The following is a 288,358-nucleotide window of genomic DNA, read 5'->3' as shown; positions in this document are numbered from 1 at the left end:
GCTCTGTCTGCAAAAGGCATAATTGTGCCCATTAAAAAATCTGCGACAGAGCTGTTACACCCGACACCATCTCCGGAGGGTGCCGCCGCATCGGGTACTCCGTGCCGCCCTGAAAGCTACTGAGAGCCACCCCCCTTGTTAGATGAGGACAAGGGTACTACGGCGGGTCCGAGTGCGCCTCTGAATGAGAACGCGGAGTCTGCTGAAGACACTGAACCCAACCCACCTGCACCTGCCCCGATCCCCCGTCCCCGAACCAAACCCTCCGACCGGACCCTAAACCGCTTGCAGCAGCAATTAAATGAATGCCATCTGCCTACTGCCGGTCGTGATGTTCAGATCCTGACCCAGGAAGGTGTTATCCTCCACCCTGCCACTCCTGACAGTCGTTGGTCTGGGGTTGTAAGGGACGCTATATTGGAGGGAGAGTGGGAAGCTGCTTTTGCTGTTGCTTGTCCGGTGCGGACTACTGCTTTACCTGCTGGTTCAGCGGCCGCTGTGTGGAAACCTTTTTATTGGAAGTTTATGCAGCAGCTGCGACAAGCCGTTACACAACATGGATTACAATCTGAACCGGTCAAACACTTGTTGACTTATTTGTTTGACTCTGAAATTATGACACCTGGTGACTGTGCTTCGCTGGCTAGGTTGCTTCTTACTCCGGCGCAGTATTTACTTTTTGGAAAGGAATGGGAACGACAAGTGCGTAAGACTTTGCTGCAGCCCAGGGCTCAGGGGCATCCCCTGTGCGATGTTAAGGAGAACATGCTTCTAGGTCGGGACATTTATGCCGACCCTAAGGTACAATTAACGTTTTCTATGGAAATGCATAGTGCCTCTGCCCTGGCTGCACGGCATGCCCTGATGCTTGTTCCCTCGGACCATAAGGCCCCTTCCTTTACAGCGGTGAAACAGGGAGTGACGGAGTCCTTTGATAGTTTTGTAAACCGGCTAGTGCAAGCCTTAGACCAAACCTACAATATGACAGAGGACCTTAAGGTACAAATGCTCCAGATGCTAGCTTTTGAAAATGCTAATCCACGGGCCAAAACGATTTTGTCCTCCCTTCCCCGAACGGCCACGGTGGAGGACATGCTGGAGCAGATGGTACACAGTGCATCTGCCCAGCAGGCCGCCTTCGTCTCTAACGCTCTAAGTTCTGCTGTATCCACAGCCATGCAAAACCATACCCAGGCGCTGGCTGCTGTACTTAAACCTACTGTGCGACTGCGAACTCCGCAAAAGTTTTATACGGGACCTTGTTTTCGCTGTGGGGGGAGAGGTCATCAGCGCCGTAACTGCTCGGCGTCTGTATGGTGTGAACATTGCCGAACTACTTCTCATGCTACTAAATTCTGTTGGCGTCCGGGAAACTACAAGCGCAGCGCGAACGGCGGCCGCGTGCAGACAAAAGTAGTTCCGCCACCGCAGACCCCGGTCTCCCAGCAACCCGGGGAAGCTTGGGACTCGACTTGGCAACAGCAGTAGATGTCACTCTGACACAACACCGCAAAAGATTCCGACCACGACCTTTAGCCCGTACATTCCTCGTGTCACCGATTTGGAGCTCTCCTCTTAGGCCGATCTTCGGCTGGACTAAAGGGTATCTTTGTAATTCCGGGGCTTATTGATGCTGATTATACGGGACAGATTATTATTGTGGCTTACACATTGTATCCGCCTCTCCACATACCGCGCGGCAGTAAAATTGCTCAATTAGTTCCCATGAGAAATTTCACTGATAGCGTATGTGCGCCACCTTGTGACTCTTTACCGAATCGTGGCAATAACGGCTTTGGCTCTACAAACGAACTTGTATGCTTCACTATGTCAATGAACAACCGCCCAGAAGCCAGAGTCACGTTACGGAGGGGAAACAAAACTTGTACTTTTATCGCACTTTTTGATACAGGAGCTGATGTTACTATCATCACCCGCCATGTATGGCCTAGACATTGGCCTACTAGACCGGCTGCAGAAGGAGTCAGCGGCGTTGGAGGCGTCTCTCTCCCACATTCTAGCACGGAGCCGATCATTATTCAAGTGGAAGACAAAATAGCATCAGCACATGTACTGATTTTGCCTTTACCAGATGGCATCTCTGCCCTCATCGGCCACAAAATAATGACTCAGTTGGGAGTTGTGTTAACTACCCCTGGTACGGTTTTCTGGCAGCGGCCCCTGTGGGGCAGCCTCCCATCCTAAAACTCACCTGGCTTACAGATGAGCCTGTCTGGGTGGAGCAGTGGCCGCTACAACAAGAGAAGCTGCAGATAGCGCATCAGCTAGTACAAGAACAACTGAATGCTCACCATATTAAGCCATCCACTAGCCCTTGGAATACCCTCGTCTTTGTTATACCGAAAAAGTCTGGAAAGTTTCGCTTACTTCATGACTTACGCAAGGTGAATGAACAAATGCGAGCCATGGGAGCACTCCAGCCTGGATTACCAACTCCTACTATGATACCTAAAGACTGGGCCTTATTAATTGTAGACCTAAAGGACTGTTTCTTTACCATACCTTTACATCCCTCAGATACACTGCGCTTCGCATTCACCTTGCCAGCGATTAACAAGGATCAGCCAGCTCACCATTATGAATGGGTGGTCCTTCCACAGGGAATGCACAACAGTCCTACCATGTGTCAACTTTTTGTCGCTGCAGCATTACAGCCCTTACGTCAACAGTGGCCGCATGCTCTCATTTATCATTATATGGACAATATTTTAGTAGTTCAACCGCAGCCCTTTACAGAACAAAACCTACAACACCTTATGCAAATGCTTGGATGGGCAGGATTACAAGTGTCACCAGAAAAGATTCAAAAACAATCTCCGTTCCGATACCTGGGATGGAAGATTAATGACAGCATAATAACACCACAGAAAACCACCATTGCCACTGAGATTAAAACCCTTACTGATGCGCAGACGCTGATGGGGGTTTTACAATGGGTACGTCCCCTTCTGGGCATTACTAATGAAGATCTAGCTCCCCTATGGCCTCTTTTACAAGGCACAGATGCAGCTAAGTCCATTCGCCTCACTAATGACCAACGGAAATGTATACAGCATCTTGGGCACCTAGTCTCAGCGCGATGGGCAGCTCAACGAGACGCTACCCTCCCCCTTCGACTACTGGTGGTTTCTCGCCCTGTCTCTGTTTTTGCTGTTATCACGCAGTGGCAAAAGAAAAAAGGGGGAGATGACCTCTTCTATGTCTTGGAATGGATATTCTTATCCCTTCAACCTAAGAAAACGGTTCAAACTTGCATGGAAGCAATAGCTGAAGTCATTCGCAAAGGTCGTGATAGGATGATAGCTATTTCAGGGGAAGAACCATTTAGTATTCACCTGCCAATGAAGGGAGCAGACCTAGAATGGGCCTTGCGGAACTCTGTTGCTTTACAATTGGCACTCTTCGGATATTCTGGACAGATATCACGAGAACAGCTAAAGGGGAAAGATATCCACTTTTTGAGAACGTATTCATGGATGGAAATACCTAAGCATTCATCTGTTCCACTTCGGGATGGTCTTACAGCGTTCACTGATGCAGGCAAGGCTACTCGACGGGCTGCTGTGGTCTGGAAGGAAAAGGAACTCTGGCAGCAACATATTATTGTTGCCCACCCTACAGATAATTTACAGACATTGGAGCTGCTTGCAGTTTGTTGGGCTATGGAAAACTGGCGCACGGTGGCGTTGAACATTGTCACCGATTCACTATATGTGGCAGGAGTAGCTCAAAGGATAGAGGATTCACTTTTGAGAGAGGTAACCAACCCACGACTAAATGAATTATTCCAGCAACTTCAACGAGCTACAAGGCAGAGATCTGCGCCATACTGTATCATTCATATCAGAAGCCACAAATGGCAGGAAGGCTTAGGAGAAGGTAATCACAGAGCAGATCAATTGGTTAGCCTGACACGAACTGCACCCGTCAATCAATTTGAAGCCGCATGAATCTCCCACACTCAGTTCCATCAAAATGCTAAGGGATTAAAAAGACAATTTCGGCTGACATATGCTGAGGCACAGGGTATTGTTAGGAGTTGCCCGCAGTGCAGCCACCATGGCCCTGGCCTAGGGATGGGGGTCAATCCCCGAGGCCTGAGGGCATTAGAGGTCTGGCAGATGGATGTCACTCATGTTCCTGAATTTGGCAGATTGAAATATGTACACGTCACGGTAGACACCTATTCAAAATTTATTTGGGCAACTGTGCAACCTGGGGAAAGAGCCTTGCATGTGTGTAAACATCTAACAGCCTGTTTTGCCGTCATGGGAGTTCCAGAACAAATTAAGACGGACAATGGTCCTGCCTATGTCAGTCAAGTTCTGCGGAAATTTCTTATTACGTGGGGAGTACAGCATAAAACTGGAATATCTCATTCTCCCACGGGACAAGCCATCGTTGAAAGAACAAACAGGACATTGAAGGACTATCTGCAGAAATTTGTGGACATTACAGATCCAAAGGAGCGTCTACACAGAACCTTGTTTGTTCTCAATCACTTGTGTGTGTTTGGGGACGATTCAGAACCCCCAGCTATCATTCATGCTACTTGTGTAAATACTGCAGCCCCAAGAACTGAATTATCTGTTTATTATAGAAATCCGCGGTCAGGGGAATGGGAAGGTCCTGCCCCTGTTTTGTTTAATGGTCGAGGTTATATGTGTGTTTCCACCCCTACAGGTCCAGTATGGGTACCCAGTAAATGGACACGTGCTGAAATCACTAATCATAAAACTGGTACCGGAAGCTTGCCAGCGGGAGCTACGTCGGTGGCATCTAGCCACACAGCCTCCGGTGTTGGAGGCATTGCTGCTGTTACAGAAGAGGACAATCTGGGCCTCCCTGAGGAATGCATGTGACCAGCTATGGGCAGAACTAGAGAACAGAAGTCTGTACTATTCCTTACATGCCTGTGACTGTGGACAAAGGGAATGTGGCTGGGTTCTATTACTTTGTGGCTTCTGTAAACTTGTATGGTGGGTCTCTGTATATACCTTGCGAACGGATTTGGGGTGTTTACAGTGTAAATGGAAAATTAGAGAGAGGAATCCTTTTTGGGAATTGCAAGAAGGCATTAGAGGAGACCACCGGTTTGCTCAAGATCTGTTTGCCCTGTTTGAAGCTACTGAAAGCGCGAATCGAGCACAGTAGCAGCGGCGGGTTTGCAGATATTTGGACAGCCTTGGGCTGCTACGTTAGACTAAAATTATAAGTAGGGAGTGTGGTAAAGGTATTTTTATACCCCGACAATATGCTGCCCCTGCCAAAAGGTGGGGGAAGGCTCAGAATGAGTGGGCAAGGAGAGCTCACAGAAAGTAACGTTTCTGTAGGATTAAGCATGCTCAAATGGTGGATTCGGTTTATGGTCTTGATGAATATGTTACTCGTTGGCCAAAGTATTTTTGACATCTTGCCTAGAACAAACATATGGGTGACATGGGCAAATATCACGGGGGTAACAGACTTTTGTTTAGGTTTGCAGCAAGCAGACAACCCCTTTAGAACTTGCTTAATTGGAATTCCCCTGCAGGAGAATGAAGCAGACTTTGATGGTTTTTGGAATGTCAAAACAGTGAATCTGACTTCTAATGAAAAGGGAACATGCCTGAGTCCGAATGGGCAATTTGTTTGGCCTTCTATGCGTAATGCAGCGTGGCAGAAAACGGTTCTTGAAAATTTGAATCGACCATATCATTTGCCATTGCAGGAGTTAGACCTATTAGGTAGCATTACACCCGTTAAGTACGTTAACGTGACTGCAACGGGAATGCCAGAATGCAAGGACACGGTACTACCACTTCAACCTGTAAATGGCACTGGAGTAATTTGGTTTGGTGAACCATGGCAAATATGGCTAACATGTCAAGGTGAATGGGAGTTTGATACAAAGTTTCAAAATTTAACCGGTTCACCTAATTGGGGTGAACTGAAAGCTGGAGGCTTACATGTAAATGTATCAGGGGGTTATCAGTTGCCACCGGGAGTCTTTTTGATATGTGGAGATAGAGCATGGCCAGGGATTCCTTTGAATCCTGTCGGTGGACCATGTTATTTAGGGCGTTTAACTTTCTTTGCTCCACGTATGAAAGACTTATTGAAAATGACTCCACAATTTCATAGATCACAGAGGGCACTGCGCACCTTTGATGAGACATGTAATGACCGAGTCGATCTGCAGTCTGTAACAACAAATGTCTTAGCCTCCATATTTATGCCAGGAGCAATGACTGCATTAAACGCTAAGAATATACGAAGGTTAGCGTGTTGGGGAGAGAAGCAATTTAATCTTACATCACAGATTTTAAGTTCGTTATTGCTTGATGTAGATAGTGTTAGGCATGCTACATTACAAAATAGAGCTGCAGTAGATTTTTTGTTATTAGCATATTGACACGGTTGTGAGGATTTTGAAGGGATGTGTTGTGTGAACCTTTCCGATCATTCCATATCGATGCACAAGAATTTGTCACAACTGCAGGGAAACATGAAGCATATTCGTGCTGATGATAATCCCTTCAATGAATGATTGAGAGGATTGGGCATAACAAGTTGGTTAAAGACGTTATTGATGGAAGGAATACGCTTTGTTATAATCATTATTGTAATGCTTTTAGGTTTTAGCTGTGCTTTTTCTTGTTTAAAGAGAGTAGTTTTTAACATAACCAATCAGGCCTGACTTGTGCAAAAGAAAAAAGGGGGAATTGCAGAAGAATGGCTGCAGAAGCATGGCCTTAGAATCTCTGAAGATCTGCACAATCCAGGCCTGGTATTAGAATAGGCCTGTAATCAGAATTGTACTGAAGTTGCTGTGCTAAGTTAACAAGAAAAGTAGCCTTGAGCTATTCTTGAATCCTGAGACCAAGTAATTATGTTGTGCCAACAGGCCGTGGCTCTAACAAGATACAGCTGCTGGGAAAGCAGGTGCAGGGCCAAGAAAGATAGGGAGCGGTATGGGAATATAGGGAGTAACAAACTACGAGGCTGAAGCATAGCAACACAATTAGCTACATGGATAGAATGCTTATTTTAGTCATGATAATTAGGGGTGTGAGAACCGCGCGCGTTTAGAGACTACTAACCAATTATATTTCTGCTTTACGAATATGCATGTGTATCGGTTCTATATAAGTAGTGTTAGAAACTAATAAAGTTGAGCAAGATGCATAACTCATATTGAGCGTCTTCTTGACTTCGGCAAACCCTTCTTCCAACAACAATATTATACACTTCTTAATTTTCTTCTCAATACACAACCAAAGTAAACAATTCCGTAACACACAAAAAAAACCCTTTCTAACTTCTTCTTAGAGGCACTGCCTTAGAGAACACTATAGCATATAGGTTCTCTTGTCTCCACTATTGTCCAACCCTGCAATAGCTTTCGCTTATGTTTTACGAGCAGACGCCTAGGCTTCCACTTCCACAAGGATCCTTTCAGTCCAACCCTGCACAGCTTTCGCCGCGTCTGACAGGCAGACTTACTCAGTGGGACTCAAACCCACTGGTGGGACTCTAACCCACTCCTTACAATACACTTATTATAGTGGGACTCTAGCCCACTTGCTTTAGTGGGACTCTAACCCACTTTCTACAATTACAAAAAGAAGTGTCTTACCAAAATCCAGGGAATGTCGCGAAGAGCCTTACGGATCAGGAATCGATGGGTATCCCCGAGAAATCCTCGGTGCCGGCTGGAACCGATCAGGTCCCCAACTCCTCCGGTCTCCTTCAGCGAGGTCCCATCTGGGTCGCCAAAACTGTTACCGAAATCTCGGAATGAAGAACTTATCGACACCAATGTGATGTAGATAAACAGACACTTCTTTATTGATGGCCGGGTGCGTGAGTGAGTCCTCAGAATCATACACAATATATAGAACTTATTCATACATATTCATTAAGTATTCATGCATAATCATGATATTTCCCATAAATCATTAACATACTCTCCTCCCATATCCGATTCTGCGCGGTAAAGGTTAGAAAGGTCCAGAAGTGGGTCTGGGGTACGGTTTGGGTAGGTGGTATATGAGTCGGTGGTCACGATCTCCCCCTGCCGGAATTACCTTTTACTAAAGTTCACGGTTTCTTGGCAGGTAACTACAAGCTGTTCCAGTCGGCTCTCCCCAGTTCCCATTAATCCTATATTCTGACATTTCAATACACCTCTACATACAGAAGACTGGTCAAATACAAAGAAACCTTTCAAACCCTAAATTTATTACCTATGTTTTAAACAATGATTCTAGCCCATTCTTCTGGCCTTGGTACAGGACTATACAAAGGATTTCATAGCAGCTTTTACTGTGCAACTATAAGTTTCATTAAAATATTTCTTATCCCTATATTTCTATTAAAAATGATTTTATAAAATCAAATAAAGTCAATCAATTCTAACTTATTAGCAAATCTGTAACACTGTGACAATTGGTGCCTCATGTGAAGCCCTTCAGATTATGAGACTGAGTGTAATGAGTGGTGACACCAATAATGGCTGTGCTGGAGGATGTTTGAAGTTTTGAACAGTGATGGTGGTGCCCAACGTAGTGGAGACAGGCGGGGATAGCCTGTGATCCACATCATGTTGAGATAGGTGGGAAGAGCCTGGGGATCTGGATCAGACACCAGTAAAGGTGAAATGTTGGGATCAAAGAGAAGGAAGCCTGACTGCTGTGGAGTTAAGAGACTGAGGGTAATGGGCAATAGCAGCAGAGTACATGGCCAGATGTGGACGCAGCCCGCAGCGGTGGTGGGTCCCAAGCCGGTCCAGCTAGACAGCGGTGATGGCTGTGCTGGGGGAAGGTGCGGGAGCAGTGTGGTGCCACAGGCGGCTCCTGCTGTTGCTGCTGCTGCTGCTCCTCGGCCTGGTGGTATTCTTGCTGGTGTTTATGTGCTCTTTGAAGGTGTCTCCACCTGTAGAAGAAATGGGCGACCACAAGGATGTTAAGAAGTTTTTCAGAACACGGAATGATGTGTTAGTGCTGTATTCTAGATCTGCTGCTGCTGCAAGCTCACTCAGGTTACTGTCCAGTGTGACCCAAGAGATGAAAGGATGAGGTACTATAAGTTCATTGGACCCCCCCTCTGAAGAAAACAAAAACCCAGATGCTAAGAAAGCAGATGAGAAAGGTGATCAACCTGCAGAAGCTGAAAAATCCAAGATAAAAGTGAAGAAGGAATATGTGTATGAGCTCAGGGACAAGTTGTCCAGACTGTATGAAAAGTTTATTTGTAAAAAATTATTATGATTGTTAAATACCTAAGGTATGAAATGTTAAAAAGGAAAAGAAAAAAAAAGGGGGGGGGATTGTAGAGAAATGAAGCTGGGTTAATTAACATTGATAATATACAGCTGTGGGCTGGCTTCTGGGGTGGTGGGTTGGCTGATGTAGATAAGGTGCAGCTGTGGCTGTTCTGTTAAGAGGTTGGGCAGCCAATGAAGAGGGAGCAGCTAAGGAAGAAAGATGAGTAAAGAGCAGAGAGAAGAGAGAGAGAATGTGAGCCCTGGATGAGGAGAGACTAGGAGAAGGCAGTAGTGGGACTGGCATAAAGACTATCTTGGTATGAGATGGTAAAAGACATTGTTGCAGCTTGGTAGTCTTGAGAGTGCTGCGACAGAGTCCTCGGAAAAGGTTAACGTGCATTTAACTTATAAAAGTAGACCTCGTCCAAGTAGTGGTATGGGACATTCTCGTATATAGAGAAAGTTGTGTGTTAATTTCACATCTCCAATCTATAATTCCTTTGGTTGTAAAAACTGCTTGTGGGTCTTCTTCCCTGTCGTACCAACATTTCTTTTGGTTTTTACCTAAAGGTCCCTCGCAGCTAGTTACTACAGAATGAGTAGCCCCAGTGTCTATCAAGAAATCTATTGTTTCATTCCCTAGCTTAACTGGAACCAGAGAATTGGCTGGGGAAATAGTGATAGATGCCCCTGGTCCTCTTCAATCTAGACCAATTTCTGCCATAACTCCTGCTGCCCCTTCTGACTCCCTTTTCTGATCGCTTGCAATTCATGGATATTCCTTCTTCCAATGCCCTTCCTGTCTGCAATAGGCACATTGGTGGGCTAGGAGGGGTAATTCACCTCCTCCTTGTCCCCAGCTTTGTCCCCTTAATCCTTCCTGCCTGTGGATAACTGGCTAGCTGAAAAAGGTCACATAGACATAGTCCAGCTGACTGGACAAAAATGCACATCGCTCTCAGCTTATCTGAAGTAAAGCAAAAATACACTATCCTTGGCTGTTCTTGTTACACAATAACAGGAAGATTGCGGTGGGAAAAGAATGTTGCAGGTGGGAACAGATAACTACAGAAGAGAAACTAGGGGTGGGCTTGGTATTTAGGCAACTAACCAATAATGAGCTTAACTTTTGTAATATGTATGAGCTAATTATAACAAGGCATAAAAGGTGACTGTAAGGGACAATAAAAGAAGTCTGCTGATCACTCATATTGAGTGACTGTGTCTTCCCTCCGTCGCAACACCTGCCCTTGACACTCATTCCTCTTCCTCATATCTCTCCATTAGCTAAAGCAGCTAACAATGAGGTGTGAAATTTGGATTGACTCTTTTTCCTCTACTTCATCTTTATTATACACTTTGTAGGCACATATCTTGCATGTAGCTTCAATGAAAGCATTTGCATTAAACTTAAAGTTGAGCATTTGTAAACTTAGGTGTTGATCTGAATATGTAAAAATTGCTGATTTATTTTTCTTCTAAACCTAACAAACTCATATGTTTTCTGAAAACTAAAACTGTGCTGCAAAGACTAGTAGAAAACAGGACCTAAAGCAGAAGTATTATAAAAAAAATACTACCATGTTAAGAAAAACATTGCTAGGATATTTTGAAAAAACCCCAACATGTAGTAAAAATAAGCTAGAGAGAGATATTCAAACATTTCTCCTTTACCTAGGATGAACATTAGCAAGTAGAGATACAGCTTTGGTAGTAGGAGCAAAAGGGGAACCTTTCAGGGTTCCTATTATTAAAAATGTAAAGATTGAATCTAAAACCAAAATTTTTGTAGGAGATTTTTTATTAGTGGAAGAAGCGGAAAATAATTTATTAGGATGAGATTTGATTATACAATAAAATCCAGTAAAATTCAAATTGATCAAACCCTAAATATTCAAAAGAAGATCAAAAACTGATTAGAGACTTAAGGGGAATATCATAGAAAAATGGTTGGGTTAAGACACCACAAGGGAAAGTAATAGTGCCTAGCGCATTACTCTGGGCTATAATTATGGCTGAGCATAGAAAGACTCACTGGGGAGCTGAAGCCTTGTATAAACACCTGAGCAAATACATTGTTGCCCGTAATTTGTATACAACCATCAGACAAGTGACACAACAGTGTGACATTTGTTTGCAAAATAACCCTCAAATAACCCGAAAGGTTTAACTAGGGCAAATAGGGAAAGGTAATCTCCCCGGGCAGTGGTGGCAGATTGATTTTTCGGAACTCCCTAGGAAAGGAGGATTTCGATATCTGTTGTTATTAACTGATACCTTTTCAGGATGGCCAGAAGCATTCCCTTGCCAAACAAACAAAGTCAGGGAAGTGACTAAGGCCTTATTACATGAAATTATACCGAGATTTGGGGTTCCAACAATAATATCCTCAGACAGAGGCCCTCATTTTGTAGCCAAAGTCACACAACGAGTTAGTAGACTTCTGGGAATAGATTGGCAATTACACACTCCTTATAGGCCACAGGCAAGTGGTCAAGTGGAAAAAATAAACCATCATCCTAAATTACAAATTGTAAAGTTGGGTCAGGAATCTGGATTAACCTGGCCTCAGTTACTACCCCTAGCCTTGTTGCGCATCAGGACCAAACCAAGAACTAAAGAGGGATTGAGCCCCTTTGAAATGCTATATGGAAGACCTTATATGGTCCAAGCAGGAACATCAACACAAGTTGGTACTGAAGTATTAACTGATTATGTGATAAGTTTACAGAAAAAATTTAGGGAAATTGAGAAACTGGTCTTGGGAACTCGTGCTCGGGGTCTGGATGGACCAATACATAGCATAAGGCCAGGTGATTATGTATATGTTTGATCTCTTTCAGACTCACCTTTGGAACCAAAATGGAATGGATCATTCCAGGTCTTGTTGACAACACACACAACTGTTAAAATACAGGAACAGTCATCGTGGATACATCATTCCAGGGTGAAGAAAGCCCCTAAACAACGCTGGGAGTTAACAGAAACTGGACCTTTAAAACTCCGACTCAGACAAAGACATTCTTGACAATTGACACTCAAGACGTTTGTCTCTATACTGAACAAAATATCTGTCATTTTGAAATCCATTCAGACACTGATCAGAAAACAATACTTATATATATTGGCCAAGACTGTGTGTGTTTGAGAACTGCTTGTAGGTCTATAACAATAGACAAGATAGTTGTGAATAATCAAAACCATTCTAATTTCTGCATTTGTAATGTTGTTAAGATAGTTGGGTGTGACTTTTCTTATTTAGCGCCAATCATATCTCACCAGTTGATACGATCCAAAAATACAATGTTTCACAGATTGACACCTGCACCTATTGGAATGAATCTTACATTGATAAAACAATTAGTGAACCATCAAGACTTGATCGAAATTTTGAAGGAAGTCCAAGAAAATGGACGGAAAAACCTAATAACTGTCCACCATGACGTAAAGGAAATTCACAGGAAACTGAAAAGTATAAAGAAAGATGCAGAACATAACTGGTGGGATGTGCTTTTTGGATGGTCACCTACTGCTACTGGTATCCTAAATAAGTTATGTCACCCCATTGTTGTTCTTTTGACATTAGTTCTAGTTGGTTTTATCTACAATATTGTATGCTTGGAATTGGAAAATGTTAAAACGATTGACATATTTCACATCTATACTTAGTGCACATGAGAATGCATTAAGAGGTAACTTTCAGGCAAAGTATCATCCAGTCCCCCTTCGAGAAAAAGACTGCATATAAGGCAAACGAATTTGCCTAGGATAAAAGACAGGGGGAAATTGATAGAAAGCTTAGAAATAACTAGATTAATAGGATATGGAAAACTTAGAATAATTAAAACTCTCATTGTATGTACAAAGAGGAGCTTCACAATACAACTCTGCAAATTAGGCCCGGTCCTGGGGCCTTTTGTACTGATAAGGTGGACCTGGGATGCTCTGTGTGCTGATAAGAAGACACTGGTATGTGAACATCTGTGCCTTGAGATAGGAAAACTGGATCTGTCCTGTTTTATGGTTTGGAAGAAACTCGAGACACGACTGAGTCTGCGCAAAGAGTGAAGGTGAAAAGTTCAGAGTGAGGGAGACTACTAAGCCTTCATCCTCAAAGACCCCCAGGACCCCCACCAGGAGACAGTGTGCAAGCACAAATGGGAGGAAACTTATGTTAATGACTTCTTGGTAGACCGATTATCCTAACCCAACCTATTCTCTGGCATCTATTGAATATGTATGAATGAATACTTTAAATCACACATGCACAAAGATATCGGGGCAGCAGGTGCTTTTGGAATTATCCACCCTGATACCTGTGGGTGAATTAAACATACCTGCTTTATAACCTATGCTGAGTTATAGAGTTTAATTCCACACATCAGTAGTGGAAAACACCCAGCTAGGAAAGACAGAATATACGTGTATGCAAAACCCGGCTGTGGCAAATACCTCTGAACATGGAAACAGCTGTCCCAAGATTCATCTTGTCACCATAACAGCACCAATATGGCGGATGAAACTACAGCCCCTAGAAAGCATTTCTTCTCGCTTCCCCTCTTAGGGAGAGGATGGATGAGTGCCCTGTGGCCGTTCTGAGGAGCCACCTTGTCCTCCATTATGTTCTGGGATATGTAGTGCCTCATAAACCACAGAGGCAGCTATGCTGCGTGGTCCGATACCAAATTGGGTGGGAGTGTTGATCTGCTTGAGGGTAGGAAGGCTGTACAGAGGGATTTGAACAGGGAGATCGATGGGCCAAGAACAACTATATGAGGTTCAACAAGGTTCAGTGCCAGGTCTTGTGCTTGGGTCACAACAACCCCATGCGATACTACAGGTTTGGGGAAGAGTGGCTGGAAAGCTGCCTGGCAGAAAAGGACCTGGGCGTTGTTGGAAAATCACCTTGAGGGGGGGAATTAGAGAAAAATTGGGTCCTAATAGAAGCATAAGTATTACAGAAAGCTTTTTAGGGTAAAATACAGCTATTGCCTTCAGGACGGTTGGCAGACATGGAATCTGCATCACCTCAGTTCCCTAATCCACACAACCTGCTATCCTAGAGGAGCAGTGGAGGGTGGAGCAGAGTGGAGACACCACAGCCAGGCTCTGCTGTACTCCCTGCAGAGTTGGGAATGCGATGGTACCATACAGCCAATAAGTTGCATAGCAGCTGTAAAATATATGAGATGTCCGTTGCTGGGCCAACAACTGTGGTGAAGACCAAGCAAGAGCCTTATTATCTATGAGAGAAGGTTGGGAACTAGGCCTGCTCAGCACTTCAAAGCTTTCTGACGAGGATGTGCTAACTGCTAAAAGAAAACAAACTGCTAAAGAGATAAAATTCAAGGATGCTAGGGTAAAATAATTGTGGTAGTGGGAGATCGTGACCTCCTACTCAAATGGCCCATCCGAAGAGAGTGAATCCCCCACTCAGGGAGCATGCGCAGTAAATTTAAAATGAACTGTATCTTTAAATGAAAGCAAGAGAACTTTACACCAATCATAATAAAAGAATGTATGACTAGAGTCACTCAATCTCCACCTGAGAGTAAAGAGAAGTATAAAAAGTGAATGAGGGGACAAGTGGGGAAGACACCACTGAGAACAATTTAAGGGAGGATGCCATGGAGACTGACTCCTGGGATCGGCCGATGGGATGAGCCTTTCTTCTCCCCCCCTTGGGATGCCTTGGGTGAGACTTAAACTAAGTGCTTCTTTGGGAAACTTAGAAATGTCTCTAGAGATTTAATTTTTAATATTTGTAGCCAGGCTGTATTGTTTGTAACTTTTCTGAGTGTTTTATACTTTATAACATTTTTTATTTGCATGTGCCTTTTTGCAGGCAGTCACTATCACTGGCAATCCAAGAACCTGTATATTTGTTGCACAAATAAAAGTGCACTGTTAAGTAGCTGGCCATCACGGTTTCTCATTGAACGCGACCATACCCTAAGAGTGTGGTCATGCTAGTTCATGATTATGACTGGGCTGGCAGTGCAGACTGCTATCAGTGTATCCAAACCCGTGGTGGTTTAATATACATATTAAATGTGACTGGACCGATAGTGGTAAATTGGACATCATTTAGAATTTAAAGGTAGCTGCACCTAACCTCCCACCTCGGTGAGGAGAGTTGGAAGGCGCGTGTGTGTGTGTGTGTGTGTTATTTCCTGCTAAATTACTCCATCCCCTTTAACGCAACAGGGGTGTTGGTTGACAGCCAGATGAATATGAACCAGTACTGTGCCCAGGTAGCCAAGAAAGCCAATAGCATCCAAGTTTGTATCAGAAACAGTGTGGCCAGCAGGACTAGGGAAGTGATTCTCCTCTGTACTCTGCACTGGTGAGGCTGCACCTCAAATCCTGCGTTCAGTTTTGGGCCACTCACTACAAGAAAGACATTGAGGTGTTGGAGTGTGTCCAAAAAAGAGCAACGAAGCTGGTGGAGGGTCTAGAGAACAAGTCTTATGAGGAGCAGCTGAGGGAACTGGGTGAAGTACTGAGGCCTGAGCAACAGGCCCTGAGACAAAGTTGACCTCTAGATGAACCCACCAACTGAATGTTTTCTGTATTATTATTTTTTTTAGTATCCAATCATTAGCAAAATATGCATGATCATTAGTGAAAGACATAGCTTAGACAGAATATAATCATTAGCAAAGATACAGTGCATCCTTCCTTGCTTAGAGGCAGGTAGTCAAGGCTATGAAACCAGATATATGGCCTTGTTTGCAAACTGGTGGTTAAAATCAAGTAGATAAGGGAAAGTCCCTTGGTTCCTCCCTGGCCAGGCTTTGGTGGGTTCTAAGAGGAGAGTGAAACCAGATGTTTCTGCATTTGAAATTAGGTGAGCTTGTTTATTCAATAGTATAAAAGCTGGATCCTCTTACAGTGACTTAGAAGACTTCATCTATGAGTGTATGTACTGTGTAGGATCTCCTAATTGCTGGGGAAGGCTCTCCAAATCCTTGCTGTGATTGGAGCTCCCCAGAAACTGTGGATCTGGATCAGGGGTCCTCAAACTTTTTAAACAGGGGGCTGGTGTGCGGATTAAGTGGCAGGCAGTCATCTGTGGCTGCCTGGTTTCCCCCCCAACCCCTGGCATTGGGGGGGTGGGTGTAGGACAAGGCCTCAAGGACAAGAGTCCAAGTACTGATAGCCTGACGAATAGAGACTTGTTAGAACTTGTAGGGCACAAGCCCTGGGAGCAAAGGAACAAGCTAACTGCAGGCCCCTGAGCCAGCACAGTTAAGGAGGCAACCAGACGGACAGAGAAACAAGTAGCCAGATAAGGGAACGGATGGCGCCAATATGTAATTAAGAAAGCCGCGTAGAAAGAAACTCCCTAACCTTGGAATAAAAATTATTGCTAGGTCAAGATAAACTAGTAAGTACCTATTGTTCTAACGGTGTGCCTTAAATATTAACCAATCAGTGTTTTTTACGCTTAAGATTTAACCAATCAGTGTGTAATATGTAGAAGGCAGAAACATATATAATTGTAAGAAAATCACTAATAAATGGACATGTGCTTGCATCAAGCTGCGTCCCGTCTCTTCATTCGCCGCAAATTGGTGACCCCGACGTGATACGTTTAAGGATCTAACGTGAAGGGCTCTCGAATCGCCTATCTGAGCGACATGCAGCGAATCCCACAGAACTTTGAATGATCTGCTGAAAGGAAGCAGGAGCTGGCCATAAATCCCTCCGGAGTTGAGAGGTGAGCTGTGGGAAATCCGTAATGGGGAATCAGGCTTCGTCCCCAGAAAGAGACGTATATGGACTCATAAAGGGTCTTCTAGTCAGATCAGGGAGTCTGTGCCTCAGTCTCCTCAAATGGTGACCCCTATGGTGGTGTTCCGAAGCCTTGGAAGAATAAGGACGGAAAAAAGACAGCTCGTGGAAGAGGGCTGCGTTCCGGAGGAGACGGCTTGGCTGAACAATCGTCTTGCTGTCTGGACCAGGCGGACAACCTAAACCCCGAGGATAACGCCTGTATGCATCAAGACAGGTGAGCAGCCAAGAAACCTTAGAGATTTTAAATATTTGAAGAAATTTTAAGAAGCTTTAGAAACCTGTACTCATTGAGACAGGCGAGCAGTCAAGAAACTTTAGAGACTTTGAAAGAAATTAAAGTGGTCAGCAGACAATTGTATGATGCTGCCGCAGAGGGGAACTCCGTGTCGGGAATGCATTTAGCACCTTGGTGGCAAATTCTGACTACTCTTTGCCAAGCATGGACTAATTCTACTAACGGTGCTAAACCAGAGGAAGCTGTAAATTCCGCCAACAGTGTAAGCACTGAACTAGAGGAGGCTGTAAATTCCACCAACAGCGTGACTCAACACACTGTCAACGATGCCGATTCCGTCCACACCTCCTCTGCCCCCAAAGCTTCTGTCACTGATTGCAGCGACCCTCACAACACAGGACCAAGCACAGGAACAGGACAACTCGGACAATGATTTTATTGACACTGATAAACCTTTTGATCCAGATCCTATAGATCTGGAAAAGGAGCTAGACCTTTTCCCCACCCCCTCGTCTCTCCTGATGCATTGATTGTATTTTTGGGGAGGGTGAAAGGGGGTCTGAGGGATTGGTGGCAGGAATGCAAGTGGGAAACACTTCAGTGATGGGTTTTGGGAGTCGCTAGGGCATGTTCAGTATTTTGTCAGACAAATCAACCTGCAGAGTGGCAGCCTGTGCAATACGAGGCTGTTAAAGAGTTAAGCAAAGCAGTGCGGGAAGGGAGGATTCATAATACATTTGCTATGTCCCTTCTTGAAGTGATGGCAGAGCCTTATAGCTCACACTGCATGATTGGAAGTTATTGCTTTGTATGGTACTAACTGATACAGTATATGATGTGGTTATTTGATTTTTGTGAGCTATGTGTAGTGGCCTTGACTGAAAACCTTAATCGGGGAATTGCTGTTAACTATGAGCAGTTGGCTGGAGCAATTAACTGTGCCGATTCTGTGACTCAGGCAAGGTATCCCAGGGACAACTGTTTGCAAATGAATGAGATGGCTATTAAGGCAGTCAGGATGCGGGAGTCTTGCCACAGTCTTGCAGGGTCCTAGAGAGTCACTAACTTTAATACTAACTTGATTGATTGGCTTCAGAATATTTTGCAACAAGTCAAACTTCAGGTAGCTCAAGGGTTGCTTTTAAAACAACTAGCTGTGATAATGCCAATGAAAATTGTAAACAGGCAACTTTCACAATCGCAACCCCAACATGTATCAAATGATTGTAACGCAGAACTCACAGCAGACTGTAACTCTCAGGCTGAGTTCTGGAATGCAGCATAACAGATTTTTGCTTCTCTAATCTCTTCTGTAAGAATAGTACACGCTTTTAACTTGCTTAGTAAATTAGGCTGCTAGCTTGCTAAACAAAGTAATACTACAAATACTATTTTTTTTTTTTTTCTGGCTTATTAACAGATGTTGATTCGGTCCATCATATGTTGCTACAGAACCGAGTTGCTATTGATTTTTATTATTAGCACAGGGACACAAGTGTGAAGACTTTGATAGGATGTGTTACGTGAATCTGAGTGACCACTGTGAATTAATTTACAAAAGTATACAAAACTCAAAAGCCTTAAAACAAAGATCTGCAACAGAGCCAGGGGTGGGATGCCTTTGGTCTCTTCTCACGGCTGGGAAACTTTGGGCCATGACTCAAAAGTATTACAGGTTTTATTATAATTATCTTTAACCACCTTATTGATGTTTGCCTTATGTCTCCCATGCTTTTTTCTTCTGTATTCAGTGTTTAGTTGATTGTAACTTAAAGCAGGTCGTGGTCACCCAGCTACACACAACCATTGCCTTGTCACAATTAACAAGCAAAAAAGAGGAGGATAGAGAATGTCGCGACGGAGGGAAGACACAGTCACTCAATATGAGTGATCAGCAGACTTCTTTTATTGTCTCTTACAGTCACCTTTTATGCCTTCTTATAATTAGCTCATACATATTACAAAAGTTAAGCTCATTATTGGTTAGTTGCCTAAATACCAAGCCCACCCCTAGTTTCTCTTCTGTAGTTTTCTGTTCCCACCTGCAACATTCTTTTCCCACCAAAATCTTCCTGTTATTGTGTAACAAGGACAGCCAAAGACAGTGTATTTTGCTTTACTTCAGATAAGCTGAGAGCGATGTGCATTTTTGTCCAGCCAGCTGGACTATGTCTATGTGACCCTTTTCAGCTAGCCAGTTATCCGCAAGAGAATGTCTGAAGAGAGATATAGGAGAGGAAGCTGGAGAATATTTGACCTAACAAGAGATGAGAGAACAGCTGGGTATTGTGAAGGAGACTAGGAAAGATAAACATGGTTATCTAGTGTGTAATAGGTGTCTGCATGCTTGTAGTGATATATAGCTATGTAACTACATGAATGATTTCTGCCCTGAGCCTGGTGGAGCATACAGCTGCGGTTTGTGTCCGGGCTCAGAGATGTAAATAGGGGCTTCTCTGTTATGGTAAAAGTGTTTCTCTTTGCATAAAAAAGAGAAGGAATGAAGGGAATGACCCCAGAGGTATGTTCAGAGAAGGCATGCGATGTTTCGAACTTTTTGACTGAACCAGTTCTTGTTTGGTGTGCCCTTCCACCTATGTATAATGTTAATCCAAAAGAAGCTGATATTGTTTACACTTTGTCGATAATTGTCTTTCTGTAGATGCTAATGTAGTAGGAGGCTATGATGGGAACGTGTCGCAGCGGTTCTTCTCTTATCCAGAGTAACAGCAGGGAAAGCATTAAAGAGTTAAATCACCTTGTTTGGTAGGCAGTTAAGAATGTGAGTCAAAATTGCCACTGCTTTTTGTTGTTGGTTCAAGGACATGGCTGTGAGGATTTTGATGGTATGTGCTGCGTGGATTTTAGGCGCCCCATTGCAGCAACATGTTATCAAAATCTGAGAAAATTTCAGCCTTTTTTGGCATCCATTCACTCAATTGGCAGTATTGTTTGTTTGCTATTGCCTTGGTTGCTGTCATGTTTGCAAGGGCCCTGCAGAACATGGCAAACCTGGTACTAGCTGTTCAAAAACAAAAAGGGGAAATTGTAAAATTGTACGGAACAAAGACAGTGGGTTATTTTGACATTGATAATATGTCTTAGTTGGTTTTTTATTTGTTCTATTACTTGTGCCTTGTTTTTGTTCGATTTCAGGGGTTCTTTTTGTGCAACAGGAAGGGGGAGATGTAGGACAAGGCCTCAAGGACAAGAGTCCAAGTACTGATAGCCTGATGAACAGAGACTTGTTAGAACTTGTAGGGCACAAGCCCTGGGAGCAAAGGAACAAGCTAACTGCAGACCCCTGAGCCATCACAGTTGAGGAGGCAACCAGACGGACAGAGAAACAAGTAGCCAGATAAGGGAACGGATGGCGCCAATATGTAATCAAGAAAGCCGCGTAGAAAGAAACTCCCTAACCTTGGAATAAAAATTATTGCTAGGTCAAGATAAACTAGTAAGTACCTATTGTTCTAACGGTGTGCCTTAAATATTAACCAATCAGTGTTTTTTACGCTTAAGATTTAACCAATCAGTGTGTAATATGTAGAAGGCAGAAACATATATAATTGTAAGAAAATCACTAATAAATGGACACTTGCTTGCATCAAGCTGCGTCCCATCTCTTCATTCGCCGCAGGTGGGGGTTTCTGTAAATACCGGTGGCCGGACTGAGGACCCTGGGGGAGCCATATCCGGCCCGCGGGCTGTAGTTTGAGGACCCCTGATCTGGATGATGGTAAAGTATTAAGGCAATTGGTGATGTATCTTTCTTAACCACTATAGCCTGTCATATGTAGTAATGATTAGGTGCATTACCTTGTCTTGTTTTATTCTTGCTGTATCATTTCACTTACTATTCTATTGATTTAAATGTAAGTAAAGATAAACTCACTTCTTTAATTAAGTGTCTGTTTTCTTTGTGCTTATCCTGTCTATTGGCAAAACACTGGGGTTGTTTAGCCTGGAGAAAAGGAGGCTGAGGGGAGACCTTATCACTCTTTACAACTACCTGAAAGGAGGTTGTGGTGAGGTGGGTTTTGGTCTCTTCTCCCCAAGTACCAAGCGATAGGACAAGAGGAAATGGCCTCAAGTTGTGCTAGGGTTTAGATTGGATATTGGGAAAAATGTCTTCACTGGAAGGGTTGTCAAGCATTGGAACAGGCTGCCCAGGGAAGTGGTTGAGTTGTCATCCCTGGAGGTATTTAAAAGTCATGTAGGTGTGGTGCTTACAGACATGGTTTACTGGTGGACTTGACAGTGTTAGGTTCACAGTTAGACTTGATGATCTTAAGGGTCTTTTCCAACCTAAATGATTCTATGATTTTACGATGAGAACTGTAGTTCTGTGGTGCAAGTCAAAGGAGGCAGGTGGAGACCAGCTTGGTGGGGGAGTGTGTGTGATTACTGGGGTGGTGCTTGAGGGGTGGGTAGCAGCTCTTCTCTTTCCAAAATAGCAGCCCTGGGTGTAAACAAGGTTGGGGCTGGTGTTGGGTTGGATGGCAGCTGGGGGTTTGGTGGCAGTGGCTGGGGCCCAGCTGCTTCCTCAGTGAAGGTGAGATGGGCTGTCTGGTTCATTGCACCATCCAGCTTGGCTGCCTCCTGCAGCAGGCCAGGCTGCGGTGGCTGAGGTTGTGCCATAGCAAGGGGTCTTTGGGGCAGGAGGTGTTCACAGAGGTGGTGGGGCCTGGGTTGGGCCAGGCTGGGAGTCTGCTTCAGGGGTCCTTTCCATTCCTGGTCTGTACAGAGCCACTCTGCCACGGGGTACCTTGGAGCAGGCTCCAAGGCCTCCATGTAAGGGGAAGGGTAGCTGTCTCGAAGAAAAAATAATGCCTGGGCTCCGTGAAGGAGGATGGCCTGACAGGGAGGCTCTTGGTTAAGTGATGCTATTGTCTTATGGATTGTTGGTTTTTTTGTTTTTAAATGATACTTAATTTTGCTTTTTTATTAGCAGTTTAAGACATTTTGGTCTCCCGCTGTTCCTGATACCTCAGAGTTGAGTTTCTAGCTTCATAAATGTTTAATTTGGTATGACTGACCCTTTTACATGGACCAGCTATAAATAGAAACTTTCTCTACCAGTTGCCTGTCTGCTTTGGCAGGGTCTTGCCCCCCTGTTTTCTTTTCCTGAAAGAAAGTTTTTGCTTACTTAGTTGTACTGATTGACCAGCGGGCTTTTTCTGTGGCAGTGCATTAAATGAAGTGGGCAAGAACTAGTGGTGATCAGGTGGGATGCTGAAGGGTTAAAATGTTCTGTTCATGTCTATTTATTTTTAACTGTTATTATTATGATCATTATTTGTGTGTACAAAGCAAAACTAATGACTCTGCTGTGATTGCAGGAACTTTTATAAACTAAACTGTGTCAAATGGCTTACTGCATGGTTTTGCTTGTTGTTTTTAATCAGCTTGAAAACAAATACAGTCTCTTCTTAAATTATAGGTTCTTGAATATGGAGTCTGTGAAGATGTATTTTCTTTGCAAGGTGACAAAGTTCCCCAGCTGCTTTTGTCTGGTCATACTGTCTGCCATGACTGTCTTACCTGGTTTCCCCTTCGTAGCAGAGCATTTCACTGTCCTTTTGAATTACAAGTTACTAAACTAGGTAAGAAAATGTAAGTCTAAAGTTCTTAAAACCTGTCAGCTGAGAATATCTAGAAGACTGTAAGACTGTGAAGTTTTAGCAAAAAATATAAAAGAGCTAATTCCTGTTTGTGGACTAGCAAACCATTGCATGCTATGGCTATATCAGAATCTTTGCAATTCATAGCTTTGATTTTGCTGAAAATCCATGAAAAGGGGGGAGGTACAGGAAAAGGAAAATGAACAGCTGGATGGAATATGTGGATAATGCACAGGGCCCAATAATATCGGTGTGCCAAATATATTGGTTTTGTGCAATAGTTCTTCTTAATGCTCTACTTAAGTGATAATTAATACTTCCAAATAATGAATGTGGAATGATCTTTTCCACTCAGAGAAACTCATAGCACTGTTAAGCATTAGTAAAATAGATAACTTAGAAAAAAAAAGTCATAAGATTTTATCTTCTCCTTGAAACCTGGGCTTGCACCTATATTTACAAAGAGACTATTTTAAGTTAATGTCTAAGGGTTCCTGAATGGGTATTAGTTTCCTGTCATCCTAAACACTAAATAAACCATACAATTAAATGGGTAGTTTCTTTAACAAACAGATTTGTCTGGATTTACGATGAAGTGATATTGAGGGAAGTATCAGTGATAACAAACCTGGTTTTAAAGTGCAAAGTAATTCTATATATGCAATAATTGATAGAGGCAGGCTATCAACAGGTATTTCACTACTGTAGAAGTGTCTGCAGACAGTACTTAGAAGGATAAGATACAGCTTTTATCCTACAGTGGGAGTTTATTTTAGGCAAAAGATGACAAATGCTTATAATTCCTTCAGAATAGGAATTGCCTATTCAACATAGGGTTACAGAGAAGTTATCAGAAGAATGTGTACCAAGAATTTAATAACTGCCTGCAGTAGCTTTGAATAGTGGGGAGGGGGGGGGGCTTTCAAAGGAGGAAAGTCATCAGAGAAAGAGAGAGATAATGTAGTAATGCACTATATAAATGTTTAAATATCAAATTAGCTTGAATAAGAATTTACTTTGAAGTAAGAGAATCTGCTAGAGTGTAGATTAAACTGAGAGGAATACTAAGGCCCTCTCTGGGATGCTTTCATGGAAATGGGAGTCGGGAAAAGAAATATTAGTGTTGTATGAAAGAGGGTTTTTTGGGGGGGGGGGGGAAGTATAAGTGTCAAGAATGATTGCCAGTCCAGAAGATGTGGTTAAGAGAGTCACAATTTGTTTTACTTCTATCTATGATTGTACAGCTGTGTGAGATTTCCTTAAGTATACTTTTAAGGGGGTACGTTAGTGAATGAGACTCAAACACAGAAATGTTTCATAACGGTAGGAAAGACCACTGCTTGTATCTTGTAAACTTAAAAGTAGCTTTCTTATTGTAATGGGGAATTTGTCACTTTTTTTATTGTACTTTTTTTTTTCCCACCAGACAGAGTTAATTTTCTTCTTAGTAGCTGGTGCAGTGCTGTGCTTTGGATTTGGTGTGAGAACAATGTTGATAGGACACTGATGTCTTTAGTTGTTGCTAAGTAATGTTTATAATAACTCAAGGGCTTTTCAGTTCCTTGGGCCCTGCCAGCCAGAGGGCTGGAGGGGCACAGGAACTTGGGAGGGGGCACTGCCAGGACAGGTGACCCCAACTAGCCAAAAGCATATTCCATACCATATGATGTCATGCTGAGTATATAAACTGGGGGGAGTTAGCCAGGGCCTGCTGATTGCTGCTTGGAGACTGGATGGGCATCAGTCAGTGGGTACTGAGCAACTGTATTGTGCATCACTTGAGGTTTTTTTCCCTTTCCTTTTGATTTTATTCCTCTCCCCTTCTCCCTCCTTTTCATTACAATTGCTGTTATTTTTTTATTATTTCAATTATTAAGTTGTTGGTATCTCAACCCACGACTTTTACCTTTCTTCACGATTCTCCTCTCCATCCCTCTGGGGGGTGGGAGGGGGAGTGGGCAAGCAGTTGCATGGTATTTAGTTGCCAGCTGGAGTTAAGCCATGAGAAGTCGTCACAGGTTACCTGTTTTTAAGCATGCTATAAAGTTATGCACCTGCCAGAAATACAGGCATGAAGGGTTTTTATTAGATTTTTCTAAATAACACTTCTGATTAAAAGTGCTGATGTAGTTGATGCAGAGATATTTTTTTCACCTGTCAATTTCTAGCTGTTATCATCAATATTCAGTTATCTCTGACTTGTAATACAAGTGCTACATGTTGTTTTCTGAGCAGAAATTTGTCTTGCATAGTTCTTCCTGAAGTGACAGAACTACTCACCAAATTTCCACTTCTTGTGTGTCCATCTCAGATGGCATTTTGATTCCTTTTGAGAAAGTACAAACATACTGAAACAACCTGTTTTCATTCTAAACCTTACAGCAAGCAAAATGCAATAGGATGGCTAAAATTGACAGAATCTTTCATCTCCACTTCCATAATGCTTTAAGCTTCCCAGGCCAGCATTGCCTCTGCCCTCTAGCTGTGGGAGCTGTAGAGGTGACTGGTGCTTCTAGTGGAGCCCTGAGAGGATGGCCAGTCTGGCTCACTGTCAGCAAGCTCTGGCCATAGCCAGGGTGCCACCTCCAGCAAGAAACCGATACCTTATCAGTTCTATTCAGAGCTGCCTCTTTTCCTTTTTCCTCCCTTTCAGGTACAGAGAAAAACTGGGGAGATTCATACCCAGAAATTTTAGAAAAGATCAGAACAAAGGTGAGTGTGACTACTTTTGAGTTCTTTCTTTTTGCCTGTACCTTTCCTGCTGACATTCTTGCCAAGAATTTACCTGCAGGTTTTTCTTCTCCAGAAGGAGCTAACCCTTTGTGATAACATGCTGTGTTGCAGTGTTGTCACTGAATTTGGCAACTTCAGGTCTGAATCAAAAAAATCTAGAAATTAGAGAAAATTAATCAAGAAAATAAGTGTCAATGTTTTATTTTTCAGATCTCAAATATTCAACTAGTCTTTTGTTTTTGGAGCATGTCTTATGTAGTATCAAAGCTGTAGTGCTGATACTGCTCAGCTTGTACAAGTTTATTTCAACAGATTCAAAGCAAATAAAGTAGGTTTTTCATAACAAATAGCCTGTAGAGTTCTATGCCAAGGACCTTTTGGGCCCTAAACATCTGTGGTTTCAAGAAGCAAACAGACAGATTCATAAATTAATAATACGTTAAGATCTGTTAGTTGCAGAAACTGCACTGTTGGCTCAGTGAGTCCATGAGCTGCAAGCTGTTAGACACGGGGAGGGTATTTAGGGGATTTATCACTATATGCTTTCCCTGTTCCTTACTTTCACATGTATCAATCATCACCCAGTTTCAAAAATATGCTAGATTAGATGGACCTTTGATCCAACTCCTATGCTTACAGTCTTGATATTGCTGACTTCTGCATTGTGATATTTGCAATTTCTTTCTTTTTTTTTTTTCTTTTTTTTTTTTCTTTTTTTTTTTAAGAAAACAGTTTCTCAAGGTGTTTTTACTCTCTTTGGAGATTGCAATAGCATAAGATCACTGGATTAAGCTGTATTGATTATTATGGCAGTATGCTACTTAATCTGTGACAGAGGGAAGAATGGAGTTGCATGTCATGATGACATGCATCCAGCTATATAATGGATCCTGTGTGTATCTCCCTCTCTCTCGTCACATGATGCAGTGTTTATACATCTGGTCTTGTACCAGGAGAGGTAACATTTTTGCACATGATAAATAGCATTTCTAGTGCAAGAAGAAATAAAAAGGTGTCAGGTAGATGCAGGTTTTTGTGTATTGCCCAGCACAGGTGCTGTCCAGGTTTTGCAAGAAAACAAATATATTGCCACATAGTACTGATGACTGAAACTCTGGTGTTTCATCAAGATAGCATTTCTAAGTATTTAAAAAATATGTTTCAGAGAGACACAGTAATCTTAGCCTACACTGTTTGTTTTACAGTTCACATTTTGCTGCTTTATATTAGTAATGCCACTTGATCGCATTGTTAGCCTCAGCTCACTCAATACTCATGGTAGCTTGGTCTAAACTACAAATAGGAAGTTGATTCTCTTTCCTTGCCTCCAAGCAAGACTTGGAATTTTTTGTTTTTCTTCACTATTTAAAATTACTGCTTAATGCTAATAATGTTGCTGCTGTTCTACTCCACTCTTGTGAGACTCCCACCTGGAGTACTGCATTCAGCTCTGGGGCCCCCAACATAAGAAGGACATGGACCTGTTGGAGCAAGTCCAGAGGAGGGCCAAGAAGATGATCAGAGGGCTGGAGCACCTCTCCTATGAAGACAGGCTGAGAGAGTTGGGGTTGTTCAGCCTGGAGAAGAGAAGGCTCCAGGGAGACCTTATAGCGGCCTTCCAGTACCTAAAGGGGGTCTACAAGAAAGCTGGAGAGGGACATTCTACAGGGGCATATAGTGATAGGACAAAAGGTGATGGTTTTAAACTGAAAGATGGTAGATTTAGATTAGATATTGGGAAGAACTTCTTTACTGTGAGGGTGGTGAGGAACTGGAACAGGTTGCTCAGAGAAGCTGTGGATGCACTATCCCTGGAAGTGTTAAAGGCCAAGTTGGCTGGGGCTTTGAGCAACCTGGTCTAGTGGAAGGTGGCCCTGCCCATGGCAAGGGAGTTGGAACTAGATGATCTTTAAGGTCTCCTCCAACTCAAACCATTCTGTGGTTCTATGTTGTAATCTGGTAAAGGATTGGAAGTGGCTTGAGGTGAAGAGATGTAGCTATGGAGCCTCCAGCAAGGAAATAATTCTGTAGGTGGGGGCATTAATAATGTGACAAAACATAGTGGAAAAGCTACAAAGCCAACAGAGTTGTCTGGTCAAAGAATTCTGCTACGAACAACTCGTCATGGGGTTTGAGCCAAGAATGATAAGAGAATTTGAAATTTTGTCAAGTACAGACATACTAGCATGAAATTAGCTGTCTTTCTAAAAGAAATATAACAACTCAGGCAGAAGTCATAGGTTTACTACAGAAATCATTGCATACAGTGGATTATAATATTGCTGGAGGTGATTGGATGGTGATTGCCTTGTACTCTTGGAGTCCATCCATTTAATCACTTTACAAATAGTGAGAAGGTAAATATCTGTTGTGGTTTAACCCTGGCTGGCAACCCAGCACCACGCAGCCGCTTGCTCACTCCCCCTTGCCCAGAGGGATGGGGAGGAGAATCGAAAAAGAATGTAAAACTCGAGGGTTGAGATAAGAACAATTTAATAATTTAAACAGAATAAAGAGGTAAGAACAACAATAACAATAACAAAATGGAACGGTGGGGAAAAAAGGTAAAGTAAAAGCTGTGCACACAAGGAATTCATTCACCACTTCCCATGGGCAAGCAGGTGTTCAGCCATCCCCAGGAAAGCAGGGCTCCATCATGCGTAACAGTAACTTGGGAAGCCAAACACCATAATGCCAGATGTCCCCCCTTCCTCCTTCTTCCCCCAGTTTATATACTCAGCATGACGTCCTGTAGAGGGATTTTTAAAAGATTGAGGACATATGTTACCATTGTCCGGGTTGGACAACCCAGGCCTGTTAGTTGAAACTGCAGAGCAACTTGGGAACAAGCAGTGGGAGAAAGAAAACAAGCTATGCACAAACAAGAAGCCAGGTGCAGAGCAAGTCCTGGGAACTGCAGAATCAACACACTCTCATCGGCACACTCTGATAAGACACTTGCAGCATGCTCACCGATCAGCGACACGGACCCCCACGTGGCCAGAGACTTTTATCTAATCACCTGTGTGCAAAGTCGGGTGAGCGGTCGGTTTAAGTTATAAATATAACCTGTTTGTTTAATAAAGTGAGCACGGCATGTAGCCATATTGGTGTGATTGTCGTGACTTGGCCGACTGTCCAGTCGGGACCCTCTTCGTCTGGCGCCCGAACAGGGACCCGTTTATTCGCTTAAATGCGGTTTAGCTTAAATACTGTTCGTTTAAATGCAGAAGTCTCCATGCATCAGACCCAAAGGAAAGTTGTCCGATTTGGGAGCTGGAGGTCGGAGGCGGGCGGAACCTGGAAAGCGAAAAGCGGAGTCCAGAGTTCGGTGTAGAGCTGCGGATCGCACCTCCACCGGAGGTAAGACCGCGTCGAGTAAATCGCGGCAGGGCTCTCCGCTAAATTCCTCTCTGTGAGAGGGGGGGGGGGCACTAAGGAAGACCGCGATGAGTGCGGCGGGGCTTCTCCGCTGATACCCTTTCTGTGAGAGGGGGGAGCTCTGAGAAGACCGCGATGGAATTAGACGCGGCAATTAAGCTGTTAACTGGCATCCTCCTTGGGAGAGGGGAGGGCGTTAAAGAGACAGAAGTGGAGACATTAGTTCGCTGGGCACGAAAAAAGGATAACATTCCCGAGCCCACGTTATTGTTTAGTAGTACGGAACGTAGAGAAGTGGGAAATTGCCTCTGGGATACTACGATCGAGGGAGGTAGAGAAGGAAAAGAAGCTAAAGCGTTAGGAGCTACGTGGTGGTCTATAATTAACACCCTGGAAACTATGAAGGCGGAAAAGAAAGTAGCGGCAGCAGCTATAGAAGCGTTGGGGGGAGATGTGGTAGAAAAGCCGGTGGAGCAGAAGGGTGATTCACCTAAGCCTTCTCTCTTGGCTACGCTTTTCGGAGTTGGGCATACTCGTCCTATGAAGGATATGTCCGCCCCTGCGTGTTCAACAGTGCAGGAGCTTGTAGATAAAACAGCGGACAAACCGGAAGTTCCTCCTCGGGAGCCTGCTGTAACTGAGCCGAACCCGGAAGAGGCGATTGAGCCTCCCCAGGAGGGCGGGGCAGCGAGTCCTGCTGCACCAATCGGAGCTGTGGGTGGAGCAAGACCAAAACGGAGGGTGGCGACAGCTCGTAGGTCACATCAGGGCGGGCAAAAGCGCCGTCCGAAGTCGTATCCTCCTCTTCCTGAAACATCATCGCACGAATTTGAGGAGGAAGGCGGGGAGAAACTTTGTGATAACAATACAGAGAAATCCTTACAGGAGGTAATAGATAAATTAAGAAACCTTGAAAAGCGAGTTGAAATGAACCTGCCTACTACTTCAATCCCTGTAATTCCTCCAGTTAGCCCAACTGCCCCACCGATGCTGAACTCGAGAAAAGATCCAATTCTACAGCGTTGGTCTGGTGGTGTTTGTGATGCTATTTTGGAAGGTGACTGGCAGGTGACTAGCTCATTAGCTTGTCCAGTAGTGGTTAATAATCTTGATGCACATAACTGGGACATGATTTATGGAAGGTTAATGATCAGATTTTCGCGATGGGAGTGTTGCAACCTGCTCTTCCACCTTTTATGATGATCCCTTAGATTTGGCAAATTGTTGTGATAGACTTGAAACACTATTTCTTCACGATTCCCTTACATCCTGACAACACGCAAAGATTTGCATTCACTCTGCCATCAATAAACCATGCTGCTCCAGCCAAACGGTATGAATGGGTTGTCTTACCACAAGGAATGAAGAACTCTCCTACGATGTGTCAGACTTTTGTAGATTGGGCACTTGTTCCGGTACGACAACGTTGGCCTCACGTCCTGATCTATCATTATATGGATGATATTTTATTGGCCGCTGAACAAGGGATTTCAGATGATCAAATGAAATGGCTTGTTAACTACCTTCTACCATGTGGTTTGATTGTGGGCGCCTGAGGAGGTTCAATGTTCGGCCCCATGGAAATATCTAGGCTGGCTCATCTCGGATGCTCAGATCCAGCCACAGAAGGTGACCCTTACTACACAAATAACTAATCTGCATGATGCTCAAAGGCTTTTAGGAGACCTACAGTGGGTTTGTAATATAGTTGGCCTCACTAGTGATGATTTGCAACCGTTCTGATCCTAGTTGCATGGCACTGAAGCCAACAGTCCTCAAACTTGTTCACCACAACAGTGGGCTGCCCTAGAAGTTGTGTCCCGCAAGATTCAGACTGGCTGCACTGTGGTCGCTGAATGGTGAATCATCCGTTATCTTTTTTGGTTTGTAATGTTGCCACTTCACCTTTTGCCCTTATTTTACAATGGCAAAAGAAAAAGGGGGAGAATACTGTGATCGTTTTAGAGTGGTTGTTTTTGCCATTGCAACCCAGACATTGTATTTTAAGTCATCCTGAAGCAGTAGCGGCCTTGGTGAGAAAAGGAAGAGACAGGATTGTTGAAGTTGATGGGACTGAACCGGCAGATATCAGTATTCCAGTCCGTGGTGATGATTACGAATGGCTTCTGAGACATTCAACAGCCATACAGGGAGCCTTGATAGGTTATACAGGTGTTGTACACAACAACCGGCCAAAAGGACCTCTCTGGAAGATGTTAGAGCATTACCAGTGGATTGTGAGACCGCTATGCTCAAAAAGACCAGTTGACGGGCCAACGGTGTTTACAGATGCAGGACAAAAGATGAAGAAGGCTGCATGTGTTTGGCAATCCGATAATCAGTGGCAGAAACATGTGATCTCTGGTGAACCAGGGGACAACCTTCAAACCTTAGAACTGAAAGCAGTGTGTTGGGCATTGGGAAGCTGGAACGACACACCTGTAAACATAGTATCAGACTCATTGTATGTAATTGGTGTAGTACAACACTGTTGTTATACATCACCAAAGACTGCGAGGGAATTAAACAACTACAGTTCCTGGTTTGAATGTTTTGTATAAAAATATATCTTCAGGCGTATGGGAAGGACCTAATCCGGTGTTATCGATAGAGGTTATTTTTGTATCTCCACAGATAAAGGACCTATATAGGTCCCTAGCAAGTTTGTGTGATCTGTATGTCAAGATCAGAAGACGGAAGAGAAGACTCAGAGTGAGAAGACAGAATAAACTGTCTGTGTTCTAAGGATGTAGACCACGGGTATTATGCCAATGTATGCAATGTGGGGTAAAATGGTACTGTAAGCCAAAGTTTAAATGTAAATGGTGTGAAGGGTGTATGGACAGTAAATGGGGTACTGTGCGTCTGAATAGTAACCGGGCATGAAGCAAGAGGAAACATATGACTAGTGTAATACCATGCTGACTGGAGATAGTACACATCATCACAATCTGTGAAAGTACAGCTTGTGGTGTGGAACCTGAAAATTGTACCTGAAATTTGGTCTGGTTTAGAGCAGGATTGGGAAGAAACTAGAACTTGTTTAATTGGTATTCCCCTGCAAGAGAATGAAACAAATTTTGATGTTTTTTGGAATCTTAAAGCAGTGAATCTGACTTCCAATCAGAATGGTACATGTATGAGTCCAAATGGGCAATATGTTTGGCCTTCTGTGCGTAATGCAGCGTGGCAGAAGACGGTTATTGAGAATTTAAATCAGCCACATCATTTACCTTTACAGGAGTTAGACCTATTGGCTAGTGTTGTACCTATCGAATATGTCAATGTTACTACAACTGATATGGCAGACTGTACCCACATGTCATCACCACTTCAGCCTGTAGATGGCACTGGAGTAATTTGGTTTGGTGACCCGTGGCAAATATGGCTAACATGTCAAGGTGAACGGAGGTTTTATACAGGGTTTCAAAATCTAACCGGTTCACCTATTTGGGGTGAATTGAAAACTGGGGGTTTCCATGTAGATGTACCAGGGGGTTATCAGTTGCCGCTGGGAGTCTTTTTGATTTGTGGGGACAGAGCGTGGCCAGGGATTCCTTTGAATCCTGTCAGTGGACCATGTTATTTAGGGTGTTTGACTTTCTTTGCTCGACATATGAAAGACTTATTAAAAATGATTCAACAGTCTCACAGATCACAGAGGGCACTGCGCACCTTTGATGAAACATGTAATGACCGAGTCGATCTACATTCCGTAACAGAAAATGTCTTGGCCTCCATATTTATGCCGGTGGCAATGGCAGCATTAAATGCTAAGAATATATGAAGGTTAGCATGCTGGGGAGAGAAACAAATTAATCTTACATCGCAGATTTTAAGTTCGTTATTGCTTGATGTAGATAGCGTTAGGCATGCTTTGTTACAGAATAGAGCTGCAATAGATTTTTTGTTATTAGCACATGGACACGGTTGTGAGGATTTTGAAGGGATGTGTTGTGTGAACCTTTCCGATCATTCCATATCGATGCACAAGAATTTGTCACAACTGCAGGGAAACATGAAGCATATTCTTGCTGATGACAATCCCTTCGATGAATGGTTGAGAGGATTGGGGATAACAGGTTGGTTAAAGACGTTATTGATGGAAGGAATATGCTTTGTTATAATCATTGTTGTAATGTTTTTAAATTTTGGCTGTTTATTTTCTTGTTTGAAGAAAGGTTTAACTTCTATTGTGAACCAGACATGGGTTGTCCAAAAAGAAAAAGGGGGAATTGTAGAGGGATTTTTAAAAGACCGAGGACATATGTTACCATTATCCGGTTTGGACAACCCAGGCCTGTTAGTTGAAGCTGCAGAGCAACTTTAAATTGTCCTTGAGCCAAGCAGTGTGAGAAAGAAAACAAGCTATGCACAAACAAGAAGCCAGGTGCAGAGCAAGTCCTGGGAACTGAGAAATCAACACACTCTCATTCAGCACACTCTGATCAGGCGCCTGCAGTATGCTCACCAATCAGCGACACAGACACCCGCGTGACCAGAAACTTTTATCCAATCATCTATGTGTAGAGTCGCGTGAGCGATTGGCTTAAGTTATAAATATGACCTGTTTGTTTGATAAAGTGAGCTCGACATGTAGCCATATGGGTGTGATTGTCGTGACTTGGCCAACTCTCCACGGGGACCCTCTTCAACGTCCCATGGTATGGAATACCTCTTTGGCTAGCTTGGGTCACCTGTCCTGGCTGTGTCCCCTCCCAATTTCCAGTGCACCCCCAGCCCTCTCACTGGCAGGGCCCAAGGAACTGAAAAGTCCTTAATTTAGCATAAACATCACCCAGCAACAACTAAGAACATCAGTGTCCTATCAACATTGTTCTCACATCATAGCCAAAACACAGCACTGTACTAACTACTAAGAAGAAAGTTAACTCTATCCCAGCTGAAACTAGGACAGTATCTTAAACATAGGAGTTTTCTAATTTGGTTTTCCTAAACTTGCTGTTGTTTTGTGTATGCTGTTTCTTCCAGGACAACCTGATACATATTGGACCAGAAATGGAAATTCGGGTTGTCACTCTAGGATTAGATTGAGCTGGAAAAATAGCTATTTTGTTTAAGTTAAAGATGAATTCATGCAGCCAATTCCAACAATAGGTTAGTAGCAACAATGTAAATGTAAAGATTTTCTGAACACTTGATTTATCTGTAGAATTTGATTATTTTATGTTCATACAGAACAAGACTATAAAACTTTAATATTTTTTTTTAGGTTTTAATATTGAAACAGTAGAATACAATAATTTGAAGTTTACTATTTGGGATGTAGGAGGGAAGCACAAATTGAGGCCCTTGTGGAAATATTATAATCTCAATACACAAGGTGAGTCTAATAAAACTTTTAAACCATATTTTGTCTTTTAGCTTGCATTTCAGAACTGAAATATTATTAATATAAATAATTTATATCTTTAGAAAGTTGTTAATCTAATGCAAAGTACTGCTGCTAGATACATGAGCTAGAAATTTTAATCCGGTTGGTCATAGTGTCTGCTGCATGATAAAGGTGCATTCTCCATAAATCCATTAGACAGTTCATGGAGAATCTCTGTTAAGCTGGTTTTAGCTGACGACAGACAAGGTGCAGCATTCTAAAATCTGCATAGTGAGAAGTAGTACTTGCCAGGTATGAACTTTAAATAGCACTTGAAATGAAAACACTCAGCCTTTTAGGAGCCTTTAGTTGGCAACTTTATAAAATTCTACAAAGTTCTGTAACTTGTGACTTGGTATTGCAGTGTAATATCTAATCATAAACTAGATAAACTGCTCAATTCTGAAAACATTGTTATAAATTATTCTGACTTGGAAATTCATGCTCTCCTGTAAATCCTCCATAGTTGTTTTCCAAGTTAGAAAGGGGTTCCTCTTCATTAATTCATTAAGAATTATCTGAAATACTTAGGAATGACAATCAGTTTGTGCTCAATTTTGTGCGTTATTTCAGCCTTCATTGCAAACTTAAACATTTTAAATCACTCATCTTTTCAGGCTTTTAAAAATTGTATTTTGGGGTTTCTGTCGTCTTCTTAAAACTTGCTCTACAAACACCAGTAGCATAGAATTGTGTCTACCTTGAATTTTAAGTTGGAGAGAAAGCCTAAGCAGTTACCTTGTTGCATACCTGCAGTAAGTTTTATTTTGTTTTGGTGTTGGGGTGTTTTTCATTGCAAAAAGCATGAGTTTAAATTCTGTCCTCTAGTTCTGCCTCCCTGACTCTCCAGTCTTTCTGGCATCTTGGTTACTTTCTAGTGGAGAGTGAAATCTACTACTGCTGTGTTGGGTTCATGGGAATCTTCTCTGGATTGTGTAGTCTGTAGCTCAAGGAAGCTGTGCTGATTTGGCTGAACCTGTAGATTTTACAGCCAGTTAAGGGAAACTGGAACAATTGTGTAGGAGTTTATTGAGCATAAATGAATCAACAAAGGGTTTCAACTGAGATACTCAATCCATACATGGTAAACCTGGTTTCAGACATAATCAGTTAAAATATCACAGCCTTTATGTTAGACTATGGCAAAAACTTCAGACTTTTTTCCCTGTCTTAAGATGAATTCTAGATTTTTGTCAAAAGTGTAGAGGTATGTAAGGCATTTCTCAGTCTTCCTGGAGTTGAAATTGAAGTTGCACACTGCTGAGAAACTTCACATAGAAGGCTGCTAGGAAAAAAGAATTGTGTTAATTGAAAGCTAACTTTACAGAGTTCATATCTGAATGTGTGTAAAACTTTTTTTTTTTTCTTTCATAGTGGTGGTGTTCATTGTTGATAGCAGTCACAAAGACAGGGTCAGCAAAGCACAGTGAACTTGTAAAATATTTAACAGAGAAGTAATTGTGGGATGCCTTGTTCTTGATCTTTGCTAATGAACAGATACTTGTGATATTTTTTTTCCACTCTGTTACTCTTTTCCTTAGTTTGCGTATCAAATTGCAACTTTCTGAACCCTCTGCTGTGGGTAGGGGATGGTAATGTGGAAAGGATAAAATGTAGATGTTTTCCTTATGCTTAATGCTGGTAAAATAAGTGATGCTAGAGTGCTTAGTAGATTCTACAACCAGTTTTTGTTTTATGGTAAAAAGTAGTAAATTTGTAACTGTTTGATTTGGCTTTCACATTTGGAAAGCTTTTATATGATTTTTAGCCTCAGTCTAAGCCATCAGTTAAAAATAAAATGCTTCAAACATAAGACAGAAGAATAATTGAGTCTGTGTATCTAATTCTGTTACAGGATGTAGCACGTGTGCTTTCAGTGGAAAAAATTACAGAACTGCTGAGTCTCCACAAATTCTGCTGTGGCCATAGCTGGTATATTTAGGGTTGTAATGCCTGAAGTGCTACAAGACTTTATGAAGGATTGGACTGGCTTTCAAAGCAGTTAGTGGCTGCTGGTGTCCTGGATGTGGCTTAATTTCACAGCAGCTGCAATTTAAGGTTGTAGTTTACAGTTTTGTTTTGTTTGCACGATTTAGGATGTTGTAGCCAGTTCTGCTGTCTGAAGAGGGGACTTTATTTAACTGGGTGGTTAAAGAAAAATATAAACCTTTATCATAGATTGGATAATTGGTTCAGTAAACTTGTGCAGTTATAGTGCTTTTTAAATTTGATGCATTTACAAGTAACAGAATGGTCTAGTTACAAGGGTGCCTTGAAATTATTTTTGGTGCAATTAGGTGGTTACAATTTAAAAATTTTACCTGATAAAGCATGCATTGGAGTTAATATAATAACAAGGTTACAGTAGTTAATTGATGTCAAAAATGTTGAGTGCTTTAGGAACACTTTCCCAAGAAACTATTCCAAAATCCATCTCAAGTTATTAGAATAGCCAACTTTGGCTACTAGTCAGAAATAAACAATGCTACTGCTCAATATCTAAAAAATGCATTCATCTTAAGGTGTGATTGAAAATTACATACAAATACACTGCAAAAGGAAAAATGTTTCCCCCATTATTTATTAGCTTCCCTGTTTGTTACAGGAAGGGAGCATAACCAGGCAAAGAAAACTGAGAATGAGGAAGTGTTTCAGAGCTAGGGGGCTGTGGCATTGTTTAGCTAGTTGTTTTCTAGTTTTGGATTGGCTTTTTTGTGGGTGGGGGTGTTTTTTTGTTACTTGCAAACGTGCTAAATTATTTATGGACAGAATATAGTGATATTGAGGTGAAAGCGTTTTATGCATGCTTGAGGACATAATCTGCTTTTTGAGATTAAGTTTCTTCCTCAAGAAGTCGAAACTTAAAAAAAACCAAACCAAACCCACAACAAATAATAAAACTTCTTTAAGAAGGAGTATGGTTTAACATCAGTCCAGCTATGTACTTTTATATATGTCATGCTTCCAAATGAAGATAGTAGTCTTAAAGTATTAAATAACACAATGTAAAAGCAGTGTACACTAATTATAACTCTGTCCTGGTTTCAGCTGGGATAGTTAACTTTTTTCTTAGTAGTTAGTACAGTGCTGTGTTTTGGCTCTGATGTGAGAACACTGTTGATAGAATACTGACATTTTTAGTTATTGCTGGGTGATGTTTATACTAAATCAAGGACTTTTCAATTCCTTGGGCCCTGACAGTGAGAGGGTTGGAGAGGCACTGGAAATTGGGAGGGGACACAGCCAGGACAGGTGACCCAAGCTAGCCAAAGGGATATTCCATGCCATATGATGTCATGCTAAGTATATAAACTGGGGGAAGAAGAAGGAAGGAGGGGACATTTGGCATTATGGTGTTTGTCTTCCCAAGTAACTGTTATGCGTGATGGAGCCCTGCTTTCCTGGGGATGGCTGAACACCTGCCTGCCCATGGGAAGTGGTGAATGAGTTCTTTGCTTTGCTTCGCTTGCATGCGTGGCTTTTGCTTTACCTATTAAATTGTTCTTATCTCAACCTTGGAGTTGTACATTCCTTTCCAATCCTCCTTCCCATCCCTCTGGGTGGGGAGGAGTGAGCAAGTGGCTGCGTGGTGCTTGGTTGCTGGCTGGGGTTAACCACGACAAACTCTTACTTAGAAGAGCAGATGGTAAAATGTGATATAAACTTTCCATAATTAGATTTTTAATTCTTACTGTATCTTCTACATGGAACTGTCACCAATGCCTCTATTTTTGAAATTTATTTATTTACAAACCCATGAAATATGGGTATAGTGCTGTTTAAATTTAGAGAAGGTGGCAGTGGCTTAGTGATGTCTCCTTTTCTGCTGCATGTGCAACTCTGATAACAATTTTATCAGTCTTTTATGCAATTCAGAATCTTCTGGCCTCCTCTTTAAGTGCATAGTCATTGCCAATTGAAGAAGCCATGCCATGACCCTCTTCACATTGGTACAGGAGCTACAAAGAGCATAGCCCATAGATCAAAACTGCATATTGTCACTCTTCTTAGAGTAGAGGTGAATAGGGAGAACCGGACAGTGCAAGTAAGCAGTGTTGTTTCACAGATTGGTAGATTATTATTTTTTTCCACACTGAAAAGCATGTTTACCTGTGAGGGCTCTGAACCTCACTTGGCAAAGAAAATGTATCCCTTTTTCTGTGGCTATGGCTTTTATTGTAATATTATCAGTTTTATGGTTTCCCACTAGGTAGCTTAGGTAAAGTCAAGAATGTATAAACAAATTAGTACATTTGCACTTTTCTTCAAGAGGAAGCAGTTAAGGTAACTACTTCTGCATAATAACACTTATTTGTAGTTTTCTCTTGTTAAATTTAATGTAAATGGTGTTAAATACAGCTTCAGTTTCAGCAAATCTAATGACTTAAATAGTAGCTGAAAGAACACTAAGCTTTAAAGTAGTTAAATGTTTGTGAAATGTGCTTCAATACCTACATAGGTACTGAGAAGGGGTAGTTAATCTTTCTTCAGATAACCTGATAGATTTGGAAATGGTTTACAACAGGGTGAAGGGTTTTTTTCTTGCACCAACCAACCTAAAAATTGTTCATCCTTCTCAGCCTGTAACTTCATGCACAATAGACAGTTGACTGCTCCGACTCAAGCATCTGCTTAACCTGTACTGCAGAGCAGTCCCAGATCTAGTTAGGGCTGACTGTCCCTTCATAGCAGAACTTCTTCATATTTTAAGAAGAGCTAAGTATGGTAGATAATACATTTTCCTGGAGTACTTGTAAGAGAGAAGACATGCATTCTTTCAAAAATCCTGAACCTGTCATTTTATTTTATCTGGCTTTTGCTTGTTATACATGTGCCTCAAACTCTTAAGTATAGTTCTACTTGCTATTTTAAAGTGTTCAAGGTGACCAGTTTAGGGATTTTTTTTTTTTTTTTTGTAACAATACATTTGAGGGCAGAGAAAAAAATACACATACTTTTGAGTACAAAGGATTGCTTGTAACACATAGAATATTCCCATAAAAGTGTTTTTAAATTGAACGTATTTAATAGGACTTGAAGTAACTGTGAAAGTGTTGCATTCATCTGCGAACCCTTCAGTGTAAACAGGTATGCCAAGAGGTTTATTTGTATTATAAATTAACACTATATATATAATAATTCAGTTATAAGTTTAAGCTTGTTTCACCAGAACTTTAGTTTTTAGTGGACTGACTTATGCAATATGTAATTGGAATATTTCCTCAACTTGAACTCACTCAAGCATTACTATGATGATTATTTGAAAAGTCTGAATAACTTCTCATAGGATTCTGACTTAATTATGAAATTGAGTAAATACAAGAGCCAGTGACACTAGTGTGGCTTTCTTTAAAGAATCTTGGCTCAAAACGAGTATGTCTAGGCTAATTGAAAAAATAACGGTTTATCACTTCATACGGCCTTGCTACCTTCAAATTTATTTTGAAGTATGTGGTACATGAGGGTTCCCCCCCCCAAGATAGTTCTTACTCTAAACTGTGTGGATGTAATATAATGATTTTTTGAAAGAAAGGGCTCTTTTAGTGGAAAAAAAACCTTATGAGCTGCTGTGATTTGCCCAGAAAATGAGTTCTCTTCCATAAAAGTATCTAAAACTTTGAGAATTTTAATAAGCTTGCCTTTTTTTAGGTCATCTCAGACTAGATGATATGCTACATTTTAACTTACCGTTAAATTATTCTTGTTCATCCCTGAAGATATCCTTTTATCTCACTGAAGGTAAGCTTCCTAGTGGTAGCAGCTTTTGAGTGACTGAATTTGATTAATATGCATCACATTTGGTTTCATGAATTAAGTTACCACAACTGTGAACTCCTGAGTCTTGTAGGAGTGCAGTGGTGTTATGTGCAAATAAACAGTTGTCACAGCACTATCAAAACTAGCCAGCTGCAACAAGGCTTTTACCATCACATACCAGGTTAACTTCATAAAGTAGTTCCCACACCTTGCCCTGACACAGCCACCAATCCCCCACAAGGTTTCAAAAGTTGATCTACTGTCAGTGCTGTTTCTCAGTCCTCTTCAGGCCAACCTACCCTGCTTCTTGCCTCTGCTGCATCCAGACCCTTTACCAGCCTCCTCTCATCCAGACCCCCTCCTTGTCTCTCCTCCATCTGCCGGGGGGGGGGGGGGGGGGGGGGAAGGAACCACACACAAACATGCACGCTCCCGCTCTCTCTTTCTCTCCTCCTTCTGATTCTTCCAGGTCTGTCTTCATCTAGTGCTCCTCTTTCATACACCTTAGAGCTATTTAACTACTTAGCAGGAACCAGCCACAGCTGCACATTATCCACATCAGCCAACCCACCACCCCTGAAGCAAGCCCACAGCTGTATATTATCAATGTTAATTAACCTGCTTTCATTCCTCTATAATTCCTCTACAAACAAAGTTAATGTTCCTATATTGTCATGGTTTAACCCCAGCTGGCAACTAAGCACCATGCAGCCACTCACTCATTCCCCCCACAGTGAGATGGGGGAGAGGACTGGAAGAGTAAAAGTGAGAAAACTCATGGGTTGAGATAAAGACAGTTTAATAGGTAAAGCAAAAGCTGTGCACACAAGCAAAGAATTCATTCATCACTTCCCATTGGCAGGCAGGTGTTCAGCCATCCCCAGGAAAGCAGGGCTCCATCATGTGTAATGATTACTCAGGAAGAGAAATGCCATAATGCCAAATGTTCCCCACCTCCTTCTTCTTCCCCCAGTTTATATACTCAGCATGATGTCATATGGTATGGAATACATCTTTGGCTAGTTGGGGTCACCTGTCCTGGCTGTGTCCCCTCCCAATTTCCAGTGCCCCTCCAGCCCTCTCACTGTCAGGGCCCAAGGAATTGAAAAGTCCTTGATTCAGTATAAACATCATCCAGCAACAACTAAAAACATCAGTGTGCTATCAACATTGTTCTCACATCATAGCCAAAACACAGCACTGTACTAACTACTAAGGAGAAATTTAACTCTATCCCAGATGAAACCAAGACGTATTTAGATTAGACTTAACTATCCAACGTAAAAACAGGACCATATTTAACCCACAGGTTCACAACAGCTTGAGAAGTTTTCTGAGCTTTCATTGAGGACTGCATTGGAAATGCCTGACATAAGCTTGATTTAAAATAAATGATAGCAATTACCTCACCAAAGTATTTCAGTATAAGTAGTAATGTTTGCAGGATTTTGGGGTAAAAATGAGGCCAAAAGCAGGCTCCCTAGGTTAAAGTAATGAGAAAGCAAACATTAAAAGAAAAAAATTATTGGCAATGCCAAACAAGTTGCACAGGACTTTATAAACTGGAATTCTATGAGTTGATAATTATTTTTGAACACAGATGACATGTACATGACCTTCTTTAAAAGACAGAGGTAGATTACATACATTGTCATAACAAATAGTATCATAACAATCTAACTCTTGCTGCATCTACATATGATTGAATAGTTTATTCATAGCTTAAGATTTCTGACCTATTCCTCTGTCAAAGATTTCACTACTGTGAAAAGATTTAATTGGATGTGAAAGGTGCAAATAATCACAGAAAAGTTACAAACTACACCCTGATTCTATATTAAAAACACTCTTATGAGCCACAGTGTGGGTTTACATCTTCAGTCTTGCATAGAGGAGACACAAGAAAAACAGTACACTTTGTAAGAAATGTGGAGATGTTTTTACCTTAAAATACAAAGTTACCAAAAATACAGACTTAGGACACTTCAGGTACATTAAAAATAGTAGAAATGGTGATTGCTCTGTCCTGGCGTTTCTTACACTCAGGAATTACCAAAAGGTTTCTGTTCTTTCTATATCCTTTTTGGGTCCCACCTTGCTGAGTTTTTTTTGTTTAAGCTGGAACCTTCAACTTCAAGCTTACTTCACTGTGATATTAATGATGCTGATATACTCACAGGGATTGTCAGTTTTGGGACTGACTTTTACGTTTGAGATTCCTTGAACAGCTTCCATTTCTTTAGTCACCTGTGACGTACGGAATTAGACTCTATAACTCGAAAGTTATAAAGTAGGTATGTTTATTGCGTGCAGATGTACGGGGGATCGCTCCTCCACAAGCATGCATGCCCGAAGTGACGAACCATCTCACATTTATACAATAAAACAAATGAATATTCAATTAACCATCTCACATTTATACAATAAAACAAATGAATATTCAATTAACGCCTATACATATTCGTTACCTAAACCCGATTACTCTCGCTTACTCTCGCTTCGTATGTTAATTAGCTTATCAGTCCTTTGCCTGGAATGTGGTGGTCTTGCAGGTTTGTAGGTGATTCATGTTCTTGTGACCATCCGATCTTCTCCAGCAAGAAGACTTAGCACTCCCTCCCTCTAGATATCATTGGAATATCTCTCATCCTTTTCTCATTCTTTTTTAAATAGCCCCTTTGTTAGAGGAAGAAGGGCAGGCGTCTCCTCAAAACTGTAGGTGTCTCCTCAAAGCTGTGTGCCTATGTGACCAGACATCGCACCCATGACTAGTCACCATACCCACATTCCTGGGCAGACATATACAATCACAATCGATGTCCATTGTCCCCATTTCACACTATTTCGCCGTATCACCTGTCCAAACACACTGTAATTGTTGTATAGCCAAGGCTGTTTGAGGGCACAGGAGGAGAAAGATAAGGCATATTAAAATAGAAAGCAGTGTGTAGGTTATGTACCAAACTAGGAAGAGACTGACTTAGAATACGCAAATGTGGATTGTATTGGTTTTAAGTGGCAAGACTGGGGGGGGGGGGGGGGGGGCTGCAGGGATGGCTTCTGTGAGAAGATACTAGAAGCTTCCCCTATGTCCAATAGAGCCAGTGCCAGCCAGCTTCAAAACAGACCCACCACTGGCCAAGGCCAAACCCATCAGCGACAGCAATAGTGCCTTTGTGATAACATGTTTAAGAAGGGTGTGTGTGATATGGAGAAATAGTGTGAAATGGGGACAATGGACATCGATTGTGATTGTATATGTCTGCTCAAGGAATGTGGGTATGGTGACTGGTCATGGGTGTGGTGTCTGGTCACATAGGCACACAGCTTTGAGGAGACACCTACCCTTCTTCCTCTAACAAAGGGGCTATTTAAAAAAGGATGAGAAAAGGATGAGAGACATTCCAATGTTATCTAGAGGGAGTGCTAAGTCTTCTTGCTGGAGATCAGATGGTCACAAGGACATGAATCACCTACAAACCTGCAAGACCACCACATTCCAGGCAAAGGACTGATAAGCTAATTAACATACGAAGCGAGAGTAAGCGGGTTTAGGTAATGAATATGTATAGGTGTTAATTGAATACTCTTTTGTTTTAGTGTATAAATGTGAGATGGTTCGTCACTTCGGACATGAACGCTTGTGGAGGAGCGATCCCCCGTGCATCTGCGCACAATAAACATACCTACTTTATAACTTTCGAGTTATAGAGTCTAATTCCGTACATCATGTGTGTGTGTGTAAAACTTCTATGGAACAGCAGACGGAAGAGAGAGGAATGAAAATATGTGAGAAACAACTCTGCAAACACCAAGGTCAGTGAAGAAGGAGGGGGAGGAGGTGCTCCAGGCACCAGAGCAGAGATTCCTCTGCAGCCCATGGTGAAGGAGGTTGTCCCCCTTCCACCCATGAAGGTCCACGATGGAGCAGATATCCACCTGCAGCCCATGGAGGACCCCACGCCGGAGCAGATGGATGCACCCAAAGGAGGCTGTGACCCTGTGGAGAGTCCACACTGGAGCAGGCTCCTGGCAGAGACTGTGACCCATGGAGAGAGGAGCCCACACTGTAACAGATTTGCTGGCAGGAATTGTGACCCTTGTGAGGGACCCATGCTGGAACGGTTTGTGAAGAGCTGCAGCCCATGGGAAGAACTCACATTGGGGAAGTTCATGGAGGACTGCCTCCCATGGGAGGGTCCCCACACCGGAGCAGAGGAAGAGTGTGAGGAGGAAGAAGCAGCAGAAACAACGTGTGATGAACTACATGTAACTCCCATTCCCCATCTCTGCACCGCTTGGGGGAGGAAATAGAAAAATGGGAGTGAAGTTGATCCTCACCCCCAAAGGCCAGTAGGCTGGGAATGGGCAAGATCTTGGGAGGGGTCATAGCCAGGACAGCTGACCCAAAGTGACCAAAGGGATATTCCATACCATATGATGTTTGCTCAGCAATAAAGCTGAGAGAAAGGAGGAAGAGGGGGAGCATTGGTTATTGCGTCATTTCTCTCCCAGAGCAAGCACTACCTGTACTGAAGTCCTGCTTCCCAGGAAGTGAATGGACATAGCCTGCTGAGGGGAAGTAGGGAATAACATCTTTTGTTTTCCTTTGCTTCCGTGCATGGCTTTTGCTTTATTAAACTGCCTTTATCTTGACCCATGACTTCTTTTCCATCTTATTTGCTCCCCCTGTCATCCTGCTGAGGAGGGGAGTGATAGAATGGCTTGATGCACACCTGGCAACCAGCCAAGGTCAACCCACCACGTGGATACATTTTATATGTTCAGATTATGAAATTTAACACCATGTAAATATGAGCATGTAAATAAATATTAGCAGTGCAGCTGATGCATATGAATATGCATTTAAACTCATAGTGTTGTCTCTAAAATGCGAATCTGTTCCCAGTGTGCAATGAGCAAATCTTACACACTGAAATGAAATATTGTTTTATTACAGAGTTGCACAAGCCTGAATGCTAGCAAACAAAGCTAGCATACTGCAGTACAAAGTTACAAACATATGCAAAATCTTATCACACTTTCCCTGCCAGAGGGCAGGTCCATATAGATGATTTGCTACACATTTGCATATCCATTACCTAACTTATCACATGCTCTCCGAGGAAGGGTCTTTTAGTGGGCCTGGGTCTTTCCCTTAGGGGGCATGATTTTTAGTATCTTAATGAGGGTAGTTCACTTCTAGGGCAAGGCTAAAGACCATAAGAGCTGACTAATCAGGGTTTAACATGAACAAGAGAGTCTAAGTGCGCATGGCTTACATCACAAAGATAGGATGTTCTTTGTTTTGTCTTTCCCAAGGCTGACTCCTTTGATTAGAAGTCCCTTCATTCATCATTCTTGACAACTCTAGAGGGTCAGCTTGACCTAAACTCTGTGCACATATTTGTTTCACGTATAGTTAAACACTAAATCAGAGTTCAAGAATTCGGGAGTTTAGACAACAATAGTTTTGACGTACGGAATTAGACTCTATAACTCAAAAGTTATAAAGTAGGTATGTTTATTGTGCGCAGATGCACGGGGGATCGCTCCTCCACAAGCGTGCATGCCCGAAGTGACGAACCATCTCACATTTATACAATAAAACAAATGAATATTCAATTAACGCCTATACATATTCATTACCTAAACCCGCTTACTCTCGCTTACTCTCGCTTCGTATGTTAATTAGCTTATCAGTCCTTTGCCTGGAATGTGGTGGTCTTGCAGGTTTGTAGGTGATTCATGTTCTTGTGACCATCTGATCTTCTCCAGCAAGAAGACTTGGCACTCCCTTCCTCTAGATAACATTGGAATGTCTCTCATCCTTTTCTCATTCTTTTTTAAATAGCCCCTTTGTTAGAGGAAGAAGGGCAGGTGTCTCCTCAAAGCTGTGTGCCTATGTGACCAGACACCACACCCATGACCAGTCACCATACCCACATTCCTGGGCAGACATATACAATCGCAATCGATGTCCATTGTCCCCATTTCACACTATTTCTCCATATCAATCCCCCCTTTTCTATCAAACTAAGTAAATTCTTTTACTTAAGCAGTCTTCCTGAATGATATAAAGCATCATACATAAGCGTTACCCTTTTAAACATTCTCCAAACCCACAAATATAACATAATGGTTAGTATTAAGGAAATTCCTCAACTGATCAATAAGATCACAATGGGGTGTGCCATAGTGTTAAGAATTCCTGTTGCAGAAGGTGACCAGCCAAAGAGAGTATCCCACCACTTATGGTTTCCATCCTGTTCTACCTTTTTTAAAACTTTCTTGATCCCCTCTACATCATGATGGATCATAAGAAGAGTTTTGTGTCCCTTTTCCTTGGTTTCTTCCAGTATACGTTGTAAATCTGCATGTTTTAATAGTTCTTTTATACTACTTATATTTAGTCCTATGGGGGTAGGAATTATCATCTGTGATAGGGTAAAACTGGATTTTAAGAATTGATGAGACACTACTGGGGCTGAGTAACTAAAATCGCATCCTGTGATAGTAGTAAAATTACAGATACAGTAATTTGAATATTGTGCAGTCTCCTTTACCTCCCCATCTACGGTTATTGTGTTACACTTAATTCTCAAACACGCACATCCCTTCCCTGCATATATAATTACTGTTTTCAAGTTTGCATTTGGTCGGGCCTCGAAATGACATATTTTCTGATCTGTATCTAAACAAGTATCCTGAGCCATTATAGTATTGCTTTCACAGAGGAAGCCCTGCTGTTCTCGCATAATACAAGATTCTAAATCTACTGTTTGCCACTTATTGCCTGTCTTTCTGGCCCATGTTCTATGTTCAAAAGGATATAGGAACACCCCATTATGGTTAATTCCAAGGGCTACAATGGGGTGTATGGTAATTATTACTGCATTATGTATGGTTAATACAAAAGCTGTGATGGTGTGTGTGTTGGGGTCGTAGGTAAAGTTCACCATACTCCACCATGACTGGAGTTTTCTTTCTACCTCCGTAGCATTGTCCCAAACCATCTTTCGAATTTCCGTAGGAAATATGCCTTCCTCTCCTTCTCTTATTATGGATGCAGCTATTGATTGCATCCACATTTGGGCTTGGATACAACTTAGAGCCAGGGCGACGTCGTCCTGTAAACCACCTAACGCCTTAGTGATGAGTTGATGATCTTCCATGTTTATTTGTTCCCACCTGGGGAGTACCTTCGATATCAACCATTGGTGTGCCCCTAATGCTAATAATGAAGATTTTAGTGGTTGTTGTAGTTTTGATAGATCGGCCGTGGTGGCGGCTAGTTTATTCATTATCACCTCTGAGTCTATGGAATTTAATACTCTGAGTCCTGTTCCCAACATTCCAGTTACATCTCTCACTATTCTGTTTCGATAAATATTTCCCCTTTTTCTTAACCAAGTTGTCCATCCCTCATAAGAGGTCCGTAAGAAGGGGGAACAAGATGGCTTAACATCAGAAACATTGACTTGTATCTGTAACTCTATTCTTTTAAGAGACCATTCTGGGTTAAACAACATTTGTTGCTGACCTGTATTTCTGATTACATATGGTCCAATTGTATAAATTTTTGGACTTGGTTTAGTTAATTTATTTTGATCTTATAAGTCAGAGCTGTTCTTGGGGATTCCTTTCCTAGGCATATTATAAAGATGGGCTCGGTTAAGGTAAAATTGTGCCAACATTCCCGTGAATTAAAGCACATGGTTGTATTTAGAAGGGTAAATTCCTTATCTACCTTTCTGACATTAATCAGGGTGTCTCCCAAAATCTTGGTGTTATCCTTTTCATTATATGTTTGACACCCTACTTTTATCCTATCTCCTAATTTTCCCCATAATCGGTCAACTTTGTCCACATCCTCCCGGTCCCATTGATTCCTTTGGTATACCTCATTTTCAGAAAAAAACACCATAGCTAGTTTTGTCTTTGAGTCCACCTTTCCCATTATCCCAGTGTGTTTTTTCTGGGCATGATTCCAAGGCCAGTTATCAGGCTCTTGGTTGTAGGCAAGAGAGAGGGTACAAAAAACCACAAATGGTTTAAACCCACTATCGATCATTTTAAGAATCTAAACGTTCCTCATATATACATATAAAATCTGTTTTGATCAAAATATCTTTGTTTGAGTTGGGGCTTACTGATAACAAGTTGGGCAAGACTGGCCACTGGCTCAGTCTCAGACTCTTTTGTTCTATATTGTTTGTTGTGGTGCCCTTCCCATATGGTGGATCCGCAACCGCTCAGGTTCACTTGCTTGTCACCCACATTGTTCCCATTTGTCCGAGTAAATTTGAGTTGCAGTTCTTTTTTATCTGGGGTTACTTTCCACAAAGTTGCAGGGGCTTTCTTAATCCGGGTATGGTGAATCCAAGAATTCTGTCCCTCAACCTTGATTGCAGTGTAGGTGGTGAGTAGGACTTGAAAAGGTCCGTTCCACTGTGGTTCCAGGGTTTTATCTGTAAAACACTTAACGTATACATAGTCCCCTGGTTGTATATCGTGAACAGGTCCATCCAGACCCCTACTGCGTGTTCCCATCACATGCTTCTCAATTCTTATTAATTGTTTGTTTAGTGCCACCATATAGGAAGTCATTGTTTCTTCACCAATCTGTGAAGACGTCCCCTTTTGTACCCCATAGGGTCGTCCATATAAAATTTCAAATGGGCTAAGCCCCTCTTTTGCTCTTGGTCTAGTTCGAATTCGTGTAAGAGCTAATGGCAAAGACTGGGGCCAAGTTAGATTTGTTTCTTGACCTAACTTGACAATCTGTTGTTTGATTAGATGATTCATCTTTTCCACCTGGCCACTCGATTGTGGTCGGTATGGGGTATGTAATTGCCAATTTATTCCTAGATGGTGGCTGATCTGTTGTACTATTCTGGACACAAAATGTGGTCCTCTATCCGAGGACATTACCGCTGGGACTCCAAACCTAGGTATTATCTCTTGGAGTAGTATTTTGGTCACTTCCCGGGCTTTAGCAGTTCTGCACGGGAAGGCTTCTGGCCAACCTGAAAAGGTATCTGTTAGTACCAATAAATATCGATACCCCCCTTTTCTAGGAAGTTCCGAGAAATCGATCTGCCAATGTTGCCCTGGAACATTTCCTCTCCCAATTTTTCCCAACTTTGGCCCCTTGGTAATCTTATCTGTTAGTACCAATAAATATCGATACCCCCCTTTTCTAGGAAGTTCCGAGAAATCGATCTGCCAATGTTGCCCTGGAACATTTCCTCTCCCAATTTTTCCCAACTTTGGCCCCTTGGTAATCTTAGGATTAGTCTGGAGACAAAGGTCACATTGTTGGGTTACTTGTCTAATAGTAGTATACAAATTTCGTTCTATTATGTTTTTAGTGAGATCCTTATATAGAGCTTCTGCCCCCCAGTGCCTTTTTCTATGTTCTTCCCGTACTACTGACCATACCATGTAGGAAGGAATCACTATTCTCCCATGTGTGGCTATAGCCCACCCTTCCTCATTATATGATCCCTCTAGGTCAGAAATCAGTTTGCGATCTTCTTTTGTATAGTCTGGTTTACCTTCTAGAGATATTTGTCCGTCGGGTATTAGCGCACCCTCCACCTTGATTGCTTTTCTGGCTGCCTGTTTTGCTTCCCTGTCCGCCAGTTCGTTTCCTCTTTCCAATTCTGTGCTCACTTTCTGGTGTGCCTTAATGTGCATAATTGCCACCCTTTCAGGAAGCTGGACCGCATTTAGGAGTTTCAAAATTTCTTCCGCATGTTTGATGATTTTTCCTTGGGAGTTTAACAGTCCCCTTTCTTTCCATATTGCTCCATGAGCATGTACCACTCCAAAGGCATATTTAGAATCAGTCCAAATATTTATAGGTTTTCCCCAAGCTTTCTCCAGAGCTCGAGTAAGGGCTATGATTTCAGCCTTTTGTGCCGAAGTGTCAGCTGGTAGCGGTCCCGATTCTATCACTTCTTCAGACGTTGTAACAGCATATCCGGAATGTCGCTTTCCATTCAGCATATAGCTGCTCCCATCCGTGAACCAATGTTCAGCTCCATTAATAGGAACATCCTTGAGATCTGTCCGACTAGAAAAAGTGGCTTCGATTGTTTCTAGACAGTCATGATCAACTGATTCTCCAACATTCCCATTGAGAAATGAGGCCGGATTGACGATGTTTGTAGTCACGATCTCAACATCATCTTGTTCTACCATCATGGCCTGGTATTTTAGGAATCTCTGTGGGGAGAGCCAATGCCCCCCTTTTGTTTCAAGGACTGCAGACACTGTGTGAGATACTAAGACAGTCATTTTCTGGCCCAGGGTAAACTTCCGGGCCTCCTGGATGTTTAGGATGACAGCTGCTACTGCTCTCAGGCAACCAGGCCATCCTTTTGCAGTGGCATCCAGCTGTTTAGAGAAGTATGCCACTGCCTGTCTGTATGGTCCCAAATCTTGTGCCAATATTCCTAATGCCATTCCCTGTATCTCATGGGAAAATAGGAAAAATGGCTTACTCACATCAGGAAGTCCTAGTGCTGGTGCCGACATCAAGGCTTTCTTCAGTTCATGGAAAGCTCTGTCTGATTCAGCATCCCACTGTAGATCCTTCTGATTAGCTGCTATCAGGGAATATAATGGTTTAACAAGCAAGCCATAATCACATATCCAAAGCTGGCACCATCCTGTCATTCCCAGGAATGTCTGCAGTTCCTTTACAGTTCGTGGTCGGGGGGTTTGGTATATGGCTTCTTTTCAGGCCTTCCCTAGGACCCGTTGTCCGGCACTGATCTCATACCCTAGGTATGTGACCTGTTGTAACACCACCTGTGCCTTCTTCTTAGAAACCTGATATCCTTGTAGTCCCAGAAAGTTCATCAGACTCACAGTCCAAATAATACAAGATTCTTCGGTTCTGGTTGCAATAAGAAGATCGTCTACATATTGTAACACTTTCCCTTCTCCTGACGGTGGTTCCCATAACTCCAAATCCTTTGCTAATTGGTTTCCAAAAATTGTGGGGCTATTTTTAAACCCCTGCGGCAACACCGTCCATGTGAGCTGGGTCTTTCAACCGCTTTTGGGATTTTCCCATTCAAAAGCAAAAATTCTTTGGCTGGCTTCATGGAGAGGGAGGCAAAAGAAGGCATCTTTTAAATCTAAAACTGTGAACCAAGCTAGGTCAGGTGTCAGGGTGGTTAGTAAGGTATAGGGGTTAGCTACTACAGGATACAGATCCTCTGTTATTTTGTTAATGGCCCTTAAGTCTTGAACTATCCTATAGGACCCATCAGGTTTTTTCACTGGGAGGATAGGTGTGTTAAATTCTGACTCACATTCTTTTAGTAGTTTCAGTTCTATGAATCGCTCTATGTTTGGACAAATTCCTTCCCTATCTTCCCTTTTCAGTGAGTGTTGTTTAATTCTTACCGCACTCTGCCCTTCCTTTAGTTTTACTATTACGGGTGATGCATTCTTGGCACGTCCCGGTATGTCAATTGCCCATGCTCCGGGATATACCTGATCAATAATTCTGGTATCAATTTCCCTTTTTATAGGAGTACTGGCCAAAGATAGGCTCATAACCTGTATGTATTGATGATCATTTACCTCCGGAGTAACTTCCCCTTTTTAAAATTTGATTGTTGCCTCTAATTGTTCTAATAAGTCCCTACCAAGAAGGGCCTTTGGGGAATTTGGCATAAATAGGAATTTATGTATCCCTGTCTGTTTTCCCAACTTATATTTTAAAGATTTACAAAAATAAGCCTTTTCAGTTTGGCCAGTTGCACCTTTTACTGAAACATAATCATTTCCCAAAGGCATTAAAGCTTGGTTCAAAACCGAATAGGTAGCTCCCGTGTCTATTAAAAATTCCACCGCCTCCTGTTCTTCTCCTAATTTTATTTTTACTAATGGCTCGGCTAGTCAATTTTCTTCTTCTATGTGAGCTATTGTTTTCCCTTGATCATTGCGCCATTTAGTGTTTTCTTGGTGTCGGTGTTCAGGGCATTCGTTTTTCCAGTGTCCTGTCCTTTTGCATATTGCACACTGATTCCTACCCAGGGGTGTCAGCCCACGCATTGATTTAACTTTAGATTTCCGATTCTCATTCTCTCTTACTACTGCTAATATTTTCTTTTGGTCCTACTTGTAACCTTCTTCTCGATTACTAAATATTCACCATGCTTCCTCTACTAATTTTTCCAAGTCTCTATTTTCAGGAGGTCTCAATTTTTGCAACTTGCGCCTAATATCCCCCTGTGATTGTCCCAAAAAGAGGGATATTACTTGCTGTGCGCCTACCTCTGAATTTGAGTCCAGAGATGTGTGCCAGCGCATCACATCTCTTATTCTGTCTAAGAATTCTGAAGGTGTTTCAGAGGGACCCTGTCTAACCTCGTATAACGCTGCCCAATTTATTGTTCTAGGAATCGCTTTCTCCATTCCTCTGAATATCCATTCCTGGTATGCCTGTAATCTTTTCATTTCAGCGGTGCGGTTTGGGTCCCATTCCGGGTCCAACAAAGGAAACCATTCTCTATAATTATCTCCCTTTATATTATAGTGTTCCTTTGCGAGATCCCCCGCTGTTTTTATGACTAGTTGCTTTTCAGTTTCAGTCAAACAATCTAATAATAATTGTATATCACTCCAGTCAGGATTGTGCTGTTTTATTAGAAATTTAAAATTTTGTGCCGTCTTTATCGGATCTTTACGGTATTCTCGGGCAACCTCTTTCCATTCTCTCAGATCAGCGCCCGTGAACGGAATTTTTATTTTCATTGTTCCTCCGTCCAGATTTACGGCTTCTCGGAGGGATGCCTGTAAGATAGACTTCTGTCTGGTGCGTGAAGACACCGGACTATTTGGAGCCGTAATGGCGGGTTTTGTGTTTCCTTGTGTGGGAGCGGGTGTTTGGCTTTCTTTAGAAATAACTTGTGGGATTTCTTCTTCTTGTTTGCCTGGGGGTGGACTGGGAGCCCCGGCCGAACCTTGTCTCTCCACTCTATAAGGTGGATTGAATAAATCATTTAATTCGGGCTCTTGTTCTCCGTTTAATTTGATACACCTTTGTCCAATACTACATGCTGAGCAACATCTTTTCAACCTTCCTTTACGCTCCCTCCTATCCCCTCTTTCTTGTGCTAGTACCATAGGATCCTGAGGGGGTACTAATCCACAGTCCTTTTGCCACTCAGGTTTGTCCTGGAGGACGAAGAACATGTCTGCATACGATACTTCGTCCCATTTTCCCTCTCTTCTCAGAAACAACATTAATTGCAGGAGAGTGTTATAATCTAACGTTCCTCCCTCCTGAGGCCATTTTGCATCACTCTCCAATTTATACAAAGGCCACCACTGATTACAATATTTAACCAATTTCCTTCTATTTTCGGTACCACCCTGTCCTACAATATCCCTCCAATGTTTTAATATACAGCCCAAGGGTGATTTTTCACTTCTTCCATTTCCCATTTCGCAATTTTAATTACTTTGTTTTTCTCCGGCCGCCTTAGCCACCCAAGGTCGGAAACACGGATAGAGCTCCTTACTCGTTTTGCACTCAAACGCGTGTCTCAAGCACTCTTGCACTCACACTCAGTCAAAATAATTAAGCTATACACGGAAAATCAAAATGTGCATCTCAATCACACCATTCACACTCTCTGGGCAGCCCTCAGTCACACAAGCAGTATGTTATACGGTACCGTGCACTTATGTACAACTTTTAGGAACACTGACAGTTCACAAAGTATGCATTTCAATGAACAATTGCCAAAAAACAAACAACAAACAAAAAGCCAAATTTTTCCTGGTCTTAAGCAGAGTGTTAAGTTTTCCACTATTTGCCTAGAATTACCAGAATATTATTATTTTTCAACATACATTTCATAACTCCAAGTTTTGAACATGTAACAAGACAACACATAGAACAAACAAGAAACAGAGCGCTATTTCAGTTGTTACGTCCTAGGAATTCCCCAATTCTTAAGACAACCTAAAGGAAGTTTTTAGCTTCCCCCTTTTTTCTTTTTCTTTTTTTTTTTTTTTTTTTTCCCCCGACGCAAAAGTTTCCCTTTTACTTTTGCTATGAGGTCCCTCTTGTTACTATGAAATTCCGCCTTATTCCGTCCCGCCCCCCGCTTTCTGTCACGAGGCCTCCGGGCTTTTAGGAATGGCAGTAACCTCGGGTTTGCTCGATCTGCCCTCAAGATCGCTAGCGGCCACCCCTTGGTCAGCAAACCCCCTCCCAAGGTACCTTTCCTCCTGGGGACTACGCTGCGCGCCGGACGTCTCCGTGCGTCTCACCAGCCGCCCCGTTTCTAAACATACCGTTTTATCCGTGGATCCAGGGGTTTCTCTTCTGCTCCCGGGTGAACAGCTGAGAAGAGGAGGCTCCTCCGAGGAAATCTCCCGGGGCGCGCCTAGGAGCGTCTGCTCCGCAGCTGGTCCCTCAGCCGAGCAGAAATCCTCCTGCCTGGCTCGCCAAACTGACGTGCGGAATTAAACTCTATACTCAAAAGTTATAAAGTAGGTATGTTTATTGCGCGCAGATGCACGGGGGATCGCTCCTCCACAAGCGTGCATGCCCGAAGTGACGAACCATCTCACATTTATACAATAAAACAAATGAATATTCAATTAACGCCTATACATATTCGTTACCTAAACCCGCTTACTCTCGCTTACTCTCGCTTCGTATGTTAATTAGCTTATCAGTCCTTTGCCTGGAATGTGGTGGTCTTGCAGGTTTGTAGGTGATTCATGTTCTTGTGACCATCTGATCTTCTCCAGCAAGAAGACTTAGCACTCCCTCCCTCTAGATATCATTGGAATATCTCTCATCCTTTTCTCATTCTTTTTTAAATAGCCCCTTTGTTAGAGGAAGAAGGGTAGGTGTCTCCTCAAAGCTGTGTGCCTATGTGACCAGACACCGCACCCATGACCAGTCACCATACCCACATTCCTTGAGCAGACATATCGCAATCGATGTCCATTGTCCCCATTTCACACTATTTCTCCATATCAGTTTGTTCTAAAGGGTAATAGTTCACAGAAATGCTGTTTCTATCTATTTCATGATATTTTCACAGTTGAATTTCTAAGTGCTATCCTGAGTACTATTTAATTCAAAGTCATATTCATATAGTATGCCCAATTAGCAATCTTAATGTAGGCACTAATATAACTTATTAAGTTTCAAAATTATGGTAGATGGATGATTGTATTGGGTCTGGCTGCGATGGAGCTAATTTTCCCCATAGCAGCCCTCATAGTGCTGTGCTTTGTATTGGTAGCTAGAAAGGTGGTGATAACACACCAATGTTTTGGCTACTGCTGAGCAGTGCTCCCACAGCATCAAGGCTGTCTCTCCAACATTCTCCCCCTCACCCCCAAAGGCCAGTAGGCTGGGGGTGGGCAAGATCTTGAGAGGAGACATAGCCAGGACAGCTGACCCAAAGTGACCAAAGGGATATTCTATACCATATGATATTGAGTGGTTGATGGAATTGAATGTGGTATTGGTGGTTTGACTTTGAGACAGTTGGAGCGAATGTGTTGTTAAGGGTTAATTCAGGTTACAAGCACTTTGTAAGTCCTGCTAAGTGCTTCCTTAAGCACCAAGAAATCCTTTTGTTTAGAAAGGAACTTCACAAAGGAAACACCCCCACAAGATAGATGAGCTGATAGGAAGCTTACCACAAGCAATGAGCTCAGCAAAACTAGGGGAAAGCTAATTCCGGCAGGGGGAGATCTCGTCAACTGACTCATTGACCACCGACTCAAAAATTCCCCCAGACCCAAGAGCAGTTGAGACTGAGCATGCAGACTAATCAACGAGAAGTGAGAGAATTATTTGACAAATGGGAAACTGAGTACTAAGTAATGAAGTAGTTGGTTGACTTGTAACCAGTGAAGACTGATGTCTTTGTATGCTAAACTGTATAAATAGTGCAAAGTTTAGACAATTGGGGAGCTAGGCATTTGTGGGTCACCACTTAGCTCCCTACTTTGCACAAACTAGAATTAGGAAATAAGGAATACCTCGACTTTGTGTGTGAACTGGTGCTGCACACCAGGTAATGAACCCTCTTACGGGAAAACAATACAACACGATGTCTGTTTTGCAATAAAATGTAAGGGGGGGGGCAGTCTTTTTTAGAATATTTGTCTTCTGAAGCAACTGCTACTTGTGCTGAGGCCTTACTTGCCAGGAAATGGCTGGACATTGCCTGCTGATGAGAAGTACAGAATATTTTTTTTTTGTTTTTCTTTGCTTTTCTTTATTGAAATGTCTTTATCTTGACCCCTGAGGCTTTTTTTCATCTTATTTTCTCCCCCTCTGCCCTGTCTTGCTAAGGAGGGAGAGTGATAGAGCAGCTTGGTGGGCAGCCAAGGTCAACCCAGCACAGTTCTTTTTGTCACCCAATTCGAGGGTGAGGAATTTCAGATAAGGATAGTAATTGGGAGAGGTAACTGGCAAAACACGGACCAAACATTGCTAGTGAGAGGAATAATTCTGGGGAATTTCAGTTGTAATTATTGTGAAGGGACAAGGGGTAGAGAGATTTTGATTTTGGCATGGGGAGTTTTTTGTTGATGTAAGCAAAGTTTGTGAAGATTGTAGACTGGGCCACATGCATATTTTAAATATAATCCTTAAACACATGATTTTTAGGGACAAAGGGTGGAATGCATTAGTTTTATGTCGCAGCACTCTCCAAACTATCAAGCTGCAACAAAGTCTTTTACCATCTCATACCAGCATACTCTTCATGCCAGTCCCTCTACTGCCTTCTCCTCATCTTGCCTCATCTAAAGCACACATTCCCTCTCTGCTTCTTTCTCGGCTGCCCTCTCTTCATTGGCTCTCAACCACTTAACAGAACCAGCCACACCTGCACCTTATCTACATTGGCCAACCTGCTGCCCCTGAAGCCAACCCACAGCTGTATATTATCAATGTTAATTAACCCAGCTTCATTCCTCTACACCAGAGCAGAGATTTCTCTGTAGCTCGTGGTGAAGAACATGGTGATGTTAGGTGGGGAAGGAAAAACCCATCTACACGAAGTAGATAAGCAGGTACTCATTTATTGAAGCACTGGGTGCTCAGTGGTATCTCCACAAATCAAGCGCACCTATGCAGAATTCACTGTTACATTTATGCACAAAAATTACAAGGTCATACACTCCCAGTTACAATTATTGGTTAGTAATTTACATATAATATTTGCTGTGTCATCCTCTTCTGTTACTATGCTTGCGCAGAGGAAGGGTCTTCACCTGGGCAAGGGTCTTCTTGACCTGTGGATGTGTTCTTTAGTATTATAGTGAAGGTAGTTAACTTCAGGACACCTTAAAAGTAAGTTTTGTTGCCAAGTGGGACAGCTGGATATTGGCCTTGCCAAGCTGTCCCATAACTCATCCTATACACAACAGAACCCAGGTGCTCTGGTTATGGTCTATAGAATAAGAACTTCAAGTAACACAGACTCAAATGACAAGTAGCACAACAACCTATACATCATTAGTTAATAAGTGTTAACATAATGCTAATGTAGAGGCTGGCTTCTTAAAATCAAGATGTTCCTATAGTTAACTGTTTCACAAATAAACACAAAATATAGAAAGATTCAGTAAAACTTTAAGACAATCTGCAACAGTGAGGCAGACTGTCCCCCTGTAGCCCATGGAGGTCCATGGTAGAGCAGATATCAACCTGCAGCCTGTGGAGGACCCCATGCTGAAGCAGGTGGATGCCCAAAGGAGGCTGTGACCCTGTGGAGAGAGGAGCCCATGCTGGAGCAGGCTCATGGCAGGACCTGTGACCCCCGTGGGAGGGACACGCTGGAGAAGTCTGTTCCTGAAGGACTGCACCATGTGGAAAGGACGCAAACTTCTCCAGCAGTTACAAGAACTGCACCCTGTGGGAAGGACCCATATTTGTGAAGCTTGTGAAGGACTGTCTCCTGTGGGAGGGGTTCCATGCTGAAACAGGAAGAGCATGAGGAGGAAGGAGCAGCAGAGACAACGTGTGATGAACTGACCGCAACCCCCATTTGTTCAATGAAGTTGAATGAAACTCATCCTCAAATTCTCTTCCCCAAATACTTTCACCTCCCATTCCTGTACTGGTTGGATCACCAGTCTGAATCATGAAACCCTGCATAGAAATTAAATGTTATTACAGCATCACATAAAATAAATACACAAAAATGTTTTATGCCAAGTGACCTTTTTTTCAAACTTACATCATACCTTTCAACAAAATATGTTAAAATGCTGTGGATAAGTTAAGGTGTTGCGACCAGAAAGGAGTCGTTTAGGACGACCTCCCTCCCCTTGGGACCAACGTCCAAGTTCGTGATACCCTTGGACTGAATTAAGGTGAAACAACGCCAGCCAACCAGTTTTATGATTTATTAATACAAAATACAAGACATAGATATGATAGCTCAACGGCAATTACTTTAACTGGATAAGCAAGTCCCATGCCACACATTGTTGCTTAGATCTGGTCACTATTCAATAAAAAGAGAGAGAGGAGAGGAAGAGAGAGAGAGAAGAGAGATATCACCACCCATGGATCTGTGGATCCAGCAGCATCCAATTGGTCCTCTTCACCCTGGCTGTCTTGGTGGTGGGGGTCCCACCTGAGCTTTCACTGACGGAAGCTCAACGTGTGAGCAGTGGTCGCAGGGGGTCCTCATCAGTGGTCGTGAGGGGTTTAGGCAACCCCTGCTGTGCACATGAGTAGTTGCCACTTATATAGAACCGATACACATGCATATTCGTAAAGCAGAAATATAATTGGTTAGTAGTCTCTAAACGCGCGCGGTTCTCACACCCCTAATTATCATGACTAAAATAAGCATTCTATCCATGTAGCTAATTGTGTTGCTATGCTTCAGCCTTGTAGTTTGTTACTCCCTATATTCCCATACCGCTCCCTATCTTTCTTGGCCCTGCACCTGCTTTCCCAGCAGCTGTATCTTGTTAGAGCCACGGCCTGTTGGCACAACATAATTACTTGGTCTCAGGATTCAAGAATAGCTCAAGGCTACCTTTCTTGTTAACTTCAGCACAGCAACTTCAGTACAATTCTGATTACAGGCCTATTCTAATACCAGGCCTGGATTGTGCAGATCTTCAGAGATTCTAAAGCCATGCTTCTGCAGCCATTCTTCTGCAGTTGCCTTATGTTACCACAGCAGTTTCTTCCAGGAAGTGCTAGCTAGATCTCACCTTTGTGAGACCTAAAGCCATTCCATCCTGTACCACCTTGTGGTTACCAAGTTAGGCAACAGCAGCTCACTTTGCTGCAACAGCTCGTTTCAGTTCCTCTCCAATCTGAGCAGAACTGCTTTTTGCACCAGTTCCACTTGAATTTGTGCGCCAAGCAATGTTTAAGGCAATTTTCAATATATCTGTTCTTTACATAAGGGACAAAGCATTTGAGGCTTCCTTAAGTGAAAATCAAGTACTTGTAAAAAGAGATTACTCACTGTTCCTGCTAGTGAAGGACAGAAACCTGACTATCTGTACCTTCTGCAAACACTTAGGCTGTATCAACTTGATTCTGGTAGAACAGAAATAAGAAGCCTCACATGAAATGCCATTCTGACATGAAATGAAGTCCTAATTCAATTAGGATTGCCAAATTAATCTTTCTCTTAATTTTCAGATCTCTTCCACCTTAATAGTTGTCCTGCAACCGACAACAACTTCATTAAGTGATAAAGTTCTTTAGAACCTCAGAGCTGTTCAGACTTTACAGGGAACTCAGAAGCCATTCCAGAAATCCTTTGTGCAAAAGGTAAATGTAAAGGGTTAAGAGAGGACTGACCAAAAAGGTACATTATTTAAACCAACAAAGAAATTAACTTTTTTTACAAGTTACCTTGATGATATAATGAAATGTGTGTCCATTGTAATAATAATTTCTGCTGTGCACACACAAGTTTTCCACTGTTTTGGGGCACCTAAAATCATGTAACAGAAAATTCAGGCTACAATAAATATTTAGTTGTATTGTATCAAGACCATAAAGATTTTAGTTGAGACTCAGATCCTGTTGTACTGAGAAATTTTTCAGCACACTGTAAAAAGGGCTTTCATCAAATAAGGAAAAAACCAAACCCCCATCTCCTCAAACTGAGCTGGAAGTAATATCTTGAGAGGAGTACTAAGTTGCATGATTACACAGGAAGGGAGCAACAAGGTTAGGGAGCAACAGGGTCAGGATCCAAATCTATTTCCTCAAAGCCTAGCTCAAGGCACCAGTGATTAAATGTTCCTTCTCCAGCTTTTTAATTACATATTGTATATTTACAAAACCAATTAAGGAATCTATGCTCCATAACCAGAAAGGTGTTCATTCTTTTACCTCTATAATTCTATTAAGCTATATATGTAAGATATCCAGTGCTGCATACAAGAAGTAAAATACTAAAAATACAATATTTTAAATTATAGAACAATTTTGCAGTCAGCAGAGTCAATTATCCTCTTCTGAAACTACTGACAAACATTGTTTGGAATCAGGGTGAAGAGGTAGAATATTACCATTGATAGAATGAAAAGGGAAAAACACCCAACCAAACCAAACAACCCATTTATGTTTGTGACTTGATTCTATTTTTTTTTATTTTATTTTACTTCTGAGAGATTTGCTACCAGAGTGAAAATTCTTTGTGATTTCTTTTCCACTGGTTTTAGAAAATGGATTAGTAGCCAGAGTAGATCTACATAGACAGGTTTATGCAGTCACACACATTTTCCCAGAAAACTAGAAAATAGCCAGAGTCCATAGCTACAGTTACTTTAGCTGTGGCAAGGAACATTAGCTTGGGTTTAGTGATATTCTAAAGTATCTCATGAAATAGAGCACCAATGGCATAACTAATGGAACAGACAAGATTATAATCCCAGTTCCTGCTGAGCAGTATAAAAGTAGTCATTCACAACTTTACTCCATAAGCATATGGCCAAAGTTTTAAAGGGCATACAAAGCCACATCCTCTATGCTCTAATTTTTCATCACATTCATTTTAGAGATTTTCATTTCAAAGCTCAGCTGGGAGGAAATACTAGAACAAGAAAGGACAAACCTAACAATAACCAAGACTATTAATATTGTATTTAATTTAAAATTGCATACAAAACATTGCAGTGCAGCACCTAGCAATACCTAGCAATACCATGCATGCAAATATACTGGCACGCTGGCATGAGAATTAAAAAAAAAAGTATATATATATGTCAGAAATAATGTAGCTTGGCCTGTCACTCACTGGTAAGGGCTGTACCATTACTGCAACCTACATATTACCGTTATGAATTCCAGGAACTAGGGCTTGATGCAAAGAGACATTGGTGAAGAGAGCAATGAAAGACTAGCAGCCCTACAGGGTAGAATTGAGGTTGTGTTGCTTTGCCTGTGTTTCTGAGAAAACATGAACTTGTTTTTGAAGAAACATGGACTGCACTTAAATGGTTCAAGTTTCAATGTATAGCAATAATATATAAATCTACTGTCTCACAACAAAATCTTTGCATTTAGTAACATCACAAAGGAGAGATACTGATACAAGAACTTTACCAATAGTCATGCATAAAACTTTTCAATTATATACCTGTTTTTGGATATACACAGTACTAAATGTTATACACTGGTATAAATTTTACATTGGTCTTGAAGGGGCTGCAATAACATAAAATGTAGCATGATGGCCACATTTGGAAGTTGCAAGCTCTACTACTCCTCTGGCTTACACAGATCTACTCCCAAATCTACTACTGCTGCGGCCAACATCATTCTCTTTCAAGATGGAATCCAACAGCATTGCTTTACAATAATATGTAGCTTACACAGAAGAGCATCATGACCTATCCACATTTACAATTTAGAGAAAGATCAAAAGTTAAGAAAAGAATAAGCCCCCTGAAGCAATAATTTTAGAAAAAAACCCAAAATAATTAAAAAAACCAAAACTGTGTCCCTACTGTTACTTAGACCTATTTTTACTCTATTTGTGTTTGTCAATAGTTACATTCCTAGCTTGATACATTAAGAAACTGTCAGGAAACAAGGACATTAGAAAAAGGGGAAGAACTATTCCTTGCTTGGAACGTAAATCTTGGATACTGCCACCAAAAAAAACATAGGAGGAAAGAAAAACAGAATAACAGAAAAGCTACCAGGTACATACTCAACAGGAAAAAGTTTGATATTAATATCTCCCATGCTTCTGTGGATGATGGCACCGTCTGAAACTCTTTTGGGCCCTTCTGCCTGAGTAGCTGCCATGACCTCTTCTTTAGAAGGTTTCTCATTAAATACATCTCTGTCAGAATCTGCACTCTTCACTAAATGTGAACCAGAAGATACAAACTGAAGAACAAAAGAAGGTAATTGGTTTTCTTTTTTCCTTGTATTACATACTGCTCCATGCCTGAGACATCAGTGTGATTATTCAACCTGCTAAACACCCACTAGATTTGAAATGTGGGCAGAGAATTCATAGATAGTATCCTTGGATTTCAGTGTTGTGTGTTATCAGCATTTCCAGTCACAAATTGCAATGCAATTGCATGTGAATCCAATTAACTTTTTATAATCTCTGTTATCTTCTAAACTTTTTCCCCTTTTCAACAGAAAGCCCACAGTAATTCAGCATATTTTCTTTAAAAAGGAGTGGAGAATGTCAGTGCATTCAATTCAGAAAAAATGGGCAGGTTTCATCACAAAACTTTTGATTTCACTGCAAAGTCAAACTAAATCCTCTTATTCCAATATTGCATTAATAAAAAACTATAGAAAAAAAAGCAAATTTAACTAAAAACAGGAGAAATCTCAGAAATTAAATTTTTATAGTACTACTTAAAGGAGGAAGCCATACAATAAATATCAGAGTACACAAGCATCCACATAAGTGAGTACACTTATGTATCAAGACAATCACTAATTTTCTGCATGCGTTCATTTGCCATATAGTCATGTTTTCTCTAACAGTGAGTAATGTTTCTAGAGTTTGTCTAACTTTTCTTCCTTACTTGTCAAATTGTTCAAAATGGTATATTCCATTATATACTAACCACACAAAGGTTTAGAAAGTGTACTATCTTGCTCCAACTGAAAACACATTCAAATTCAAGCACAAGTAACAACAGACAGACTGACCTCTAACCTCCATGGTGATTACATCCCATATCAACTAATAGCTACTCCAGAATTACTTGTCTCTTTGGCTTATTCATTGCATCTCATCTAAAATCTAAATTGTGAGTAGGAAGAAGACTCCTGTCTATTGCTTACCCATAATGCACTTAGTTCTACTGAGTCCTGATGCTACTCCAAATTTAATTATTTTTATTATATATTTTATACATACAGTTAATTATTGTTTCTTTAACAGTATAAGATCTGCTTAGGGTTTGGGTTTTTTTGTTGGTTGTTTTTTTTCTTCTTTAAGATTCTTAATCTAGAACAAAAGCCTATATCCTTCTCAGAGAACTATAATTTAGCCAAAAATATACCAAGTTTTTTTAACTGCTTGAGCAACAGTGAAAAAAATAAAGACTACAAAGCTATTCCTAGTCAATTTATGCTTGTTCAAGCTAAACATTCTAGAAAATACTTGCAATTTAAAGGGATGCCTCTGGAAAAGTTGCATTTGCAAACAAGACAAAAAGCTGGAAATGCCCAAGGAGGAAATTAAAAAATAATACAGAAAAAACATCAATACAAAAATGGAGTTACTTAAAGAGAAACCACATACAACATGTAAAATCTATTTTTTTAAAAAGCCATGCAAATTACTGTCATCTGCCTGGATATTTTGGAGAACAGGGCTTTCAGATGCCTTCATCTCTATAGTGATTACAGCACAATGTTTCTTTGCTACTTCTTGGAACAAAGCTAGTTGCATCACTCTGATGTTCTCTTGTTTTCCCAAGATATGAATATATCTGAATTACAAGATGTAAAAAGTTGGAACTACTGTTAGCTGCTCAGTCAGAGAATGTCTCCTTTCTGACTGCAAGAGACTCAAAGCAAAATTCCAAAAGCCTCTCAAAATAATTTTTACTAATTGGTTTTATAATGCTTCTCTATTCAGACTTGCTACATAATTTACTAGTCAGCCTCCTACCCAATAAAATCCCAACCATGTGATCCACATTTACTTTGTTATTACATCCAGTTAGCCAGAGATGAATCAATGACACATTTTTAATACAAATATGCTTGCCATATTTTCTCCTCATTTTACTAAGCTTTAAACTGCAATGACTCATTAATAAGCATGGGAACATCTTATCTACAGTCTAATTTAAGGCTTCTAAATAACAACAAAAAATATTAGAGACACCCACAGTCATATCAAGTTTTAAATATACTGTAAATTTAACTGAATATAGACTTTGAAACAAATATATTTATCCCCATATATCTCACTGGAACTTATCTGTTAGTCTCTACATTTATGACCTTAATGCCCAACACTGTCCCATAGAGAATGAAGCGTCCAGTTTCATCAAAAATTATATTAATTAATCTTACTGTGTCCACTTTCTCCAGCTCATGCTCAGCTGCCATGCATCAGCCAGACTCCATGTCTGGTAGTTGCTGCCTCATCTAAAGAAAAAAACCAGTCACTATTATATAAACATATTTCAAACTTTTGACCCAGCAAAACATCAATTCACATGCTTAGAAAATACAGAAATCAAGTGAGACTACTCCACTCAAACTCATCTGAAGAATTAAAATAAATACAAATAATAGTTTATTTTAATGACCTAATAGGCATGTTGCAGTAGTAGGCTCAAGCAAAGAAAGAAAAGTGTGTAACTGTCTAAAAGTTCTTAGAAGATTACAAATTTAATTCTTTTCATTATTATGTTATTGGAAATGGGCGTTTTCCCTAATTGCTTTCTAGTTAAAAAGAATCTAGCAGTACGAACACACAGATGAAAATCAACAACTTGGTTTTAACTGCATAACTAACATAAATTAGTAAGAATTAATTTTGGGGCAAAGCAATACAAGCAGCAAAGAAGAAAACATGTAAAACCTTTTCTGCAAGAAAAATATAGCAATAAAGCTCAGCTTTAGAAACAGATGATAATGTAGATGAATATGCTAGTGAATAAATTCAAATAAGTAGAGAAAAAGAGAAGCAAGACCAAAGTCACACTCAGAGATTTATCAAAGACTTTAATGACCTTCCCCATAAAAAAAAAAATTAAAAAAAAAATAAAAAAAGGAAAATTTATACTGGATGGGTAAGCCTTGCATTTAGCAAATTCATATAGATCAATATCTGATTTATACTCCCACTTCACATTCTTGGGAAATTTATATTCATGAGAAGTACCAGTCCAGTACTCAATCATTCCAGATTTAGCAGAAGACACTACTACTTTGTAGGCAGGGCTTAATTGTATCTGAAAAAGAGAGAATATATGGAGTTTATAAAAAACATGAAGAGGCTGGTTATTTCCTCATTCATCATATACAAATATTTTTCCTGTGTTCTTCTCAAATGTTGCAACAGAAGATATGGCATCTCCAGGGCAATATACCCATTCACATTGGCCAGGGTAGTAGCTGCAACAAAGAGTGAAAAGAAGAAGAAAAAAAAAGAAATAAGAACAGGTTTTACTTAGATAAGAATAGTTACATTATAAACCTGAAATCAAATATCAGAAGCAAATTTTTAACTTTGTGTACTAGTCTTGCTATTATCTGTCTTGGCTAAAATTCAACAGTGTTATAACCAAGCTTTTCCAAGCAACACAAATCAGTAGATGTACAACAATTTTTGTTGCTCCCATATTGTTTCATAAAGAGGCTGTGACAGAAAGCAGAGGCAAGAAAAAGTGGATATAAAAAAAGAATAAGGATGGAAATCCAGCTAAATAGCACCAATGGCATTAAAGATTACTACTCAACTTCTGTGACTCAATAGCATTTCTCTTCTACCCGTTAAATAGTTAATGGTTCAGTGAAGATGAAGACAACCACACCTTTGCCATATACTTACAGAAAAATACAACTAGGTCTTGCAAAAAAAAAAAAATTATTAAAGATGCAAGTAAAATTAAGACAATCACCCCATATTCAATAAGCGTTCTGAATACATTTAAGAAGGAACCCATTTGCTGCTAGCAAAAACATACTCTACAAATAAAACAAGCCAGAGATATGGTCGATAAGAGAAGTTATGTCTGTTTTTAAAAAAGTCTGTAACCAAAGATTCTGAGAACCAGAACTTGAAAACTAAATGACAGACCACAAAGAAACAGTAGTCTCCATAGGAAACTCGCATTTAGTATCCTTTCACAAATCAAACTAACAGATACTGAGAGACTGACAGATGACAGACTAATAATTTGGATTTTCAATGCCTGTCTGGTAAAGATTCTCAAACAGAGAAATATAACCAGAACTTTGTCTCAGGTTCCCTAGAAAGAATATGATCAAATAAATAAATAAGATGTTCCACTGATCTATGCATCATTATCCAAAGTTTCTGTAGAAATAGCCACCCTTCTACAGATCATTGATGGAAGCATAAAGCATAGGGATTTGCAGATAGTCACACTGTATAGATTAATTAAAACTGAAAGAATCTGAAGAATTTGAGACAAAGCTAATCAACCATGCAACATTATTTGCATATACCTATCAAAGCAAGCAACACAAGATAATGTGAGCTGAAAGGATCATACACAACTTACGATTCTACATTAATCATTGCAAGCCCAAGCAAACAGCCATGAAAAAACTCTCAGGCAGGTCAACAGAAACTATCTGTTCAATAAACAGTAATGCAAAAGATAGAACAAAAACCATTAATTTTTATAAGGCTATTCGGGACAATGCTTATATTACAGCTGTATACTTTTCCTCATTAAAGAGTTCACTCCAGGTCAAACCAAATCATCTCTGGAAAAAAAATATGGGGAGAGGATGGTCTAGATTATTAAGGTTGAAAAAACCCACCCACCTATTCAAAGATAAATCAGAGGACATATAGACAATTGTTGTAGGTAGTATTCAGGGCATCCCTGAAGCAAAATGGATTTAAATTCTACCTCAGTTTTTTCCTGAATCCTCAAACAGGGAAAAATGCACCTTCTATTGTAATGTCAAATTAAGTGGGTTTTTTAATATTAGATGAATTTTATTTCATCCTATAATTTTACCAATTTTGTAGTGACAATACAGGGCTGCCAAGTAGAAAAAAACAGCAAAACAAAAGACTAAGGCTAATCAGAATTTTTCCACAGCACACAGCCAAGAGGGAATCAATTCCTATGGGCATTATCTGGAGGATGTCACTAAAACTATAACCAACAAAGCAGCTAACATAAGCATTTTTATAGGCATTCTGAAAAGCGTGGGGGTTTTTGTTTTGTTTTGTTTATACTTTTAATCAGTTTGAAAATTAACCAACAAATAGCCTACTGTGTGGAATAAATGTTTTACAATTTTAAAAGGCTTGTGGAAACATAAGTATTTCTACCAATCTTGGTATAGCATTCATTGATCCTCCTACTCTCCAAACTCACTCTTGTAACAGCGTGGGGCTTGTTTTCCTCTGGTATTGTTATAATTCCAAAAATATCCATTCCTATTTCTCCCAGATTATTTAGCTACAAAATCCTACAATAGCAAGGCTAAGGAAAAAAATGTTCTTTCCAACAGAAGAAAACCGCTATCCTTATGACAACAAATAAGACAATACATACAGGCCAAGTTCTTTGTCTAGTGAAATTATTATTTGGCTATAATTTTTAAATTCAGTGCCAAACAATAGAAGAAATATTATGCCTAACTAAGTATTTTGAGAAACACCGCAACTTTGTGCATAATATTTGACACTGAGGAAAGGCATTGACCTACTCCACTCATATGTATTGTGCATACAGAGTCATAATTTTTTCTATTCAGTCAGGGAATCTCCAGCCACTTGTCATGGTCCACTCAGTGGACTCGTGATGGTTCGTTTACTATGATCTCAAAGCGCAAAAAATCAAGGCAACCACGCCAAGGGGTTATGCTTTGATCAAACAGCGCAACTTTATTGTTTGCCTGTAAAGCGGCATGCGATAGATAGAGTGATAGGAAGCGAAGAAAGGTAAAGTAAGAAGAAAGAAAAAGAAAAAGAGGATTATAGCTACCACCATGGGTCCAAGGCACCCCTATGGTCCCAGGTCCAGGCAGCGTCCCGCTGGTCGTTCCAATCATCGTGATCCTTGGTGGGGAAGATCTCCAAAGTTCGGTTGCTAAGGAGCCATCTTTTATACCAAGCAACACACCTTGCTCCTCCTCTGGCCCATGGATTGTTGCCAGTCTCCACCTTCTCGAGCAAGGTTACCACGCATGTCCAAAGAGGAGTGCCCGAGGTGTGGTTTGCCTTAGAGGCGGGTAGCTTCAGACCAAGAGGTGTGGTTTTGTATTATAATGAAGAAAGTTCACCTGAAGTTTAAGTTTTTCTGGTTCGCTGCTATGACAGTGGTTATGATCCATCTTCTGGACAGCGGTTATGCGGGCTTATTGTAGTTGTTCCTTTCAGTCCCAGGTAACAGGGAACGGCATAGTACTCCTTGTACCATGTAGTTCTCCTTCCCAGGGTCTTTGCGTTTTGGTGTCCATGAGGACCACATTCCATCTCCAGGTCTCTGTTGGCAATGTTGAGACAATATCATTCTCTTTGGACCGACTCTTACACCACTGGATGCATTTTGGACAATGCAACTTACTCAGCTTCATCTGATTAGGGGGGAAAAAAGCCTCAAATAAAACAAGGTATTTACTTACCTCTTATGCAAAATAACCCTCATTTATAATCCTAAACAAACATTTTCAAGAACTAAGTAATTTACCTGTTCCAGCATGTTGATCGTATCAAAGTTGACTACATCAAACAAACACCTTCATTGCTTTGTCATCTCAAACTGAACATAATAATGCCCCCTCTGAACTAACAGCAATACTCTCAATATCACCTATTAAAAAAAGTAAACATACTATTAAGACACAGGAAAGGGACATCCTTCACTTCAATATTCCACAGGGAAAAAACCTACAGAGGTCTAAACCGGTTTCTCTACCTTTTTTGACATACATATATATCTATATATCTAAAGAGAAGAAAGCTATCTCCTCAATCTGTGCAGTTCTGCTGAATCATATTTTGTTCAGACACAGTTTCTCTTATTACTGTAAATATCACACACTGCAATAAGGATTTTAAGAACCCCTTTTAGTCTATTTAAACAATTTTTATATTGCTTATCAATACGCCCTTTCCTCTGCACTTAGTTTTCAAAAAAAATTTAAATACCACCTCTGGACATAATAACTTTCCATTACTGAACTTCTACAATGAAAACTTCCTTGCATATATAAAAATACATCTCTGACAATGAGATACAATGTGTGTGTGGAAAATACAGTACATGCTACATGTGTAATGACATCTCTGTGCATGTAACTGCATTCATACATTGAAGGACATGGTAGCTTTTCAAGATAAACATGGTCAAATTCAAGGACTAAACAGAATAAGAAGAAAAATAATGATTTTTTTTCCCGTAAAGGTGCATCTAGCTTCTGTTGTCCCTTAATTACCCTTGAATAGCTTACTCCCACTTTAGTCAAGAATATGCTAGAATTTGTGCAAACATAATAAAAGGAGTTTCCACCGTGGCTTTGTGCTCAGACCTCTAGATTCTTGGTAGACTAAAGCCACTCAAACTCTGCTTTCACCCATACAGATGCTGCCTGTTATAAATACCTGACCCACTAAAGGCCGGTTTGGAATTCTTTATTGTGAGGCAAAGTCAAAGAGCAAAAACCACGGCGCTGGGCGCGTGAGTCTAGTCAGAGGCTTGTCAAACGAGTTCAAATATGATCTACTTATACCATCAAGGTTGCATCAGCCATATACATATTCATTATTTTCTCATAACTATTTACAATATTCCTTGAAATGATTTAAATAACTCCACCCCTGTTGCGCTTGCGCCTTTTGGTCGTTGGGGTCCACCAGTGGTTGTGCAGGGATGAAGTCAGATGTCTTCCTCACGGTGAATTTTTGACCCAAGGAGGACAGCTTGTTATCTGTCCAGCACAGCACTTAGAGAAAAGCCAATATCTGTTTGTTTGTTTCTTACACTGCCTTTTAAAGCAACTATTACCTTGGCTTTCTGAATATATACAAAGAATTTAATCACAACATTTTTTAAGGTACTTCCAGAAAAGAGAAGATCAACTACATCACATTTTCTTCCAAAAACAAATGTATCCCTGTTGTTAAGAGATTCAAGGTCCTACTCAAGTATCATAACTTAAATTCTAAGTATTGGTATCTACCTATTTCAGTTTTCAACTGGCCCACCTAAACTAATCTGTTTTTCTGGTTTTGTCTGATTTTTACATCCTAACTGCTAATACCTGTGCAATAGCATTTGTTACTGAACTGGCAGGCTTGCATCTGTTGAACAGTGGTAAACTCACATTTGCATTACAATCATACCCACAGAGTTGGGTTGCTGGACATATCAATACCATATGTCAAAATACAGCCTAGAATCTTTTCCTACTCCCCCAGCTTAGGGCAGCGATCTGGAAGACAGTTAATTCCATGGCTATAAGCAGTACCACTTCAGCAATACAAACGCTGCAAAACAGTGCCTCTTAGCCCAAGGGTGTCTTCCTGAGGAAGTATGGTGTCCCTGGCCTATAATTCTGCTCAGTAACCAACTGCATCCAAGAAACACACACGACCATCCCCAGCTCCACAGAAAGCTCAGTCATTTTATGTATGAAACACCACTTCAGGCAACAAATTTCCACCTGAACATGAACATGCCCACCCGTACACCCTCCCTTCCCCTCCACCTCAGGGAGTGGGAAACAGTGCAAGGGTGCTCCAGCTGCCAGGCACCCTCGCCCCGGGACTGCTCCCGTTCCTCGTGGGGCTTGCAACCCCAACGTGAACCCAACGCTCAGGACTCAGCCCAAGGCAGCACCACAGACGCCTCACAGACCCATGACTTAGAGAAGAGGCAGGTGGGTGAAGGCTCCACTCTTCCTGTTACCTCTCCTCTTTTTTGCCTGCAGCACAGCTAGTGAGCATGGAGTGAACGCAGACCAGACGGGGACGTGGGCCAGGCTGAACTGAGTGGAACTGCTATGATAATGGGTGGGACAAGAGCAAGGGCAGTCATGGACCTCTGCTCCTCGGTGCCCTGAGTGTTGCTGCCGGCCCTAGGGGAGCTCCCAGGTTTTGGCGACTGAGTGGAGCAGCTCCTTGCTCATGGAGGGGGGGCTTGTGGCCATTAGGCCTGTGGGGATGCTGGGGCTGGAGTGGGCTGGCCCCTGCGGCTATGTCCGCTTGTTCCTGTGTGGGAAAAGGATAGACTTAGCCCTAGCGTACAAGTCATAATTTCCCTTCCTATGTTGCTGGCTGTAGTTCTGGGGTTTATATTAGGGGGAATGGGAGCTCCCTGTCTAACCTTTTTTTGTGATGTTATTTGTATCTTGATTTTATTACTCTCCTTCCTAAGGTGAACTCCCGGTTTTCAGTCTTTTTTTTCCTATTGGTTTTCCCAGTGTTACCATGTATTATAGTTTGTTTTAGCTTTGCAACTATATTGTTACCATGCATTATTGTTTGTTTCAGTATAATCACTATGGAGAGATTGCTAACCAACCTTAGTTGTGTAATTTCATGCCAAAAGGAAAAGAGTCATCTAAAACTTGTGGTCGCTGAGGAGACTGTTGTATAGGTAACTAGTGAAACAAACATAGACCCTCTATATAAGGGAAGTAAATTGAGGTTCAATGTTTGGTCAGCTGTAACTATAGGGTCGACTATTTGAGACTCCTTTGAAGACTCTAAAATACCCGTAAGGAGCATGTGCAATGTTTAATTAATGTAGTGCTGCCTATTGAATGAATATTTATGATTTCCCCCAGAGGTGTAATGCATAAACATATGTGTGGACTATATTATTTTGCTTGAATGAAACATACAGCATGCATGTTAGGTGGAGCAATCCCCCGTGCATCCAGCGCTGCAATGAAGGAATGCCTGATTCTTTATGCTACTCTGGTGTTAAGGAGTTTCTTATTCCAAATTTCAGTGACACCAGGGCTGCTGTTACTTTCTCATCTCTGAATTTCTTCCAGTAGTTGATCAGTTTGTATAGGTTGATATGAGACACTTCCCATAAAGCTTACCTATTCCCTTGCCTAGTATAGAGCTCTATTCAATTTTGTGGTCTCTTCTGGTTCTGACGAATACAATGTGCCATTTCTACACTTCTTGTTGATATTACTTATCCATGAGTGAAAAGTGAGAACTTTATAGAAATTCTGAAACCATGAAAGAAAAACGTTTTTCCCCTTAGGAGGATTTTTTAAAATTTATTATTCTTTTGCAAACTAAACTTGCAATTGTATTATTGGGAGTGGGGGATAAGGGGATAGGACTTTTTGTTCCACCCCAAAACACCTTTCCAATTTCTGGAGTTTATATTTTTGGTTTGGGGTTTTTTGTTGGTTGTTTTTGATTAGGTGCTCAGCTCTGTTGCTGAGCTTTTTTTGCCAATTATCTGTTCAGGCCTTTTTGTTTGTAGTCTTGCCAGTTTTTGGTCTGAGGAAAAAAAGTACATTGCATCTCAAGACTGCTTAGTTTCTTTATTAGCATTCTGTGGGGGACTTTGCTGGAGGCATTTCAGAAGTCTTAAATTATGTGAACTAGTTCTCTTTTATGTTATGAAGACATTCCAAGACTCTTAAGATAATGATTTTCCTTTGCAAAAACTGTGCTTGTCAGACCTTATCAGATCATGGTAATCCAGACTTTCTAGTGTTCTGTTTTTAATTATTGATGCAACAAATTTGCCAGGAAGGCTTAGTAGAAGTATTGCTACTTTTCAGTTCTCTAGAATAGTTCCAGTGTTCAGTGAGACATTCTGATATTTTTTTCCTTAGCTGCTCTACTATGGCATACTTGAACTTTGAAAAGACTAGTTGAATATTTCACTCCTTTTAAATTATTTGTTTGTTCAACATATTTTTATCTGATGCCTCATTTTTGTTCTGAAAATGAACAAAAGATTTACTTAGGAATTCACGCATCATTAAGAAAGCAGAGGTGTATTTTTCTTTAGATATGTATCTTTTTTAATGTCACCTTGCAATCTCTACCTATTTGGTGGGCTTAGTGATCCATTTAATTATTTTTAAAGGCTTCCTGCATCTTGCACAGTTAGGGAATTTCTTCTGTTGATTGTTTTACTGTAAAAAAAAAAAAAATTCCCTTTGAGTGCCATTTTTACCCTTCTGTTTTTTTCCCCTCTTAATTGCTGTTGCCATTTATGCATCTCTATAGATTTAACTAGGATTACATTTCTGAATTTGTATTTGTTTGTATTTGACCCAACAGTTTCTCAAACTTTTTAATTCAACCTGTGATGGTTTTCTCTTAGCTGTCCTTGATAACAAAGAAAGTAAAAACTTTTTGCAGTAAATTGATAACAAGGAAAGTAGAAGCTCATTGCAGTAAAAAAACATTTTAAGTTCTGTAACTGTGAGCAAATAGATAACTGAACAGCCAGAGAGCTTAAGAAAAGCAGCTATTGGGATGAGAAGCAGCTATTGGGATGTGCACCAGCCTTAACCAGTTTTGTGGTCTAGCAACAGTGAAAATGAATAGAGAGCATGCACAAGGAAGTAGAGGTGAAAAGTTCAAGATGAGAAAGACATATGGCCTTCATCCCTATTGACCACCAGGAGGTTGAGGACAACCACCCAAAAGAGATTGTGCATGAGTAATAGAGACTGTTATGCAAGATGTAAATAATTTGCATAAGCACCGCCTGTTCTAGGAAATGTATTGAATATTAATGCAACTGTACGCATATAAAGAAGTAACTTGAGAGCCAGAGCGTGAGCTAGGAGGAACTATCCCCCTTGTGCCCAGCGCTGAATAAACGAATACCTGCTCCACAGTTTCCTGACTGTTGAGTTTCTTTGGGAAGCAGCTTTTCTCAGCTTCATCCTGGTGCCCTCTTTACTTGGTTGCCTGCATATTGTTATTTGTTTTTCTAGTAACCTCCAGGACACTTGAATTTGGAGTCTTTGATTAACAAATGGAAGTTATCATAAGGAGAAATATATTAGGGCATTTATTAGAAGACAGATTAGAAGAAACTATGCTTAAGAACTATGCATATATATGGAAGTAAAGCATGGCTTTGTAGATGTGTATTTATTCTCTCATTGTTCCTTTAATAAAATTGTCAGAAAATAAAAAACAAAAGTATAGATGATTAGAGCAGTTTTGAAAATTTAGGACTTTGTAATTCAATAAAAAAAGTTATCAGTGTCTTCAAATTTTACTATAATAATATGGTTATCTGGTCTTACTGAATGATTGGGCACTATCTAGAAATATAGACTTAACTAAAAACTTAGGATTCAAAGCAATTGTTCTGTTACATATTTGACCTAAAGCAGCAGGTATGATTCAGTAACTCATTAATATTTATTGTAGATCTACATGGTAACTGTTCTATTTGCTTGTTAATAGGCTGAAAAATTACCAGAAATCATCAATTTGTCCTGTAGATACCAAGATACTACAGTTTGTCCTGTAGATACCAAGGAAGAACTCTTGGATGAATGTGAGAGTATATGGAAGCAGATGGAAGAGGTATGCAAATCATGAGTGTTGGACTAGATTTATTGTAAACTTTTCTCAGCTTTTTTTTGTTTGTCTCTCCATCCTTCACTGCATGCTTACCTCACCCCCTCCAAAGAAACCACCACCACCAAAAAAAAAAAGGTAGAAGTGGTGGCAAGGGTGAAGAATGCCTTGCAGTGTCAAACTGTTTACAGTGTGCTGATGTTATGATTTATTTAAGTAGAATATGTTAAAACTACAGAAAATATAAACAATTTACTTGTGTTTTGGTAGTACCAGCAGACTGAGACTTGAGATCCTTTTCTCTTTAGCCTCGTGCAAGATGAGATTCAACTGCTGTTCACAAGTACTTTGGATCTTAAAGGAGAGAGAATGGGAAGTGAAAGATGATGCTCTTAGTATACATGCATGCAAGTTGACAGTTACATTCTCAAGAATAAAATTGATCTCTCTCAATATATGGTCCAATATACCAGTAATAACAACATTTTATAGTGAGTTTTTTATTTACAAGAATCCCAGGAAAGATAAGCTTTTGCTGTTACACATAAATTTAACACTTGTTTATGTTGTTAAGAAATTGGCACAATGTGTATCTTAATATTGAACAAGTGGTAGGGAATCCTGTATCTAGGTTTCTGAAGTGTTGTAATAAGTTATTAGCAGAAGTTTTTGTTTGGCACCACTTCAGAGGATGTAAACTTTCTTGGAAATTTTCAGATTAGAAGGGAAGTTAGAATGTTTATTATTTTGAATTTAATTGAAAATCTTTGAAATCTTGTATCTAGTTTCCAGCATCCCCAAAACAATACAGGAAATGATAATGTGTGTTGTTTTGGGAAGTTGATAAAAGCAGTAGAATTTTTATTACTTTGATTGTTGGATGCAAGCATGTTTCAGCAAAAAGTTTAAAGAACTAATAGCCATTGAGTTAGCTCCTCAGGTTATAAGGTTTATGATGTAATGTTCCAATAACTGTGTCAGTATTAGCAATTTTTATTGGAGAAATCCTATATTGTGTTCAGTTCCAAAGTACTGCTTAGGAGTTTTATTGCTTAGTAGAATGCATTTTGCCCTGTCATGTGGCAGGATAAATTGCTGAAAGTTATAAAACAAGAAAGAGTTTAGCAGGTGTCTCCTGCTGAAGCCTTGGATATCTATGGTGGCCTGAATTTCAGACTTTATATACTTCCCATTGCAGTCAATGGGAGCTGATGTAGAGCACTCCTAAAAATCAGACCATTTTTGAAGTGTATGGTATGTTGCCCTGCTAGAGGAGTTGAAACAGAAAATGTGTATTATACTGTGATTGCTCTGTTTGGAGAGCCAGAATGGTAGCACCAAGTGTGTGAACTTGACAGCAGCTTCTCCATTCAGCCTTTGTCATTGTCCATGACTCTGCCCAGTTTCTCATGCTCTTCATCTGTTCAGTGTCTTTCCCCATATCAACTTTTCCCTAATAACTAATATAACCTAAACCTAATAACCTAAAACCAAGGTTTTTTCCTTGCCATTGACCTTGTCACTAATGTTCACTCCTTAATCGCTTCAAGATTGCAGTCTTCAAATGTATTCTATGTGGTTTTATGCTTTAAGGTTGAGGACTGATTCTAGTCTACAATGTAATAGTATGCTTACTGAACAGCATATTTTGCTGGGAATATATAGGGTATGAGAGAGAGACATCTGATATATGTATTTGTTGTATGCCTTTGTCTGTTGAAAAGACTGTCCTTGATTTAAAGTATCTGAATGGTAATATTAATTTAGTTGTAAGGTTTTTGTCCAGTTACTGAAATATCCAGAACATTTCATACATCCTTTTTTATCAAGTTTAAAGGATCAAGGAATGAGCTGATAGTATTGTCAAGAATAGTGCTCCAGTATTATGAAGGAGATGATACCACCTGTTTTGGTGATTGACTGGATAACAAGCAGAAATTAATTCTAAATAAAATATAAGAATAAATGCAGTTTATTATATTACAGTATAAAGGAAAATAGCATGCAATATGATAAAAGGAAATAGTACTAGTTATTATGCACAATATGATAAAAGAGCAATAGAAGCAAAGCATCAGATTGTTACTGCAAAGTGTCACAGAGACTAAGAAAAGGATACATCACCAATCACCACCTTAACATCATCCAGGCCCACACTTTGGCTGGGAAGCCCTGTTGCAGCCTGTGCCAGGAGTCTCTCTGTAACTGGGAAAATTCCTTCATAGCGCATCTACCTGTAGGTGAGGCTTCTGGCGAGTCCTGGAGCTTGCTCACCTTTATACTCAGCGAAAAACAAAAATAGTTTACACACCTAGTGTATGCAAAGTTTTAAGTTTAGGCTAAGTGCAGGTGTGCACTGTCACATGATTCATAAGTTTCACACATGCTAGGAACATTAACCAGATGCCCAAGCATAGTGGAGATATTGTCATGACACAGCTGCACACAATATTTATTGTCTGGGTGGTCCTGATCATGTGTTGCTTGTTCAGGGGGCTCAAGACAAACACCACCTGCTCATTAAAGTTGTCCTTGAGCTCCCTGAGCTCCCTGTCCAAGTTAAGTGATCCCTAATTAAAGACAAATGCTTTTTCATAAGTAGTAATCAATTTAATAAATTTTCACCACACTGCCTGATTTGGAAAATAAGAAATGTTTGTCTGGTGATTATTTCTTTTTGTTTTGTGTTCTTTTCCTTTATTTTAAAAGGTTATCTTTGGAAGATGCACTTTACAAAGTTGAGTAGTGAAAAGCAAAACTTAAGTTTTCAGTTCTTGATATTTTTATTATGAGAACATGGCTGATGATTCTTGGCACGTTTTTCTCTCTTTTTTTTTTTTTAATTGATGAAAAGCCAAATACAATCTGCAGTGCCTTTTACGGAATGCTTCACCATACCAACAGTACCTTTTGTATTTAAATGAGTGCTTAATTTCTTATCAGATTACTTGTAATATGATATCTATATGTAATATAATGTATTTGAAGAAAAATTATAAATGCAGTCCCCAATTTCAGGAAGTGGAATAGTAATAATTAATATATCGTTTCTCCAGTTCATAGGACAATATTAAAGTAAGTACATTTTTTAACATTTGTTTAGTTTGGGGTTTTCTTCATCAACTTTCCTGAACTGATGTTTTGTCTGATTGCTTCTATATTTTCAGTGATTACAGTATGCTAGAACAGTAGTTCAAAAGGATTTTTGTTGAGTCCACAGATGTGATTTTGACAGAAGATATATTTGACTACTGATTTTTTTGGAAGACAATCTTTGGTTTAGTGATCACACATACCAGTCACAGTCCATTTAACCTTAAATGTGTATCAACCATGCATCTAAGGAGGAGTGTGGATGTGAAGTATTGTCATTGCTTTTAGTGGCTCATCTTCAGTTGTGGTAATTGTCTAATATTCCAGAGGAAATTAAGGGAAAAATTTCAACTCTACTTCTGATTTCCCCCTTTAAAAAAAAACAACAAAAACACAACATTTCTTGATCCTTTCAAGTGGCTTTTTGAATCCTTTAAAGAAATAAGTGGTCTTTTGTGATAGATGCTCTTTTGTTTTGTGTAAACTTAATAATTTGATTTCTATCCCATTCTGTCTCATTTTACTCCAGTGCAACTTGGCACAATTCAGGATGCTTCTTTTCTTGTTATACAGCTTTCCTTGTTAATGATACCAGTGAAAGCTTTAACAGCAGAGTATAACCAATGGCAAAAAAAGAAGTGCTGAAAGTAACCACTTACATGTAAGGTATACTTGTATAAACTTCTGCAAAGTCCCATTCATCTAGGCATCTTAAACTGTGTATATATTGAATGTCTGCTATTTTGTATTATTATGCTGTAACTATTTAAATATTTCCCACAATAGCATGTATGTTTCATTTCTGTATCCTTTTAGCACTTTCCATTCTAAATTCACTTAGAACTAAAGTGAATTATACTATAACTTAATATTATGATTCTGGACAAATAAATGCATAATTGGTATCACCATTCATCAGTCAGAAAAGAACTGTTAGCACATCTCCTAAAATGTTTTGCCCTAAATAAAAGTTCATTATGCTGTTACCCTCCTTCAGTTTTTTTCCTTTCTGTGCTTGTTTCTTCTCCTTCTATTTGTACTTCCTTTTTAAGACAGAGCTACTTTGTCAAAGAATGTTGTCTTCATTTCGTCTTTTAAGAAGCTGATATATTTTCTATCTTTGCAAGTACTGCTAATAAGCTAACAATAATTTACTCAGACATATTTTAACCATACTTCCTTTGAATTTTTGTATATCATTATTAATACTTCACAGAAGTGCTTATATTATGATGTACTAGCTGAAACTTTGAAATAAACCTTTTAGCAGTAAGCCCATTACACTCTAATAAAAATCTAGGTTGGATTTAACAAGGGTCAAGATTTCAGGTAAGAAAAAGTAGTAAAAGATGCTTCAGTTTATTTTAACAGCACAGGAATCCAGATCGCTTATTGATCCCAAGAAGCACTGAGACAAGTGGTAGCTTTTATAGTTGTTAGGAATTATCAGTACAAATTCCTTAGTTCTTAAAAGTGCCTTCTGTACATAAGCATCAGTGCTAACTGATTTCACTCTTGTTGCAAGGCTGATGTGGCTAGACACTGAAAACAGAACCATTCGGAATCTAAATGTGAGTAATTTGGTCTTTCATTTGTGGAGACTCCTAAAACAGTTTACACTGCATTATCATTAGTATTCTGGTAGAATTTATATTTTGTTTCCTGTTAAGGACCCGTTGGTACCTTTCAACCCAGTAAAAATTATTTTTAAATGGATACATTGACTCATTTGAATATTTTTAAGCCAGAAGAAGCTTGGGGTTTTTAGCATTTCTAAAATGACAAAATGTGTTGTAGACAGCAAATGGTGAATTCCAATACTTTGTCATTTGGGCAAACTGAAATGCATTTTCAGATGAACATTAAAGTCACTTCAGTTTCTTTCCAAGTTCATATACTTGCTGCATATCATGATCAAGCTAGAAAAAAAATATTCTTCTTTCTTATAAATATTGTTGCTCTATTAAATAAATTCATAGTTCATGTGCTCTGTAAGCCTGTCTCTAAGAATGGTCAGCCTCAAATGCTTCTTAGAGGTATGTAGACCAAGTGTATGACATTGATTGAATTTGGAAAATACTTGTTCTTGGTTGCTGTTCATGAATAAGTTGCTGGCTTAAAGTAAATGAATTGAAACCACATGTTTTATCTGGGTAATAATACCTGAAGATGTTAGGTTTCTTTACTAAAATATGTAATTAGTTTAAACTTTGAGCTATTTGCTTAATAATATTCTTGGGATGATCTATTTTTATTGGCTTGCTGAGTTGCTTTGCTCAACCATTCTTACTTGTTCCCAGGTCATAAGATTTATTATTAGAAATCTTAGAGCATTTCTCTAGTACAAAATTATGTGTATTATAATGCAAATAATATTTTGCAATCAAAGCTTTGGCTTTTTGGCTACCTTTCTGAGGGAAGGAAAAAGAAGTTGCTGCTAAGAATTTGAATAGAGTTATAGTGCTTGTATAAAATTGAAGAGTCTACTGTGCTTACATCTTCTGTGTCCATCTTTCTACCTATTGTTTGTTTTGAAGGAGAAATTACTTAGTTGAAAATGTCTGAATCATAGAATCATTTAGGTTGGAAAAGACCCTTAAAATCATCAAGTCCAACTGTAAACCTAAAACTGCCAAGTCCACCACTAAACCATGTCCCTAAGTGCCATGTCTACATGTCTAATTACTTCCAGGGATGGTGACTCAGCCACTTCCTGGGCAGCCTGTTCCAATGCTTGACAATCCTTTCAGTGAAGAAATTTTTCACAATATTAAATCATTCTTTTCTAGTCAGAAGGGGAGAATCTGAATTACTAAGAAGGCTAAATGCAAGTTTGCAATGCTGAAATAGACACTAATGAATGAACCTTAAATGAACCTAAATAGGAATAGCAGAAATACTAATTTCATAAATTTACTAATAGAGCATGAATGTCAGACTGTCTTATTAGTTTTGTTTCTGATTTTAGTAATGGCCAGTTCATTTCTTATAAGTGCGGGCCTGTCAGCATTTCAATTTTAAACCTTATTTGCAGAGGTTATAACTTGGCAGTTCTACATTTCTTTGGGCAAAATATTAGTACACAGACCTGAATCCACAATGCAAATTTTATTTTTACAAAGCTTTTAATTGCTCTTTCTCAATTTCTGGTACTATTTATTTACCTCTAGAGCTGCTAAATTGACTAATTTAAAACTTTTTAACAAGCATTTGACTCGTAAAATTAGAATTTAAATTTTACCTCTGCAAAATTAGGAAGTGGAAGCAACCATATCTTAAACTGTATAAAACAGTTTAACTCTGCATGATTTCTGGTTTTTTTTGCAAAATATCAGTATTATGCCAAATTATTATTATTTTAATAGGAGTTTCTATATAAACATGTGCATAGTAGTTGCTTTTACATTCCTAGCATCTGGTAGTATTTTGCTTAGTAACTGTACTATATATCACTAGGAAATTCTGTTTGTGACATTTGATTTTTGCAAGTGTAGTGATTCCTACCTGAAAAAGCTTTAACTGCTTTTTTTAAAAGCAGCTGCCATAAATGCATTGACCCATTGTCTTATGATATGTGCTGTCCCTTCACTAAATAAGGGTTAGTGATTTCTTTCCTGGGAAGATGTGGCTTCCTATTCTGATACACAATCTGCAATACTATTGAATGGGAATCACATACTCAGGATAAGGTATTTAACACTAAAGTGTCAGAAACCGATAGTGGAAATTGAGAATTCTGGATAGTGAGGGGTCATGATAATCACAGGGGGTGGGGGGAAGAGTTGTATGGGTTTCTTCAAATATGCCAGTGAATCTGAACAAAAACACACCAATGAATTTTATCATGTGTATGTAGTATATTTGTGTCATTAAAATTTTGCTCTAATAATAGTACAGACTGCTACCTCCCACAGCTCTTAAACATAAGCTTAATTTGGGAGGACTCAATTTTTTTTGGTCAAGATTTAGAGACAGTAATTCTCTAAGTAAAAGGGATTTTATTGTGACATGTAATTTAATGTATTTTGAACTCAGTAGTTTCGCTGATTTTCATCTCTGAACAAACACTGCTTTTAAAACTACTAATCTCAAAATTTGTGTAATATAAAGCTATAAATACTATAACTATATACTTTATCAAACAAAATACTTTATAAAGTTATGAAATCAACTGCACTGTATTTAGGAGACATTTAATGCTTTTATGAGAAGGTTAAGGTTTTTCCCTTTTGTTAAAGGAAAACCTTTTACTGAAGTAATTATTTTTGTTAAAATTGGAGATTTGAAGCCCAAGCTTGTACAAAAAATATCCCCATCGCATTAAGATTTAAATCTCTTAGAGTAGCTTTCATTTCTCCTGTTAAAAGAGAGGCTCAAATGCTTCACTTTTTCCAAAAGTCATACATTTATCCAGATGCTGCAAGTTGACATGGAATTAAGAATTGCTTGGAGTCCATTAAAGGCTATTAAATATAGCAACTCACTTTTTATTCAGAAAATCCATGAGCTGTAAATCACTGTGTTTTGCAGAAGCATTCTGGGGAAATGTTACCACATCTTTGAATAGTACCATATTTTCCCTCAAGTACTGCTGTTGCTCAGGGTTGGAGTTAGGATATTGGCCTTGCTGGGCCTTTCGTCTCCCTATGTGTTGCTGTTCTTGTGAACAGTAAGGATCATGCCTTGCTTTGTAAGTTCTTTAAATCTGATAGGTTTTACAATCCTGATCAAACAGTTGGAAGGCTGTTTTACAAGGAATTGGAAGACTGGAGGAATTTGATTGCCCATGTTGGTAATGTTGATGGAATCCTTTCCACTGAAAAATCAGGCTTGCTTATCTTGAAGTATAACTGTACTTCACATTTCAATATTATGTACCAGAACTATTTCAGGTACAAAAAAATAACGCAGAAGTATTAACACCACACTTTTTTCAGTCTAATTTAATTTGCTGAAAAGTAACAGTAGATTAGCCCAGCAGGACACCACAAAATGTGGTTAAACTGCTGCTGATAGCCAAGCTAGTTTTTAGAAGCTATGCAAATTTCTCTCTAGCCAGGCTGATTTTCAGTATAAAGAAGTCCGCATCATACAATGCAAAAAAAAAAAAAAAGAAGAAAAAAAATTCATTTTATTTTTCAGTAATTTCTACCAATCCAGATGTACTGGTAGCATTAGGAAAAGAAGAGCTAATTCTTTTTGTTAAGAGATGATAAACTTTTGTTAAAAAAATGAAAAAAGTATATACAATTGCTAGATTTTCCTATGACTACTCCTGTGGTGGACTACTGCTAAGATACTGTGTATGTTTCCTCAGGCATTATTGTTTTAATGTTTTTCTTGCCTTGTATTATAATTACTAAAATTTCCTAGTTGTAATGAATGTGGTTTTTTTTAAACAAAAAAAAAACTTTATTATTTCATTTCATAATTTTATATAAAATACCATAACATTATATGTTACACAGAGGAGTCTGTATTCTTAGATGTAGAGTTCTGTGGAAATCTGCAAATATTTTGTTGAGTTTTTCCAGATTCTGCAAACTGTAGGTTAATTATTGCTTTTTTTATAGTTACAGAAAGTAAAGAATTATCTTGAAATGGTGCTTTCAGCAGTTAAGTCAAAGAATAAAAAAAAAAAAAAAAGAAGACTACCTGAAAAGGCAATACAATAATTTGGACGTATGAACGCTGTAAGCTTTTTTTTTACCACACCTTGGTTTTTTTCACTGTCCAGGAAAACTCTGTTGTGCCATTTCCTACATTTCATGTTTCAAAGAGAACAGCAGTGGCATGAGAAACAAGAGCAGATACTAAATGCTCTTATCAGAATTGAAGAAGACATGAAAAAACAAGTTGTATGTTTTCTGAAAAATGGTATTTCTAGAGTGTTGAGGTTTTTTATATTGAAGAATTTAAATATCAACAAGAGCAACTGAGCATACTAACTTAAAAACATACTACTTGTTTTGTTAAATAAATTAAACAATAACTCAGTAATGCTGTATTGGGTCTGGCTGATCCCAGTAGCAGCCCTCACAGTGCTGTGCTTTGTATTGGTAGCTAGAAAGGTGGTGGTAACACACCAGTGTTTTGGCTATTGCTGAGCAGTGCTCACACAGCATCAAGGCTATCTCTGCAACATCCCTCCCCCTCACCAGTAGGCTGGGAGTGGGCAAGATCTTGGGAGGGGACATAGTCAGGACAGCTGACCCAAAGTGACCAATGAGACATTCCATACCATATGATGTCTGCTCAGATATAAAAGCTAAGAGAAAGGAGGAGGAAGGGAGGACATTTGTTATTTATGATATTTGTCTTTCAGAGCAACCACCACCTGTACTGAAGCCCTGCTTCTTGGGAAGTGGCTGAACATTGCCTGCTGATGGGAAGTAGGGAATAACTTTTGTTTTCCTTTGCTTCTGCATGTGCGACATTTGCTATTCCTTCATTAAACTGCCTTTATCTTGACCCACAAGGCTTTTTCCATCTTACTCCCCCCTCCCCCTCCCCTTTCAGCTAAGGAGGGGAGTGATAGAGCAGCTTGGTGGGCACATGGTGTCCAGCCAAGGTCAACCCACCACATGCATATTTCAAACATGGAAAATATTGCTACAATCTGCTTATATCCTGTGATTCAAGATGTTGAACTTATAACAATAGAAAATAAGGGATTTTTTTTACTTAAGAAGAACTTTTTAATTATTTTCTTGAATTTAATTTTCTATTGCTGTCTTTTTACTATTACTTTGGATACCAGAGCATTTCAAGAACTGAAAAATAAAATGTTGAAACTAACGACATCTAAGGAAGAGCTCTTGCATGCTTTGGGTGAATTCCTAGAACATTTTCCCCTTCCACAGAATGGTGGAAGTGCTAAAAAGAAAAAGGTAAGACTTTCTTGATAACTATTAAATTTGGAATGTTCAAATTTTATTTAATTACACATAATATATTTTTAAAGTCACTAACACAGAATCATCAGTTGTATTTTGAAATAACCATAGTTCTTACAGCTGATACTTTGTTTAATTGATATTTTTCAAGTTGGCCTATATTATTTAAGGCTGTTCCCAGCTGGGTATTTTCTTTTTTAACATATATATACTTTACCAAATAAGGTGCATAGCAATATATTGTGTTTCTTACTGAACTGCAATCTGTGCCAAATTTGGAGATGATGAGGGCTTCACTGCAAATTATTCCACTTTTTTTTTTTAATGGACTAGGCAAGTGGATTCATATTTTCCTTGGCAAAGCAAATTTTAATTGTCTTAACAATTTTTTGGAACAATAATAAGGACAAGCTTTTATAATTACAGTGTAATTTAGAATTTTAACTGCCAGTCTCTCTTCAGGCAAACTGGCCCAAAAATTATCTTAAAACTTTAGGGAAAATAGGCAGTTGGGGAGTAGTTTGCATAATAAATTCAAAGTCTACTGTTACCATTTGAAAGAATAGTTACAAAATAGCTACAAAATAGATGGAGGTTGACTTGTATTTCAGACACTTTAGAACACAGAAATAAAAATAATTTCTTGAATCTGGTTCTCTGTTATTGCAGACAACCACATAATGTCTTTAATACCATAATTGAGCTCCATTTTAAAACATTATTTTTGTTACTACTGTTCCTATTGGAGTTTGTTCTAGTGCCTCAGTACTCTGGTTAGTAACTGTCTCCTAATTTCCAGTCTAAATTTATTTGTTTAACACAGTTTCATGTATTCTTACACCAGTACTGTCCTTAGAATAGCTCACTCTTGTGTTTATTTCTCCTAATGTATTTATAGACAGCAATATTATCCTCACTCTTTCTTTGTTTTGCTAACTGAACTAGCAAAGCTTTCTTGTTCTCCTTCTGTAAAATAGTTTTTCATTTCCCTGACTTATCCTGATAATGCCCATTTTCTATATTTGCTTCCATTTGGATTCATCTTTTTTATAACCTGGTAGAAACCAACATTATAAACAAAACTGCTAGCTCATAGTCGTCACTAAAGCAGCTAATTACACCCTTGTCTTTTTCTTCATGTTATTTCCAACTGATGAACCTTGAGCTTCTAATAATAATGTTAAAAGTCTTAGTTTTGCATAGAAGTACATATTTTGCATATAGAAATACCAAATGCAGTCTTTGAGGCATGATGTCCATCTTCAAAGTCATTCACATCTTATTCTATTCTATTTCAGTTCTTCCGCATATCAATGACTTCCATTTTCCTGCTATTACTAAATATGATTACCCCTACATTTTGTTCCATAATTAAGAAATTGAAGCTTCAGGGATTTAATTAAGTCTTCTTTCAATCACGTTTCCTGATTTCAGCCTGATATGTCATCTACCTATTTGCTGGTTCTTATTCATCTTACAATTGTTCTGGGACATGTCTCTTCAAACACTAATAGCTTTCCAGGTGCATTTTAAGTAGTTGTCCATTTTTCCCATATATATCATTATTGTTTCCTTAAAAATATATTTCCTATAATGAGATACATCAGTCCATTTGCTCCATATGTGTGATGTCATTGAAAAATTCAGGCTGGAAGTGACCTCTGGAGATCTTCCAATCCAACCCCATCATCAAGGTAGTGCCAATTTCAAAGTTGGATCAAGTTGCTCATGTTCATATCTAGTTGAGTTTTAAATATAAGAAACAGTTAATTCCTCTGTGTGTCTTGGAATTCTGTGGAAGATTTTACATAAAATCTTCTTCCCCAGAGCAAAATTCAACTGCTTGAATTTTCTCAGCCTATGTTATACTGACTGTCAGAACTTCTGATTAGTTAACCTGCCTTTGTTTCTTTTCTGTGCAATTTTCCTTATTAAAATCTAAAGAAAAAAATTATCACCCAAGGTGTTTGAGATTAATCTACCCTTCCCCTGATCACAGAAGCTTACCTTCTACCTTTTTTTTTTTTTTACTTAAAAGTAAAATTTATTTTGATAAATAAAATTAAAACTAATAGAAGATAAGACCTTGCTAGGAAATTTATGCTATTCATGAACTCTTAAACACAGTTTACTTTCTGATCAGTCTTTTTCTTTCTTTCCACTCCTTTTAAATTCATAGTTTCTTCTATATGTTTTGACTCAGTTGGATCTCACTGGTTCAACTGCAGATCCTCCATAATCTGCATCTATGTGATTAACTGTGAGGGCAGGAGAGACAGCCATTTTCACCTATATTATTTTCTTTAATGTGTCAAAAATACATATTGTAGGCATTAACAATGAAATTTCCTGCTACATTGATGTGGAGGAACCTATTATTCACATCTATTATCAGCTTTGTTAAACACTCTGGAAGCATAGAACTCTTAACTCTGTATGTCAGTAATTTTGCTTTGCTTCATGGAAACTTCTTGTTCTATCAATAGCTTTGTGTGACCACAGATGTGCAGGGCTGAAGCCTTTAGGGCATGATTCCACAGCAGTGTGAATGGCTCCAAACCTAGCTGTTCTTGTTCCACCCTCCTTTCACCAGACACCTGCATCTGGGAGTGGGAGGGAAAACTGAATCACAGCAGCTCAGGTTAGCTTCTGTTGCCACGGCCCAGCACCTTTAGTATAGGTAGTGACTGAGGTAAGAATTATCTTGCATTTTAAATCACAGAATCATTTAGGCTGGAAAAGACCCTAAAGATTGAGTTCAACCATAAACCTAACACTAGCAAGTCCACCGCTAAACCATGTCGGTAAGTGCCACATCTACGCATCTTTTAGATACGTCCATGGATGGTGACTCAACCACTTCCCTGGGCAACCTGTTCCAATGCTTCACCACCCTTTCAGTAAAGAAACTTCTCCTAATATCCAATCCAAACCTCCCCTGGCACAACTTAAGGCCATTTCCTCTCATCCTATCACTTGTTACTTGGGAGAAGAGACTGACACACACCTCACTACAACCTCCTTTCAGGTAGTTGTAGAGAATGATAAAGTCTCCCCTCAGCCTCCTTTTCTCCAGACTAAACAACCTCAGTTCCCTCAGCCACTCCTCATAAGACTTGTTCTCTAGACCCTTCACCAGCTTCATTGATCTTCTTTGGACACGCTCCAACACCTCAATGTCTGTCTTGTAGTAAGGGACCCAAAACTCGACACAGTATTCAAGGTGCAGCCTCACCAATGCCGAGTAAAGGGGGCAATCACTTCCTTTGTCCTGCTGGCCACACTATTTCTGATACAAGCCAGGATGCTGTTGGCCGCCTTGGCCACCTGGGCACACTGCCAATTCCTATTCAGCCAGCTGTCAACCAGCACTCCCAGGTCCTTTTCTGCCAGGCAACTTTCCAGCCACTCTTCCCCAAGCCTGTAGCGTTGCATGGGGTTCTTGTGACCCACTGCAGGACCCGGCACTGAGCCTTGTTGATCCTTATACAGTTGGCCTTGGCTCATCAATCCAGCCTGTCCAGATCCCTCTGCAGAGCCTTCCTACCCTCAAGCAGATCAACACACCCACTCAACTTGGTGTCATCTTCAAACTTACTGAGGGGTACATTTAATCCCCTCATCCAGATCATCAATGAAGATATTAAACAAAATTGGCCCCAATACTGAGATTAAAAAGTATCTCAGATAAAAAGATAAGAAATATGAAAAGTCATTTGTTGAGCAATATTCTTTATGCAAATCTATTTCATGAAAGAAGTTGCCTTTCAGGTTAAATAAATGCTGAGCAGCCTGCTTAAAAGTGACTTTATAAGCATTAATTAGAGATGCTGTTATATTGATGACACTTAAAATATGTAAGTAATACAATTTTATAAAACAGCATACACAATGTGTATTCTAGACCTAGCAAATTATGTTTATTAGCCCTATGAGAGTGCAAACATCTTTACACTAATATCCTTAGGATTTTATTCTTTGTATATCACTTTTAGTAATTACTGAAGTCATAAACTAATTTCAACTTGGAAACATGAATATTCAGCCTACTACCTAAGTTAAAATAATATTTTGGGGCAGAGAAATGCAACAGCTGAGGCTACAAAGTATCTTCATGATTGCTTCAAGGAAGCTTTTGCAGCTCCTTAGTGTAGATTCTATTTCCTCAGCCTAGTATCAAGATAAAGGCACAAAGATATGCATTATTGAGCCCTAGCTCCAATATGGTTTGCAAGATTTCCATGGAGCAGGCAGTATATCCCCCTTTTTGAAGGTGATAATATCAAGAACTGTGATGGAAAAAGGAGCCAGAATTTGCCTTTCATGAATTCTTCTTTATTGCCTGTATCCCTCTTCTGTTCTAGAAGCGGAGTTTGTGTAAGGTTCTGCACATCTGTTAATGTCTTAGGACTTAAGTCAGCCCACATTCAACAGCAGTGTTGAGTAAGCAGCCACCAGCCACCGATGCTGTATTATCTCCTTTATTTTGTTGAATTTGAAGTGGATGGGGAAAACTGATAAAATTGAAAAATAAAAGAAGCAGGTTCACCATGCAACAGCACAAGCAGTTTTGTTGGCATTATTGCCTAAGGAATCTATATCAATTTATAGGCAAATGGCTTGATTTGCTTGCTGCAAATGAAAACAAATAATTTTCTAATGGATTGCTGTACAAATGATATTTTATCAAGGAATAATTTTTCCCCTAGCTGATTCTGTTTCTTAAACTTGGCCATTTTTTTAAATTAAAGTCAAGGTAAGAGTAAACATATTCATTGGAAAATAATGAAAAAATATTAAGTCACTATGAACTGAAGTCTTGAGCTGTGTCAACTTTGCAGCTCATTGTAAACATTTTCTACAGTTCAAGAAAAACATTATTATTTTTCCTAGCAGATCATATTCACAGAATGTTTTGCACTGTACTGAATGTATAAATATGATGTACTTGGTTTTATTTAAATGTAAACCCAGGTAGATATACTATAATCACTTGATATTAATCTTAACATTTTTTTAATTATTAGTTACATTTAAAGTTTATGATATTGAACTGGTGGATGAATTATTAAAAACCTACCTTGTATTTGTGTCATGGCTGAATGTAAGTAAAAGTCTTCATCTGTTGCGTACTATGCAATGAAATAATTGTGTGATTATTTTTCTTTGTCAATTAAGACTTTTTTCCTATTTAGTATTGGTTTTCTGTTAATATGGCTGGGGGGTGGTTATACTTGCAGAACTCTTATGAAAAGCCAGCTGTACAACTGATAACACTGCATGAAATTTTAGAGGTAAGATGGCTTTGTTATGTAAAAATTTGAGGGATTTTCTAATAATCAGATCTGATCACAATATTTTAATAAGATAAATAACAATATATGACATTCAGTTAAGATAGTTAAATGAAAAATAGAATGTTTAAGAATGTTATGTCAGATTTCTATTTTAATTCCTATCAAATTAGCCTCCCAATTTCTTACAAGAGACATGGCAATAATTTAGATAATTAAATCTTCGGTTTGAGCTGGAGAATGATTATCCTGTATTTCTTAATTTTATAATTATTTTAAAGAAGTTTTATGAACCTTAATGGATCATATTAGGGGAGACAAATGCTGTGCTTAATAAAAAACTGAAGTATTCCATTTCATGTTATATTTTGTACTGTTTCAATAAAGTATTTCTGAAATGTAATACAAAAACAGTTATCGAGGGACCAGTTAATGTGTAGTCTCTTGTATTAATTGGATTATCTTCTCATATGAGGAAATTAATGAATCTGATACATGTATTTCTAATCAATTTTATAAATATGCCAACATTGCTCAGTGTGTATTTTTAATCATGGTGTAATTTATGATTTTTTAATTGCAAAGCATAATTTTGAAGGAGCATTAAAAATCTTTTCACTAGCATTGTACCTTCACTTTGAAGTGAAATTTCCTGTTCCTCCTCCATCCTCACTCTTTAGACAGTTCTAAGCATCTGTGTGTAAGACCTCTTGGGGGGAAGGGGGGAATTTTTTTTCTGAGGGAAAACTTGATGAATAACAGCTTTCTGGTATTAGAACGCTATGATCCGGTCACTATGACATTGATGTACTTTAAAGCCCAGACACTGAATCTATACTTACAACATCATCAACATCATTTTATGTGCATCAAGTATCTCAGCATGCCTATTAATGCCAAATTAGGCAGAGCTTGAAAATAGATCAGAATTTAAAATAGCCCCATTTCCTATGGAAATAAGATTTTAAAGCTCTTTTAATGATTTATAATTGCTCTTCAAATTTTTAAAATAATATTAATCTCCTCAAAATGTGAACACATCCAAGTAATGTCTGATTTCCATTTGGAAGAACATACTATTTCCAGAAATTCAGACTTATTTTAATTATCTTGGCATAAACTGTGAATGTCCCTTATCTTTGTTTTATGGTTGTTTTTTTGTTGAGCAACTAGGTTCTAGCTTCAAGCGCCTGTTAAATTTCAAAACTGTTTTCTTAGCGTACAGATAATAGTTTCTTAGAGATAAATGCAAAGTAAACTTTGTATTATAATTATATTTATGATTTGCTGTTGTACACATGTAATTAATTCCCAGAATTACAACCAATGCATATGTTCCTAAATGTCTCCTCAATCCCCATGTGTTTACTTTTTAAATAATGAAAGTATACATTTTCAATAAAGCCACTTTGATAAGCTAGGTGTATATATTTATATTATTTTGGTATATCAGTACCTACTTCATTAAATTATAATAAGATACCACAGCAAGCAGTAAATTTTTTTCTTATGCAAATCTCAGATTTTTTATTATACTTTTTATTCCAGTAATGAGCTGTCTTTATTTTTAAAAAATGTGGTAATTCTTTTATTTTTAAACAGTTTGAGGATTATTCCTGATTGAGAATTTGGTGAACTAGTTTAAGATTTGAAAGAATGTTTATAATACAAATGTATGTAAAGTTATAGCCATAAAGGCTATTTTGGAATATTGGATGTCAGAAAAGTAACTGTTCATCTGAAATAATGTATTTGGAGTAAATATACTTCTTTGCCCCAATTGTGAATAACAGCCATAAACTGGAACAGTTCTTTGGAATGTCCTGAAAAAAGGATTATTATTTTTTGAAAATAGCAATGCCTGAAAAAAAAAAAAAGAGTTAAGTCTGGTAATGAAGATTTTGATGAGGTATTTTTTTTAATAGTAAAGAGGCAGGCAGAATATTTTGCACTTACTGAAATTGGGAAAGCTAGAACATTTAGAAGCTCTGAGTAGAAAGAGGAATAGAGAGAGCACCATAAGATGGGTAATATTAAATAATCTGTAGATATGTCCACAGTATTCCCTGTGAGCAATATTATGAGGGCATAAACATGATCTCCAAGAACAGAAAAAGAATGTCAAACCTGATCTTTGTTTTTAATTCCACTAATACTATATTTGGATAAGGAAGGAAGGAGAAGTAAGGGGGTATCAAGAGGAGGTAAATTGTTGTAAGGTGCTTGTCATGCCCAAACAAGAAGTGTGATATTAAAAATTTGGATAATTCATTTGAGCAAAAAGATTTGATGTGCAAAAGTAGTGAAGTTGTAAGCTAATTCTTTCCACTCTAAGATGACACAATTTTCCTAAATTTCATCTCACTAATAAGCTTAAAAAAAAATATATTCTACCATGGACATTTTTCTCTGAAAAAAACTGAAAGACTGAGGGATAAAAGACTGTTGGCAGTAAGTCACTATGGATTTGAGATAAGTAATTTCCAAAAATCTAGCTTTCTCTCTTTAATGCTTCTAACCCCCAAGTGACAGATATTGATTTAAAGATTAATTATATAAGGATTTTACCATCTTCATGTTCAGATTTTTTTTAGACACTACCTAAAATACATTAAGAATTTTTGACAGATGGTGAAAAACTTAGTCTGGATAAAAGAATAATTCTGGTTCTAATTTTTACATCAGAAAAGATATAATGAAGTTAACTGGAAGGTCTTAATTTTACTTCTACCTTGAACAGATCTTGTATTTTTCCTGTAGCCTTGTATTTCTTTCATAGGTGTCCTGGTTTCAGCTGGGGTAGAGTTAATTTTCTTCTTAGAAGCTGGTGCAGAGCTGTGTTTCGGATTTGGTGTGAGAACAATGCTGACAGCACACTGATGTTTTTAGTTGTTGCTGGGTGATGTTTATACTAAGTCAAGGACTTCTCAGTTTCTTGGGCACTGCCAGTGAGAAGGCTGGAGGGGCACAAGAAATTGGGAGGGGACACAGCCAGGACAGCTGACCTGAACTAGCCAAAGGGATATTCTTTACCATGATAGGTCATGCTAAGTATATAAAATGGGGGGGGGTTGGATGGGGCCTGCTAATCACTGCTCAGGGACTGGCTGGGCATCAGTCAGTGGGTGGTGAGCAATTGTATTGTGCATCACTTGTTTTCTTTCCTCCTTTCCCTTTGGTTTTCATTTCTCTCCCCTTCTCCCTCCTTTTCATTATAACTGTTATTGTTATTATCAGTTTTATTTTGTTTCAATTATTAAATTGTTCTTATCTCAACCCTCAAGTTTTACATTCTTTTCTGATTCTCCTCCCCATCCCTCTGAGTGAGGAGAGAGTGAGTGAGCAGCTGCGTATAGACAGCTGACCCAAATTGACCAATGGGATATTCCATACCATGGCTGCATGGTGCTTAGTTACCGGCTGTAGGCAATATAACTGTCTCTTATTGCATTTTTTTTTCTTAATTTGTTTTTAAATACTTTGTATTCTGCTATCCTTTCACCTTATTACTAATATTACAAAGTTCAAATGCTTCACTGACCCTGGATGCCTGCTTCCATGGTGACTTTGGTAAGTTGAAGAAAAAAATGTTAAATACTAAGTAGCTTCTCCGTTTTTAAAGAGAGGGGGGAAAAAAACCCACCCAAACCCCACAACAAACCCCCAAAAAACAACCACCACCTACCCCCCTAAAAAAAACCCCACCTTCACAATTGAGATAAAATAGTCTATAAATGAGTGCTCTAGAGAAGATGAAATATTCTTTATTATTCATAAAACAAACCAAATCTCATCCAAGTAAAATATCAGAATAGGTTTAAAAGAAAACAAGTATTCATATAAAGCTTTATATTAAATTATGGAACTTACTGTCATAAAATGTGTTGTAAAGGTTAAGTATAATTTTTTTAAATGCTAATTTATTTAAATTTAGTTTCATGAGTGGTTATTGAACACATTTGGCAATCGGCTATTTTCCTGCTAATTGTTGGACCCTGAGAAGATATACATAGATATTCCTTGAGACCCTCTTGCAGCTTCACAGTATTTTATAACCCTCCAGAAAGCCTTTTTCCTCAGGCTTCGGATGTGCTCAGAACCCAATGCTTCAGTGTAGTGCTATTTCCTTAAGCTCAATTAAGTCACTTACTACAGGAAAAGAAAAGCTGTAATCGATTTTCTCTCATGGCCTAAAATGTACTATCAGTTTTTAAGGGAAACTGGTTCAGACTGAGACTGGGCTAGTTGGAAGCTGTTGCTCCTAGAAAACTCTTGGCATGTAAATGGAAGAAGTTCAAGACAATAATGAAGAACAGATCTTCCTTATGAGAACACCCTAGAATAGGATCTTCTATCAGTAGTATCAACAATCAGGAAGGTTAGGGAGTACATCTAAAGACAAAGTGTAGGGTAACATCTATTTTTTTTCCTCTGTGCATGTCTAATTGACAGCTGTTTAATTGGAATTAACACTTCTGTAAATACTAATATTGGGACTCTACCTATGTGTATTCTATGAAATAAGGATTTGCTTAGATTAATAACAGTTTTTAACTCTGCAAAGCTAATGTTAAAAAAAAGCTGGGAAGTTTGATTAAAATTCAGAGCTACCAGCCTGAGTAAAATGAAAATTTGATCTAACCCTCAGTTGTCCATTCTTTGATTGTGACCTTTTAGTGGATAGTCTGACAATGGATAGTTATGAATTTTCTCAGGGGAGAGATACTGACAGGCTTAAGAATAGGTATTGGCACATGTAATTTTATACTGCTTCCCTGAGTCAAAGGTTCAGTTGCTACTAGCCCTTCATAAGCTGCTAATAGCACCTTTTCAAAAGTCAAGTAATTGTGCTGAGCATTCTGTCATGATTTGGAGCCAAAAGTAACAGGGAGTTCCTTGGAACCGGTAGGCCCTTGTTACCATAGTCCTTACCAATATCCCTTCTCTCCAACCTGGATATGTAGTGAGAGGGGCCACATAGGATGGATGGGTCCCAATGATTCAGTACCTAAACGGGGCCTACAAGAAAGCTGGAGAGGAACTTTTTACAAGGGCATGTAGTGATAGGAAAAAGGGGTAATGGTTTTAAAATAAAAGAGGTTAGATTTAGATTAGATATTAGGAAGACCTTCTTTACCATGAGGATGGTAAGGCACTGGAACAGGTTGCCAGAGCAGTTGTGGATGCACCCTCCCTGGAAGTGTTCAAGGCCAGTTTGGATGGGGCTTTGAGCAACCTGGTCTAGTGGGTTGACCTTGGCTGGACACCAGGTGCCTGCCAAGCCACTCTATCACTCCCTTCATCAGCAGAACGGGGGATAAAAAATAAGATTTAAAAAATACAGCTTGTGAGTCAAGATAAAGGCAGTTTAATGAAGCAATAGCAATAAGTTGCACATGCAGAAGCAAAGGAAAACAAAAGATCTTATTCTCTACTTCCCATCAGCAGGCCATGTTTGGACACTTCCCAAGAAGCTTCAGTACAGGTAGCAGTTGCTCTGGAAGACAAATATCATAAATAACAAATGCTCCACCACCACCTTCCTCTCCCTTTCTCTTGGCTTTTATATCTGAGCAGACATCATATGGTATGGAATGTCTCATTGGTCACTTTGGGTCAGCTGTCCTGACTATGTCCCCTTCCAAGATCTTGCCCATCCCCAGCCTACTGGCCTTTGGGGGGGTGGGGAGGGTGGTGGTGTTGGGGAGACAGCCTTGATGCTGTGTGAGGACTGCTCAGCAGTAGCCAAAACACTGGTGTGTTATCACCACCTTTCTAGCTACCAATACAAAGCACAGCACTGTGAGGGCTGCTACTGGGATCAGCCAGACCCAATACAATCTTGACATACCTTTAGAGCCATGTTTTTACCCAGGCAGCAATGTCCTGCCACAATGCAGCAGCCCAGATGGGTTTACCCCTGTGCTGCCAATTCGTCTTCTTCCACTGTTGTAGCCACCCCCATAGGGCATTAGCCACCATCCAACTAGCCCTAGACATTGCTGAACAAGAAGTGGCCAGTATTCCATCTCTATACTGACTCCTGGATGGTGGCTGCTATGGGGCTCAGCCAGACCCAATACATCTGGTCTAGTGGAAGGTGTCCCTGCCCATGGCTTGTTAGTGGTAAATTCACTAGCATACGTTAAAGGACCTCTTGGAAAGTAAAACCATTTAAGACTGTCTTAATGGCTAAAGCTAAAGATTTCAACATTCCTTCAGCTCCTTTTATTATAGGTCAGAAGTATAAAGGCTCACAAGCTGCCTCCCAGGGATTCATTTCTGTGGGAGGAGGTTGTCTGGCACCCAGGGCAACAGGTGCTGGTCCTTCTAATTCAGCTAAAATTGCATTTTTCAGAAGGCCTGTTTGTAGGCTGGCTGCTGAGTTCCAGGGCCACACAATTTTTCCCCCATGGTTAGTGGGATGGATAGTGTGTCCCCAGTGCAAAGTGCAAATCCATAAGGGACTGGTTGTATCTGGTTTGTGTGGCAAGGTTTTGGTAGCAGGGGGTTACAGGAGTGGCTTCTGTGAGGAGCTGCTAGAAGCTTCCCCAATATCCAATAGAGCCAATGTCAGCCAGCTCCAAGACAGACCCACCACTGGCCAAGGCTGAGCCAATCAGTGACAGTGGTAGCACCTCTGGGATAACATACTTAAGAAGGAGGGGGAATCCCCCCCCCCCAAAACCTGCACAACACCAGCAGCAGTCAGAAGAGAGAGGAGTGAGAATATGTGAGAGCAACAACTCTGCAGGCAACAAGGTCAGTGAAGAAGGAGGGAGAGGAGGTGCTCCAGGTGCTGGTGCAGAGATTCCCTTTCACCTTGCAGCCTGTGGTGAAGGCCATGGTGAGGCAAGCCGTCCCACTGCAGCCCATGAAGGTCAACAGTGGAGCAGATAACTACCTGCAGCCTGTGGAGGACTCCACACTGGAGCAGGTGGATGTCTTAAGGAGGCTGTGACCCGTGGGAAGCTCATACTGGAGTAGGCTCCTGGCCGGACCTGTGGAGAGAGGAGCCCAGGCTGGACAGCAGGTTTGCTGGCAGGACCTGTGGACCTGTGGAGAGAGGAGCCCACACTGAAACACATTTGCTGTCAAGACTTGTGACCTTGTGGGGGACCCATGCTGAAGCAGTCTGTTCCTGAAGGACTGCACCCCATGGAAGGGATCCATGCTGGAGAAGTTTGTGAAGAACTGCAGCCCATAGGAAGGACTCACATTGGAGAAGTTCACGGAGGACTGTTTCCCATGGGAGAGATACCACACTGGAGCAGGAGAAGAGTGTGAGGAGTCCTCCCCCTGTAGAGGAAGAAGTGGTAGAGACAATATGTAATGAACTGACCGAAATCCCCATTTCCTGTCTCCCTGCGCCACTGAGGGGGAGGAGGTAGAGAAATCGGTAGTGAAGTTGAGCCTGGGAAGAAGGGAGGAGTGGGGGGAAAGGTGTTTTAAGATTTAGTTTTCATTTTCTTGTTATCATACTCTGATTTTGATTGGTAATAAATTAAACTAATTTCCCCAAGTTGATTCTGTTTTGCTTGTGATGGTAATTGCTGAGTGATGTCCCTGCCCTCATCTTGACCCATGAGCCTTTCTTTATATTGTCTCTCCCCTGTCAAGCTGAGGAGGGGGGGTGATAGAGTGGCTTTAGTAGGCACCTGGCATCCAGCCAGGGTCAACCTACCACACTGTTAATATTTGGTCCAGCAGTATCTAACAATGTTCCTGGACCTAATGGCAACGATCCAGCTTCAGCTGGGACAAGGTGGAGTAGGTTGACTCCCACTGTCCAGATCCAATGCTAGCCAGTCCCTGGGTGTTTCCCCTGGGTTAGCTCTGTATCTCTCCTCCAGATCTCTTAACTCTAGGGCAGTAAACCCTCTAGTGGTTGTGGAGGTAGTTGGTAGTCAGGTTTTGTGCCCCTGTGGGTGTGCTCTGTTGTTCAGTCTTGATTACTGGTACCAAGAGGGTCAGAAATCATTTGCATTATCACCTTGCCCTGAGGGGAGGGTATGTGAATCCGCTTGTTTCCAGATATCCTCCCCATCCCAATCTTCATCATACATGGCACAATAGACTTTAACTGGGTCTACTGTAGTAGTTTCCAACCTCCTTCTGTGCTCTTCAGCTTCTGCAATTATCTGGGGCTGAAGTTTTGACTCAGTTTCTTTCATAAACTTTTTTTTCCCCTGGGTATTGTAGACCCTTCCTCCATCAAATAAGTTAAAAACCACTCAGGAATAGTCACAGATCTTTTCCCCCCATGCTTTCAGTTATTGATAATGACTGAAATTAGTCTGTCATAACTTTTTCACATCATTAAACAACAAACATAGCAGGTAAATCCACCCAAAGAGAGGAGACATCCCTGACAAGCACTACACCCATTGCTCTTGCTCTCTTTCATCCTGCCCCTAAATGCTCAGGTACAGCACTTGACCTATTCTTATCTGTTACTGTCCTTTAGCCAAAATTTAGGAAACTAACAATTACCCTTACTTCAAAGTAAGATGTCTGTAATTCCAAGGGGAAGAAAGATAAAAAGCATTGTGACCATTGATACCAATATGTTTATAATTAGATGCACTTCAGAGTCTATGACTTTGACATTAACTTCATCAGCATCAGCTCTGTGACCAAGAGATCATATTTTCAGTTTCATATGCCTCATGCCATATTTATAAATTGGTATGAATGCATCCAACTTATAAAGAAGAGTCAAGCAAAGCCAATTCATTAAAACATTTGTGGAAAAACAAAAGGTAGTGATAATAACAAAAAAGGTTTCACTGCTGAGACCCAAGTATACCAGCCTAGACAAGCAAGTTCTTCCTGGTACTGAAAAGGAAAAAGGCCTAAAAACCTAAAGATCCACCTGAGAAAAGTCTCAGGTAAAAGTTCTGTCCTGCCTTACAAGATTGCTCAACTTGGTTACTGAGGAACCATAGCATGTAGTGCTGAATCGCCCTGTTCTTGCTCACTGTACCCAGGCCTAAGCCATTGTTGGAAATCGCTGTACCAGGTACTAGAAATCATAAATTAGGTAGACACATCAATAGAAGAAAATGGTAACAAGCCAAGATTCATGTACAAGATCCTGGCAGGGTCACTTATAAAAGAAAGTTGAAAAGTGCAACTCTGAGGAAGACCACCTGAGTGAGGCTGAAGGCTGGAACGACCCTCTAAAAATTGATGCCAAGAGAAGACTCTGCCTAAACTCCACCCAGGCCCCGCCTAGACTCTGTCCATCATTAATATGCAATGAGATGTTGTAATTACATGAATAATGTATGAGAAGATGTTGCAATCATGTATGTCAAATGTATAAATTAGCCTGTTTCACACCTGTACTTTGGAGTGAGTTTCTGTGGTGCTAACCACCTCCTCCCCTGCGCAGAAAATAAATACCTTGCTGCTAAAAGTACAGAAAGTCTCTTAGCAGTTTTCTTCATTCTGAGTTTTTTCGGCATCAGTACCAAAATAAGTCTTTGAAAACACTTTGTCCATCTTGACATATCAGATATGGCAATAGTAATCACAAACAAAATTAAAATCAGGAAAGCATCCCACAGTGAGGTCCAACACATGAATGATGACAAACAGACCACCTGTGGATTGCTGTAACTTGTCATCTTTGAGATTCTTTTTTTAATGTCCTGAACTGAAGCTCTGTCACACATATTGGAAAAAATAAGCTTCCTACTGTTAAAGGAAAAATTCACACAGCCGTGGGTACCACTAGGCTTGCTTTAATCACAAATCAGTTAGGCCACCACCTCAGTGAGTGGCAGAGAACAAAGGGATACAGCACAGCTTATATACACTTATCAAATCACTAGTCAATGTCCAAAGTTTTTAGAAGTTTCCTTTGGTCTTGTCAGTTCTGTGAATCCATCACCTGACACTGTCCCAGTTGATTCATCTATTTGATGATTCTATATGAATCTATATGATTCAGTCTCTGCCTCGGTTCCAAGGTCCTCCTTGGATCAAGATCTTCCTTCTGCCTGCTTTAACTCACACAATCCTTCAAGCCCACTTAGTCTTTGAACAAGCAATTCCTATTCATCTATATTAATTTTTCAAAAGATACCTGCGTTTCTGAGAGCACCTGTGTACACAAATTGATCATCTATTGTTTCTCTGTTCTCCTACTGATTAACTTGACTAGGTTTTAGACCAGCCTTGGATTAGGATACAAGGCCTGGTTCTGCCATTTAGCAGCTTCAGCCCTTTAAATTTCTTAATTCAAAATACATTTTCTTTAACACCTACCACCTACAGGTGATGTTTATTCAGATAGTTTTTATTGTATTTAGAAGAATCTCTTGATGGAGTGTAGTATGGCTCAGGAGAAATTTAATTTCTTCCCATCTTTTTAGGAAATCTTCCATTTTCCAGATGCATGTGTTCTCTTAGTCTGTCAGGCTGTCGATAACCTACAAGTCTTCTAAAAGAGGCTCTGGTAAATGATTTGGAGCTTAAAATTAAGGCAACAGTGATCCAAAAGAATGTACCCAGGTTATTTGTATCTTTATTGTCAGCTCTTTAGTGTTCCTATGGGTCATCTGTGTAATGTAAGAGGTTTTAGCATGCTTGATTTATGGCTGCAGGAGTCACAATTCAGACACCTATTTAAAGGTGTGTGGGATTCCAGCTGAGGACAGTATCTCATCTGTCTGTTCTTAAAATATTTGATTGCTTAGTCTGCAGTTTCATGAAATGAGCATGAATCACATTAAAACCATCCTGGAGCTGACTTTTGGTAACCCAGTTTCTACTGGACGTGGTCAGAGACTACAGTCGATACTTGAACAGTAGACATTGTCAGCAATGGCAAACATATTTTATGCTCATATGGGAATTTTTGCACCTCAGTCTTCAATAACTCTTTTCAAGGAATTTATCATAAAAAGAAGTGGTTGCTGTGATTTACTTAGTTGTAGGAGAGATCATGCAGAAGTGTAAGCAGATATTTTTCTTATTTCCTTATTCTGAAGAAGAGGAAACTTCATAATATCCCGGATCAGAGGAAACCAAACACTACATATGTTATCATGGCTTCTGAATACTTGTTTCTATCACTTCAGAGTTATGTTTTTTACTTAGAGGTTGTTTACATCATATTGCTATCCATCTGAGATATAAGTGTACCTGAGATTCACAGCTGAGCCAATCTTACTAACACACAGAACTGCCCTTGGACTCTGAGATCTTAATTAAAATTTTGTCTGTCAATTCAGCTGATCATAACAGGACAATCTTGAGAAGTGTCAACCAGGCTTCTTGGTTAGCCACAATGAATCTTTGTGTTTTTTATAGAAACCAATAGTGATCAAGATAGATGCTATGACAGCAATGAACAGTTAGGACAGATTTCTTTGCCTTTGATCCTTACTGAGTAAGGTAGTGTTGTACTTGGCTGGGTCTATTAGGCCCATATCTCTCGAATACTGATGCTGCTTAAAACTCTTCACAACTCTGACTACTAATGGTCAGATTAGCCCGAGGCTTCTCCATCTAACCCATATCATATTCTTCCAGTATTCAGCCAGTGGCTGCACCTTTAATATGGTCAAGAAAAAGAAGTCAGTCACAACCCTGTCACCATCCAGGACATAATTAATGGATAAATGATCACCTGCTGAATCATAGGCCAAATCTAGGAGAATGATGCTTTAGGTTGTGACTGATTCAGTAGAAAATCTCAGCCTAAGGGAGCACTACTTGCCATTCAGCTTTGATGTGATACAAATTGGCACATACATGAAGAGGAAAAAATGATGCATTCTACAGTAACGATTCTTCTGGACTATGCATACAGTGTAGAGCCCCTGATTCTTCTCACTTTTCAGAATACATAGTTACAGCAAATTTCATATTGCAAGGATTGATTTAGCAAAATGAACACCTTTTTGCAGGTAGATTAGACAAGATTACAAGGAAGCACAGACCACATCTGCCCTCACAAACTCAACTCTGCAAAATATTACGATTGATAATAACTTACTGTCATCACTTCCTAGTGAATTAACTCAATTGTTCTGGGTAGTTTTTCAACTTTTGATGGTGGCATTAAAATTAAATGTTGTATTTGTCTGCATTTTGCCGCAGGTAAAAGAATTGGGATTTTGAAAGACCGGCATAAAAATTTCTGGATATAAAGTCTTGGCAGAAATATAGATGAGCTTTTTGCTTCTGTTTTTGAGAGAGAACAGGTGATGCTAATGAATACTGCTATGGCTAGTTGCAGACATATAACCTTAGAAAAATAAATGTAGCTTGAAGCCAAATGCATCACTGTGAATTTTGTTTTAGAGGGTCATCAAGGACAACTCAACTCAAAAGGGGTGCATTTTTCTGATTGAAAGTACACTTTGATATGCATTCTCTCTCTGAAATACAATGTGCCAGGCACAATAGTTTCTGCTTCTCTCATTAGCCCTTGAGATGATGGCAAGTGGTTGGTATTAGGCTGAACGCATGGCCCAGGGTAATTTCTAGATATGTTTTTAGATCTCTTCCTGCAAGGGAAGATGAGATTTGTAAGCAATCTGAATTCCAGCTATTTACAAGGAATTGTCAGTGAAAAAGACTGGATCTCTATAGCACCATTACCTTCAAGCACCACTAGAATCTTTTGGTTCAGGGGACTAAAAATGAAGCCCTTATGCATGCACATCACAAGCTTTTCTCCCTATAAGCACAGATAAAGCACAGAACATATAGCACACATAAATGGAAGGTTTTAATGTATTATTTTTTTCCCACTGTATGGTCAAGCAAAGTATTTTAGCAAGCGTATTTTTGTAATTTATAACATCATTTTATATTTAATTTTAAAATATTGTTATTCTCTCCCCAAACACTGCTGGGATATTTCTAAATATGACAGGTTTTTATCCTCAAGTCTTTACTAACCAGATCAAGATATATATTGGGGAAAAAAACCCACACTTTCAAGCATGTCTATCCAAATGTATAGGTAACAAGAATCTTATCTTACAGCAATGCACCGCCCACCAAAGACTTGTAGCTATCTTTTCTATATTTATTTCAGTTAATAGCAAGATTCCTGGAATCAATCCCAAAAATCTCTTAATATATCTAGCAATGTTAAATTCAAGTTTAATATAAATATTTATTTAAACAAAAAAGCATCTTTGCCAATCCTATCAGTTGTTGACTGACATACTAAATGATTCAATGTCCTAAAGTCAAGAGTGCTTAATGTGTTATCTAACTACTTCTGTGTTCAGCAAAGACTAACAAACTGGTTAAGACATTGAGTAATATACTCTGCACTCAATAAACGTGTGATCCTGTCCAGAGCCTGAGACACAGTTGCCCAAATGAGTTATACATACTATCACAATTCACAGTAGAATTCCTGTCTCTGCTACAAAGACTTCTACTTGCAGCAAAGAAAAATTTATGCTAAGAATCTGCATACTACTTTACATGCAAGTTTCTTTTCTAAATAGTTGCAGATCATCAAAACCCTATATAATTTGTACTGATGAAAAAAATTAAAAGTAATAAAATAAGCTTACTATTAAATAAAAATAAAAAAATGAGGTTTAATCTGAAAAATTAATTTATATAATAAAGCAAAACAGGTAAGTCAAACTGTATTGGTAATTCTGTCAGAAATTCTAATCACAGATGGTCAAGAATTTTTAAACTGGAGCCAAAGCATTTCCTGTTTTGACAAAATTACTATTTGAAACATTTTCTCAGCTCCAACAGTGGGTGTAGGCAAGAAAATGTAGTTGTCTGGAACAGGGAATAAATAACTTGTTCTGAGCAAACAGCTGGGTTTTGCAGAGCCCATATATCTTTGCTTTGCTTGATTTAGAGCAGGGAGCTGAATCCATGTGAGGGCCCTAACCAGACAGTGATAAGCTGTCTTTCTTTTTAGCTTCATAAGTATTTAATCAGTTATACACAGTGGAGCAGCTCCAGCCACGGAAAGGCCAGTCTTCCACACCAGAATAGTCCCCAGCTTAGCCATCATACAGCAATGTGAGCATTCCTGGGTCTGATTCAGGCAGAATTTTATTTGAAGGCAGGTCTTTCAAATCCCATGAGGATACCATGAGCATGAGGCAATTTGCTATGATATGTGTCTCTGTTCAAAAGGTTATTTTTAGTCCTGATGTAGAATGGGGAAAAACCTCTCTCTTTACAATCTGTCCTTTCAAAAGGATAGACTCTTCCTGTTCTCCATACCACTGCAATTGCAGAAAAGGTTGAGCGGAACCTGTCACAATGTCCACCCATGGAGACAGATGATGCAGCTAAGGTACACCTGGCTGCATCTGCTGCAGAGCTTGCTCTGTGACTGGTTTATTTATGTGGTTTATTCATCTTATAAATTAACTTGCTGCAGAAGCAGGAACTTTGGAATAGTAATAAAAAGTACTCATTCATACTCAACATTACAAATATCTGTTTTAATTAAGTAGACATATCCAGAAATATACACCATAGCAGTAATTACCCATGCGCGTATATGATGAAGAGGAAACGAGGACCTCGCTCCCTGTGTGTCACACGGCAGTGAGCAGCGCTGCGCCGCCCAGGGCACTCTTCCGCGCTCCTTCCCCGCTCGTCGACACCGGATGGCGCTCTCGGTATGAGCAATTAAACCGGGGGTGGGAAGCAGGTTGACAACGTAGTTTGAGAATAAAGCCTATCTCTCTCTGAATGCCTGTATTCCTAAGGAGCACTGGTTTTACAGTTCCGGTTTTCAATACGCTGCTACTCTCCGAACCACTGTAACATTTGCCCAAAGACTGTAAAAGGATCTCACAAATAAGTGTTTATTGTATTTAGTAGGAAGTTTCAGTATGACTGATGACAAATGCGACTACCTTTTTAAGGGGTTGTGCTTATTTTGTCATAACTACTGTTAAAAGAAATTGCACATACTTATATGTAGAAATCTAATTCCACTATAGCAGTACTTCATATTAAATAATGTGTGCAGCATTTATTTGAAATGGTGAATGCCAGCCACAGGTCTGACTTCATCTCACATGGCACGCAGCAAGCCCTAAGCGACTATTACTATGAGGACTGTTGACTCTGCAGGCTGATCCTGTTCTTTCAATCCTCGGAGAAATCCCAGAGTAGCTGTACTCTTTGACTTTTCACTGTAAATCATCTCCCAGCTCAGCCAACTATTATAGATTCACCAGAAGAATGACACCTACTACCTCCAGCTCAGGAGGAAAACATACACATGCCACTTGGGAAATACTGTTAGCAGAAGCTTGAAACCATAGAACCTAGATTCAGGAAGGATTTTTTTTCTCTTTTTTTTTTTTTGGCAGTTACAAGAGCAAGTCTCAGATGCCACCCTCTCCCTCCCCCATAAGCTTCTATCCCCGCACCACCATTAGGTTCACTGAACACAAACGATCCGCAGATCGACAAGCTACCCAGTACCATTTGCACCTTTGTCCTGCGTCCAACGGATTCGCCAGATTGGGCTGGCGATCCCACGACACGACGACCGCATTCGGTTCGCCTTGCTCCCCCCACCCCCACCCCACCCAGCGCCACCAGGTTCCTCGCTGCAAATGAAAGTGCTACGTGTGGCCACCGTGTGGTGTGTGGGGGCGGGGGCAGGGCCAGGCCCTGGCCTCGCCGCGGTGGTTACTCATTCGCTGCGCAGGCTTCAGAAACCGCCTCCCCAGCACCGGACGCTCGCCTCCTCTCTTCTGGAAATTATAGGATTTTATTATTTTTCTTTTAATAAAGCTCTTTATGGAACACAAGCCGGGCCGTCGGCGGGGAAGGGGCCGCCCCAGCCCGCTGCCCACCGGCAGCGCCTGCCTGGCGCCAACCGACTGCACACCGGAGCTGTAGCAACTGTGGCACAGCCACCCCAGCACCTCCCTGCCGGTGAAACTAGGCTCCTCGCTGGCGACACTGCCCACGGCACCGGGCATGAGTCACGCCGGGGACACTGCCCCCACTCCCTCCGCCGCGAGGTGCACGAAACTTCCCCTCCGCTGTTTTTCGTTACCCCAACTGTACCCCTGCCCACCCGCCACGTGACGCGGCGCGCATGCGCGGCCACGCCGCCGGTCCAGGGCACATCTGCAGACTGACGTCAATATGCTCTGCGCCGTTCCCCGGGTGAGGCTGCCAAGGTTTTTTGCTGCTGCATTCGGCTTGGCCGGGGGCCGGCAGGGAGAGGAGGTATGGGGCTACTTCAGCCAAGCTTTCCTGAGTCCTTCCTGCTCTGCCTGTCTTCTCCCCTCCCCCCTCCTCCCAACTGAGATGGTATTCATATGGTATTTTGCACAGAGGAGGCTGCTCGAGAGAAGGGCACCCACCCCAATATAAGCCTGGTTTTCCTTCTTTCTCCTCTTTTTGTTGGAAAGACAAAATGCGCAGGGTGATAGGTTGGGTGAATTGACAGTATCCTTCCTCCTGCCAAGCTAGACCGTTTTCTAAAAACCCCTTTTAGGAAGGCTAGAGATCTTTATTCTGTTGGAGAATGTAACCCTGATGGTTGCTTGCAGAGAGGAATACGGGAAGCGTCCTGTGCAATCTCTATTGTTTGAAACTTTATATCAGAGATTGAAGATGAAAACGGTAAGGAAGATTTCACACTATTCAATGAAACTTTTGCTTTTTTTGTGTCCTGAATAATTGTGCGTGCAGGGCTTTGGGGGGCAGGGAGAAGTTTATGTTGTATTAGGCGAGGTGGATTTGGAGTAATTTCAGATAGAAAACTTTTGAGGATGGGGGAAGGGGGCGTGAGGATTCTCAACCGAAAATAGTGATCTCTGAAATACGGTCTCGAATAGTGAAAATTTTCTTAGATTTTTTTTTTTGTACTTTAATACTAAATCGTTGGTAGAGGGAGAAAAGGAAAGCCAAAGCAACCCTAACGACAACCCACAGCTAATCCAGTTTGATTTAAAAGCCCAGCGTTTTGTCGTGCCGCGTCCGGCGCCTGCTTTAACGGTCAGAGAAGTGCATATTTTGTACCGGAGCTCGCAGGGTCGGCGTGGCCGCGGTCCCGCAGCCCGATGCTGGCGGGGATGTCGGGCTCTCACCGGGCTCATCAAGAAGATTGAAGCATGTGGTTTTTATTAACATCGAGCCGCTTAGGATTTGCCAGACTCTTAACCTCGCGGAGCCGTATTAGTGTGTGTGTGTGTCTCTGTAGAGGCCCAGGGTTCAAAGGGCTTTGTTTGGTAGGGGGAGGTAAGTGGGCTTCCGCTCCTTGATGATGTGTCTGTACAATGGGGGGGAGGGGAGACAGAGATTGACTCTTGGTTTTGTTTGGGCCAAACGCCAAGTGTCTGGGTCACACGCATTTTATCTAAATAGATTCAGCGCTGCTGTCTGGAAACGGACTGCTGAAAGTTAACTTTAGGATCAACTCCACCACAGCAACCAGACTCTTCCCTTCAGTCTCTCTAGGGAGGAGGGTGTGGTTTGCTTTTTTTTTTCTTCCCCCTTCCCTTCTGAATTTTCTTTGAGGGATGTGTATCTGGTGACCTCCAACTTCAATACTAGTATTTCCCACTAAGTTTGTTTTTTAAAAAAAACTTGTGTGTGCAGACGATTGTTTGTGTGAATATAATATGCATGTGTATACCTGTTGGGCTGTACGTGTAGACATTTTTCTAGCTTGTTTTGGGTTTTTTTGTTTGCTTTTTCGCCTCTCTTCCCCCTCTTCCCCCCCCCCCCCCCTTCGAAATACAATGACAGCTGATCCCTTGGCAAGGGCATAGGACAGGCATAGATGGGAAAGGCTGTTCAACCAACAGCAGCCCTGACCCCGCCGGGGGGCTGCTGACTGCGCCGTACATCGGGGCACACACACCAGCCTATGTATTATTCACACCTTGGTTTCTGATTAATACTCGGGGAGGAAAGATTCGTCCTTTCCCTTTGTACGGTCCCCGCAGCCGTCCCCCCCCTGCTTTCCCCAGCCTCCTCCCCGTCACCCCCCGGGCCCCGTTTCTTTTCACCAAGCCCTTCCAAGCGCGGTCTTTGCATCGCTATTTATACCTGGGAAGCTCTTACGAACACGACTAATCCCCGGCTTTTGAAGCCCTATAACGCTTTTCATGGCCAGTCCTGATATTTGTAATTAAATTTGTGTGATTGATGCCCGCCCTCCCTATTTCCTTAGCAAGCACTCGTACTGCCGGTGCTTGACACGGTGTTCTCTGCCGCCTGCCCTGACTGAGGAGGGCAGGAAGGGGTGAAGTCTGTGCCCTCCACCCCCCCTCCCCCACGGGCCGAGCCGAGCCATGCTGTTGAGGTGGGTTGTGGTAACACCCCCACCCCGGTGAGCGGTGGAGTAGTTTCTCGCTCGAAGTGTTTGTCGGTTCTGTCCCAAAGCGTAACTCCCGGTAGGTCTGTGTAATCCGGTGCTGCTGTTCCGTGGTGTTTCGGCACCTCGGCTGCTACCACAAGACCTCGTCATCGCCAAGCGCGCGAGAGCCTGGTGGTTCTGTGGTGGATGCCCCTGGTGTGGATACCCCAGTACCCTGGGGGTGGTGCAACCGTGGCTGTCCCTAGGTGCGGGAATGGGGAGTAGTCTTCCTGTATGTGTTTATGGCCTTTTTTCCTTTCATTGAATTTTGGTGGGTAGGAAGCTCATGGCACCAGTGACAGGACTGCCACGCTGTCATCAGTGCCTCTGCAGAAATGCTAGTGCCACGCACCCGCTTTGTCGTTGGCATCCTGGATTTTGAAAAACGTCTTGTACTCGACAAAGATTTTATAATTAGTCAGGAACTGTAGTTTTCAGTAAATGTTCAGAAAATGGAACCATACCTGCCCTTACTGTGGGTGAGCATGTAGTTCAGCCATGAGTCAGAGGAAATGCTTTTTATTGTAAGCTTAGTGTTGACAAAATGCCTCATCTTCACCACAGTCAAAAGTGGAATGCTGAATATGTGCTATCTAGGCAGACAGAAAGAAGGAGGATATAGACAGTCGATACTTTGAGGTTTCCTACCTAACTTCATACTGGAAGTACTATATCTGGAGTTACCAGAGTGCTTTATCCTTCATGTCCATTACTACTCCTTAATTCAGAGCATTAATACTGCTATGTGTGGTCTATTTGTGTTAGTGGTTGAGCTGGATATAGTACTTCTGGAAGGGAGGCCAAAAATTCTTCCGAAACTTTCAGCAAGCTTAATGTGAAATATTTTTATTGTGTGAAACTAAAAATGAGGAAGGTTGTTTTGAACAGACTCCTGAAAAGATACTTAGATGCAGGTGACTTGGATCTTGTTGACCAAGGCTTAACATGGGCCGGTGGTATCTAAATAATGGACACTAAGTTTACTTTAAGTATTTTGAGTTACATAGCACCTTAGGTGCTGTAGTTGCAGGAGATCTTAATGTTAGGGTAATTTATGATCAGCCTAACAGGCTGAACATGAGCTCCATTATGATTTTTTTTTTTGGCCGAGTAAAAGCTGTGAGGCAGTGTTTATCTCTATAAACGGCAACAATGAGCCATTACTGGACTACTGTGTCCAGTTCTGGTGTCTGTGCATGTAAAGGGATGCTGACAATTTGGAAAGGGTTCAGAGAAAAGCTGCAGAAATAATTAGACATCTGGAAACTGGTTTTTATGGAGTGAGGTAAACCAAATAGGTTGAGCTGTTTATCAGGAAATGTCGAGATACTTGTATCAGATTATAACTATCCATGCAAGGAGAGGAAAGGAGATTGTTAGCAGACAGGGTAAAGCAAGATTCAGTGACTGGAATTTGAAACTGGATGTTCTCACATTGGAAATAAGGCACATTCTTTAGTATATGAATGTAGCTGAAGAGTATGGAATTGATTATGTCTCTTCAAAACTTGTAGAAGTCTAAAAGCTGTAACTAAATGTTAGGTAGGAAATAAAGGTTTGACATGGAAGGCCAGACCAGAGATTTTATTAATATCCTTTGAGGCCTTGCCACATGTGAATGGCATCACTAAATCCTTATGCTTCCTCAGGAAAAAAAATTAAACTATTAAGTCCAAGCTATGCTTGCAAAGTATCTTTTATTCTCTACAAACCCAATTAAATCCTGTGTGCTGTCTTGAAAGATATTTAAAAAGTAGGTATTGGAATGATCAGATTAATCTCATTTACGTGGTAATAATTGGATGCATTTCAAATTGGTTAAGAAGTTTCCTAATATTCACTGTGATGTTAGTAAATAGGCTTCGCATGACGTTGATTTCTTCTTGAGATGACATGCTATGATTCTTTAACCTTTACAAACAATCTGCTGGCTGCAAGGGTATTACCTGTCTTGAATGAATGTTGTAAATCACTCCCAGAATCTTAAAAAGGCAAATTTATCTGGTGCATGTATAAATGACTGAGTATGCTTTTGGAAATTTGTTTTTAAAGAGTTTTCCCTTCTCAGGTGTTCTGTTTCTCAGTTTGCCTCTGCAGAATTTGCTCCGTGCACAGGTGTGCTGAGAGTGCTTAAGAGGACTGATTAGTACCAGCTGACACAATACATGGTTCTGTATCCCATGATACTGGACTGTTAGTTGGCTGCATGGACCTTTCATTTAATCCCTGGCCACAGCTAAAGCTGCTTTTTAGTATTACTGCAATAGTGTTTTAAATGCAATAAAAAAAAAAATGTGTGGAGAAAATAACATGTTATTTGCCTCAATCCTGTGACCTGCAAAATGCGAATGAAAATATATTCTATTACATCAAATAGTAGTTAATATGGATACAACAAATACTTGAAAACTTAGAATGTCTATGATGAATAGTTTCAAATACAGAAATTTTTTTTTTGGTAAATAACAAAATACGTGCTGCGGAAAGATCAGATAACTGTACTTTGGATTCTTTCCTAGGTTCTTCCTTTGTCTATCAGTGTATTGGGTCTAGTTATTTACTGCTGAAATCAATGAGTGCATAGCATTGATTATAGCTGGAACAAATCTGAACAGTATTTGAGCAACAAGAAACCTTAATTTTATGAATTCTTATTCCCATTTAATGTAAAGCAGATATGTGCATCTTAAGTTGTATGGAACTAGTAGTTCAAGGTTAATGGGAATTCATGGGTTTTGTAAGGTTGTGACCTTGGACCATGAAAATGATAACGATTGAATATTATTTCAAAATGTTATATTTCTTAGTTTGCTATGATGGCTTAGTGTTTTGCAGTATAGATCTGTTTTAATAGAAATAATTTCCTTGACTCATTTATTTATTTATTTATTTTTCAGGAAAAGAAATGGAGCAAGTTCAGTTAACTGTCCAGTCTAATGTCTTACTTACAAATACTTATTTTGAATTGAGAAAATGACTGCAAATATAGAAGAAAATACAGGTTGTTGGAAAAGAATACCTGTCAAAAAGTAAAACATCCAGTAGTTAATTTGGAAGTAGTATAAAATACATATAACTGTTATGGTGTGATTCTGGAGTGGAGCTAACTCTATAGCACGCAGGTAGCCCTCCAAGGAGTGTATGGGGGAAAGCAGCTTTCTGTTTTCCTAAATTATGGAATTTTTTTGGAAGATGTGGACATGGATTTTGAGCCTAGTCATGGTTTCATCGGGATTTCACAGTGACAACAGCCTTTCATATAGTTCTCAAGGTAGGGGTCAAACCTCTAGCTGAAAAGAAGCATAGATTTTTGCATTGCATTTGGGTAATATTTTCTAAACCACATTTATATAATTCATAAGTTCATATGGACTCCGCTCTTAGTTTTATCATGATTCATTGTCATGGAAGTTTAAATACAGCAAATCTGATTAACTTGTTGTTTTAATTTGGTTTTGTCTCCTTTTAACTGTAGGAAAGACTTGCAAATTAAACCTAGTAAAATGTTGTATTTGATAATACTTTAGAGACTTGCTGTAACATCATTAACGTGTTTTTAAACTAGGAAGGATCTAATCTTACTTTGATACTTTAATGTTTATAGGTTTTTAATGAAATGAAGAGCAGTTGTGTTTTTACAATATTGTACTTTTTATTACTATTGTTTTTAATTTTGCAGGTGGATCTAATAACTTTTGTCTTTGAATGATATCACTGGGAAGAATATGTCCTCCTTAGGTAGAATTTAGCCCCAAATGTTTACATGCTTTGGGTAAATAGGAAAAAGATATGTAATAAAAACCTTTTGTATTTGCAGTGATATCAGGTTAATAGGAAACTGAATATGTATTCTTGAGTTAGAAAGAAAGAAAATAATGGTTTATTTAGTAAAACTCTCAATCTTGCATTTATCTGAAAATTACTTACTCATTAGGGTGATGAGATTTAGCCAAATATGGTTTATATTTATACTACTACTTGTTGTTTCCTGTTATATTTTCTTCTCTTCTATGCCCGCTCCCTGGATTGTCTTACCTTGTGATTACAAAGAGGAATTCCTGTCTTACCTTGAACACTACCAGCTAACAATCCCAATAAGGGTTGATCAAAATGGAGCCTTCCTCAGCTTTACTGTGAAAAATGCTAAACCTTCAAGGAGGAGGAGAAGTACAGACCCTTATGACCAAGAACTGGCAGCATCTAAATTATTTTTTAAACTTTCTGCCTATGGCAAGCACTTTCATTTAAACCTGACTCTCAATACAGATTTGGTGTCTAGACATTTTACAGTAGAATACTGGGGGAAAGATGGACCTCAGTGGAAGCACGATTTTTTAGACCACTGTCATTACACAGGATATTTGCAAGACCAACACAGTACAACTAAAGTGGCCTTAAGCAACTGCAATGGTCTGGTAAGTGCACATTGCATGTTCTAGTATAATAGTGTGCTTGTCTCTTTTTAAATTACAGAAGAACTACTTAATTGGCATATTTTTCAGTTCTTTGAGTCCCTGTTAGAAGCGAGTAGATGGGAAGGTGCAAAAAAACCCTAAAACCTGGCCTGGGTCCTGGGGAAAAGTTTTTCAAGATAAATCGTAAGTACGAAGACCCAATTTTGTAGTCCTTTAGCAGGCAACATTTTCAGTGTTTACATTGTCTGCACTAGGGCTGCAAGATTAGGTCTGTGCTGAGATCATTTCAGGTTCTAAAAATGTTACAAACTCAAGGAGGCAGAGAAAAACAGGGGGTCCTTTAGGATGCTAAATCTCTACAGAGAGACATTTATTGAACTGAACATCTGCTTGCTGTTTTTGAGAATTTGGGTTTAGAAACCTTAAGTAACAGAGAAGAGAAATTGCTTGGTGTAGAAATCATCATTGCCATAAATTCAAAGAGTGAAGAAGAGAGTAGATCCTTTGCAAGTACCAGCATCAGAAAGCAATTTACCTTTTTTAGAGATATTTTGTTTACAAACCATAAACAGTTGTGTTTAAAAGTAGGATTAGAAATTCTTATCTCTTTTATTGTTTATCTGATGATCACATGACAGTAGTACTTGCATGGGAAAAAGCTGCATTTATTCCCAACAGAAATTAGAAAACAAATGCAAAAAATTAAACCCCAAAATATTGAGTAATGTAATACTAAAATAGAAAGGCATGACTAGAAGATACTAAATAAAGAGCCTAGTAATCTCTCTAGTAAAAAATATATATATTGTAGTTATTCATTCTGGTTTTAATTATAGTAGAACACTGGTCAATCTTCTTGTTAAGAGTAGACAGATCTAACTAATTGCTAAAGGGAAAAAAAAGATTACACATACTTGCTAAACTAATTCCTATTTATCCTTGGAAGTGTTATTGAATAATGCATCTTGGGATGTTATTTATGAACAAGAACCTGCTGCTTCAGACCTAGATAGGATGCATTATACCCAGCTATTTGTGATGTCCTTGTTACATTCTAGGTTAACATTTTGGAGTACTCTTAAGAATTTAGTGGGAATTTCCAGGGCTAGGTGACACTCTTGAAGAAATGTAGTTAAAATGGTGTTCCATTGAGTGTAATATAGCAGTTTGGTTAATGCAGACTTGCAGATGATAGGTCTGAATGTAGTACAATTTTCAGTTTGATTTTGCAGTTCCTATGTAATAATATTTTTTGTCACAGTTACTTAAGTCTCTTAATATACTAGATCATTTTGCTTTAGAGATCTTTTCAGCTAAAAATACTATGGAGAGCAAATCCCTGCTTTCAGGATTCTCTTCTTTAAAAGAGGCTGCATATTTCTGTCTCCAGAGTTTCTGCCAGTTGAGGCACAGACTGGTTGGCCCCCTTGGATCTTGCAGTCTGTGCCACAGTGCTCCTATTTTGGTTCTTCTCTAACCTTGGCCAGGGAGTGAGCCAAGAAGGCCTGCTCTTGCCTTAGCCAACCCTTGCTTTCCTTTCATGTTAGGAAAACAAGAGTGGGATGAAGTAGGAAAAGAATAATCCATGTTTTCCTATCAGCTTTCTGCATCTTTTGCTCCTCGTGGCACTTCTTTTCTTCAAAGAATTTAGTAGCATGGTAGATGTTGCTTCTAAATGAAGCCCTCTTGAGGCAAAGCAGAATCCTGTTTGTTTGTGGGTTTTGGGTTGTGGTGGGTTTTTGGTTTTTTTTTGTTTGTTTCTGTATTTCAGGCCCTGAGGTGACTTTTAGCAGTCCTATTGCTGCATGTTTTCTCTCTGCCCTCACTCAGCCTATCTGTTTTACTGGAGTGAAGCTGTCACTCTGTGGTTCAAGGTGTCAGTACGTTAACTTGGTCTGTAAGTTAACTTTAATGTGGAGTGCTTCCCAGTTAAATAGTCATCTTTGCTTTTAGCTGTTGTCAGCTCTTCCATATTTCTTCCAGGTATTCCTGGTCTAGATTAAGGCAACCTCAGTTCTCTGGGCACACCATGACTGACACTCTGAGTTGTTGGTTATGCCTCTTACTTGAGACTGCAAGCGTCAGGTGTCCACTGCAACTCCTAGAAAGGCTGTTACAAGTATGTGATGCTTCAGTCATGCTCTGGAAGCAGCAGCAGGGGTGACACAAGGCTCTTTCTCAGAGAGGCAAGGATTCTGCAAAGGGGTGCAGTGGTAGACTGTACTCAATATCATCCTCTACTGTACAGAAATTCTTCTGTCATACAGTGTTGGCAGGGCCTTCCAGAGCACTGAGTGTAGGAGATACCACTCCGTTCAGATAAATCTGTCATGGTTATTTTTAAATGGTGATTCTTACTGACCAATATTTTGGCAGTTGAATCAAGGACTATGCAGAATAGGACTGTCTTAACATCTGTTGCAGAGCCAGTCGTTTTAAGCTGTCAGTAACTCTAAAACAAGTAGTAGCCCAGGGGTCCTCAAACTACTGCATGCGGGCTGGATACGGCCCCCCAGGGTCCTCAATCCGGCCCCCAGTATTAACAGACCCCCCCCGCCCCCCCCCCCCCCCCCAGGGGTTGGGGGGGAAACCAAGCAGCCGAAGATGACTACCTGCCACTTCATCCGCGCCCTGGTCCCCTGTTTAAAAAGTTTGAGGACCCCTCTAGTAGCCTTTAGCATGAGTATTGCTTACAAGCAACAAGCATTCCATTTATACCAGTTGTCCTGTTACTTTGCTATTGCCAAATTTCTTCCCCTTAATGAATATTTTGAGTTATTATATTTAGTTATTCAGTGTGGGCAGGTGAGGCCATTGTTTAATTAACATAAGTTGTATGACTTTGAAGAATACTTGTAGTATCTGAGATGAGTTCTAGCGCAAGGGTTTTCTCTCAGTTTTGTTATAAGAAGTGACCAACAGTCCGTTTCCCTGTCACTATTTCCTGTTTCAGCCTCTCCCTCCATATTTCTCATTACCAAGTGCCCCAGAATTACAGGCTGCTACTTACTGAAGCTTCATTCTAGCAGTTTCCATCTGCTGGGCCCTGATTATGCTATATAAACTGTCTGAAGTTATGAGGAAAGCTCTATAATCTGTAATTCAATTTGCTTCTCCCATCTGAAGTAGGGTAAGGCCCCAGCTAGACAGCCTGACACAAAGATTCCTTTTTACAAATTCAGGGGAACTCTATGTGGATTCACAGATGTGTCTGAGCATGTCAAAATGCTGGATTTATATGCATTATTTATATTATATATATATATGTTAGCAGGAGTTGACAGTCTGTAGTGGGATTGGATAACACAGGACTGCAAACAATCTGTTTTAGATAATAATCTTGGGAATGTTACTTGTAATAACCTACTTGGAGAATTCAGCTTGTTTCTTAAATTCATGGTGTTTTGTCAAAATCTTTTGTTGGTCATTCTTACATCTTAATGATATTTCTTATGCTTTGGAACAGAAGTTTAATGTACAAACTGTTTAAGTTCAATTACAATAGCAAAACTAAAAAAAAAACTAATTCCTTTTAATGCTTCAATAAGACATTATTTCAGTCTTTTGCAACTGAAACTGTTGTGCTCAAATAATAAGTAAGCCAAAAGTGTTTTCTAGAAAGTCAGTTTGGATATAATAGTGTAATTGCCACTGTTAATCAGGCATTGCTGAATGCATATACAATGGAAGCATCTCTAGCCACATGAATTTTCTAAATTCCTGATTAGAATAAATGGTGGTTGTCACCGAAATGGGTATTTCTTATGTACAGAATTTGGAGTGCTTCTTAAAAATCATTCATTTATATTCAACAAGACCGCTTGCATCAGTTAAATATTGGCAGAACAGTTTTGTTTGCAAGCAAAATAATATATGTTAGGTTTAAAATGCTATATATATATATGCAGGGCTTATGTGAAGGGCATATGCAGGGAAAGTTGAATTTCCAGTGTTCATCAAATCATTTGGCTAGCTGCAGCAGCTGACCACATGCATATTCTGACTACTTGGTGACAGGTGAGTTAAATTTATTTGCAGTTCCTCAAATGTTATTAAAACCTTCTTTTTTTTTTTTTTTTTTTTTTTCTTAAACCACCATAGTGTCTGGGAAGATGAGATTATATATTGACTAGGTATAGGAGAGTATCACCAATTTTTCCTAACTTTTTTTACTGTTGCTGGTACCTAAAGGAACTGTGATGATAGTTTGCAGATATTCATAATAGTTTTTGATTATTTTATACACAACTTGTTTAGAGTATTAATGCTACAATTTAGAGCTTGACAATTGTGATGAAAGGGTTGAATGTTTATGGGTAAGAATCGGGAGGAAAGGCCAAAAAGGCAGACCACCCAACCAGAATGAAGAGGCAGATGAAATATTATATAAGCATCTGGGAGAAGTCTCACAATTGCTAGCCCTTGTTCTCGTGGGGGACTTCAACCTACCCGATGTCTGCTTGAAATAAAATACAGCAGAGAGGAAATAGTCTAAGAGGTTCCTGGAGTGTGTGGAAGAGAACTGCCTGACACAGTTGGCAAGTGAACCAGTTAGGGAAGATGCCTCACTGGACCTGTTGTTTGCAAACAGAGAAGGACTTGTGGGTGATGTGATGGTTGGAGGCAGTCTTGGGCACGGCAATCATGAAATGATAGATTTCTATTCTCAGAGAAGGGAGGAGGGATGTTAGCAGTACTGCTGCCTTGGACTTCTGGAGGGCAAATTTTGGCCTGTTTAGGGGCCTGGTTGACAGTGTCCCTTGGGAGACAGTCCTGAAGGGCCGAGGGAGGGGTCCAGAAAGGGTGGACATTTTTCAAGAAGGAAGTCTTAAAGGCACAGGCTGTCCCCATGTGCCAAAAGATGAGCCAGTAGGGAAGGCCACTGGCCTGTATGAACAGAGAGCTTGAGCTGGAATCCAGGAGAAAAAAAAACAACCAACCAAAAAAAAAACCCAAAACCAAAAGAGAGTTTATGACCTTTGGGAGAAGGGGCAGGCAACAGATGTTGTGAGGTTATACAGGGAGAAAATTAGAAGGGCCAAAGCCCAGCTAGAACTTAATTTGGCCACTGCCGTAAAAGACAATAAAAAATATTTCTGGAAGTACACTGACAAAAAAGGAGGGCCAAGGAGAATCTGCATCCTTTATGAGATGTGAGGGGGAAACATAGTGACAAAGGATGAGGAAAAGGTTGAGGTACTTAATGCTTTCTTTGCTTCTGTCTTTAATAGTAAGGACCATTTACCCTCAGGGTAACCAGCCTGCTGAGCTGGAAGACAGGGAGCAGAATGAAGCCCCCATAATCCGAGGGGGAATGGTTAGTGACCTGCTACGCCTCTTAGACATGCACAAGTCTAATGGGACCAGATGAGATCCTCCCAAGGGTACTGAGGGAGCTAGTGGAGGAGCATGCCAAGCCACTCTTCATCATTTATCAACAGTCCTGGCAAACTGGGGAGGTCCCAGAAGAATGGAGGTTAGCCAGTGTGATGCCCATGTACAAGAAGGGCCAGAAGGAGGATCCTGGAAACTACAGGACTGTCAGTCTGACCTCTGTGCTGGGGAAGGTTATGGAGCAGATCAAGTGCCATCACATAGCATGTGCAGGACAACTGGGGGATCAGGCCCAGCCAGTGTGGTTTTATGAAAGGCAAGTCCTGCTTGACTAACCTGATCTCCTTTTATGACAAGGTGATGCACCTAGTGGATGAGGGAAAGGCGGTGGATGTTGTCTTCCTGGACCTTAGTAAAGCCTTTGACGCTGTCTCCCAGAGCATTCTCCTGGAGAAACTGGCTGCTCATGGCTTGGAAGGGAAGGCTCTTTGTTGGGTAAAAAGCTGGCTGGATTGCTGATCCCAAAGAGTTGTGGTGAATGGAGTTACATCCAGGTAGCAACCAGTCCCAAGTGGTGTTCCCCAGGGCTCAGTATTGGGGCCAGTCCTGTTTAATATCTTTATCAACAATTTGGAAAAGGGGATCAAGTGCATCCTCAGTAAGTTTGCAGACGACACCAAGTTGAGTGGGTGTGTTGATCTGCTTAAGGGTAGGAAGGCTCTGCAGAGGGATCTGGACAGGCTGGATTGATGGACCAAGGCCAATTGTATGAGGATCAACAAGGCTTAAGTGCCAGGTCCTGCACTTGGGTCACAACAGCCCCATGCGATGCTACAGGCTAGTGGAAGAGTGGCTGGAAAGCTGCCTGTCAGAAAAGGACCCTGGGGGTGCTGGTTGACAGCCAGCTGAACATGAGCCAGCAGTGTGCCCAGGTGGCCAAGGCAGCCATCAGCATCCTAGCTTGTATCCAAATAGTGTGGCCAGCAGGACTAGGGAAGTGATTGTCCCTTTTTACTCAGTACTTGTGAGGCTGCACCTCGAATACTGTGTTCAGTTTTGGGCCCCTCACTACAAGACAGACATTGAGGTGTTGGAGCATGTCCAAAGAAGAACAACGAAGCTGGTGGAGGGTCTAGAGAACAAGTTTTATGAGGAGTGGCTGAGGGAACTGGGGTTGTTTAGCCTGGAGAAAAGGAGGCTGAGGGGAGACTTTATCACTCTTTACAACTACTTGAAAAGAGGTTCTAGGTATGTGGGGGTGTATTTGTTTTCCCAAGTAAAAAGTAATAGGATGAGAGGAAATGGCCTTAAGTTGTGCCAGGGGAGGTTTGGATTGGATATTAGGAGAAGTTTCTTTACTGAAAGGGTGGTGAAGCATTGGAACAGGCTGCCCAGGGAGGTGGCAGAATTGCCATCCCTGGAGTTGTTTACAAGATGTGTAGATGTGGTGCTTGGGGACATGGTTTAGTGATGGACTTGGCAGTGCTAGGTTAACAGTTGGACTTGATCTTAAGGGTTTTTTCCAACTTTAAATGATTCTGCTGAAATCTTTTTATTCCCAGACTCAAGAACCACAGGCAGTTGATGTAGAAAGCAGCAGCAGGAGAGCTTTGGCCATGAGTACAATGATAAGCCCTGATTTCAGAAACTTTTTTGGGATATTTAGAGGAAATATGGAGCAAGTGGTCTTATGGCTAATCACAGAGGTCTCATTGGAGGTGAAAAAAAACAAACCAAACCCCAAACATAAACCTTTAAAGAAAGGCTTATGCATAGTACTTGCTTTACATATCAAAGTTGTGGTAGAAATTTATGATTCACCCAATGGGTATGTGATTGCAAAAGTTTCTGCTTCCAGTCTCCTACCTCATCAGTAGGTCTTTTTCCTGGTGTAGAAAGCTTATACATTCAGAACATTCAGTCTGTCTTGGCTTCTTCCACAATATTTTTGTAGCTGAAAGGATACCCAAACTGGATTATCTGCTAAAATTCAGTTTTAATTGCTGAAAGTTCAGGAGATTGCATAGCTGGCCTGAAATCTTCCCTTTCTTCCCTAAACCACTTCATGTTTGGAAGAAGCTGAGTTCACAAATATGAAAGTTATGAGAACAGAATATTTACTGTTCTGCACTGCATTATGAAGAAAAAAAATACATTCATTTGTTATGGAGAATGAGGTATGGTACATGGTCTGCAACAACTTGGGTTTGCAAAAGGTTTGTGGTGAGACCTTTTAAGGAGTAAATGCTTTGTAGAGAGTGTAGCCTATGTTAACATTAATAATTTGATTTTTAATAACTAGCTATAGTTTTGGAATTAAGCATCTGGATGTAAAATGCTAATGGTTTCCCTGAATATATTTTCTAGAATTAATCCTTCATGTGGTTTTTCTTTGATGCAGTATGTGTCATTAAGCATCTACTGGTATGGCATCATAGAGGGATATTGGACTCGCCCTTTGAGCAAAGCCATTTTGGCTTGGTGTCACTTTTAACAGATAGGAATCACGTAGTTTTGGAACATCTCTGTGAATGGATTTTGTCATATATCAAGAATGTATCTACTTTCTTACCACATCTACCAAAAATGATAGGAAAGAACTCCAGAAATAAGACAATGATATTTTAATTCTTTTCTCATTGTGTCGCTTTTAGCCGCTTACTCCTGCTCCCAGTAAAGTCAGTGGAGGAGGGCTGGCTCGTGCATTGTTTTCTGTGTTGGCTTATAGCTGTGGATTTTTTTCATAGAAATAAATTAAAATCAAATGTTATTTAAAATTAAGCTTTTTAATAGGAGTTTTATACTGTGTTTTGCAAGTTTTTATTTTCTTTTCTCCTTTAAGCATGGAGTCATTGCTACAGAAGATGAAGAGTATTTTATTGAGCCTTTAAGGAATATAACAACAAATTCTAGTAATTTTGAGAATGGTCATCCTCATGTTATATACAAAAAGTCTACCATGCACCAGCAACATCTCTATGATTATGGTCACTGTGGAGTCTCAGGTGAGTGAATACGAGTGCCATTCTTTGTAAAAAAATTATAACTTACAACTTATTTTAAAATATTTTGCTTGGTTCACGTGTAAGGTACAGTGGAGAATGTAGCAGTAGGAATCCTACTTTTGGGCAGTGCAGTGACTATTGTTGAATAGTAGTTTTTGCTTTTCTTTCAGATTAAGAGTGTAGTGTCTTTTGAAAATTTAAGATACTGGGAGTAAATCTTGTTTTATTTCTGTGCTGTGTACAGTGGTGGCGATGAGCACAGGCTTCCTCAAAATGTGCTATAAATGTAATTCATTCCCCGACTGGAAAGTGTGATTGAGTGACTTACTAAACATTGAGCTGTAATACTTAAGTGTTCAATCTCATTTGAGGAAACTTGATGTGTAATTAACGTGTTAGCATTATGATTAGTAATACATTTGTAACTGGAGTCCACATCTTTCTCATTTAGGGAGGTTTATGGTGTTTTGATACTGGCTTTTGTTTCAGTGGGTTAACATTATTCCATGATAGATGAGTATGTGATTTACAGGAAGGATTATATAGTTTTGATTGAGATGTTTTCCTTGTAAAGCAGTTTTAACTTCCACAAAAACAGTTTAAATACTCTGACATCATTTTTCACTTGCTTAAACTGAAGCTGAAAACCAATTTATTGAGGACAGATTAGAGTAAATCTGATGTTATTTTAGAGTGCTAAAATAATGGGTTTTTTTACATAATAGAAAAATGTTCTAACCTTGTCATTTGTTTATATCTCAGAAATGGCTTGTTCTTAAAAGTTCATTCCTGGACAGTTGTATTCTGTAAGATTCAGTGCACAGGACAGGCTGTCAAATACCAGTCTTAAAATAATATCGCTGTCCATTGATGTAACTTATTTCAGCTTCTTTTGGAGGTTGTAACTTTTACTGGCACCAGCTGACTAAACTTATAGTGCCTACAAAGGCCTGTCCTTGGGAGATGGTTTTTCCTGAGTGTTTCAGTTAACTGCATTTAGACTCTACTTGTAGCAAATGTCAAACTTTATGTAAGTTTGGAAGTGTTATTCTATCTATGTGCTTCTAATGATTGCAAAACAAGTCTCCTAACTACTACTGTCTGCTAACTGTAAAATAAGAGTACTAATGTATGTGGATGCTCCAATTTATGCATTTTACGACAGACATCTGCAAAGCATCCACCTTTTTCTTTAATTTTGTAGGGAATGTTGTCACTTAAGCCTCTTGAAATAAGTGGAAGCATCACGAAACGTAGGACAATGCTATTTTTACCATTATAATATTACTAGAAAAATAAAATGTATTGGCCTCTGTTAGATGTTATCTTTTAGATTAATGCTTAGGAAGTCACTTTCATCCAAGTGAGGATGAAGCAGTGGCAGCTAGTTTGATCATGTTGCATCCAACTGTTCTGGTGGTATCTGTCACATGGATCATAGGTCGATCAGAGCTACGCATCTTGTATGCATTTTCTGTGAAACATGCAGTAATCTTTAGTGGTTTTTTTCTTTGCATATTTGATGCTGCCTTTTTTCTTGGAAGCTCCTGTGCATTTCTTAAACTTTTACATCTGTCACATCCTGAATTCCTTGATTATTGAAATACAAAAGCACTATTTCTTATAAGCCTGAGACTACTCTTATGCTCATTCACCTCAGTTTCTCCTTTTTCAGTTGTTCTGTGTACTACTTCCACTCAATGAAAATTTCTGAAAAACTTTGTTCTTGTCCAAAACTTCAAGGTCTGTCTTTTCCAGATGATGTACTATTTTAATGCTCTCCTGCTGGGTACCAAAACCTTTTAAACTTGTTTTCTGAGCACTGCTTCAGCTTTATCCCAGTGACATGGCATCCAGAGTATCCCCAGAACATCTAAAAAGTAAAAACCATTATTAATTTTCAGTTTTTAGGCCCTAGGACTAAAGCCAGGTTTACAGTAATAACACTTTGCTAGTAGAATAAATCTTTGGGGCATTTGACTGTTTTTGGAAGTTTTGAACACTCAGTTTTGTGGTTGGTTTTTATTTATTTTAAAAAGTCTAAATGCAGTTGTAACAAAACTGTAACTGCATTTTTGTGAGTATATAATTTGGTGGACTTTTAAAAAAAAATAAAAATCTCTACTTTTAGAACACTTTTGCCAGTACAATATGCTGGGAGGAATCTGCTTGTGTAGCTGTGCCACTATTCATGGTCTGGCAAGTTTCCCCTACTGTAATCTAGACTTAAATTTATCATCTACCTGTTCTGTATCAGGGAAGTGGTCAGGATTTTTGAAGTGTTGGTAGAGACAAGGGGAGTGTTATTTCTGACCTTTCTGAGAGAAATAGCAATAATTGGCAAAAAGTGGGTTAGGGAGTTTGGCAAAAGGATGATCAGAACTAGTTGGTATGAGCAAGTAATGGATTACTTCATAGGAAACAGTAGAATTACAGTGGCAAATACAAGAGAAGAATTGGAAAGGCAGAGAAAAATATTTCCCTGTTTGAGAGACAGTTTAGGTTTAGATAAGAATGTGGGATAGAATTGTGGTTGATTTTCATAACCTAAATTAGATGTTTTAAGCAGTTAGACATAAGAATATTTTAAAAATTAAAAATGTGAAACTTAATAGTTCATGTATATATATTGTCATAAAGTTTACTGTGTTTTTGTGAAATATAGCTGAAATGGTCTTTAAGGCCTTGCTAAGAGGTTGAGCACCTTCAAATTCCAATTGCTTCAATGGAATTTGAGGTCTTTCACTGCGTTATCTTGCAGAATGCTTTGTGGGATCAGCTTCTAGAACAGTTAGATTTTATTCATTTATATTCTGTGCAAAACAGTAACATCATCAAGGTGGTTTTCCAAAGAAAGGATGTATCTAAGCCATGGAGTAGGCAGGTATAACTGGGATATTGAATGAAATTTGGTTTATAGCTTACAATTTTAATATTGAAGCAAATATTTAGAGATGGCATGTTAAAATTCTCATTTTGCAACAAATTTTTTATATTATGGACTGCTATCTGTTGTATCCTTGTTTGACTGCATAGTTTACTGAAACACTTATTTTGCCTGATGCCTAATAGCATGCGTTACATTAAGGCTGCAAAATAATTTTTATGATCCATTATTTTTGCATTTGTACCATTTTAAGAAATATGCTTTTCTACTTAAAAGCTGTATGCTTGTATTTGTTCCCAATGTTTAAATTCTGTTTTGTTGGAAGTATGAATAAAATTTCTTTACCTGCTTTGGAGTTGCAAAAATTAAAAAAATAACCCTCAAAACAAAAAAAAACCCAACCCTTGTTACAGATATACAGATTGTGTTTGGATAGGATTGAGAAACAACAAAAATTGAGGTATGAAAGCTGCAAAGTGGCAAATTGTTTAGGGATGGTTCTACTACATGCTGCCTCATGTAGTGGCTTTACTTGCGCCAAATGTATTCTAAAATGAAAAAATGCTTGTAGATACATTATATTGTTATTAATAGTAAGAAAAAGCAGCACATAGTCCTTCACTTTAAAATATTCTCACAGTTGCATCTTAAACAAGTAGTTTTCTATTGTGGTTTGAGATCTTTTTTTATTTGTGTTTGTGTGCTGTGCTCCCTCTCTTCACCTTCCATCCCCACCTAGGATCTTTAGAGGACTGACATAGGAAAACTTAGGTACCATAATTGTGAACTCCATGTCTTTATACATTTGGATTTCTTTTCAGTTGCAAATTTTAAACTCAAACTTCCTGCTTTTGCAATTGTTACTTTGGAGTTAATTATAGTGTTTGTCTGCCTCTTAATTGTTGCTTTCTTTTACTTTCCAATAGCTATGGTTCAATGTTAATGCAAGTTTAAGAGTTTTTTTTAAATCTAGGAATATGGTGGAAAAATGATATAACTTGCTACAGAACTATTTTAGTTAAATATATTGCAAACTTTTATTGACATGTTTTAGCTTTTTAAAGAAAATTGTCTGCATTGTTTAGTGTTTTTAAAGTAAAACAGCATAAGTGTTGATAGATCCTGGAGTGTGAGCCTAAGTACTCAGGATTGTTTTCAACTTTCCCATTACTTTGAGATCAGCTGAAGCTTAAGTTTCTCATCTGATAAGAAAAGGAAAAATTTTTGGTTTTGTGAAGTCTTTTGAGACCTTTGATTGAAAGATGCTATCAAGATGAGTCCATAAGAAATTTTTTTCTCTGAAAGTTTTCTGCATAAGCTCATCAGTTTTCAAATGTTTAGAGTAGATTTGCATATTTGAGTGAAAAATTATGAATGAATGTTGAAGCAGTGTTGCATTTCTAAAGTATTCTTAGCAATCTAAGAGCATCAGAAACCCTCAGACTTTGTTTGGTATTTGGCAATGAACAGTAGATGATTATTTTTTTTAATTTTTACTACTGTAAATGTCAGAAAATTCTAGACATTCCTAAATCGCTACTTGTGAGATTAAAATCTTTGAGCAATTAAAGCAACTTTGAATTTCCTAGATTAGATATGCAAAACAGGAAAAAGCTTGGTATTGATTATAGAATCTTCAACAGGCTTTAATACTTGGTACTATTTTTTTAGAATGGGTGTAATCTTATTCCCATTGCAGAATGAGGATTATTTCATTACTGGCACTTTGTCAACTACCAGGTTTATTTTCATTTTTCAGCTTTTCCAAAATATTTACCTTTTAAAGCCAACACTGTGTACTCAACCATTATGAAACACTGCAATGGTGGGAATGCAGAAACTTTGTATTCCTGGTTTTGACCTGGACATACGCTGTTTGTGGTGTAGTTATTGCCCTTTGAAAATAGTGTGCTTAGTTGAATTGTATAAAGCATTGTTTTTTCACAGAAGGTACTGGTTCTATCTCAACTCATCCTTAGCTGAGCCTGTTTTAGTAAAGGTAAGGATGCATCTCAGGAGTTGTTCACTTGAGCAGTCCTATTGAATCAATTATAAATGTATCTAACTGTTAATGTTCTTATGTTCGTTCATAACGAGCAAAATACCTTAGAAAATTTTGAAATCCTGCTTAAAGCCAGCCTATTTATATACATCAATAAATTTAAGATTGAGATCTGTTTGGGTCTTTGTGAAAAAGGGATGTTCAATACACAAAAATGTCATTTTTTCAGGGATGGTTGGGTTCAATTTTGCTCCGAGAACAGGAATTCAAATTTAAAATAGGTTTGTAGTGTTTGGTTTGCTGATAATTACAGCTATTTGGATTTTTAATAATCAATCTGTTGCATGCAAATTTTTTTTCTATATGTTTTGTGAAACAAGTACAAGAATCAACATATTGGAATTAAACTTTGTGTTATAAATAACTATAGAAATTATCCCATGTCAGGCCATTTAAAACTTCCTGTTACAGTTAATTCATGAGGATAGCTTTCTGAAAAGTAACTTATTTGGCCCAAAACCTTAGGCATGTAAGCATAATTGCTTAAAAATTAGTGTTTCACAGGAGGGAAAAAGCTTTTTTTGGTGCCTTATCAGCGCATTTAATTCCTTAGTATTTTTTGATGTTTAACCTTAATTATGAATTAAGGTAAATTTTGATTTCCAGTTGCTTTTTTTCTAAATATTATAGCTGTCTTGTTCTTATTAAAATTCTGAAATGTGCTTTTGGTTAACTACAATCTTTAGTATTAACATAGATGTGCAGAATCGGATCTGCTAAGAGAAGATGATAATTTGTTATCTTAAGTCAGGTTAAGGAGTTGAGAATATTAGAACTCAAAGTTGGTTTTCCATTATATAAGTTATTTTAAAATAAAATTTAGACAATAAATTTTCCTTTGCCTCAAAGTAATCTTTTTAGAAGCTTGAAGATGATAATCTCAACATAAAACAACTGCATTTGAATGAGTTTTACTAGTGAACCCTCAAGTGTTTAATTATTTTGGTTTCTAGAAGACCTCAGAAGAAGCAGTAAACCTTGGTGGATGAGTGATGCATCTGCTTTTCCAACTTTACTTCCGGTCAATGACACCTTAAGTAGTCATAGTCGACAGAAGAGATCAGTAAGCCTTGAACGGTTTGTGGAAACGCTGGTAGTAGCAGACAAAATGATGGTGGGATACCATGGTCGCAAAGATATTGAGCACTACATTTTGAGTGTAATGAATATTGTAAGTTTCATCCCTCTCTGTGTCCATATCAATATGTATGTTCTGAATTGATAAAGCAACTGTAAAGTATTTTTTTTTATTGGCATGAATAATGCCTTAAAATGTATATTAGCTTGCAGTAATTAATAGTTGAAGTATGGCAAATGTTAGCATTGTGGGGAAAAATCCAGGACTGTTTCTGTCAAGAAATATGCTGTGATCACTTAAATTGTTTGTCTTTGATTTTACATTCATATAATTACATTTAGATTATACAGTTTTATTCTGTTTAAGTTGACAGTCCAAATGCTCCTTTATGCTGGATGGATTATGAAACAAGGTATAAATGTTTTTCACTGAAAAGTATGAAGAAGTTTCATTTTTACTAAATGGTCATTTGTTGGTCCAAAAATAACTTATTCATGTGATAATAATTAATGTCATGAAATTACATTGAGCAGGAAAATAGGTTAATTTTTAAACCATTTAAGGAAGAAGTAGTGTTTCTTCTCTGACTTTGTGCCTTTTCTTATTTTCTGGAGGTCAGGTTGCCAAACTTTATCGTGATTCCAGTCTAGGAAATGTTGTGAATATTATAGTGACACGTTTAATTGTCCTCACTGAAGATCAGGTAAGAGCTGTTGCACTTAAGTTATATCCCTGAAATAAGTGTTATGCTGTTGTGTAATATGGGTTTAATTTAATTGTTGCTTGAAATGGCTGTATCTGAGTATAAAACCTATCTTGTAATCTTTAATCAAGATGGAACAGTTCAAAGGAATATTCCTCACGTCTCATCTCAAAGTTATCAGTTATTTACTTCAGGTGAATATTGATACACCTTTGGGGATGTCAGTTTATTGATAGAAACCACTGCTTCTAATTATAGTCCCATTTTAGTCTTCAAAAGGCTTAACAACTGACCTTGGTAATTTGTTTGGAACATTTCTGGTATGCATGTTGTATTGCAGCCAAACTTGGAGATAAACCACCATGCAGACAAGTCCCTCGATAGCTTCTGTAAGTGGCAGAAATCCATTCTCTCCCACCAAAGTGATGGAAACACCATTCCAGAAAATGGGATTGCCCACCATGATAATGCAGTTCTTATTACTAGGTATGGTCATTAAAAGTATTGTGTTTCTTATTTCTGTAGCTTTCTTGCTCTTTCATTATATATAATATATATGTGCTAGTTTTAAAGTAATAAAGTAATATAAATGGTAGGTAATATTAAGAGGAGGAAAAATAATAGATGGCTTGTCTTAAATATATCAGACTATTAAACTATAGAAAAGAATTTGGAAAAGTAAGATCTACAAATTACTTCTGTTATTTTCACTTCATAATTGCCAATGCAAGGTATTCCAGTAGAACAGATGAATCCTGTTGAATGTTTTATACTTTATTCTTCATAATCTTATGAATTAATTTCAATTATAAAAGTGTAGGAAATGTTATGTCAACCATATATAATGTTTTTAATAAGACATTCAAGCCAGAACCTCAACTATTGTAATAATATCGTTCTGCTGAAACAAGTTCTTGCAGATTCAGGCAATGTGAGAATCTGCTTTGTAGCTGTTTTGATTTATTATGTTTAATTAAGATGAGAACTGTCAGTTTTAATAGTTTCAAAGACTGTATATGTGTGCATTTGCTTCTATTCCACCATTACTGTGATAGATTCAACAAAGCTTGTGCTGTAATCTTGCAGTCCTGGTAAATATATTGCTGATTGTCCTCTGCATTTACGGGTAGACAACTGTACTTCATTAGGAGATCAGCTTCCCTGTTGTTTAAGGACAGTATTTATTCTTTTCTATTTTGTTTAAATAGCAGCAGGTGCATCACACTAATTTGGATAAGGGTCTTTGTATTATAATTTCTGCTTTCCAGGACCAATTCTGTACTACTCTGTATGTGACCTATTTGTGGGATCATTCTGTTCACTGCAGAAATTTTTAAAATAGGGATTATAATAATTGATCTTTCCTAGAATTTTGCATAAAAGGTATAATGTAATGACCACCCATGTATTTTTTGCATTCATATTTCAAATATAATTGTTATGGGTGGTCATTAATACTACATAATAACAATTAGAATGATTAAATTCCAAAGTGAATTAGAGAGCAGTTATACTCCAGGAACCTTTAAAAAACCCTCTAATATTAAAATTTTTTTGAATGAAATTCAAAATAAAATATAGCTACATTATAAGATTTTGATTGAGCCTTTGTTTATGCTCATTTTTGCATACAGGTAGTTTATTCACTAGGACTGCTCACGTGAAATTAAATACATCTTTATAGCTGTGCTACACATCAAGCCTTTACTTTTTCACTCAATGCCTAAATTATGCTAGTATAATCCATAGGTGGTATGTGTGTCAGTCAAAGCTCCCCAGTATGTATGTATAAGCTGTGTTGGCAACACTACATTTTTACTGTTATGGCTGAATGACTTTGATGTTTTGTTAGTGTTGTTCTGGTACTGCAAAGCACAGCTGTTTATTTTCTTTCACTGTTGTGCTTTAATGCATTTTATTACTGAATATTCTATACTAGCTTCCCTGTTCTGGTAGGATGTTCCCAGCATAGTTTTGAACAGTTTTCTGTTCCAGACTAAGGCTTAAATCAATGATAACTTGCAGGTCTTTAACTGCAAAAGGAGCAAGTCTCCAGAGAACATGAATAATACCTGTTGAAAATTAAGTTTTTCAGCAAGAAGTAGTAAATATTAAGGACTTATGTAATTACTAAGCCCCCATAATGAAGAATAAAGTAAGTATGCTGCAGAGTTTCTTTAGGACTCGTGTATGCTATCTTTTGAAAAGGACATAAGAGTTATCACTTCCAAGCTTACTTCTAAGAAGTTTACATTTCTAAGTATGTACTTGTATTTTAAATTAACAAAGTGCCTCAGTGTAGTATGAGCAGGCTAGTAATACCTACCTTTATAAAGCATTGGTGAACTTAAAAGTTTAGTTATATATGCTTTCATGATAGAATGTTTGTATTCATTTATTTACTATAATAATTGTAACTCCTAAAAATAATCCCAAATGCTACACTGATCAATTTGAATGGATCAATCAGGCTTTTACTGAAACTGCTAGCTATCCTGGCTCTTACTAATAAAATGTATCACCATATGTGAAAACTTGATTATTTGGGGGGGGGGGGGGAGGGGTGTGTGTGTGGTGTTGGAATGAGTAAAGATAAATTTATATTAATATATACATGTAAATACTTTAAAATAATTCTAAATGACTTACTGAAATGGTAACATGCTTGTTTTCATTCTGTTTTGGATATCTCACCAGATGAACTAGAATTAATGCATTTTATGTGAAAGAAAAGGGTATAGCTACTGTGCTTTAAACTCCTAAAATGTTAGAGAGCTCTTTAGTAACCTCCTCTACCTGAAGGAATTTGAACCTATACTACCAAATTTAAGGTCACTTTAGCTGCTGTAATAGTGTTTTGAAAGCAGTTTCCTAAATCTCTCCCACTGATGTTGCTCTGCTTTTTATGGGATAATTACATTTTCATTAGATTTAAAACTGGAACCATTTTTGGTCATTGTGTGTATTGCTATTTTATGGAAAGTGGGAAAGCTGTAGTGCACTATTATGAATAGTTCTGTATTGATCAAAACCAGATTTTTAAGTAATTGATTTATTTGAAAAATATTACCTAGTCCTAGCTGAGTACTTTGCAACTTTAACAATCCTTATCTGAAATGTGAAACAAAGTTGTTAAGAAAAGGAGTAATTTTCTTAATCTGTTGAAATGAAGATAGCACCCCAGCTTTTCTTAGAAACAGATGGCTTTCCTCCATGATACTTTCAAAGATGCCATGCTCTGATCTGGAAGAAAAGCAAACTGGTATTATAGGTTATTATTCCCTAGGGGTGTCTGCTTGACCAACGTAGACAGACTTTTGTACTCTAAACTCGCTGTATGCTAAAACCAGGTAGCACTGGCATGCTAAAACCAGGTAAAACTGGCATGGAGGTATGCCCAGGCTAATCTACTAAGTCCCATGGCAATGATGTTAACATGCTTGCTAAGCCTTTTGGACAAGAAACCAGGACACCTACCTATGTTCAGCGTGCCTGGTGTATGGGCTTCTCTGTTATGGTCCCACAGGCACCCTGCAGTCTGCAGAGCACTTATTTTACTGAATGGATAGGGGATTGCAGAAAACTTCTTAGCTGATAATAAAAAAATAAGGCAGATAAGAAACTGGTCCAAGTAAAAGCCTGATTCCCAATCTATAGAGCAAAATTGTGGTGGTGGTAGTATGGTAACAAAAATAATGTGCATTTTCAACATGCTGTGGGAGTATTAGGACTGGTTTAACTTCTTTTAATGCTGCCAGATTTTATGCTGTTGTGGTTTAACCCCAGCCAGTAACTTAAGGACCATGCAGCTGCTTGCTCGCTTCCTCCCCATCCCACTGGGGGAGGGGGGGGGAAATTGGAAAATGGTAAAACCTGTGGATTGAGATAAGAACAGTTTAATAATTTAAATAAAGTAAAATATAATACTAATTGTAATGAAAAGGGAGATAACAGAAAGAGAAATAAAACTCAAGGGGGGGAAAAAACCAAACCCAAAACAAGTGATGTACAATACAGTTGCTCACCACCTGCTAACTGATGTCAAGCCCAGTCCCTGAGCAGTGATTTCCTCACCCCAGCTAACTCCCCCCAGTTTATATACTCAGCATGACATCATATGGTATGGAATATCCCTTTGGCCAGTTTGGGTCAGCTGTCTTGGCTGTGTCCCCTCCCAATTTCTTGTGCCCCTCCAGCCTTTTTGCTGGCAGGGCCCAAGAAACCAAGAAGTTCTTGACTGAGTATAAACATTACCCAGTGTGTTATCAACATTATTTTCATCCTAAATCCAAAACACAGCACTGTACCAGCTACTAGGAAGAAAATTAACTCTATCCCAGCTGAAACCAGGACAGCTGTAGGTATAAAATTGATAATTAGCAGGAACATTTCCTGATGACATTTTCAGAAGCATCTTTCTTCAGTTTCCTTGGGGAGCTTCTGAGCGTCCCTGAAACTGATGAGAATTAGATACCTTCTTGTGAAATGAACCCAATGGAAAGTAATAGGCCTCATACAAGGTGTTTATTACAGTCTTGGGATGTCGGGTGACTTTGTATAATGTGAATATCAGTTACCCAGAACACTAATAATACTTTTGTGAGTGTTATTGTGCCTTTGTCATTTTTATTCATTTACTTCAGAACTTTTGTTCATGTTTTCTGAGTCTTAAATCAAATGCTTAATTGTATTTCAAGATAACTGTGATTGAATTAAGGTTCTAAAACAATGAGAGCTGTGTTGGTGTTTTTTGGGGTTTTTTTTTTTGAGTTCCCTCTCTGAAATTTTACCTATACTTTTTCTGTGGGAGACTATATTTAAGTCTCAGACTTTAATATTTTATCCTGTAGTTGTCTATATTGGTTTCTTGGGGGCAAGTGTCAGTAAAATACTTAATTTTATTTATGAAGTTGATTGATAATGTAATGCTGTTTCAACAGCATCATCTTTTTCTCCTTGAAGTGACTTTAGATAAATCTAGTACATCCTTAAAATTTTCATATTAAAAAAAAAAGATAAAACCTTTTATGATTCTCTTGAGTCTTTTGATAGACAAAAATTAGTCTTTGCATTTGGTTCCTATACTCCTGCATCACTGATATGATAATCTCACTTTTTAGCAACATTAATGTCAGGTCCTCCAATTTGTCATTTTAGGACTTAGTGTAAGTTTTGTGAGTCTCTGTATATTCTCCCTTGTGCGTCCCACCCCCAGCTTAGAAATATCAATTTGCCTTTTTGAAGTGAGTTCTTGCTTGTTTGCTGGGTTTCTGGATTTTTTTGGGTTTTGTGTGTGTGGTGTGGTGGTGTGTGTTTTGTAGCCTGCCGACTTGTTTGTTTCTTCAGAAACTCTCTAAGAAAGTCTACATAGTTCACCTTAAAAACACAAAAACTTTGAGTTCCCGACGTATGCTATGATAGTTACTTATTTTTGAAGAACACTTAACCCAGCTTCCCATCCATTTCAGTCAGTTGCTTCCTTCTCTTGATCTTAAAGATCATAAAATAGGGAAACTGTTAAAATGGTATGTAATTTTGGGTTCCTGGCACTTTTAGATCATGCAATTTCTGAGCAATGCCTTGGTTAACTTGCAAGCGTAACATTATGAACAAAACATTCCTTGTCCTGTGCACCTGCACAGAATGGTAAGGGCCAGAGTGTTGCATTCTGATTTACACTTTGTAGCAAGGGTGGAGAGTATGACAAAATGGAAAAATGGTGCCTTTTTTTTCTTTCCTCCTTCTTTTGCACCCTAAGAGTTCTCTAATGCTACTTTTTTTTTTTTTTTTTTTTTTTTTTTTTTACTGTAGCTCCAGATGGTTTATTTTGTCCAGGTACTAAATAGCTGTTTTTCCAAATGATGTATGTGACTGTATAAACTTTGCAGCAACGGAGTCTTTTCCAGATGGGAGGGAAGATCCAGAGCTATTAATTTGCCTCCTGGTGTGTCAGTAGATCAAGTGAAAGTTGTAACAAAAAGCCCATAGGGAAGATGGTTTCAGGGGTAAGTTGAGATGTGTGGGTGGATTTCCAAAGGGGAAGAATTTGGTCTTTGAGATACAAATGTTTAAATGGAGAAATGTTTGAAACTTTACTCACTTACAGATAGTACTTTCTCAAAAGTCGTTGTATGAAATAACATTTCCTGTTGGTAGCATCATATATAAAGAGTTTGTTTTATCTTTTTTTAAAAAGAAAACCAAATCCACTGTGCTTGACAAAAGCATCAAGATGTCTTTGCAGCTACAGTGCTTTGTATAGGAACATGATTCCAAACCATGCAAAAACCTTCTTGAAAGCTTTTTTGTAAAACTTGTAGTTTTGAGGCTCTAAACCTGCATGTTTGTTCTTCATTTTTTCTTCATTTTTTTCCTGATACGCTGTTAGAGATACTTATGTAGATACAGCTTCTGAAATTAATAACTTAAATACCTTGAAATATAGGAATGGCTTACTTGGATTGGAGTCCATTTAAGTTAGTTTTCAGAGTGGTTTAGTACTTTAGCAACAATCTATTCAGCAGCCCCAATGAATTGATGTACTCTGTTGGAGGAATCTTTATTTGCTTGAATAAAGAATTGGGGCCACAAGATGTTTTTATTAGCTAAGCCAAATACACCTTGATTTGTAGGTTAGACTGGTGTTAGTAAAAATGTTCAATACCACAGCTGGTATAATTTTTCCATTTTTCTGGATTTTAAATGAGCATATACATGTTAATTTTTGAGACAGTGTATGAACTCTTTCTTAATACAAACCCTTGCATTTTTGCCAGGTACCACTGTACTTGTAATTCAGTAAGTGTATTGCTAAGCAGTGTGGTATGGCAGCTGTTAGCATTAACCCCCATATGTATGCAAACATTATTAATATGCAACATGTGCCTAGCAACACTGCTGAAGCCCATGTCAGAGGCATTAGCATTATAACACAATTGGTGGATTTTTCAAATCTTTGAAGGAGAGAAATTTTACAGAACTGGTTTATGTTTATTGTATATGTACAAGATGAACTTCATGATGCTTCAGTTAGTAAATTTCTCATTTGTGTGCCCTCATGGGTAAGCTATACTCTCTCATTTGTCTGTAGGTGATGCATTCTCAGTGCAGGCCAGTACTGCCAGTTTTTCTAAGGAGGCAGAAGGTATATGTATGTGGCAGCAATCTTAAACTCTTGTAAACCTTGTGGTTCATAATCTAAAGAACTGCAATGTTTCTGGCATTGCGGTAGATCCTTGAGAGGAGCAAAAGGTTTCTTGTTTTGTTTTTTGCATACCTGTGTAGAGTTGACCACAATCATGCGGGGTTTTTTTTGTTTTGTTTTTTTTTAAATAACATTAAGGGGTTTTAGGCAGCTGGGGATGAGTAACGCTTCCCCATCAGGTTCTGTACTAGTTAAGGCATTTGATAGCGATGTAGGGCCAGCCAGGCCTCTGCACATTGCTTTCCTTCTGCAGGTCTGAGATGATGCTTCTCTTCTGAGGCACTGTTCCACTTTTTTCTGCACTTTTTAACTTGTTGCAAAGATTTCTTTTCTATACAAGGTACTCTCATGTCACCCTGTCAGGGCCATTTCCTAGCCTTGTCCAATAAATCTGAACACCCAAAGTGTTTCTGTTCCCATGAAGCCCTGTCTCTGATCCTCCATCCTGCAGTTTCTTCCTCCGTTAAGAAGAAAGGCTCTGATTTCAAGAAGTAATTCTAATGTAAATTGTATATGTTTGCTTCTTTCTTCCTTGACTCTTAATCCATTAAGTGGTTTTCACCCTTGTTTGCTATGCAGCCTTTCAAATTGTTCTACTGGAGTTCCTTATAGTGAATTTGAGCCCCTGACAGGAGGCTGTTTTGCCTTGGTTAACTTTTGTGCAAAAATCATAAGATTGTTCATTGACTAACACACGTGGTCTCCAGAACAGTAAGACTACTCAGAGTTGAAAAGCTGAGATGTATCTGTTTCCCTTAATTTCTGCCTCTGCAGATATTTAAAATGCAAGGAGCCCACTTCCCAAATAACAGCACTAAATTCCTCATGCCCCTTTGTTCTCAGGGAATTGAAGGGGAATAAGTGAAAATGTATCTGCATATTAAAATGATAAAATTGGGGGGGAAACTCCAAATGCACAAACTACCCTGAAATATACTAGGACTCTGTTACAGCAGATTGAACAAAGTATAAGATATTATATTTGATCTTGTTTGCACAGTGCTTTGCCTAATAGGAATATTTGTACCAGGGTTTCTGTACATGACATGTTCCTTATACTCCTTTTTAAATACCTGCTACTGGCAGAGTCAGTATATAGACCTAGATGTAGAGCCAGTACCACAATTCTTGTATTCTTGTGTCAAAATCATTTTGTAGGTCTTCAAAGAATATTCCTTAGGGTAGTGGAATGACTACCCTAAGACTGACTGACAAAAAGAGAAGCTGTGACTGAGAGATACAGCATAACAACTGTGAGCCATTACAGCAATACAGGATCTCTGTGTAGATTACTTGTTACAGATACATGCGGGTCTAGAGCCATGTTCCAAGTTAGCAAACCCTGCATGTTTGGTGGGGGAAAAACCCAACATATACAAAGATTTCAGTAGAGAATTGTCCCTTGTCGATTTTGTGTACATCTTTCTGAGCTGAGAGGCTGTAGGCTATGGAATGATGGCAGAAAATTAAATTGGAAAACAAAAGTGATACAGAAAAATGTAAGATAGTTGAACATTAATAAAATCAGTTGGCATATGTCGTGGTTTAACCCCAGCTGGCAACCAAGCACGATGCGGTTGCTTGCTCACTCCCCCCTCAACTAGAGGGATGGGGAGGAGAATCAGAAAGGAATGTAAAAGTCAAGGGTTGAGATAAGAACAATTTAATAAGCAAAACAAAAGCCACACATGCAAGCCAAGCAAAGCAAGGAATTCATTCACCACTTCCCATGGGCAGGCAGGTGTTCAGCCATCCCCAGGAGAGCAGGGCTCCATCACACGTAATGGTTACTCGGGAAGACAAAGGCCATGATGCCAGATATCCCCCCCTTCCTTCTTCTTCCCCCAGTTTATATACTCAGCATGATGTCATATGGTATGGAATACATCTTTGGCTAGTTGGGGTCACCTGTTCTGGCTGTGTCCCCTCCTAATTTCCAGTGCCACTCCATCCCTCTCGCAGGCAGGGCCCAAGAAATCAAAAAGTCCCTGATTTAGTATAAATATTACCCAGCAACAACTAAAAACATCACTGTACTATCAACATTTCTCTCATATCATAGCCAAAACACAGCACTGCACTAGCTACTAAGAAGAAAACACTAATTGTGTTAGTGGATACCAGGATGGTATCCACCCCTTATTCCATACCATTTACATCATGCCATACTTTCCAATACCACCTCATTAACCACCATCACCCTTCCCATCCTTTGATATAATACACAGATATTTCCCATGTCTATGGACTACCCCTGTAAAAAAAAAAAAAAAAAAAAATCCCACAAAACAAAACCAAGTCTATAAATGTCCATTGTGTTCATTTAGTCCATGAACATGGTCTCTTATGGTGGTCATTCAGGAGAAGAGAGGTGGTGTGTTGTATGGGGTTATCTGGCACCAAAAACAGCTCGGGTCACTGCTGCACTTGCATTGCTTCTTGTAAGGCTTGTCCTTCAATGGTTCAGGTGGTTGCTGCTATAGTCATTCCTATAACATGAAACTCAAATTGTGGGTTACAACAGTTTAAAGGCATATCCATTACAATCTCCACCCCTGGACCCTTTGGACCACCCCGTAGGGTTTAACATTGCAATGAAATCTTCCCCTTGGACTTATCCACAGACTGCAACCTGTTCCAAGTGGAGCCTTGTGAGCCACAGTCTCTCCAGGGGTATACCTGCTGTGGCATAGACTCATCCACAGGCACAGTCACTTTGAGGTGCACCTGTTCCAACATGGCCTTATCCATGGGCCATCACCATAGACCTGCTCCAATGTGGCCTTACCCACAGCCACAGTCCCTTCAGAAGTAAATCAGCTCCAGCATGGCCTTATCCCTGGCTGCAATCCCTCCAGGGCTGTACCTGCTCTTTCATGGACTTATCCATGCCCACATGCTTTGAAGTGCTCCAGCATGTCCTCACACACAGCCACTGATGCTTCAAGGTGTACCTTCTCCAACATGGACTTGCCCTTGGGCCACAATTCCTCCAGAGGCATATCTGCTGCAGCACAGACATAACCATGGCCACAGACACAGATATACCTGGCTAGGATCACTGTTACCGAAACCTCGGAATGAAGAACTTATCGACACCAATGTGATGTAGATAAGCAGACACTTCTTTATTGATGGCCGGGTGCGTGAGCGAGTCCTCTCACGATCAACGCACGCCAGGTCTCAAAATCAGATTCCATATATAGAACTTATTCATACATATTCATTAATTATTCATGCATAATCATAACATTTCCCGTAAACCATTAACATACTCTCCTCCTATATCCAATTCTGCGCAGTAGAGCTTAGAAAGGTCTAGAAATGGGTCTGGGGTACGATTTGGGTAGGTGGTATATGAGTTGGTGGTCGCGATCTCCCCCTGCCGGAATTACCTCTTACTAAAGTTCACGGTTTCTTGGCAGGCACCTACAAGCTGTTCCAGTCGACTCTCCCCAGTTCCCATTAATCTCATATTCTGACATTTCAATACACCTCTGCGTACAGAAGACTGGTTAAATACAATGGAACCTTCCAACCCTAGAGTTATTACAATAGTTCCAGGCCCTTCTTCTAGCCTTGATACAAGACGTACAAAAGATTCCATAACGTCTCTTATTGCATATATGCAAGTTTCCTATAATTTTTTTTTTTCCTTAGCCTTCTACATTTTAACTCTATTATATGATTTTATAAAATCAATTAATTAATCAAATAGAATCAATCGATTTTAACTTATTAACTAATCGGTAACATTTCCCCCCTTTGAAAGTGTTGAAAATCATTATTTCAATACTTTCACTTTATTCATATATCTTTTGTTTCAACATATTTGGGTAATGGATCATGTCTTGGTGAAATAGTTGGTACTTCTCTCATAATCATACGACTCACTACAATTCTATTGGTAAACTGTTTCTTCAGACATGCATATATCAGCATGCTCATCAAAAAGACAACTAGTAACAGAAACAAAGTCTTAATTATAGATTGTATCCAAGAGCTCAAATTCCATCCCAGTTTGTTAAAAATTTTCCCAAGCCAATCTTCTGACATATCCTTTTGAATTGTTTCAGTTTCTTTTTCAATTTTTCCCAATAGGTCTAGATCATGTTCCACATCCTGAGTGACATTTGGAATGTGGATACAACAGTGGTCCAGTTTATCCTTAAGATATCCACACACTCCATGTTCTTTAAGTAGGAGCATATCTAGTGCCATTCTATTTTGTAAAGTCATTCTGGAAGTTGCCTGTAGTTGTATATTCAATTCCTTAAACCCCTTCTTGGTAACGTTTGCCAATTTTTCCACTTGACCAGTTAACTGATAGAGCCATGCTCTGTTTCTATATGAAGCTATAGGATTTAAAAGTGATTCCAGTGCCCAGCCAATTTTCACTCCTGTAGATGGTTCATTCCAAATATCATCATTTATCCCTGATCTCTTTATTCGTTTTAATTCTAGATTCTCTAGAGATCCTTTAAATGGTGATTTCTTCCAAATCGGACACAATGTTGGCATGCCCAATGTGATTTGTTTTACCTTACCATCTAATGGTAGGTGTGTTGTCCAGGTTCCATCACTTAATGCCCAAACTAAATGTCCTGGACTTCGAATAGAAGATTTTCTACAACTAAACAAAGTTCCTCTTCTGACTGTAAAGGCGCTGGTTAAATTGAGAGTATTCTTAAGACCTCGACAAAAACAACCATATTTCAAAGCAGCAGCCAACGGAGGAATTCTTTGAATTACTAAGTCTGCATTATTACAATCATACACTTTTTCACATTTCCACCATGGCACTATTTTATTTTCCTTCTCTCCCGATGTAGTTGACCTATCATCTACCCAGGGTAATACTGAAAAAAAAACTTTCCATCCCAGGTAAAACACCAAGAAATTCTTGCTATATACTGAAAATGGGAAAATATGGACATAGACCATATAGAGTCCCACTGGTCTACTACCTGGGTGCTCTGGCCAGTTTCGTTACACTTCCATTTCATAACACTTTTGCTCACGTTGATTTTAAATTGTTCATCATAAAAACACCATCCCACAGTCTTAAATCTTCCTATTTTGGTAAAAACATAATTTAACAATTTTTCACAATCCGCCAGATTACCTGGATTTTTCCACTGTTTTCTAATGACTTTTATTTGCTCATACCATTGAGTCACTGGCCTCTGTTCACAATAATTGGTTTCATTTTTATGTTCCAGGTTAGTCAAGTTCATAGTTAAAATTCCCCATGGAATAGATTCACCTACTGCCTTCGGTACTGGCAAACAAGCAGTGATCTGCGTGACGTTTTGTAAATTGGCAAATTCTTTAATCAATCCTACCATCAAATTTTCCTCAGCCATTTGTTTGGGAATGTCAATCACTTGTTCTGTTTCTATTTGTCTTATGTTCCTGTCCACCAAGTCAGCCCATGATCCCACCAACACTACCAACCAAAAGAAAATCCAAAAACCAATCATAACCTGATATGCAAAATTAAACATGTTTCAAAATTAATTTTAAGTCTCTGAGTTACGTTTCACAATCTTCCACGGAGTAGATGCTTTCTTCACTGTGCTTTCTTCACTCAAATATAATATATCCAAGCATCCGATTCTACAATTTTGATAGCTGTAAAGGTGGTTAGCAGTATCTGGAAGGGTCCTCTCCAGTGCTCCTGCAAAGGTTCGGAGATCCAATTCTTCACATAAACATAGTCTCCCGGCTGGAAATCATGCACTGAATTTTCCAGAGATAAAGGTCTATTCCAAATTACTGCACTCCGAATCACAGCCAAAGTTTTCCTTAAAAAAAGCAAATAGTTCTACACATCTTGTTTTCCTTTTACATGTATGTTTAGATTTGGTTCTAGAGACTCATATGGTTTTCCATATAATAATTCATAAGGACTGACTGAGGTTCCACTCTTTGGCTGTACCCTGATTCATAATAATGCCAATGAAAGTGCCTGAGGCCACTTTAAACTGGTTTCTTGACAAATTTTACTTATTTGTCGTTTCAAAGTTTGATTCATCCTCTCCACTTTTCCACTAGATTGTGGCCTCCAAGACACATGCAAATCCCAATTAATACCCAATACTTTGCTAACACTTTGGACTACTTCAGCAACAAAGTGTGGACCTCTGTCAGAGGATTTCCAATAAAAACTCCAAATCTCAAAATTATTTCTTGTAATAACCACTTCACAACCTCTTTTTGCTTGTGTGGTGCGACAGGGAAGGGCTTCTGGCCATCCTGTAAAAGTATCAACCCCTACCAGAATGTACCGATACCCATTTTGTCTGGGTAATTCTGAAAAATCTACTTGCCAATAATCTCCAGGTTCTACACCAGATTTCAGTCTACCCATTTGAACCCTTTTCTTAATCATTGGATTATTTTTCAAACATACTTCACACTTTGCAGTTATCATTTTAGCTATTCCCAACATCTTAACTGATACCACTTGTTTTCGTAAGGATGTTACTAAAGCTTCTGCCCCCCAGTGACATTCTTGGTGCTTTGTTTGAATTATCTCTCTCATTAAAAGAGGTGGAATTACTACCTGTCCATTAGGAGTTATCCACCATCCAGCTAAGTTTTTCTTAGCATTTAATAACTGACCTAATTTGTCATCTTCCTCTGAATATCTCGGTTTTTCCCTAGGAAGGGTTACTGTTTTAAAAAAAATTATTGCCATTTGCGATGCTTGTTTCTTTGCTACCTTTTTTGCTGTTTTATCAGCTAAATTATTTCCAACTATTCTTTTTATATTTCCAATCTAATGTGCTTTACAGTGCATGATTGCTACTTGACCCGGCTTTTGAACTGCTTGCAATAATCATAAAATTTCTGTTTGATGCTTAATGTTTGATCCCTGAGAGGACAATAACCCCCTCTCTTTCCACAAAGCTCCATGGACATGCACTACCCCAAAGGCATATTTTGAATCAGTCCAGATATTTACTCTCTTGTCTTTGCTTAGTTCTAAGGCTCGAATTAAAGCGATGAGTTCCGCCTTTTGGGCTGATGTGGTACTCGCCAATGCTCCTGCTTCTATAACTGTAGTCTCTGTTGTTACCGCATATCCAGCGTATGGGACTCCTTGTTCCATAAAGCTGCTTCCATCAGTATACAATTCCCAGTCTGGTCGCTCCAATGGCACATCCTTCAGATCTTCACGACTGGAATAAACATACTCGATGGTAGTCAAGCAATCATGTTCCAGTCGTCCTTCTTCCTGTATGGAACTTAAAAACACTGCAGGATTTACCAGGTTAGTTGTCTTTAGAATCACATCATCTTGTTCAGTCAATACCACCTGGTATTTCATCATTCGGCTGGGGGACAGCCAATGTCCCCCCTTCTGTTCTAGGACAGTTATCACCATGTGTGGGACATAGACTGTTATTGTTCTTCCCAAAGTCAATTTCCGAGCTTCTTGTATGAGCATCACTGTTGCGGCCAGTGCTCGAAGGCAGTTTGGCCACCCTTTACTCACTGTGTCCAGTTGTTTAGAGAAATATCCGACTGGTCGTTTCCAGCTTCCTATCCTCTGGGTTAACACGCCCAGTGCAAGGTGTTGTCTTTCATGTACAAACAGCTGGAAATCTTTGGTTAGATCCGGCAGTCCCAAGGCAGGTGCAGACATTAAGGCACGTTTCAACTCTACAAAAGCCTTTTGTTGTTGTGGGCCCCATACAAAGGGAGAGTTCTTTTGGGCCTCGTACAGCGGTTTAGCTATTAGCCCATAGTTCATGATCCAAAGGCGACACCACCCAGTCATTCCCAAAAATGCTCTGAGTTCATGAATATTTCTCGGCTCAGGTATACTACAAATAGCTTCTTTGCGATTTTTTCCTAATTGTCGTTGTCCTTTTAAATCTCAAAGCCCAGATATATCACAGTTTGGCAGGCTATCTGGGCTTTCTTCCTGGACACTTTGTATCCATTTAGTCCCAGGAAATTCAAGAGATCAATAGTCACCTGTATACAGGTAAGTCTTTCTTCTGCAACAATCAATATGTCATCCACATATTGTAGGAGTAAATGTCCAGGCCTTGATTTATCCTGTTTCCAGATTTCAAGTTCCTTTGTTAATTGATTTCCAAAAATAGTTGGACTGTTTTCAAATCCTTGGGGTAATCTAGTCCATGTCAGCTGCATCTTTTGCCTGGTTTGAGGATTTTCCCATTCAAAAGCAAACAGTTTTCTGCTTCCTTTTTCCAAAGGTATACAAAAGAAAGCATCTTTTAAATCAAGCACTGTAAACCACTGATAATTCTCCCTCAATGCTGTTAACAGTGTATAAGGGTTTGCTACCACAGGATAAATATCCTTAACTATTTGATTTACTGCTCTCAAGTCTTGTACCAGTCTATATTCACCCGAAGGTTTTCTGACTGGTAAAATAGGAGTATTATACTCAGATTCACATTCTTCCAAAATTTTATGCTCCAAGAATTTATCAATCAATTTCTTCAATTCCTGTCTCACTTCTGGTTTGATTGGATATTGTTTAATTCTCACGGCTCCTGCGCCTTCCTTCAAATCTATTTTAACCGGTTCTGCTAGTTTCGATTTGCCAGGAATATCTGTCTCCCATACAGTAGGGATCACTGCCAATTTACCTCCGGTGGAATTTCTTATTCCTTTACCTTTTCTTGTATCATCAAAACTTCTCCCGTTTTTGACTCGGGTATCTTCAAAAAGAGTTCTCCTTCATCAAAAACAATTTGTACATTTAATTTAGATAACAAATCTCTTCCTAACAAGGGTACCGGACATACTGGTACATACAGAAATTCATGTGTAATTATCTTATTTCCAAATTTCAAATCCAGGGGTTGCAGGAATGGCCTGTTTTTATTCCAGTTTTTACAGGTATTTAATAAAAAAATGTCGCTCCTGTATCCACTCCCAACCTCACAATTTAAACAACATGTATTTTTTTTTTCCACTTTCTTATTATCAGAAGTTATAGCTATTACCAAATTATCTCTAATAGTTAGCTTACATTCATCCTGCCAATCCTTTCTTTGTCTTAAATAAAAAACAAATCCACATATGGCATTTTATTCCATTTCCCTTCTCTTTTACAATACAACATTAACTGCAAAATAGTGTTATAATTCAGTGTCCCATTCGTGGGCCACTTTTCCTGATCTTCTAATGTATATATAGTGGTCACCAATTATTACAATATTCAATCATCTGGCTCTTTGACAAATCCTCATATAAATCCCCCCAATGCGCCAGTAAACATCCCAGTGGAGAATTTTTCGGGATTTTATCATTTAACACAAGATTACCCAAGCTTTTACATTTAAACAACCGAGTTAACTTAGTTGCCATGGTGTAATTACCCACAGTACAATACACAATTATTCAACTCTATCACTCCGATCCGCGGATCCACACTCCACAGTCTCACTCTTACAGCCACACTCACACTTTCCCACAGTTACTTTAAACAAACATATAACACAATATTATACCTCTTAATTTCTCTTCTTAATACACAAACTCACAGAACAACAAAGAAAACAAACATATAACACAATATTATACCTCTTAATTTTCTTCTTAATACACAAACTCACAATACAACAAAGAACACCAAAAGCTTCTTCTAACTTCTTGTTAGAGGCACTACCTTAGAGAACACTATAGCATATAGTTTCTCTTGTTTCCACTTTTGTCCAACCCTGCAATAGCTTTCGCTTATGTCTTACGGGCAGACGCCTAGGCTTCCACTTCCACAAGGATCCTTTTAGTCCAACCCTGCGCAGCTTTCACCGCGTCTGACAGGCAGACTTACTCAGTGAGACTCAAACTCACTGGTGGGTCTCCAACCCACTCCTTACCATACACTTCTTATAGTGGGACTCCTACCCACTTCCTCTAGTGCACTTACTTACTACAATTAAAAAAAGAAGTGTCTTACCAAATATCCAGGGAACGTCGCGAAGAGCCTTACGGATCGGGGATCGATGGGTATCCCCGAGAAATCCTCGGTGCTGGCCGGAACCGATCAGGTCCCCGACTCCTCCGGTCTCCTTCAGCGAGGTCCCATCTGGGTCGCCAAAACTGTTACCGAAATCTCGGAATGAAGAACTTATCGACACCAATGTGATGTAGATAAGCAGACACTTCTTTATTGACGGCCGGGTGCGTTGATCGTGAGAGGACTCGCTCACGCACCCGGCCGTCAATAAAGAAGTGTCTGCTTATCTACATCACATTGGTGTCGATAAGTTCTTCATTCCGAGATTTCGGTAACAGTTTTGGCGACATGAAAAATTAATCATAGAAAAAGCTATTTCTGTTGAGTGATGTGTAACGTATATTATGCTTTTCCTTCCTTGGTTTAAATAGCTCTTTTTGGTTTGAGGTTTTTGAGGAAGAAACTAAATAAGACGTTGTGTACTTTATTTTAAGGCAGAATGCTGTTGTAGTGTACCACTTTCTGTAACATTAAGCATATGCTATAGTAAAGCTTTTAGAAAGACATTTAAAAGTATTGTGTTATAAAGTATTGCTGTTTATAACCTGTGCAAATCTAATGAATGACCAAATTATCTTAAAAATGGTGAACTGTTGAAGAGTTATGATAAAAAGTTTCTACAAAACCAGACCAAAAGTCAGTATTTTTTATAATTTTTTCCACACAGTTCTCTAGCATTAGTGACATTGTCTGCACTTGCAAAATAACTACTTTATCATAGCTAAGTATATATATGCAAATGAATATGATGAAACTAAAAGCTAATGACTGTTTTTTCAATTTTATTTTCCATAATTTAGAAATAGAAGTTGGAATTGTCAGATAGTTTGAGGTTTTTGATCCCTTTTAAGGGAAATCTGAGTTTTGTTTGATTTAGCAGTAGTTCAGTTTATAGTTCTAGATGTTAGAACTAGTTTAACTGTGGTGGGTTGACCTTGGCTGGCTGCTTGGTGCCCACCACGCTGCTCTATCACTCCCCTCCTCAGCAGAACAGGTGGGAAGAAAATAAGATGGAAAAAAACCCACTTATGGATCAAGATAAAGGCAGTTTAATGAAGGAATAGCAAAAGTCGTGCATGCAGAATCAAAGAAAAACAAAAGATGTTATTCTCTACTTCCTATCAGCAGATGATGTTTGATCACTTCCCGGGAAGCAGGGCTTCAGTACATGTAGTGGCTTCTCTGGAAGACAAATGTTGTAAATAATGAATGCCCTCCCTTCCTCCTCCTATCTCTTAGTTTTTATTGCTGAGCAGACATCATATGGTATGGGATATCTCGTTGGTCACTGTCCTGACTATGTCCCCTCCCAAGATCTTGCCCACCCCCAGCCTACTGGTGAGGGGGGAATGTTGGAGAGATAGCCTTGATGCTGTGTGAGCACTGCTCAGTAGTAGCCAAAACACTGGTGTGGTATCAGCACCTTTTTTTTTTTTTTTTCCACTGGTCTTTTAATACTTATTTGAATATAAGATATATATGATTGGGTGCATACATAAATTATGTTGCAGAGCATGAAGGAAAAAAAAAAGTAAAAAAATTAAAATTCTAATGAATCAATTATGTTTATCATTAAGCAAGGGTGTATGAAAGGGACAGTCCTTACTTGACTAGCTTATTGTCAAAACATATGATATAAAGCAAATGTCAAGAAGTAAGATTTGGTTTCAAACAAGTGAAAAATAAAACCTTCCTTTCAATGATAATATATTTGGAAATGTTCTCTAAAAATGAACTTCTAATAATTTGTAGTAGTTAGCTGTGTTTCTTTTTTGGACAGAACCAATTCTTAGGCTTTATTTTGTTTTCTGATAACCTTTTAAAGTAGGTTATTTGGCAAATCCTGTACTATTATATATATACACATATATGAGGTATGTGTTCAACCACCTCAAAGTTATGAAGAGCTTTATGTCCAGTCGTACCTATTTGTTGTCTTTGTCTAGCCTGAATTTTCTTAGATTCGTGTACTCTTTATATTTGTATTCCAGACATCTTGGTAGAGTTTTCCTCAGCAATTTGCTGTTGTTTTTTGTTTTTCCCAAAACACTTTCATTAAAAAATATTCCTTCAAAAGCCTCAGTTATTTCTTTCTATATCTATCTGAAATATTACTCAGGCATATTGGAGAGGTAGCTTTCAGGTGATTTTTATAGTAGGTTTATGTGTTTATAAGTAGCTTGTTTCATACTGGTTTTGAACAGTTTGCATTTCTAATAAGATTTTTTATGCTTTCTTCATTTATCATACTTGAATAACCCACAGAATATACTTTATTTCTGTTGATTAGCCAAATTCTTTAAAGCGTATCCAATGTTAGTATTCATGTATGTTTCCAATCCTGTTATACAGGTATATCGATATCTCAGTGTTATTTTGATGCATAGTCCTTATTTCTGGCACAATGGACATTTCCAGTAACACATAGCTAGTAATAAGTGCCTTACAGAGACTCTTTTCCTTTAATGGAAGATTTCACATAATCAAACTGGTGAAAAGGGCAATGTTATCCTTGAATGTATAAATACAGATTATCATGTTAGAAGAGATCATTTATTTTGCCTTTGTATCTACTTTTGTTAATACTACTATTAGAACAACTTCTTGCATTCTAATACAGATAGGCTACAGAAAGTTTAAAAAGGCCTAGAGCTCAAAGGAAGGCAGCAGAAGGCAGCACATTATAGTGGTGTGGCACTGAAACAGTTCATTTGTCTGATTTAAGAAAAAATAAAAAAATTACTTTAGCATGGAAGAGATCTCTACTGGGACAGAGGGACTCAACTTTGCTGATAAAGCATAGCAACATCCCCATGATGGACACTGAAATTAGTTAATTTCTCTTCAATCTAAAATAAATTAAGTGCTGAAAATATTAGAAGAAAAATACTAAGATGTAAATTCTGCCTCTGAAGTTCCCTAAGCCACAGAGCTGGGAGGTTGTATCAGAGGTGGTGTTGGTCTGCTGTCCTGTTATCACTGTAAGTACTCACAAATGACTGCTGTTGAGGGGAAAGGCAGATGAATCAGATTAACCTAGTGCAGATGTTATCAAATTCTTATGTTGAGAACAACACTTAATGTGAGATTAAATAGCTTTTAAGGAATAGCTTTTTATCCTATGTAGCTTCTAGAATAAATTACTTACATTTTTATGCTGGGAATGGCTGGAGGCATGATTGAATCGTGATGCTTTCTTGCCTTCAAATCTGTGAATTTGTGTATCTTAATAGAGGGAACACACTTTCTTACATAAAACTTTGCATGAACTTCATAGTTGCAAAACTACATGCATTAGGCCCACAAGCTCACAGATTGCAGAGATCAGGAAGAAATCTCCTTCCCTTCCCTAAATGTACATCTAGATGGGAAACATCTATCTTCCCCTAAGGCATCTGGGATTGGCTGTAGCTGCAAATAAATTATCTGACAAGATTGAACAGGGCTTACAGTATTTACAGAGAACTCATCTTTCTTATATATTTAAGTGTCCTACTCAAGTGATTGGAATCATACTACTCATGAAATTAGCAAAGGAAAGGGATTTTTCTGCAAGTAGGGTTTGTAGATAAACTGAGGCTCAAGTTCAAGACTTCAGGACTTAACCCCAGCTGCCAACTAAGTACCATGCAGCTGCTCACTCAGTCCTTCTTCCCCCCCCCCCCCAGCAACAGAGGGGTGGGGAGGAGAATCAGGAAAAAGGTAAAACTCGTGGGTTGAGATAAGAACAATTTAATAATTGACATAAAGTGAAATATAATAATAATACTAATACTACTGATGAAAAGGAGAGAGAGGGAGAGAGGAATAAAATCCAAGAGGGGGAAAAAAAAACCAAACCAAGTGATACACAATACAATTGCTCACCACCTGCTGACTAATGCCCAGCCAGTCCCCAAGCAGTGATCAGCCCACCCCAACTCCCCCCCCCCCTCCCCCCCCCCCCCTCCAGTTTATATACTGAGCATGACGTTCTACATAACCCTTTGGCTAGTTTGGGTCACCTGTCCTAGCTGTGTCCCTTCCCAGTTTCCCGTGCCCCTTTAGGCTTCTCTCTGGCAGGGCCTGAGAAACTGAAATTGACTTAGTATAAACATTACCTATCAACAACTGAAAACATCAGTGTCCTATCAACATTGTTCTCATACTAAAAACTAAACCAGCATTGTACCAGCTACTGAGAAGAAAATTAACTCTATCCCAACAGAAACCAGGACAGGGAGTCAGTCTGTAGCTTACATTGATGCTAATAAATTAAACAAACATGTCTATGACTCTTTTATTGTACTGAGGACTGCTGGCACAGAACTTCTTGCGTCCACATTAATGAGCTGACTTCTCCAGAACAGAGTAGCTACATATGTTTTGCCTGTTGATAATTGTGTTTGGTCACCTCCTGAACTTTTCCTGCAGTTTCCTTCTGGCTGATATTTCAGTTGGAGTTGTCAGCGACAGCTGTACATCCATCATGCATTTCCCACCTGTCTGGTGTGGCTCTTCAGCAACCCTGCAAGTGTATCCAGAAGTCCCAAACGTCTTCCCCTATCTGCCTCATCAAGTGACTTCTGATCCATTCAGGCTGTGAATGGACATGTAATCAACAATCTTGCCTCTTTCCACATTTCTCTTCCCCAGCCTGTTCACCCACTTTAGCAGGAGGCATATGATCTTCTCTTCCAACTTGGGCAAAGGATTTACTTTGCTACAGACTGCCATCTCATCCTGAAGTTTTTTGCAACCTGCATATTTGTATTCTTATATTCAAATTCTGCATGGTGGCCTTCCTCCACATTCTGTCAGTGAATTAAAAAGAAAATATGTTAACGTCTTGCAAACTGCATTTTTGCATAACCCTCATGACTGTTATCTTTTTTTAATGGTTGGTTGAGATTGTTGTTGGCTTGAGAACTTTTTGTTGTCTGTGATTCCCGAAGTGTTTACTAAGGTCCTGGTGACAGCTATGACCCATCTTCACCTTTGTTTTTTTGTTGGTGGGGGTTGATTTTTGTGGTGTGGTGTTTTATTTGTTGTGAGTTTTTTGTTGGATTTTTTGGGGGGGTTTGGGTTGTGGGTTTTTGTTTGTTTTTTAAATAGCAATTAGTCCTATCTAATCTAATGGGTAATCTGGATGATTTGTCATTTCAGGGGTTTCTTGGCTTGAAGCTACTATCTGGCAAGTATTGACTCTTGCATTTTGGAACCCCGCATCTGTGGGTTAAATGGATTCCCTGGAAATAAAAAATAAAGGAAGCAGTGTCAAAATCAAAAAACACAAAGACTAGTTAGGCTGATTTGGTTAAATCATATAGAGAAGCAAATGATGGAATTGAACAGTGCATTACACAAAAATTATATAAGCTTTCAAACAAATCACAAGCAGAAACCATCCATATGAAAGGTGGAAAAAAAGAGCTATAAGATGATGTAGGTAAAGTCAGTAATTTGACATTGAAAACTTAGATGTTTTTCCTATTAAACCGAGGAATAATAGAGTGTATGAATGATCGTTACAGGAAATTATTATTGCCTATAAATTTTGAATAGTTAATGAAGCCACAATTAGATTATTATTACTATCTGGGTATGTTCTTGCAAAGAGTTAATGTACTGGAAAATAAAATTCTATTTTCCTTAGTTTTATTATCTAATTTGTTTCATTATCATCACATTTTCTTACAAATACTAGGCTATGAATAATGAAGAATATTTGCTACCCAGCACAAACAGAAGGATACCATGGTCTTTGTTTTTCAAAAGCGTAACAGAAAAAAGGGATTTAATTCATATCATTATTTCCTATCACAGTTCCTTGTGAAACTGAACCAAATGTGAGGAGTGACTTCAGATTTGTACTTGTATGAGAGTAAGCAGATTCAGGCCATAAGGGCAAATTTTCAGCTCCACTGAAATCAGTGACAGCATTTTACTTGAGTTTAGTTGAACTGGCTTTCTTCTTAAAGGTCAATTTTATTTAAGGATGTACGAACACTATTTTTTTTTCCTATTAGTATTGTATATTAAAAAAATTAGTAGATCAATACCTTCTGTGTATTGCACAGACTTCCTTGTGTTGAGTTCTAAACTACATTTTAAAGGTATTTGGCCAAATTTGGGTTTTCTTATTAAATAAGCCTGAGTCCTGTCTGCTTTCTTTGAGGAATAATTTTGCAGGAACTTCAATAGGGTAAAGTTCAGGCTCTGTCCTAAAGGCAGAAATAAGAGGTTTGTTTCCTTAAATATGTAAAAGGCTGGAGATGTTCAGTAAAAAAAAATCTTTTTCTCTGTATCTGTCATCTTATAGCTTTGACATACAAAATCTATTTATATTCCAACACATTTTATATAAAGAATGCTGATTTGATTACCTCTCCCTCTCCAAACAGCAAATGGGAAATCAGCAAGAGCTTTATGTGCATATAGAATGGCAGAGTTTGAGCCACCTCAGTGAGATCAATGCATATGAACATTTAGGTTCAAAATTAGATCTTAGTCTCGCAAACTGCTCCACACCCAGTACCTTTAAAAATCAGAGGAATTCTATATGGTCACAACAGTCTACATGCAGAGAGGTTACTGGATTTGTTCCAAATTTTAAGCTTTGTTATTTTGTCTATGGATTTGGCTTACAGACAGACGTTAACTCTATTAGCACTGAAATATATCTCATGATCAGACCTCCATATGATAACCCATTTTAAAACAGTCCTTATGTTATTTTTAACAGAAATGTCTGGTGGTCTGAAATTAGTAAATATTTGGGTTAAAAATTAAAGCATTAAAATGGTATCTTTTTGTCTTTGTTTTCACTCACCTTTCAAAATATTGGAAATTATTCTGAAACATACTGAAAGGAAATCAGTATAAATCCTCTAAAATCAAAGGCATTGTAAGAGTGTTCTCATATCACTAGCTATATCATAGGGTTGCATATTGTCATGGTTTAACCCCAGCCAGCAACAAGGTACCATGCTCACTCACAAACCCCCTCCCCTGGTGGGATGGTGAGGAAAATCAGAACAAAAAAGGTAAAACCTGTGGGTTGAGATAAGTAAAGTTTAATAATTATTTCAAAGTAAAATGAAATACTATAGAAGAATGAAGCTGGGTTAATTAACATTGATAATATACAACTGTGGGTTGGCTTCAGGGGTGGTGGGTTGGTCGATGTAGATAAGGTGCAGGTGTGGCTGGTTAAGTTAAGTGGTTGAGAGCCAACAAAGAGAGAGCAGCCGAGGAGGGAGAGAAGCAGCAGCAACAACAACAAGAGATGAGAGAACATGTGTGCTGGGTGAGGTGAAGGCAGCAGAGGGACTGTATGAAGAGTATGCTGGTATGAAGTGGTGAAAGACCTTGTTGCAGCTTGATAGTTTGGGGAGTGCTGTGACAAAATACTATTAATAATAACAAAAAGAGAAAGTGAAATAAAACTTGGGGGGAAAAAAACCAACCAAACCAAGTGATGCACAATACAGTTGCTCACCACCTGCTGACTGATGCCCAGCAAGTCCCCAAGTAGTGATTTTTTCCCCCCCCCCTCCCCAGCTAATGCCCCCAGTTTATATACTGAGCATGATGTCATATGGTCTGAAATATCCCTTTGGCCAGTTCAGGTCAGCTGTCCTGGCTGTGTCCCCTCCCAATTTCTTGTGCCCCTCCAGCCCTCTCGCTGGCAGAGCCTGAGAAACTGAAAAGTCCTTGACTTAGTATAGACATCACACAGCAACACTTAACACAATGATGTTTTTATCAACCTTATTCTCATACTAAATCCAAGACATAGCACTGTACTGGTTACTAGGGAGAAAATTAACTCTGTCCCTGCTGAAACCAGGACACATATTCAAAATATGTAGGTGTAACTGACTGCTGTGTGACCACTGCTGCAGAAAACTTTTTAATTCCATTTTCAATTCCAGGTACTTACATGTTAACTACACAAAAACTCTTTGAGCTGCTGTACTTGAAGGATAATATCTAAAATGATGAAAATTCTCCTTTAAAGTCATTATTTAGCCTTTGGCAAAAATATATTTTTCATTTTAGTTTGTTACAGTGTACTCTTAAGACACGTTATCATTAGAAGATAATGAGAAGGAAACTGAAATGGCAGTTCATAAGGTTTTTTTAAAAATAATTTTTGGTATAATTGAGAGATAGTTTTTATTTAGAATCAAAGTTTAAATAGTAGGAGTTGCAATTAATTTTGTTTAGTTGATAAGAATAATATCGTAAGATGGTTCCAATATGTTCAAAAAGTAAAAGTGTTTGGAATTGGTAGCAGTTTATAGACGTGCTGCTATAACTTCATAACAACACGGTATACTGCTTTATGGAGCTAGTGATTACAAAGATCTACTTTAATTTATTTATTTTTTTTTTACTGGCAGGTGTCTCACTGGCCTGAGGCCAGCAGCTGTGAGTGTACTGCAGCCTGCCGTTTACACCAGAGTGTAGAAAATGCTGACACCAGCTGGCTGCACATAATTAAGCTGATTGCGGTCTGACAACTTGAACTATGATACAGATATGTGATAAATATACAAAATATCTTACAAATTTGATTCTTGGATATATTTTATGTACTTTTTTTCTCCTTAACAGATATGATATCTGCACTTATAAAAACAAGCCTTGTGGAACACTGGGTAAGATTAGAAAGAGAAATTTCAGCTTGTATTTGCTGTTTGTTTCCTTGCATTATACTTGACTATTAATTTATTGGCTGATTAGTTCTTTTTATGTTTATGCTTTCAAAATTTTGCAGTTTTATAAACGTGAATAATAAGTTTAAATTAAATGAACTGCTGATGGGCCTTTCTTCTCTGGCAGCTGTAATGCTGATAAAACCTAGCAGGTTACTCAAACTTACCAAGCAATAATTAGAGGAGAGGATTTACTGTTTATTTCTATTTAACCTGTCCCCACCATCATTTTAAAACAAATACAAATAAAAGACCTTAGGAAAATTTAAACAAACAAACAAAAAACCCCACAACAAACACACCCACCTAAACCAACAAAACCTACAAATCCCAAAATAACACCCTACAAAAGAAACAGGCTTTGAGATTTACACTGTTGGTCTGTTGCACACAAGGAGTACAGCTTCAGACTGTTACTTTCACAAACTTAGAATAATATGACACAGTGATATAAGTTACAGTAATATCAAACTCCTTAAAACAGTGCTTTGACAATGGAGAAACACAAGCAACCTTGCGTACAGGATGGAGAGCTGTTGTTCTCTCCATACCTAAATTTGTCACCAAAAGTTATTTACTATACTGTAGTTGTTACCTTTGATAGTGCTTTAACATATGAAAGAAACATTATTCAAAGAATGTAAATATATATATTTTTCAATTTGGATCCTTTAATATAATCCCCTCTCAGAATTAATTAAAGATATAATTGTAATTCAGTTCAGTTTAGTAATACTTTTCTCATAATCAGAGCTCATAATTAGGTTTTCTTTGTCTTTGCCTGTATTACTGTGTGCTTTGCTAGCCTTAACTCATGTTGATTTTTCTACAAGTCTTGCTCAAGTCAGCATGATGTTTGTGGCACAGGGAAATAGTTTACATGGGTGAAGGTATCAGAATTTTGCCTGCTGTAAATATAAACAATATTCACACCATGTTTCAGTAAAAGGCAAATGATGATGAATTTCTTAATGTAACTGATTTTCTTTTGATATCTGTATGGAAGAGACAAAACTGAAGAGACTCTATATTGATGTCATATAATTGTCTTTGTATTCTTAAAAGAAGAAAGTTTTAAAGGGTGTACATTCACTGATGAACTATTTGATATTTATATGTGATATTTTTAACACAGTTCATTAGTGTACTATTTCTTACTGTATTAGATGTTGGCATAAAGGTAAATACAGCTTTACTTGAATACAGAATAACAGGGGATAGACTTTGGCAAATGCTTGATTTTATAAACAATTAAAAAATCACATGGTATCAGTTCCAACTCACTGTTATGGGACCCTTGGCAACAGAACCATGACACTTAATTTTCATTATAGGCATTGAATGGGAGAAGAGACCTCTTTTGCAAGGCATTTAAATATGCTTAAGTCCCACTGACCTCCAGTAACTGAAGTTAAACATGTATTTAAGGTGTTTGTGAACAAAAGTCTCAGGAATCTTTCATGGAAACTCTTAGAAAAGATAGACCTCAGATGTCTTTGCAGCATCTCTGTGGTTCCAGTGAAGAATTCATTTTTTTAAATGAGCCATAGATTGGGTTCTGGACTTGATCTCTGCCACTTTCTGCAAGCATGGTATGGAATTATAAATCATTAATCTGGTCCTGTAAGTCACTGAAGCAAGTGCTCAGTTATAAGATCTGAAGATAGAGATGACTTCACTCAAATGTGGTGAACTTTGCAGGGGAACATGGCAATTGTTATGTAAGTATTGCCATTTTGTCTTAAGAATGTCCTACTCAATTAGCATAGCATGGTTTAGGCAGGTTAACTGGAATTATTTTCTACAGGTTGCATACTGCAAACAATTTACAGACTTTTCTTAATGGATAGTAACTTTTCCTCTGATGTTTCATCCTGTCCTCCGTGGGCATGTCTACACTGGTGATTTGATTTAGAGCAGTAGTACTGTTTTGATGCAAAATCTACAGGCACACATTGTCACCTTTTGCCAATGTCAGTTTGGTTATCAGAGTAGTTTTAGTATGTGCAAACTAGATTTGTTTTGGAGAAAATTAAGTCAGAACACATATTCCCCAAATGTCCCATATGTGCCTACAGGAGACGTTAAGGTCTAAATAACTATGTGGGATGTATTCTCATGATATCCCGTAATATTTTTTCCTTTTGAAAGCTTTGAGCCACATATGTAGTGAATATGTTTGGCCTACAGGATTAAACTAGTCCAAAGTAGAAAGTTCAACCCACATACAAAGATATGTGAGGAGCCTCAATATCAGTGCTTCACTCTGCTGACCAACTCCTATGGCTCCAAATTGCTTGCTAATGTGGACACAGCCAGGAAGCACTTGTCATCTAAACAGAATAATTTGAAATAGCACTTTTCCCAGTCATTGTTCTGTTATAGTGTAGTTAACTGAGCAGGTAATTTCCTTAAAGAAAACTTTACTGCTTATTTAGATAAGAAACCCTAGAGAGCAATATATTAAATAAATCTGATGTTTAGAGCTTTCTGTAGTGGCAATGTAGTATTGTACTACAATAGTAGTACATACAATAGTAGTATGATACTCTGTTGCTGAAGAATGTATAAGATAAGGAAGAGCTTTCTCTCTCTAAAGTTTTTAAAAGTGCTTGTAATATAGTAAGGTTTTAATTCCAGAAGATGATGGGTAATAAATGGAAAAGACTTCAGTGGTTAAATGAATGCTTGTTATTAACATGTCTCCTCTCTCTTATATTGATGCATTCAGTTTTGCTTTTATAATTTTTTCAATGTACCATGTGGGGCTTTTAATAGCTGAAAAAGTTGCTCATATGTTTTTATGAACCCACTAAACTTAAACATTTCTTTCGAAAAATAATGTGGATACATTTTGCTTTCTTCAGGATCAAGAATGTTAAAATAGAAATGCTTTCTTGAATTCTCTCTCCTGACTCAAGTTACTAGGTGGTCCCAAGTTACCAGAAGTAAAATTTATAAATCTAACCCCTAGTCTAGACATTTTCCAGCACTGACTGCAGTACTGAAAATATTAATGTCTAGCTGGCAAAGTAAAATTCCCCCCAGTGATTTTTGCAAATGGCTAGAAAGTTATCCTTTTGCCAACCGCTCCTTCTGTGCATAGAGGTTATTGAAAAGAATCCAGGCATTTATAACAAGGGCTTTTAAGACTGAAACACCTTGGCATGACCTTTCTGTCTCCTCCTGTTTATTAAGGCTTGGCCTCTGTGGCTGGAATGTGTGAGCCTGAAAGGAGCTGCAGCATTAATGAAGACATTGGCCTAGGTTCAGCTTTTACCATTGCACATGAGATTGGTCACAAGTGAGTGAGTTTGAAAAAATATGTTTTAATGTATCACCTTTTTAATAAAATATTAATTATTTTTCCTGCATGGTTGTAACATCTCTTTTCTGGTGCTCCATGTTTCTGTATATAGTATTAATGAGTGGCAGTACATTTTATGTAGTATATATTTCCAAGGGCTTTAACTGTAGTACTCAAGACTTGTTGTTTACCCTTTGATTTCAGATTCCAGTTTAATCTGTGCTTTTGAGATTTGGCTCACAAATTTCCTATTCTGTTTCCTTTCTAAAATATTTGGCTTTGAAAATCTCCCCCCCCCCCCCCCCCCCCACAAAAGTAGTTAAAAGGTAGTTCTTTTTGCTTTTTGTTATTTTGTCTTACATATAATTCAAACTATTTTCATTAAAACATTGATTCTGTTGTCAATATTCATACACTCTGTCATCTTTCACTCAAGTATAAAATATATGACAGTCATAGCATCACTTGTTGCATTTTAATCACCTGCATATCATCTTAAAGAGTTATGATGTTATGAAAGTGATAAAATTTGAGTAGAGTTTGGTCTGGAAATATTTCGTGTCTTCTTTCAAAAGACAGCATTGTTAGTACGTTGTGATGACTCTAAAAATACTAGGCACCTTCTATTATCAAGAAGTTATCAAGAAGTTTCCTTCTTTGTTTACATGGGTTGACCAACACTGAGTTATGGATGACATGTTTTTCCAATTAGCTGATGCAACTGCTAAAAGTTCCAATGCAGACTGAAATGGAAGCTATCAATCTGCTGATCAAAAGCAGGAGTTGGAAGTAAACACTTATTTCCAGCCCACCTATCATGCGAGATAATCACTGGGCAAGTATGATCTCATTTATATTATGTACAAAAAACCCACTGTAGTTGCACTGAAGTAGATGGATTTTAGAATCCAAAAGCAATTGTATAAGATTTGAACAAAAATAATTTAAAACACGTGTAATTCTCATCATCCTTATTTCATTCCTCATTTACATGAGTTGAAAATGATAGGATAAAGGGAAAATATATTTCTGCTGTTGAGGAAAGAGCTCCTTCAAATCACTCATAGTTCTGCAATTCTTCTTAATAACATCTCTTATAGTAATATGTGACCTTGCTGTGAACTTGTCAGACGTTTAACCACAAAAATCATACATCTTCATTCTAATCCGTATATCATGCAACTACATCTTTTATACAAGTTATTCCATTAAATATATGCAGCTATTTTATCATGTAAAACTGGCATGATAACAATTGTTTTGAAGAGCTTAGATTTTGATTAGAATCTGAGAAAAGCAATATAGCCATCGTATATATCCTGTGATCACAGGATTGTTATTTTTTTTACCATCTGTGTTTTCTTCATATCTTTTGGCCTCTTATATATAAGATCTTTTAAAATTCTGAAATCTCAGCTCTTCGAGGCTTTCATTTCCTCCTGTAGCTTGCACGACATGTGCTGCTTTGAAATAAAAGTAGAAACCATATTTATTAGATTTTATCTGATGCACAGTGATTAAAGAAAATTGCATTGCAAGCATGGTGTTAAATGAACATACCATGTACATAAAGCTGAAGGAAGGGGGGGACGTTTGGAGTGATAGCATTTGTCTTTCCAAGTAACCATTACGCGTGATGGAGCCCTGCTTTCCTGGGGATGGCCAAGCACCTGCCTGCCCATGGGGAGTGGTGAATGAATTCCTTGTTTTGCTTTGCTTGCATGCATGGCTTTTGCTTTACCTATTAAACTGTCTTATCTCAATCCTTGAGTTTTCTCACTTTGACTCTTCCAATTCTCTCCCCCATCTCACTGTGGGGGGAAGTACGCGAGTGGCTGTGTGGTGCTTAGTTGCCGGCTGGGGTTAAACCAGGACAATACCTTCAGTAAAAGCTGGAAAGAATATGTGGGCAAAAAATCTTCAAGGCACATTTTGTGCTATCCACTCATCACCCCTCATTCACCTATAATGTGACTAAATGCCTCTCTGTCTAAATCAATCAAGCTATTACTTTCTCTCGACTTACTGCTTTTTTGAGCAGGTATTATTAATGAATGTACTAGAAGTTACTTGCAAGTGTGAGTAAAATAATAGTTTCAAGGAGCATTGTAAATTTTTTTCTTTGGCTGTGCCACAATGATTACTTTTCTCTTCAGACATACATGGGAAATAGGAAATTGGCATTTTTGTCAAATGAAAAATAGAAGCATTTAAATGACATGTCTCCATTGAATATCTAACATACACTAAAAAACCCACTCAAATTAGAATCAGAGGATTGCATTTTCACGGATCATGTTTTTATTAATTATATAGTTGCTGTGGAATACCAGTTTTGTTAAAAAATGTTAAAAGGGAATGGTAACGATAATGGTAATGTATTCTGGTTGACTATTCACAATTTCTCCAAAATTGGATTTCTAAGAATCTCTGATGGGAAGTATGGCTCAACTTCTTATTAGTTTCTAGTAGTTCATTAAATTATAAAGTAATGAGAAGTCATTAGGTCACCCATTCTGACTTTCTGTATATCACAATGTATTAAATTTAACTCATTTACCTTTATATTGATCCAATTAACTTGCATTTGGTTGAAGAATAGTATCCAGAAAAGCACTTAATCTTAAAGATTTAGAGACTGAGAGTGTGAATGTGATTATTATGGTCATTCTATTTATAAGTACTTTTTAAAATATGTTTCTGGCTTCTGTTCCTTAAGACTTGTAAGTTTTTATTGTGGTTTTGATATTTGTATAACCCAGTTTTGGTGCGGATAAGCAATCAAGACTCATAACTAGCTGTCTGCATTGAAGATGACCATACACTGATTAACTCTGTGGGGTTTTTTTCTTGAGGACATAAAGAAGGTATTAGATTAACAGTTTTATGGTTGTTTCTCCCTATGCATGGTTCTGATAACAGCCTTGTATTACCCTTAATACTTCCATGAATCAGATAAAATTCAGAGTGAGCACTTCAGCCTTCAGAATAGTGTCTCTAGAAATTTGATTTATGATGCTTGACTTTCAGGATGCTGAAGAAATGCTTAAGATTTCTGGTAAGCAGAAATGACACAACCAATGATTTCTCATGGCAGGAGTGAAAATTGAATGTGTATCCCCTGTATTGTCGAATGTCCTGGTTTCATCTGGTATAGAGTTAATTTTCTTCTCAGCTTCTCAGTAGCTGGTACAGTGCTGTGTGTTGGATTCAGTATGAGAATAATGTTGATAACACACTGATGGTTTTAGTTGTTGCTGGAGTAGTGCTTACCCTCAGTCAAGGACTTTTCAAGAAGTTTCCCATGCTCTGACAGTGAGCAGGTGCACAAGAAGCTGGGAGGGAGCAGAGCCAGGACAGCTGACCTGAACTAGCCAAAGGGATATTCCATACCATAGAACATCATGCTCATTATATAAACTGGGAGGAGCTGGCCGGGGACTGCTAAAAGCTGCTCAGGGACTGGCTGGGCATCAGTCAGTGGGTGGCGAGCAATTATATTGTGCATCACTTGGTTTTTTTTCCTCGGGTTTTTTACTTTATTTCAATTATTAAGCTGTTCTTATCTCAACCCACGGATTTTACCTTTTTTCCCCCCTGATTCTCCTCCCCATCCCACCAAGGGGTATGTGGGAGTGGAGTGAGTGAGCAGCTGCGTGGTACTTAGTTGCTGGCTGGTGTTAAACCACAACAGTCCTTTCTGGTGAATATAAGAGCACCCAACGTGGTGCTTGCTTCGGCAGCACTTATATTAAAATTGGAATGATATAGAGAAGATTAGTATGGTCCCTGTGCAAGGATGATAGGAAATTCATGAAGTGCTCCATATTTTAGCCTGGGTAGTTCAGTCATTAGAGCATGAGACTTAATCCCAGGGCTGTGGGTTCAAACTCCATGTTGGGTGCCAAAAAGGACTAATTGTAATAAAGAGGAGAGGGAGAGAGAGGAATAAAACCCGAGGAAAAAAACCAAGTGATGCACAATATAATTGCTCGCCACCCACTGACTGATGCCAAGCCAGTCCCTGAGCAGCTTTTAGCAGTCCCCGGCCAGATCCTCCCAGTTTATATAATGAGCATGATGTTCTATGGTATGGAATATCCCTTTGGCTAGTTCAGGTCAGCTGTCCTGGCTCTGCTCCCTCCCAGCTTCTTGTGCACCTGCTCACTGTCAGAGCATGGGAAACCTGAAAAGTCCTTGACTGAGGGTAAGCACTACTCCAGCAACAACTAAAACCATCAGTGTGTTATCAACATTATTCTCATACTGAATCCAACACACAGCACTGTACCAGCTACTGAGAAGCTGAGAAGAAAATTAACTATCCCAGCTGAAACCAGAACATCAGAAAAAGTTTGACTTTCTCTTCTTAGTGAAGAAAGGAACTATTTGCTGGCTTGAATATGCTCTTAGACAGGTGTAAGATTTAAGATCCAGTCCCACTTTCTGTTTCCCTACCAGCTGAGTTAGGGGGTTTTCCGCTCAGTGTTTTTATTTGAATACTTTCTGAACTGTCTAACTTGCCCCATGGGCACTGTATAGAAGGTTAGTTGAACTGATAGGGAATTCCAGGTTCCATTGAAAGGGGTATGCCCCTAAAAGAAAGGCATTGTGCCATTCATTGTTGCAGTCCTGTTGTGTGAGCTGAGATCTGGAAACTAAATAACAAAGTGAAAAAGAACAAGTAAGAGTAAAGGGAGGTGGGAATTGAAATGTTAAAACATGAGGACAGTGAACTAGACTTAGGACAGAGAACTGCCCATAAAACTCTGAGTAAAGAAAAAAATTACCAGAGACATCTATAGAGGGCTGTATGGAGGGAGCTGAGGGAAAAGGCTGGTGGCTCAAGTAACTTCTGAAAAGTAAGGATTATCTTGATTTATAGAAGATGTAATGAATTGAAATTCAGAGGAGTTTGGCAGTCATATCTTGATGAAAAGGTGGAAGAAATAGTAAGGAAATAGATTATCATCTAATGAAGTAAATTGGTTGCAAGATGAAGAAGAAAAATAGTATTTTCTAGCATGTATTTAGTTCTGAATTAGTTCATATGGCTAACGTGCCTGCAATTGTAGCATTTTTTAAAAGTCTTTTTTAGTCTGTATGCAAAGTAGAAAAATAGCATAAATACCCCTACTGTCCATATGAGAATGTTGGTCTTCTTTGCTGGAGTACAAATTTCTAATCTAGGAAATTGTTATCCTAGAGGTACTTTCAGAAGCTGTTTGTCTTTTCCTCATTCTTCAGTGATCAGAGCTCTTCATGTTTGATCATATAATCTCAGCTGCATTATAGGACTTGAGTTTGAGTGAGATATTTTCTAGAATAAACGCATCTCCAAGGAATATATGTATTGTACAACTACTAGGAAAATACTCCAGTCTGAGGTAATAGAGACACATATACCAAACTTAAAATATGAAGCACAACTAGGATGAATTGTACTAACACCACTTCCCATCAAGTCTCCCGTGAACACATCTCCAGTTGATGGTATTGTCATTGTTTTATCTATGATCTACATTGTATGAACACCTCAATACCACCCAAGACAAGTTAAAACTTGTCCTTGCTAGATGCTTAGGGTCCTGCTAGATGCCTAGGATCGTCTGAGAATGATGACTTACATTTTTAGGGACAGTTTAAGTATCTTTTTTTTTTAGTTAAGGGAGTAAATCGACTGGACAAGCCATATAAGACTATATATATTTTTATTCTCTCTCTTTTGTTAAAGAAACATTGTTTTAGGTCTGCTTTTGTAATGCTGCAGCATATAAAAGCAGGCAACTTGTATTAAAAAAAGTATTCATTGGGATTTTAATAATGTATTGTGCATTATAAAATGAAATATCATAGACTAGAAAACCAATTCTAGTTTCTGTGATATGGAAAAGGTTTGTGTCTGTGTAAAATATTATTTGAAGTATGGAATTAATAATACTAAAATAATTTGTCTAACATTAAAGCATTCTAATCAAGGAAAAGGAATGTAATAACATTTCAAAGATCTTAACAGATGTGTAGAGAATAAATAGGGGTGAAGAGGAAGGTTATAGAAACCTTCAGGGCATCATGAATTTCCAAAGGAAATCTGAGCTCAGAAGTTTGCTTCCTGATTACAGGCAATACTTTCCACTTTGACCTACACTGTAGAAACCTGTTGCATTCATACTCCAGCTTTGTGTAGCACACAAACCTTACTTGATATTACTCTTTTGGAATGAAAGCTGGATAGCTATGGCAATGTAAACCAGGAGGAGAAATTTATGGTCTACTTTTTCTAATATTCCCATAGAAGTCTGCTATTTCCCCATAAGAAAGTTCAGGTTTCTGAATAAGCTTCATTTTTTCAGTAAATTAGAATTTACTGTGTTTTTAAGAGCTACATATGTTTAATACTAAATTATGCTAATACATCAAAATTGTATTTGATTGCAAATTTGATCATGAGCCATAACTCAAAGAGAAGAATGACTTTTAGGAAGTAAATAGGGAAAAATGTTATGCAAAGAGTGTGCTAAAATTATGTTTAATTTCATGGCAGGTATGCTTGCTATAAAGCTACCATTATTCAATTAGTTTGTTTCCCAAATTTTCAGGGAAGTAATGTGTTTCAGTAAAGTCAAAGTTGTAAATTCTGCATTACTTTAGAATAAAGGATTAGGGATGCTTCAAACCATGTAACAGTCTCCAAATGCAGGAAATCAGCAGTTAAGGTTAAAATCCACATAAAGACATGGAAATAGAAAGTAAAGTAACTTGATCCCTCCCTTGAGGAGAACAATGCAATATTGGGTAGTTTCAATAAATGCTATCAATGTTTGTGATCAAATTAATATAAATGGATTTTTCAAGACCATACTTTTTTATTCTTTTTTTCTTTTCTTTATAATGTCCTTTAAGGATGAGTTGCAATTTGCATGCAATTATGAAGCTATAACCAGTACTTTTATAACATTGGCTAGAAATATATGGAGGTCTTCCATGTAAAGATGGAGGGGAGAACTTTCTCTTATAACATGGTATGAGGGATACAGTAAAAAAAAAAAGAAAATGCCATCCTTCTATTGCTATAAAAATATGAAGATTGTATTTTCTCCAAAATTTTACCATAACATCATATCAATTTGTAAATATTACACTGCCACTAAGGATGAAAATAATTAACAAAAGCACCATGTATGTCTACATAAATTGCTGCATGGGTTACATGTACCTTCATAATTCCAATATTGTAGGACAAAAATATTTTATTCTTTAATAGATTTTGTGCAAATTCATGCTCTTTTTATTAAACAAGATAATGCTGAAACATGCTAGTTTTCCCTTTCTTCCCTCCTTGCATATGTTCTAATGTCGCTAAGAAAAGGCTATTTAAACCTATAGTAACATTTATAGATACAGTGAAGTTGTCTCTTAATTTTCTTATTTTTTTTTCAGTGTAGGTTGTAAATAGACATTCTAAGCTGTATGAAATACATATATAGATTTAAATGACATCTTTTTTAATAATTATGGGAATAAGTACAACACTAAAAAGAAATACAAAGTTTATGAAAAAGTTGATATATCTTATCTAAGCAAATAAGCTGGTAGTTTTTACAAGCATATAAGTTGCTCTTTCGATCTTCTAATACAAGAATACTTGTTCAAGCATGCCTTTAATCTTCTACTGTATTAGAGATGTACTGTTTGAAATTTTTAAAATATTCTTCACTGGTGCACTTCATGACCCTTCCTTGCCCCTTGCTTCATTCTCCATAAATGTTGAGAGCAGTGTATCTAAGTAACATGCCGAGGCAGTGAAGGAATACTTACCAATGTACCTGGTTCAAGATAATTAGCTTGCAAATGATCCATTTAATTCTTAGTATGTTTATTTTTTTCTTTCCTAGTGCAAATAATTAGTACAATGAAACTTCTTAAGGTTAAAGTTTCTTTCCTCTCTTAAAAAGAAATGTTTATTTTTCCCAAAGAGTTACATGTAGCTATGCAGCCATAAATCAGCCTCTGATAGTGGACAAGAAGATAAAGAGCTTGATTTTACAATATCTCTCTTGCTTGCATTCCTGAAACTTTGTTGCCTCATTTGACTCAAGATTCTCAGTTCCTTCCTTCCTTCCTTCCTTCCTTCCTTCCTTCCGTCCAGAGCAAAGTAAGAGCTACTGCTTTAAAAGAATTAGTCCAAATTTTCCCTAACTCATGAATCTGTAAGTGAATAAAAAATGAACATACCCTGTTGTATTTGGAGGGGGGGGAGGGAAAGCGTTCTCTGCAGTTCTGAATGCTCCAAACTAAAAAAAGCTAGGAAATGGCTTGATATGCAGATGCATTAGTACTACAATTCAAAAACAGAGATAATTGATTGCTAACAAGTGAGAAAAAAAACAGTTCACCTGAGTAGCATATTTCAGATAACTTTAGTGCTATAAAAGTGCATGGTATACAAAATAAAGCTCTGTGAGCAGTACTGAGGAGCATTCAGATTGTCTTAAATTTTTGGATAATAAATCAAGAATGAAGCATCCTGGCTGTCTCACAAAAATAACTGCTGTCATTTCAGAGACATCAGCAATAAGTGTTTGGCAACTATAGCCATCATAATTTAGAACCACCCAACAAATCGGCAATCTCACCTTAAATACAAATGAAATTGTAGGGACCTGCAGTATTGTTCCTAAACAAGATAAAGGAAGGGTAGGCAAGAAATTTACATTCCCATCCTTCCCTCTGTTTATACTGCAGTCTCTGGTTATCTATTGCTACTTTATTCAGTGCAGCCGAGACCAGTTATCTCCCCTGTGATTTTTGAGGTCATATCTTAAATTGGATGTGTATTACAAATAATTCCCTCAGATATTTTTTCAGATGAGGAAAAAGATTGCTAAGAAAAAAAATATCTGTTCCATTGCAGATGTTAGTAAACAAAACAGACACTGAGCACTAGTCAGACATGCTGCTGCATTAGCATTATTTAGGTAGTATACAAACTATAGAGAAATTGCAGGATTGTTTCAATTATGATTTTAAAGTTCTTGGTGCTGCTGCTTTGCACAGTTCTTAAATGTAATGTAGACTCTCTCTTTGAAAAGTGGAGCCATAATGCTTGGAAAAAAAGTGATTCGGAGCTGCTGGGCTAAACATCTTTCCTTGAGATGGTAGGCAGAAAGGTAACTTCATAGAAAAACTCATGTGTCAACTGAGAAGACTTCTCTCTCTCCTTGCTCATCTGGCTGTCTTTTTGAAGCCAGAATTATACTGGTAGTTTTAGACAGGCTCTTTAAGCCAGTGAAAGAAATAGAGTCTGCATGTGTTCAGTCAGTTTGAAAAAGGTAAGTAAATTATAACAGTGATGCCATGAGGAGTATTTTATGTTCCTTTCTTCCCTGCCTTTCCACTCCACTCTAATTGCAAACATGTTTTTGTAAAAGATATAGCCTTCATGTAATGATGACCAAATATAACCAATATGTTCTGGTGGAAATAAAGCTGGTACTTTGGACAGAAATGTGTTTTCATCTGCAATCCTGGCCATAGGAGTGCAAATTACTGGGCTATAATGGCATGCTGCCACTACAGTCTTTGGAAAAACATGACAATAATTGCAAAACCCCTCTCCAAGCATCAGAAAAAATTACTTGCACCTAATGATCAGTTTCCTCCTAAATTCAGAAGCAGGAGCAAGTAGAAGAGCCTTCTTGGAAGGGAATAGATGATTTAGGTGAATAAATAGTTATAAAAAAATGAGAAAACCATCGGCTCATGAAAAGGCATTGAGTCCTGTGTGCATCAGGAATAGCAGCTTCACAGACATGCTTTTTATCAGACATACCACTGACATCAGCAACATCTTTTTCATAAGGAGAGTGAGTAGAAGAAGGAAAGCTATTAAACTACATACTTTGTTCTTTTTTTTATATAGGCCCAAATGATACTTATTTCCCAGACAGTTGAAGTCTGTAATTTCTTTGACAAAGGGTATATACTAACTAGGGATAAGCTTGGATATCAGAAATAGTCAACATGATCCAATTCAACTCTTTCCCACATACCCAAATGCCCATTTCCATAAAGGGAATAATTCATAGAGATTATTAAAAACTAAGGTTTTCTATTTTAAGAAAGTATACAAAAGAAATTCAAAAGGAAATGTTTCCATTTGAGGTGCCCCTAATTCTAGGTAATGATGGCAGTTGAAAACTAGGCCAATAAAGTACTTTTTTTCATTGTTAAATTCTGCTTCAGTTTGTTACATTGGACATCTAACTCTTTCCCTCCCAAAATATATATCAATATTGAAGACTGATCATCATAATTAACACTGGTCTGAAAGTTTCATTATAGCACATATGTTGCTCAGATAAGTATTTTTTATATACTAGGGGTATTCTTTGTTTGATGATATAATAATATAAGGTGTCAGTCAGACCTTTCACATGTATAATATAGCATATGACTTTCTGCATTTATGAAATATCACACACTATATACATGCAGGCATTGCTACAGAGTAGGTATTCCACAGGGAGACATTTTATAGGCATGAAAGTAATGCTTTTTTGATGATGAAGTCCTTCCTCAGCCTGTAGGAAACATCCATCATTCACTGATTTTCCTTTTCTTATATCCATGCAATTAATGGGTTTTGGGAGTAGTAGTTAGCAATACCGTGTACTTTTAGTTTGTTATGTTCAGCTGAAAAGGTGAAACAGTACCCAGTGCACTGAAGCTTAGAGTCACATGAAAGTCTTGTATTTTTATACCGCGTGCTGGAGCAATACGTTCAGATGAATATAAGAACACTGTCACTGTTTTCAGTAAAGAAAGTGGTATGAAATACTCTTGTCAGTAGATAAATGGCCAAATTCTAATCTACCACTATTTGTATCTTCTGGCAGTCAGTCCTAAAAGCTTCTAGAAAATTGAAATGGAGTGAGTGCCTCAACACATTTGTATTCCTGAATGATGAGTAAGAAGTCAGGCAGTCAGACTTTTTAGTGTTTGTAATAGAGAAGGCTACAACAACTGATGTCTTAAATGACACATAAAGTGACAGTTTCGCTGTTTTGGGTATGCAGAAGCTCAGTTATGACATACCCTTTGACTACTTCTCTGTCCCATGGTCAGGAAGGCTTCTATGTATCTTTCTACCCATCCCTCTGATTTCATAAGCCTTGTGCTATGTTTGGGAAGGAGGAACTAACTTGGCCAAAGGTTAATATTTAAATATTTAAATAAATAGGTTTCCCCCCCCAGTGACTGAGAGGAAATTAATCAAAGGCAGAGTAAGAAAATGGAGGTTAAAAAAAATGTATACTATTAAGAAAGATCATAAGAAAAATTCATATTCTCTTCAAGTGTTTCATTTATGTCAGGCCAGTCAGGTATATTTTGTTCACTGTTTAGGAATAACAGTAACAATTTAATTAGTTTTATACATATAATGAAAACCTTTTCAAATAGTTTTTCTGTGAGTTAACTTCTAGTTTTAATTTGATGATTATGTTGGCCATCTATAGCTCCAAGGATTTCTAGGGCATAAGGATTCTTTTGCCATATTTCTTTTTCCAGAGTCATATCATCTTTGCTGAAAATTAATTTGTTGCATGGAAATCTCTGTTGGCCAAGTGCTACCTAGAGGTTTCTTAATGTATTTTCTGCTGGTTTTTAGTCTCCATTCTGAAGTTCCATGACAAAGGAGAGCACTAACAGAAGGGCTCCAAGTCACCCTGTGAGTGGATACATAGAAAGAGCATGCATACAGCATGGCCCTGGGAATTGTAAAACCCGTGTTCTGCTTGAGCTCTCATTGGCTATTGTGTACCTATACGGTATTGTTACAGCAACATCACCTACTCCCTGTTTGTCCCTGTTTACTAATCCAAGCACACAATGTGTATTCCTTATCCAGTTAAAATACCACAATACCCGAATAAGGACTGAGTGCTCTGTATTTATCTTGCAAGAATATTGTTAAATTTTCTTTAAAAGCTTTATAAAATAAGTAAAATGCTTTCAAAAGTCTATGAAAAAATGTTACATAGTTGTGCAGTATTTTGAGATCTGAATAAACAGAATTTAACTGATCCTGATTCTCCACTTAAACTTCTCTGTACTATGTTCTTTTAGGACCGAACATGATTTCTGTAAAAATCACATTAAGTTTTAAGAGATATCCGATGCTGCAGAAGAATAATGGGTGGTTTCTCTTCTTTTTGGGGCAGTTTTGGTATGAATCATGATGGAATTGGAAATTCCTGTGGGACCAAAGGTCATGAAGCAGCAAAGCTAATGGCAGCTCATATTACAGCAAACACCAACCCTTTCTCTTGGTCAGCCTGCAGTCGGGATTACATCACCAGTTTTTTAGAGTAAGTAATCTCTCAAGAAAAGTCTTGATTTGTTACAAAAATCCACACCTTTCAGAATAAATAGTAGAGAGACACAGTGACCTGTTCTGATGGTTTACATTTTTTAGAATGAACAGATGGAAGTATAGCAAGTTACTTAAGGCTTTTATAGTGTAGAGTCCTTTTCCTATGTAATGGCAAAAGCTTCTTCTGCTCCATTCCCCCCCACCTTACAGTTCTCATTTATAATCTATTCAAAACATTTTAAAGTGCTGATCATATTTTATTACTAAATTGCTAAATTATTCTGAGGGTGAGAAATAGAGAAGAGCTGAATTTGTCTATGAATGATGGGAAGTGGTTTTTTTTTTTAAATACATGCATAATGTGAGGGAATTGAATGAAAGGAATAAAGTTCTAGCCCTGTTCCTTGTACATTTCATTCTGATTTTTTAATGCAGTCTTGTGGGGTTTTTTTCTATCAATGTTCTTTGGTACCTTTAGTGAGAATATAATGATTATTATATTAATACCTTAAAATTGCGCTAACCTATACTTCTGTGGTGATATTTATCCAGAAATAGATTGCTACCTGAAATTTTACTTCTGTATGAAAAAAATAAAAGTCTCAAAAATGTGCTCATATCAATGTATACATTGGTATACATGATGCATAATGAAGCCTTTATATGTATTTTAAGTTGTGGAAGACACATACAGAACTTAGTTCACTGAGAACATGTTAATAACAGGATTTTAAAAAAATGTGTGTAAGGTGAGCTTTATGGGAACAAATGGCAGTTGGTTGATAGATTCAGTGTCATCAGTGCAATCATTCCTTTTAGAAATAAAGGTTGTTTAATAATTCAGACACTGTGTTTTAGGAGATGGACTTAAAACAGTCAAATGGTCTAACCACTAGACTACTAAGAACAAAATGGGCTTCTCTTTCAGGGATCTAACCTCAGAATAAGGTGCTGTATTCTGAATCTTACCTGAAGGAACACATCCAGACCAATACATTTTCTTTAGACTGGTTCAAATGTAGCTTCCCACACAATGTATAGGAACACTGAATTATTCTGAAGAGGTTTTTGAGCTCCTTATAGAGTCAGTGGGCAGAGACAGACATTTCATGTTGGTGTTAGGTGCTGTTCAGAGGAAAATACTTCTCCTGTTTCTGTATCAGGTTAAGGCATTTTGTATCAACCCACTGAACTATGCACCCACCCAATTTTATGTACTGGAGTGTTTAAGATGAGTGTCTAAACTAAAGTACACTGAATAAGACATCCTACATGTATGTGTAATACAGGTTTCTCACAATATAAGTTGATTTTCTCAGGAGAGAGAGATATATATATTCATGTAACCCTAGCATTATTAAAAAAAAAATACAGGCTAGACTTGATTCATCATTACCAATCATTTCTGTTAATTCAGCGCTGTTCCCATTAGTAGTCTTTCTAGTATGTCATGCAGCCTAGTTTTAACTGTGACAAAGAATAGGGGTTTTACATCTCTTCTGAGTGATTATTTCACAGCTTGGTAGTTCTATCAGCTTACAGTTCAGGTATTGTAGCATTTGGTGGTTTGTTTCTTAGTGTTGTCAGTTCTGCTCTTCTCTGCCTTGTCTTACTTCTATTTGTTGCTCTCTTCTGAACTCCATTTTAAACTCGTAATTGTCCTGTAAATAGGTTATCTATTGATGAAGATGTAATTCCACAGGTAGCTAAGCAGTCATTTTTTATTTATGGCTTTTGAGAAAGAAATGTGGTAAAATTCTGTGGCTTGTATTATGCTGCAAATGTAATAGAGCTAAATATTTGTTCATAAAGTTCCCGCACAGTTTTAAATTTCAGTCTGAACAAATTTTCTTGTTTCTTTACTTGATATGTATGCAGTGATCTTTCAGTTTTTTACTGTCAGTTGAAAAACATGTTTAGCTTGTACCTCCTCTATGTTTAAATATTTTTATTTATTTTATTTTTTACTATTAGCATCTCCATTATTTTTTTCCATTCCCCAGGTTTGATATTCACTATTTAGTTTCATTTTTAAGTCTGGGGAATGCCACTGAAATTGTAGTTACATTAACATAAATCTGGAATAGTAATTTGGTGAATCTGTTCCTGTAGTTCTAATTTCTAGGGGTTTTTTTGAGATACTTCTCTATAATTGCCAGTGTTTGCAACTCTACTTGAATTACTACCATCTCTGAATTTCATAAAAAATCATTACTGAAGATACTAGGTGATATTTGAGCTAGAGTAAAAAAAACCCCTAGAAATAGCAGTTCCAATAATAAATTATCTTTTATAATATTTTAGCTATATTTTTGTAATGAGAATGAAGATGTTATTTTTTTCAAAGCCACCTTGGATAAACATTCTTCTATGCATTGCAATTATTAATAGATTTTCCAATTGTACAGGATACTGTGTTAACAAACTAAGAACCAAAGATAACTTCTCCTTCATCTACTAATTCTGCAGTCTGTATTTAAAAATTTCAGATTTCTCAAGCATGATCTGTTCATTATAAATCCATGCTTGTTATTGTTTGCGATTCTAATATCCAATAAATGAATTGGTAATTTTTTTCTTAAAATAGTTTTATTATTTCACAAAAGTAGAATAGTCTGTAAAACTAGGTTTTTTCTCATTTCTAGTCTTCTCCCCAGCTTTTCATGTCATCTCCTCAATGACAGCAGGAAGCTGTTAAGATAGAGTTACACAGGTACCTGAAGGACAGCTGTCAGAAGCCTAGATGACTTCTTTTTTACCCATTCACACCTTTCCTTGAGGCAGAACAGCTTTAAGAGCAGAGGCTTTTCTGTTGCAGGTAATGATCAGTGAACAAGAAGCAAAGAAAAATAGTGAATTTCATGTGGTAGCAATTCCCTGACTGCTCCTATAAATAGCAGAACAATCGGCATCCAGACAGGAAAAATTATTCCATTTTCTTTCTATTACTTCTTCACAAGTTAGCAACAGATGAGGAAGATGATGATTTAGAGCTTTAGAGGCAAACCCTCAAGATGCTGTTATCTGTGTCTGCAGATGTTTATTCCAGATAGATTAGACTCTGCCCCCTTTCACAGCTGGGACAGGACCCACTAGACCACAAACAAGGAAGACAAGTGGGTTTTTTCTGTGTTTAGTGAGTATGGCTAGTCTAGGATTCATTTAGCTATGTCTAACAAGAAAGATAGAGCACAGTGGGATGAAATGCAGATACACAAGCAGAAAACTGAGGCCATGAGTCTGTATGACATTATCACCTTTTAGATTTATCAGCTGGGGTCTGTATACAAGTTTGGGCAGGGCTGTCATGGCACCAAGATAATGCGGCTGGAATGCATTCTGCTAGAAGCTCATTAAGTGTTATCGTAAGGTAGATTCATGTAGATTTACCAGTTTGGGTCACCATTTGCTACAGGAGTTTTGCACTGTTGAAACTGAAGTCATCCTGGTGATATTCAAAGTTGAGCCTCAGCTTCACCCTCCTCTTTCTCAAGACTTTCTAAAAACTACACCCAGAAACAAATTTTCCAGACTGACGGTACTGAGGAACAGCCATTAAATATCACTTGGAAGGTATCAGTTGTCAGACACTAGTTGGGAAAACAATTTATTTTGCGGGATGGCCGGATAGAGGATGAATATGGCTTTAAGGATGGGAATAAAGACAAAGCAAAGCTATGTATTGCTACTAGATGATTCAAAGCTCCCAAGAAGGATGACCAGTCAGCATAGGCTTTGAAATGGCCAAGGAAAGCCATTTTTTTCCTGGGGAAAACTTTCTTCTAGCACATAATAACCGTTGGGTGTCAAGCTTTATGTTAGTGTGAAAGACTGACTGAATAATGGTAAAAATCCTATCATTAGAGCAGAACAGGCATATTTTTGTATATACTACAAATATTTTGACTTAAATTTCTGCAATTATATGTCTTGTAGAGTAGGTATAGACTTTAATTTACAGGTTTGGTGCATTTAAAGATTTAGATGTGATTCTGTAATCTAATCTGTTCAGGGGTCCATATGCCTATTGAGAGACTCAAAGATAATAAGAGTTTTTAAATGCTGTGCCCTTGCCTGTCTGTTTACAGTATCACAGTTTACAGATGAACCTCTACACTATTGGAATCTATGGAAATATACCCATCATATGCAATACAAGCTCAAGCTAAACTTCCCACTGCTTGTTTAAGCAAAGTTCCTATCTGCAGTTTGGTCCTAACAGTACAGAAAGATCAGTTGTATTTGAGTTATTTCCATATTGGAGTTATTAACATGTACTCCTCATATCCGCAAAATACAACACTGAAATATTTAGATTCAAAAGAATGTAGGATAGTTTCCCAACTTCTGCTATTTAGATACATATATCTGCAATAATTAAAAGGGAAAATGCAATATTTATTTATACTACAACCACACATGTGATATTTTAAAGGTAGATTTCAAATGAGTTGAGGGGTGGTGGTATTATAGAATCATAGAATCATTTAGGGTGGAAAAGACCTTTGAGATCATCAAGTCCAATTGTTAACCCAGGACTGCCAAATCCACAACTAAACCATGTCCCCGAGCACCACATCTACACATTCTTTAAACACCTGCAGGGATGGTGATTCCACCACTTCCCTGGGCAGCCTGTTCCAATGCTTCACCACCCTTTCAGTGAAGAAATTTTTCATAATATCCAATCTAAACCTCCCCTGGTGCAACTTGAGGCCATTTCCTCTTGTCCTATTGCTTGTTATCTGGGAGAAGAGACCTACCCCCACCTGCCTAAAACCTCCTTTCAGGTAGCTGTAGAGAGCAATAAGGTTCCCCCCCTGAGCCTCCTCCTCTCCAGACTAAACAACCCCAGTTCCCTCAGCTGCTCCTCATAAGAATTGTGCTCCAGACCTTTCACCAGCTTCATTGGCCTTCTCTGGACGTGCTCCAGCACCTCTACATCCCTCCTGAAGTAAGTGGCCCAAAACTGAACACAGTATTCGAGATGTGGCTTCACTAGCGCCACGTACAGTGGCATGATCACTTCCCTAGTCCTGCTGGCCACATTATTCTTGATACAGGTCAGGATGCTGTTGGCCTTCTTGGCCACCTGGGCACACTGCTGGCTCATGTTCAGCTGGCTGTCAACCAGCACCCCCAGGGTCCTTTTCTGACAGGCAGCTTTCCAGCCACTCTTCCACTAGCCTGTAGCATCGCATGGGGTTGTTGTGACCCAAGTGCAGGACCCGGCACTTAAGCCTTGTTGATCCTCATACAATTGGCCTTGGTCCATCAATCCAGCCTGTCCAGATCCCTCTGCAGAGCCTTCCTACCCTTAAGCAGATCAACACACCCACTCAACTTGGTGTCGTCTGCAAACTTACTGAGGATGCACTTGATCCCCTTTTCCAGATTGTTGATAAAGATATTAAACAGGACTGGCCCCAATACTGAGCCCTGGGGAACACCACTTGGGACTGGTTGCTACCTGGATGTAACTCCATTCACCACAACTCTTTGGGATCAGCAATCCAGCCAGCTTTTTACCCAACAAAGAGCCTTCCCTTCCAAGCCATGAGCAGCCAGTTTCTCCAGGAGAATGCTCTGGGAGACAGCGTCAAAGGCTTTACTAAGGTCCAGGAAGACAACATCCACCGCCTTTCCCTCATCCACTAGGTGCATCACCTTGTCATAAAAGGAGATCAGGTTAGTCAAGCAGGACTTGCCTTTCATAAAACCACACTGGCTGGGCCTGATCCCCCGGTTGTCCTGCACATGCTATGTGATGGCACTTGATCTGCTCCATAACCTTCCCCAGCACAGAGGTCAGACTGACAGTCCTGTAGTTTCCAGGATCCTCCTTCTGGCCCTTCTTGTACATGGGCATCACACTGGCTAACCTCCATTCTTCTGGGACCTCCCCAGTTTGCCAGGACTGTTGATAAGTGCTGTAGAGTCATTTGATGAGCTCCTCTGCCAGGTCCCTCAGTATCCTGGGGTGGATTCCATCCAGCCCCATACACTTGTGCATGTCTAGGTGGAGCAGCAGATCACTAACCATTTCCCCTTGGATTATGGGGGCTTCATTCTGCTCCCCATCCCTCTCTTCCAGCTCAGGGGACTGAATACCCTGAAGGTAAATGGTCTTGCTGTTAAAGAATGAGGCAAAGAAAGCATTAAGTACCTTGGCCTTTTCCTCATCCTTTGTCACTGTGTTTCCCCTTTGCATTCATTACAGGATGCACATTCTCCTTAGCCCTCCTTTTGTTGCTAATGTATTTACAGAAACATTTTTTATTGTCTTTTATGGCAGTAGCCAGCTTGAGTTCTAGCTGGGCCTTTGCCTTTCTAATTTTCTCCCTTTATAACTTAACGACATCCTTATAGTTCTCCTGAGTTTCCAGCCCCTTCCTTCTTCCAAAGTTGGTAAACTCTACTTTTTTTTGCTGAATTCCAGCCAAAGTTCTCTTTTCATCCAGGCCAGTCTTCACCCCCAGCAGCTTGTCTGTTGGCACATGGGGATGACCTGCTCCTGCACACTTAAGACTTCCTTCTTGAGGAATGTCTAGCTTTCCTGGACCCCTTGGCCCTTCAGGACTGACTCCCAAGGGACTCTGTAAACCAGGCTCCTAAACAGGCCAGAGTCCGCTCTCTGCAAGTCCAAGATAGCGGTTCTGCTGACCCCCCTTCCTTACTTCTCCAAGAACTGAAAACTCAGTCATCTCATGATCTCTTGCCAAGACATCCTCCAACCACCACATCACCCACCAGCCCTTCCCTGTTTGTAAACAGCAGGTGCAGCAGGGCATCTCCCCTGGTTGGCTCCCTCACCAGCTGTGTCAGGCAGCTATCTTCCACACACTCCAGGAACCTTCTAGAACTGTTTCCTCTCTGCTATGTTTTATTTCCAGCAGACATCTGGTAGGTTTAAGTCCCCCACAAGAGCAAGGGCTAGTGATCATGAGACTTCTCCCAGCTGCTTGTAGAATGTTTCATCTACCTCTTCATCCTGGTTAGGTGGTCTGTAACAGATTCCCACCATATCTGCCTTGTTGGACTTCACCCTGATCCTTACCCATAAACACTTGACTCTTTCATCACCATCATTAAGTTCTAGACAGTCAAAATACTCTCTAACATAAAGGTGAATCACATGAAATTCATTTTCCTTAGTAATCATATTTTTTTCCTGTATTTACCTGCTTATTGCCTTAGTTGCTCTTTGCATTCTTCTGAAATGCTTGGCAGCTGTTTGTTTTTTGTTTTTCCAAAGGATTCATTGTAGTATTTCAAATAAATTATTAAGATAGGCTTAAAATGAGAACATAAAATGTATGGTTAAAGGGGGCTTTTTGGTCTTTTTTATCTGCCGATAAAAAGTATAGAAAATTGAATATCTCCAAAGAGTAGTGTAGAACATTAATTTTTGAAAGTATGTTTATTTGGCAAGGTTCATGGAAAAGATCAAAAGTGCTGGCAAAATTTGTTGGAATGTTGGAAAAAAAATTAAAGTGCTGGCATAAAGAATACTTTAAAAATCCTTGCTTATTCACATGTGAAATGAAAGTAAAAAAGCATCTGTCCTCTTTTATGCACACTGACTAAATAAAACTGAATAATTATATTTAGCAAATTACCAAGTTTTCTAAACAGAACAACTCTGTCTTCCTTTGGTTCTTTGTTATTTGTTCCACTACACTAAAAAAAAAACGAGAAAAAAACAAAACCCACCAAACAAAACAGTGAAAAGAAGCGAATATTAAAGTTTTCAAAGATGATGATCTTAGTTCTAACATGACTTTTTAAAAACTAAATAATACAATAAAAAAGATCCTTGGATCCACACAGATTTTTTCACTCACCCAAGTATATGTAAATTTGAAGATTCTGGAGAATTTTTACCACTTTTAACTTTTTTGTTCACTCAGATGGAGGCATTCATGTTAGTGTCCTAATCCTATAAACATTTAGTAGTGTTGAAATTTAAATGTGTTTTATATAAACCATTTGAGCTGCTCATGTCTATAAGATTGTACTTAGCTGTTTGAAGGACCAGAAGGGTTATTAAGAATTGTAAATTTAATTTATTTGCTTAGTTTATTTATTTTTCATTCTATGACCAAATGTAGCTATTCTTCAGTGAAAACAAATAGGAATCTTAAAACAAATTGAAAATCAGTCTTGTGTAGCTCAGAAATTATTGTACTTTTTCAAAAGGATAATATATGTAATATATTTCACAATCTAAAATAAGCATTTTTGCTAATATCATAGAATCATAGCATGCCAGGTTGGAAGGGACCTGAAGGATCACCTGGTCCAACCTTTCTTGTCAAAAGCACAGTCTAGGCAAGATGGCCCAGCACCCTGTCATCCGAATCTTAAAAGTGTACAATGTTGGGGAAAATAATGATGAAAATTATTTTAATCTCTAAATTCCCTCTAATTATTTTTTATCTTTACTATGGGGTGTACCATCTTACTGTTTGTTTATTGCAGCCATATTTGTTTCACACCCAGTGATGTTAAAAGTAAGAATTAGTTACATGATATTGTTACTGTGATTTACAGTTGGTAGAATTCCTAATTCCTTTGGTCCTTTATGTTGAACAGTTCAGGCCGTGGTACTTGCCTTGATAATGAGCCTCCCAAGCGTGAATTTCTTTATCCAGCTGTGGCCCCAGGGCAGGTGTATGATGCTGATGAACAGTGTCGCTTCCAGTATGGAGCAACATCTCGCCAATGTAAATATGGGGTAAGAAGTCTTAATCCTTTTGCTGTGTTCTGCTTAGTCATTTGTATATATTCCTTTATAACATAAATATTTAATTAGATGCAGTATTGGGTTACAGATTTCTGATAGCATACTGTCTGGTGCCATCATATGTAAGCAAAGGGTACATTTTAATCCTTATGCTGCATCTTTTGCTTGAGTCATTTGTGTGTACTGTTACACCAAAATGTGTGGGTTACAATGAGCTGGAGAAGCATTCTTTAATTTTAGGGGAAAAAAGGAGTCCAGAACACTTGATCCTGCTCCTTGTAAAGTATACTACAGAATTTTAGCTGATTTCAGTTAAATGAGATCAGGTTCATGTTGTATTAATCTTAAAACATGAAGTCTGTTGTGTTGACTTTAACCATTCAATTTAAAGCTACATTTTGAAGTTACTTTTGTACTTGTATTGATTTGTCAGGTCTGTTTGTTTTTATTTTAATTTCTTTTTGCTGGCATTGAGTTTATTGTTTCTCACATTGTTCAGATCCCTTTTTTTAAAAGGACAATAATTGGTTATGGGAGCAGGAACATGAAGCTAGATAGCTGAATGGAATACTGAATAGCTAAGTACTAGCAAAGCTTTGGCTGCAAGTAAAGAAATTTACAGTATAAATAAAAACCTACACACTTAGGCCATTATGCAATAAATTTATAAATATTACTTCAAATCTTGCAGCCTGAAGTATGTAGTAAAATGATACATTCTGCTGTACTTGTCATCAAATAATCAGCTGAGACTAAATTAAATAAACCTTGAAAACATATCTAGTGGTTTAAATTTACATATATTTTTATAATGTTTTAATTATTATTCAAATATGACAGTGTAACCATTGAATTTACTCTATTCACTTCTCTAAAGGCTAGCTACAAAGAAAGTCCATTTTTAATATTCTTGGTATGATAAATACAATATTATTCTTAGGATGCCTCTTTGGCAGACCTCATTGTGCAAAGGTTTTATAAGCTATATGTAGTTGGTTGACTAGCTCACTGGATCTTCTATTCCTGATCCATCATCAAACCTCTTTTGGCCTTCATTGTTCCTCTTTAAGTTCTCACTTCCCACCAGTGTTCTTTAAGGGCCCTTTTTCCTATCACTACATCCAAGGCATAACCCTTTCCCCCCCCCCATTTTTTTCTTACAATTTCTCACCACACACACTATTTTCAGACTAAGGAAATCTGCAGGTATGTAATCCATGATTTATAGCACAGTCTTTGGCATATATTGCATTTCAAATTAAACTGGAAAGTTAATAATGTGCAAAACCAGGCTTTTCTACATGTAGGGGGGGTGGAGGTGTTCTTTTTTTTCTTTACCTCTCCAAACTCTGTTAAACTATGTAATCATTGTTGTGATGATCTTGCTGCATATTACACTTCTGTTCTTAAACCAGTCTCTAAAATGCAAACAATTGGAAGTAATGAAGATGTAGGTAATCTTGGCTTTATGTGTTCTGCTTTCTTTTTGTTTAAAAGTTTTTGTTGGGATTCCCTTATAGTTACAGAAAAGAGGTTGACACTTAATTGAGGCAATAGTTAAAAGTAGTTAAGTCTTCATGTGACATTACCAGTCCTGTGAATTGATATAGTGTATTGTATTCCATTGGTGTGCCATCAGTGTGAGCATGACTTATAAGCATTTCTGAACACACACACCCACCCCCCTTTTAATAATTGGATTCAGACTGTATATATTTATATAACAGATTATTGTAGAACTCTGGTAATATCCACTCTAAGAAATTATATGCATTTAAAATAATGTCAATAATTAAAAATATTATCTGCCATAGCCATAATTATTTGAAAATGCTGTCATGATGATTATGATCATAACGATTTCAAGTGATAATTTTGAAAGGAAAAAAATAATCTTTGCAAGCTGATAGTGCAGATCGAAAATATCCACACAAGAAAGATCTATTCATATGTGAAAGGGTTTTTAGAACTGAGTAGTGGAACTAGGTCTAAATACCAGGAAAAGTTGAATACTCTGTTCTACAATTTCAATATCAAAAGTAAACAGTCAGTGCTTTGGATGTACCTATTTGATGTACTATTCACATGAAGATGCCATAGTTCATTGATCTTATTCTAACAGACACATGTGCAACTATGAATGGAAAAACAGTAAAAATCCCTAATTGGCAGCAGACCTAATTCATATACTAACTCCTTTCTAGCACTTCTTTCAGAACTTTCTATTTGAAGTGCCTGGTAAAAAAAGGGGATAGAGTAGGTTTTCCAATGTGGGATTTTGACAAGCGAGGGGAAGCACGCGGCCGACTCAATATGAGTGATAAAGCAAGCTTCAATTTATTACGGCGCGATTATGTCTTATATACAGTTCCAGTTAATTATGCCTACAAATCATCTGCTGATTGGCTAAGCTCTAAAGGATTACACTTTCATACGTCCTCCTATTTGCGGTTTCTGCGGATAGCTAACTACATATATTTTTTTTTCTCTCTTATCTATGTGAATTCCTCAAAGTTATTTACAAGGTCAGCATAACCTTATCTCTCTTCCCTTATTAGCAAGCCTGGTAATTTTCCATTTTTAGCAAGCCTGGTAATTTTCCATTTCTAGCAAGTCTGGTAATTTCTCGCTGCGGCCTAGCTTGGTTCACTCCAGACTTATGTCAAAAAGCTGTATCACACAGTCCTTCTATGGAACCGTGGCCGTTCTCTTTCGTCCATTCTGCAACAGGATTTAGTGTCCCAGAGGTAAATAAATTCTAAACCAAAGGGAAATCTCAGAGAAAATTGCTTGCCTTTTTCTCTTGCTCATGTTCTTTACTGATTTATGATGATGAGGCATGACAAGAGAAACAGTTGCACTCTCAAATCAAAGGCAAAGAAATTACAAGTCTCCTTTTGGCTCTGATATAGCTGTAGAGATAGTTGGTCTTTTTAAAGTAACTTGGAAAATCTTCATGTTCTTTCTGCTTTGGAATTTTGTCCTAATGTCTTATTAACCTTTAGGAAAAGTACCTCTTTCAACCATCTAGCTTTGATGTTCGTCTGTATTCATTGCCTTTTCTCCCCTATTTCCTCATCCATTCCCTCTGTATGTTTATTTTAAACTGTTGCTTTTGATCATATATTAGGTCCTAATCCTGCAAAGGATTTTGCACATTTAAGTACATGAAGCCTTTCTCACTTGTGAACTTGAAGTTAAATACCTGGAGTGGTGTTTGAATGATTAAGACATCAGAACTAAAGTACTAAAGGGACTGCAAGGATCTGCTTTTTTTTGTGTGTTTACTGTCAAGGAGCCAATTTCACCTTGAAAGGAGTTCTTTGGTAGTTGTACTGATACTGTTGTGAGTACTAGACCTAATTAAACATTTTAGTCACTTATGGACAAAACTGTTTCAGCAAAAACATTGTGACTATTGGTCATACTTCCCTATACCATTCAGCACATGAAGTTGGACAAGAATTCAGAGAGATGCTTTAGCTCTTTGAGCTAAAAAACTAAGACTACATGTTTGCAAGAAGACAGCCATCTTTCTAATGTCACATGTGTATTGTTCTTTATACTATACTTTCCACCATCTCTGATACAGGGGCAATTTTAAAGAATTTAGGTGAAGAAACAGATACTTTGAATAAAGAATGGCAATGTCTTTAGATACTTAAAATATTTCATTTTTAGGGTACGCTTTTTGATTCAGGATAACATTAAATTTATGACTTCCAGTGAGCTAAATGGTAATGGTGGAAATTTCACCATAAAATACTGATGCATAGCTTTTTCTTAAAGGCAGTACATGCTTTCAAGTATCTTACTGGATTCACTGCAGTGGGAGATTTTGAGGTTATTTGGAACAGTGCTAGTTCCTGTTCTTTTATGTAGGTACTAGATATGCTATATCTTCTAGGGTGATGCAATGTGAATTCTCTGCTGATTGTTAGGTGTGGCTAAGTTCTTCTCTGCTCTGTTTGTGTCAGTTCCCCTGAAAGTTCAGAAACTTTCAGTCCTTTTATTTAGGTGAGAGTAAGGAGAACTTATTTCATTGACTCCTTATCTCCTTAACCTTTGAGCATCTGCCTAATAACAGTTGGCTGTTGGCTGTCTCTGGGTTAACTCAGGAAAAAATTCCAATCTTGACTTTGAATTTCTCTGTTTTATGAGTTTAAATAATACCTGGAATATGCCTGACTGTAACTTACAGATTTTGTGGTTCAAAATAATGCTTTGCTGTAGAGCTGGTCCCCACATTTTTAGGTCAGAGGCTAAAACCTCAGACATTTTAATAGTTAATACTTATGCATTATTGATATTGCTGTGGTATATTTTATGATCTGTGAAGCTATTGCAAACTAGCATGGATTTCAGAGAGAGTGCCCAACAACTCTTTGGTATATTTTTTTGCATTAAAATGCAAAATCATCATTGGTATCAATAAATACTTTGAGTAGAGGGATAAGGGGACAAAGTTTCCTTTCCTTTGCATACATGGCTTCCCTGAAATCAGCAGGGCCAATCCATTTGTATTTCACATTAGAGTTTAACACATCAGGTAATGTATTTTAGCTGATGACAGGTAGTGCTCTTCTTTGTCATGGTCTTATACTTGCAATTAAGTTCCTCAGTTAGTTTGCCAAGAAAAATAGCTTAAAACTCAAATACTAGTTTTTATTCACATTTTGTTAGTGTGTTTTGGAGGACAGATAGAGTTCAAGCTATAAACTTACTGCTTGTAAACAGGCAGAATGAAAAAGGACAAGGAGTCCTCCTGCTACCTTCAGTAGCTCCCTTGCACTATTTGTCTCTAGGAAGCTTTTAATGAATTATGAGGAGTGGCCATAAAGTTAATTACCATTAATAGAAAGTTTCTGAGAAAGTGTCAACTACAGAAATACAGGACATGCAGTTGTCATGCCTTCACTGCTTCCTAGTTTCCCACATGCCAGTTCAGAGACAGAATAGTGTAACTGAATTAGTAATGAGCAAAAAAAACCAGCATATGGTCAGCTAACTTTTAAATCCAGGAAACAAATTGATATACACAACAGTTCTACAATATTTCTTAGAAAAAAAATAATCAGGCAAAATAGCCTGAATTACAATTGACCCTTGTAATCGGGTGATGCAAATTTTAATGTTAGTGTATGATGTTAGTAAGGTCCTGCACCTAGGGAGGAACAACCCCATGCACCAGTACAGGCTAGGGATTGACCTGCTGGAAGGCAGCTTTGCAGAGAAGGCCCTGAGAGTTCTGGTGGACAGCAAGTTGCCCATGAGCCAGTAGTGTGCCCTTGTGGCCAAGAAGGCCAATGGGATCCTGGGGTGCATTAGGAGGAGTGTGGCCAGCAGGTTGAGGGAGTTTTATCTTCCCCCTCTACTCTGCCCTGGTGAGGTCGCATCTGGAGTACTGTGTCCAGTTCTGGGCTCCCCAGTTCAAGAGAGACAGGGAACTACTGGAGGAGGGTCCAGCAAAGGGCTACAAAGACGATTAGGGGACTGGAACATCTCCCTTGTGAGGAAAAGCTGAGGGAGCTGGGCCTGTTTCGCCTGGAGAAAAGAAGACTGAGAGGGGATCTTACCAATGTCTACAAATATCTTAAGGGCAAGTGTCAAGAGGATGGGGCCAGGCTCTTTTCAGTAGTGCCAAGCAGCAGGGCAAGGGTCAATGGGCACAAACTGCAACATAGGAAGTTTCATCCGAATATGAGGAAAAGCTTCTTTACTTTGAGGGTGCCAGAGCACTGGAACTGCCCAGAGAAGCTGTGGTGTCTCCTTCTCTGGAGACATTCAAAACCCGCCTGCATGCGGGTTTTCCTCTTTCTGAATCATAAAGTGGTTTAAAATCCTTTTTGTATATTTTTTAAACAAGTTCTCATAGTCCCCTTTCTTCTTTCCTAGGACTGTCTTGTCTCCAAACCCTCTTTCCCTCCCTCCCCCTCTCCCCCCCCAAGAGACATAGACATAATACGAATGTACCTAGATCTTATAAAAGTTGTTTAAAAAGTGCAAGGGGAAGCCAGTGAACAAAGCAGGAGTGTAGTAGATGATTATAGAATCAATAATGAGCTTCCAGATACTGGAATGTGGTTGGAATAAAGATGGGATAGATTGCATGGGTTTGAAAGGGAAGATGCTACTTGGAGGTGATTGACCTTGTAGGGATTCTGTAGTTTCCATAAGGTTCACATAAGCACCCAATATTTAGGAAAGAATGCTGATAACTTAATATGAATGTACAACCTAAGCTTCAGATTCTATTTCACATTCTTTCAGCATGTTGTGATTCATAACATGATGCACCACTTAATGAGCGTTTAGGAATGGAGCAGTAAAATGGTTATTTTTGGGTGCTTATCTGAACTAAACTTTGAACCTTCTGAAGTTCACCCATAATTATAATTAACCTAGTTTTAATCGTGTTGCCATCAGTATTTCAGCAATGAGTCTGAAATACTCTAGGTTGATGCTTTTAGATTCACGCTTGTTATTTTTATGCTCTGTTTTAGCAAATGCTCATCAAGAGGTACAGCATATTATAGATGAAATGTGCTGAAGTAACATAAAATCCTGATTAACATTTTAAAATTTCATGGAGGGGGAGAAAGGAAAATGCCCAAGTTATCATAGTTTAATATGCATTGTGAATATACTTCCCACCTCTTTATTTATTTATTTAATTATGGGCCAAACTGCTAACTTTTGTTGGAGTCTTTCATTAGTGTTGAAAACATTAAGAACAGCACAGCAATTTGATCTTTGCTCATATTACCGAGTTTTCATTGTGCTGTATTGTTACAATTCATGATGATTATGATATAGGATGCTTAGATGTTACATAATGTGAAATGCCTATGTGTAACTCTGCATGACACAACAAAAAGAGGCTCCATCATTGATAACACTTAGTCAAAAAGAGGATAATTTTATTTGCTGTCTTTTTTCTCTAGATGGGTTCAACTTATACAAACATCTGAATTCCAAATTGAAGTCATGGAGCCCTAAGATACACCATTACAAGTTGTCATCTATCTTGTGACAGGCCTCAGCTTCAGTTTGTTTCCTGGATTTTAAAAACACTTTCCCTTGTCTGCTTTACAAATTAATAGTTATTAAATCTACGCACTTGGAGACTGACTTTGAGGTCATTGATTAATTTTCAGATTATGCTTCTTTCTCTTGGTGTCAGTAAATTATTTACACAAATTTAATGTTGGCAAAAGATATGTTAGCTTCATCTTATGTCCACCAATGAAGAAAAGACTACCATAAAGGGTCACCTTATGTTTGTTGGTGGTTGGGTGTGGGGTGGGTGTGTATGCACACATGTGTTCCTGTGTGAAAAAAAGCAGTATACTTTCTACTAGTGATTTTTGGCCTAACCTTTCCAGGGCAGCTGCTCATATATTTTTAAGACTGGCTTATTAAAAGCAGCTGCTTAAAGATGATACTGATAGGATAGTGGTAATAAGGAAATATCTCAAATTTCCAGGTATAGGGCTGAGCTGGAGAATAGAAAGCTTTATACACCTTAGAATAATTTCTCTGTTAACTTTTCAAAATCAGCTGAAAATAAAAAACACATAGCCATAGTAGTACCTGGTATAATTCCATTTTCATTTAATGAAATAAGAGCAGAGATGGATTTTCCACTTCTTTTTAGATATCTTATTTTTTTTCAAATGACTATTAATATTATTTTTAATTTCATGTACAGGCTGATGGAGAATTTACTTCAAATTCTACTCTTTTAAGTGCAAAGCAGCAGGGGAAAATAAACAACTTTTTAAATAAGTGTAGCTGTGCTTAAAAGAAATTACAAAAATACATTCTTTCATTATTTTAGTTAATAAGTTCTCTGTGTTTCGCATAGTTTTCCATAAGGAAATATTCTGTTGATTTTAAGATATTGTATGTCTGTCTCAGACAGAACTCCTTTCTGATTTAAGCAAGAGTCTTTTGCTCAGATATTAATAATATGATACAGCCCATAGTAATTTTACATTACTTTTGTCTTTATGGATTTACTGAGGCAAACTCCTGCTGAAATCAAGGTCTGAATAAGGACTACCAGACTATGTCAGTAATAATATCTAGTTTTGATGTAGTGCTTTTCATTCTATCTCCCAAAGCAATTTAGGAAGAAGGAAACTATTTTTCTCATTTTATGTAGTACGGACTTGAGCTGATATGCTTAGAATCATCCTACAAACAGATGAATGACTAAAATAGTTTTGGAGTGCTGTATCCATTAATTCACACAGTTCAGCTGATTATTTTTTTGGAACTACAATGTCTTGGAGATGTTAGTTCTGTGAATTTGGCGGAGTGTAGTGCCACAAAGAAGCCTGAGTATACAGAAAGAATGCATTTCCTATTGGAAAGAAATTGCTAATTTGTGGATATGTTAGCCTGGCAATGAAATATGTTTTAATTATTACTTCCCCTTTTATATTAATATATAGATACTGTACTTGTGTAGTCATATCAAAAGTGAAATTCTGCAAGTAAACCCTGGAGCACAAACCAGAATTCTGGATTCAAATTGCCCTGAAATACAGATATTTTCAAATGACAGACTGTCACACAGATCTGACATTTTTGCTTTTGTATATATTGGAATGGTTGAAATCTTTGTTTCTTAATGCAGTTGAATTTTTGGCTTTTCAGAACATTGAACCAAACTTCACAAAGTCAGCACAGCTATTAATTTAAACATTTGTCCTTGATCAGATGCAAAATAAGCACAGAAGTAGAATCATCACAGTCTGACACTTTTCATAGAATCATAGAATGGTTTGGGTTGGAAGGGACCTTTAAAAGTCATCTAGTCCAACCCCCCTGCAGTGAGCAGGGACATCTTCAACTAGATCTTGTTGCTCAGAGCCCCATCCAACCCAGCCTTGAATGTTTCCAGGGATGGGGCATCTACAAACTCTCTGGGCAACCTGTTCCAATGTTTCACCACCCTCACAGTAAAGTTTCTTCCTTATGTCTAGTCTGAATCTACCCTCTTTTAGTTTCAAACCATTACTCCTTGTTTTATCGCTACAAGCCCTACTAAAAAGTTTGTCCCCATCTTTCTTATATAAGCCCCCTTTAAGTATTGAAAGGCTGCAATAAGGTCTCCCATGAGCCTTCTCTTTTCCAGGGTGAACAGCCCCAACTCTCAGCCTTTCCTCATGGGAGAGGTGTTCCATCTCTCTGATCGTTTTTGTGGCCTTCCTCTGGACTCACTCCAACAGGTCCATGTCTTTCCTGTGCTGAGGACCCCACAGCTGGATGCAGTACTCCAGGTGGGGTCTCACCAGAGCAGAGGGGCAGAATCATTTCCCTCAACCTGCTGGCCACATTTCTTTCGATGCACCCCAGGATACAATTGGCCTTCTGGACTGCGAGCGCACATTGCAGGCTCATGTCCAATTTTTCATCCATCAGTACCCCCGAGTCTTTCTCCGCAGGGTTTCTCTCAATGTCTTCATCCCCCAGCCTGTATTGATACCAGGGGTTGCCCCGACCCGGGTGCGGGACCTTGCACTTGGCCTTGTTGAACCTCATGAAGTTCACATGGGGCTACTTCTCAAGCTTGTCCAGGTCTCTCTGGATGGCATCCAGTCCCTCAGGCATGTCAACCACACCACTCAGCTTGGTGTCATCTGCAAACTTACGGAGGGTGCACTCAATCCTGCTTTATGTGTCATTGATGAAGATATTAAACAGTACTAGTCCCAATACGAACCCCTGAGGGACACCACTTGCCACTTGCTGCGGGCATTTCGGGCGAGCGGGAGTCAGATTCAAATACTCACAGAGTTCAAGATCTGATCCGTTTATTGTACAAACCAGGTAGACTTTTATAAGGCATTCTATAAGCGTGCAATAATGTGGTTGGCTATTTTACAAGCGTATAATAATATGATTGGTTAACAATTGTTTACTGGGAAGATTTCTGTTTCTGCTTTCTCTGGCACGTAGGCTCCTTTCTGCGGTTTCCCAGCTCCTCTTATCACGTCCCGTTGGCCTTGCTTTTGAGCAAACATCTGCAATTTGCTCCTTTTTCTTCATCCCACTGTTCTGGCCGTAACCTCGTCTTATTTCTTCAGTATTTTTCCACTTGCTTCAGAGTTCAGTATAATCATTCAATACAGCAAGAGCCCCAACACCTCCCCCTTTCTTTTTAAATACAGCATTAATACTGCGTTCCACACAGCTCTGAAAACATTGTAAAAGGCAAGGCACTAAAAGTAACAAAAGAATAACAAACAACAATATAGACAGACCTTGTTTCAATAAATCCCTCAACCACCCTCAATTCTTGTTGAGGTAAATAAATTGATACATTTAAACGGTAAATCAACTGTTGCAAAAAATACATATTTTTAACAAGTGTAGTATTCCACCAGGTACAGTTATCACTAAAGCCAAAATTCGTGTCATTATACTTCTTATCTAACCAACCCCAATATGATTGATTTATAGCCGTATAGTTTACTCCCAAAGGCTCAAAAGCTAGTTCAAAGCAGAAACGCATTTCTTGTAGGTGACATCTGAAGCACTTTTTTTCCTTTTTTTTTTTCTTTTTTTTTTTCCTTTTTTTTTTCTTTTTTTTTTTTCTTTTTTTTTCTTTCTTTTTTTTTCTTTTTTCTTTCTTTTTTTTTCTTTTTTCTTTCTTTTTTTTCTCTTTTTTTTTCTTTCTTCTTTTTTTTTTTTCTTTTTTTTCTTTCTTTTTTTCTTTTTTCTTTCTTTTTTTTTTTCTTTTTTCTTTTTTTTTTTTTCTCTTTTTTTCTTTTTTTTTTCTTTTTTCTTTTTTTTTTCCTTTTTTTTTTTCCTTTCTTTTTTTTTTTTTTTTTTTTTTTTTTTTTTGGGGGGGGGGGGGGAGGGGTTTGTAATCAAGTCCGTATTTTTCCTTGAGAAGCTTAAGCTGTTCCTCTTGTTTCAGGAGAGTTTCCAACTCTGATTTGTCGAATAGGTCCGTATTTCCCAAATAAATCATACATTTCCTCCGCTGTGATCTTATACGGCAGGTTCCGAATATAAAGGATCCGATTGACCTCTGGGGGCAGCCAGATGTTAGCTCGCTTGGCCGCTTGCACTGCCATGGCGCCGATCGGAGCGGGGGGGGGGGGTGGAGGGGGGGTGCCGCCTTGGAGAGAAACCGCGGCCGGGACGGGGCCTGCCGGGCCGCACGCCGCCGCTCGCCGCTTGTTCCTTTTCAGGACACCAGGGTGGTAATTGCGCGACCATACCCCGTACAGCTCGATACGTGCAAGCCAAAGTCTTTACCCCCTTAGTCCCAACTTGCACAGATTCCCATAAGTCCTCTCCTACTTTCTTCCATGTTTCATTATTATATATATCTTGCGTAGAAGCAAGGTAACCACGGCGGCAACTCCAACATAGCAGATCAACTACTGCCTGCCGTGAGACTGGCGTTTCATTTTTTTTCTGCCAGTTTCATCAAATTGTCTACGATTGCTTTTTCCACCACTGATGCAGTGATTCCCATCCTGCTTAAATTTCCTGACTCACCGGTCAGCCGTGCACGTTCCGCCTTTCTTCGGGCGCCCAGCTCTCACTCCGCTGGCAGCAGGATCCTCGCCGGCTCCGCAGCTTGTAACACGATCCTTAATGAATCTTCCTGACTTTTAACCGATCCTGTCGACCCTCATCGGATCACGTCGGGGGTCACCAGATGCTGCGGGCATTTCGGGCGAGCGGGAGTCAGATTCAAATACTCACAGAGTTCAAGATCTGATCCGTTTATTGTACAAACCAGGTAGACTTTTATAAGGCATTCTATAAGCGTGCAATAATGTGGTTGGCTATTTTACAAGCGTATAATAATATGATTGGTTAACAATTGTTTACTGGGAAGATTTCTGTTTCTGCTTGTTCTGGCATGTAGGCTCCTTTCTGCGGTTTCCCAGCTCCTCTTATCACGTCCCGTTGGCCTTGCTTTTGAGCAAACATCTGCAATTTGCTCCTTTTTCTTCATCCCACTGTTCTGGCCGTAACCTCGTCTTATTTCTTCAGTATTTTTCCACTTGCTTCAGAGTTCAGTATAATCATTCAATACAGCAAGAGCCCCAACAGCCACTGATCTCCATCTGGACGTTGAGCCGTTGACCACTACTCTCTGGATGAGACCATCCAGCCAATTCCTCATCCACCGAACAGTCTACCCATCAAATCCATCTCTCTCCAATTTAGAGAGAAGGATGCTGGGGAAGGCCATGTCAAAGGCCTTACGGAAGTCCAGATAGACAACATCTGTAGCACTTCCCTTGTTCACTGATGTAGTCACTCCATCCTAGAAGGCCACTAGGTCGGGTCAGGCAGGACTTGCCCTTGGTGAAGCCATGCTGGCTGTCTCAAATAAATGTGAAATTTGTAATCTAGTTAAAGAGATTTTTCAAGAATCTTTGTGATGTATCTTCTGTGCTTTCCTTGTTCTATTTGATATTTTAAACCATATGTTTTATTTGTGAATGTGTATCTTAATCAAAAAATGTTATCAGCTGAGTGGCAAAAGTGTTTTATTCAGATTAAAGTAAATACTGTTTTCATTTCTTCAACAAAAAATTCTAATTTGAAAAGTAAGAGAGTCTACATTGGCTGCAGGTATGCTTTTACAAGTGGCAATTTTTCTCCTAAAAAGAGGCTCAAGAATGTCAGTTTATTCCATGACATGCTCAAGTTTTCATAGAGCCCTCCACCAAATGGGAATTGGTGCATAACAATATAATGCAATAGCTTAGGCCTAATTGTCAAAAATTGGATGGAAGCTCCAGAAATTATCAGTACTCATTCCTCATAAATTCGGACCATTCTAAATATGGTATGTTTTTAATGGATTTTTAAAAAGATATCTTGCTTTACCAATCATGACACTAAATATACTGTATATATCAGTCCTGCAAGAATGGCACCATCTGATTTTAAACTTGGAAAATAATTTTGCATTATTCAAGAAAACCTTGTACTGTTGAACTGTTACTGCAGCTGCTAGTGAATAATGTATAAATAAATCCATGTCTATATACAGTACAATGCAAGAAACGTGACTCTTAGGGTAAAACTTAACAGTTGTTCCGGTTGAGATGTATAGAAGAGATAGGCTAGGTGCCAGATACTCATTCATTTCCTCAAAGAAATAATTAGGGGGGGAGGGGGGGGACACCTAATAAATTTTATTTGCTCACACTTTCTTTTCCTTTTTGCTCTTTGTACCAAGGTTCAGCTATAGAACCTGTACAAGAATTATTTGTAGGGTATGATTTCAAGCAGCTGTTAAATAAAATGCAGTAGTAATGACTATCATAAGATCATTTAAAAAATCTGAGTATCTGTCCAATTTTCAAAAAACCTTAAAAATAGAAAATATCTATAAGCAGTTTTTGAACTCTTACACAGATCACAAAATAATACAAAGGTTATAATGTAAGTCAGTTCCTATAAAAAAAAAACACTTCTGGTTCCATTCTGCATACATAGCCCAATCCCCAGGCAACTCAAGTGACTGAAAGATTTCCAAAATGTTCAGCCAACTTTGAATCACACCTATATTATGAATTTCAACCCTTAGATAGTTTTAACAATGAATCTCTAATGTCAACATAACTGACTTAATATAAATTATTGAATAATAAATACAATAATGAATATGTATTGAGTAAATCTGCAAACCAAATGTGAAAATATTGTAGGAAAAAAGATTATTTGAAAAAAACCTGTGTTTGTTTAACACTGACAACTTAGGGAAATAGGATAGGTTAAATCATTTATGAAATATCAGCCACAAATCTAAAAAGCCTAAAGGAAATATTTTAGTACGTAGCTCAGTTTGTACTAAGTACACATGGACTGGTTTAGCATGTGTTAAAGAAGATGAGAGCAAGTAGTCTGAGCTCAGAAATTTTTTTGTTTAAAATAAATGAAACAAAAATAAATGTTGCCGTTTCATATTTCAAAACTAATAGTATCCTTTTACCGTGGAATTTTAAGGCAGATAACAACAGTCATGGAGCTACTGCAGCACATCTGAAGACCACATTGTAAACACTAAAATATACTAAGTCCAGTATTAGCACTAATCAAGAAAAAAATAACTATAAAACATTACTTGCATGACAGGTATGAAAAACATATTCCTGTAGTCTACAATTTGATGCTTCCAGAATTTTTTGGCAGAATATTCTTAGGTAAAATATTGTGCCTTTGAAATTGCTTCAGAGTATTTCAAAACCATCTATAGATTTATCTCTCCAGCCCAGTTCTTATAGTCTCTGCTCAAAACAATTTGTGTATACACGTGTGTATGAGGACTGGAACTAATTTTAGGCCATTATTCTGATTAACTTCTGCCTTCTTTCCTAGGAAGTGTGTAGAGAGCTTTGGTGCCTCAGCAAAAGTAACCGCTGTGTCACCAACAGCATTCCAGCAGCTGAAGGTACTCTTTGCCAAACAGGGAGCATTGAAAAGGGGGTGAGTACATATAATTTATTGTTTAAAGACTACAGGAAGAAAGAACTAGAAAATTAAACTCCTTATGAGAAAGTATAACAGTTCAAAAAGAGTTATATAGTTTAGAATACATTTGCATCTTAATGGAAATGTCCTACAGAATTTATTTAACAACTATTTTATATATGTAATTTAATAAAACATTTATCCTTGCTACAAAATTCTATAGCCTGCATAAAAAAAATCCTGTTACATACTCTCTGTATATTTATTAGTTTTATTATTATTAAAATTTATAGCATTATTCCATAATGGACTGTTAAACTCTGAAAATGTGTAACATAGATCTAGAGCCTGAACTCTGTTTTGTATAGAAGATAAACAAAAAATTAATTCCTTCAGATGTAAGCTGAATCATACAAGCATATAGAAAAAAAGTTGCCTTAATAAATGGGGTTTCTAAAGGCCCATATTTCCCAGTGACCATTCTATTTTGACTTTGAATTATTCCTTTAATATTCAGTTATACTTGCATAACCGTTTAGCTTGAAAGGATTTTGCTATGCAGTCAGATAAGCTTTCCTACCTAACAGTAAAGTATGGAAAGTCAGTGTTGCAATAGATAAGCCTAGTGCTTCTGCATTTGTCTGAACATTTGAATTTGGATTTTAAAACGTTGACTGTATATTAATCAGTAGTTTCAGACAAAATTCTGAAAATGAGGTTTAGATTAAGAAGAATAGTAAGAGTGTTTCTCAATTACGAGGCAAAATCTATACAGATCTTAAAGAGGAGAGAAAAATATTTTAATTATTAATTTAGAGGATACATATTGGGGAAAAAAGTTAATTCCATATACCTCTTTTCAAGATAATACATTTTATGCAGGTTTTTAGGAAGTGAAGAGAACTTACTATATTAAAACAATTTCCAGTATCTCTCCAAGATTTGCTGCATCCATCTGTCCTTAAGATTTACTGCTCCAGATTGGATTTTTTTCCTAACAATGACTATTGTCATCTGTTGTCTGTTCTGACTCTTCCCATGCTAGCTGGAGTAGCTTCAACAAAGATTACACTGCATTTTGACTTGCAATCTGATGTTTAAATAAAAAGAATAAAAGCTTTTGGGCAGCTGTTAGAGTTTATTAATCCTTGCTGACAGCTTAATTCAGGATCCATGGCATAGTGTCATTCTGATGGTTTTTCCATGCTGAGTTTGGAAATGTTGGTAAACCATGTTAAATAAATTAATTGAAGGGATCACTTTAAAAAAATAGAGTTCTTAGACTTAGTCAATGAAAATAGAGAGACCTTCACATTCTACCAAAAATGTTACCTTTAATTAGAGTAATAGAAAATGCTAGGAGCCCTACTCAACAGTCTAGGTTTATTTTGGAACCACCACTCCTTGTCAATGACAAGAAGCAATTTACCTCAATTTATATTTTTTTAAACCGTGAGACTACAGTGAACATGATGAGATGCTTTAAAATGCTATTGCTGTGTCCATTTGCCAGAGGCTTTAATCAGTTTGCTCTCTACAAAATATCTTTTCCAGTCATCAGTATCTTGTTCCATCATTATATTTTAGAGGGTAATGAGAGAAATGGTTTTGTTTCTGTAAACTGCAGCTTCAAAGTTTCCTGTAAATTTATATTTCCTGATAGCAAAAAAATCTGAAAACACAAGTTCTTTCAGAATATGTATTTCTCTTCACCACACGCTAAGGAGAAAATAATAGGCTACAATTCTGTAACACTTTATTATTATTATAACATTTATATTGCAGTCACTCCTAAAGACCACAACCAAATTAGGCCCTATTTTGCTGGGCTCTGTCCAAATATATAATAAATTACGTTCTCTGCTCTAAATGCCTAACAAGATCCCAGAGTACTTTATCATATTTGGAGGGTCAATTTCTGCTTTTAGTTACACTGATGTAAATTTGGTGTAACTATTAGCTCAAAGGAAAATTTGATGCACTGTGCATTAATGTCTTATTGGCAGAGTTGGGAGGGATTTCTATGATTAAAATTGCCTAACACTCTATTATAAAACCTTCTTTCAGTTCCTTATATAAACATGCCAAACTTTAACTCTTTGGGTTGAAATTGTCCACAGTAGATGTCTGCCTATGCCTGAAGGTTTTTAGAGTGTTTTCCATAAATGTTACTCAGCTGTTTTCTGCATAGAGGGAAAGAGAATAGAGTGGGTGTTTGCTACTGACAGAACTTGTACATCTATTCTGTTTTGAAGCTTTAACATGTTCATGCTTTGGTGAAGGGTTTTTCATATCATCCGGGTTCAAAAAGGTGCACTTTTTCCTAATCTTGCAATAATAATTTAAAATATACATGAAGCTTCTCTCTGGTCATTTATACCCAGAGATGTGTTTGTGGAGGTAAACTAACTGATAGATTTAAAAATACTCTGATGAGGAAATAGTGCATATAAAACAAAAAGACAAAATTGATAGGAATGTTTATTTTTGTCTTTGAATTTAAAGTAATAAAAAAGTAACCTTTTCTAGCATCATTGTATAGACTCACGCTAGGGAGGGATGCTAACAAGGGAAAAACTTGCAAAAAAGTGAAAAGTGTGCTGAAAGCACAGTTTAAGTAGCTATATCATGTGGTGACCTAAATTAAAGTTATTACTGGACATTAAGTTTCCTTACAAAATAATTATAGAAGCACTGGTTGAAAATCCATTGTTTAAGATGAGATGGCAGTTTTCCTCACTATTACAGTAATTGCTGTATGAGTTTTGTAAATGCATACTGTTGTAAATCTTAGTTCTGTTAAACAGCTAAAATTCATATAAAAAGTGATCTCAAATATGCCATAATGTAGTAGTTTGGTTTATTGTTAATAATCTGTAGAAGAAAATTCCCAGTCTGCTCACATCAATTCACAGGGTTAAAATTTTGTGCACATTTTAGATGTATTCAAATGCATCACCACTGTCCTAATTGAACTAACTGAAAGTTGCTTCAGTGGAAGAGAATTGACATTTCAGTTCTAAATCTTTCATGAAGGGTTGTTCTTTTAAAATAGCTGTCACCTCCTCTTGTATCTTCATATACTGGTTACTCAGTAGTCCTTACCTCATTATAGCAGATTGGGTTGCTATAGTTCATGGCAGAAGCATATTTCTGTAGTCCCATTAGAAATAATGAAGATTTTGGTAATCTTTAATTACTCTGACAGAGATTCTGTGCATCACTGGCCTCTGGTGAAAGATAAATTTTCACTAAAGTGAGCAGTAAGTCCTCAAATTTAACTTCAGTAGAGAAGAAAAAACAGCATTTAGGGAGCTTTTACAGGGAAATATGGGAATGTAGAAGAAAGAAATGTTTGGATGGCAGGAAATTACAGAGCACAGAGGTTTTATACAGCTTTGGAAAAACAAGGCAGGTGAAATGCACCTGCCTCTTTTATACAATCATAATATAGAGTTTGGGGGGTTAACTTTAATTCTGAGTGTGTTTCATTTATTAACTTTGATTTTGACATGTTTTTAATATTTATAATGTTTTTTAAATTAAATTATTAGCATACATTTTTACTCTTAGAAGCATTTTAATTTCTAGCTTTTTACTTTAGCATTAGATACCTGATCATGTACTCCTGTGGCCTCTCTAACAGAATGCTTTAAGGAGATTATTGTCTTAGATTAATAAAATCATTATCACTTAATTTATCATTATATTTATAAGAAAACAAAAAATTTTAATCTTTCATGTGTAATTCACATAAATACTTCCTTCTCCATCATAATTGCACTGTTAGAGGCATTGCAAAACACTGTGCCATGTGGTTATATCTGTACTACCTAAAAATATTTGAGTTCACTATACGGACTGCATTATGTGTTATGCAGATATTCAGTGATAGTCTGGATTTAAGAGAAGCTCCGTATATATGAAGGTACGTTCCTCTGACAGATGCCTACTTATTGGCATAAACCTCTGAGTTGTAAATTTAGAACTGCAAGAAGGATAAACCTTCCTTTCCACAGTACAACTCCATGAAATCTTGTGTCCTTGTTTTTTTTCTGAAGAAGGGTGTGGTGGGTTGACAGCTAAGCCCCCCCCAGTCACTCGCTCCCCCCCCCCCCCCAAGATGGAAGAGAGAATCAACAGCAAAAGTGAGAAAAACTCATGGGTTGAGATAGAGAGGGTTTAGTAAGTGAAAGGAAAAGAAAGAAAAAACAAACAAGAGATGCAAAGGCAATCACTCACCACCCCGCACCAACAGACTGATGCCCAGCCAGTTTCTGAGCAATGGCTACTTTGGAAATACCCCCAGCTTTATTGGTGAGCATGATGTTATAGGGTATGGGATATCCCTTTGGTCAGTTGAGGTCAGCTGTCCCTGCTGTATCCCCTCCACACCTCTTGCCTACCCCCAGCCTACTCACTGGTGCAACAGAGTGAGAAGCAGAGAAAGCCTTGATGCTGTGCAAGCATTGTTCAGCAGTAGCTAAAACATTGGTGTGTTATATGCACTGGTCACAAACCTAAAACACAGCACTAGACTGGCTGCTATGAGGAAAACTGTCCCAACCAGACCTAGTAGAAAAGGCAATGCTTTTTGATCTTGAGATTTAAAATAGTTTGCTTTACATTAATGCTGTTTTGTTTCTCTAACTGATAGAGGATGAGGTTATAAACCGAAATGTGCTGGATTGTAACAGCTGTTTTAAAACACGTACTGCACATACAGAGAAAAAAGAGGAGGATAAAAATGTTTTGAGAAGAAACAAGTATGAATGTGGCTAGAAAAATAATGCTACAGGTTTCACATTAATGTTAAATGGTAGCATGTGTTTATATGCAAAACTACTTTTTATCTAGGTGCATTTGCTCATGATAAGCTACACATTTTATTATTCATTGTTTTAATGTACGTTCTTGAGAGCTTCACACTTACTCTGACATGTTTGACAGTCTAGAAGTACCTTTTTATTAAAAATGAAATTTCTAATGAAAAAATAATTTATTAATTGTCTTTGACTAACTCTGTACAATCCTTGTTCATATCAAACACCTATTAATTCTTTTTTTTCCTGAGTAATGACTGATGGTTAAATTCTCTTTTCAGTTTCTTTCATAAAAATCCAGAGTAATTCAGGTCATTGTGAGTAGCTGCATTTACTTGTTTACATATATCCCAAATTACCAGGACTGATGCTTTAGGTGAGCCTTAGGTCTCAGGATAAGAGAAAACTTGGCTTTGCTGTACTGATTAGCATAAAGTCAACACTGAGTCTTTTAGTAGTGCTTATGGCTGAACAGGGATATGTCTATCTCTCTGTGTCTTCTGTGTATGTCTCAGTGCTTTTTTTCAAATTCATATGGCTGATTTTGACACAGACATCTGGGTTTCTTTTTGGAAAGGATCAATACTGTGTCTATTATGGGAATTCAAGGGAGTTAAACAGCAGATATCCACCTTTTAGAAGTGAAACATGCAGATTCAGGTCACAGTAAACCTGAGGCCATGCTCTACTCTGTCACTTAAGCCAGTAACAGCAAGAAAGGCTTATCTAATTGAGCTACCAGATTCTCAGTAATGCAATAGACACCAGAATGTGGAACAAACTATGGGCTCCAGGTTTATTTCTGAATGATTTAAAAAAGGTTTCTAAGGAAATTATAAACTTATTTTAACAATTAGCTATTGTGTGAATTGTCTGTCATTTTGTATGTCCAATATAAATAACAATATTGCAAAGGTTCAGTGTTTGCATGAATAAAGTACACATGTTCATTCTGTCCCTGAACAAATGGCTAGTCACTATTATATAGTGATTTTCTGTACCATGTCTAATGCCGTGGTGCTACTTTTATTATGTCTGTAGGGTTAGTATAAATTAAGTACTGCAACAAATTCTTCTTCCATTGTAACCTAGTTCAGATTTTTTTTTAAAATGTTAAGGGAATATTTTCTTAAAAATATTATTGGAGGGAATTTTTCATTTTGTGTAATGAAGCCCCTACATGAATCCTAAGTGGAGGGTGTTTTACTAAACTAATCTTAGAAATGCATCTTAGTGTTTAAAAAGTCTGTAAGCTATTTGCAGTTCCTTTAATATTAATCATTAAGGAGGATGTATGAAGAAACAAAAATATTTATTTTAAGCTTGCTTTAACTTATGGTCTGTGATAGGGACCTATGATTCAGGATTTAGCGAAGACAAAAAATCACACACACCATCACCAATGTCTAAACATGGCTAGAAAATGTAAAATATTAGTCTTGTTATCTATACAGAGAATGCTAATGCCTATAATTGCCATTGCCTGACCCTTATATTTTTCTGTCCTGATAACTCTATGTCGGCCTGGAAGCTAATTTTGTGGGTTTTTTTGTGAAATCTTTCAGTGGTGTTATCAGGGAGAGTGCGTACCTTTTGGCACTTGGCCCCAGAGCATAGATGGAAGCTGGGGTTTATGGTCATTATGGGGAGAGTGCAGCAGGACCTGCGGGGGAGGAGTCTCCTCATCTATAAGACACTGTGACAGTCCAGCGTAAGTAGCTAAAGTAAGCCGGAGCCAACAAAAAGACACACTTAAAAATTATTCAAAACTATGGTTACACATGTTATCTGTAAAATTGTTTTGCTAGTTTGGCAACATTTGTCTTCAAAATAGCAGACAGAAACAGTTTACAGTTTAGCAGGAGCAGCTCACGAGGCATACTTTTAACGTTTCTTAATGTATCTGTTATGTATGTACTGTAAAGATAACTGGATTTATATTTAGCAGTAACGAGAACAGTTTTCTTTCTGCAACTTACTGTTCATGCAAATATATTTAAATTATGCCTTAGATTTTCTTCTTAAGACATTATCTCTGATGCTTGTCTAGGATATAAAGTAACTTGCCAGTTATTAAAAAAATAACTCAATATTTCTAAGATTTTGCATACAACTGCTTACATATAAACCATAATTTGTATTATCATGTTACATACAATATATTTATATGCTATCACATCCAACACTTAGTTGTGACTTCCCACTGACTCTTAAAAGAATTCAGCAACTTCTCTCCCCAACACTACTTCCTATTGGCCCATCTACTCTCTCTCAAGAGGGGCCAGCTTCTCTACTACAGCTTGGGCTGTTGTGTGTATCTGTACTGGTCCTTTCATCTCTCTGCTTCCCAATGTCCTGAGCACTGTTCCAGAGAAGATCTGTCAGGTAAGTGCTCTTCTCTCTGTCACTAGTGCTTCTCAGATGAGGAATGCTTACTTCTTTCCATTACTGTTCTTTGCTGAATGAATCACTGTTTTTTTTCTGTTGCTGCTTGCCCTGTTCTGGTTACTTCATCACAGCTCTAGGTCTTAGTGGAAGGATGGTTTTATTACTCCATACCTTGTTCTTGTCACATCCCATAATCTCTATTTTCATCACCATTATTAGTTTTTAAAACCACTTTTTCTTGAAAACATGAAGCTTTTTTGCTTATTTCATGAAAATCCATTCTGTGAGTTTTGTCACTCCGTTCTTATCTTCTCCTCTCTGCACACTTCAGTTCTTTGTTGCTTGTACCCATGTTTTGTAAGCTAGGCTGTACTTCAAGTTTCTACTGCGCTCTGCAAGAGACACCATGACGCTACATTACTGCTGTTTAAGGTGGTCTGTTCACCTCCTATCATTAGCAATAACTGTCAATCAAATCTAGCAAATATCACTACTTACTGAATGAATTCAAAAGAAAAAAATATCCATATGCATTGATAGCAATTCAGATTATGTTACTGAGAGAATAATAAATTAAATACATTATTTTTTTCACAGAAGTATGTAAAAATGATAGTTAAATGTTAGTTTGGAACATGAGTAATTTCCTAATATTTTTTTAACAACTCCTGTCACCATGTATATCAGTTGGTACACTGAAAGATGATTAAATTTTAAATGTTTAACAGTGCAGCAAGCAAATGCACTCTTTGTTTAAATTTTCTTTTGTATGTGTCTGCATTAGGAAAAAATTCCCTTTCGTTCATTAATTAACTTTAGTTTCTAGAATAGCGTTGCCTGGTTAAATATCTGTAATGTGAAAAATAGTATTGATTTTCTTTTTAGGTAATTGTAAATTCTTTTATTTCTTTATTATAAATCAAACACCACATTTTTTTCTATTCTGATTTTAAGATATGAGCCAAAGATCTGATGTCTGATTAGTCTTCTATTTAAGTCAATGTTAATTCAGTATTTGACCTCTGTGGAAGACAGATAAGGTTCTTGAACAATTTGAGAAGAGCTAGTGTCTTAATATACTAATAGAAACCTGTTTCCTCAGTTTTAATACTATTTAATTCAAATCAGATTCTTGAACTAGAAAATGCAGTCTTTGCTCTTGGCTCCAGTATTTAGCAGACAATATTTCTTCATTTTGTTATATTTTCATGTGTAATATGAGAAGATTAAAAAAAAAGTATGTAGGTTGTTTTACACATTGCTCATTTGTCGCGACGGAGGGAAGACACAGTCACTCAATATGAGAGATCAGCAGACTTCGTTTATTGTCCCTTACAGTCACCTTTTATGCCTTGTTATAATTAGCTCATACATATTACAAAAGTTAAGCTCATTATTGGTTAGTTGCCTAAATACCAAGCCCGCCCCTAGTTTCTCTTCTGTAGTTTTCTGTTCCCACCTGCAACATTCTTTTCCCACCGAAATCTTCCTGTTATTGTGTAACAAGGACAGCCAAAGACAGTGTATTTTGCTTTACTTCAGATAAGCTGAGAGCGATGTGCATTTTTGTCCAGCCAGCTGGACTATGTCTATGTGACCCTTTTCAGCTAGCCAGTTATCCACACTCATTCTAGTTTTACAAAGCAAGCAAATATTAAAAACAATGCCTTTTTAAGATGTTCAAAATACAGTTAAACTGTATTCCTTGGGATCTATGCAAACTAGATAAATACTATATGTGTGAAGATTTTCAAGTACCCGGTATTGTTTTGTCTGCTCCAATTCATGTCAATGCTACAATTATTAAATAAAATACTTTAAAAATATCACCTTAAAACTTCTACGTACTTTTAAAATTTTGTTATATAAAATTTTATATGTTAATTTATATTTATAAATTTATAATTTTATATAATATATAATTCTATCTCATGGACTTGTATTTATACTAATAATACATAAATATATATAATGAACTTGTTTTTATACTAATACATATACTACCACATAAAACATGTTTTTCCAGGCCTTCAGGTGGAGGCAAATATTGTCTTGGAGAAAGGAAGCGGTATCGCTCCTGTAATACTAATGTAAGTAAATTTTGTTCCATTGTAAGAGTACAATCTCAACTTGTCTGTTTTTCATTTCAGCAGCAATGGATGCATTTTTTTCCTCGTTCAGAAAAGCTTTGAATTCTGTTTTAGGTGAATAAGGAACATTCCACATCAGACAAAAAGTCTGGCTAGCCCAGTGTCTTGTCTCCCAGCAGTGGCAAATAACAGGTGCTTAAGGAAAAATTATTAACTTCTGGCTGCCAAGGCATGACTTTTCCATGAATATGTACTGTATGAGTTTCCAGAAGCTGGGTGTGAAAAGATTTCTTGAGCTCCACATCATATCTGTACCATGTTGCTTAACTGCCACAAATGGAAGTATCCTCCATGAATCCACTTTTAAACCCTCTTACCCTTTTTATACCTTTATAACTTCCAGTGCTAATGTGTTGCACAATCCTCTTATACATTCTGTTAAAATGTATTTCTTCTGGTGTTTTAAACCTGCTGCTTTGCCATCAGATATCCACTGTTTCTTGTGTTACCAGAATGATTATGCAGTTTCATTTTAGAGCTGAGCCCATCAAATAATGAAGTACCACTGAGGGGGTGGGCGACGCATTAAGGGGTAAGGGTCTGACCTGTGGCGGGGGGGAAGACAGCCCTTCCACTGAGTCAAGAGGGTCGAGGTTTGGAAAGAATCCCCTTGCTTTCTAAACTCCTTCCCAGAGAGGAGTCTAGGTGTGGCTGGATCCAATCCTAGTCTCAGACTTGGTCAACGGGTTTATATCTAAAGGATTATATATGTACAGCCACTCATCATAGTCAATATTTGCCTGTCAGAGCCAAGGACTTTCACTGAAACAGTTTTGCAAAGTTGATAAAAATAGATGATTTATTAAGGCAACAGATATAACAAATTCAGAATTGCCGTTGATGAATGCACTTACTGCAACAATCGAGTTTGAGTTAAGAGTTCAGCGCTTTAGATAGCGATACATTACCGAGTAACATCCAATGCAGTCAGGGGCGCAAGTCTTACCAAAGAGGCGTCCCTGCTTGGGGAGGAGAGGTCCAGGCCCATCGACCCCTACAGTGGTTGGGGTTCTCACCCTCAAAACAGAGGATTCTAAATGCCAGATTTATACTCACGGCAAGGTGGGACTAAGCCAATCTTGTGCCGATTGGCCCTTAGAGGTCAGTGGGGCCCGATGGTTCAGCATAGGGCAGGGTATTTGGTACAGATGTAAGGGGATCTTCCTGGCTTTTGTTGAAGCAAAACCAGGCTATGAGGCCTCCGCCCCACCCTGGGTGTCACTCAGTCAGGTTCATTGTTAGACCCGTTTACTGTTAGAAGCCGCTTTGAGTCGATTACTGCCCTCAGGGACCAGAGGCATTGGTTATCACCGCCATTGGTGGGTCTTAGTTACCGAAAATGGGGGGGGGGGGGGGGGGGGGTAGCGGGGAATGAAAGCACACCACCACAGTGGGTCAGTGTATAAATGTCTAAAATTAAATTATGAACCAAAATTACAACTTCAAGTAAAAATTGTACCAGAAAAAAGTTCACACCAATAAAGAATTTCACTAGTAAGTTTCCAAGTCAGTAGCAGTACAAACATAAATAGGCTTCCATATTATTTTAGCTTCAAATTTGTCTTAATTTTCTTCTTAAATCAATACAGTTCATAACAGCGGGAGAGTCTGTGTACCTAATGGTGGTGTTTCACCTGTTTATCTTTTGATATGTTCAGAAAAAAATACAGTAGTTAATATGCTGGTTCTGGTTTTTACTAACTACGCATGCTCCTCAGGCGGAGTTTTGCCCTCTTTTGGGGGGCTATTTGAGTTGGAGGTCACGATCTCCCATTACCACAATTACCTTAGTCCTTACTTTCAACTAATTTTCTGTGGGTTGCAACACCTTATCAGCTTGTCTCCTCATGCAGCCAAAACTTTCTCACTTGGAGGCTTCTTTCTGCATAATTTAGATAATAGTGTTCTTATCATTATCTGTTCTTTGTTTCCCAAGGTTGACTCCCTTGATTAGAAGTCCTTTCAGTCATCAATTTTGATGACTTGAGAAGGGTGGGTCAGCTTGACCTAAACTTTGTGCACAGATTTGTTTAACATATAGTTAAACACTAAATCAGAGTTCAATAATTCAGGAGTTTAGAAAACATTCCTTGATAAAACTTTGTTTTTATGATTGTTATTAAATATCATAAGTATTAGTTCTGCAAACTTCTCTGTGGAGGTTATCCTCATTGTTAGGAAGTATTTCAAATTTCAAAATTAAAAATTACTTTCCTACTGCTTATGACAGCTGTTCTGTTAGTACAGCCAAGAAGTGCATTAGGCCTTGGGGCACAGTGTTGTGAGAGAAACTGAAGCTGAGCTGCGTGTCCAGTATGAGCTGCAAAACTTTTCCAGTCATACAACCTTCCAAATTAGTGTACCATTCTCAAATTTTGACCATCTTATTTTTTTCCATAGATGTGTATCTTTGTGATTGGCTGTCTTCATGCAATTTTAATTTGAATGGATCCAGTTTACCAGATGATATGCTGTAATTAATTTACTTTCATCTTAATTTTCACTGAGATGGTCTTTTTGTAATTGGAAAATTTCATAAGCAAGAATTTTGTTTATAGTTCCAATTCACAAATGAAAATGTTGAGTAACATTGAACATATTTTTCGTTCTTACAGTTGATAGGAAATTCACCTATGAATTCACCAAGTGAGAATTCCTTATTGAAATGTGTCAGTAAATATTTAATAAACTTACTGTGTGCTTTACAGATCTAGTACAGGTTTGTTTCTAGTTTTTTAGTCTGGATGTTCTACACTACTAAGTGCCTTATAAAAATCTAAGCATATTCCATTATCCTTTTAATTTTATCAGGAAATGTAAAAAGTTTTAGTTGATAAAACCTATTCTTATACAAAATACTGATTTATATTTTATTTATATTTCTTTTAAACCTGTATCAGTCAAGTCTCTACCAACTTTTCTGTTTATTGATTTGAAGAATCAGTCAGCAATATGCAGGTGAGCAGAGGTTATCTTTATTCGGCAGCGCTGGGTGCATGGGGGATCGCTCCACCAAAGTCATGCACACCGAGGGGACTTTTCAGTCCCCCCTTTATACAAGCTACTCAGACCTATTCATTAGTTTTCCAAGAAATTGTTTACATATTTATTACAATTCTGAGAATTCATTTACATATCTCGTGCCTGCGCAATGTCCTTGAGGAGTTGTCTCTGCGCAGACTCTATTCCTTAGCGGCCATGTTTAAAGTCTCCATCTTCGTCACGTTGCATGTACAACAGGAATCTAAGACCAAATGTCCCTTCTAAAGATAACCAACCCAAGGACTTAGCAGTCTGTACATCCATCATGTGGCAATAAGGGTCCTTGGACATTACCCAACTTTTAACTAAACATAGGTGCGTCATCCTTTAGATAAGTGGTACAGCGTTCACTATTCATTATTTGGGATCGATGTCAGGCAAACTGTAACCTAGAATATTCTATTTGTCCTCAAATAATGAACTTTTTACATTAGCACTGTTTCAGTTTGTAGGTACAGTCTAAGATTTGTTTAAATATTCATGTTTGCAGGCTGGAGCTCTCCTTCCTTAACTCTTTGAGGATTCTAGCAAGGTAGTTGTCCAGGCATTCTTATTTAAAACATTTATCTCCAATAGATATTTAGCATCTGCCACAGTAACTAGTACACAAGAAAGTTTACATAATATGTAAACCTGCTCCCTCACAAATATACAACTAATTTTTCCTGCTTTTTGTTATTAACTATTGCACCATAGCTACCTAGTGATACAATTGAGATGTTCTTTTATTCTTATCATAATTTATTTCTTATTGTTAGACACTTTTCAGACAGTTTTATTCTTAGTCAATTTTGCTTCCCTTAATCTCTCTATACTTGTTTATTACTAAGAGGAAACTTATAGGGTCACAGAAGGAACATCTAGAAGGTATCTGAGGAGGACATTCAGGCTATTTCCTGGCTCAAAGGCAAAATCAACTGTCATTAAATCATTCTCAACTGATTGTTAGGCAGCTGACTTGTAAGTTTGATCTGTTTTGAAATATCTCCAGTCAGGGAGATATCAATAGGATTCTTTAATATCCTTACTGTCAGGACTCTTTTCCTAAAATATATGTTTGTATATGTATGTTTTTCCACCCTTTAAGACCCTTACTCACTCTGTCCCCAATAAGAAGACAGCTCCTCTATAGCAGCCTTTCCTGTCTTTGCAGACCACTATCATCCCCCTTCTTGGTCTTCTTTACACTAGACAATCTCTATGTTAATAGCCTTTGGGATTGCAGTAGCGCACATCTTGAAGTGTGGTGCCCAAACCTCTGCACAGGCTTCTAGCTGAAGCCTGTCAGGGCTAAGTACAACTTAGAACTAAGTCTGTCGTCTTAGTGATGACATCCCGTTTATTCATTTCAGTATTGTGTTTGTTTTTCCTACAGCAGTAACAATATTTATTCAGTCTGTGTTGATCCATAATGCTCAAATCCCTTTCTAAAGAGCTGCTGTTTAGGGAGTCATTCCTCAACTTGTGCTTGCACAGTTGATTGTTCCTACCCAAGTGTAGTAATTTGCATCCATTGCTTTATTTCAAACAACTGCTTCAATTTATCAAAATATTTTAAAATTGTAGTCCTCTGTTCCAAAATGTGTATTCCCTATTGTCCTGGTTCTGGCTGGGATAGAGTTAATTTTCTTCTTAGTAACTGGTGCAGTGCTGTGGTTTGGATTTGGTGTGAGAACAATGTTGATAGGACACTGATGTTTTTAGTTGCTGCTGGGTAATGTTTATACTCAGTCAAAGACTTTTCAGTTTCTCAGACCTTGCCAGTGAGAAGGCTGGAGGGGCACAAGAAACTGGGAGGGGACACAGCCAGGACAGGTGACCCAAACTAGCCAAAGAGGTATTCCATACAATGAGATGTCATGCTCAGTATATTAAACTGGGGAGAGTTGGCCAGGGCCTGCTGATCATTGCTTGGGGACTGGCTGGGCGTCAGTGGGTGGTGAGCAATTGTATTGTGCATCATTTGTTTTTTCTCCTTTCCCTTTGGATTTCATTCTTCTCGCCCTCTCCCTCCTTTTCATTATAACTGTTGTTGTTGTTGTTGTTAATATTATTATTATTATTTTACTTTATTTCAATTATTAAATAATCCTCAAGTTTTACAGTCTTTTCTGATTCTCCTCCCCATCCCTCTGGGTGAGGAGGGAGTGAGCGAGCATCTGCGTGGTACTTAGTTACCGGCTGGGGTTAAACCACGACACCTATCTATCCTCAGATTTCAGTCAGTAATTTAAACAAGAAATCAAAAAGGAAACTTTGCATTTCATTGTCTAGATCTTAAAAACAAATCTTGAACAACAGCAAACTGTGGCCAGGCAATTTGGACATTCTTACAGTTTGACTGTGAATCATTTTTTAGCATATTTTTTGGGTATGGTTTTCCAGTGCATAAACATATTGTGACTTACAGAAGGTTAAATTTACTGCCTTAATGGTTTTGACAATTGTAGTGCATTTCTTTTATGGTAATATTTAGGGTTCTAAGTAAGTAAGAATTGCTGAGACTAGTAGATTTTTTTTCCCAAGATTTATGATAGTCTTTAGTGCTTGACATTATTAATGGAATGGTATGTTTGATTAATATAACCATTAAAAGCATGCAAATCTGTCATTGTTTTTATGAAAAATGTGTTGTTTGTACATCTTTTCTGTTGAAATTGGGTGGGGGTTTTTTCAGTATCTCAACATTCATTGCCCATCTGTAGTTTTAAACATAGCAATCCCTAAAGCTCCTACTATTTCCAAACAACAACAAAAAAATTACTTTGACTTCATTTTTCTTTCAGAGATGAGTTGATTCTGTTGCCCTTTCTTTTGACTGTTTTCATTCTTTGGAAACAGTGCACACACTCCTACTAGGTATATTTCTCATCAAACACTTCCAAAGCCATATATGAGTTCTTAATTCAAAAGGCATCTGCTAATGGAAACATTGAGATCAGCAGAAAAGAATATTAGCTAATGAGTTATGTAAACAAAAGGGTGGTAGAAAGAACACACTCATCAGAAACTTAGTTTCTTCCACCAAACACACTATACCTTACAAAAAAATGTATATTTTCCCAACCAAGGCATTTTTAATTAAAAAAAACCCCCAAACAAACAAAAAAACCCAAACAAACACTACTCACACCCTCAATGCTAATAAAATTGCAAGGGACATAGTTACTCAAAGTAACTCACTGTCTGATTTGATGTATAGGTTGTGAAGCTTAGTTTCATATACATCTAAACCTAAAAGCTTCCTAATTTTAAAAATACGAATAGAAACATGTTTTGTTTACAGGTTCTGTGAATGCTTTATTTATATGGAAGTATGTATGTATACATACCTTTAAAAGATTCTGGTTCTTCAGCCTTTTAACAGAATGTAGGCAAGTGATTTTTGTTGGTTCCTCCTTTTATGCATATATTCACATATATTGTTTGTTGCTTTCATAATTTAATATTTTCAAGCCTATTTTTTTCTAAAATGCATTCATGTGAGGGGTTACCTCTTGGAACAGTACTTGAGTTTCAGCTGTCACCCTTCTGGCTGTGTTTCTCATGTGTGTGGTGTAGTGTAGCTCTTTGTTAATAGGAAACCTGATGACTTCAACTACTGAAGTCTGCCTGACTTGAAGCTCCAAGATAAAAAGATTTCTGTGAGATGTCTGATGTCATGTCAACATTGATTCAATGATTTGTTAACACTCCTTAGATGATTTATTTTTGCTTCAGTCTTAAAAATTTTGATATTGTTCTTAAAGTCAGTACTTTTTTGACTCAACATTTTAATTATTTCATCATCTTCTCAGGACACTCTTCAGACCTGATTATAAGTTCTTATACGTTTGTTAGATTCCTACCTCATGATTAGCAGTCTTGTAAAAGAGCATTTGGAAGCACAAGCAGCCTGTTGTTTGACAGAAGTTATCTATGTACATATTGTAACTCCATGAAAAAATTGAACTGTTTTACCGAATAAAGAGAAGCAACTATTGCAAATTTATTTTGGGAGAAGAGTACACAGAGAGACAGTGCCATAGAGCAGACATTTTGTAAATGCATATTGTAGCTTACCTTGCAGTAACTTTTTTTGCATTTCTATACCTATTATTTTGAATGCATTTTTTGAGGACATTATTGCCTTTAGTTTTATTTCCTCTCATGTATTAGTGAGATATTGGAAAAGATATGAAAAGTATGGAACAAAAATAAATTTAAGTATATTGCATTTTATGCTTATACAGAATTTTTCAGGTTTCAGGCTATCATTTGGTAACTGTAGTCTTCAAAAGGACTGCCTGAAAACTTTACAGAATCCACCTGAAACTGGATTCGAATTAATGATTCAGTGTTCAAATTAATGATTTGGATGAAGAGCAAGATCCTGAGATAAGGGCTAGTACTTGTCAGTATTCACTGAGAGAGCTTAGCTGCTAAAACAAAAACTTATTTTATTGCAGAGGTCACCCAATCTATCTATGGATTGATGGATTTGCATTTTTAGAGCCAAAGACACTGGGTTATGTAAAAGCTTTGATATCATTGGTATATTAGTTTGTTAAATTAATTTAACAGTACTTGCAGTATAGCAAACCAGAATTTAATCTGCAGGACTACCATAACCCAGATAAAATACCAAGAAAGCAGGAACATTGTTTGAGTGGCTTTGCTCCCTTAGTTCCTATAACTGCTCCCAGGTATTCCCAGCCTTGTCTTCTGTTCTTGTCAGCAGTGAGATTACAGGCTAAGCATGCTTGTGGGTAGCTGGTTTTCTTTGAGACTTCCAGAGCTGTCTTTGAGGAGAAAAGAGGATGCAAACAGTGATTTTAGCAGTTTAAATTGTGGCAAAAACTGAATCAATATTTAATAGGGTAAGAGAAAGATGTAGCTTAGCTTTGCTTACAGAATCACAGAATGACTGAGGGTTGAAGGGACCTCTCGACATCATCTTGTCCAGTCCCCTTTGCTCAAACCTCTAACAGGTTGCCCGGGACGATGTCCAGATGGCTTTTGAATATCTCCAAGGAGGGAGATTCTACCACCTCTCTGGGCAACCTGTGCAAGTGCTCGGTCACCCTCACAGTAAAGTGTTTCCTGATGTTCAGGAGGAACCTTCTGTGTTTCCATTTGTGCCCATTGCCTCTGGTCTGGTCACTGGGCACCACTGGAAAGAGCCTGGCTCCATCCTCTTTCTGCCCTCTCTTCAGGTATTTGTACACACTGGTGAGATCCCCCTGAGCCTTTTCTTCTCTGAACAGTCACAGCTCTCTCAGCCTCTCCTCATATAAGAGATGCTCCAGGCCCTTTGTGGCCCTTTGTTGGACTCTCTCCAGTATGGCCATGTCTCTCTTGTACTGGGGAGCCCAGAACTGGACACAGTACTGTAGACGTGACCTCACCAGTGCTGAGTATAGGGGAAGGATCACCTCCCTGGACTTACTGTTGACATTCTTCCTAATGCAGCACAGGATACTATTAGCCGCCTTTGCCACAAGAGCACACTGCTGGCTTATGTTCAACTTGGTGTCCACCAGATCCCCCAGGTCCTTTTCTGCAAAGCTCCTTTCCAGCTGGTCAGCCCCCAGCATGTGTACTGGTGCATGGGGTTGTTCCTCCCCACATGCAGGACTTTCATTTCTTGAACTTCATGAGGTTCCTGTGGGCCCATTTCTCCAGCATGTCAAGGTCCCTCTGGACAGCAGCACGACCCTCTGGCATATCAGCCACTCCTCCCAGTTTTGTATTATCAGCAAACTTGTTGAGGGTATGCTCTTCCCTATCATCCAGATTATTTATGAAGATTATATTGTTGCCTCAAAATACACCCAAGATCACCATCAAATGAAAAGTAGGACTACATCTCAAAGATCAGATTGCAAGAATTGTTTTAAAGAGTATAAATATGGAAGTCATTATCCTTCTTTACTAATCTTCATATTTGATTGTTTTGTCCTAGTGTAACTATTTAGAAAAAGGATTTCATTTGGGGGTGGGTGGGGTGGTGATGTGTAATTTAATTAACTTGTAAGGGTAACTTGATGCAGTTAAAATACCAGCCATGTAAATTAGTATCTAAGCATGAGACTGAAGAATAGGGTGTAGTGACCAGTATCAGAGATATTCAGATTCAAGACTGGTCCTTCTACTGCTTGGAGAATATGATGCAAAGAGGCAAATTTAATTTGTGTTCCTAATTAATTTTATTTTTAAATTCTTATTTTATTTACATAGTTATTTTTTATCCTCTACAGTTATTTTTATGATCTGAAGGATTATTGAATTAAAGTAGCAAAAGTATTTTTCTACTGTTGTTATATTCAAAAATGTATTTTTAGTTAGAAGGAGATAATAAAGTGATATATAGACAGAATTGAAAATTGCAGTAATGTCCAGCATTTTCATTTATATTGCAACAGCTTCAACATTGGAGAAAAATTCTGTAGTTTCTGAATCATATTGCAATGGGCTGACTTGATTAATGTATACTGAGAATTATAATTATTATGTTAATATTTGTGTTGTGCAGTAAATTTTTATCATGCATGTTTATACAGACCCTTTCACTTGAATGCATTTCAGACTCCTGAACAATGCTAACTGGCTGAGATCAGTATGAAGACTAGTAAAACTGCCATCAAATGGACTTTTCTGTTGCTCATAAAATAGTAATATTTGTTAACACTGCTAATTTCTGTTCAAACAAATTATTTTGTCTTCCAGTCTAAAAATTATTTTAATCTATATTTCAAATACTTTATCTGATGAAGCTTACAATTGCAGCAGGTACTTAATCATTAATAACAATGTTTAATGTGCTATCTAAATTCTGGGTGTACTCAAGATTAGTTGTCATTATTATTTTGAACTTGCTGATGAAAAATGTGAAATAGCAAAGAATTCCGTTTCTCCTGTAATTCTTTCCTGAGATGAATTACACTTATACCTACCCTTATTCCAAGTAAAAAAGCTATTTTTCAGTTTCATAATTGGTAATGTGAAGTGATGAAAATTTAAATCAAAGTAGTATTTAAATTTTCATTCTTGGAGACCGGTAAGAGTCAAGACCAAGTATGATATCTAGTCTCATTCTCAGCCTTAATACAATGCTTTTGTCAAGGCTACAAGTAAGCAAAGGTGATACAGCTCTCCAGAAAATATTTTAATTTTTTTTTCAGTGTCTTAAAAACATAGCTCAGTACAGCTTCTTAGTACAGTACAACTGAGTGTAGAGCTCTTAACAAAATTATTTTGGTTTAATTTTTTCAGCTGTTTTTATCTGTGTTTATAAGGAGATAGCCGATGGATTGATTATGAAGCATAGTTTGACATGATTTTGATTGTCCAGTTTTATGTAAACTATTATATAACTTACCTTTGTTTAAATTACTTCAGTTACTTCATGCCAGCCTAAGATTGCAAAATAGACAATTCAACTGTAAATCAATAAAGTGTCAGAATCACACTGAAGAGTGTAAAGAGTCACAAGATAAAGCAAGGAACCACCTCCTAGTCTCTTGCATGATAATGTTTGTAATATAAGCATATAAGTATTTCCTTTTATGTTGATATTCAGAACAAATTAATCTTTTTTTGTCTTTATTAATTTAGCTATGTCCTCCAGGGGCCCGCGATTTTCGAGAAAAACAATGTGCGGACTTTGACAATATGGCTTTTCGAGGAAAGTATTATAACTGGAAACCCTACACTGGAGGTATGGTGTAGCTTTGCAAAAATGTTATCATATGTGAAGTCTTCAAAATTATTTAAATGTTATATATAAAGTAATGTTTGTAAATTGAATGTTTTAATTAAGATACAATGAGCGAAGTTTGCTAAGCTTGTATTTTTGTCAATTGCCAAAAATGTTACAGAAGAGTCATCTCTGTTCTGGTAGAGGTTTGTTTTACTGTGAAGGGGAGTGAGCATCATTGTAGAGTCCACTTTAAAATATGGAGCCCTTCTCTACCTGCAGTTGCAGTAGAATTAGAGATTGCATAGGTGATCTGTAAATGCCTTTGATGATATAGTGTTGAGTTTGGTATAAAAAATCTCAAAGTTTTCCTTACTTAAGGTCAGAAGAGTAGGAAAAGGAGAAAGGGGAAAAAGCATTTATAAGAATCTCTAAAGACTACTTTGATAATTAAATTATAAATAATCACACTGTGCAATAAAAGAGTATTTTGGGGCAGAGAAGAGAGTTGTAGTTTCTTTTTCTCTTTGGGACAGTTTAATCAAGCTTAGTTATGTTTCTGTCGTTCAAAGTTCATAGGTTGCCCTTTGATTATTTTGTCTTTTCCTGTTCTAAACCCTGAGTGAATAAGTCCATGTTCCCCTTTGTGCTTTTGTAATTTATTGAATTGTTTTATTCTTAGTTTTTTAGATCAAAATTCTAAAAAGGACCATTGTGATCACATGGTCTGAGCTGCAGTGTAATTCAAGTAACAGGACTAAATTACTAATTGAAATAGTCTGATCTTGTTTTTGAAATTTACCCTGACATACTTATATCACTACATTCTTTTGTTATTCATGTTTTTCAGATAATGAAGTGGTACCCTTATTGTTTTAAATTGTTCAATAATCATTAGGGTTGTATTAACATAATGGAATCATTTTGGAGACAGCCATCCTTTACATATCTTACTATGATAAATAATCTTTTTTGCAAGAAAGAAGAGTCAAGTAGATAAATCAATAAAGGGAAGTAAAATAAAGTGTATACATTATATGTGTCAAGTATGAAATAAGATTATACATTTCAGATCTGTTTAGGTATATATATTTTTAATTAATTATTAACTTTTCAAGAATTCTAGTTGTTTGGTTTTTGGGTTTTTTTTCTTCTTCATTTTTGTTGTCCAGGTGGGGTTAAACCATGTGCATTAAACTGCTTGGCTGAAGGTTATAATTTTTACACTGAACGTGCTCCTGCAGTAATAGACGGGACTCAGTGCAATGCTGATTCACTGGATATCTGTATCAATGGAGAATGCAAGGTTGCAAATGTTTTATATAATACTTCTGGATTACTTTGTTGTGTCTGCTATCTCCTACATTTAATTATGGTACTTGTTTGTTACTTATACGAAATGGGAGTGTTAACAAGTCAAGTTAATGAAAGAGTAAGTTTGAGACAAAAAGAAAAAAAAGGTATTGCATAAATAAGACCAATAATTTGAATTTCAGTAGCTTCCAACAGACATTCATAGATTCCTTCATTTTCATCTTTTTACTTTCTTTGTGGTTTCTGTTGAAGAATTGGTGGAAAGGGCAACAGGAGATGAACAGATTCCTTGCTGTGTTCCAAAGCCTGTTCCATCATTCCAATTAGAACACCACTCTGGCTGAAAAACAGTAAATATGAACATACCAATCTGTTTCTCTCTAACTAGTTCATCCTGTTTCAAACAATTCTGCTTTTGATGTAATTGAAACAGAAAGTTGTCAATATTGCTCAGTAGTTCTATGAAAAAGTGTATACTGATGCAAGTATTTCCCATTTACTAAAAATCTGATTATCTTGTAAATTTCTATAGAACTGCATTGCATGAATTTGCAGAGAATTGGAGGTCTGTGCCATATTTTTGGTTATATTCATCCCACTGCTGTCTCAGTTTAGCAAAGTGTTTAATTATGTACTTAAGTCTAAACATCTGAACAGTGCTGGTGACTCTAAAAATCATTTGATTTCACGGAAAACATTAACATAACTAAAGCTTAACCTGATGCTTAAGTGCTTTGCTAAATTGAGTGCTTAAGATGTATGTTTATTGAAAAACATGATGAGATCAAAAGCATTTGCCATGTATTAGTAAACTAACAATAATGCACAAGAAATAACATGGAATTCTGGTGTACTTTATACATAATAAGATTTTACTACTTTTGAGAAATCTTTTAAAACTAATAATCAGACTAAAACTCAAGTTGAGAATGAGATATGTAAGAGAATTGGGTCTCTGTCTTCTTGGTGAATCAGAAAATTGAAATGTAAATTATTAGAATAATACTATTTTTTAAATTATTTAAAGTTTTTTAACTTCTTTTATGACCTATATATTACCTGTTTACAAGATGGTACATAATATTGCTAGACAATAAACCAAGTTATGTATCTGCCTCCTTTTTTTGTATAAATCCTGGAAAAATTGGCAAATTGCAATGTTCATTCTGTTTACATCCTACTTGTTCATTCCTTTTTTTTTAAAGATCCAACTGTCTATATTTTCATTAGCTTCGTAATAGGGATGAATCAATAAGTTATAGGGATTTAATCATTGTTCACTGTATATAAGTTTCTCAGATAATCAGAAATGTAATGGACTTCTAATGATCAGTTATTGACACCTCTCTCTTGTTTCCAAAGGCTTTTGAATCCTAATATAGCATATAATTCAACCTTTTACCGAGCTTCATTCTGCATTCATTCTTACAGTGAAGTAATTTACACTTTACATTCAACCTTATAAAAATAATTGCAAGTTTTGCCTGGAGGATGTGAAAAGATGGTCTATGAAGCTGTAAATACCTTTGGGAACAATAATACTAATTATACTGTATAAATGTTTAAGGAACACACAGCAAATGTTTTCCTTAAATCAATATAGATGGAACACAATTAGCTGTTGTGATATTAAAGAAAAATGTCACTAATCATTTATTGATAATTTTAATAATTACATTGTTTGTAAAATGCTGGGAAATCCCTTCCTGAAAGTCACCGTAGAAATACAAAGTATTTATTAATCAAGATTTGATAACAAACTGAAATGTGGATTGTTCTACGTTTTTATTTTCTTCCTCTGGTAAGTGAAAACTCATGGTAATAGCTATCAAAACCAGAGTAGATAAAAAGAACAACTGACTATCAAACTTGAGAGAAATACTTCCAAAAACTATGAAAATAATGGTGCAAGAAACCATAATCCTGTTAAAATATTTGTTCTTATCTGTTCTCAGCATGTAGGTTGTGATAATATTTTGGGGTCTAATACTAAGGAAGATACATGCCGTGTTTGTGGAGGAGATGGGAGTACATGTGAAGCCATTGAAGGTTTCTTTAATGATTCATTGCCCAGAGGAGGTATGTGCATATATATCCAACATCCATTCTGTTGCACAATGCATTTAGATGACTTTAGCAAATAACAGTGCTGCATTGATTTCCAGCATGGCATTGCTGCTGGTCATTCACTTTGACTCCTTTTGCCTTGTTGTTTCCTTTTTCTGTATTAGTTTGGATTTATTTCAAATACAATAACGTTTCATTACTGAGTACTTAGTTCTCATGGTCTTTACTGCACTTAAGAAGTGGGTGGGGTTTTTTAATTCATTAGTTATGGTTGCATGGTAAAAGTAATTTTGTGTACGATTTTAATGAGTATGGTAGAATCTGATATTTAGTTATACATGATATTTTAGAGTAGAAAGAATCCAAAAATGTTTCTTAAGTTCATGTTATTAAGAAATCAGGAAGTATGTATGGGCAATTAGTTGAAAGCTTAGCTTAAAGAAGACAATATTAGTGTTGCAAACTTAGTGTTTTCAGTTTTGGGCCCCCGAATACAGGAAAATTATTGATTCACTGGAGCGAGTTCAGTTCAGTGAGGGGCCATTAAGAGTATCAGGGGCTGGTGCACTTGCCCCTCTGTGAGGAGAGGCACAGGGAACTGGGTTTATTTAGCCTGGAGAAGAGAAGGTTTGTGGGGACCTAGTATCAACCTTCTAATACCTATGAGGAGGAGGTTATGTAGAAGACAGAGCCAGACAGTTCACAGTGGTGGGTACATAGTGGGAGGAGAGACAACAGCTATAAATTGAAACAAGACAGGTGCTGACCAAATGGAAGGAAAAACTTTCCCCAGGAGGACCGTTCAGTAGTGGATCAAGTTGCCAAGAAAGGTAGTACAGTTTCCATCTTTGGAGGTTTTCATGACCCAACTGGATAAAGCACTGAGTAACTTGGTCTGATCTTCTAGCTGATCCTGCTTGTAGCAGGAAGTTGGACTAAATGACTGTCTGAGGTGCTTTTCAGCCTGAATTATCCTATGATCATTTTATACATTAATTATTTGTGATACACTGTCAAAAAGACTTTATTAGCATTTATAAAAAGAAATTCCTGACCATATGGTAAATTCTTGCTATCATTTTCAAATTTATGTCTGAAATTTAAATTGTTTTCCATTATATCACATGAAAGAAAATGTTGAAGTACATTTGAGTCCCATATCTCTTACTAATTTTTAGTAGTAATTTATTAGTTTTATGACTAATATTGTTTAAGATAAACAACAAGAAATAAAATTTATCTTTATCTTATAGGCTATATGGAAGTGATTCAAATTCCAAGAGGTTCTGTGCACATAGAAATAAGAGAAGTGGCAATGTCAAAGAACTACATTGGTAAGAGCATGGTTTAAATAGCAGTCTGTTATTAAGATAATGATGTGATTTGAAGGTACATTTTCTGGTTTGGCCAAACCATACACATAGTAGAAGCAGCAGAGGGAATGGTAGCTGTTAATATTAGGTTGTGGTCAGATAGTTTCAGCAGTTGGTTTGGATGTATTCTCCTGAGTGGAGCTAATGAATTATATCATGTGATTCCTCCTTGTCCACTTGGTGCAAAATCAGGTCAACTTCACTATAGTTCTAATGTCAGACTTGAGCTGAAGTGAATGAGGAACACTCAAATGATATACTGTCCCACTCTGAGGTAGTGTCTTCCATCTGAGGAAGTCTCTGATTTTGGGGGATTGTACCATTTTAAAACACCATTTTATTCTTGGAATGATTATTCATCAACAGCCATGGTTACCTTAAATGCTAACAATACTCTCTCCTTATCTTAAGGCAATTTAATGTATGTATTCCACTGTTCCTGTCTTGTAGGGACTTAATGCCATCGCTGTTTTATAGATAAGGAAAATGAGATGCAGAAAAACTAGGTGCTTAATTGAGAACATTCAGGAAGCATGTGGTAAAGCACAGAATTAAATTCAAATTCCCAGATTATCATTCCTTTCTTTAAAGACTGTGTTAAATTTTCTTTGTATTTTTTTTTTAATACTGATGCGTACAAATGTGGCTTCATTGAACTCAAGACAACATGCATTTCTGAAAGTCTCTGTACCCTGATTTGCATATGATGCCTGTAAGTGTGAGTTTGAACGGCAATTATTCTCCTAGGTACATTAATTCCTAAATGGATTATATTGATAATAATGGTGTCTTTTACTATTAGATGCCTACTTTTCTTTCTGCCTGCCCCCACCCTCCTGTAATTCAGCAGATTATCAATCTCCCTCCATTCTGCAGGAATAATAACAACACTGCTCCAGCAATAGAGTGCTTATTATTCTTTCAGCATCATGCTCCCCTGGCCCCTCTCCTATGTCAATATACACTACGGGTATAGGTTGCTCATATATCCTATATTAACATTTCAAACAGAGGTTGTGGGAGAGGCATACAGTACATCCTATCATGGTCATTTTCTGCTATGAACCATATTGTCAAAAGAACATTTTTTAACATTGGAATCTACACCAATATTAGTTTCATTATATTTAATACATGGATTCATATTGTGTTTCTGATTCCATGGGTAGCTAAAAAACAGAATAAAGAAGATATTCTTAGCTACTACAATTAAGTTTGTTGTTTCTCTAATTTATAAGCAGAAGAAAGTGATCTGAAAAAGCATTTAGATCAGCACCATCTGTATAAAATGAATGAAAAATGTCTCATTTTTGGCTTAAATAAAAAATATAGGCAACTTCTTTGATATTTAATTTGGCCACATCTAAAAATGTAAAGTGGTACATAAATACTTTTTTAATATGTTTGTCACAATTTCAAGGGATTTCCTGAGTTTCAGGCTCTCACCTCACTGCCTTGCTTTATGCCAAAGAAGCCCTGATTAACACAAATGGAGGATTCTTCTTCACTAGTTCCTTGTGTTTCCAACTTTCAAAGCTGCCATTATATCCTTACAAAAGATAATTTTAATAAGTCACAGAAGCCATTTTATTTTGTGTTGGGATGTTTTGTACTGTGAGTGTGAACTAGATCACTGTTTTAGGATCACCAGTTTCTGGGGAAAGAAAGGCTTCTAGTTTGCTCCCTAAAAAGAACTGTACAAACACTATGGTAAAAGCAGGATGGATAGAAATTTTTGCTATGTGGAAATAAGACCACTAATAAAAAAAATACTGATGTTCAGCTATAGCATAGTTATTTCATATACCCGCTTAAAATAGATAAATAGTGGAAGTACTATTCCTTTCTTTTAGTACAGTACTGCTTGCAATTTGTCTTGTTCTCCTATACTAACTTTTTTTACTATCTCCTTCTTGTACTACAAAACCTATATAGACAATAAGGAATCTGAACTACTTTGAGAATTCCATTTAAGTGAATGTCAGAGCTAGTTTCTTCACTCAAAGCACATGTGTGTTTCCAGAGTAAATCCAGGGAAGTCAAAGGAATTAGATTTATGCTATGGAAAGACATTCCTTTACAGACCTTATAGTGTTGATGGAAACGGTTACTAATCCCTGCTGAATATGGTTGTCACCAATAGAATGTTACTGCCTCCTAACTATCTCCTGTTCATGTGAATGCTCTCTCATCTCTTTTAGAACATTTGAATGTCATTCAGACATTTTCCCTAAGTGTTTAAAGTATCCTTCTGTCCACACAAATGTAACTGAGAATACAACTCGATCCTAAGTTGTCTTATATGAGTTTGTAAATTCCCTATCTAGTATAGTCAATGATTTGTCTCAACAAAAAATGACATGGCTGTTTGATCATGTATTTCCAACAATCATTTTGCCTTTAAGAACATGTTTTATTTAAAGAAAATATGAATGCTGAATTACTCGGTAATCTTCACCTTAAGTCAAGAAGTCAATGTCTAACTAACAGAATATTCACATTAAGAAACAAAGTTAGTTTCTTATTTAGAAACTTAATCTAATATTATTGATAAAAATTAAAATATAAGTCCCTGAATAATATCTGCTTCTCCAGCCTAATTGGTTGGTTAGCTAAGAAATTTATGTTTTGTCTACAGTACTTTCATGGTTTAAGGCTGTAAATTAGGTATAATAAAATATCTTGGCAGATTAAATAGCTAGTATTTGGTTTTGTAGTAGAAATATCTTGGATTTATGCTTTAAGAAGGAAAAAAAAACATTGGACAAAGACAACAAAGCAAGAACTGATTGGGATAAATTCTCAGACTCAACGTTCCTTCTCTTTTTTTCCTCTGCGCATTGTCTGAGATACCTATCCCATGCTCCAACATCTTAATCTAAAGATTAGTTTGATAATTGATTATACATTTGAGACCTACATATATTTTAAGTAGAACAGTATACATTGCACATGGGCTCAGTTTTAAAGTTGAAGATATATTGCAAGTTGCATGAGGCATCCTGTTTTGTTCTGAAGCTGAAAAACCTTGGAATGAAGAAAACTGCTAAGAGACTTTTTGTACTCTTAGCAGCAAGGTATTTATTATCTGTGCAGGGAAGGAGGTGGTTTGCACCACAGAAACTTGCTCCCAAGCACAGGTGCGAAACAGGCTAATTTATACATTTGACACACATGATTGCAACATCTCTACATACATTATTCATGTAATTACAACATATCATTGCATATTAATGATAGGCAGAGTCTAGGTGGAGCCTGGGTGGAGTTCAGACAGAGTCTTCTCTTGGCATCAATTTTTAGAGGGTTGTTCCAGCCTTCAACCCCGCTCAGGTAGTCTTCCTCAGGGTTGAACTTTTCAACTTTCTTTTATAAGTGGCTCTGCCAGAATCTTGTACAAAAAAATCTTGGCTTTCTACCATTTCCTTCTATTGATATGTCTAACTCTACCTAATTTATGATTTCTAGTATCTGGTACAGCGATTTCCAACAATGGCTTAGGCCTGGGTACAGTGAGCAAGAACAGAGCGATTCAGCACTACATGCTATGGTTCCTCAGTAACAAGAGTTGAGCAATTTTGCAAGGCAGAATGGGGCTTTTACAGACCTGAGACTTTTCTCAGGTGGGTCTTTAGGTTTTTTAGGCCTTATTCCTTTTCAGTTCCATATAGCATCTGCATCTTGAAATCTGCAAAGTATACCTGCACATTGAAGATTATTGAAGAGGCAATATTGTCAAACTACATGAGGGACATTTTGACCAGGGCTAAAGAAAAGGTTTTATAATGCTTGAAAAAACAGTGATGTTGTGCTGAAGCTCACATACTTCTAAGATTAATAGTTTAATTTGCAATGACTTCTCCATTATAAATGCTGCTTCCAATTTTTAGGTGGCTTGTATTTTTTTTTAAGCTTTAAAATCTGAAGAGGATGACTACTATATTAATGGTGCCTGGACTATTGACTGGCCAAGAAAGTTTGATGTTGCTGGAACAGCTTTCCATTACAAGAGGCCAACAGATGAACCAGAGTCTTTGGAAGCACTAGGCCCTACTTCAGAAAATCTCATAGTCATGGTAAAGTTATAATTAATATATTTCTGAAATTTGAAATATATATTTATGTTCTTAGGAAAGACAAGGCCATGAATGAAATCAAAATAGGTTGTGTTTACAAAGAGTATACAGCTTAACTAGCTGGGACGCAACTTTTTAACACAGATTGCTTATCTTTCAAAACTGACAGGCAAACATGATGAAAAAGGGATAAAGTCAGAAGAGCCCCAGGAAATCTCACAGAAAACACCCCATCTGTGTTAAATGTGCTTTGTAATAATGGTAGCAGAAATTGTAAATGGGGTATATAATGTATCTCTGCATACTGCTGATACATAGAAGTGTTAAGATATAGCATGACAGTTCCTGAAAGTTCTTTAGATGTCTGTGGTTTTAAGCGTGGCCTGAATATGAAGTATACTTTTACCACAGCAGGAGTATCATGATTTGACCTGTATTAAAGTAGTTGCTGTGACATACATTGCTCTGAATAGATTGTACAAAATATGAGAATGTAACAGAAGATGTGACCAGGGTCCTGGTACCCTGTCTCTGACAGTAGACAATAGTGAGCCTACTGTTACTCTGCTGTGTTGAGGAGAAGTATAAGAACAGGGTGATACTTGCCCAGTATATTCTATCAGCTGCCAGATTTGCAATTCAGGGATTACTTGAGCCAGACAGCATATTTTTGTGTATAGAGTGATTGTTGCCTGGATATTCACATTTTAGGTGACATTTTCAAACACCCAAATCCTGTTGTTTCTGCTGTAGCTGTGGATAAGCTAGAGTCCATACAGAATGAGTTACACCTTTTCTTATTCAGTCAATGTCACTGACTTTCTTATTGAAAGTTCTATGCTCATTTGTCCAATGGAGATAGGCAGATATGCCTACGCCTCTGCAAAATATCACAGAAGGTAGAAGGGAATGAGAAATAGCTCTAAGATGTGTTAGATTGCTGCATCTTAACATGATATATATTATTAGTAACAGAAAGAAAAAGTTGGGTAAGGAATCAAAGACTAGTGTTGGACAGCTGATATGTGGAAGTTCAACAGTGAGGGTAGATAAAAGCTCATAGTGATTGTTGCACTTCCATCTGTATCACTTGCAGTGATATAGCTGTATCAAGAATTTTGATTCTGTGATTCCACCAAGCTAATGCTGTTGGCTATTGCATTAGGGGAAAACAATGACCTCAGCAACAGTCTGTTGCTGTTACTGTTATTGCTGTTATTATAGTCACTAGAAGTGTAAGCAAGGGCAGCTAGGTTACATAATTGCTATGTGAGTAGCTCCTCACAAGATTTCAGTGAGGACTGCTGCATGTTTGTACAGTAATGTACTTAACCAACTTTGACCTCATAATTATTCAGCTACTAAATTTGCTTCCATTAAGACAATAATTTTATGAAAACTGGATTTTTAGAACAATTATGTCAAGAATAAAGAACTTACAGAAGTTATAAATTTGTGTCAAGGGAAAAAAAGACAAAGCTCATCTTAGACAATAATACTTTTAAAAGTTAGTCCATATTCTTTTGGGAATACCTATGGCTTCCTTTATTACTTTTTTCCCTTTCATAGGACATAACACATACCTAGATTAAATGTCACTGTAGTTGCTCTCTTCTTGCCTGTTTTAATGGTATAACCAGTTGTTTTCAACTACAGATTCTGCTACAGGAGCAAAATTTGGGTATAAGGTATAAATTCAGTGTTCCCATCTCTTGCACTGGCAGTGGAGACAATGAAGTTGGCTTTGCATGGAATCATCTGCCTTGGTCAGAATGTACTGCCACTTGTGCTGGAGGTAAGACACCAGGCAGTCAAACTTCAGGGCAAACTGAATTGCAAGATACAGTTTACTACATAATTATGTAGGTAACTAATTGAAAACATTTCTTTCAGACATGCCTCAAACCTTAATTTAGTGAAAGAACATTTTATTACAATGGATTTTGTTGTTTTCAAGTACATTTAATATGTTCAGATCTTTTTGTTAAATACGGTGTATCTTGGCACAGTGTGTCTCTGCTGATACTTCTTCTGAGATTCTGTTGAAGCTGGGATGTTTGCTTTTCACAGGAGCTTTCTTGATAAAGGACATCAGAAGTTTTAAGTAAAGAGATTAAAAACCAGAAGGAAAATAAGGCAACTGTAAATAAAGGGATGTGTCTGTGTGTTTGTAGGTATGTTTCACAAGAACCTAGTCAGCCCTCCTATCCTCCAGCTACCAAAGTTTAGGATACATACTAGCAGCTCCTCTGTAGCAGATGGTAACAACTCAGTTATACTTCCCAGCCCATAGCAGTATCTGAGAATTGTTGCCTATTGGCAGCAGTGGGGGATTTATAGGTTGTCCCATGTGATTCATCATGGGTGTCTTTTGCCCACAATTTACTATATTCCTAATCCTCCCTCTAGTGGCCACCAATGCAATTCTTTACCTCTGGCTGGGAGAGCAGGACAGTTGGCTTCCTTCAAAGCCAACACCATTGCTGCTGCATGGACTGGTGAGTAGAAGTGCTGTGTGAACAGTATCTTTCTTCTCTCTGGAGACTGAATGCATCATCTCCCCAACATACCTCAATTTCAGAAGATATGGGAGATAGCTTTAAATCTGCCTCAGAATTTCAGTTTTCTACTGCACTGTGTACTGCCCATAGCAAGAGGAAGACACCATATTTTTTAAAAGAACCTTTGGACCAAATATTTGTCCTTTTCCTTTTTTTATGGCTACTGGAAATATTAATGTTTAGAATCATCTTGACTCATCTTTCTGCTGGATCCTGCTGTGGCTGTTACTAGTTGTTTGCTGTTTAAATACAGCAGTTTGCTTAACTATATGTAAGATACAAATGATAGCACAAACTCTATTCTGTGCAGCTAAATAGAGAAAGTCTTGAAACAAAATAGAGGAGGGTGCCAACTTTCTCCAATATTTTTATTACTCATTTGTTGGATTCTTGTAATCAAGTGAGTGACAGATTGCTTTTTTAACTACTATTTTAACAATGGTGAGTCTGGTAGGAAAAGGAATGTTTTAAAAAATCTCATAGCAAAAGACAGTTCCAAGTATCAGAACCTTACATGTACTGCCAAATCTTATTTTTATGATGGCAATGAGTTAATGACCTTTTGAAGTAATGGGAAAATTCCCATTGATTTAGTTAGATACAAGATTTTAGCCATGGATTTTCTGTCATGCAGGCCATTGTCACTTCACAGATTTGAAAGTATACAACAGAAAAAATAATTGGCTCTGAAGGAGTAGGCACTTGTCTAGATAGGAACATTTGACATAATTAACTTTTAAGGGAATATGTGTGAATCTGTGATAACTACATACATTTATTACTCATTTGAACCTTAGGGAGGGACATTTTCTTCAATAGCTTGTGGTGGCTAAACCAGGCACTTTTCTCTCCTTTCAGCTTAGTATATCCTTATACTATGGTCACTTATTTTCATTGATCTCTGTACTCAGGGAATAAATGTTTCATTTAGTTATGATTCATATTAAAAACTGTATCTGCTTTCTCCATATGAGTACTTGCTATTCCTCCCAGTTTATGAAGCTCCTTTTGCCAAAAGGAAACACAGTTCTAAAAAGGAGCTGTCAGGGAAAAAGAACGTGAGACAAAGATTGTAGAGACAGAGACCATAACTGGAAAAGCTGGCTAATATAAATATGAAGTGTTGAGAAATCTTAGAAATGAAACCACTGCATAGCTTTGTTTATTTCTATAGGATTTATTATGGAGTTCATTACTGAAATTCTATTTACTTGAACTCTGTCTTTAGAAGAGAAATTTTGCTCTGCATCAAAGGATAACAAAATATTCAACAGTTAAAGTATTTCTCACTGAAAGTAAAAAAGGGGCAATAAAAATATGTGAGGAATATTAGTATGGAAATTATTTTTTATTTATGAGGTTAAAAAAATTATGTAGTGACTTTGGGACAGACTGCAAACAGGTTAAAGGCATCAACATTTTCCTGCTTCTCATTGTAATTGGTGTTGCACACCTGTAGTGCATGGACTGATCAAGATTTGATCATATAATATTCCATCTTGATCCAGGAAAGCTCTAGATGATGTAGAGCCAGATATGCTTTCATATCAAATTATAGGCTTTGTATCAAAGCTGTAGGCAAATCTAAATTGTAACTGACACTAACTTCTGTCCATCTCTGAACATGTCTGTATTCTAATGTTGTCTTTTTGTCTAGGTGTATGTTACACTTAAAAAACTGTCTTAAAAGAACATCAAATTTGCAAGTATTTAGATGCTAGGAGATGACAGAATTAAGGATGACCATGAAATTTTAAATTGTTTTCTGTTGTTGTGGCTGTTCTGTGAAGCAGGGACCATTCTCTGATCCTGAGGCTGTGTTACATACTAGCTCATGTCCACTCCACGCTATTTAGGTCTAGTTCTCTCTAAATCAGGCTGACTGTATCTGCATTACATAACATTTGACCAAGTCTGTGACTTAAAACATAAGTTATTACTTGGTGTATGTTTTTTGATACAAAGTGTCTAAAAAAAGGAAAAGTGAGAACTGCATACAGCCCACCAGAGTGATAGGAACTTGAGGATGTGTTGAATGTCATGAAGTAGAGCACAAATGCTAGAACAGCATTTTGACAGTGCAAAGTTTAAATAGTTTTGGACTATTGTATATTGCAGAACTTTCCAAACTGTGCAATCTCTTCTTCATAGTCTTTTGAGAGCAATCCACTGCATTCAGCAATTCCTAGAGCTGCCTGTAGGCCTTGTCTTGGAGAAGGATAACTGGAGCAGTCAGGAGCCAAGGAGCAAGCCAAGAACAACCTGCAATCTTTATTAGATGGTAACGTGCTGTCTTTTCCACTGGACTTCTATTTTACATTCATCTCTGCTGTGCTGATGGGTCACATCTGAACAGTAAAAGCACTTTAACTTTTGAAACAAGACCTCTGTTCAGGGCCTGTCTCAGTTTTGCAGAATAGGAAGAACATGTTGTAAATGGAATGGGAGGAAGAAGAAGGAGGGATTCCTGCTTGCAGTGCAAGAGCTCTGAATTCCATTCCTGGCTTCCTTGTGTGGTTCTCATGTGCTACTGAGCAACTCAAAGCATATGTTACATTCTTACTTGCTAATTATCAGTTCATCATTATCTGGGTTCCTCTCTGAAATATCTGAGCTCTGAAGCATGCAATGAAATTCATCCAGCATGTGTAAAGTGTTCTGAAAACTCAGCTGGGCACCTGAAATCAACAGACTCTTTCACAGTAGACATTATTCTTCATGGAGGAGTCTAGGAGATAAAGTTTGTGAAACAAACAATTACATATTTTGATTGCATTTAAAAAACAGAAGGAAGTGAGTACTTCTTTAACGAGAGATAGACTACTTCAGTTGGAAGGGACCTACAATAATCATCTAGCCCAACTGCTTGACCACTTCAGGACTGACCACAAGTTAAAGCATGTTATTAAGGGCATTGTCCAAATGCCTCTTAAACACTGACAGGCATGGATGTTGTGGTTTAACCCCAGCCAGCAACTAAGCAACACACAGCTGCTCACTCACTCCCCCCTGGTGGGATGGGGGAGAGAATTGGAAGAGTAAAAGTGAGAAAACTCAAGGGTTGAGATAAGACAGTTTAATAAGTAAAGCACAAGACGTGCACACAAGTAAAGCAAAACAAGGAATTCATTCACTACTTCCCATGGGCAGGCAGGTGTTCAGCCATCCCCAGGAAAGCAGGGCTCCATCATGCGTAATGGTTACTTGGGAAGGCAAATGCTGTCACTCTGAAAGCCCCCCTTCCTTTTTCTTCCCCCAGCTTTATATGCTGAGCATGATGTCATATAGTATGGAATACCCTTTTGGTCATTTGAGGTCAGATGTCCCAGCTGTGTCCCTTCCCAACTTCTTGTGCACCCTCAGCCTATTCGCTGGTGGGGTGGTGTGAGGAGCAGAAAAAGCCTTGACGCTGTGTAAGCACTGCTCAGCAATAACTAAAACATCCCTATGTTATCAACACTGTTTTTGGCACAAATCCAAAACATAGCCCCATACTAGCTACTATGAAGAAAATTAACTGTATCCCCAGACAAAATTAGCACAATGGGGCATCAACCACCTCTCTAGGAAGCCTGTTCCAGTGTTTGATCACCCTCTCAGTAAAGAAATGCTTCCTAATGTCCAGTCTAAACCTCCATGGGTGCATCTTTGAACCATTCCTATGCGTCCTATCACTGGATACCTGAGAGAAGAGCTCAGCACCTCCCTCTCCACTTCCCCTCCTCAGGAAGCTGCAGAGAGCAATGAGGTCACCCCTCAGCCTCCTTTTCTCCAAACTAGACAAACTCAAAGTCCTTAGCTGCTCCTCATAGGACATTCCTTCCAGCCCTTTCACCAGCTTTGTTGCCCTCCTCTGGATGCATTTGAGTCCCTTAACATCCTTCTTAAACTGTGGGGCCCAGAACTGCACACAGTACTCAAGGTGAGGCCACACCAACGCTGAATACAGTGGGCTAATCACCTCTCTTGACCAGCTGGTTATACTGTGTTTGATGCACCCCAGGATGCGATTTGCCCTCTCGGCTGCCAGGGCACACTGCTGACTCATATTGAGCCTGTTGTCAACCAGCACCCCCAGATCCCTTTCTGCAGGGCTGCTCTCCAGCCACTCCTCTCCCAATTTATACCATTGCTAATTTACTCCATCCCATGTGCAGAATCCAGCATTTGCTCTTGTTAAATTTCATGCCACTGATGATTGCCCAATGCTCCAATGTACCTAGATCCCTCTGCAAGGCCTCTTGTCCCTCAAGAGTCAACAGCACCTCCCAGCTGGGTATCATCAACAAACTTGCTAATGGTGTATTCAACCGCTTGTGTATTTAGTAGTGTCATTCATATTAAAGGAAAAAAGAACAAAATATTCCATAGTTGCTCAGCAAGTAAGCATCATATCCTGTAGAGTGAATTAAGCAGAAACCACGTCTCCAAAATCTGAGTTTTATTTTGGTATTTTCTTGAGTTTTTTTTAAAATAGGTTCTTCGGATTTACCAGGTAGTTAAAACAGCTTGCCTGGTAACAGACAACACTTCTTTTCCTGGATTCATGTACTCATATGTAGAATGAGAATATAATTTCAATATTTTTTAATATCTGTCTTTTAATATCTGTTCTTAGGCTTGGAAATACAGAATTGCAGCTTTCCTTTTTTTCATACTAGAACCAGTATTTTCTATAGTGAAAAAGTTTTCTTTAAAATAAAAATTTATACTATCTGAGCTAGTCTTTCCTCTCTGGGAACATTATGTAAAACTGAGCTACATGTATTCTCCATATTAATTCTCTTTCCTGAAATTCACTGATAACTCTTCTACTCTGAGTCAAGGGTTTTCAGAAGGAAAGTTTGTTACTATCTTGTATAGGTCTTTATAGCTGGTGGCAGACTTGGACAAGACTACAGAAAAATAATGACAAAACTACTAGAATATACAATGCAAGTTTAGACAGAGAAGAGTGGGAGAGGAAAGAACACAATTTAGAAGGGATGGAGAGATGAACAGGTTGTTGGAATTCAGAAAAAAATGACAACAACAAGATTTTTTTACAGACTTGATTTAATGCAAAAAAATCTAAGAAAGGGGAAACTAGAATGCATAGAAATAGAAAATAAAGCAATAAAATGAAGGATGTAAAGAGAAGAAGAAAGTGCTAAAATAGAAAAGGGTGATATATATCACTTACAGACCACAGAATTGCAGTTTATTTACTCTCATGCCTGTCTTTCCTTATATGATACCTTAGAATCATAGAATTATTTAGGTTGGAAAAGACTTTTAGGATCATCAAATCCAGCCGTTAACCCAGGCCTGCCAAGTCCACCACTAAACCGTGTCCCTAAGCATCACATCTATGCATTTTTTAAACACTTCCAGGGATGCTTTCCAAGGTCAAGTATATGACTTCGTCCAGATCCATAAGTATTCTTAAGAAGAAAGTGAACTGCTGGTGGTATTGTTTAAAAAAAAATCCAACAAAAGAAAAAAATCCTTCTGTGTATTTTTACTTTTGTATACATTAAAAATAAACTCCAGTAAGTGTATATATCTCCTTTTAAATTTTTCTTCCATGTTTAATAGAATTCTAGCAATAAATGGCAACAAATGACAGCATTTATTATCTGGAATTTACCAGGTACCCTAAGCATTGGTTTTGATTTCATACATTCTATTAGAGTTCATCTCCAGATGGTTCAAATATCTTAGATATTCATGGTTTTTTATGAAATATCCAGTCAGTATTTTATTATAAGTAAATTGATTGCTGTCCAGTTTCCTTTGCTGCTCATCACTCTTGTAGAGTGGTACCTACTATGTTTTTCTTTCATGCCTTCAGATGAATTATGAAACTGTCTTTAGACAAATAAAACATACTTGTCTTCATCAAGGAAAATGTAAGTTTGTCTCTGTGATGAACATCTTGTGATCTCATGAGTGAGCTCAGAAAGTATTTCTGGATTAACCAGCATGCACTAGTTTTACTGATGCAAGATTCACTATGTATTGGTACTGGCATCTCTATAATTAACTGTTGAAACCACAAACCATAATTTTTGGGAGATTACTCTAAAAAATAGATATAGCATTTACATGCCTGAAATTTTAATTTAAGAATAAAATGTGGTCCATGTAATTTAAAATTTGGCTACTGGAAGTCATGCAGACTATTTGTGAATTGAAATCTGCAAAACATCTCAGTTCCTGGAGAATATGGTCACTAAACCACTGGAGTTTTGATTGCATTGACCAGTCATGAGGACTTTTTATGTCTGTTATTATAAACTATAGATCTGTAGATTTGAAAGCAGAGTGTTTCTGTCTAACTGCTTGTAATTATTCCCCCAAAAGTTTAAATGAACTTGTTTAGCTGTGCTTTTTAGATTACTTTAAGAGAGACCATATACTCAGAGTTGATAATTTTAAAAGATTTTTTCAAGGCCCACAGGGGTTAACCAACTTGTAGCTGTTGTCTGGGTAAAAACTGCACTTCCAGACTTTTCCATTTCTTTTTCTTGACTTAAAGTTAGAATCTGAATTTTGTTTCCGAGTTATTTGAAAAAGCACAATTAGACAGCAATGATGTAAAGTTTCGTTAACCCATATGTATGTTTCTTGTATCACAAATCACATACTGTGTGGCAAGATGCTGCAGAACATTTTAAAACTGGTTTAATATATCTGCCTGGCATGGATTAAAGGTTCTTCACTGTGTGAGTGAATAGTGGTGAATGCTGTCTTAGGGGTGATATGCTACCTGACCAACGTTCAATAAATAACGTCTGGTTTAAATTTTTTTGAAAACTGAGTGCAATGATACTTTGTGTTCATAGTACTTCAGAATACTTATTACATAGCTCCTCAGAAATATATTAACTGGGGCTGCTAGTAAATTTTTTAGCCAAAGCCTGGAAGGTAATGTGTATGATGCCAGTAGGAAATTTAGTGAAAACATAACATTAATATCTATGCTATCCCGTAAATATATTTGAGAGAATGGTATGCATCATTAAAATGCTTAATTATAAAGTATTTTTTAAGCAATTCTATTTGGGGGAAATTTGAGGGGAACCTATTTTATCAGCCACCAAGAAAATTAAGGCAGCTTGTGATAGAAAGGATAAATGTTTATTCATCATTCAGAGCTGAACATAAATTCTATGCCAACTAGCAGCACCATGTTACTAGCATTACTGTTTGGTTAGTTCTTTAAAATATTATTTCTTATCATGGTGAAGTTTGAGTAGAAAATTGCAAAAGAAATACTCCTACTCAGGTTGTCAGATCTGATTTTATTTATTCTCATCTGTTGGCAGTGTTTATATAGATTATAGAATTTAAAATTAATCATCTTGTCACAGCTTTTGAAATATTTAGATTTCCCACTTTATTGTCAAGAATGAAATTAAGAGATTAGAAAGGAGAGCCTTATCTGGTAAACATTTTTCCCTCTCTCTCATGCTACAATTGATATGTCTTTTCTCTACTAAAATAGTAATAAAGGAGTAAAGTAAATATTTAATAAAGAATTAGAAAAGATTAGTAGACAAGAGGCATGCTTAAAATGTAAATTACTGGGCCAAAAGGCAGTGAGCCTAGTGGACTTCTTAAAGACCTTTCACATGTCTCATCAGACTTCAGTTTTTCTTGTTCTGATAGTAACATAAAAAGTAGAAAGCTCTGATGAAATTTGCTGACAATGCAACGCCAAGAGACATGGGGAAGACTGGGATATGTTGTAGTCATGATAAAGGCAGATTTGATTTTAGGATGTATTTCTTTAAAAGTATTCATGACACTGGATAAGGCACTAGTAAAATTCCTCTGCAGTACTGGGCACAGTTTGTATTGTGGCTGAAATAAACTCTAGTGTGAACAGATGCACAGAAGGGTTGTCCAGAGTGATTTTTTTCCAACATGTAAAGCACATAAATTGAAAATTAGCAAAAAAAATGGAGGTTGTATACTGTTCAGAAATGGTATTTTCTTTTTAGCTTGTTCATGTAGATTTGTGTATGTAGGATACACTTGGAAAATAGTCTGGCAGTCTTCTGCACTGTTTAGTGGTACCTACTGTTGTCTAATGTTGTGGCATCCAGATACATGTAGAAAGAAGAGCAAATGGAAGAAACCGATTGGTTTACCTGGCTCACATGTAAGACGTGTCATATTAGTCAATATATTTTTTATGAATAAAGTTTACTTTAAAATTATTGTGATGTTTATGGATAACCTGAGATGTCAGATGTGTAAAAATGATTTACAACCTGATTTAAAGTTGCCTACTTTGGGAAGTCTACATGTAGCTGTAATCAAAAAGGAGATATCCCAGAAGTAAACCTGGGACTATGGATTTATGTAGTGCAGTAGAGTGAAGACATCAGCATTAGGCATTTTTAGTCTCAACATATTTAATGATTTTGAGGTAAGGTGAGGAGGCAGGTGATTTTGAGGGCTGATACAAAATTCTCGCCTGCTAAAAAGGCAACCTGTAAGAAGCAGTATGTTGAGTAATGAATCTGACTCCTACCATGCTTGTCAGGAGCATGCACATTTGAGTTGAGGCCGCACATGGAACATTTTTATGTGCTTAGGGTCCAGACTGCTGGGTTTTCCTGAAAGTATTTGAATTAACAAGGCTATATTTTTATGTAAGGGATAATACCTGTATTTTGCAGGATGCCATGGCAATTATTAAATAGCAGTTCCCTATATCAGACTGAAGAGATTTCAACTGGGAGTGCATCTCCAGAAGAGTACTAACTCTAACTGTGTGTCATAGAATAGTTGAAGAGTCTAAGAGGGGTAGGGAACTGGAAGATTATTTTAATAAGCATTCTGGGCCACAGTGCAACCAGGGATGGGCAAGATTCATGAGGCCAATGGCAGGAAGACAAGAAAGGGGCTTAATCTGTTACCAGCAAATAAGACATTCATCTAGCACAGGCAGATATGGATTTTCATCCCTGCTCTTTTACATCAGACTGTAATTGATTAAAAACTAGAAATAATCTACAGACTAGAAACCACAGTCTTGCCACCTTAATTAAAATAATCACTAAGTCACAGAAGTTAGTGTATGCTCATGGAAGTAGGAATCCCCTCAGGGTTGAGAAGGATCATGCCTACTACTGGATCTGCAACCTTATGGGGGACTGCATGCCATCCTCAAGACTCATGAAAAAGAAGGTTACCATTTTCCCCAGGTCCTTTGCATATAACATCATAGAGATATTTCACATGCCTCTGTGCTTAGACTGGGAGACTTCTGTTCATAGCCAAGCAGAATGCTTTGTGGGCCAAACTTAAGGCATCTTAAGGCTAGGCTTGACTCACTATTGGAATTAATCCATATAGGTCTCATTTTAGGAACCAAAGTAGATTTGACTCTTGTCCATAATGAATAAACAAATGAAACAATTGCAAGGTAAGTTGTTTAGCTAGTTTAAAATGAGCAAAGGGACTACAAATATTTGGTGAAAGAACATGTTTTAGTGGGTGTTCAATGCCTGAAAACCATATTTTTACAATTAATTTTATTACTGCAAGTCTACCTCCTATAAAATGCTTGTATTAAAATGAAGAGAGGCCTGTAAAGTAGAGTTGGCAGATATTTGAAGTCAGGATGTTTTAATCCCAATTTATTTGTATGAATTTCACAATTTGGAAAAAGTTAAATAATTGCTTCTGTTTTTAAGAAAGGTTTAGGGATTTTTTGCAACTTTTATCATACAAATGATCCTTTTATTTCAGTATTATGACTACTCATGTTCAATAAAAACTGCATATAAATTGCAGATCGAGTCTTTTTATGCTTGCAAACATCATACAGCTTGTTCTAAAAACAGAGGAGGCCATGTGTACCACTGTTTACAACAATACCCTGAGCTGCACTGTTGCCATATCAATGGTTCTTTAATTTCTTTCTTTAGATCCTGTTTTTTTAAAAATTGGAAAATCTGCTTAAATGTGTTGCCTTATCATGTTGTCTTGGCAGTGATATGTCATTATGTTTTGGGAATAATAATAAATTCTGAACTGCCCTGTTGGTGGTTAACAGTGAAAGAGGAACTGGGAGTGCCAGTCAAAATGAGAGTTCACAGACATACTGAATCTTTCAGAATGAATAATACTTCTGTTATTTTAATGAAGAAAATGTTTATAGGATGACATGTCTAAAAATGCAACACTGTATCCCAGTATTGCTGTTTTATTTTAAACCAGAGCACATAAACAATAATTCTGCATTGAAGTGTGACCACATTGTTTTTGGTGATGTTTTGTTTGGAAATTGAAGTGTGTTTTACTAGGGGAGGAGGGTAGACAGAAAATGGATTTTGTGCAATATACAAATATAAACATTCTGTTAGTAAATCTATAAATATATTACTTTTGTTTTAGAAAACAACAGCAATTTAAGATCCTCTCTGTGGGGTGGCCTAAAATTGAAGGAAAATGAAAGACACTGTGTGGTCAAGGGGCATTCAGTCAATTGGAATTCACACACCTGGAGCATTCAGCCAATTAAAGCGGGGATAGTAGGATTAATAATTAGTAGGTGAAATACACTTTATCTCACCAAGTAGAAGAGCAAGAATGATTAATTAATAGTGTTTCATTTCATCCCAAGGCGTGCAGAAACAAGAGGTGGTGTGTAAAAGGTTGGATGACAACTCCATTGTACAAAACAATTACTGTGACCCTGACAGTAAGCCTCCAGAAAACCAAAGACCCTGCAACACTGAGCCTTGCCCACCTGAGTAAGTCACTAATCACTAAGATGCACATCTGTTTTGCATAGATAGAAAAGTCTTTGTAATATATAATAAATAAGTTTGACCGAAGGTGGTATAAAATTCTGATCTAGGATTAGGGTCCTGTCTTATCAGACAGGATATTTGGTTTTGTTTTTTGGTTATGGTTTCTTGTTCTTCTGGAATCAGTTATGGAAAATACATACTTTGACTTAGAGGAGGCATGATTTGACTGAAGAAAAGTGGTGTTTAAACTACACAAAGCAACTCAGACATTGTGAGTAAAAAGATACTAGCAAAACAGTTTCTTATGATGGAAGCGTCAGGTGTAGTGAATAGTGCTCAGAAAAGAACTGGGGGCTATTCTTAAGGCAATAATGATAGAAGAATCTTGATGTAAGGGGAGACTAATTTACCATAGATATTTACATTGCATACTAAATGTTTGCAATATTTTTAAGTATAGTATATTAAAATGTGGGTTAAAATGTTCAGATGAGAAATGATAAACATAGAAACTGCTTAGTAGACCAAACCATTTATTGATAATAGTTTTGTCAAACAACCTTTCTCTCCAAGATGCTCAGTGTTGTACAGTAATGCTGTGTGCCTTTAGGATTAGATGCATACTTGGTTAAGTCTATTTAGTTTTATTTTTAAAGTAGTTGTATGCTACACATTAAAAAGATAATTAAAAACACAGCAGATAATTTGTTCAAAAATGAAATTTGGTAAGGACCTATAGCACAGCTTAATCTTACTACAAAAACTGTTCAGAAACAGCTGTGATATTTTGCACTAGAAAATAATTTAGGCATATGCACAACAGCTCATTCTTACATGTTGAGACAAATGATACAACAGTTTATTGATTCACGAGCTCTGGTTATTTTAAGTTTCATGATAATCATGTATGATATATATGATAATTCATGTAGCTAATTCTAATTGGGCATAAAAATAATTAGTACTAATTAAGTGTAGATATCACACAGTAAAGAAATACTGTGGTCTCTCTTAAATGTCTCTTAGAAACTGTAAAACTATAGCATGAAGGACACCAGGAGGAATGAGACAATACTATAATGCATTAAAATCCAACAAGTCTTCATGAAGCCAGTTTCTTCCTAGAGTATCAACTGCTTTCCTGAATGTGGTGACAGGTTGCAGGATGGCAGAGCAATGTCTTCTACACTTATTCCCCCTGTGCCATGTAATTTAACATAAAGCAAACAGAAGTGAAGCCATTACGCTGCTCTCGTCTTGAGTGTTTGAAGATGGATGTGCTGTCTCACAAACAGGTCTAAATTGTCCCCATAGTCTATGTGTAAATATATGCTTATCCGCACTTGATTTCTGTTTGTATAACACTGTTTAGCATGGCTATAAGTGCACTAACTGAACTCTCACACCATATACCTGAGAGCAGAACTTGGGAAGTGATCATGTTTGTTCAGTTCCTTTTTACCAAACACATCCCTATCCCTTCCTTTGCGTGGCTTAACTATTAACAAAGTAGCACTTTAAAAAGTAGTGTTAGCATAGTTATTCTAACATAGTTAATTTTTATTTTTTGCACTGACATTTAAAAACACAAACAAAACCAAAAAGCCCCACAAAGTGGGACACTTCTGGATTCTCCATTCAGTACAGCAAGGACATTGAACATGGTGAAACTCAAGTCATCAAGATTCAGAAAGCGGGTAGTATGTATCAATCAGCATCTGCTTGAATATCTCAGAGCAGTTCAGACCACATCTGGCTCCATTCTGATGCTCATTACAGGGTGAATACAAAATGCCAAACTCCTAAGGAAGAGTTCTTGATTCCTGATCCTATAAGTAGTCTAGAAGAAGGCTGTTCAAATACCATCTTTTGAGATAGTTCCCCAAAGAGGTTTGACCCTTTTGGCTGGAAGATTTATCACCCAGTAAGGCTTACTCTTTAAACTTTGGCCAAATATTTCCTTTTCTTATTTAACACAATTCCACCTTACTTGTGGTGAAAATGTTACTCCTTCTAACTGAATGCCAGTTACGTTATACTTGAAGCTCCTGAACAGCGGCAAAGATTGTGTTTGTTCACAGTATTTTGTTTGTTATTACAATAAGTAACTCCTAAAGTTCCAGATTTCAAGAAAAGATCTAGGTAACTCTCTGGATCCTATGAACAGTACTGTCATGTGAGATACAGCATAAACATAAAAGGTACCTGAGAATGCACTTGAGCAAATCTTAGTACCAATTAAAAATTAACACTTCAGCCTCCTCAAAGATGTGAATAGCATCTAATTCTCCCTACTGTGGTAAAAGCATACTTTTGGTGGTGAATAATCACAAATTAATTCTCTTTCACTGGAAAAATAATGACAGAATATAGCATATTTGTCTGCATCTCTGCATTGATCTAGGTTCATATTAAAATATACTGAATATTCTGTAATACAAAAGGATAGAAGCACAACTTTTTGACAAAGGCTTCAGAAAATGACAAATTTTATGAGGCAGCTCCAGGCATACCTCCAGGAACAACCACAGTGACTGACATGCCTGACATTTTTGGCATGTTGGCAGCATGTGATAGCATATTGGACTTCACCTTCATTCTTTGCAAGGATGATTCAGGTGAGTGTATCTAATCAACATATGAAATATTGAAGACCCAACATGCTCAACAATGTGAAGAAATATTTCCAGTGAATGGATCTGCATTAACCATTCATCAGTAGAAAAAAATGAATATAACTTTTACAGCCAGATTAACAGCTGTTTAATCTCTGCAGCATCACAAAGTAATCTAAATATACTGTACAGCTCTCAACTTTTACTATGTGCACAGAAACACTCAGAAGGTCCCTCTAGCAGCTATCATGCAGTGCTTAACATTTTTAAAATATTTGTTGAGGTCATTTTTTAATGTGATTCATTATGTTTTACTGGTGTTTGCTTTACTTACTCTAATAATGGAGAATATTTTGCATTTCAATATAGCCTTCTATAAAAAAAAATTAGAAATGTTTCATAATCAGATGAGAAATAAATCTCAGAAAGCCCAATTCTGAGATCAAATTACTTTATTGCAATGATACTAGAGAGGCAAGCATCTTGGCTTTTAACTTGTGCTTTAATCTACAACAGTGATTCCCAAACATTTCCAGTTGCAAACCACATTCAGAGGAATAATTTTATACAAGTCCAGCACAAATCTACTTAAATAGCTGCAGTTTTGTCAGACTCAACACTCCTTTCTAACAGTTGTAACCTAGGATTGAAATTGCTGGTCTAGAAAAATACAAAGTAGTATTATTATTGGAAAATATGATTGCAATGAGGCATAAATTAAAATGCTCAGTGAAAAGACCTATAAGTTTCTACTTTATTTCACTGTGGATACATGTATTATCAACAATGATTTAGGCTTAGTAATTTAAACCATTTGTATTCTGGGTTTGTGCAATTATCTACTCCATTTCTGAAATGCATTAACTGAGCCTCCTAACTTTTTCTATCCAGATGGTTTATAGGAGATTGGTCAGAATGCAGTAAGACCTGTGATGGAGGAATGCGTTCACGAACAGTTCTCTGTATCAGAAAGATTGGACCTTCTGAGGAGGAGACACTGGACAATACCAACTGTTTAACAGACCAGTCTATTGAAAAAGAACCCTGTAACAATCAGTCCTGTCCCCCAAAGTGGGTGGTTTTGGACTGGTCAGAAGTAAGGAAATTTTGCGATGTTAGCTTATTGGCAATAGTGAAGACAAGAGCTCTGACCACTGAATATTATTATATTTTCTATTGCTGCTTGCTAAGTAAAGGATTAATAAGAAAATCAAAACCTGATAGATTTAGAGTATTGAAGCAGGGTTTTGTTATTAATTTTTCTTTTTTTTTCTTCTGTTTTCATTTCTGTTGTTTTGTCAAATGATTATGACCTGTTGTTGTGAATCATAATAGAAAAATAGTAAAATACAAAATAGAATAGTAAAGTAGTAAAAAACCCCAAACCAAACAACCGAACCTCCCCCCCCCCCAGAATAGCCATTTGGTATGAGATAATAGTCTTAAAGAAAAAGCAATTTCCATTTCCATTGGTTCCTGAAACAGCAAATAGCTGGAGAGTAGACATGATGGGTTTACAGTATTGGAAGCCAGAATAATTTGCTGGGTTTTTTTCTGAAGTAACCATGCTGATGTATAGCATCACCTTTCTTAGCAACAGACCTGAAAATTGGTATTCTCTTTATTAAAGAAAGAGCATCTTCTGTTAAATATGGTGATGTCTCGAAACCAGGACAAATATAAGCCAAATTGTGACCTTATACTGATTCAAGTGTTAAATTTGAAGGATGGGAACCAGTACAGCTGAAAGAAGATAGATTGATATGTGATACATTTGAATGGGACTGCATCGCATGCAAATCAGAGTGCAAAAATGTCTGTTTTAAAACTAGTTAATTTGGGGGTTTGTCCTACTGCTTCTTGGAAAAGTATTCCTGAAATTTAGTCTTTAAATTGCAAGAAGTGTTCTAATGTTCTAGTTCCATGCCAGTTTATACCTTTTTGCTTTTGTTATCTGAAACAGCTCCTCTTCCTTTCAAGTTATTATTTGTCAGAAAGGAATTAATCTTGACCACATTCTGCTTTCATGTTTCAGTTTGAAGTCATCTTTTTGGGAATAGATTACTACAGTTAAATGTATATAATAACCCAGAAGAGGTTTCACATGTGCCTCATCCTTTTGTTTCCTGCCTCTTGAAAATACTGATAATCTAAAATAACCTCATTCTGTTCCTCAGCTATCACATATTGATTACTTAGTCATCTTATGCTCTGTTATTATATCCAGACCTTTATCCTCCTTTTTTCATTTCAGTTAGCGATCTCCCAGTTTAAATAGAGGTTCTTGTTATTTGTTTTTTGAAATGTATGCTCTTACACATCATACTGCCAAATTTAACTTCATTTCAATTATTCACGTCTTCACAGTTGTCCAGTTCTTTCTGTAGATCATACCTCTGTAGCGTCAAGGTCAGTTAGTTAGCTGTGCTAGCCACTAATTTCAGTGATGCTGAACAACTGAAACTATTTTTGTATGAAAATTATTAAGTAGACTGTAAAGAAATATTTATCAGATCAGTCCCATGACTGATCCTAGAAGGTCTTTGCAGGTTGCATCTCTCAAATCCTAAACTTCACCCAGTTTTAATCCCCCTTTCAAATACTTTACTGAAGCCCAGGTAAGTTAGAACTGTTCCACTTTGTCAAAAAAAATAATAAAGGAAGGAGACTATTAAACTGGAATTATCTGCCAGTGATATACCCATGATTCATTGTATCCTATTTTCTGTGTATTTGCTTGCCTTTAAACAGTCTTTCATTCAAAATAAATTATAATTCACTGCATAATATAAAGAAGATTAATGTGCCTGTAGTTGCACAATCTCTTCTATGCACAGATACTTTTAGCTCCAAAAATTGTTATAGCCTCTTTAAATTTGAAGCATAAAGAAGGAGGCCTACTAGCATCACCGTAAGCACCCATACAAGCAGTACAGAACAGCTCTTACCATAATTTGTTACTACACGTAATATAGTTCACAGAATCACAAAATGGTTGAGGTTGAAAGGGACCCCTACTCAAGCAGTGCCACCTAGAGCCAACTGCCCAGGACTATGTCCAGGCAGCTTTTTAATATCTCCATGGATGGAGACACCATTCATTAGTAGTTAATAATAGTCTAAGCATTATAGCAGTACTTAAAAGTAGTAATACCTGCATGTTAAATCACAGTGCTATGAGCTGCCATGGAAGCTGTTGTTCATCTCCTTGCTGTTTGAATTTCATGCTTGCATAATCTCCATATGTTCTTCTAAGCTGAAGAAACTACTTGTGGTGGGTTGACCTTGCCTGGCTACCAGGTACCCACCAAGCTGCTCTATCACTCCCCCTCCTCAAATAGACAGGGGGAGAAAAAATATAAGGAAAGGCTCATGGGTCTAGATAAGGGCAGGGAGATCACTCGCCAGTTACTGTCACAGGCAAAACAGACTTGACTTGGGGAAATTAGTTTAATTCATTATCAATCAGAATAGGATAATGTGAAATAAGAACAAATCTTAAAACGCCTTCCCCCCACCCCTCCCTTCTTCCAGGGCTCAACTTCACTCCTGAATTCTCTGCCTCCTCCCCCCTTTAGCGGCACAGGGGGACAGGGAATGGGGGTTATGGTCAATTCATCACACATTGTCTCTGCTGCTCCTTCCTCACACTCTTCCCCTGCTCCAGCATGGGGTCACAGGTCCTGCCAGGTGCCTGCTCCAGTGTGGGCTCTCAATGGGGTCACAGCTTCCTTCAGGGCACATTCACCTGCTGCAGCATGGGGTCCTTCACAGGCTGCAGGTGGATATCTGCTCCACCATGGACATCCATAGGCTGCAGGGGGACAGCCTGCCTCACCATGGTCTTCACCATGGGCTGCAGGGGAAGCTCTGCTCTGGCACCTGGAGCACCTCCTCCCCCTCCTTCACTGACCTTGTTGTCTGCAGAGTTGTTGCTTTCACATATTCTCACTCCTCTCTTCCAGCTGCTGTTACCTAGCAGGTTGGTTTTTTCCCCTTCTTAAATATGCTATCACAGAGGCGCTACCCCTGTTGCTGGTTGGCTCAGCCTTGGCCAGCAGCCGAACCATCTTGGAGCCAGCTGGCATTGGCTCTGTCGGACATGGGGGCAGCTTCTGGCGTTTTCTCATAGAAACCATCCCTGTAGCTCCCCCCCCAACTACCAAAACCTTGCCATGCGAACCCAATACACAAATATATTTTTTTCCATTATATACATTGTTGTTCTTTTAACAAAAGAAATATGTGTCAATTTGCTGTACTGCTCAACTGTTTGGTTTTGTTCTGTAAGGAATAATGACTGAAATGCCATTTTAGTGAGCTTTTATATCAAGGAAAATTCTTCTAAAATATAATGTGAACTGATATTTTTTTCTCATTAATTTATCATACAGATGCTTTTGTTCATAATCCAAATCTCTTTGAATAATCCACTATCATAAAACAGATAGTCATTCCCAGCCCATACCTGAATCTGTCTCTAGTTTTTTCAGCTTTAAGATTAAATATTTTTTTGAATCAGTTCTGTAAAAAGTTGTCAGCTTTATAGCCTGAAACCTGTAGGTAAGTAGTTTCAGCAACTTTTCTCAGTGTAGACCAGGACCTCAAGAAACCTGGAAATGAAATTGAATCTTAAAGTGTGTCTTGTTCTACATGCAGAACAATATTAATTTTTTTTTACCCCACTGTTAGGCAGCATTTCACACAAGAAGTAGGGCACCATAATCAAGTTAGAAAAGGTTTTAAATGGTCCTTGTCCCATCCTGAAAAGGTACAGTATATTCCAGCCCTTTGAAAATTAATCTCACTTGGAAAAAGTAGAAAGGAAAGGAGTGAGAAGGAAAGAATGGATGAGTAGAAAGAGATGTTCAGTTGAACTCTTTCATACCATATCCATGGCATTGATAGATTGCAAGTTCTTTGTGTGCATTATCGTGATACTTTATTTCTGATTGGAATATCTAGGCATCATCTCAAGTTACAGAGCCATAAATATATGTTGACTATATACTATTCCTCTTTAGCTACTTCCGCTAGATTTTGCTCACTAATATATCATTCTTAGATCCATCAACATTGCCTGCCTTGTAAGAAGCTTGAACAGCTTTTAAAGGCCTTCACAACTAGGCTTTTATGTAACAGGAGTGTGTTATAATTTTGAACAAAAGCGTTCTAATCTAAAAGATTAAAGCTCTGCTGAGCTTCTGGTTGTGGTGGTATTTTGTCAGGATTGTGAAAAAGTGCTGACTTCTTTCTGGTATGAATTTTGCCTGGTGTAGCTTGGCAGAGTGTCTTGACTGATGATACCATTTTAAAACAATTAAGAATAATTGCTTTTTTTTCCTGTTCAGTGTTCCAGAAATATAGTGTATTTAAATCCCTATAGTGATATACATTTAACATATATATATATATGTATTTATATAATTTTCTGATTGAAGCATGAAAATATGAAAATGAAAACAAGAGTAAACTCAAAAAGTGGAAGAGTTGAATACTTCTTCCATCGAAGCCAATGCTAATTTTCTCTGGAATGCAAGTTCTAAAGCTTTGGTTTTATAGTCAAAACAAACAATACTTGACACAAATTAAGCAGTTTTAGAACTTTTATATGATAATGCACTTGAGCATCAATATAGTCATAAATTTTTTAGTCTTCAATGATAATTAGCAAGAAATTCTATATCTTTTTGGTCAGAGAAACAAAAGCATTTTGTTCAATGTAGGGATTAAATAATGTCCTTAGGAGAATATAAAAGGGCTTATATCAAATAGTAATTAAAGGTAACAGTGGCTTGCCTAGCAGAATGTAGTCATTCTCAAGGTAACATCAGTTTTGCCATAAATTTTTTTTACTCTTTGCAGTAGTTGAGCTTTGACTGAATTATTCTGCCCACTGTAAATTACTTATTTTATACTTTTACAGATAATAAAATATAAACCAGCAAAAAATAATCTAATGATTTCTTGGGAAAAGCCTTATCAGACAAGCACATTTACTTTGCATTCATATTGCCATTAGTCATGACTTCCACTGAGTGAGTCAAAAATTCTAGAAGCATGTGGTAATGGGAGACAGTGTTTCCTGGGTTTTGTGTGTCTGTGTATTATGTCTTTCATTTGCTGTGGAGACATATTTTTTTTGTTAAATTATACTGATGCTTTTTATTTTTGGCAATTCAGTATTATTACAGGCAACCTATTTCCTTACTTTACTTTGATTTATGGGGACAGGATGTAGTCCATCTTATTTAGAGGAATTTTGACTATGACTCCAGAAAAGTGGGTTTTTTAAGGGATGTTCTTTTCTTCTGGTTGCAATAACTGAAAGATTTTTCTCAAATGGCAGCTTAGACATAGATAAAAGAATGTGTCTTCAAGCCAGACAAGAAAATGGATGCACCTAAACTCAAATTTTGATCCTCAAAATCTTGCTTCACACTCTAGAGATTATGAAACTCCATAGGCACATTGGGTTTTGACATTTATTCACTGATTATTGGAAGTTCTACTTGCCTGTCTTGACACATAAGAGAATCTGAGTGCCAACCTCTTGCCAAAGCCACACAGTGATTCACACACTAGACATTTCTTTACGTATCTTCTCCAAAGGCCTCAATTTATAAGTCATTTTTAGAGCACATCTAATTAACCGAGTTCCACATGAGGTACAGCAATAGCTACTGGTCTATTTTAAGAGTTGGCTGGTGATAGCTTGCTTTTTTGCATTTTTATAATATTGCAAGTTTTAGAATGCAACACCCAGAGTGCAGAACACAGCTCTGTGCAACTCAGGGGTTTCAAGTCTCTGTGTCTCCTGCTGTTCTACAAAGTGAACTGATCACTAATCTGTAGACTACTCTTGCAATGGCAGGCAGGTCCTTTCAACCTTGTCTCTTTTCTGTTTGCTTTTCACGGTATACTCAGTGTCTGGGAAGAGGAGACTGAGTGCAAGCGATTTTGAGCACTCAGCTAGGAAGAGGCACTTGCTTCTAGAGCCTGCTTAAGTCTTATGCATTTTATATGAAATATTTGTGGGAGGAAATACATGCAACATTTAATGGAATTTGGACCAGAACTGAGGAGTCGTGATCATGATGCCAAAGACCTGACATATTCATTGTAATTCTTTTTTGGTCTCTATTTAGCATTAATATTTAATTTTTTTCCAGTTCAGCCAGAGAGATAGAGATCTTTTTTCTCTTCCCTCCCTCCTTCCCCCAGTTTTCTAGTAGGCAGGTACTTAGGGTACACAAGATTTGGGGTTTAAGTCCCTTCAGCATGAGGACTGAACTTTGCTATTCTGTATGAGAATTCTGAACACTGAACTATTGTAGATAAGGAGGCAGTACCTTGACAGGAAAGGCTAGAATAGGGCAGGAAAGGAAAGGTTAGGTTTTAAGGAAAGTGTTTATATATCCACTTTGCAGTTCTGGATTATAAAGTCCAAATGGAGGACCTATATCTTTGCAGCCAAGTTTAAGATCCGAAATCTAAGCAGAGATAAGATTTAGGATAAAACCTGTCCATTCTGTATTGACTAGTTTAGGTGACTCCCACTGAGAGATTTTCTTAAAGATCTTCTTTTGAGGTATCTCAGAATCATAGAATGGTTTGGGTTGGAAGGGATCTTAAAAATCATCTAGTTCCAACCCTCTTGCCATGGGCAGGGACACCTTCCACTAGACCCACTAGACCAGGTTGCTCAAAGCCACATCCAACCTGGCCTTTGAACACTTCCAGGGAGGGGGTATCTACAGCCTCTCTGGGCAGCCTGTTCCAGTGCCTTACCACCCTCACAGTAAAGAATTTCTTCCTAATATCTAATCTAAATCTGTCCTCTTTCTGTTTAAAACCATTACCCCTCATCCTATCACTATACTCCCTGATAAAGAGTTCCTCCCCATCTTTCCTATAGGCCCCCTATAGGCTGCTATAAGGTCTCCTTGGAGCCTTCTCTTCTCCAGGCTGAACAACCCCAACTCTCTCAACCTGTCTTCATAGGAGAGGTGCTCCAGCCCTCTGATCATCTTCATGGCCCTCCTCTGAACTTGCTCCAACAGGTCCACATCCTCATGGCTGGGGGCCCCAGAGCTGAATGCAGTACTCCAGGTAGGGTGTCATGAGAGTGGAATAGAGGGGGAGAATCAACTCCCTTGACCTGCTGGCCACACTTCTTCTGCATGCATCCCAGGATTCAGTTGGCTTTCTGGGCTGTGAGCGCACATTGCCAGCTCATATTCAGTTTTTCATCCACCAATACCCCCAAGTCTTTCTCCTTAGGGCTGCTCTCAATCTCTGCCCAGCCTGTATTCCCATGTTTGGGATTGCCCCAACCCACAGGCAGGACCTTGCACTTGGCCTTGTTGAACTTAACCTCTCTAGCCTGTCCAGGTCCCTCTGGATGGCATCCCTTCCCTCAGGCATGTCAAGCATACCACTCAGCTTGCTGTCATCCACCGAAGAGGGTCCCCTGTGGAGAGTCGGCCAAGTCACGACAATCACACCAATATGGCTACATGCCGTGCTCACTTTATTAAACAAACAGGTCATATTTATAACTTAAACCGACCGCTCACACGACTCTACACAAAGGTGATTGGATAAAAGTCTCTGGCCATGTGGGCGTCCCTGTTGCTGATTGGTGAGCATGCTGCAGGCGCCTGATCAGAGTGTGCCGATGAGAGTGTGTTGATTTCTCAGTTCCCAGGACTTGCTCTGCACCTGGCTTCTTGTTTGTGCATAGCTTTTTTTCTTTCTCACACTGCTTGTTCCCAGGACAATTTAAAGTTGCTCTGCAGCTTCAACTAACAGGCCTGGGTTGTCCAACCCAGACAATGGTAACATATGTCCTCGGTCCTCTAAAAATCCCTCTACAATCCACAGACTTGCTGAGGGTACTCTCACTCCCACTGTATATGTGTGTGTATATATACACCTTTACATATGTATAGGGTATATTGATACCTTACATAGTACTGTGGAACTGCTTTAAAGTGTCTTTAAGTTAGGTAGAGATGCTTCAGAATTAGGCATACAACAGTAAAATTTGGTTGACTCAAGTAATTTTCTGAAAATGAATCTTATGGGTTTTTCTTTTCCCCCCAATTATATAATCACCTGTTTTGATGGGTGGAAGGTCTTCGATGTGCTACCTCTTGAATTTTGCTTCAGTTCCACATAGTGTTATTTCCCAGATAATGTTTTGTTTCTGCAGCTACTTTCATATTAAAGGCAGTTCCACTCTTGGCAGGTTTAGCATAATCTGCGTGTAGGATTTGTGACATCAGAAACTGATTCTGATTCAAATACTGCACATATGCTTATGGGATAAAGGTTAACATGCCTATAGGGATTTCTAAAATTTTGCTTGCAAAAACTCCTGCTAAACTGTTAATGTGGGACTGATTTGGGAAGGTCTTAATTTTCTTAGCCCTTGTCTCTTCACCATTTTGCAGTTATGCTGGTGTAAATGACAGTTAATAGTAGGAAAAAGGAAGGAGAAGATGGGGGGAACCAATATGAAGAAAGAGGACAAAAAGCAGAGGTCTTCAGACCTGCTTCTTTTCAAATTACTGTTTTATTATCTGCTTGCTGTTAGAATGAGCAGAGGAATGATAAAAGGAGGAAAAACAAGAACTGTGTGAAAATAATTAAAATTTAAATAGGAGAGAAAAGCATGCACTGTAGGGAAGAGGGTACAGTATTTCTATCTGAACCAATAATCTGGTTTCTGTGTAGTACAGTAAAGCATTTATCTTCCCATATGTTTATTGAGGAAAGGTATTCATTGTAGCTCAGTGGTCTGTAAGTGAGGTGAAGAAAGACTATACTATGGTTGTATTAACAACAGAGTTCTACTTTTAATTTCTGAATTGCACACTCAAGTTTGTTTCATAATAATGTTACATGTGGCAGACCTTTCTACTTTGCAGCAAAGTGCTTTTCTTAAACCTAATCTAAAGACTTTTTATATAAAAAAGTAAATAGTAACACAGTAGCCTAAATATAAATAGCAAAGGAAATCTGCTTTTATCAAATTAAAACTTATAAAAACTTTAACTTAATAAAGCAATCATCAGTCACCTTGCTTGTATTTCTAAGCATTTTTAAATTATCATTATAATCTTGGGGAAATTGTGATTATAGTTTAATTATAAGAACATAAATATATTCTAATTTCCATACTAGCATTTCTGTCACATTTATTGACTTTTAACTGAGATTTTAATTATTCATTTTTATAAATATTTTTTTAGTGCACACCAAAGTGTGGCCCAGGATTCAAACACCGAATTGTTTTGTGCAAAAGCAGCGATCTTTTAAAAACCTTTCCAGCCACACAATGCCAAGAAGAAAGCAAACCTCCAGTCCGCATCCGCTGTAGTTTAGGTCGATGTCCTCCTCCTCGCTGGGTTATTGGAGACTGGGGACAGGTAAGATAGTACATATAAGTATTTATTGCTGTTAGTCTCCTACACATTAGTACCTCTAAGGATAAGATGTTGCTGGACGTGGATAAGAGATGGTTCCCATGACTGAAGCAAAAGCTTGTCCCCTGTTTGTCTCAGATTGATATGTTATTTTGAATGATAGTTGTCTGCTGAACTATAAAGGATTTGTTGACAGTATTCTAGTTTCTACTGGATGAGTTCTTGTATGCATTTTTGAAAAAATTAAATAGTCCTTATTACAGCTTTTTAGAAGGGGATTTGGGGATACAGCAATGTTGCAAGGTTTAGTATTTTTAAAACACATTTAACACAGTTGAGAAACATAATGGAAATACAAAGGCAATTAAAATTTTACTAAGGTATATAGCCACCCAAAAAAATTTCTGAGATCTATATAATTTTATATAAAATACACTTAATTGCCAGACAGGCATCTAAATCGTTACAGCACATGCTGAATGGTGCTGCCATTATGCAGAGTTTCTAAATAGGATATACTGAATTTCCTTCTTTCATTATGTTTTTGCATCTCAATTATGATTAGTGGCCTGTTATTAAACAATAATTTGATATTTCAGTTTCTAAGTTTCCTGTGCCACTAATGAAAATAAAACACTTTAGCTTAACTAACCAAGGGACAATAATTTGTGGTATTACAGTCTAATTGACTTTTCTTTTATGCTAGTTGTCCAGGTGTGCATTTATCTTAAATTGATATGTCCTAAAGCCACTGTTTAGTTATAGAACTTTTAAAATATTTTTAAACAGCAAAGTATTTTTGTCTGAAAGATACTTTCCTTTTTCCACAAAAAGTCTTCTAGCAGATTTGAATTCTTGCTCTTGATTTTTTTAGTTTGTTCTAAAGTAAATGATTTCTCTCTTGAAAACATGCACTTAAACTATGACATGATATATGAAATAGTGTAAATTATATTCTCATAATTCAAATCCAAATCGTTCAGGGAGATAACATTGCATTATGTTTAATTTTCTTTGAAAGACAAGTGGTTGCATATACTGCCAAAAAAACCCCAAACATCAAAGCTATTTTATGAATATTATTTTATGTATTAAGCAAATCTCTTCACATGCTTTTGTTTTTTTAATTTGTGTATGTTTACTGTTCCTGATTGCTTTCCTGTTATCTTGTTTTATATTTAAAAATTGGATCCAAGTTGTTTTACTTTTTTATCTCTTATTTTTAGTGTTCTGCACAGTGTGGTCTTGGGCAACAGATACGAACAGTACAGTGTCTCTCATACACTGGACAAGCATCCAATGAGTGTCCAGAAACACTTAGACCTCCATCAATGCAGCAGTGTGAAAGTAAATGTGACAGTACTCCCATTTCCAACACAGAAGGTAAGTTTGCCATTATAATATAATTTATTCTGGAAAGAGTAAGGTGACATGGTCAGTATTAGTGCATTAATTTATTAGTGAAAGTCTACATTACATCATCTCAGACTGTGAATGAATTTTTTACAATTATTTTCTAATTAGTCATTGTAGTTCAAAGGTGAAGTCAATAAAAACCTAAATACAGGTTCTTCATTTAAAAAAAAAACACCTTAAAAATATATAGCCTAAGTCATGGAAAGAATACTATAATTTTGTGTCATTAATTTTCCAGTCTCTTTATTGGTTCAATGGAAATGTCCATCATAGCAGGGGGAGCATTATATACTTCTCATCCACTGAACTGTTACCTGCTCCATCAGTGGTTAACATAATACAGGGGCAAAAATATTTGATCATTAGTTCATTGACAGACTGGGACTACAGATTTAATGCTACACGGTGCTACAAGCCTGTTCTTATACATTGACTTACTTCTCAGCTTCTTCTAATTAACGTTTAATTTCTTGGATTTATAACGCTTTTTTGGAATAATTACAGTATTTTTACATGATACAGCCTAATTTAATCAGATTATTAACTAACTTCATATCATATTTTTACTAGAGGATATATTAGATAATAATGTCAAAGAATCATAGAATCATAGAATGGTTTGGGTTGGAAGGGATCTTAAAAATCATCTAGTTCCAACCCTCTTGCCATGGGCAGGGACACCTTCCACTAGACCAGGTTGCTCAAAGCCACATCCAACCTGGCCTTTGAACACTTCCAGGGAGGGGGTATCTACAGCCTCTCTGGGCAGCCTGTTCCAGTGCCTTACCACCCTCACAGTAAAGAATTTCTTCCTAATATCTAATCTAAATCTGTCCTCTTTCTGTTTAAAACCATTACCCCTCATCCTATCACTATACTCCCTGATAAAGAGTTCCTCCCCATCTTTCCTATAGGCCCCCTTTAGGTACTAGAAGGCTGCTATAAGGTCTCCTTGGAGCCTTCTCTTCTCCAGGCTGAACAACCCCAACTCTCTCAACCTGTCTTCATAGGAGAGGTGCTCCAGCCCTCTGATCATCTTCATGGCCCTCCTCTGAACTTGCTCCAACAGGTCCACATCCTCATGGCTGGGGGCCCCAGAGCTGAATGCAGTACTACAGATGGGGTCTTACCAGAGCGGAGTAGAGGGGGAGAATCAACTCCCTCGATCTGCTGGTCATGATTCATGCTTCTTTTGCATGCAGCCCAGGATTCGGTTGGCTTTCTAGGCTGCAAGCACACATTGCAGGCTCATGTCCAATTTTTCATCCACCAATACCCCCAAGTCTTTCTCCTTAGGGCTGCTTTCAATCCATTCTCTGCATAGACTATATTTGTTCTTGGGATTGCCCCAACCCACAGGCAGGACCTTGCACTTGGCCTTGTTGAACTTCATGATGTTCATGAGTTGGCCAGGCATGAGCCAGCTCCTTACTGACAGCCATGCAGCCTCATTAGCACACTACTTTACTTGAGCTAATAAGTCCTATGAAGAATTGAGGGGAAAAAGATATATAGCACAATCTCTTCCAGTAGATACAGTTCTCAACAGATTGCCACTTAGCACTCCATGTTTGCTTTTGTCCCATATTGAAGGTATTTACTGGAAACCACTGGTTATTTGTAAGCGGTTAAGTGGCTCAAAAGTAATGTAATCTCAAAGTTCATTTAACAATTTAAAATGCCTACATCCCTTCAGAAGGAACCTAGTTGCAATCCATGAAATACTAAGGGTGCCCTATCCCAAAATTAGACAAAAAAATTGTCTTCAAAGTATTTTTTTCCTATATTTTGGCAAGCATTTCTTAAATATATATCCTAAATTATAAACATTTCAAAGCTATTAAATGCTGAATTTAAGAAGCGCAAACTATGAGTGTTTGCAGAATAATGTGCATGTATTGCACATTTTTTGCTTATACTTTTGCTTTAAAAAAATCCTCTTAGGCACAAGAGGAGCTGACATCTCTCATGTTTGTAAAGTGTTACCCTTTAAACAGGGAAGCATTTTTTTTCCAGCATACTAGAGATGATGGAAAGCTTTTAAGATTTCAAGAACTAACTAATCCTAAAGAGCACAACTATTTTTTGAAAGATAATACTTTCTAAGCAAAAAGTATTTGAGTTCTGGTATTTCCTTGTGGATGTATTTGTGAAAGGAGTATTCAGTGCCTGTATGTATGCATCTGTCTCCATGTACAATGGGATGTGAACTGTGTATCTATATTTGGATTTCAGGGAAAGATTCAGACCTCTCAGAGGGAGTGTTCTGCCCCTTGGGAGTCCATGTGTATAGCAGAGCATATCTGCTTGCACTCAGAGACTTTGTCCATATGCCATCTAGTAGAACTGCTTTGTGCTTTGGGCCCCACTGTGAGGCAAAAGCAACTTCAATAACAGTTCATTGTTTTGCAGCAGGGTCAGACTAACTGAGGGGATTCCCTTCCCGTTTCAAACCCCAGTGAACCTCCTGGTTCCCTTCACTACCAAATTCCATTGCTTGCAGCCTATGAGACCCATTTATTGACTTCAGGACAATTTAATTTTGGTAACCCAAAATAAGTACATACATGTCATTCAGAAAGCTTGAGCCACTCAGCAGTATAATGATTGTGTTAGTAAAGTTTAAAAGCACTCTCTTGGGGAAAGTAAAGGTTTACATAAAATGAGTCAAATTTGTGGGGATATAGAAATAGTAAAAGAAAGTTACAATATATCTTGTCACATTTTACATCTGCTTTAGCTCTTTGTTTTCTTTAAACTCTTTGTTGGAGATTTAGAATATTGTAGACAAGGTTTTGACAGACTGCTACTGATGAGAGTAGCATTACATTTGTTGTTGGAAGTGAACTACAAGCAGCATGTCCCACACAATTTGAAATATATTTGGAATGATTTTATTCTCTTAAGAGTATGTGTGTGTGTGTGTATGCTGAATGTAGACTGCTAATGGCCATCTGAAAGTTTACCTGAAAAATTATTTTATCTATTTTTATGTCATTTCAGTTTTCCTTGTATTTTTTGATATGTCTTTGCAGTCTCTTTAGCTGAAGGCACAGTGACATTCTATGTTTTTATTACTATAATGTGATACTTAATATCATAATATTGTCTGATCTGGCCACAAAGTTTAGGAGAGATTAATGCATGTAGATTATTTTAACTTATTAACAGTAGTTACTAGGAACAAAAAGGGTTCTGCAAAACCTCTTCTATGCAACAGTCCTATGAATAATAGATATGGTAGCTGATGGCATAGCCTATTTGAAAATTGATTGTTAAAACAGAAGTTGTGGGCAACATTCAGACTATTGTCTCACTGCTGTCCAAATGGCATTGGCTGAACAGGGTCCAGTTTTAGTCAAGAGGAAGAATAACGTAAAGAAATATGAAATAGGATAATTTCAAATCCTACTTTTATCAAAAATGAAGTTAGTGACTTTACCTGTATTTAACTAAATACAATGTATATGAAGGTTGTTTTGGGGATTGAGTGAACTTTTTACATTTCATCAAGATCAAGTGAACTTTTTTTCTCACTTCATTCACACCATCTGTCTCCTATATTCCCAGTCTTCACAAACACAAGGACCTGAAATATTTGTGAAAGATCCCTGACCTCTTTTGGGAAGAGTTTTTGATATAAAATAGTGACCATGTGCAGTTGCTGATAGAGAAATATGTCTGTTTCAACAGGTTACCCCCAACGTCTTTTCTACTAACATCCAAGTCTGTTTCCAAATTGAGAATTAAAAAAGTAGAAAAGTAGTACTTAAAACATTGAGTAGATGGAGTAAAAAATTACAATGAAAGCACTCTATCTGTGTTAATTAAATGAAAATTTACATCGTTTCATGACCTCTACTTGTCTAGCTAGAAGCACGCACATTGCCATTATTGGAAATACCGTTCAGTACAGACCCTTAAGTTCAAACTCACTAAAGCTTTCCTAGGTTCAAATACTAAAAATTCTCATCTGCACATAACTTGCTACTACAGTATGCTTGCAGCATGAACACACTGTCCATAACTACCTGATCTGGAGCAAAAATATTGTACTAGGAGGTCATATGTAGAAGGAAGACAAACGGGAGTAGCTGAAGGATTGTACATTATTATTGTGTTTATTTCACTATTACTTTTTTCTTTTCCTACCAGTTCAGTGTGTTGTCTGTTGTCTCTTTCATGTTTGGTTTACAGACATCTTGGGAGTCAAGAACTGTTGTTCTGTCAAGCCTTGGAGCAACAGCATCCTAGCCTCTAGTCTTCACTTCCAGATATCAGATCAATACAAAATATGATAATAGTCAAAGTACTGCTAGTTTCTCTCCATTTTATTCACATTTTCTTTATAGCTGTTGTAATTTGAGAAAGATTGTAGGAGGAAGCCAGTATCAAATGCAACCTTAAAACAGTAAAAATTTACAGCATTCTTTTGAGACAAATTATTTTCTGAGAAATTAATCTAATATCATTCTTCCCACCACTTCATTTTTGCAATTCAAACTTGTGGGTTTTGCTTTTTCTCCATATACATCTCTTCCATCTTCCTACGCATGAAGCAAGGTTCCTTGCCAAAGTCCTATTTTAATATCAGTCTGAAAGAAACTGTGCAAATGGTTTTAACTAAAAAAACCCTATCAGGCATCTATCACAATGTTCTCTCCAGTGTAAAGCAAATCTGCAGTAACAACATCTGAGCTGTAGAACCTGAGTGTACCATTGAGCTCTCAGATACAGCCATATCTCCAGCTATAATCAGAATAAGAACTGGGCATGGACCAAACTATTCCATTCCATATTCCCACCTTCTTTCGACAGAAAGGAAACTGAGCCAGAGGAGAACCACAGCATACTCCATCAGTGCTCCTGTAATGCGCATCCACAAGTTACTTTAGATACAATCTGTGTGGGATGGAAAAGAAGTAAACCTGCCCGTTTTAAACTAATTGGTTCTTGAAGCCAAGCACTGCACACTAGGCAATCCCTGATTGGTGGTCAACTACCAGCAATTAACAGCAAGGTGTTGCCTTTCCTTGGCGCCATCCTTTGCGCCATCCGTCTCCCACTCCCCCGTGCTCTGCAAACATGCCCCATCATGTTAATTGTTGTCTAGACAAGCTCGAGCACATTCCCCTCAGCTAACTGATTGCCATGCGTGGTCCTAGTTTCCAGCCCGCTCCTGCATCTCCCCCTTCCTGTTGCACAAAAGAACCCCTGAAACCGAGCAAAAACAAGGCACAAGTAATAGAACAAATAAAAAACCAACTAAGACATATTATCAATGTCAAAATAACCCACTGTCTTTGTTCCGTACAGTTTTACAATTTCCCCTTTTTGTATTTGAACAGCTAGTACCAGGTTTGCCATGTCCCGCAGGGCCCTTGCAAACATGACAGCAACCAAGGCAATAGCAAACAAACAATACTGCCAATTGAGTGAATGGATGCCAAAAAAAGGCTGAAATTTTCTCAGATTTTGATAACATGTCGCTGCAATGGGGCGCCTAAAATCCACGCAGCACATACCATCAAAATCCTCACAGCCATGTCCTTGAACCAACAACAAAAAGCAGTGGCAATTTTGACCCACATTCTTAACTGCCTACCAAACAAGGTGATTTAACTCTTTAATGCTTTCCCTGCTGTTACTCCGGATAAGAGAAGAACCGCTGCGACACGTTCCCATCATAGCCTCCTACTACATTAGCATCTACAGAAAGACAATTATCGACAAAGTGCAAACAATATCAGCTTCTTTTGGATTAACATTATACATAGGTGGAAAGGCACACCAAACAAGAACTGGTTCAGTCAAAAAGTTCGAAACATAGCATGCCTTCTCTGAACATACCTCTGGGGTCATTCCCTTCATTCCCTCTCTTTTTTATGCAAAGAGAGACACTTTTACCATAACAGAGAAGCCCCTATTTACATCTCTGAGCCCAGACACAAACCGCAGCTGTATGCTCCACCAGGCTCAGGGCAGAAATCATTCATGTAGTTACATAGCTATATATCTCTACAAGCATGCAGACACCTATTACACACTAGATAACCATGTTTATCTTTCCTATTCTCCTTCACAATACCTAGTTGTTCTCTCATTATGAATCCTCCCTTCCCGCACTGCTTTGCTTAACTCTTTAACAGCCTCGTATTGCACAGGCTGCCACTCTCGAGGTTGATCTGTCTGATAAAATACTGAACATGCCCTAGCGACTCCCAAAACCCATCACTGAAGTGTTTCCCACTTGCATTCCTGCCACCAATCCCTCAGAGCCCCTTTCACCCTTCCCAAAAATACAATCAATGCATCAGGAGAGACGAGGGGGTGGGGGAATGGTCTAGCTCCTTTTCCAGATCTATAGGACCTGGATCAAAAGGTTTATCAGTGTCAATAAAATCATTGTCCGAGTTGTCCTGTTCCCGTTCTTGGTCCTGTGTTGTGAGGGTCGCTGCAATCAGTGACAGAAGCTTTGGGGGCAGAGGAGGTGTGGACGGAATCGCCATCGCTGACGGTGTCTTGAGAAGAGTCGCGCTGTCGGTGGAATTTACAGCTTCCTCTGGTTTAGCACCGATAGTAGAATTAGTCCACACTTGGCAAAGAGTAGTCAGAATTTGCCACCAAGATGTTAAATGCATTCCCGACACGGAGTTCCCCTCCGCGGCAGCATCATACAATTGGCTGCTGTATGTACACACTTTCATTCTTTCAAAGTCTCTAAAGTTTCTTGGCTGCTCACCTGTCTCGATGAATACAGGTGTTATCCTCGGGGTTTAGGTTGTCCGCCTGGTTCAGACAGCAAGACGATCGTTCAGCCAAGCCGTCTCCTCCGGAACGCAGCCCTCTTCCACGAGCTGTCTTTTTTCCGTCCTTATTCTTCCAAGGCCTCGGAACACCACCACAGGGGTCACCATTTGAGGAGACTGAGGCACGGACTCCCTGATCTGACTAGAAGACCCTTTATGAGTCCATATACGTCTCTTTCTGGGGACGAAGCCTGGTTCCCCATTACGGATTTCCCACAGCTCACCTCTCAACTCCGGAGGGATTTCTGGCCGGCTCCTCCTTCCTTTCAGCAGATCATTCAAAGTTCTGTGGGATTCGCTGCATGTCGCTCAGATAGGCAATTCGAGAGCCCTTCACGTTAGATCCTTAAACGCATCACGTCGGGGTCACCAATTTGCGGCGAATGAAGAGACGGGACGCAGCTTGATGCAAGCAAATGTCAATTTATTGTACAGAAGCACGCGTTTTTATACACTTTCAGAAGCTGCGCGTTTTAAACTAATTGGTTCTTGAAGCCAAGCACTGCACACTAGGCAATCCCTGATTGGTGGTTAACTACCAGCAATTAACAGCAAGGTGTTGCCTTTCCTTGGCGCCATCCTTTGCGCGTGCCATCCGTCTCCCACTCCCCCGTGCTCTGCAAACATGCCCCATCATGTTAATTGTTGTCTAGACAAGCTCGAGCACATTCCCCTCAGCTAACTGATTGCCATGCATGGTCCTAGTTTCCAGCCCGCTCCTGCATAAACCTTCCTCTTCGTGGTTGAGCTCTTGTTCTCCTTTCCTGGAAGTGTTACCTGCCAGTATGACAAGGGTTGCTGAGGCAGTAAGCCCAGCATATAGGGAAAACACAAGTATGAATAAAAGCTCTTGCATGTCTATTACAGGCATAAAAATGGCTTTTCCTCTTGCACAACAGACAGCATGGATGTATGGAACCAAACCTAAAGTATAATCTACCATTCAGCCCAGTCATTTAACTCACAATGTTGGTGCCTTTATTTATAACACTTATTTTCTCCACCCCTGTTAGCTGCAATGCATATTCTATTTCAAGAATTCTTACAAATGCACGGGCATGGTACCAAATAGTGCAAATCCTGTTAGATTTTGGATAACCACTCATGGATGAATAAAATAACTCCTGCAAAAGGATATAAAAGTATTGTAAGAAAAATGACTCTTATTTCCTAGCTGTCTAAAGTGATCATTTATCCCAATAAATGATAATTCTGTCAAGACAAAGTGGGCATACTTCTAAATGTCTGGGAGAGAAGCCCTGCAAACATTTTTATGGATTTTTAAAATATATTGTGTGCACTAGGCTGGACTAGAAAGAGTAGTTACCAAGAGGGCAAGGTGGATGGATAGAGAAGCAGCATGCTAAATGTCAAATTTTCTTTGAACTTTAATTTTTATTTGTGATTTTTTCTCTTTTTTTGCCCTTAATTATTAGAGTGCAAAGATGTGAACAAAGTGGCATATTGCCCACTGGTGTTGAAGTTCAAGTTCTGCAGTCGAGCATACTTCAGACAGATGTGCTGCAAGACCTGCCAAGGACACTGACCCACAGAAAGCATGAGAATGTGCCTTGTTATTATTGTGGGAAAGTGTCCATCCAAGAGAGCCACACAGCAGAATGAAACTGACGTCCTTGCAAATGCATTACCCTGTGGAAAACGCAACCACTGGTCAGCCCCAGCTGACAGATTTTCAATATTATTTTAACTTCTGTGAAGTGGGATTTATTCATCCAAAGTGCTGGACACAGTATAAGGAGGGCATGCCAAATTGGAAAGATCCACACAGCACATAGAGAATAGCTTACTGTGGAACATTTGTGTTCTTTTGACTAAATCAAATAGTCTGTTTACCTCCATTGACCATTAAAATAATTTTTATTATGGACTTAGCAATGACACTGAATCCATTTCTATTTAAAACTTTTTAAAATGTAGCTGTTATGACTTGGTCTACTATGGAAGTAAAGAATCATCAACAAATATTAAGTCATAGCTTAAAAATGTTAACTATTTTATCTCACAACACAGCACCACAATTTAAATCATAGAATGAGCTTGGAAATGTTATTTAAGGAGCAAAAATTAGAACATGTATTTTTCCCTCATTCCACCTAATTCCCTTTGGAGTAATTCATATTTCCTGAATACTGCTGTGAGCCATATATAAAGCTATGCTAAATAGAACAACCATGAGGGACTTAGTTTTAAGAGGTGCAACATTTATTGCAGTGATGCATGAAATACAAGTGTGCTATGAAGCGAAATGAAATCTGTGTTGCAGGTTTATAGCCATCTTACCATTGTAAAAGTTAGCTGAGATTTCCACTGAAAGGGAACATATTTCAGTATCATGGAGGAGGCAGACTCCAATAATGATGAAGACCATATTGCCAGCTCCTTCACTACTACCATACAGGTTACTTAGAATTTTCACTTTGACTCCAGCTCATTTTTGTTTACAACACCACCCACAAAGAAAATACAACTTTGTGGGCATCTAAATCTGGTTTACATGTTACTTTTGATTCTCCAACACCAAGGAGTTCCAGTGCAAAAGATAAGCCTACTGTGTAATAGCAACAATTCTTTGCAAAGCTGAAAGTTAAAATGGATTCCAGATGTTCTCTTCTTTGATACCATAGCAGAAGGGCATTTGTTTATGAGAAAGAATATGTAAATGTGCAGTTCAGGAGACAACATCTGAGTGGGCAAGGATTACAACCAAAGAATAAGAGACTTGTGGAGATATCTAGGTTCTGTTCAAATAGGAAGTCAAAAGTGTGCTTGAGCCAAGAGGCCTGTTGGGCTATCAGGAGAAAGGCACACTGAAAAGGAGTGGCTAGAATGAAGTCTGGCCACCTTCACGGCCAGGTACATATTTAAAGTTGGACCATATGTAAAGCTAGGGAAAGCTTTCAGTGTGAGACTGGAACAAACTCATGCCTCTAGATTAGTAGCTAGATGCCTTAACTATTTTGCTGCCATACTCCACTTATTTCATATTACTGTATTTTTAATATTCACCAAATACTTTGCATTTTTAAACATTAAACCAAACTACGTAGGCAAGTTCCATTCAAGAATCTACCATAAAAAAGTTTAATGTCATGCTCCTCTTCCCATTCATTTTTCAGTAACAGACTCAACAAGGAGATAAAGAAAGTGGGTACTTGTTTATATTAATATATTGTACTTGAAAACTTGCAGTTTGCAGCAGGTACTTGATGAATGTGCTTTTGTGTCCAACTATGCCTCCTTTGTTGTAGTGCAATTAAAATTATGTGAACAATGTTCACATAATGTTACACACGTTACAAATTCTAACTCAAATAGCACTTTTTTAAAAAAGTACTCTTTGTAGTGAAAAATAATTTCAAAATATCATGAGATTGGAGTGTATTGGTGTATTTTACAAATAACAAGCCAAATGTGTTGCACACTATTTACTAATGTAAATTAACATGGAGCAATAGATATTGTTAACAGGACCCATACTATGAAATGCCCCCAACATATTGACAATCTGTCTGTGGGGTTTTGTGTAGCCCATGAGTTCATGACCATTGGATTTCTGTCATCTGCTACCTCTTGCCAGTATTTCCACTTCTATATGCCTGTGACCAGTGGAATTAATTTTCAGTTGGCTTGCATGTATTCACAAATGCTTATCTACTGCTCTCATCACCATATGAACAACTCCTGTTAAAACTGACACCAGTAGATAAAAAAAAACAATCTTTAGGAGCTGCACATATGGATTAAGAGCAGTGTGTAGTCCTTCTCTGTTAAGTGAATCAACTTTCTATATCCTTTTGACAAAACACCTTGGTGCTAGCATACCCTGGTTAGGTCAAAAAAACTATAAAAGGGAAAGGGGTTGCTATGGCATTCTCTAAGCAAGAGGCCTCTTTGTATCAGGTTCCGGTTTTCTCCAGGGCATGATTTTGTTTATCAGCTAACAAGAAAAGGGTTTTCTGTGTATTCAAAAGAAAACTTTTTTCTTTTTACCTCACTTAAGACATTAAAATTGTAAAGAGTATTTCCAAAAAAGCATTTTGCTCTTTTACTGGTGCTAAAACACTAGGGAGTCTGAAGTTTCCTCTGCAACATAACAGTACTGAGATTGGAATTTAAAGAACTCTCTGGAACAACGTTGAATTGTATTGTTAAAAGGAACAAAACACAGAATGTATGTGGATTTACAAACTAAGCAATGCTTCAGACTAAAACCAAAAAATGAAACCTAATTCAAAGAAAAATAATTGGTTTCCATGCCACAGTTCATTGCTGCTGCTACACTGTAGCCATCTATATAATCTAAGCTAAATAGTGTTATATTTTTAAATAGTGACAACAGAACTATTTGTATAGGCTATAAATATGACAAGCCTAGAATCAAATAGTAGAATACTAAATCCAGAAATCCGTCTGGTGCCAGTACTTCCACTGAGAAATACTATCAGCTGAAGATCAAAACAGAAAGAAAATTCTGCAGATTAACCCCTCAAGGTGTATACACCCAAAAATAGTCCATTTTGTTAGAAACTTTGTAATGGAATGAATGTCACATAGATATCTATTAATGCAGTCTGAAATCACCTTTGTATTATTGTGATTAGTTGCTTATTATTTTATACTTGTTATTAATGTGGTACACTGTTACTTTATTATTTTTTGCTTTTGTAAATTATATTCTAATTTATTGTCATGTTTCTTAACACTTCTTCTACATGCATTCTCCTGCTTGTAATGAAAACAAAAATATTCTAACACTTGATGTAGTGAAATTCCACACCAGGCACAGATTTCTGTTTAATATAGATAATTTAGTAAAATAAAACTGCAGCTTTTAAGAATGATACCCATAGTACAGTTGTCTATTCCCTGACTTACTGTTGCTAGAATTCTGTATGCTTAACATTTGCTTCATCAGATGCATCAAAATATATATAAGATGTTTTCTTTCAAGTAACATCTATGTTATGCCAGAATTCTGTCCTTGGCAGCAGCAATGTTTATCATATATAAGCAAAACAAAAAGGAAAAGTCAAGAATGTGATCATGTATATTATTAGATAGTATTTTAGCTTAAGCAGTAAATGTAGATCAAGAATTAAATTAATGGCAGCAAAATATCCTGTACTTCTTGGAATGATTTCATTAACAGCCAGTCAATAATAACAATAACAATAAAATGTCCTTCTTGTATTGAGCTTTTAAGATTTTATCTGAAGGTATAATGTTTTTAAATATAAAAACCAAAGTAATTTCAGAAGACTTGGTGCTTGGGTCACTGTTGCTGGGAGATGCTTCTTTTCTTACCTGATACAGTATAAATATCCTGCATTGAAACATCCGAACAAATCCTATGAAATATTTATTGTTTCTCTAGAATAACAGTTAAAATCTAGTTTAATGAAAATAAGCAATCTACTAATATGAGTAAGATGTTAAAAAAAGTACAGAGAACCTTAAATGTTTTGATAAGGCATTTAATAATTTTGGTTATTCTTTTTTCTTGTTTACTAATGAGGATTCAAAAATCAATAACCTGTTTTAAAGGTACTGATATTTCTGCCTGTGTTTTTTTGCCCTACAGATCAGAAGTTAAAAATAGAATAGTTTTAGTAAATTACATAGTCTGTTAGTGGTTTTCTCTGTCATTGAAATACTCTGTTGACTTTCCATTCATATATTCACAGTACAAATTATTACCAGAAAGCTGAACAGTCCTTGGTTATTTTGCTGACTTTTATTATTATTATTATTGTTGTTGTTATTATCATTATTACTACTACTACTACTATTACTACAACTACTACTAGGAACTAAGATCCAGGACTCTTCTGTGAACATTTACAGCAACAGACTTTGGGTGAGTCCTGTGAGCCTCATCTGGAGTCAGTCAGTCATCAATCTAAGAGTTTTAAAGCTATTACTAAGCTGAAGCTGTCATTCTGTGAGAAGTGATGCCTTATCTGGCCATCTTCCCTTCACCACAAAAAACGATTAGGTGGAAGGAATGGATCATTGCTTCTGTGTGGTCCCTCCAATCTTTGTCCTAGACAGAATGGTGTAAGAGCATTTGCATGCAGTAATCAGGATGGAATCCAAAACAGATTTATAAGGGCTGTCAGCCACATAACAAGGTTTGCTACAGCACTAACAACTTGGTAGCTTCCCAAGTATATTTGGCCCAGCTAAAGGGAGAGTTCATAACCAGTTTAGGAAACTGAGCCACTCAGAATGCAGTACAGTGTGCATTTAAGGATACTGCATCCCTTAAAATGGCATATCAACTAAGTACCACACTTCATTTATTTTCTATTTCTGCACAGGACTGACACGTTCATTGAGCTGGATAGGCTATGGGACACATAGTTTATTCTCATCAAAGGTCGTATAGCTGCCAGTCAGAAGATTATTGACATTTGACCTGGAAAGGATAAGTATGTATTTCTACATTAAGAGTGGGAAGATGCCATTTCTATAAACTGAAAGACCTGTTCAGAGAATCATAGAATGGTCTGGGTTGGAAAGGACCTTAAAGATCATCTAGTTCCACCCCCCCTGTCATGGGCAAGGACACCTTCCACCAGAACACCTAGTAAGATCACTAGATAAATATTCTTACATCTTTAGTAAACCTATTTTAGAATGAATTAATTGGATCACAGCTTGAGATAGAAAAGGAAGTGGTTTGGAAGCTAGAAGTGAAGGCACAGCCCGAGGGAGCTTCAGGCTTCCAGTTGCTGTGACCCCCCAGAGACATCAGATTTGGCCTTGCTGGTAAGGGATAAGCCATGGCTTTTGGAAACTCGATTTCTTCAATGCTAAGCACATCAAAATCACAGTGTACTTGTTTACTCTCCCCCCCCCCCCCGCCCCCCTTGACATCAAAGTCTTAATAACTGCTCAATCTTGCAATGTTTATAACATAACAAAGCTATCATTCATATTATTTAAAAATCCATCTCACAATATGATTTATCTTTTGTAATGAAGATAAGACTTCTGTGTAGGATTCAAGATATTACACCACACCACCCCCCTTGGAAATAGAGTGGTACTGAGCAACACTTTGTGTGCAAGTAAGTTGAGGTAATGGTTCTGCACATGTGGGAATGTCTTCCAGTTATATCTCTGGATATGGACCCTAGAGTTAACTGGAATTTCAGGAGACAAACTTAAGTTGAGGTGCATTTTAAGGTCTTATTGCCACATTTGTTCAGAGGTCAGCTATGCTTTATAAAGCAAATTATTTTACAGAAGTGCAATGCACTTAATATGGTCACTGACTTATAATATCTTTGAATACTGATAAGAGACAGGGTCAGAGCCTTGCACACACGATGTGTGTTTGAAGAGTTTGAAGTCTGTTTCCAGGATGCTCATTTCCATTCTTCACAATTCACACACTGGGGCAGGACTTCCCTCCATCATCATCTTCCCTCTGGTGACTGCTTCTCCTCTTATTGCTTTCACATGTCTGTGGAATCTCATATTCAATGTATAGTATTTCTGTATTTGACCTGATATTTTAATGTGAACGTTATTAAGAGTTTTCACATCTGTAACAACACTGTTGTATGTTAAAAATGCTAATTTTAGGCTGTTGATATAGATTAAAATCAGCCCAGTGGGCAAGTATTAGCTTGACACGTTTAGAGTGGGCAATAAGGAAGGGCTCATCGTTAGTTAGCAGATGTTTCACACTTGAACAAAAAGTTAGATAATGGATGGATGATGTGTATATAGATAAAACAAAGAACTCCAGTAGATAACAGAAACTAAACAACAAAGACTACTAATGTATGCAAAGATAAGCAGGAACTTTAGGTAACTGCCCAAGAAGAAACCAGTTTTGCAGCATTCCATACCAAAGGTGAAAAGTACATCTTGAAGAGGTGCCAGAGGGAGATTATGATAATGAATTCTCAGAAACCTTATGTATATGCATGACTTTATAATAAATACCTGGCTGCTAGGTGACACGGTGTGCAAGTTAGGAGGAGCGAACCCCCTTGCACCCAGCACCGCAATAAACATACCTGCTTTATAACTCTCCTCGAGTTGTAGAGTTCGATTCCACCCGTCAGTTTGGCGACCCAGATGGGACCTTCCCTGTCTGGCTGCGGGACCTGCTGAGGACTTGACTCCTCTGGGTGCCCCGAGATTTCTCAGGAGGACTCCCCTACTCACCCAAATCACCGCAGGGACAGACAAGGACCATCATCGGCAGACCAGGTATGTTGTAATTGGGTTGGGGATACCTGTAAGTCGTGAGGAGATGTACTACGCATGGCAAAGAGCACTGGTGCTCACCCCTGGAAAGGCTGGGGATGGGAATTTGGGTGCTCTCCTCGCTGCGGTAGCGGGAAGGGGCCTCTCGAGGGGTAACTTAGGTTTTCTCCGGAGTGGTGTTTTGGCCATTTTGTTATCTGTTGTAAAATTCGGTACCGTGTATTATTTGAGACCTCTTGTTTATATTTGACGTTCTGGAATGGCATAACGGTGTTTTCAGTTTGGCATTTCCATTATGAAACAGTATTGTTATCTGAGTGATGAGTGAGTGAGACATGCAATTGCGCACAAAGCAAGTGTGGAGTCCGGATCTGCGGTTCTGTTATCCCACGAGGGAAACAGCTGGAGAGGGACAAAGTGAAAGAATAAGACTAGTGTGGGTGGTGACTGAGACACAGCAGAGCTGCGAAGCGAGGGCTGAAACCTGTAACTTGTAACTGTTTTTATTATTTACTGTATTGTATAAAGTTGAAATGGGAGGAGGGGGAATTTTAAAAAAAAGCCCCCTGGGGTGTATCCTAGCCCACTGGAAAGAAATAGGGGGCTTACCTGGAGGGTCCATGAGCAGAAAGACTTATAAAATATTGTAATCAATGGTGGCCTCTTTATAAGCTGGAAGATGGAGAAAAATGGCCTTTTAACAGAACCCTTAACTATAATACCATGTTACAACTAATCCTGTTCCTAAGGAGGGAAGGGAAATGGGACAAGGTAACATATGCCGATATATTTTTCACCCTCCGTAACCACCCTGAGTGACAAAGGAGTTGTGGTCTGATACTCCCTCAGGACCCTATGGCTTTGGAAAAAGAAAATAGAGAGGGGAAAGGAAAGTTAAAAAGGTGGTGTTCAGCATGTAGTATAGGACAAAGATGCACTAGGCTTGAAAGAATGCATAAACCAGAAGAGTTGCCAGAACTTTAGTGACCACCCATAACTAATCAGGAAAAGGACGAAGACGATTCTGGTGATCCCGCCCCCCATCCCCCCTCCCCCCATAGTCCAGTATCTTCCTGAGACTGGGGGAGAAAAGAGCAAATAGTAGTTCAGGCCCCTCTGAGGGAAGTGGTGGGGCCAGAGGGGGGCCCGATTTTGATAAAAGTCCCGTTTTCCTCCTTTGAACTGGAAACCTGGAAAAATGTAGCAAAAAGCTACCGGAGCAACTCTGTAGGGGTGACTAAGCATTTTAATTTTCTGATAAAGAAACATAATCCTGATTGGAGTGATGGTCAATTACTACTAGATCACATGATAGAAACTGAAAAACAGCTAATATTGAAAACGGCCCAGGATCTGGCTAGTGACCAACTTAAAAGTACCAGGGAGGACATAAAAGATCACTTTCCCTTACAAGACCCATACTGGGACCCTAATAGAGGGGCTCACCTGAAGCTGTTAAATACATACAGGGAATGGGTCATAAGAGGAATGGAACAGGCCATTCCAAAAACAATTAATCGGTCATCCCTATATGTTGTTCAACAAAGTCCAAAAGAAAAACTCCGTCAGAATTTTTGGATAAATTACAGGACACTATGAGATGACACACTCCACTAGACCTGGGGTCGGAAGTAGGAATACAGCAGTTGGTGTTTCTATTCATAGGACAATCAGCAAGTGACATTCAGAGAAAGTTGCAGAAGATGAAACCAGCAGAAAGTAGGAATTTGGAAAACTTACTAGATGAGGCATGGAGGGTATTTAGCAATAGAGAAGAGGAGGATCGAAGGAAAGATAAACTAACGTTGTTAATAGCATTACAGGAGAGTCAGTGACTTAGAAATACGGGACCTAGGAGACCATTGGGAAGGGGTTAGTGTGCATGGTATAAACATAAGAGACATTGGAAGAACAACTGCCCAGAAAGAAGGAGGGGCAGAAACAGAATACAGGCTCCTGTTGGGAAGGATTGATGGGAACCTGGGGAATCTACCCTAGCCAATCCACTGGTTATACTTAAGCTAGTGAAACAACAACAGGGAATAGACTTTTTGGTAGATACGGGAGCGACCTTTTTGGTTTTAAACCAAGTCTTAGTGCCTGTAGGTGATGACTTTGTAACAGGTAAGGGTGCTACTGGCCAGAGTGAAAAGGCATTCTTCTTAAAACCCATAAAATATAAATTAGTAAAACAGGTAGGGATACATAAATTTTTGTATATGCCTAACTCACCAAAACCTTTGTTGGGGCGAGATCTATTAGAACAATTGGAAGCGAGAATTACATTTGGGAATGGCAAAATGAACTGGAAGTAGGAAATGAACAGCTGATTGAAATCTTAAGTTTGGCCCTAATAAACAGGAAGTACCCCAGGAGATTAAGGATCAGGTTTATCCAGGAATATGGGCATTAGAAGTTCCTGGGAAAGCCAAAGCTGCACTCCCAATAATTGTTAAACTCAAAATGGGGGCACAACTGGTAGAAGTCAAGCAATATACTCTGAAATTGGAAGATGGAAAAGGAATTCAACCAATAATAGAATGGTTTGTTAAATTTGGGTTACTAGTTGAATGTAGGTCAGAATGCAATACTCCCATTTTACCTATTAAAAAGCCAAATGGAAGCTATCGAACCATACAAGATCTTAGGGCTATAAACAAAATAACGGAAGATTTATACCCAGTAGTGGCAAATCCATATAACTTACTAACCAAATTAGTACCAAAATTGGCTTGGTTTACTGTATCGGACCTAAAGGATGCATTTTTCTGTCTGCCTTTGAGCCCAGAAAGCCAATTATTATTCGCTTTCGAATGGGAAAAACAAGATACTGGAAGAAGGGTGCAACTCACTTGGACAGTGTAACCTCAAGGATTTAAAACCAGCCCTACTTTATTCAGGAGCCAACTGGCAAAGGACTTAGAGCAATGAAAATGCCCTCAAGGAGCTGGAGTGGTGTTACAATATGTAGATGATTTGTTAATAGCCACTGAAACAGAAGGAAAGTGTATACAATGGACAGTTAGTTTGTTGAATTTTCTTGGACTAAACGGCTATCGAGTCTCTCCACAGAAGGTTAACTTACCGTTAAGGGATACAAACTCACCGTTGGGCAACGCACCCTCAGAACTGCCCAGAAAGAACCCATCTGTCAAACTCCCTGGCCCCAAACAACTAAGGAACTTTGCATGTTCCTAGGTATGACGGGATGGTGTCACCTATCGATCTATAATTATGGACTACTGCATCATTCCTTAGCGGAATTTCTGGAGAGCCAGTGTCTCATGACTGCTTGGAAACCATTGAGGCTACATATTCCAGTCGACCAGACTTGAAGGAAGAACCCCTAGAAGATGCAGAGGACTCCTGGTATACTGATGGCAGTAGCTTCATGGGACAAGGAGTGTGAAAAGCAGGATATGTGGTAACTACCATTGACCAGGTAATAGAGTCTGGTTCACTGGCCCCGAACACCTCAGCACAAAAGGCAGAAATAATAGCCCTAAGATGAGCATTGGAACTAGCAAAAGGAAAGAAAATTAACATTTGGACTGATTCCAAGTATGTATTTAGAGTAGTTCATGCCCACGGAGTGATCTGGAAGGAAAGAGAACTACTGTCGACCCAGGGAAGGCAAATTAAACATGCCGAAAAAATTCTCAAACTCTTGGAAGCAATTAAACTACTGTAAAAAGTGGCAATCATGTACTGTAAGGCTCACCAAAAGGGAGAACCTAGGCAATTCGATGGCAGACAAAGAGGCCAAAAGGGCGGCAGAAGGTGGGGAAATACAGGTGCATTCTTTGGTCCCTGACGGTAAAATCCAACCCGACCTAGAACCTCAATATTCCAAGGAAGGCTCAAAATTTGATCATGGACTTGGGGGGAGTAGTGAGAGAAAATAAATGGGTATATACTCTGGAAGGAAAGTTAATAGTGCTGTTTGCATTATTATGGGCATTGATAATGGCAGAACACAGGAAGGCCCATTGGGGAGCAGAGGCTTTATATAAATACCTAAACCAATACATGGTTGCTCGAAACCTATATACTACTATTAACCAAGTAACACAACACTGTGACGTATGTTTGTGAAGTAACCCACAAACTAATTCAGGAATCCAATTAGGACAGACAGGAAAGGGAAATTATCCTGGACAACAATGGCAAATCGATTTTTCAGAATTGCCAAGAAAAGGGGGTTTTGGTGCTTATTAGTACTGACGGATACCTTCTCAGGATGGCCAGAAGCATTCCCCTGTAGAACAAACAGAGCGAGGGAAGTGACTAAAGCATTGTTGCAGGACATAATACCAAGATTCGGGGTTCCTGCGACAATATCCTCTGATAGAGCACCACACTTTGTTGCAAAAATAACGCAGCAAGTAAGTAGACTTTTGGGAATTGACTGGCAGTTGCATACTCCATATTGACCTCAAGCAAGCAGCCAGGTAGAAAAGATGAATCACTTGATACAACTGCAAATAGTAAAACTAGGCCAAGAAGCTGGGCTAACCTGGCCTCAATCGCTACCCCTAGCCCTTTTGAGAATCAGAACAAAGCCTAGGGCTAAGCCCTTTTGAGATTTTATATGGGAGGCCATACATTGTACAAGCAGGAACCTCAACCCAAGTAGGAGAAGAGATCAAAATCAAGTACGTAATAGGGTTGCAGAAACAATTATGAGAAATAGAGAGATTGGTTCTAGGAACCAGAGACCGAGGTCTTGATGTGAGTTGAAGAATCAGTCAGCAATATACAAGCAAGCAGAGGTTATCTTTATTCGGTAGCGCTGGGTGCATGGGGGATCGCTCCAACAAAGTCATGCACACCGAGGGGACTTTTCAGTCCCCCCTTTATACAAGCTACTCATACCTATTCATTAACTTTCTGGGAAATCGTTTACATATATTTTTTCCACTTGCCCACTTGCTTGAGGCCTATAAGGAGTGTGTAATCTATCTATCTATTCCTAATACTGTACTCACTAGCTGTACTATTATAGCACAAAAGTGTGACCCTCTATCGGAAGAGATTGTTGCCGGAACTCCAAAACGGGATAATCTCATTTAACAATCCCTTCGTTACCTCTCTTGCTTTATTTGTTCGACAAGGAAAAGCTTCTGGCCAACCTGAAAAAGTATCAGTCATAACTAATAAATATCGGTACCCCCCTTTTCTTGGGAGTTCTGAAAAATCAACTTGCCACTGTTGTCCTGGATAATTTCCTCTACTAATGTTCCCTAGTTTTATTCTATTTGCTATATTTGGATTATTGCATAAACACACTTCGCATTGCTGAGTCACCTGTTTTATTACAGTATATAAGTTTTGCCCTATCAGTTTCTGATTTAGACTTTTATATAATGTATCAGCTCCCCAATGAGTCTTATTATGTTCTGTTAGGGCTGTGGCCCATATTAAATTGGATGGTACCACTGACATACGGAATTAAACTCTATAACTCAAAAGTTATAAAGTAGGTATGTTTATTGTGCACAGATCCACGGGGGATCCTGTTGCGACGGAGGGAAGACACAGTCACTCAATATGAGTGATCAGCAGACTTCGTTTATTGTCTCTTACAGTCACCTTTTATGCCTTCTTATAATTAGCTCATACATATTACAAAAGTTAAGCTCATTATTGGTTAGTTGCCTAAATACCAAGCCCGCCCCTTGTTTCTCTTCTGTAGTTATCTGTTCCCACCTGCAACATTCTTTTCCCACCAAAATCTTCCTGTTATTGTGTAACAAGGACAGCCAAAGACAGTATATTTTGCTTTACTTCAGATAAGCTGAGAGCGATGTGCATTTTTGTCCAGCCAGCTGGACTATGTCTATGTGACCCTTTTCAGCTAGCCAGTTATCCACAATTCCCCCGTTTTTATTTTGGGCGACACAGGCTTGGTTGACCATTTTCAATAACAGCGTTTTAACACAGGAAAATACACAGCCAACTTATAAAATCTCAGTTCAGAAGTATAATTCCAGAAATACTTGAAAAATAAAGTTAGCTTGAAGCTTTAATTTAGATGCTCTTTCTGTTCCAGTAATATAAAAAGTTTAAAAAATTCAAAGGTTATTTTAAAGTTCTGAACATGGACTAATGCAAGCTCAAAACCCCAAAAGAAACCAAACTGATGTTTGACTAGGAATATTTGCAAATATTTTAGTGGAAAATCCCTGACCATTAACAATTTTCTGTCCAAATAACAACTGCCTTATGCAACCAACCAGTCCCTACATTTTCTGAAGAATACCTCATTGATATCAAAGAATTAACAAAGGGGAAAAATTAGTTCTAAGCTATATACATTCATAAGTGGATTTTTCAATAGTTACATACAGATTTACACACTAAGCCATAATGGCTTGTAGGTGATACACACAAGAAGAGTACGTTGCTTATCTGTCTGAATGTCTATGCTAAATTTGACAACTGTGCCACAAGCCAAGCCTACATGGGTGCTGTATGTTATGCACGTTCCTTAACAAACAGAAGTATAATAGACAAATTCCCAAGATCTAGTCCCCAACCTAATTATATTATTTGTAGCCAATTAAGGAAAATAACACAAATGTGCATATCTACATGTGCACACACCTTTTAGTTCAGAACCAATCTGTGATAAAAGGCCTTAGCCTTATGGCATCATCGAATCTTAACGAGTACAGTAATTAAAAATGCAGTCTTACTGTAAGTGCGATTTATGCTGACATTCCCTCAAATGCTACAGGTGAGTATTTCTCGCTCAACTGCCTCAAGTTAAAATAGTAGTATTTGTTAATATGTATTAAAAAATCATTAATTCTCTACAATAGCAGTTGACTTCCATAACACTATGTAAGCAAAAGAGGCTTAAGATGGGTTTTCTGAATACTAACTATTTTAGACTGTCTAAACTCAGGTCTTGAAAGATTTCACTCTGCCAGACATAGAAACACTGTTGTGATATCCCTTTTCCCAAGTTGTCACATGCACATCTCGCTCAAGCAACATTATTGTCAAAGTTTCTCTCTGCTACATAAAAGCATATTGCACTTGTAGACATAGAAGACAGCACCCTTACTTAGATTATTACCTTATTACCTCATAACTCTTAGTATACCTTGTATCTCTGATTTCATCACTTCAAAAATTCACCAGAAGCAGATAAAACCACAGCCTCAGACTAAACTACACCTTAACTGCTGATTCAAATAAAGGCATTCTCTTCAGATATGCCTAATGCTTACAAATAATTTTGGCTGGTTTTGATCAAAAAACTATTATTACAATAATGATCAAAAATAATAATCCTGTTTGCAAAATGCCTTTAAGCCAGCCTCCTAGTCCCAACCAATTTCCACATTCAGAATACAGCATAAATACAGAATACAGAATAAATTATCTCCATCAAGGCAAAAAGGCTTCTCGTTAAACACAGAGATGTTTGCTAGTTCAAGGCAGAAACCCATTTCTTGTAGGGGACATCTGAAGCACTTTTTTTGGTGGGATTGTAATCAATTCCGTATTTTTCCTTGAGGAGCTTAAGCTGTTCCTCTTGTTTCAGGAGTGTTTCCAACTCTGATTTGTCGAATAGGTGCGTATTTCCCAAACATATCATACATTTCCTCCGCTGTGATTTTATACGGCAGGTTCCGAATATAAAGGGTCCGATTGACCTCTGGGGGCAGCCGGATGTTAGCTCGCTTGGCCGCTTGCATCGCCATGGCGCCGATCGGAGGGGGGGGGGATGGTGCCGCCTTGGAGAGAAACCGCGGCCGGGAAGGGGCCTGCCTGGCCGCGCGCCGCCGCTCGCCGCTGCCGCGGGGGTCCCGGATGCTATCCCATACGCTAATAACCCGGGTAATGCCTTTTTACAATCTATGTCCCGAACGCTCCGCTTTTTAGAAAAGCATATGAGCGAATCGTACGTCGCTTGTCTCTCCATACCTTCGTCAGCGCTGTTGCAGCCTTTGCGAGACTTCGGCGACGCGTGGCCGGCGGGACCCTCTGTAGGTGCTCCCGGGCGCGGGGACTGTGCCCTTCCGCCTCCTGCGCTGCTTTCAGCACCGGTACCCGAATCTCCGTCGAACCGTGGCTCGCAGGTTCAGCCCTCTCTAGGGTCCCTGTTCGGGCGCCATTTGTCGCGACGGAGGGAAGACACAGTCGCTCAATATGAGTGATCAGCAGACTTCGTTTATTGTCCCTTACAGTCACCTTTTATGCCTTGTTATAATTAGCTCATACATATTACAAAAGTTAAGCTCATTATTGGTTAGTTGCCTAAATACCAAGCCCGCCCCTAGTTTCTCTTCTGTAGTTATCTGTTCCCACCTGCAACATTCTTTTCCCACTGAAATCTTCCTGTTATTGTGTAACAAGGACAGCCAAAGACAGTATATTTTTGCTTTACTTCAGATAAGCTGAGAGCGATGTGCATTTTTGTCCAGCCAGCTGGACTATGTCTATGTGACCCTTTTCAGCTAGCCAGTTATCCACAGGATCCCTCCTCCACAAGCGTGCATGCCCGAAGTGATGAACCATCTCACATTTATACAATAAAACAAATGAATATTCAATTAACACCTATACATATTTGTTACCTAAACCCCCTTACTCTCGCTTGGTATGTTAATTAGCTTATCAGTCCTTTGCCTGGAATGTGGTGGTCTTGCAGGTTTGTAAGTGATTCATGTTCTTGTGACCATCTGATCTTCTCCAGCAAGAAGATTTAGCACTCCCTCCCTCTAGATAACATTGGGATGTCTCTCATCCTTTTCTCATCCTTTTTATAAATAGCCCCTTTGTTAGAGGAAGAAGGGTAGGTGTCTCCTCAAAGCTGTGTGACTATGTGACCATACACCACACCCATGACCAGTCACCATACCCACATTCCTTGAGCAGACATATACAATCACAATCGATGTCCATTGTCCCCATTTCACACTCTTTCTCCATATCACCACTATACGGCCATCTGCCAAATAACCCCACTTATTTAATTTTATTTTACTATTCATGTCCTGAATTAGCTTTAGGTCTTCTTTAGAATAGTTTGGCTCCTGATCTGTACTTACAGTTTGGATTTTACCGTCTGTATTAAGGGTAATTCCTCCTTTGTCGCTGCCTTGTCTCCTCTACCAGTTTAGCACGACCCAGCTCTTCTTCTCTTACCTGCTGTACATGTTCCCTGTTCCTTCTATCACCTTTTCTACATCACGATTACCTAGTAACAATCAACTCGAACCTTTATCTAGTCCTATTTGATCATCCTGATAAGTCTTTCACAACCAACCTTCAAGCATCTACATTTCCCCATCAAAAATTCACCTTTACTCTCCTCAGACCTGCTGCCTGCCCTAGAGGGGCCGTTACTGGTCCTGTTGTACTGCAAATGCTGCAGCAATTGGGGTAACATTTTCAGGTCCTTCTGCTCAATTGTCAGCAACAGCAACCCCCTCCTCCTCACCATCAGAAGGATTGGGGCAGGAGATGCTCTTCTTGCTCTGCAGGTTACACAAGCCTGCCTCTGCAACAGCACTTCTGTTTTAACTCTTTCTTACCCTGAATGCAAATCTGCTCCTTGTTGCTTTAAGTCTGTGTTCTTGCATATCAGCCTTTGCAGGCAAACATAAAACACCCTGCCATGAGTCCAGCAGGACTCAGCCGCACCTTCGAGGGGGTACGGGGGTTTGTACAAACTCACCCCAATACTTTAACACTTTCACAAGGTCTTTTATTCTCCACCACCCACCCACCCCCGCCCCCCCACCCCACACCCCACCCCTGCTTCAGATCTTACATACATTAGTGCAACTTTTTATCTTACGTGTTTCATTCTGGTTGCTCCACAGAAGGAACCACAACCTGAGCTTTTTAACACAAAAATTTCAACAAGAACATCTTTCTAGTTTAGGTCTCAGGTTTTCCCTATCCTTTTCTAGAGCCATAATCAAAGATCAGGTGGTGTTAATCCCACACTCCTTATGTCACACAAACATATCTGCACACATTACTTCATCCCACTTTTGTTCTCTATGAAGAAACAGCATAAGGTGTAAAATTGTGCTGTAATATAAGACTTCCTTTGAGTGGCCATCTTTCACCATCACCTAATGTATACAAAGGCCACCAATTCTGACAATATTTTAAAAATGTCTTTTTGTTCAAATTTCCACTGGGAATTCCACCAAATTCTTTCCAGTGCTTCAAAATACATCCCAGGGGTGTTTTGGTATTTATTTCTTGGCTCGATCTGCCCCCCATCTTCCTAATAAGTCTGGTGTTTGTCTACAATGTATTAGTTATTACTGGAGGTAGCATACTTATCTCAGAACATACACCACAGTTCAAGACCTCTAATTAGCCTTATTTCTTGGTCTCATTTTTTATTATTATTATTGCGAGCAGATAATATATCTTAGACACTTGCCACCCTTTGCTCGAGTATACAGACAGCACCTACGACACTAAGGGCAGAGGCTAATTCGTGCTTTTTCCAAATGATGTTAGTTCTAATGTTTTGTCCACAGTCTCCCGCTCTAATTTCTAATTATGCATTCCAACACTTCATAAATTGATTTTTCAATCACTCAGTCCGTCTCTGGCCGGCCCCTCGCGGGGAACACCAAAACGCAGATCGGGACTCCCCACTCACTTTGCAGTGACACCGCGTCTCTCACACACATCACACTCTCCGGGCAGCCCTCAGTCACACAGGCAGCATGTTACATGGTACCGTGCACTTACATACAGCTCTAGGAACGCTGACAGTTCGCGTTATCACACAAAATGCGCATTTCAATGAATAATTGCCAAAAAAACAGATTCTAATTTTTTTCTGGCCTTAAGCAGAGTGTTAAGTTTTCAGCTATTTGCCTAGAATTACCAGAATATTATTTTTTTTTCAACATACATTTCATAACTCCAAGTTTTGAACATGTAACAAGACAACACATAGTGCTCTGTGTCTTGTTTGTTCTATTTCAGTCGTTACATTCTAGGAATTCCCCAAATCTTAAGACAACCTAAAGGAAGTTTTTAGCTTCCCAAATCTTAAGACAATCAAATAGGGCTATTACCCTTTTCAGAAGGCATCCCTTCTTCCCAACCCTGCGAGACGGCGTCCCGTCTTTCATCTTATGGGGTAAAAACAAATCTTAAGACAATCAAATATTCAAAACAAAGAATAAATATAAATACCTTTTATGTTGTGCAGAAGTCCTTGTCCACCTGTGTGAGAAGCCGAGGGGTAGGGGAATCTTGCTGACAGAAGATGCAGTTGGGGGCCCTGAGGGTCCCCAGGCCCCTGGATTCCAGCACTGGTGGAGAATTCTCCTGGCTGGCTCGCCAAATTGATGCCAAAACAGCACAGAGTAAATGCTCAGAGATGAATTTTGTCTTTAAGCAGCAACCCCCACCATTTACTCAATAATTCTTTACACTGTATGCACTTTAAAACATATAGAGATTTACACTCGCCCCTCGGATGTTCAAGACAATAACCACATGTCAACATTCATAATATACCTAATACAGAAAAGTTCTCACATTTCCAGCATAAAATGCGTATAACATTTTTTATTAGTAACCCTATAATTATTAATCCTATATACACAGATTGAATTCAAATCATCAAACGTGTCAGTCTTCCAACCAAAACAGAATCAGAGTTCCGATATTACCTTAATACCGGAACGAATACCAGAACACAATCAGATATATACCTGCGGTGCTAGCTACCCGGCATACGCCATCCTGCATAAGCATACAATGATCTTACACCTTATGGACAACTTTACAGATGGACCGGTCCCAGAACAGAAATATCCGAAACAGTACTGTTCTAAATATAATATTAATAGAATATTTTAAATTAATATAATATTTGAATAAAGATAGTACCTTTGCTCCGCAAGATGGAGTCCTTGTCTGCTCCTGCAGTGGTCCAGATGTGATGAGGAGCCCCTCCGGGAAAATCCCCGGGGGTACCCTAGGGAGTCCCCGCTCTCAATGGGTCCTGCAGCCAAGCAGAGCAGGCCCCATCTGGGTCGCCAAATTGATTTAAAGAATCAGTCACCAATATATGAGCGAGCAGAGGTTATCTTTATTCGGCAGCGCTGGGTGCATGGGGGATCGCTCCACCAAAGTCATGCACACCGAGGGGATTTTTCAGTCCCCTCTTTATACAAGCAACTCATACTTATTCATTAACTTTCCAGGAAATCATTTACATATTCATTACAATTCCAGGAACTCATTTACATATCTCACTAAACTAGTGACCGTGATTTAAGTCCTTGTCTTTGCCACGTTGCATAAACAACAGGAACTTAGGACCAGATAGCCTTTTTAAAGATGACAAATGTACATCTGTCATGTTAGCAATAAGGGTCCTTGGATGTTTCCCAACTTTTAGATAAACATAAGTACATCATCCTATAGATAAGTAGTACATCATTCATCATTCAGTACAAGCCCAGAGGAGCTCAGAGATGCACCATGGCAGGCAGAAACCCAAATCAAGGACACCTGAGGAATGACCACCTTGTATGATCTGCTCCCAAAAAATTTAAAATATGAAGTGACAGGGGAGGACCAGAACTACGTAAGGAGTAATCACACTGCATGGTTTTGCTTGACAGAATTTTTCATGTTCAGACATGAAAGACAGGACTTTTGTGGATTATTCCTAATACCAGCAGATAGGAAACGGTCTAGGAGGTTCCTGGAGTGTGTGGAAAATAACTTCCTGACACAGCTGGTCAGTGAGCTAACCAGGGGACATGACCTGCTGGACCTGCTGTTTACAAACAGGGAAGGAGTGATGGGTGATGTGGTGGTTGGAGGATGTCTTGGACATAGAGATCACAAGATGATACTTCTCAGTTCTCAGAGAAGGAAGGAGTGAGGTCAGCAGAACCGCTACCTTGCACTTCTGGAGGGCAGACTTTGACCTGTTTAAGAGCCTGGTTGACAGAGTCCCTTGGGAGATAGTTCTGAAGGGCCAAGAGGTCCAGGAAGACCGGACGTTCTTCAAGAAGCAAGTCATAAAGGCGCAGGACCAGGCCTTCCCCATGTGGCAACAGATAAACTAGTGGGGAAGAAGACTGGCCTGGCTGAACAGAGAGTTTTGGCTGTGTAAGAAACTATGGACTAGGGTATTGTTTATTAAGATTTATGTTAAGCCCAATGTAAAGGTTAGGCAACAAAAGATATGAAATCGCTTATGCAAACAGCCACCAGACACCGCTTGTGTAAGATAGGATAACCGCAATCGCTTACACAAACTAAACCAGATACCGCTTGTGCAAGATAAGATAACCGCCAGATGTCCAGGAACCGACAGAAACAGGACAAACAACCCCATATAAGGACATATGAGTGAGGGGTCAACTATGGGACAAAGGAGGAAGACTTCTTACTTCGGCCTCAACGACCACCAGGAGGCAGAAAACGACCCCCTAACAACAACTGAAGCATGCGCAGAGTACCTCCACTACTTCATGAACACGGAAGTAAAGATGTATAAAAAGGGACTGTTTGAACCCTTTTTTGTTTGAACTCCCCTGCCGTCCAGCGCTGTCTTTGCTCATATTCTACTTGCTATAATTAATAAAATTTTAATTGGATTATGATCCATTGTGGTCTCAATTTATAACAGCTGGAACTAAGGGTAAAAAAGAGATTACCACCTTTGGAAGAAGGGGCAGGCGACTCAGGAGGATTATAAGGACGTCACAAGGTTATGCAGGGCAAAGATTAGAGAGGCAAAAGCCCAGCTAGAACTCAGGCTGCCCACTGCCATAACAGATAACAAATACATTAGCAAAAAAAGGAGAGCCAAAGATAATCTTTATCCTTTACTGGATGGGGGGGGGGGGGGGCATTGCCACAAAGGGTGAGGAAAAGGCTGAGGTACTGTCCTGTCCCACTGTGGTTTTTATTCTAGGCATGGCAACTAGGAATAACTACTGTTACTCAGAGACTTAGTGTAATGCAGTGACGTTTACTGGTTGATTTGCTTATTGCAATTGCTACGTGGCAAAGAAAAGAGATTTGTAAACTTGAATTCTTAAATGTATGGTACAAGAAAATAGAGCAACTTACAAACTTGAATTCTCAAACTTCAGACATAGGGCTATTGTACAAGAAAATAGAGAGGGTAAGAAGGCAAAAAGGAAAGAAGAAAAGAAAGTGCTCACCACCCTTGGATCTCGCATCTTGATCTGCAGTCTTCTATGGTTCACAGGTAGTCCTCAGGTAGTGGGCACACGTGTGTGCCTCTGTGGGGCACATTTTTATATCCTCAGACTCTGCCCAGTTCCTCCCCCGAGGTGGGCCTTTGGGTATCGATGCACATGCGCATTAGGCCCTGTGGAAAGTTCTCAAAATGAGTCAGGGGTTGGTATCGGGATCCTGGGTGTCTCCAGACCCCTGCCAGAATCACCTTTGATTGACCTTGCCTTCAGTGTGCAGGTGCTTTGCCTCTTAGCCTATGCGAATGTGGGCACAGAAAAGTGCCACCCTGCCTATGTAGAGTGTACCTTTCTGTACCTTTTAATTCTTAGTATGCTTAGGCTAGGCGGATATTTAAGACTTTCTGAGAATGTTACTATGGTCAATTCTGAATAGTCCTTCACAGGTACTTAATGCTTTCTTTGCCTCAGTCTTTAATAGTAAGACCAGCTTCCCTCTGGGTACTCAGCCCCCTTAGCTGGAAGACAGGGATGAGGAGGAGCAGAATGAAGTCTCCACAGTCCAGGAGGCAATGGTCAGTGACCTGCTGCTCCACTTAGACATGCACAAGTGTATGGGGCTGGATGGGATCCACCCCAGGGTACTGAGGGAGTTGCCAGACTCATCCCTCTAAATTATGCTGTTAATTTACTCCGGGCATTAATTTTCACTTTTAATTTTCAATTTCTATTTATAAAGAATTACTAGTTTCAGAAAAGGCAAAATCTCTAGGATCAGAAGGTTAAAAATGCTTACTTATACCTTTCAATTTGTGCACTTAGATTCTTGAGGGCAAACTTAGAGCTGCTGAATTTATAAATACTCCAAACACTAATTTTCTTGCCATAATTTAAATTGGCACATGGAGCTGAGAGTCAGGTAGTCAATTAGCCCACTAACACCTTTAAACATCTTCTCACATACCACTTCACATTACAGGTTGAGCAAAGTACTATACAATCAGTACACTGATGATATTTTTCAAGACCAGAAGTATTAACATTTCCAACAAAATGAAGCTTATAAAAGCATATATCCACAGTTATGGGAAGAGGCACAGCCACAAGACAGTCTTTATATTTAAATAAGTGTACAATCTTCAAAGGCCTTCACCTTTCTTATCAGCAAGCCCATGCACACTCTTATCCAGAGTTTGTCACACGATTTATCTTTTCTAAGGGGGGGGGAAGGAGTTTCTGTGGGAAGCACTGTTAAAAGACTGGCACGCTACATCAGTGTGAAACAATTTAAAGAAACACTACAATTTTTATTTTCAGTGAGATGTTTAGTTCATTAAGTGGCACTGCTATCTGCTCTAATCACCATGTCTACCTCTTCTTATGGCCAACATTTCTGATCATCAGAAAACTAAAATAAGCTTGTCACATATACATCATCTCCAGAGTGAAAATGGACAAGAAAGGGCTGTATTCACTGAGGAAAAGAAAATCCAAGAAAGAAGAAAGATTAACCATGCAGCTCAAAATGCTCATACGAGCACCAACAAATTAGAACCTGGTACCACACTGGAGTCAGACATCATGTTTTAATTGTCTTCTAAAAGTGCCTAAAGTATTTCTGTACTAAATCCATGCACTGAGATGACAGCAAGAGATTTCATAGTAAAATCACACATCAATTAACAGAAAAAATCAGCAGGAATACATTCACAGAAAAGAATTCTTGGAATATAGGATAGCAAAATCAGCATTAGAAAAATGATTAAATGCACCAAATTAGGAAAGTTGGGACACTATTTTTTAAATGCAAACCTAATTTTAAATGTAAAGACTGTGACAAAAGAAACAATAAAATAGTCATGGTAGCATCTCAAATATTTTACAGGGGCAGCTCTTTGTAGCTCCATTCTGAATAGTCATCATCTGGCATTTAATATCTGTGTATTCACAGCTACACAGTTAACCTTGCTAGAAGCTACAAATCTAAGGACTAGCTCTCCACTTCTTACACATACCCTTTTCTTACTGTCTTTCAAAGCATCAATTGGACAAAGATATTAACAGCTGGCATTAAAAGTGCAACACAACAACAATCAGGAGCACACTTGCTAGTTATATGCAATAAGATAAAAAACAAATAAGAGCTGTGATGTTTCTTGAATCAACACAGAATAGTTAGCTCCTAATTCAACTTCTGACACATTTTCTCTGTGCATACAATTTTTCTTTGCTCTTTTTTTTTTTACCTGTTATTTTGACTTTTCATCTTACCAGGTCAGACCATATGATTGTGGAAAACCTCCGGGCCAAGAAGCAATCACCAACTGCAGAGAGTACAAAGGCTGAAAAAGTAACTGCAGGTACAAACTCTGCTATCCACCCCAGGTTACTGAGCGAGTTGGCAGAAGTGCTCATCAAGCCACTTTCCATCATTTATCAACAATCCCGGCAAACTGGGGAGGCCCCAGTTGACTGGAGGTTAGCCAATGTGATGCCCATCTACAAGAAGGGCAGGAAGGAGGATCCAGGGAACTACAGGCCTGTCAGCCTGACCTCTGTGCCAGGGAAGGTTATGGAGCAGATCATCCTGAGTGCAATCACACAGCACATGCAGAACAATTGGTGGATCAGGCCCAGCCAGCACAGGGTTATAAAAGGCAAGTCCTGCTTGACAAACTGTAGAAGAATGGCTGCAGAAGCGTGGCCATAGAATCCCTAAAGATCTGCACAATCCAGGCCTGGTATTAGAATAGGCCTGTAATTAGAATTGTGCTGAAGTTGTTGTGCTGAAGTTAACAAGAAAGTAGCCTTGAGCTATTCTTGAATCCTGAGACCAAGTAACTTTGTTGTGCTAACAGGCCGTGGCTGTAACAAGCTGCAGCTGTTGGGAAGGCAGGTGCAAGGCCAAGGGAGATAGGGAGCGGAATGGGAATAAAGGGAGTAGCAAACCACAAGGCTGAAACATAGCAATGCAAATAGCTACATGGATAGAATGCTTATTTTAGTCATGATAATTAGGGGTGTGAGAACAGCACGCGCTTAGGGGCTAATAACCAGTTATATTTTTGCTTTGGGAATATGCATGTGTATCAAGTCTATATAAGTAGTATTAGAAGCTAATAAAGTTGAGCAAGATGCATAACTCATATTGAGTAATTTCTTGACTCTGGCGGACCCTTCTCCCAACAATTGGCACCCAAACGACGGGAAAGCTGGAAAAACTCTGCCTTTGCATTGTGACAGTGGGCTTTGTGAATTGAGAGTCGCTAGAGAGGAGTTCGAGCAGGAAGACGTCCGTAAGGAGTGAAGGCGTCTGAATCCGCACCTGCACCGGTAAGACCGTTTTTCCCTCGATAATGGAAAGGGAAGCGGCACTCACGCTATTAACTGATATTCTTGCTAAGCGAGAGGCTAGCGTGAGCACAAAGAAGCTCCATGAGCTCTGTAGGTGGGTGAATGAAAAAGGACACCTAAAAGACCCGCAATTGATGTTTAGTGTGACTGAGTGGCGAGAGATCAGGGATTCCCTTTGGGATGCGACCCTTAGCGGCAGCAAGTCGGCCAAGGACTTGGGAACAACCTGGCGGGAGGTCATGAACCATTTACGATCAGTGGTTGCGGAGAAAAAAATGACTATGGCTGCGTCAGACCTCCTCGGTCGGGAAACCGAGTCGGAGTCTACCTGATTATTTGGTCAAGGCGTTCCGTCTGCGAAAGGCATAATTGTGCCCATTAAAAAATCTGCGACAGAGCTATTACACCCGACACCGACACCGGAGGGTGCCGCCGTAACGGGTGCTCCACGCCGACCTGAAAGCTACCGAGAGCCGCCCCCCCTGCTAGATGAGGAAGAGGATACAAGAGCGGGTCGGAGTGCACCTCTGAATGAGAGCGCAGAGTCCGATAAAGAAAATGAACCCACCCCAGCTGCACCTACCTCGATGCCCCGTCCCCGAACAAAACCGTCCGACTGGACCATAAACTGCTTGCAGCAGCAACTGAACGAATGCCATCTGCCTACTGCCGGTCGTGATGTTCAAGTCCTGACCCAGGAAGGCGTTATCCTCCAGCCTGCCGCTTCCCAAAGTCGTTGGTCTGGGGTTATACGAGACGCTATATTGGCGGGAGAGTGGCAGGCTGCTTCTGCTGTTGCATGTCCGGTGCAGACCACCACGTTACCAGACGGTACAGCAGCCGCAACGTGGAAACCTTTCGATTGGAAGTTTATGCAGCAGCTACGACAAACTGTTACACAATATGATTTGCAATCAGAACCAGCCAAGCACCTGCTGAATTATTTGTTTGACTCTGAAATCATGACACCCAGTGACTGTACTTCGCTAGCCAGATTGCTTCTTACACCAGCACAGTTCCCCGCGCCCCGCCAGCGTGCCGTGCCCCGCGGCTCCCCCCGCTCGCCCGCCCACCCACCGCCACGGATCCCCACAGCTGCTGGAGAAAAGCGGAGTCCAGAGTTCGGTGTAGAGCTGCAGATCGCACCCCCGCCGGAGGTAAGACCGCGTAGAGTAAATCGCGGCAGGACTCTACGCTAAATTCCTCTCTGTGAGGGGGGGGGGGGCACTAAGGAAGGCCGCGACGAGTAAATCGCGGCGGGGCTTCTCCGCTGATATCCTTTCTGTGAAAGGGGAGAGCTCTGAGAAGACCGCGATGGAATTAGACGCGGCAATTTAAACTGTTAACTGGTATCCTCCTTAAGAGAGGGGAGGGCGTTAAAGAGACAGAAGTGGAGACCTTAGTTTGCTGGGCACGAAAAAAAAAAAATAAAAAAATAAGACCCCCGAGCCCGCGTTATTGTTTAGTATTACGGAATGGAGAGAAGTGGGAAATTGCCTCTGGGATACTACGATCGAGGGAAGCAAAGAAGGAAAAGAAGCTAAAGCGTTAGGAGCGACGTGCCTGTCGATAGTTAACACTGGAAACTATGAAGGCAGAAAAAAAAAAAAAAAAAAAAGTAGCGGCAGCAGCCATAGAAGCGTTGGGGAGACATGTGATAGAAAAGCCGGTAGAGCAGAAGGGTGATTCACCTAAGCCTTCTCTCTTGGCTACACTTTTCGGAGTTGGGCATACTCGTCCTATGAAGGGTATGTCCGCCCCTGCGTGTTCAACAGTGCAGGAGCTTTTAGATAAGACAGCGGACAAACCGAAAGTTACTCCACGAGAGCCTGCTGTAACTGAGCAGAACCCGGAAGAGGCTGCTGAGCATCCCCAGGAGGGCGGGGCAGCGAGTCCTGCTCCACCAATCACGTCAGGGCGGGCAAAAGAGCCGTGGGATGACGTACCCTCCTCGTCCTGAAACATCATCTGACGAATCTGAGGAAGAAGGCGGGGAAAAGTCTTGTGATAACAGTACAGAGAAATCCTTACAGGAGGTAATAGATAAATTAACAAAACTGGAAAAGCGAGTTGAAATGAACCTGCCTACTACTTCAATCCCTGTAGTTCCTCCAGTTAGCCCAACTACCCCACCGATGCTGAACTCGAGAAAAGATCCAATTCTACAGCGCTGGTCTGGTGTTATTCGTGATGCTATTTTGGAGGGTGATTGGCAGGTGACCAGCTCGTTAGCTTGTCCAGTAGTGGCTAATAATCTTGATGCACATAACTGGGACATGATTTATGGAAGGTTAATGATCAGATTTTCGCGATGGGAGTGTTGATGGGAGTGTTGCAACATGCTCTTCCAACTCTTATGATGATCCCTCAGATTTGGGAAATTGTTGTGATAGACTTGAAAGACTGTTTTTTTTTTTTTAACTATTCCCTTACACCCTGATGACACACAAAGAGACGCACTAACGATGATTTGCAACCGTTCCGATCCTGGTTGCATGGCACCGAAGCCAACAGTCCTCAAACTTGTTCACCAGAACAGCGGGCTGCCCTAGAAGTTGTGTCCCGCAAGATTCAGACTGGCTGGTGTGGTTGCCGAATGGCGAATCACCCATTATCTTTTTTGGTTTGTAATGTTGCCACTTCACCTTTTGCCCTTATTTTGCAATGGCAAAAGAAAAAGGGGGAAAATACGGCGATCGTTTTAGAGTGGTTGTTTTTGCCATCACAACCCAGACATTGTATTTTAAGTCGCCCTGAAGCAGTAGCGGCCTTGGTGAGAAAAGGAAGAGACGGGATTGTTGAAATTGATGGGACTGAACCGGCAGATATCAGTATTCCAGTCCGTGGTGATGATCATGAGTGGCTCCTGAGACATTCAACAGCCATACAGGGAGCCTTGATGGGTTATACAGGTGTTGTACACAACAACCGGCCAAAAGGACCTCTCTGGAAGATGTTAGAGCATTACCAGTGGATTGCTAGACCATTATGCTCAAAAAGACCAGTTGAAGGGCCAACGGTGTTCACAGATGCAGGAAGGAAGATGAAGAAGGCTGCGTGTATTTTGCAATCTGATAATCAGTGGCAGAAACAAGTGATCACTGGTGAACCAGGGGACAACCTTCAAACCTTTAGAACTGAAAGCAGTGTGTTGGGCATTGGGAAGCTGGAACAATATACCTGTAAACATAGTATCAGACTCATTGTACATAGTTGGTGTAGTACAGCGCATTGAAGATGCCTTGTTGAGAGAGACAAAGAACCAACATCATGGTGAAATGTATCTACAACTGCGTAGTACTCTTTGACAGAGAAAACATGAATTTTGTATTCTGCATATTAGAAATCATCAGTGAACTATTGGGTTGGGCGAAGGTAATGCTAGAGCTGATGAAGCAGTCAGCTGTCTGGCAATAACTCCTCCAACAAATAAGTTTGAGGAAGCTCGTAACAGCCACGGGGTGTTTCATCAGAATGCAAAGTCTTTACATTGACAGTATCGAATACCCATAGCAGATGCAAAGGGTATTGTTCGCTCCTGTCCTCAATGTAGTCATCATGGACCTGGTTTAGGGGTGGGCACTAACCCAAAAGGTCTGAAGGCACTTCAGGTTTGGCAAATGGATGTAACACATGTACCTGACTTTGGGAAGCTTAAATAAAGGACCTATATGGGTCCCTAGCAAGTTTGTGCGACCTGTATGTCAGTATCAGAAGTCGGAAGAGAAGACTCAGAGCAAGCAGATGGAATAAACGGTCTGTGTTGTAAGGGATGTAACCCGCGGGTATTGTGCCAATGTATGCTATGTGGGGTAAAACAGTTCTGTAAGCCAAAGCTTAAATGTAAATGGTGTAAAGAGTGTATGTGTTTGATTGGTAACCGGGCATGAAGCAAGAGAAAGCATACGACTAGTGTAATACCATGCCGATTGGAGACAGCATACATCCTCAGAATCTGTGAGCACAAATCAGCCACATTATTTACCGTTGCAGAAGTTAGACCTTATTGGCTAGCGTTGTACCTGTTGAATATGTTAATGTAACTGCAACTGGTATGGCAGACTGTACCCACATGTCATCACCACTTCAGCCTGTAGATGGCACTGGAGTAATTTGGTTTGGTGACCCGTGGCGGTTGTGGCTAGCACGTCAAGGTGAACGGGGGTTCTATACAGTGTTTCAAAATCTAACCGGTTCACCTATTTGGGGTGAATTGAAAACTGGAGGCTTTCATGTAAATGTATCAGGGGGTTATCAGTTGCCACCGGGAGTCTTTTTGATATGTGGGGATAGAGCGTGGCCAGGAATACCTATGCATCCTGTTGGTGGGCCATGTTATTTAGGGCATTTGACTTTGTTTGCTCCACATATGAAAGACTTATTGAAAATGGCTCAAAAATCTCATAGATCACGGAGGGCACTGCGTACCTTTGATGTAACATGCAATGACCGAGTTGATCTACATTCAATGACAGCAGATGTTTTGGTCTCCATATTTATGCCGGGAGCAATGACAGCATCAAATGCTAAGAATATACGAAGGTTAGCGTGCTGGGGAGAGAAACAATTTAATCTTACATCGCAGATGTTAAGTTTGTTATTGCTTGATGTAGATAGTGTTAGGCATGCAAAATAGAGCTGCAGTAGATTTTTTGTTATTAGCACATGGACATGGTTGTGAGGATTTTGAAGGGATGTGTTGTATGAACCTTTCCAATCATTCCATATCGATGCACAAGAAGATGTCACAACTGCAGGGAAACATGAAGCATATTCTTGCTGATGATAATCCCTTTGATGAATGGTTGAGAGGACTGGGGATAACAAGTTGGTTAAAGACGTTATTGATGGAAGGAATACACTTTGTTATAATCGTTATTGTAATGCTTTTAGTTTTTAGCTGTTTATTTTCTTGTTTAAAGAGAGTAGTTTTTAACATAACCAATCAGGCCTGGCTTGTGCAAAAGAAAAAAGGGGGAATTGTAGAAGAATGGCTGCAGAAGCGTGGCCATAGAATCCCTAAAGATCTGCACAATCCAGGCCTGGTATTAGAATAGGCCTGTAATTAGAATTGTGCTGAAGTTGTTGTGCTGAAGTTAACAAGAAAGTAGCCTTGAGCTATTCTTGAATCCTGAGACCAAGTAACTTTGTTGTGCTAACAGGCTGTGGCTGTAACAAGCTGCAGCTGTTAGGAAGGCAGGTGCAAGGCCAAGGGAGATAGGGAGCGGAATGGGAATAAAGGGAGTAGCAAACCACAAGGCTGAAACATAGCAATGCAAATAGCTACATGGATAGAATGCTTATTTTAGTCATGATAATTAGGGGTGTGAGAACAGCGCGTGCTTAGGGGCTAATAACCAGTTATATTTTTGCTTTGGGAATATGCATGTGTATCAAGTCTATATAAGTAAGTATTAGAAGCTAATAAAGTTGAGCAAGATGCATAACTCATATTGAGTAATTTCTTGACTCCGGCGGACCCTTCTCCCAACAACAAACCTGATCACCTTCACAACAAAAGGAGGGCCAAGGATAATCTCTATCCTTTATTGAATTTGGCGGGGAACATTGCCACAAAGGGTGATGAAAAGGCTGAGGTATTTAATGCTTTCTTTGCTTCAGTCTTCAAGAACTAGACCAGTTGCCCTCAGGGTACTCAGCATCCTGAGCTGGAAGACAGGGACAAGGAGGAGCAGAATAAAGTCCCCACAGTGCAGGAGGCAATGGTTAGTGATCTGCTGCTCCACTTAGACATGCACAAGTGTATGGGGCTGGATGGAATCCACCCCAGGGTACTGAGGGACCTGGCAGAGGAGCTCGTCAAATGACTCTACAGCACTTATCAACAGTCCTGGCAAACTGGGGAGGTCCCAGAAGAATGGAGGTTAGCCAATGTGATGCCCATGTACAAGAAGGGCCAGAAGGAGGATCCAGAGAACTACAGGCCAAGGAAGAACTACTGCCAAGGAAGGTTATGGAGCCGATCATCCCGAGCACCATCACACAGCACATGCAGAACAACTCGGGGATCAGGCCCATCCAGCATGGGGTTATGAAAGGCAGGTCCTGCTTGACTAACCTGATCTCCTTCTATGACAAGGTGATGCACCTAGTGGATGAGGGAAAGGCTGTGGATGTTGTCTTCCTGGACCTTTGTAAAACCTTTGACGCTGTCTCCCAGAGCATTCTCCTGGAGAAACTGGCTGCTCGTGGCTTG

The 288,358-nt window shown here is 38.7% G+C and overlaps 3 protein-coding genes, 4 long non-coding RNA genes and 1 other non-coding gene across 16 annotated transcripts; 4 read left to right on the top strand and 4 right to left on the bottom strand.

Moving 5' to 3' along the window:
• Positions 1–28,514: 28,514 nt before the first annotated feature.
• LOC129734534 (uncharacterized) lies at positions 28,515–37,536 on the top strand. 3 transcript variants are annotated; one of them, XR_008730104.1, is made up of 3 exons: positions 28,688–29,023; positions 31,676–34,385; positions 35,054–37,536. It is a non-coding gene; the product is annotated as an uncharacterized LOC129734534 (long non-coding RNA). The 3 variants fall into 3 exon arrangements; XR_008730103.1 differs by having other exon boundaries at positions 28,690–29,023; positions 31,676–34,159; positions 34,275–37,536; XR_008730102.1 differs by lacking the exon at positions 35,054–37,536 and having other exon boundaries at positions 28,515–29,023; positions 31,676–34,274.
• A 10,268-nt stretch (positions 37,537–47,804) lies between these two features.
• LOC129734615 (uncharacterized) lies at positions 47,805–53,345 on the bottom strand. Its single transcript, XM_055698249.1, is given in 2 exon segments — positions 47,805–52,111; positions 52,436–53,345. Coding segments are annotated over 2 exon segments (4,734 nt in total). The 3' UTR covers positions 47,805–48,287.
• Positions 53,346–55,311: 1,966 nt separating this feature from the next.
• On the bottom strand, positions 55,312–68,591 carry LOC129734614 (peptidylprolyl isomerase domain and WD repeat-containing protein 1-like). Its single transcript, XM_055698247.1, has 5 exons — positions 68,526–68,591; positions 65,544–65,645; positions 62,408–62,589; positions 60,097–60,178; positions 55,312–58,359 (listed from the first exon to the last, which is right to left on the bottom strand). Exons 1-5 carry the CDS (start codon positions 68,589–68,591, stop codon positions 58,105–58,107), a joined length of 687 nt encoding a protein of 228 aa, XP_055554222.1. The 3' UTR covers positions 55,312–58,104.
• A 9,379-nt stretch (positions 68,592–77,970) lies between these two features.
• Positions 77,971–93,488, top strand: LOC129734530 (uncharacterized). 3 transcript variants are annotated; one of them, XR_008730094.1, is made up of 6 exons: positions 77,971–78,004; positions 79,548–79,593; positions 83,596–83,715; positions 84,348–84,414; positions 84,783–84,912; positions 90,159–93,488. It is a non-coding gene; the product is annotated as an uncharacterized LOC129734530 (long non-coding RNA). The 3 variants fall into 3 exon arrangements; XR_008730096.1 differs by having other exon boundaries at positions 77,977–79,593; positions 89,283–93,488; XR_008730095.1 differs by having other exon boundaries at positions 77,977–79,593; positions 86,217–93,488.
• A 2,069-nt stretch (positions 93,489–95,557) lies between these two features.
• On the bottom strand, positions 95,558–105,748 carry LOC129734531 (uncharacterized). The gene is made up of 2 exons (XR_008730097.1): positions 105,675–105,748; positions 95,558–97,511 (listed from the first exon to the last, which is right to left on the bottom strand). It is a non-coding gene; the product is annotated as an uncharacterized LOC129734531 (long non-coding RNA).
• A 582-nt stretch (positions 105,749–106,330) lies between these two features.
• LOC102057777 (A disintegrin and metalloproteinase with thrombospondin motifs 6) lies at positions 106,331–261,577 on the top strand. 5 transcript variants are annotated; one of them, XM_055698088.1, is made up of 26 exons: positions 106,331–106,361; positions 106,751–106,823; positions 111,462–111,835; positions 112,615–112,979; positions 121,156–121,318; positions 127,221–127,438; positions 127,965–128,048; positions 128,389–128,534; positions 153,863–153,906; positions 157,162–157,267; positions 169,495–169,641; positions 178,242–178,383; positions 192,763–192,870; positions 199,244–199,389; positions 202,093–202,156; positions 212,855–212,957; positions 214,109–214,242; positions 216,206–216,329; positions 217,571–217,651; positions 221,603–221,766; positions 223,423–223,561; positions 234,952–235,081; positions 238,588–238,792; positions 247,956–248,132; positions 249,356–249,512; positions 257,791–261,577. In XM_055698088.1, the coding sequence occupies exons 3-26, from the start codon at positions 111,739–111,741 to the stop codon at positions 257,898–257,900; spliced, it is 3,354 nt and encodes a 1,117-aa protein (XP_055554063.1). In that variant the 5' UTR covers positions 106,331–106,361; positions 106,751–106,823; positions 111,462–111,738; the 3' UTR covers positions 257,901–261,577. The 5 variants fall into 5 exon arrangements, 4 of the variants coding, with proteins under 4 accessions (XP_055554063.1, XP_055554065.1, XP_055554064.1 ...); XM_055698089.1 differs by lacking the exon at positions 106,331–106,361 and having other exon boundaries at positions 106,377–106,823; positions 127,224–127,438; XM_055698087.1 differs by lacking the exon at positions 106,331–106,361 and having other exon boundaries at positions 106,377–106,823.
• LOC129734647 (U6 spliceosomal RNA) lies at positions 160,998–161,103 on the top strand. Its single transcript, XR_008730135.1, has one exon. It is a non-coding gene; the product is annotated as a U6 spliceosomal RNA (small nuclear RNA).
• LOC129734535 (uncharacterized) lies at positions 226,621–278,131 on the bottom strand. Its single transcript, XR_008730105.1, has 3 exons — positions 276,494–278,131; positions 275,792–275,930; positions 226,621–227,055 (listed from the first exon to the last, which is right to left on the bottom strand). It is a non-coding gene; the product is annotated as an uncharacterized LOC129734535 (long non-coding RNA).
• Between the last annotated feature and the right edge of the window lie 10,227 nt (positions 278,132–288,358).

This window comes from Falco cherrug, chromosome W (genome assembly GCF_023634085.1).
Source record: "Falco cherrug isolate bFalChe1 chromosome W, bFalChe1.pri, whole genome shotgun sequence".
NCBI lineage: Eukaryota > Metazoa > Chordata > Aves > Falconiformes > Falconidae > Falco > Falco cherrug.
This window is presented reverse-complemented; position numbering and strand designations above follow the sequence as displayed.

Excerpts from the sequence above, each read along its gene's own strand:
- LOC129734614 (XM_055698247.1), bottom strand. The coding sequence starts at position 68,591 with ATGCGTGGTAACCTTGCTCGAGAAGGTGGAGACTGGCAACAATCCATG. Across the intron at positions 60,179-62,407 it reads ATCAAACTTTTTCCTGTTGA|GTGCCCCAAAACAGTGGAAA; the intron begins GTATGTACCTGG and ends ACATGATTTTAG. Across the intron at positions 58,360-60,096 it reads CATTTCATTATATCATCAAG|GGTTTCATGATTCAGACTGG; the intron begins GTAACTTGTAAA and ends ATTTCTATGCAG.
- LOC102057777 (XM_055698088.1), top strand. The coding sequence starts at position 111,739 with ATGGAATTTTTTTGGAAGATGTGGACATGGATTTTGAGCCTAGTCATG. Across the intron at positions 157,268-169,494 it reads GCACATGAGATTGGTCACAA|TTTTGGTATGAATCATGATG; the intron begins GTGAGTGAGTTT and ends TTTTTGGGGCAG. Across the intron at positions 248,133-249,355 it reads TTATTGGAGACTGGGGACAG|TGTTCTGCACAGTGTGGTCT; the intron begins GTAAGATAGTAC and ends TCTTATTTTTAG.